General features: G+C 39.2%; 9 protein-coding genes, 1 long non-coding RNA gene, 1 pseudogene and 3 gene segments (V, D, J or C); 6 read left to right on the forward strand and 8 right to left on the reverse strand.

Moving 5' to 3' along the window:
• The first annotated feature begins 4,124 nt into the window (after positions 1-4,124).
• Positions 4,125-7,576, forward strand: LOC121883418 (immunoglobulin lambda-1 light chain-like). The gene is made up of 4 exons (XM_042391666.1): positions 4,125-4,216; positions 4,303-4,639; positions 6,216-6,250; positions 7,056-7,576. Exons 1-4 carry the CDS (start codon positions 4,177-4,179, stop codon positions 7,379-7,381), a joined length of 738 nt encoding a protein of 245 aa, XP_042247600.1. The 5' UTR covers positions 4,125-4,176; the 3' UTR covers positions 7,382-7,576.
• Positions 7,577-8,475: 899 nt separating this feature from the next.
• Positions 8,476-12,862, forward strand: LOC121884229 (immunoglobulin lambda-1 light chain-like). Its single transcript, XM_042392918.1, has 4 exons — positions 8,476-8,590; positions 8,683-9,008; positions 11,447-11,480; positions 12,341-12,862. Exons 1-4 carry the CDS (start codon positions 8,551-8,553, stop codon positions 12,664-12,666), a joined length of 726 nt encoding a protein of 241 aa, XP_042248852.1. The 5' UTR covers positions 8,476-8,550; the 3' UTR covers positions 12,667-12,862.
• An 896-nt stretch (positions 12,863-13,758) lies between these two features.
• On the forward strand, positions 13,759-18,771 carry LOC121883370 (immunoglobulin lambda-1 light chain-like). Of its 2 annotated transcripts, none has more exons than XM_042391577.1 (4): positions 13,759-13,873; positions 13,966-14,293; positions 17,412-17,443; positions 18,249-18,771. In XM_042391577.1, the coding sequence occupies exons 1-4, from the start codon at positions 13,834-13,836 to the stop codon at positions 18,572-18,574; spliced, it is 726 nt and encodes a 241-aa protein (XP_042247511.1). In that variant the 5' UTR covers positions 13,759-13,833; the 3' UTR covers positions 18,575-18,771. The 2 variants fall into 2 exon arrangements, with proteins under 2 accessions (XP_042247511.1, XP_042247512.1); XM_042391578.1 differs by lacking the exons at positions 13,759-13,873; positions 13,966-14,293 and adding exons at positions 15,318-15,407; positions 15,494-15,819 and having other exon boundaries at positions 17,410-17,443.
• Positions 18,772-19,513: 742 nt separating this feature from the next.
• On the forward strand, positions 19,514-24,515 carry LOC121883371 (immunoglobulin lambda-1 light chain-like). Its single transcript, XM_042391580.1, has 4 exons — positions 19,514-19,612; positions 19,704-20,031; positions 23,138-23,169; positions 23,976-24,515. Exons 1-4 carry the CDS (start codon positions 19,573-19,575, stop codon positions 24,299-24,301), a joined length of 726 nt encoding a protein of 241 aa, XP_042247514.1. The 5' UTR covers positions 19,514-19,572; the 3' UTR covers positions 24,302-24,515.
• LOC121883372 lies at positions 21,017-21,649 on the forward strand. The segment is given in 2 exon segments: positions 21,017-21,134; positions 21,221-21,649. Coding segments are annotated over 2 exon segments (378 nt in total).
• A 2,203-nt stretch (positions 24,516-26,718) lies between the features above and the next one.
• On the reverse strand, positions 26,719-27,285 carry LOC121884760. The segment is given in 2 exon segments: positions 26,719-27,093; positions 27,186-27,285. Coding segments are annotated over 2 exon segments (378 nt in total).
• Positions 27,286-28,046: 761 nt separating this feature from the next.
• Positions 28,047-31,285, reverse strand: LOC121884237 (annotated as a pseudogene).
• Positions 31,286-32,057: 772 nt separating this feature from the next.
• LOC121884236 (immunoglobulin lambda-1 light chain-like) lies at positions 32,058-35,315 on the reverse strand. Its single transcript, XM_042392928.1, has 4 exons — positions 35,201-35,315; positions 34,781-35,108; positions 33,471-33,502; positions 32,058-32,593 (listed from the first exon to the last, which is right to left on the reverse strand). The coding sequence occupies exons 1-4, from the start codon at positions 35,238-35,240 to the stop codon at positions 32,268-32,270; spliced, it is 726 nt and encodes a 241-aa protein (XP_042248862.1). The 5' UTR covers positions 35,241-35,315; the 3' UTR covers positions 32,058-32,267.
• Positions 35,316-39,487: 4,172 nt separating this feature from the next.
• Positions 39,488-39,957, reverse strand: LOC121883929. The segment is given in 2 exon segments: positions 39,488-39,825; positions 39,918-39,957. Coding segments are annotated over 2 exon segments (378 nt in total).
• Positions 39,958-41,971: 2,014 nt separating this feature from the next.
• aatka (apoptosis-associated tyrosine kinase a) lies at positions 41,972-78,284 on the forward strand. Of its 5 annotated transcripts, none has more exons than XM_042392926.1 (15): positions 41,972-42,276; positions 43,079-43,193; positions 59,341-59,474; positions 64,844-64,985; positions 68,475-68,554; positions 69,053-69,171; positions 69,343-69,430; positions 69,550-69,683; positions 70,248-70,332; positions 70,439-70,560; positions 71,100-71,249; positions 72,039-75,435; positions 75,525-75,705; positions 75,792-75,995; positions 76,652-78,284. In XM_042392926.1, the coding sequence occupies exons 2-15, from the start codon at positions 43,112-43,114 to the stop codon at positions 76,678-76,680; spliced, it is 4,947 nt and encodes a 1,648-aa protein (XP_042248860.1). In that variant the 5' UTR covers positions 41,972-42,276; positions 43,079-43,111; the 3' UTR covers positions 76,681-78,284. The 5 variants fall into 5 exon arrangements, with proteins under 5 accessions (XP_042248860.1, XP_042248859.1, XP_042248857.1 ...); XM_042392925.1 differs by lacking the exon at positions 41,972-42,276 and adding an exon at positions 42,351-42,483; XM_042392923.1 differs by lacking the exon at positions 41,972-42,276 and adding an exon at positions 42,567-42,798.
• Positions 78,285-78,377: 93 nt separating this feature from the next.
• baiap2a (BAR/IMD domain containing adaptor protein 2a) lies at positions 78,378-130,311 on the reverse strand. 5 transcript variants are annotated; one of them, XM_042393577.1, is made up of 15 exons: positions 130,089-130,310; positions 117,021-117,096; positions 113,736-113,822; positions 100,406-100,467; positions 98,811-98,882; positions 96,006-96,143; positions 88,518-88,670; positions 86,529-86,771; positions 85,994-86,225; positions 85,604-85,805; positions 85,409-85,477; positions 85,166-85,319; positions 84,870-84,907; positions 80,495-80,537; positions 79,859-79,947 (listed from the first exon to the last, which is right to left on the reverse strand). In XM_042393577.1, exons 1-14 carry the CDS (start codon positions 130,158-130,160, stop codon positions 80,510-80,512), a joined length of 1,626 nt encoding a protein of 541 aa, XP_042249511.1. In that variant the 5' UTR covers positions 130,161-130,310; the 3' UTR covers positions 79,859-79,947; positions 80,495-80,509. The 5 variants fall into 5 exon arrangements, with proteins under 5 accessions (XP_042249508.1, XP_042249511.1, XP_042249509.1 ...); XM_042393574.1 differs by lacking the exon at positions 80,495-80,537 and having other exon boundaries at positions 78,378-79,947; XM_042393575.1 differs by lacking the exons at positions 79,859-79,947; positions 80,495-80,537 and adding an exon at positions 80,557-80,625.
• Positions 130,312-131,860: 1,549 nt separating this feature from the next.
• On the reverse strand, positions 131,861-135,837 carry LOC121884323 (charged multivesicular body protein 6-like). Its single transcript, XM_042393086.1, has 8 exons — positions 135,620-135,837; positions 135,004-135,113; positions 134,627-134,714; positions 133,882-133,968; positions 133,401-133,466; positions 133,166-133,246; positions 132,346-132,421; positions 131,861-132,237 (listed from the first exon to the last, which is right to left on the reverse strand). Exons 1-8 carry the CDS (start codon positions 135,683-135,685, stop codon positions 132,188-132,190), a joined length of 624 nt encoding a protein of 207 aa, XP_042249020.1. The 5' UTR covers positions 135,686-135,837; the 3' UTR covers positions 131,861-132,187.
• Positions 135,838-136,628: 791 nt separating this feature from the next.
• ttyh2l (tweety homolog 2, like) lies at positions 136,629-168,725 on the reverse strand. The gene is made up of 14 exons (XM_042393127.1): positions 168,373-168,725; positions 163,084-163,256; positions 157,932-158,043; positions 152,527-152,747; positions 149,078-149,173; positions 146,321-146,393; positions 142,735-142,804; positions 142,560-142,615; positions 140,908-141,000; positions 140,732-140,824; positions 139,878-140,020; positions 139,563-139,748; positions 139,404-139,482; positions 136,629-137,949 (listed from the first exon to the last, which is right to left on the reverse strand). Exons 1-14 carry the CDS (start codon positions 168,499-168,501, stop codon positions 137,869-137,871), a joined length of 1,605 nt encoding a protein of 534 aa, XP_042249061.1. The 5' UTR covers positions 168,502-168,725; the 3' UTR covers positions 136,629-137,868.
• Positions 168,726-193,371: 24,646 nt separating this feature from the next.
• On the reverse strand, positions 193,372-200,509 carry LOC121884325. Of its 2 annotated transcripts, XR_006092327.1 has the most exons (5): positions 200,438-200,509; positions 199,352-199,630; positions 199,176-199,255; positions 194,669-194,779; positions 193,372-194,473 (listed from the first exon to the last, which is right to left on the reverse strand). It is a non-coding gene; the product is annotated as an uncharacterized LOC121884325 (long non-coding RNA). The 2 variants fall into 2 exon arrangements; XR_006092326.1 differs by lacking the exon at positions 199,176-199,255.
• Between the last annotated feature and the right edge of the window lie 14,378 nt (positions 200,510-214,887).

The following is a 214,887-nucleotide window of genomic DNA, read 5'->3' on the forward strand; positions in this document are numbered from 1 at the left end:
GATGCACCTGCAGGCCTCCTCTACTTATTTCAGAGGGAACTGTCTCTGACTGAAAACACACTTATGTTTTATTTATTGTCATTCAGTCAATCAAAGACAGTCAACCTCTAATCTGTTCATATACGCATGTGTGCAGTTTCAGAGCTTATATCCTGCAACAAATGTCTCTTTTTTACTTCTGAAAAACTTGTAAATTAGAGGATGATTTTTCATAAAAGTCTAACTAGAAAAATGTTTTAAAAATTTCCAAAACTTTCATGCGTGAATCTCATCATTTATGTAAAGATCAAACCAAAGCTCCTCCTCCTGTCAGTCACTCTCAGTTTCAGTGTTGTATTAAATTGCTCCTCCAGCACCTCCTCTCCTCATCCTCCAAACCCTCTCATCTGTCAGCAGTAAGCTCACTTTCCAAGTTACAAGGCCATTCTCAGCACACACTGACAACATGCTGGGGACCCTCTGCACTCTCATCACTGCTCTAACATGTAAGGAGGCTGACTTACTGCAGCTTTGACCTCATGTTGGATTCATCAGTCTGTGTGTTTCTCTTGACTCCATGTCATCTTGTTGTTTCCACGTGTGAGTGGTGTGACGGTGGTGACACAGAAGCCTCCTGTTGTGACAGTGAGGAAAGGAGAGACAGTCACCATGGACTGTAACCTGGGAACTGTTACTAATCAACCAGCTTACTGGTATAAACAGAGTCCAGGAGGAGTTCCTCAGTATGTTCTGAGATTTTATCATGGCTGGAGCTCTGTATATTATGGTTCTGGTTTCTCTTCTCCCAAATTCACATCTAATCATCAGTCAAAATCAGATTATCGACTGATCATCAACAATGTGGAGGAGGGAGACTCAGCAGTCTATTACTGTAAAACATGGGACACCTCTGTGAGTGAGTACGCATCACAGTGATTTACACCGTGACAAAAACCTCCTCACTGAATACACTCACTTCTGCTTTTGATGCTGTAAGAACGTTCACTAAATGTGAAACCATCTATTAACCAAAGCCGTATCCAATTGACCCATGTTACATGAGAAAATATTTCTAAAGTATGTCTCTACTTTATTCTACACAACAACAGTAAAAGTAATAGTTTACATGAATCCATCTTTTCACTACTACAAACATTCACCCCTGCAGTGTTGAAAGGAAGCTGTTACAATAACAGATTGTGGTTTAATCTTCACAAATAAAAGCAGCTTTAGACTGAAACCATGTTTGTGATCACACAATAAAAAAATGCCCAAATATCTGTATTGAAGAAAATGATCCAACTACGCCTTCAGTATAATGTGTTTGTTCATCTAGCGGAGCTTTAATGCACATAACTTAACAACCATCTTAGATTTTTATGCTTTCGGTTTTAAACCATTAGATTTATGATTTTCTTTGTTTTCAGGCTTAAGTTTGAAACAACTGAACTCAATCAAAAAGGTCATTTTTTTCTCAGACTAAACAAAATGGAGATATTATTATAAAAATGTATAGATCCACTTTTTTATCTGCAACACTTTCTGTGACTTACCAATGATGAGTGACTGCGTCAATTCAAATATTTCTGTTTTGTCTAACATGTGAGATGTTTTATAGCAGTGGTTGATGATAGAGTGATCATCTCGTCTGCTTCTCTTGATGACAAATGACCATGTTGGCTTTTATTGTTATGAATAAGTGATGTGAGTATGGAGACACATGTCATCAAAACACCTTTATAATGAAAAATAGATATATGATCAACAACAACAGCAGTGACGCTCTTTGCCTTGAAATAATTTGTCAATGTAATATGAAACCACATATATGATGTAGGAGATTCATAAATGAAAACAGTGTTGAGTGTTGAAACTCCTCCTCCTCCACTTCTCCTCTCCTCAGTGTCTTTATAAGCTTCAGTCTCTCTTCTCCTCACACTCCAACCCTGCTCACCTCTCAGCTGGACAGTAAGGGACGTTTACACCACACACTGACAACATGCTGGGGACCCTCTGCACTCTCATCACTGCTCTAACATGTAAGATATTCTTCTGATTCTTTTTATATTCATATTTTCAGGCTGAAACCTTTTAACTCATGTATTTTTCTGTGTTTGTTGACAGATGTTGATGCAGCGAAAGTTGTGACCCAGACGCCTGCTGTCCACACAGTTTCTACAGGACAAGAAGTTGTTCTCAACTGCAACATTCAGAGAGATGATGTAAATTCTGTCTACTGGTATAAACAGGTTCCTGGTAAAGCTCCTCAGTATGTTCTGAGATTTTACCATTCTGGCAGTTCACCCAGCTTTGGAACAGGATTCTCCTCAGACAGATTCAACTCTAGATCTTCATCAAACATAGATTATCAGTTCATCATTAAGCGGGCAGAGGCAGGAGACTCTGCAGTCTATTACTGTCAAACACGGGACAGCTCTGCTAATGAGGGAGTATCACAGTGATTCACTCTGTGACAAAAACCTCTTCACAAAGTACTTCTGCTTTTTGAGTCTCTCACACATCAAGTAATGTTCTCTGTAGCTACATGAGACTTTAAAGATCAATACAAACCAGTTTCATCAATCTGTTCTTAAAAAAACACTCATTTCATGTAAAAGTTTAGTGGCTGATCTCATGAAGAGATAATTAAACTCAGTGTTTGTTGTTTTTTCCTTTTCATTTGCACTGGACAATGCAATGCAAAGACATTGATTAGTGATGAACAAATGTAAGCATAGAGATTTATTCTTGACTTTGGGGACACATGTATGTGAGATATATCTTAAACACTCGGGGAACAGCTCAGTAAGTGGACCTTGCTTTTACATCATTTAACAGAAGAAACAATGATTTCTCTAAAAACACTTCATTTAACACAGGACATAATAAACAGCCTGATGAGTCCTCTGTTGCACGAGCAATTTTCTGTGTAATTACTTCTTTTTGATTATTTTGATTGGTTTGAATAAAATTTGATGTTTGAAGATGACTTTTGGAGGAAGCAAGTTAAACACTGTTACTGAGTTTTTATCACAGCTGGAGCTCTCCAGGCTATGGTTCTGGTTTCTCTTCTCCCAAATTGACATCTACTTATCAATCAAAATCAGATTATCGTTTCATCATCAACAATGTGGAAGAGGGAGATTCTGTAGTCTACTATTGTAACACATAGGATGGCTCTGTTAACGAGTAGTGACAAAAACCTCCTCACTAAACACTTCTGCTTTTTGACTTACCTACACATGACTGAGAGTGAAGCCATTAGCTAATGCTCTCACCTTCCCAACATAATGAAACATATGTTTTCAGAACAGTTTTTATTGGATTCTCACATTCTGCTTTCTGAGTCACTGACACATCCGCACTGAGTGTGAAGCAATGAACCAAAACTCTCTGTAACTTCCTATATACACAATATATTTTTTTTACAAACTCCCAAATCTTCTTCATGCATTCTGACGATTTCTTACAATAAGGTAACAGTAATCTAATTACATGCATCCTGCATTCATGGGACAGACCCTTACTGACACACAGCTGTTGCAGAATTAAACAGTTCATTCAAATGCAGCTAAAACATGAGCAGATCATTGCTATATTAATGTAACAACAGATACTCTAAAGTAGATACAGAGATTCTTGATTTGATTTATGATCATTTTGGATTATTAGCAAACATGTTTGCTTGGTGAGAGAAATATTTAGAAGAATAAAAATACTGAGATGAGAGTTTACTCAATACCCTGCTTATTATAGAACAGAGTTTGCTGCATATAAAATACAACTTTGGGAGAACATGAAAAAATAAACTGATAAAAAAAACCAAACAATTATGATATATTTATCATGTGGTCAATGTAATCTAATGAATCTAAATATATCTAATGATTAACACAGGAAGTTAAATAGAATTAATCTGATATCACCCTTAGAGTAGATAATACTCACACAACAACAGGTTTTCATGAACAACAGTAGTTATACAATATTGTTTGATGAGAAATTATTTAATGTGACACTGCAAACATGATGTAGGTGATTTTTCAACGAAAACCGTGTTGAGTGTTGAAACTCCTCCTCCTCCACTTCTCCTCTCCTCAGTGTCTTTATAAGCTTCAATCTCTCTTCTCCTCACACTCCAACCCTGCTCACCTCTCAGCTGGACAGTAAGGGACGTTTACACCACACACTGACAACATGCTGGGGACCCTCTGCACTCTCATCACTGCTCTAACTTGTAAGATATTCTTCTGATTCCTCTTATATTTCATATTTTCAGCCATAAACCTTTTAACTCATGTATTTTTCTGTGTTTGTTGACAGATGTTGATGCAGCGATAGTTGTGACCCAGACGCCCGCTGTCCACACAGTTTCTACAGGACAAGAAGTTGTTCTCAACTGCAACATTCAGAGATATGATAGTGCATCTGTCAAATGGTATAAACAGGTTCCTGGTAAAGCTCCTCAGTATGTTCTTAAGTTTTACTATGGGGACAGTTCACTCAGCTTTGGAACAGGATTCTCCTCAGACCGATTCAACTCTAGATCTTCATCAAACATAGATTATCAGTTCATCATTAAGCAGGCAGAGGCAGGAGACTCTGCAGTCTATTACTGTCAAACATGGGACAACTCTGCTAAGGAGCACGTATCACAGTGATTTACTCTGTGACAAAAACCTCTTCACAAAGTACTTCTGCTTTTTGAGTCTCTCACATCAATTAATGTTCTCTGTAGCTACATGAGACTTTAAAGATCAATACAAACCAGTTTCATCAATCTGTTCTTAAAAAAACACTCATTTCATATAAAAGTTCAGTTGAAGATTTATTGAAGAGATAATTAAGTTCAATGTTTGTTGTTTTTTCCTTTTCATTTGCAAGACAATGCAAAGACACTAATGAGTGGTGAAGAAATGTAAGAATGGAGATTTATTGTTAACTTTGGGGACACGTGATAAATATTCTAAATGGGAATAGCTTGCTAAGTGGACCTTTCGATTAGATCATTTGACACATACTTAAAAATCATCAACAAGTACAAACATTACAAAATCAAAGTTAATGTGGATTAAGATTCACTATGCAATTTTGTGAGTAGATGACTTAGAGAACTGTGATAAAATGCAACAAGAGATAAATAGTTCTGTTCACACTATGCTTTGCTTATAATTGAACTCTAATTTTGTGTTTGGAGTCCTGAGACCCCCAAAATATACTTAACATTGTTTTATCAGCTTAATACTTCATGGCTTTTATGAAAATTGCTGATATGATTTTGCACAGATGACATGTTTCAGGAGACAGCTACAGAAAATGATACATTTCTTCTGTTTGTGGTCTTTGAGAACCCAGCTGTAAAACATGTTTAAATACAATGAATTTTCATCAGCTCTATCTGTGATTGATGTTGTCAGCACTTTTTCACAGCACTACTCCTCCCAAATCCAAAATAAGTCTTTATAGTCTGTTCATAAGAGGTCTAACAGGGAGTTCAACCTCTCTGTGGTCTAACTGGCCCCAAACAGAAGTGACATCACTATGTGGGATGATATACAGCACATGTCTTTGTATGTGAATTACTTTTTGGAGAACAAAACATACTTTTCTACATGTTGGGTTTCAATGTGGTCATAAGAGAGAAAAATATTCATAGAACAAAAATGGTTGATTTAGCAGATAATATGAATATTGTTTACAAATACAGAACTGTGGGACCCCAAACAATGTCAACAATATACAAGAGTTAACACGGGACATAATAAATAGCCGAATGAGTCCAGATTGCATGAGCCATTTTTATTTTCTATATAATCATTTCTTTTTGATTATTTTAATTGCTTTGATTAAAATATGATTTTTGAAGATGACCTTTGGAGGAAGCAAGTTAAACACAGAATGAATTTTATATCACCCTGCACTCAATAATACCCATGTAAACTTTGCTGAATTGTGTGAGTGATGCCTTTATGAAAGAAAACATTTCCACCATCATCTCTCTTTATTCAATGATGATATTTGGACTTTTACTTTTCAACATGAAAACAAAATGATGCAACAGAAGATTCAGAATCAATCCTCAAGTCCAGCAGTGTTTTGGAATATAAACAGAGTGATGAAGAGAATAAGACGTTGACAGTGAAAGTTGGTCTCAACAGGATGTTTCAGTTTCACTCCCCTCATTAGTGAGAGTCAGGAGGTTTTTGTACAGCCATGTGTACAAACTGAATCACTGTGGTATTCGGACAAGGCACCAAGCTGATCGTGACAAGTAAGTACTTTTAAATTGATCATAAAACAAGATAGATTTATTGTTTCTGTTGCATATTAAGAGAAAATAATCAATTTATGTGTGACTTGTTGTTGTACTTCTTTCAGTGAATAATAGATTCATCTTGTACTTTAGTTATTTAGATACTAAACTATGTGTTTGAAGGCAAATGAAATATCTGTAAACAATCACAATGTTTAAAATGTTTTCCACAAATACTTTTAAATTATTTTATGTTTGAGGCATTTTAAAGAGTTTTTTCTTTTTTTTAATTTAAATATTCTGACGAGATTTAACCTTGTAAAGGCATTCTAGCTACAGGTTTGTAAGGTTATCTGTCAAAATTAGTTTACATCATGATACTGATAGTAAATTACTGTGCTTGTGTTATTTAATTACTTATCTTCTAAAGTTTGATGGTGATTTTGAATTTATCTGAACTTTATATTGGCTGTTTAAAAATAAATATGTATTTTTCTTAGATGCTTAGACACCACTAAAGCAAAGTGACCACTGATATATTAGAACTTAATTTTTTGGCTGAAATGATTTCATTAGAATTCAAATACCATTTTGTGCTTGTGGATGTGTTTCCAATATGAAAAATTATACAGAGATAATGATTGAATTTCTGAGTTTGTGATTGATAAATGTTTTTACCATTTAAAATGTTTAGTTTTTTTACTTCATCAGCATGATTGTTATATATTGTCAAAACAATGAATGAATTAATATGTTACAGTACTGTTACTGTCATTATTTGTGTTACTGATTTGATGTATAATTGTCCTTCATGTATTTTCAGGCTCCAGCCTCTCTCCTCCTGTCCTGACAGTCTTCCCTCCGTCCAGTGCTGAGCTCCAGTCCAACAAAGCCACTCTGGTCTGTCTGTCCAGTCAGTCTGTGCCTTTTGCAGATGTGACCTGGTTGTCTGCTGGGAGTCCAGTGAGCAGTAGGATCTCTAGCAGCACCGCTGTTCAGCAACCAGACCAGGCTTTCCAAATCAGCAGCTATCTGTCCATCCAGATGTCAGACTGGAACATGGACAAGGTTTACACATGTAAAGTGTCTTTGGGCTCCCAGACTTCAGAGAAGAACATCAACAAGTCAAAGTGTCCCGCTGAAGAATAGTAGAGGACCAGAATGAGCATTTAAAATCTGTTTCTTTACTGTTTGTGCTGTTTGCTCATAACAAGGTTTAGATGTTAGAAAAGATGTGTCTGCATGCTTGTAATAAATGTTGTGACAGTTAGGTGGAGGTGTTGTATCAGCTTTGCAATTGTTGCATCTTTGAAGAGATGTTAAATAAAATAAAAGCATTGTGATAAAAAATCATAGTTTGTATTTTTTTAATTCTCATGTAAATATGATTGAAAACAGTAATGATTTAACAGCAATAAGTGTAACCTTCACTACATTTTATTTGTCCTGTAATGTTCATCTCACTGATAATTACAGTTAATCCAGAACACACAGATGACAGACTTATGTGTAGTTTATTCTTACTGAAATATCTATTATTATATATAAATGAAGAGAGCTACATTGTATTTGAGTTTACATTTGCAATAAAAGCACAAGAGAGAACAGAACTACTTCTTCATCTGGTTTTAGATTCCTGTTAACATGTTGAGAAATGCAACTGAAACTGAGTCTTCATCCTTCATCAGTGAAGCGTCACTTCTCTGCTCCTCCCTCTTTTTCTTCCCAGGATGCACCTGCAGGCCTCCTCTCCTTATTTATAGCTCCATGTAAATGAAGATGTCAAGTGTCAGCTCTCTTATCATTTAGTTAATCAAAGAGTTTGCCTCTAATCTGTATATAATCTGCATGTGTGCAAAATCAGACCTTATATCCTGCAACAAAAGTCTCTTGTTGACTTCTGAAAAAATGTAGATTAGAAGATTTTTTTTTTTATAAATCTCTATGTAGAGTGAGCAAAATGTATCAAAATTTTTGAAACTTTCATCTGTCATTATGAAGAAGAAAGAAATTCACACAAACTGAAGGCTCTTTTCACATCATGAATTTATTGTATTTTCAAAATAAAAATGAACAACTACACTGAAAATAGTGAATACAGATGAGACATTTCCCTCCTTTAATGATAAGTGACCAACAAAAGTCACAAACCACACAGATCGTACCAAAGCTCCTCCTCCTGTCAGTCACTCTCAGTTTCAGTGTTGTATTAAATTGCTCCTCCAGCACCTCCTCTCCTCATCCTCCAAACCCTCTCATCTGTCAGCAGTAAGCTCACTTTCCAAGTTACAAGGCCATTCTCAGCACACACTGACAACATGCTGGGGACCCTCTGCACTCTCATCACTGCTCTAACATGTAAGGAGGCTGACTTACTGCAGCTTTGACCTCATGTTGGATTCATCAGTCTGTGTGTTTCTCTTGACTTCATGTCATCTTGTTGTTTCCAGGTGTGAGTGGTGTGACGGTGGTGACACAGAAGCCTCCTGTTGTGACAGTGAGGAAAGGAGAGACAGTCACCATGGACTGTAACCTGGGAACTGTTACTAATGAACGAGCTTGGTGGTATAAACAGAGTCCAGGAGGAGTTCCTCAGTTTGTGCTGAGGTTCCGTCATGACTGGAGCTCTGTAGTATATGGCTCTGGTTTCTCTTCTCCCAAATTCACATCTAATCATCAATCAAAATCAGATTATCGACTGATCATCAACAATGTGGAGGAGGGAGACTCAGCAGTCTATTACTGTAAAACATTGGACACCTCTGTGCGTGAGTTCGTATCACAGTGATTTACACCGTGACAAAAACCTCCTCACTGAATACACTCACTTCTGCTTTTGATGCTGTAAGAACGTTCACTAAATGTGAAACCATCCATTAACCAAAGCCGTATCCAATTGACCCATGTTACATGAGAAAATATTTCTAAAGTATGTCTCTACTTTATTCTACACAACAACAGTAAAAGTAATAGTTTACATGAATCCATCTTTTCACTACTACAAACATTCACCCCTGCAGTGTTGAAAGGAAGCTGTTACAATAACAGATTGTGGTTTAATCTTCACAAATAAAAGCAGCTTTAGACTGAAACCATGTTTGTGATCACACAATAAAAAAATGCCCAAATATCTGTATTGAAGAAAATGATCCAACTACGCCTTCAGTATAATGTGTTTGTTCATCTAGCGGAGCTTTAATGCACATAACTTGACAACCATCTTAGATTTTTATGGTTTAGGTTTTAAACCATTAGATTTATGATTTTCTTTGTTTTCAGGCTTAAGTTTGAAACAACTGAACTCAATCAAAAGGGTCATTTTTTTCTCAGACTTAACAAAATGGAGATATTATTATAAAAATGTATAGAACCACTTTTTTATCTGCAACACTTTCTGTGACTTACCAATGATGAGTGACTGCGTCAATTCAAATATTTCTGTTTTGTCTAACATGTGAGATGTTTTATAGCAGTGGTTGATGATAGAGTGATCATCTTGTCTGCTTCTCTTGATGACAAATGACCATGTTGGCTTTTATTGTTATGAATAAGTGATGTGAGTATGGAGACACATGTCAACAAAACACCTTTATAATGAACAATAGATATATGATCAACAACAACAGCAGTAACGCTTTTTGCCTTGAAATAATTTGTCAATGTGATATGAAACCACATATGTGATGTAGGAGATTCATAAATGAAAACAGTGTTGAGTGTTGAAACTCCTCCTCCTCCACTTCTCCTCTCCTCAGTGTCTTCATAAGCTTCAATCTCTCTTCTCCTCACACTCCAACCCTGCTCACCTCTCAGCTGGACAGTAAGGGACGTTTACACCACACACTGACAACATGCTGGGGACCCTCTGCACTCTCATCACTGCTCTAACATGTAAGATATTCTTCTGATTCCTCTTATATTTCATATGTTCAGGCTGAAACCTTTTAACTCATGTATTTTTCTGTGTTTGTTGACAGATGTTGATGCAGCGATAGTTCTGACCCAGACGCCTGCTGTCCACACAGTTTCTACAGGACAAGAAGTTGTTCTCAACTGCAACATTCAGAGAGATGATGGAAATTATGTCCGATGGTATAAACATGTTCCTGGTCAAGCTCCTCAGTATGTTTTGAAATTTCACCATTCTCAGAGTTCACCCAGCTTTGGATCAGGATTCTCCTCAGACAGATTCAACTCTAGATCTTCATCAAAAATAGATTATCAGTTCATCATTAAGCGGGCAGAGGCAGGAGACACTGCAGTCTATTACTGTTACACATGGGATGACTCTGCTAATGAGGGAGTATCACAGTGATTTACTCTGTGACAAAAACCTCTTCACAAAGTACTTCTGCTTTTTGAGTCTCTCACACATCAACTAATGTTCTCTGTAGCTACATGAGACTTTAAAGATCAATACAAACCAGTTTCATCAATCTGTTCTTAAAAAAACACTCATTTCATGTAAAAGTTTAGTGGCTGATCTCATGAAGAGATAATTAAACTCAGTGTTGGTTGTTTTTTCCTTTTCATTTGCACTGGACAATGCGATGCAAAGACATTGATTAGTGATGAACAAATATAAGCATAGAGATTTATTCTTGACTTTGGGGACACATGTATGTGAGAAATATCTTAAACAGTCGGGGAACAGCTCAGTAAGTGGACCTTGCTTTTAGATCATTTAACAGAAGAAACAATGATTTCTCTAAAAACACTTCATTTAACACAGGACATAATAAACAGCCTGATGAGTCCTCTGTTGCATGAGCAATTTTCTGTGTAATTACTTCTTTTTGATTATTTTGATTGCTTTGAATAAAATTTGATGTTTGAAGATGACTTTTGGAGGAAGCAAGTTAAACATACAATGATGTTTATATCACCCTGCACTCAATAATACCCACATAAACTTTGCTGCCTTGTGTGAGTGATGCATTTATGAAGGAAAACATTTCCACCATCATCCCTCTTCATTCAATGATGATATTTAGACTTTTAACATCAACATGAAAACAAAATGATGCAACAGAAGATTCAGAATCAATCCTCAAGTCCAGCAGTGTTTTGGAATATAAACAGTGATGAAGTGATGAAGAGAATGAGATGTTGACAGTGAAAGTTGGTCTCAACAGGATGTTTCAGTTTCACTCCCCTCATTAGTGAGAGTCAGGAGGTTTTTGTACAGCCATGTGTACAAACTGAATCACTGTGGTATTCGGACAAGGCACCAAGCTGATCGTGACAAGTAAGTACTTTTAAACTGATCCTAAAACAAGATAGATTTATTGTTTCTGGTGTATATAAGAGAAAATAATCAATGTATGTGTTCTTGACGATAATGTTTAATATGTTTTTCACTGAATTGTAGGTTCATTTTGTACTTCAGCTTTGTTAAACTATGTCTTTGAATGCAAAGACACAGTGTTTACACAATATTTAAAATGTTTTCTACAGATACTCTAAAGTTGTGTGTATTTATGTTTAAGAGATGTGCAAGATTTTGCTTATTATTTACATTTAGTGAGAAGTTCTAACATTTTTCTAACATTGACAAACACTGAATAATCTGCTAGAGGAATGTTATATTATCTGTAAAAAATATTTTACATTATGATATCAATACTAAATTACTGTGCTTGTGTTGTTTAATTACTAATCTAGTAAAGTTTAAGGATGATTTTGAATTTATCTGGATTATCAGTTTTTTTAAATTCTGTTTTTTCTTAATGGTTATATAAACACCACTAAAGCAAAGTGATATACTTTCATTCCCCACAGTAACTGAAGTGATTTCATTAAAAGTCAAATAGCATTTTGTAAGTCAAAGAAGAAAAGTTTTTTTCCAACTGATCATTGTAATCTCACTTCATAATTGATAAAAAAATTGTTTAAAAAATTAACACTGCTCATATTTTAGGTGATGATTTTTACATGTTACCATTTGAAATGCTTTTCACTTCTTCTGTTTGATTGTTATATTGTCGCAACATCTAATGAATGAATCTGGTAGTGTCATACTTCTTATAAATGATTTAATTTCTATTTTTTCAGTTTTTTTATGACTTTAATGCCAGTTTTGTATAATTGTCCTTCATGTATTTTCAGGCTCCAGCATCTCTCCTCCTGTCCTGACAGTCTTCCCTCCGTCCAGTGCTGAGCTCCAGTCCAACAAAGCCACTCTGGTCTGTCTGTCCAGTCAGTCTGTGCCTTTTGCAGATGTGACCTGGTTGTCTGCTGGGAGTCCAGTGAGCAGTGGGATCTCTAGCAGCACCGCTGTTCAGCAACCAGACCAGACTTTCCAAGTCAGCAGCTATCTGTCCATCCAGACATCAGAGTGGAACATGGACAAGGTTTACACATGTAAAGTGTCTGCGGGCTCCCAGACTTCAGAGAAGAACATCAACAAGTCAAAGTGTCCCGCTGAAGAATAGTAGAGGACCAGAATGAGCATTTAAAATCTGTTTCTTTACTGTTTGTGCTGTTTGCTCATAACAAGGTTTAGATGTTAGAAAAGATGTGTCTGCATGCTTGTAATAAATGTTGTGACAGTTAGGTGGAGGTGTTGTATCGGCTTTGCAATTGTTGCATCTTTGAAGAGACGTTAAATAAAATAAAAGCATTGAGATAAAAAAACATAGTTTGTATTTTTTTAATTCTCATGTAAATATGATTGAAAACAGTAATGATTTAACAGCAATAAGTGTAACCTTCACTAGATTTTATTTGTCCTGTAATGTTCATCTCACTGATAATTACAGTTAATCCAGAACACACAGATGACAGACTTATGTGTAGTTTATTCTTACTGAAATATCTGTTATTATATATAAATGAAGAGAGCTACATTGTATTTGAGTTTACATTTGCAATAAAAGCACAAGAGAGAACAGAACTACTTCTTCATCTGGTTTTAGATTCCTGTTAACATGTTGAGAAATGCAACTGAAACTGAGTCTTCATCCTTCATCAGTGAAGCGTCACTTCTCTCCTCCTCCCTCTTTTTCTTCCCAGGATGCACCTGCAGGCCTCCTCTCCTTATTTATAGCTCCATGTAAATGAAGACGTCAAGTGTCAGCTCTCTTATCATTTAGTCAATCAAAGAGTTTGCCTGTCATCTGTATATAATCTGCACGTGTGCAAAACCAGACCTTATATCCTGCAACAAAAGTCTCTTGTTGACTTCTGAAAAAATGTACATTAGGAGATTTTTTTTTATAAATTTCTATGTAGAGTGAGCAAAATGTATCAACATTTTTGAAACTTTCATCTGTTATTATGAAGAAGAAAGAAATTCACACAAACTGAAGGCTCTTTTCACATCATGAATTTATTGTATTTTCAAAATAAAAATGAACAGCTACACTGAAAATAGTGAATACAGATGAGACATTTCCCTCCTTTGATGATAAGTGACCAACAAAAGTCACAAACCACACAGATTGAACCAAAGCTCCTCCTCCTGTCAGTCACTCTCAGTTTCAGTGTTGTATTAAATTGCTCCTCCAGCACCTCCTCTCCTCATCCTCCAAACCCTCTCATCTGTCAGCAGTAAGCTCACTTTCCAAGTTACAAGGCCATTCTCAGCACACACTGACAACATGCTGGGGACCCTCTGCACTCTCATCACTGCTCTAACATGTAAGGAGGCTGACTTACTGCAGCTTTGACCTCATGTTGGATTCATCAGTCTGTGTGTTTCTCTTGACTCCGTGTCATCTTGTTGTTTCCAGGTGTGAGTGGTGTGACGGTGGTGACACAGAAGCCTCCTGTTGTGACAGTGAGGAAAGGAGAGACAGTCACCATGGACTGTAACCTGGGAACTGTTACTAATGAACGAGCTTGGTGGTATAAACAGATTCCAGGAGGAGTTCCTCAGTTTGTGCTGAGATTTTATCATGGCTGGAGCTCTGTAGTATACGGCTCTGGTTTCTCTTCTCCCAAATTCACATCTAATCATCAGTCAAAATCAGATTATCGACTGATCATCAACAATGTGGAGGAGGGAGACTCAGCAGTCTATTACTGTAAAACATGGGACACCTCTGTGAGTGAGTACGCATCACAGTGATTTACACCGTGACAAAAACCTCCTCACTGAATACACTCACTTCTGCTTTTGATGCTGTAAGAACGTTCACTAAATGTGAAACCATCCATTAACCAAAGCTGTATCCAATTGACCCATGTTACATGAGAAAATATTTCTAAAGTATGTCTCTACTTTATTCTACACAACAACAGTAAAAGTAATAGTTTACATGAATCCATCTTTTCACTACTACAAACATTCACCCCTGCAGTGTTGAAAGGAAGCTGTTACAATAACAGATTGTGGTTTAATCTTCACAAATAAAAGCAGCTTTAGACTGAAATCATGTTTGTGATCACACAATAAAAAAATGCCCAAATATCTGTATTGAAGAAAATGATCCAACTACACCTTCAGTATAATGTGTTTGTTCATCTAGCGGAGCTTTAATGCACATAACTTGACAACCATCTTAGATTTTTATGCTTTAGGTTTTAAACCATTAGATTTATGATTTTCTTTGTTTTCAGGCTTAAGTTTGAAACAACTGAACTCAATCAAAAGGGTCATTTTTTTCTCAGACTTAACAAAATGGAGATATTATTATAAAAATGTATAGAACCACTTTTTTATCTGCAACACTTTCTGTGACTTACCAATGATGAGTGACTGCGTCAATTCAAATATTTCTGTTTTGTCTAACATGTGAGATGTTTTATAGCAGTGGTTGATGATAGAGTGATCATCTCGTCTGCTTCTCTTGATGACAAATGACCATGTTGGCTTTTATTGTTATGAATAAGTGATGTGAGTATGGAGACACATGTCATCAAAACACCTTTATAATGAAAAATAGATATATGATCAATAACAACAGCAGTAACGCTTTTTGCCATGAAATCATTTGTCAATGTGATATGAAACCACATATGTGATGTAGGAGATTCATAAATGAATCTCCTACATCACATATGAAACTCCTCCTCCTCCACTTCTCCTCTCCTCAGTGTCTTTATAAGCTTCAATCTCTCTTCTCCTCACACTCCAACCCTGCTCACCTCTCAGCTGGACAGTAAGGAACGTTTACACCACACACTGACAACATGCTGGGGACCCTCTGCACTCTCATCACTGCTCTAACATGTAAGATATTCTTCTGATTCCTTTTATATTTCATATTTTCAGCCATAAACCTTTTAACTCATGTATTTTTCTGTGTTTGTTGACAGATGTTGATGCAGCGAAAGTTGTGACCCAGACGCCCGCTGTCCACACAGTTTCTACAGGACAAGAAGTTGTTCTCAACTGCAACATTCAGAGAGATGAAAACCATTATGTCAACTGGTATAAAAAGGTTCCTGGTAAAGCTCCTCAGTATGTTCTGAGATTTTACCATTCTCACAGTTCACCCAGCTTTGGAACAGGATTCTCCTCAGACAGATTCAACTCTAGATCCTCATCAAACATAGATTATCAGTTCATCATTAAGCGGGCAGAGGCAGGAGACACTGCAGTCTATTACTGTCAAACATGGGACGACTCTGCTAAGGAGCGAGTATCACAGTGATTTACTCTGTGACAAAAACCTCTTCACAAAGTACTTCTGCTTTTTGAGTCTCTCACACATCAATTAATGTTCTCTGTAGCTACATGAGACTTTAAAGATCAATACAAACCAGTTTCATCAATCTGTTCTTAAAAAAACACTTATTTCATATAAAAGTTCAGTTGAAGATTTATTGAAGAGATAATTAAGTTCAATGTTTGTTGTTTTTTCCTTTTCATTTGCAAGACAATGCAAAGACACTAATGAGTGGTGAACAAATGTAAGAATGGAGATTTATTGTTAACTTTGGGGACACGTGATAAATATTCTAAATGGGAATAGCTTGCTAAGTGGACCTTTCGATTAGATCATTTGACACATACTTTAAAATCATCAACAAGTACAAACATTACACAATCAAAGTTAATGTGGATTAAGATTCACTATACAATTTTGTAAGTAGATGACTTAGAGAACTGTGATAAAATGCAACAAGAGATAAATAGTTCTGTTCACACTATGCTTTGCTTATAATTGAACTCTAATTTTGTGTTTGGTGTCCTGAGACCCCCAAAATATACTTAACATTGTTTTATCAGCTTAATACTTCATGGCTTTTATGAAAATTGCTGATATGATTTTGCACAGATGACATGTTTCAGGAGACAGCTACAGAAAATGATACATTTCTTCTGTTTGTGGTCTTTGAGAACCCAGCTGTAAAACATGTTTAAATACAATGAATTTTCATCAGCTCTATCTGTGATTGATGTTGTCAGCACTTTTTCACAGCACTACTCCTCCCAAATCCAAAATAAGTCTTTATAGTCTGTTCATAAGAGGTCTAACAGGGAGTTCAACCTCTCTGTGGTCTAACTGGCCCCAAACAGAAGTGACATCACTATGAGGGATGATATACAGCACATGTCTTTGTATGTGAATTACTTTTTGGAGAACAAAACATACTTTTCTACATGTTGGGTTTCAATGTGGTCATAAGAGAGAAAAATATTCATAGAACAAAAATGGTTGATTTAGCAGATAATATGAATATTGTTTACAAATACAGAACTGTGGGACCCCAAACAATGTCAACAATATACAAGAGTTAACACGGGACATAATAAATAGCCGAATGAGTCCAGATTGCATGAGCCATTTTTATTTTCTATATAATCATTTCTTTTTGATTATTTTAATTGCTTTGATTAAAATATGATTTTTGAAGATGACCTTTGGAGGAAGCAAGTTAAACACAGAATGAATTTTATATCACCCTGCACTCAATAATACCCATGTAAACTTTGCTGAATTGTTTGAGTGATGCCTTTATGAAAGAAAACATTTCCACCATCATCTCTCTTTATTCAATGATGATATTTGGACTTTTACTTTTCAACATGAAAACAAAATGATGCAACAGAAGATTCAGAATCAATCCTCAAGTCCAGCAGTGTTTTGGAATATAAACAGAGTGATGAAGAGAATAAGACGTTGACAGTGAAAGTTGGTCTCAACAGGATGTTTCAGTTTCACTCCCCTCATTAGTGAGAGTCAGGAGGTTTTTGTACAGCCATGTGTACAAACTGAATCACTGTGGTATTCGGACAAGGCACCAAGCTGATCGTGACAAGTAAGTACTTTTAAATTGATCATAAAACAAGATAGATTTATTGTTTCTGTTGCATATTAAGAGAAAATAATCAATTTATGTGTGACTTGTTGTTGTACTTCTTTCAGTGAATAATAGATTCATCTTGTACTTTAGTTATTTAGATACTAAACTATGTGTTTGAAGGCAAATGAAATATCTGTAAACAATCACAATGTTTAAAATGTTTTCCACAAATACTTTTAAATTATTTTATGTTTGAGGCATTTTAAAGAGTTTTTTCTTTTTTTTAATTTAAATATTCTGACGAGATTTAACCTTGTAAAGGCATTCTAGCTACAGGTTTGTAAGGTTATCTGTCAAAATTAGTTTACATCATGATACTGATAGTAAATTACTGTGCTTGTGTTATTTAATTACTTATCTTCTAAAGTTTGATGGTGATTTTGAATTTATCTGAACTTTATATTGGCTGTTTAAAAATAAATATGTATTTTTCTTAGATGCTTAGACACCACTAAAGCAAAGTGACCACTGATATATTAGAACTTAATTTTTTGGCTGAAATGATTTCATTAGAATTCAAATACCATTTTGTGCTTGTGGATGTGTTTCCAATATGAAAAATTATACAGAGATAATGATTGAATTTCTGAGTTTGTGATTGATAAATGTTTTTACCATTTAAAATGTTTAGTTTTTTTACTTCATCAGCATGATTGTTATATATTGTCAAAACAATGAATGAATTAATATGTTACAGTACTGTTACTGTCATTATTTGTGTTACTGATTTGATGTATAATTGTCCTTCATGTATTTTCAGGCTCCAGCCTCTCTCCTCCTGTCCTGACAGTCTTCCCTCCGTCCAGTGCTGAGCTCCAGTCCAACAAAGCCACTCTGGTCTGTCTGTCCAGTCAGTCTGTGCCTTTTGCAGATGTGACCTGGTTGTCTGCTGGGAGTCCAGTGAGCAGTGGGATCTCTAGCAGCACCGCTGTTCAGCAACCAGACCAGACTTTCCAAATCAGCAGCTATCTGTCCATCCAGACATCAGACTGGAACATGGACAAGGTTTACACATGTAAAGTGTCTGCGGGCTCCCAGACTTCAGAGAAAAACATCAACAAGTCAAAGTGTCCCGCTGAAGAATAGTAGAGGACCAGAATGAGCATTTAAAATCTGTTTCTTTACTGTTTGTGCTGTTTGCTCATAACAAGGTTTAGATGTTAGAAAAGATGTGTCTGCATGCTTGTAATAAATGTTGTGACAGTTAGGTGGAGGTGTTGTATCGGCTTTGCAATTGGTACATTTTCCAAGACTTGTTTAATTAAATAAAAGCATTGTGATATAAAAAATGGTTTGTATTTATTTGTTCTCATGAAAAATTTAAAAACAGTTTTAATTGAACTGCAATAAGTGTAACCTTCACTAGATTTTATTTTTCTTCTGATGTTCATCTCACTGATATTTACAGTTAATCCAGAACACACAGATGACATTTAAGAATTTTATATTGTTATTGGGTTTAAATGTGCAATAAATGCATAAGAAGGAACAAACTTGATTAATATTTCTTTATTTTGTTTTAGTAATTTGCAACAATTGAGATGTTAGAAAACTCTGATAAACTATGTAGAAACTGAAACTGAGTTTTCATCCTTCGTCAGTGAAGCGTCACTTCTCTCCTCCTTCTCTTCTTAACCAGGATGCACCTGCAGGCCTCCTCTACTTATTTCAGAGGGAACTGTCTCTGACTGAAAACACACTTATGTTTTATTTATTGTCATTCAGTCAATCAAAGACAGTCAACCTCTAATCTGTTCATATACGCATGTGTGCAGTTTCAGAGCTCATATCCTGCAACAAATGTCTCTTTTTTACTTGTGAAAAACTTGTAAATTAGAGGATGATTTTTCATAAAAGTCTAACTAGAAAAATGTTTTAAAAATTTCCAAAACTTTCATGTGTGAATCTCATCATTTATGTAAAGATCAAACCAAAGCTCCTCCTCCTGTCAGTCACTCTCAGTTTCAGTGTTGTATTAAATTGCTCCTCCAGCACCTCCTCTCCTCATCCTCCAAACCCTCTGATCTGTCAGCAGTAAGCTCACTTTCCAAGTTACAAGGCCATTCTCAGCACACACTGACAACATGCTGGGGACCCTCTGCACTCTCATCACTGCTATAACATGTAAGGAGGCTGACTTACTGCAGCTTTGACCTCATGTTGGATTCATCAGTCTGTGTCTTTCTCTAACTCCGTGTCATCTTGTTGTTTCCAGGTGTGAGTGGTGTGACGGTGGTGACACAGAAGCCTCCTGTTGTGACGCTGCGGAAAGGAGAGACAGTCACCATGGACTGTAACCTGGGAACTGTTACTGATCAACGAGCTTGCTGGTATAAACAGATTCCAGGAGGAGTTCCTCAGTATGTTCTGTGTTTTTATCACAGCTGGAGCTCTGTAAAATATGGCTCTGGTTTCTCTTCTCCCAAATTCACATCTAATCATCAGTCAAAATCAGATTATCGACTGATCATTAACAATGTGGAGGAGGGAGACTCAGCAGTCTATTACTGTAAAACATGGGACACCTCTGTGAGTGAGTACGCATCACAGTGATTTACACCGTGACAAAAACCTCCTCACTGAATACACTCACTTCTGCTTTTGATGCTGTGAGAATGTTCACTAAATGTGAAACCATCTATTAACCAAAAGCTTGCTATATAAGGAACTAACTTAATATTTTCAAAGTATGTCTCTGCTTTATTCTACACAACAACAGTAAAAGTAATAGTTTACATGAATCCATCTTCTCACTACTACAAACATTCACCCCTGCAGTGTTGAAAGGAAGCTGTTACAATAACAGATTGTGGTTTAATCTTCACAAATAAAAGCATCTTTAGACTGAAACCATGTTTGTGATCACACAATAAAAAAATGCCCAAATATCTGTATTGAAGAAAATGATCCAACTACACCTTCAGTATAATGTGTTTGTTCATCTAGCGGAGCTTTAATGCACATAACTTGACAACCATCTTAGATTTTTATGCTTTAGGTTTTAAACCATTAGATTTATGATTTTCTTTGTTTTCAGGCTTAAGTTTGAAACAACTGAACTCAATCAAAAGGGTCATTTTTTTCTCAGACTAAACAAAATGGAGATATTATTATAAAAATGTATAGAACCACTTTTTTATCTACAACACTTTCTGTGACTTACCAATGATGAGTGACTGCGTCAATTCAAATATTTCTGTTTTGTCTAACATGTGAGATGTTTTATAGCAGTGGTTGATGATAGAGTGATCATCTCGTCTGCTTCTCTTGATGACAAATGACCATGTTGGCTTTTATTGTTATGAATAAGTGATGTGAGTATGGAGACACATGTCATCAAAACACCTTTATAATGAACAATAGATATATGATCAACAACAACAGCAGTAAAGCTTTTTGCCTTGAAATAATTTGTCAATGTGATATGAAACCACATATGTGATGTAGGAGATTCATGAATGAAAACAGTGTTGAGTGTTGAAACTCCTCCTCCACTTCTCCTCTCCTCAGTGTCTTTATAAGCTTCAGTCTCTCTTCTCCTCACACTCCAACCCTGCTCACCTCTCAGCTGGACAGTAAGGGACGTTTACACCACACACTGACAACATGCTGGGGACCCTCTGCACTCTCATCATAGCTCTAACTTGTAAGATATTCTTCTGATTCCTTTTATATTTCATATTTTCAGCTATAAACCTTTTAACTCATGTATTTTTCTGTGTTTGTTGACAGATGTTGATGCAGCGAAAGTTGTGACCCAGACGCCCGCTGTCCACACAGTTTCTACAGGACAAGAAGTTGTTCTCAACTGCAACATTCAGAGAGATGATGGATATTATGTCAACTGGTATAAACATGTTCCTGGTCAAGCTCCTCAGTATGTTCTGAGATTTTACCATTCTCACAGTTCACCCGAGTTTGGAACAGGATTCTCCTCAGACCGATTCAACTCTAGATCTTCATCAAAAATAGATTATCAGTTCATCATTAAGCGGGCAGAGGCAGGAGACACTGCAGTCTATCACTGTCACACATGGGACACCTCAGCTAAGGAGTACGTATCACAGTGATTTACTCTGTGACAAAAACCTCTTCACAAAGTACTTCTGCTTTTTGAGTGTCTCACACATCGACTAATGTTCTCTGTAGCTACATGAGACTTTAAAGATCAATACAAACCAGTTTCATCAATCTATTTTTAGAAAAAAACTCATTTCATATAAAAGTTCAGTTGAAGATTTATTGAAGAGATAATTAAGTTCAATGTTTGTTGTTTTCTCCTTTTCATTTGCAAGACAATGCAAAGACACTAATGAGTGGTGAAGAAATGTAAGAATGGAGATTTATTGTTAACTTTGGGGACACGTGATAAATATTCTAAATGGGAATAGCTTGCTAAGTGGACCTTTCGATTAGATCATTTGACACATACTTTAAAATCATCAACAAGTACAAACATTACACAATCAAAGTTAATGTGGATTAAGATTCACTATGCAATTTTGTGAGTAGATGACTTAGAGAACTGTGATAAAATGCAACAAGAGATAAATAGTTCTGTTCACACTATGCTTTGCTTATAATTGAACTCTAATTATGTGTTTGGAGTCCTGAGACCCCCAAAATATACTTAACATTGTTTTATCAGCTTAATACTTCATGGCTTTTATGAAAATTGCTGATATGATTTTGCACAGATGACATGTTTCAGGAGACAGCTACAGAAAATGATACATTTCTACTGTTTGTGGTCTTTGAGAACCCAGCTGTAAAACATGTTTAAATACAATGAATTTTCATCAGCTCTATCTGTGATTGATGTTGTCAACACTTTTCACAGCACTACTCCTCCCAAATCCAAAATAAGTCTTTATAGTCTGTTCATAAGAGGTCTAACAGGGAGTTCAACCTCTCTGTGGTCTAACTGACCCCAAACAGAAGTGATATCACTATGTGGGATCATATACAGCACATGTCTTTGTATGTGAATTACTTTTTGGCAAACAAAACATACTTTTCTACATGTTGGGTTTCAATGTGGTCATAAGAGAGAAAAATATTCATAGAACAAAAATGGTTGATTTAGCAGATAATATGAATATTGTTTACAAATACAGAACTGTGGGACCCCAAACAATGTCAACAATATACAAGAGTTAACACGGGACATAATAAATAGCCTGATGAGTCCAGATTGCATGAGCCATTTTTATTTTCTATATAATCATTTCTTTTTGATTATTTTAATTGCTTTGATTAAAATATGATTTTTGAAGATGACTTTTGGAGGAAGCAAGTTAAACACAGAATGATTTTTATATCACCCTGCACTCAATAATACCCATGTAAACTTTGCTGAATTGTGTGAGTGATGCCTTTATGAAAGAAAACATTTCCACCATCATCTCTCTTTATTCAATGATTATATTTGGACTTTTACTTTTCAACATGAAAACAAAATGATGCAACAGAAGATTCGGAATCAATCCTCAAGTCCAGCAGTGTTTTGGAATATAAACAGACTGATGAAGAGAATGAGATGTTGACAGTGAAAGTTGGTCTCAACAGGATGTTTCAGTTTCACTCCCCTCATTAGTGAGAGTCAGGAGGTTTTTGTACAGCCATGTGTACAAACTGAATCACTGTGGTATTCGGACAAGGCACCAAGCTGATCGTGACAAGTAAGTACTTTTAAATTGATCATAAAACAAGATAGATTTATTGTTTCTGTTGAATATTAAGAGAAAATAATCAATTTATGTGTGACTTGTTGTTGTACTTCTTTCGGTGAATAATAGATTCATCTTGTACTTTAGTTTAGATACTAAACTATGTGTTTGAAGGCAAATGAAATATCTGTAAACAATCACAATGTTTAAAATGTTTTCCACAAATATTCTTATGTTATTTTATGTTTGAGGCATTTTAAAGAGTTTTTCTTTTTTTTTTTTAATTTAAATATTCTGACGAGATTTAACCTTGTAAAGGCATTCTAGCCACAGGTTTGTAAGGTTATCTGTCAAAATGATTTTACATCATGATACTGATAGTAAATTACTGTGCTTGTGTTATTTAATTACTTATCTTCTAAAGTTTGATGTTGATTTTGAATTTATCTGAACTTTATATTGGCTGTTTAAAAATAAATATGTATTTTTCTTTGATGCTCAGACACCACTAAAGCAAAGTCACTACTGATATATTAGAACTTAATTTTTTTGACTGAAATTATTTCATTAGAATTCAAATACCATTTTGTGCTTGTGGATTTGTTTCCAATATGAAAAATTATACAGAGATAATGATTGAATTTCTGAGTTTGTGATTGATAAATGTTTTTGCCATTTAAAATGTTTAGTTTTTTTGCTTCATCAGCATGATTGTTATATATTGTCAAAACAATGAATGAATTAATATGTTACAGTACTGTTACTGTCATTATTTGTGTTACTGATTTGATGTATAATTGTCCTTCATGTATTTTCAGGCTCCAGCCTCTCTCCTCCTGTCCTGACAGTCTTCCCTCCGTCCAGTGCTGAGCTCCAGTCCAACAAAGCCACTCTGGTCTGTCTGTCCAGTCAGTCTGTGCCTTTTGCAGATGTGACCTGGTTGTCTGCTGGGAGTCCAGTGAGCAGTGGGATCTCTAGCAGCACTGCTGTTCAGCAACCAGACCAGACTTTCCAAATCAGCAGCTATCTGTCCATCCAGACTTCAGACTGGAACATGGACAAGGTTTACACATGTAAAGTGTCTGCGGGCTCCCAGACTTCAGAGAAGAACATCAACAAGTCAAAGTGTCCCACTGAAGAATAGTAGAGGACCAGAATGAGCATTTAAAATCTGTTTCTTTACTGTTTGTGCTGTTTAGTCATTACATGGTTTAGATGTTAGTAAAGATGTGTCTGCATGCTTGTAATAAATGTTGTGACAGTTAGGTGGAGGTGTTGTATCAGCTTTGCAATTGCTAAAATTGATTAAGTCTTATTCAATAAAAATTAAAAAAAAAATAAATATTTTGTCCAAAACATATTTGTGTTGATTTTTTTTCTTGCAAAATTAACCTCACCAGAGCTATTGATTGTAATGTTTATCTTATTAATAAAGTTAATTCAAGAGACATATATTGTATGATCGATATTTCTGGATTGTGGTTGAAATATCAAAAAAGTATACACTTAAATTAATAAAATTGTATCCTTATTGTGTGCAGAATTGATCGATATTTTTAATCAGGTTGAGTCTAAGATGTAAAAAGTCATATAAGATGAGTAGCAACTGAAACTTTGAGTTTTCATACTCAGTGAAGCATCGTCTCTCTCCTCCCCCTCTTTCTTCCCAGGATGCACCTGTTGGCCCTCGTTTCTTATTTATAGCTGCATGTAAATGAAGAGTTCAAACGTCAGCTCTCTGTAAAATCAGAAGAACCTGGTGGGACTGGGAACACACTGATGTTTTAACTATTATCATTTGATCAATCATAGACCTCCAATTTGTGTGAATTATGGACATGTTTGCAGAGTCAAAGCAGATATACTGCAATAGATATCTCTTGTTGACTTGTGAAAAATGTGGAAATTCAATGAAGATTAGTTTTAAACTCCAACTGAGCAAGCATAAATATCATCAAATATACTTTTATCCAAATATCTCATTCATACTGGACAAAGAAAAAGACACTTTTACAGTGCTACAGTCTTCAACAACAATCTTATCCATACAAATAGCGATGTAGTGATTATCTGCCTTTGAGTGTGACTTCTGTCATTTGATATGTTCATTAAATGGTAAATAATCTATCATTCTGTTTTGGGCCCAGAATTCAATTTGTTTATAAAATACTGTATACTTACCAAGATGTCCCATTATCAGCTGAGTTCCTCCTCAGCATGTTGCAGATAATATGTTAAAGACTGTTTTGTTTTTATTCCTATGTGAGAATGTAAATCTTTCTTCTGTTCAGGTGAAATCAGTAAATTAGGGAAAACCATATAATCAGCAGATATTTCATGGAAGTTATTTGTGTTGTGAGCCGGCACATGCACACCAGTGCTAAAAGTGTCTCAAGCCAAACCCAATCAGTCTGGTACATTTGAAAGGTGTGACTCAAAGTTTCTTCTGTGACTCATTCTTACATGTTTCCAAAGGATGGAAAAAAAGGTTCACATGTAGAGAGTGTGCATGGAAAAAAATCTACACCAGCAAGTTTAGTCACAACTTAATTATAGTTCAATATTACAAACAAAATGCAAAGAACACCATGAGGTGTTTTCACAAAGTCATTTTTAGCCACAAGGGGCAAAGGGGCCTAAAAATCATTAATTAATGAACATAGATTATTGCAATGTGAATTTGTAATGAATGAACTCAATGCTTCATATTTGTTTGATCTGTAGCTATTTGATTGATAATTATATAAATGAGAATCCTGTGCCTTTATATAATCTCACTACATCAGATTTGATTTGGGTTTTTTTTTTTTTCAAACAAAATGCTCTTTATTAAAACAATCAATGTAAAACACAGTAAAGTTAAATCATTTCCTCTAACTAAATAGGTGTGAACTGTAACAATATTCACTGGGACACAAATAACAATATGTTTTAATGTCAGAATTTGTCATTTCTAAATCTTGTAAGGCCAAACACTCATCATTAATAAACCACAAAAAGTGTTGCAGATAAAAAGCGGTTTTATACATTTTTGTAATAATCTTTCCATTTTGTTAAGTCTGAGAATAAATTACCCTTTTGATGGAGTTCAGTTTTTCAAAACTTAAGCCTGAAAACATAGAAAATCATAAATTTATTGATCTGAAACCTAAACCATAAAAATCTGTTGTCATATTATGTGCATTAAAGCTCCGCTAGACGTAACAAGCAGATTATACTGAAGTTGTAGTTAATGGTGTAGATAATTTTCTACAAAACAGATATTTGGGCATTTTTTTATTGTGTGATCACAAACATGGTTTCAGTCTAAAGCTGCTTTTATTTGTGAAGATTAAACCACAATCTGTTATTGTAACAGCTTCAACACTGCAGGGGTGAATGTTTGTAGTAGTGAAAAGATGGATTCATGTAAACTATTACTTTTACTTTTGTTGTGTAGAATAAAGTAGAGACATACTTTAGAAATATTTTCTCATGTAACATGGGTCAATTGGATACGGCTTTGGTTAATAGATGGTTTCACATTTAGTGAACGTTCTTACAGCATCAAAAGCAGAAGTGAGTGTATTCAGTGAGGAGGTTTTTGTCACGGTGTAAATCACTGTGATGCGTACTCACTCACAGAGGTGTCCCATGTTTTACAGTAATAGACTGCTGAGTCTCCCTCCTCCACATTGTTGATGATCAGTCGATAATCTGATTTTGACTGATGATTAGATGTGAATTTGGGAGAAGAGAAACCAGAACCATAGTTTGGAGAGCCCCAGCTGTGATGAAAACTCAGAACATACTGAGGAACTCCTCCTGGAATCTGTTTATACCAGCAAGCTCGTTCATTAGTAACAGTTCCCAGGTTACAGTCCATGGTGACTGTATCTCCTTTCCTCAGCGTCACAACAGGAGGCTTCTGTGTCACCACCGTCACACCACTCACACCTGGAAACAACAAGATGACATGGAGTCAAGAGAAACACACAGACTGATGAATCCAACATGAGGTCAGAGCTGCAGTAAGTCAGCCTCCTTACATGTTAGAGCAGTGATGAGAGTGCAGAGGGTCCCCAGCATGTTGTCAGTGTGTGCTGAGAATGGCCTTGTAACTTGGAAAGTGAGCTTACTGCTGACAGATCAGAGGGTTTGGAGGATGAGGAGAGGAGGTGCTGGAGGAGCAATTTAATACAACACTGAAACTGAGAGTGACTGACAGGAGGAGGAGCTGAATCTGTTTTGCTTTCATGCTGTATGTGTTACTTTGTCACCTTCCTAAGTATTCATGCATTCAAATTCATACAATTATTCAATCTTTGTATTCACATGCTTGAGGTGGAGTCTTTAAAAAATGGTTTGGCTTTATGTACATAATTCACACACATACAAGATAAACTGTGTAATTTGAAAATGATTAAAACATTTGTGTGTTTTCTATCAGCTACAGTTCCCTCTTATTTTACAGAGAGCTGACACTTGACCTCCTCATTTGCATGGAGCTATGAATAAGGAGAGGAGGCCTGCAGGTGCATCCTGGGAAGAAAGAGAGGGAGGAGGAGAGAAGTGATGCTTCACTGATGAAGGATGAAAACTCAGTTTCGGTTGCTACTCAATTTATCCGATTTTCTATCTCTACTATTACAATTGACTAAAAGAAAATAAATAATTATTCATCAAGTTTGCTACCTCTTATGCATTTATTACACATTTAAACCCAATAACAATACAGAATTCTTAAATTATATGAATATGATAATACATATTCAAGTAAGAATGAACTAGACATGTGTCTGTCATCTGTCAGTGAAATGAACATTGGAGGAAAAATAAAATCTAGTGAAGGTTTCAGTTAAATCATTATTGTTTTAAATCATATTTTCATGAAATACAAACTGTTTTTTAATCAGAATGCTTTTATTTAATTAAACAGGTCTTGAAAAATGTAACAACTGCAAAGCTGATACAACACCTCCACCTAACTGTCACAACATTTATTACAAGCATGCAGACACATCTTTTCTAACATCTAAACCTTGTTATGAGCAAACAGCACAAACAGTAAAGAAACAGATTTTAAATGCTCATTCTGGTCCTCTACTATTCTTCAGCGGGACACTTTGACTTGTTGATGTTCTTCTCTGAAGTCTGGGAGCCCGCAGACACTTTACATGTGTAAACCTTGTCCATGTTCCAGTCTGATGTCTGGATGGACAGATAGCTGCTGATTTGGAAAGTCTGGTCTGGTTGCTGAACAGCGGTGCTGCTAGAGATCCCACTGCTCACTGGACTCCCAGCAGACAACCAGGTCACATCTGCAAAAGGCACAGACTGACTGGACAGACAGACCAGAGTGGCTTTGTTGGACTGGAGCTCAGCACTGGACGGAGGGAAGACTGTCAGGACAGGAGGAGAGAGGCTGGAGCCTGAAAATACATGAAGGACAATTAAACAAAACTGGCATTAAAGTCATAGAAAATAGAAAAGTCAAACTAAGCAGTTTGACACAGTATTGGATGAGGGGAAAATTTATGTTCATAATTAATTGAATAATCTCAAGATGTAAAATGTTTTAAATCAGACGAATCTAGAAATCATCACTAACAACAAGAGCAGAGTTCATTTTCAAAAACTTTAGAAATGAAACATTTCATCACAAACTTCACCCATACAAAGATTACTTCTGGAAAATGATGATTTAACCATAGAAATGATATCCCTCAACAGTACTTCAATGTCAAGTAATGTCATCAATCATTGTGTAAAGTTACATCAGATAAGACGACCATCTCACCAAATAATATATTTTCAAAAGGGCTAAATGCACAATTATTTCTCTATTTTATTGTCCAAAAATACATTTCAATTAAATCATATTTTATCTTTAAAGTTTTACCAGATTAATATTCATATCTTTGTCATTAACTATTGATAGTAACAGTGATAATGTTCATTTCTACTGACAAATGATGGAATAAGTTGTAATGTTAAAAGTTCTCAAAACAAATGTTCATTCAAAACTTAAAATAGTAAATGAGTTGGTTCACATCTCTTTAAATTACAAAATAATCAAAAAACTTTAGAGAATTGTATAGAAAACATTTCAAAAATTGTAATCAGCTGTTCATCTGTTCTTTGTCTTTTAAAGACACAGCTTGGTTCTATATCAAAGCTGAAAAACTGCAATCAATACATTTTCACTTAAAACCCGTTAAAAGTAACAATTAAATCATATACATTCCACTAATATCCATCAGAAATGGGAAATATTTCTTGTTTTATGATCAGTTTAAAAGTACTTACTTGTCACGCTCAGCTTGGTGCCTTGTCCGAATACCACAGTGATTCAGTTTGTACACATGGCTGTACAAAAACCTCCTGACTCTCACTAATGAAGGGAGTGAAACTGAAACATCCTGTTGAGACCAACTTTCACTGTCAACATCTCATTCTCTTCATCAGTCTGTTTATATTCCAAAACACATCTAGACTTGAGGATTGATTTTATATTATCTGTTACCTTTTACTTTCATGGTTGTGTTGAAAGTCCAAATATCATCATGTTGCAATTTTATGAGAATTTAAAATAAGTGAATGTTTGTTTCCATGAGTAACTGCAATTTTGTATCAGATTCATTTTGGATTTCATGGTGATTTAAGTTATTTAGACAATGTATATATATATATATATATATATATGTGTGTGTGTGTGTGTGTGTGTGTGTGTGTGTGTGTGTGTGTGTGTGTGTGTGTGTGTGTATATATATATATATATACACATACATATATATATTAATGCTGCTAAGTGGAGTGGACTGCTGCCGAACTAAGATTTGTTGTATTTTAATATGCAATGACAATAAAGCATCTATCTATCTATCTAGATTTTCAATACAGTAAACTATCTTCAAATACATAAATAACGTTAAACCAAATCTACAATAATTTATCATAGAAAAAAAACATGTTTTTAAAGGTTTTTAGGTGTTATGACTATGCAGTGTGTTTATTGCCCTTTTCTCAAGTTTTCTCTCTGTGGTGTGTTAAATATTGGACTGTTTTCATGAATAGCATATATGATCTGTTGTCCGGTGTTTGTATCATTACTATTTTATCATTGTGCTGAAGAAATTACCATTCATGTAATCTCAATGTGCTGTTGATGGATTTGGTTGCTGACTGTAAATGGTGAGTGGATGAACTGAACTTATATAGCACACTTCTATCTTCACATCCAAAGAAATGTCATTTTTTTTCCTCATTCACTCACATACACACTCACACACCAATGGCGGCAGATTTGCCATGCAAGGCGTTGCCATCAGCAGTAACTTGGGGTTCAGTGTTTTACTCAAGGACATGTCAACACATGGACAGGAAGAACCAGGGATTGAACCGCCAACCCTATGTGGACTACTGGTGCTTTTCTTTTTTTAAATTATTTAAGCAGATTTGAAAAGCATACATAAATGTATAGTTAAAGGGATCATAGTAAGAATCGACAAGGAGTATTTACATGTTTGAAAGGAAGAATTGTGCATTGTGTTATACAGATAATTGCTTCAGTTATTATCTTAGAGAATCAAAAAGCAGAAGTGTTTAGTGAGGAGGTTTTTGTCACAGTGTAAATCACTGTGATACGACCTGATTCACAGAGCCATCCCATGTGTTACAATAGTAGACTGCTGAGTCTCCCTCCTCCACGTTGTTGATGATCAGTCGATAATCTGATTTTGACTGATGGTTAGATGTGAATTTGGGAGAAGAGAAACCAGAGCCATAGCTTGGAGAGCTCCAGCTGTGATAAAAACACAGAACATACTGAGGAACTCCTCCTGGAATCTGTTTATACCAGCAAGCTCGATTATTAATAACAGTTCCCAGGTTACAGTCCATGGTGACTGTCTCTCCTTTCCTCAGCGTCACAACAGGAGGCTTCTGTGTCACCACCGTCACACCACTCACACCTGGAAACAACAAGATGACACGGAGTCAAGAGAAACACACAGACTGATGAATCCAACATGAGGTCAAAGCTGCAGTAAGTCAGCCTCCTTACATGTTAGAGCAGTGATGAGAGTGCAGAGGGTCCCCAGCATGTTGTCAATGTGTACTGAGAATGGCCTTGTAACTTGGAAAGTGAGCTTACTGCTGACAGATGAGGGGGTTTGGAGGATGAGGAGAGGAGGTGCTGGAGGAGCAATTTAATACAACACTGAAACTGAGAGTGACTGACAGGAGGAGGAGCTGGATCTGTTTTGCTTTCATGCTGTATGTGTTACTTTGTCACCTTCCTAAGTATTCATGCATTCAAATATATACAGTTATTCAATCTTTGTATTCACATGCTTGAGATGGAGTCTTTAAAAAATGGTTTGGCTTTATGTACATAATTCACACACATACAAGATAAACTGTGTAATTTGAAAATGATTAAAACATTTGTGTGTTTTCTATCAGCTACAGTTCCCTCTTATTTTACAGAGAGCTGACACTTGACCTCCTCATTTGCATGGAGCTATGAATAAGGAGAGGAGGCCTGCAGGTGCATCCTGGGAAGAAAGAGAGGGAGGAGGAGAGAAGTGATGCTTCACTGATGAAGGATGAAAACTCAGTTTCAGTTGCTACTCAATTTATCCGATTTTCTATCTCTACTATTACAAATGACTAAAAGAAAATAAAGAATTATTCATCAAGTTTGCTACCTCTTATGCATTTATTGCACATTTAAACACAATAACAATATAGAATTCTTAAATTATATGAATATGATAATACATATTCAAGTAAGAATGAACTAGACATGTGTCTGTCATCTGTCAGTGAAATGAACATTGGAGGAAAAATAAAATCTAGTGAAGGTTTCAGTTAAATCATTATTGTTTTAAATCATATTTTCATGACAAAAAATAAATACAAACTGTTTTTTAATCAGAATGCTTTTATTTAATTAAACAGGTCTTGAAAAATGTAACAACTGCAAAGCTGATACAACACCTCCACCTAACTGTCACAACATTTATTACAAGCATGCAGACACATCTTTTCTAACATCTAAACCTTGTTATGAGCAAACAGCACAAACAGTAAAGAAACAGATTTTAAATGCTCATTCTGGTCCTCTACTATTCTTCAGCGGGACACTTTGACTTGTTGATGTTCTTCTCTGAAGTCTGGGAGCCCAAAGACACTTTACATGTGTAAACCTTGTCCATGTTCCAGTCTGACGTCTGGATGGACAGATAGCTGCTGATTTGGAAAGTCTGGTCTGGTTGCTGAACAGCGGTGCTGCTAGAGATCCCACTGCTCACTGGACTCCCAGCAGACAACCAGGTCACATCTGCAAAAGGCACAGACTGACTGGACAGACAGACCAGAGTGGCTTTGTTGGACTGGAGCTCAGCACTGGACGGAGGGAAGACTGTCAGGACAGGAGGAGAGAGGCTGGAGCCTGAAAATACATGAAGGACAGTTATACAAAACTGGCATTAAAGTCATGAAAAATAGAAAAGTCAAACTAAGCAGTTTGACACAGTATTGGATGATGGGAAAATTTATGTTCATAATTAATTGAATAATCTCAAGATGTAAAATGTTTTAAATCAGACGAATCTAGAAATCATCACTAACAACAAGAGCAGAGTTCATTTTCAAAAATTTTAGAAATGAAACATTTCATCACAAACTTCACACATACAAAGATTACTTCTGGAAAATGATGATTTAACCATAGAAATGATATCCCTCAACAGTACTTCAATGTCAAGTAATGTCATCAGTCATTGTGTAAAGTTACATCAGATAAGACAACCATCTCACCAAATAATATATTTTCAAAAGGGCTAAATGCACAATTATTTCTCTATTTTATTGTCCAAAAATACATTTCAATTAAATCATATTTTATCTTTAAAGTTTTACCAGATTAATATTCATATCTTTGTCATTAACTATTGATAGTAACAGTGATAATGTTCATTTCTACTGACGAATGATGGAATAAGTTGTAATGTTAAAAGTTCTCAAAACAAATGTTTATTCAAAACTTAAAATAGTAAATGAGTTGGTTCACATCTCTTTAAATTATAAAATAATCAAAAAACTTTAGAGAATTGTATAGAAAACATTTCAAATATTGTAATCAGCTGTTCATCTGTTCTTTGTCTTTTAAAGACACAGCTTGGTTCTATATCAAAGCTGAAAAACTGCAATCAATACATTTTCACTTAAAACCCGTTAAAAGTAACAATTAAATCATATACATTCCACTAATATCCATCAGAAATGGGAAATGATTCTTGTTTTATGATCAGTTTAAAAGTACTTACTTGTCACGATCAGCTTGGTGCCTTGTCCGAATACCACAGTGATTCAGTTTGTACACATGGCTGTACAAAAACCTCCTGACTCTCACTAATGAAGGGAGTGAAACTGAAACATCCCGTTGAGACCAACTTTCACTGTCAACATCTCATTCTCTTCATCAGTCTGTTTATATTCCAAAACACATCTAGACTTGAGGATTGATTTTATATTATCTGTTGCCTTTTACTTTCATGGTTGTGTTGAAAGTCCAAATATCATCATGTTGCAATTTTATGAGAATTTAAAATAAGTGAATGTTTGTTTCCATGAGTAACTGCAATTTTGTATCAGATTCATTTTGGATTTCATGGTGATTTAAGTTATTTAGACTATGTATATGTATATATATATGTGTGTGTGTGTGTGTGTGTCTGTGTGTGTGTGTCTGTGTGTGTATATATATATATATATAAACGCTGCTAAGTGGAGTGGACTGATGCCGAACTAAGATTTGTTGTATTTTAATATGCAATGACAATAAAGCATCTATCTATCTATCTAGATTTCCAATACAGTAAACTATCTTCAAATACATACATAACGTTAAACCAAATCTACAATAATTTATCATAGAAAAAAAACATGTTTAAAGGTTTTTAGGTATTGTCTCCTCAGGTAGTGTGCTATGACTATGCAGTGTGTTTATTGCCCTTTTCTCAAGTTTTCTCTCTGTGGTGTGTTAAATATTGGACTGTTTTCATTAATAGCATATATGATCTGTTGTCCGGTGTTTGTATCATTACTATTTTATCATTGTGCTGAAGAAATTACCATTCATGTAATCTCAATGTGCTGTTGATGGATTTGGTTGCTGACTGTAAATGGTGAATGGATGAACTGAACTTATATAGCACACCTCTATCTTCACAGCCAAAGAAATGTCATTTTTTTTCTCATTCACTCACATACACACTCACACACCAATGGTGGCAGAGTTGCCATGCAAGGCGTTGCCATCAGCAGTAACTTGGGGTTCAGTGTTTTACTCAAGGACATGTCAACACATGGACAGGAAGAACCAGGGATTCAACCGCCACCCCTATGTGGACTACTGCTGCTTTTCTTTTTTAAAATTATTTAAGCAGATTTGAAAAGCATACATAAATGTATAGTTAAAGGGATCATAGTAAGAATCGACAAGGAGCATTTACATGTTTGAAAGAAGAATTGTGCATTGTGTTATACAGATAATTGCTTCAGTTGTTATCTTAGAGAATCAAAAAGCAGAAGTGTTTAGTGAGGAGGTTTTTGTCACAGTGTAAATCACTGTGATGCGTTCTCACTCACAGAGCTGTCCCATGTTTGACAGTAGTAGACTGCTGAGTCTCCCTCCTCCAGGTTGTTGATGATCAGTCGATAATCTGATTTTGACTGATGATTAGATGTGAATTTAGGAGAAGAGAAACCAGAGCCATATGTTGGAGAGCTTGCAGTGTGAAAAAAATACAATACAAACTGAGGAACTCCTCCTGGAATCTGTTTATACCACCGAGCAGCACTGTTAGTAACAGTTCCCAGGTTACAGTCCATGGTGACTGTCTCTCCTTTCCTCAGCGTCACAACAGGAGGCTTCTGTGTCACCACCGTCACACCACTCACACCTGGAAACAACAAGATGACACGGAGTCAAGAGAAACACACAGACTGATGAATCCAACATGAGGTCAGAGCTGCAGGAAGTCAGCCTCCTTACATGTTAGAGCAGTGATGAGAGTGCAGAGGGTCCCCAGCATGTTGTCAGTGTGTGCTGAGAATGGCCTTGTAACTTGGAAAGTGAGCTTACTGCTGACAGATGAGAGGGTTTGGAGGATGAGGAGAGGAGGTGCTGGAGGAGCAATTTAATACAACACTGAAACTGAGAGTGACTGACAGGAGGAGGAGCTTTAGTTAAATCAGGTCTCTTATCTTCTGAGGAGAGAACATTACAAGGTCATGATTTGAAAACTAAATAAAGTAAATAAAGTTGTATTGTAATAGAGGTGTTACTTTGTCAAATGGGATTCATGCATCTAAGTATGTATATATATATGAAATCTTTATATAGCAGGATATAAGCTGTCACTCTGCACATGTACATAAATAAACACATAACAAGTAGACCAACTTCTATTGATTATATGATAATACTTCAAATATCAGTGGGTTTCTCTGTTTCCAGTTAAGGACAGTTTTACAGAGAACTCACACGTAATCTATTAATTTACATGAAGCTAAATAAAGAGAGGAGGCCTGCAGGTGCATCCTGAGTCAGTAGAGAGGGAGGAGTTGAAAATGACACTTGACTGTCTGATGCTTTTGGTTTTTTTTTTTATTTTCACGGATTTGTTACTCTGTGTGGCTCCCAGTTATTTGGGATTTGTGCATTCAAGTACTGTATGTATAATTTTTAAAATTTTGCTTTAGTTGGAGGTAAAGAATTACCTTCATGTATAATTACATTTTAAGTTTTTAGAGGTAAACAAGAGATGTCCATTGCAGGATATCAGCTGTGGCTATGCATACACATGCATAATTCACACCAGTAAACTGTCTATGAATGATAATTAAAACATCAATGTGTTGCCAGTCAGGGAAAGTTCATGAAGTTATAAATAAGAAGAGGAGGCCTTCAGGTGCATCCTGGGAAGTAAGAGACAGAGATGCTTCACTGACTGATGTCTTAACTACTGCAGGCGACTAAAACCAGATGATGAAATATTAATCAGGTTTTGCTTTCTGTTGTTCTTTTAAACACACACTTATAACAATGTTCTGAATTTACAAGAATCTATATTTTCAAATGTTTCATATTCAAAAAAAGTGAAAGGGGGCCTCCCAGTGGTGCGAACAGGTATAGCCGTGCTTGTTTGAGCTTCTTATGGTGCACTCCAACAACTGGTTTATTCTGCATCTCTTCCACACCAGCAGCTCCTAAACTAGTGGATCATCATGCTGCTGCCACTGTTGTCTGTTATCAGGTCAACTGAAATTTTGGGATCAGGACATTATCCTCAAGTCTTTTCAGACCAGGAATGACTGTTCCTAATTCAGTTTCTGTTCAGATCTCTCTTTTTGAAAATGAATTCCTGCATGTCTGTTTTTTGAAGACCTGTAGTAACAAGCCTCATATAGGATCAGCCTACAATACCCAGTGAGCAATAAAAGAGCAATGATTAAAATTGATCATCATGATTCTGCCAGCAAAGCTCCACCCTTTACCTGAATCACTGGAGACAAACTAGGAAACACAGTACACTATTCTTCCAGCATGAAGACAAAAACAAATTGACACGCCAACAGACATAACAAGAGTCACTGTGGGACAAAAAAAAAAAACAGCTTCTACTCAAGGAGTAAAGCTACAGGAGGGAATACTGAAATATTATCACTTCAGCCGGTTTGTGACGCCTTCTTGCGCAAGAGAAATCAGAGAGCTTCATCAGGGTCTAAGGCTCTCTGCAGTCTGCACTCTGAGAAACTCAAATTGTTCTGTCTGGATCATCAGCAGCCAGTGTGTCTCATCTGCAGAGACTCCAAAAAACATACCAATCACAGATTCAGGCCCATTGATGAAGCTGCACAGGATCTAAAGAGAGGAGCTCCAGAAATGCTTGATGCCCGTTAGACAAGAAGCTGAAGATATTTAATAACGTTAAAGAACACTGGGATCAAACAGCAGAGCATATCAAGGTCCAGGATCAAAACGCAGAGAGGCAGATTATAGGGGAGTTAAAGAAGCTTCACCAGTTTCTAGAAGAGGAATATGAGGCCAGGATCTCTGTACTGAGGGAGGAAGAGCAGCAGAAGAGTCAGATGATGAAGGAGAAGATTGAGGCTCCAAATAGAGCGATAGCAGCTGTTTCAGACACAATCAGAGTCACAAGGGAGGAGTTGAGAGCTGCAGATGTCTCATTCCTCCACAACTACAAGGCTACAGTGGAAAGAGTCCAGTATCCCCTGCTGCATGATCCACAGCTGCATCCAGGAGCTCTGATATGTGGCCAAACACCTGGGGAACCTGACCTTCATCATTTGGGACAAGATGAAGGAGGTGGTCTCATGATAAATACATCGCATTCTCCCTGTCAGATGAAGGCATAAATCTGCCACTTAGGAGAAACCCCCAGAAGATCAGAGTACATCTGGACTGGAACAAAGGAAAGCTTTCATTCACTGACCCTGACATCAACACACACATACACACTTTCCATCACACTTTCACTGACAAGCTGTTTCCATACATGTGTACTTTAGATACGCATCTTCTTAATGATATTACCAGTGACGGTCTCTGTTTCACTGGAACAGTAGACGTGATGGTGATAAAGATGTAGATAATATGCCATCTGTTTCTTAAAGGAAAAGTGATTGTAAGACTTGATTTCATGTTATTGTATTCATGAAAGAGAGGAAAATTCAGAAATCACCATTTTTTTTCTCTCACTTACCTCTTATGTTATCCAGCAGATACTTTGTTTTATGTGCCAAGGTTCAGAGAAATCTGTCTCTGAGATTTCTGCCTGCCCTAATATGATGAAAGTGAACTTAATTTCATTGGTGCTGCTGAAAGTGTGAAAAATTACATTGGAAAACTTCATTATGAACGATATTCATATGTTTTCACTGGGATGTTTTCAATACAATGTAGAAAGTTTGAGTGTGCTGTATGTATTGACCCTAAAAAAATAGACTGTGTTTGTTCTGTGATGAAATAATTTTGGAAATAATTCAAGTCACAGTGATTAAGTGTAATAAAAAGTTTTAATGTTGGATACAGTAGGTATAATCTGGAAATATATCTTCTTATCATCTGTGTGTTCTGGATTGACTGTCAAATTATTGCAGGTAAACTATTCTTGACTTATGTTTTCCTGAGTACAAATTAATGCACTTTTTTTTCAAAAAATTTTAATCAAAATGCTTTTTTTTATTGAATGAGTTTTTAAAAATATTTTTTTCAGTTTCAAAGCTGATACACCTCCACCTGTCACATTCACACAACATTCATCTGAATCATGCAGACACATCCCTTCTAATATCTAAAGCTAAAAGTGACCAAACTTTATTTTGCCAGTACAAAAATTGGATGAGCAATAACTTCGTGTAACTAAATGAAGATAAAACTGAAATACTCTTAGTTGGTCCCCAAGCTACAAGAGATCCACTCTCTTGCAAACTTGGGTGTCTGGCTCTTGAGATTAAATCAGAAGTAAAATACCTGGGCAATGTTCTAGATTGAGAGCTACATTTTACTTTACACATAAAGGAGGTGACCAAAACAGCAAACAATGCCAAGGTACAACTGTTCCTATAAAGATGTAGAAAAACTTATTCTTGCTTTTATTTCAAATAGATTATTGCAATGCTTTTTTTACTTGTCTTTTGGAGCAGTCAATTGAAAAAATATCACAAATTATTCAGAAATGTCCTGCTAGACTTTTAACCAAAAAAAGGAAAAGAGAGCATATTACCTCAGTTCTAGCTGCACTCCATTGGCTCCCAGTATCTTTTACAATAGATTTTAAGGTTCTTTTGCATGTTTTTAAAGCTCTTAATGGTTTGGGACCAGCTTACATTGCAGACTTGCTGTTGTTTTATAATTGTTCACAAGCTCTTAGATCTTCTACTACTGGGTTTTTTAAAAACACACAATTATACGCACAAGAAAATAGGCAGCACAGCTTTTGTTAACTATGCTCCAAAATTATGTAATACCCTCCCAAGAGCTATAAGAGATGCAGGCTCTGTGTCTTGTTATTGTCTAATTTTATTGTCTTTCTATTTGCCCTTGTTTTAATATGTTGCACTATTAGTTATTTTTTATTTTATTTTATTGTAAAGCACTTTGAGCTACATCTCTTGTATAAAAAGTGCTCTATAAATAAAGTTCATTATTATTATTATCATTATTACTAAAACAATAGAGATATATTTGGTCATCCGCAGAAATTGACTCAAAAAGCAGAAGTATTAAGTGAGGAGGTTTTTTTCACAGTGTAAATCACTGTGATACAACCTCCTTAGCAGAGTCGTCCCATGTAGCACAAAAATAGACTGCTGCGTCTCCCTCCTCCACGTTGTTGATGATCAGTCGATAATCTGATGTTGACTGATGATTAGATGTGAATTTAGGAGAAGAGAAACCAGAACCATAGCTTGGAGAGCTCGAGCTGTGATAAAATCTCAGAACATACTGAGGAACTCCTCCTGGAATCTGTTTATACCAGCGAGCACCACTGTCAGTAACAGCTCCCAGGTTACAGTCCATGGTGACTGTCTCTCCTTTCCTCAGCGTCACAACAGGAGGCTTCTGTGTCACCACCGTCACACCAATCACACCTGGAAACAACAAGATGACATGGAGTCAAGAGAAACACACAGACTGATGAATCCAACATGAGGTCAAAGCTGCAGTAAGTCAGCCTCCTTACATGTAAGAGCAGTGATGAGAGTGCAGAGGGTCCCCAGCATGTTGTCAGTGTGTGCTGAGAATGGCCTTGTAACTTGGAAAGCGAGCTTACTGCTGACAGATTAGAAGGTTTGGAGGATGAGGAGAGGAGGTGCTGGAGGAGCAATTTAATACAACACTGAAACTGAGAGTGACTGACAGGAGGAGGAGCTTAGTTTCAATCAGGTCTCTTATCTTCTGAGGAGAGAACATTACAAGGTCATGATTTGAAAACTAAATAAAGTAAATAAAGTTGTATTGTAATAGAGGTGTTACTTTGTCAAATGGGATTCATGCATCTAAGTATATGATTTTTTTATATAGCAGGATATAAGCTGTGGCTCTGCACATGTACACCAATAAACACATAACAAGTAAGCCAACTTCTACTGATTATATGATAATACTTCAAATATCAGTGGGTTTCTCTGTTTCCAGTTAAGGACAGTTTTACAGAGAACTCACACGTAATCTATTAATTTACATGAAGCTAAATAAAGAGAGGAGGCCTGCAGGTGCATCCTGAGTCAGTAGAGAGGGAGGAGTTGAAAATGACACTTGACTGTCTGGTGCTTTTTTTTTTTTTTTAACTATTCCAAACAGACATGGTGCCCTTGCTTGTCTAATAGTAGTCCTGTGCTGCTCTCTAGTGTGCTTTCAACATAATAACACTATTGTGTATATACATATATATATATATAAATATATCATCATGTTCCAGTGTTATCTTGGTGGGAACATATGTGTAAAAAAGATCAAACAATAAAATATTACATATGTTCAAAGAAATAAGTGAAAAGAATGTATTGAAGACTTTCTTATATAGTGATACAATGCACTTAAATTAATGTCTAGTATTTGGAAAATGCGGATTTTACTTTAATGCTTGAGCGCATATGGTGGCAGTTTGCTTTTTTTTCACCCGATGACTTTATCTGTTTTACTGCTGACAACCAGCAGAGGGCCAGTAGCAAACATCTGTGTGTGTGTGTGTGTGTGTGTGTGTGTGTGTGTGTGTGTGTGTGTGTGTGTGTGTGTGTGTGTGTGTGTGTGTGTGTGTGTGAAAGACAGAGAGAGAGAGAGAGAGAGAGAGAGAGAGGTAATAATATAGGGAGAGAGAAAATAAAATCAATAAAAACCTAAGCAATATGCTGTACGATTTCTCGTGCTTTAAGATTATTGGTGTCTGAAGTATACAGACAAATCTACAGTTCAGATTTGCGCAAATCTACAGTTTGCACAAATCTACCGAACAGACAACCTACTGTGGATTACAACTCGGGAGTCCCACAGAGCCAACATGATTCAGAGCACATGTCAAGCAGACCCCAGCAAACACCACTTCTAAAGCAATAAAGATTGTGCATCCAAGTTCTAGATAGTGTACATACAGCAAATCCCTGTGGACTGCAAAATGATCCACACTGACTGACTGTGAAGAAAATTACCAACACAAATGCAAAATCTGTTTTTTAGCATGAGTAGATTTGGCATATATCAGTTTAAAATACCATAATTACCAGCCCTTGTCAAATGAATGGGAATTCCTTTTGTTTCAGTTAGGTCTGCAACCAACAATTATTTTCATTATCAATTAATCTGCTAATTGCTCTTGTGATGAATTGATTAATACGCATCACAATTTCCTAAAGCCCAATGAGACATCAACAACCCCAAAATATTCAATTTACTATAATGGAAGACCCAGAAATGCAGCCAAGTCTTACATTTAAGAAATACTTTGTTGCTTGAAAATTACTACAATTAATCAATTATCAAAATAGTTGATGATTAATTTTCTGTCCATTGACTAATTGACTAATTTACTAATCGTTGCCGCTCTAATTTTATTTATTATTAAATGTGATATAGGCTAATTAAACAATGCTGGCCACATTTTACGTCATGGTGACGTATGTGCGGCCTGCCTCCCTCGCAAAGGACTCTGCTATTCCTCACCTGTCCACTAGTCGTCCCTGTTAATTTTTCACCTGTCACCTGACCACTTCCTACATTGCTGTGCTTAATTAAATCAACCTGTTTGTATGTTTCTGTGACTCAGTGCTGGATTGTGGAAAACTACCTCAAAAACCTTCTCATTGCTTTCATGTCTGCCTGCATGCTGATGCTGCCGGCGTTATTAAACAGCGACAAAGCAATCAGACCACGATGAACTCGGCAGCAGACTCACTGGACCATTTATTCAGTGTCTCTGCAGCCAAGCATGCGGTTGTCCTTGCAACCAGGCTGCTGTCTGAATGTTTGTGGGGTTGCCTATCCATGGAGCTTGTGTTTATCTTCGCCTCCTGCCCTGCACTGATGGTGTGGGGTGCCAGGAGTAGGTATGGTGATTCCTGTGCTAGTTCATATTAAAACATAGAATAATTTCAGTAAAATTGTCCAGTGTCAAAACGACTCTTCACCCCCTATCATACGCACACCAGCAGGATTCCTCTAGAAATGTCTGCGTCAAGCGTGCCAGGGGAAGCTGGAGCATTGCGGAAATCAAGGGGATTTTGTCTTCAAAATACGATAAAAATAGACTTCTGGTACGTATGACGTTTTAGTTTGAAAGCTCTAAACGGAAGTGCGTGGACGCTCTATTGTGCTTGACACTGGTGCAAGATGTCGCTCTGTGCCGAAGCTGAAACGCAAATGCGCATCGCTGACCGACGCATCTTGTTAAAATGAAGCAGCTTATCTGTCAGTTACGGCATGTTGCATGTAGTACAGGACAAGGAGCAAACACAGGGTCATTTTGAAGAGCATGCAAATGGGACATTACCAAATGTTTGGAGCTGTCAAGATTTTCCAGTGTATAAAATCGGTGTAAATAACGGATAAGCGTTTCACCGGGTGAGCGAGTAGGTACACTGTCCGTCCAAACCTGTCCAGATAAACAGTCAAATGAAAGAAGGCGCGAGACGGGATATTGTTGTCAAACAAGTAATCTAACAGATGTGTTAAAATGGAATTGACTGTCAACATCTGTCTCCAAATCTGCTCGAGCTGAAGGTGGAGCTGGATTTTGGGGGTCTCTCTAAAGTGGAATAATATGCTGCGCATTGCTGCTTCTAGGAAAGGTTACTTGAATCTGAAACGCGCCTGAGTCAGGAATTTATTCTTGACCTTTTCTGTCTTTAGGCTTTTGCTGTCTTCTGCAACGCAACGAGGAGGATGGTCTTTGCCCTACATGTGATTGTCATGTCTTCAGCGTTTTTCAATCCCAGTTTTGCCTTCAGCTCCCACTTTGATACAGGTAAGGCTCAAACTGACAAATGAATGAGGGCGTTTATCCATTTGGTGCAGACCTACTTGTGATTTTTTATGTATCTTCATGATCAGGCTGAGTGATCTCCTCTGAATCTGGTGATTGACGAAAGGCCATACACCATGGCTTGACGTTATATCACTGAATACATCATTTTCACCAGCTGCAGCGTTCTTGCCATGACATCATCATCATCATCATCATCACCATCATCACCACAGTGGGCCTAAACCTCAAAATAATAGCTCAATAAGGAGGTTTTACATTCAATCATTTCCTTTGAGCTTGGTGACAAGAGGGTTAAAAGTTATGCTTGCACTGAATCTGCATAGTCCTACAAGTACATCCCTGCAGCTGAGTGTGTGCAGGTGTGTACTGTATGCGTGTGTGTGTGTGCTGTGATCAGGGTGTGTGCGTGGTATTGACTACAACATTATAGAGGTAATCTGCTGGCAGAGGAGCATGTTTCTGTTGTTTGAGGTTGCGGTTCTTGGGGACGGTTGTATGCAGTATTTAATCATCCCCTGGGTGTCAGGGTGATGGGATCCTTGGCGAAGGAGAACCCGGGTGCTGCTGCAGTGCTACAGGACCACCGAGCAGGACGTCATATGGCCGTGCAGAGAGCCTGTTTGAGGGCTTGAATTAGAGCAGAATAAATAACTGTGTACAAGTGTAAACAGGACTGAGAGAGTCCCTGCACTGGGTGCAGTGTGCTGAGCATACAAATGACGGTGAGCCCAGTGCCTCTCAAGTTTCAGGCTCAATCTGTCCTCCCCAAACCGCACACACTCTGTGATCACTAAATCCCTCTTTGTCCAATTATTCCACCCTTGTCTGCCTTCCTGTGACTCTCTTCACTTCTCATCCTGTGTATCTGATCTCTGTTGTTCCTCAGTCAGGATGTCACACTAAAAGAGGTTTCCATTTAAAGTCAGATAGGTTATTAATGGGTTGTGTGCTGCTGCTGTGCATTTGGGAAGTTTCTCTGCTTACAATTGCAACAACATTGTGCAACATTATGGCAAGAAAAAAAGAGACGATTTAGACTGTCAACAAATGTACAGTTTTATTGTGTAAAGCACCATAGAAAGACATACATTTTCATATTCAGAGCTCATGCTTTTACCATCATATATAGCTTTTTTGAATACAAAAAATTTTGATTAATAAATACCCAGATCACTGGTAATGTAAGACTAAGATAATGCACTGATATGACATGACAGCTTTGAGGAATTTCTTCATAAATAACGCTTGGCCTGTTTCAGCTACTCTTCTGTCTTCTTTACCATATGCTGCAAAGACAAACAGATCATTTCAGTGTTTAGATATGTGGGAAACAATGACAAAAGCAATTCTTTGTTTGGACTGTGCTGTGGGTGCTGAGCTTGCTATTCCTGGCTCTGTGCAGTGCGATATGATACAAACCTACCAGAGGAGTGTAATCTTTTAATATGAAGCGAGATAAATTGTTCCCAGCTGAATTATGGGTAAAACGCCAGCTAACTGGCTCTTCTGGGGCATTTCCTAATTCAATTGTGTCTTGGTATTTTCTTCCTGGAGCAGATCACAGGTTTTGAATCCTCCCCCTCAGGAATGTGCAGTGGAATATTTACATTTCCTTTGCTCAGCCGTTGGTGTCAGAATGAATAGCCTCAGTGACAGGTCAGGAGCTAATCAGCACATGCATGGGGGATCAGTTAATTTTAGGTAGAGGGTGGGGCATCAGTGGTCTGAATTGAGGCTGGTGTCCCTCTCCTCTATCATAATGATATACATTTCTCATAAGAGCAGCACCTCACTTGTGATCCTATTCCTTCCCAGTAATTGGACTGAGAATCAATGTTGCCTAGGCAATGGAAGGGGGCGTGTGAGGAGGAACCAATCATTCTCATGGCCAGTGCTAAGGACAGAGAAATGCTAGAGTCCCTTAAAGGGAAGGGACACATTTGGGGAGAAACGGCATTCAATCAGCTGTGAATGCTGAATATGCTGTCTTTGTGGCTAACGAGCAGATGAATAAAACTTACATTTACAAGTGCAAAGACCTGAGGATTGTTTGGTTTGATAAAAACAAATGCATGGTTTTGTGATGAGTAAATGTCACAATACTCAGACTGTGGTCAGACAGCTAGAAGATTGGAGCTCTGAAAATTGAAGGCAGCATCAGAAACACATCAGATACTACATAATTACACCATTTTGTGTTTTAACAAACTGTTTAATAATGTAGCCCAGTTGTGTGCTATGTACATATCCTCTCTATCTATCTATCTATCTATCTATCTATCTCTATCTCTATCTCTATCTCTATCTATAGACAAATACACACACTGGATTGATTTGACATCAAATCTCAAATTCAGATAGTGTTTGAACTGTAGCACCCCTCAAGCCATCCTCCACAGCTGCACTTCCTCCCTATGCCTAGGGCTATGTAAGAACATAGTGTGCTCTACCTCTGCACACACTCACACAAACAGTCACACATGTGCAAACACACACCCAGAGAGAGGAAAACAACTATGGGGGCCAGGTCAGTCGTCACATTGCATGGCATTATGTAAGCCATCAGCAGGGACAGACATACCATAGTAGGATTGTAGATCTACATAAGCCTCGGCTGGGGCTTGGATTTTTTCTGTGTTGCCACGGGGAGAGTAGCCTACCGTACGTGTGGCTTTCTGCACCAATGACAATCGCAGCTAGCACCTGGCTTACTACTGCTTCAGCACCACGGAGAGCTCTTGCATCAGGAGAGGGAACAGATGTGAGAATGTCGTGTGTGTGTGTGTGTGTGTGTGAGTGTGAAGGGTGGGTATTTGAAAACTTGGCTGCATTCTTCATACAGAATTAATATGCATCACTTTACTGCCAGGACAAACAAAAGATAGACTGACCTGGAAGGCAGCACTGATACACCCGACACGCTGACAGTGCAGCACCATGGGAGACTGTGTTTCAGCAGTCTCCACTGATGCCTGGAGGTGGCAGTGGCAGCCAACGTGCGTGTTACCGTGGGTATCTTGATGTAGGCGCAAAGTAGCACACACACGTTTTCTGTCACTCACGCACACTACAACATAATGCATAATGCACATTCCACATGCAGGAAAGCTTACACGTGTCCTCACATACTCATGGACACACCACTGCAGGCTACGCGGGGAGGTACAGATGCTGGAGAGGAAGGATGTTAACAACGGTATCTTGACTTGCTCTCAGAGCTCCTCCCAGGACTGGGTCAGTACAAGCCAGCCACCGCTGACTATTTGATTATTTATCTATCCATGTGTAACACCAAGCACTTTAGTTACATAAGTCTGCCCCTGGGGGAACTAGAATAAGAATGAAGTGGATTTAAGCAGTGAAGGGGAACCATCTATGTCTCCTCTACTCTGTGTGTGATGATGTGGGGGATGTGGGTTTACTTGGTGTCACACTCGTTGAAGGCTTGTGTGTGTGTGCAATTGTATGCATGTCTGTTTTAGACTGGGGGACTGTAGTCCGCAAATGCTAGAGCACTCTGGGAGCCATTTAGTAACATCTCAACATGGAGGTGGATGGAAGCGGAGAAGTTTGGTAGGAAGCAAGGTTGAGGTGGAGTGGTTTGACTTTATGATCCCAAGATGGAGAAATCACAGAAGAATATGTAACCACGTTCTTGTGATCACATGGATAGCTCTGAATTGGTTGGAGAGACAGAAGACATTTTGGTGGAAAGTATGAGTGTGTGAATTCACTGCATGTGTGTCAGAGTGGGAGAATGTGCATACAATAGCAACCAGGAAAACAAGAAATATGGGAGGATGAGTGAGGGCATGGGAGTCAGCATTACTCACACTAACGTATTTTGCTTAGGTATTTTCGTATTTCAGTTTTTCTTCTCTCTCTTTCTCTCACACACACAGGCACACACACGCTGCCAATGTACACACACATTGCCTTTGTCTACATCATGAGACCTGGGCTGAAATGTTTTCTCAGTTGCATATTTCTATGTCTGCATATGGTTTGCACATGCATCTCATTTGTGTTCATCAAGCCAGAGGCCTAAACACATGAGGGCTCAAATACTGGAGTGTGTGTGCAGAGCTGTGTTCTGTCAGGTCTGTGTGCAGATGCCCCAGTCATGGATAGAAACTGTGCACAAGTAAAGTTGTGTTACTGTTTAATCAGTTTAATTAATTAATCTTACAATTTAGAGTTTCATCTACGGTATCGTATTCTTAATTTTTAAGATAGGGTAATGCAGTTAATATAGTATAGTAGCTTTTTAAAGTGTGGTATGACAATTCTGATAGATTCTTTGAATTTATGGGTGTGATTTTTGCATGTGGCACATGACAAACTAATGTATATATTAATTGATTATTTTTTCCATTATTCAATTAATCATTCAAGTCCTTGAAAAAAACATTGTGAAAACAACGCTGGATCTGCGTTGATGCAACGCAACATGGTATCATCCGTCAGCCAATCACATACATGCAAGCACACATTTCTGGAAGATTACTTTGTGATATGAACGCAGTATTTCTGCTGTTTACCTTGCAGTTATCATGACAAAAGATAAAATAGTTGCAGCAGTGAAAACTTTCCACAGTAATGTAAACTGTTGTGTTGTGTTGTGGTATCTGATCCACCTTTAGATGCATAATTCTGTCACTACAACTGGACTTCCTGGATCGAATTTTACCGTCTCACATGTACCTTAGACATCACGCCCTCATCAACACAGGCCCCTGCTTTTTAAGTCAGGGCTGTTTTAAGTCAGAACTCCCGCTGGTACTCCTTGCAATTGAATAATGCATCAGTCTTGCGTCAGGGCTGCTCATACTTTCTGTTTCAACTTTTGTTACGTATGATCTAATATGATAATAATCTGGTGTTAATGTAGCATTTCTCTGTCATTATTAAATAAATTGTGATCATAGAGTGTCACTGTTAAGAGCTAATCATAAAATTGTTCTGATCAGTAGCATCTATTTGATGGGATTGCTTGTTCTGCAAAATTTCCTACAGTTAATTTCATAAACTGTGTTGCTTCCTGTTGCAAAAGAGGATCCTTGAGTCACATTTTCCATCTACTTGACTAAAGAGGATGAACGTGTTTTTCAATCCATTCATTCATTCAACCGTCTGTTTGCCAATGTGATAAACTGTGAACAGCTTTTGTTCCATTTGTGCAAAACAGTAGCTCTGATTCTTTTTTTTTGCTGCATAATAATCACCCAATTCAGCAGATTTACCTCAAAATCTGACCCAGCAGCCCACAAGGCAAAGTGCAGAATAGAGGCTAGCACAGGCTGCCAGTCTCCCCTGCAATGGTCTGTGCTTACATTAATTATGATAATGTTTCAAATGAATTAATTATCGATGCTAAATGCTACAACTATATGCAATGCCTTTGTCAAGTAGTTAGCCGATCTGTGAAATTAGCTGAAAATACCCCGCCCATCAAAGACAGAGTTAATATGCACATTCTTCCAGCAGCTTGCCCTTGCCCAGGCTGTCAGGGGACGGACATGACAGGCCTGTAATGCTGATCCATGGTGGTCCTCCTGGGCTCTCACTCCCAGTTAATGACAGTTATCATGGCTCTCTGCAGGCCAGCACATCCCTCTGCCATCTGCAGTCATTCACAGAGAGCAGGACTAAAGAAAGGCAGAGAGGATGTATATCGGTGGAGGATACCGTACCCTGCCATTAATCATGCCATGCTGTTCCCTCTGCTGTCAACCCTTCCCGAGACTGACATATTTGTGCATGTGTGTGTGTTTGCAAAGTGTTTCCTCACACCTCTATGTTCAGCTTTCCCTCATCACATGCCCCTTGCTCTCTCTTGCTTTTAGCCCCGGGACCCCTTTTCAATTTTTTTTTTCTTCAGCTTTTAAGCTTCTGCTCCTCCATCTTCCTCCACACCATCCTCTGTCCCTCCCTCTTCCTTTCTGTGTGCTAACCCATGATCTCTCTCCTCTTCATGCAGCCTCTAACAGAGGGTTGCTATCTGACACTTTTTCTCTCTTGGGAAGTCAGGCTGTGTCAGAGCACAGCTGACTTCTCCTTGTATGCAGCACACTACTGTAGCTCCCTCAGTGGCTGTTGGAAGTGAAAAAAGATAAGTAACTCTAAACACTGATACATATTGAACAAGTCTCTCATCACAAGTCTTTTAAAACAGGTGTTCAAATGACATCTTAACACCGAAGATGAGCTACCCTCTTGAGCCAACAAGTGATCTGCAATGTAATGATTCTCCATTTTATATACATTTACAGAAAAGCAATGCAGAATTAATGTATAGCTTGGTTTATATACTATAGCTTTCTGCCTAACTGGAATTATTTTTTTAGTCCTGTTGCAGACACACATTTCATCCAGCAACTTCCAGTCGAATATCAGTGTAGCTTTGAAAGTTAAATGATAAACTGGATGTGACTTGTTTGCAACAGACTCACAGATCTGCTCCAGCTGCCTCCTGACTGACCTGTAAATCTACACCCAAAGGTCACACTTCTCTCCTGTCTGCTGTATCCTAAGCACTCCCCCACCATTCTTCCCACTCCACTTATGTGTTTGTGAGAGTTTGTGTGTTGTTGGAAACCACTTGGTGCAGCCTAGGCAGGGCAGATGGAGGAGCCCCTGCAGCACTGTCCTGAATGTAAACGCATGCTCAGAGAGATTTGGGGCTAGTTTGCACTCTGTCTTTCTGTGTGAGTTTTTTTCCTCCTCACATGTTAACACAAATTTTCATGTTTACCCATTTGGAGCTTTGAAAAGAGTTGGAAGGCAGTTAAGTGGCTAAATAACAACAGCAGCTGGCCTCCTGTTGCATACAACACTAATCTCCACAGCCTAAATATTCCCAAAGTCTTCCAAATAATACACGCGGTTTGGTCATTAGTGTTATCTAGACATGTTTCTCTAACATATGAGACAGTTCCAATATGGGTAGAAACAAAGTGTAGAGATAATGTTAGACCATGATGTGTGCTGTTGAATAGATGGGAAAGTTTAAACAACCTCATCTGCAATCTGTGGCCACTGACCACATATCAATTGGACACTTGCATAACACATGTCCCTATTTGTAACCAATGTACTGAATACTCACTGCAGTTGAAACTGTATCTTACCCTTTCTTCATCCCCCCTTCGTCTCCCCCTCATTCTTTTTCAAGACGATTTGATTGCAGTGGTGTGTAGTTTGGCACTGTGCCCATCCTGCACCACTGTCATTAGTTGGTCCCTTGGTCAAAAACAAGAACCTGTACGTGTGCATTTGTGCATGCATAGCAACCATACCAGCAAGATAAAGACTGAAGTATAAAGAGGCAGAGGGAAATGAGAATGCAGCATTTCTGAGGGAGAGGGACATTTATTTCTGTTCAGCTGGTCCGAATCAAAGCATACAGCATTATCTGTACTGTGTTAGTGCTCTTTCTCATGGACTGTGTCAAGGGGTTGCTGCTATCAGGAGCAGAAAATACATCCCACTGCTCTCAGTTACCACGGAAACTCCAAACTTCTCCTTTTCAGTCCAGTGCAACACCTGCACTGGACTGGGCTTTCTGTGTGGGTGCATGTTCTTATGCATGTGTGTGAATATAAACACATGACTCGGCCTTGGCCTTGATATGGAGTGTGGGAGGCATTGTAATATGCCTCAATCTTTTTTCAAAGGAGATATTCACACACCCAACTACCTCACATGCAAGTGCGTTGGAAAGTATCACCTCATTCTTGGGAAAGGAAGATCCCACACACTGCTCCTGTCAGCATCACAATTTATTGATCATGCAAATGTTTCAGTCCCTCAAGTGTCGGACAATTATTCTCCTGTGGGAGCGTCTTTCAATAATTGACAGTGACATGTATAATCTGTCACATTGTAGTCCACACATAAGAAAAACAGGAACAAGTGAGACACTGTGACACATAAATGCGTCTATTTACAAGAATATTTACAGAAATTGCATATCTGAATGAAATGAAAACATCAGCCTTGCAGCTTTCATAAGTTATTCAACGTTGTGCCATCATATGGAATACTTGTATCTTGAGTGCACCATAAATAGGTCTGTTTGAACCCAAAGCTCCTTAGAGCATGACATGCCATGGGATCTCATCGTTCAGTCCTTTGGTGGGTAAAATTTCCACATTAAATATCCAGTACACTTCTCTTCTATTAAGAATTTCATCAATGTTACCACCTCTCTGTGGCAGAGTCACATCTTCAATGCCCTGGAATCTGAATGATATGTCATGTTTGAAGTCATTGAAATGTACTGCTATTTGGGTAATTTCTATCATTTCTCCTGATGGAGCTCTTTTGTTCACTTATTCTCTGTTGTAATGAATGTGATGTCTTACTAACATAGGCTAACCCACAAGGACATTTGATCATATAAAGAAGTGGAAAGAATAAGAATAGTTGTAAGAATAGTTTAAAATACTCCTGATGAAGGCACAGAGGGACTGAAATGTTAGTATGATAAATAAATTGTGATGCTGAGCAAGAGCAGTGTGCGGGATTTTCCTTTCCCAAGACCAATATGCCTCATTCTACCTTAGCTACAAACTTGAATAAATCCCCCTCTTTTCTCTGCGTTGCCCACTCTCCCCCTCCTCAAAGTGTCCATTTAGAGCAGATTTGTTGAGTGGATGCACTCTACCAGGTAGTTAGTTGCACAGCAGCTGACCTGATGTCCAGTTGCTTTAGTTAACTGCTGCAGCTGCACAGCAACAGAAAGCCCTACCTCACTGGTGCATGCTTTATTTATGATCCACCATGAAAAGCTCAGTAGTTGTGCATAACACACCACATCCTCATCTTGTACATACACGCACAGACACACCACTGAACTGAGCATTCCTTTGCTTTCCTGCTTCTTCCCTCAGCCTCTCTACATGTCTATATTTCTTTCTCTCTCTGTTTATTATTTTCTGTCAGTCTGCCTGGTATTTCATGACCTCAGATAGTAAGGTTATTAGTTTGGGTTGCTTCCATTTGTATTTGCACACTTCATTCTTACATTGATATGGACAGCAATTGACTGCCATGCTGTATCACTGGCTTTGTTGATGAAAATATACATTTTTTGGCCATTTTTGAAATGTTTCTAAATTTGCTTTATTAGCTTCCGTGCCATCATCTCCTAGAGCATGACTTCATTAATCCAAACTGAAGGTTAGTTTAGTGAAGTCGAGGCGCAAAGTCATGCTAAATGGAATAAGACTTTTATTTATTTGTCTTACTTTTGGGAAGTACACTTCTTGTCAAGGTTGGCAACTGTGATTTTTTTTAAAAAGGCAACAGCAATGGCCTCCTCATCCATTCTTTCTCCTTTACCCAAACACACATTTTTCTCTCTCCCTCCCTCCTTTTATCCCACTGCGTCCTGTCAGCCTGAATTGTGGAGGTGGCAGGGTGACTCTATCACTCTCCCCTCCCTGTCTGTCAGGACATTGCTCATCTTCCCCCAGTCCTGAAGACAGCTTTTTAATAAAGCGGGTATGAACCCGGCTTTAAGTGCCTTATTTTCATTTCGCCGTGCAGCTGGTGAAGTAATGTGTGCTTCTCAAATATTTATGGAGGACCCCGGGTCGTCGCTCGCCCACAGCTCCGCAGAGAGAGAGGGAGATGAATTCTCCAAATGTTGCACTTATGAAAATAGTACCACTGATTTTCCTCTGGATGACCATATTAGACTTTCCGGTGGTGAATAAAAAAAGTTAATAAAGCTTTATCCGTCTGTTGCACTAAAACAGGCTATAGTATAGATATGATCTGTCATCTGTTTTGCTACTGAATGCATGCATGCCTAATTTGCCTGAAGATGACTAAAACTGGCTTTTCACTTAATCCTGTCTGGTATGTTTGCCATTTGTGTGAGTTTAGGTGAGTTAAGATGTCACAGGACAGGGACAGTCTTCCTTGGGATTCCCCAAGCCTCCACCCAGCTGATAATGCATTCAAACATACTCATGAGGTACTTGTAACACTATTATTGGCCCTTCTTGATGCAAAAGAACACTGACTTGAAACTGAAAAATCTTTACTGCTTAAATATCATTATGTCAAACCTATGACCCAAGATGGGGGTTTTTAAGAAAAAATTATGGGTAAGTCAAGAGTTCAACTTTATAGCTCAGTTCCCTGGTCTGATATGCTGACATTACTGGGTTGATGGCCTTAACCTGTGGCCTTTCACAACCATTTACAGTACATTACTCATTATTAAGACCCCAAAATACTTCATCTCCTTTACCAAGGGTAGTTGCTTGACCTCCACCTGACTTGAGCAATCTCGTTTTCCCAGAACAGGGCTCCAGTGTACGCGATCAGCAGTAAATTACAATCATACCACCAAACCTGACACTCTCCAGAGCTTTGCTTCACCCTAATAACTATCATTTAGACTAACATACAGGGGAGGTGGCAAGACACCCTTGTCAGAGTAGTGTACATGTGAACGAATACAAACATGGGTCTTGCTCTAAACTAGAGGGACAAATGGACTCTTCTTAGCACTTTACTGGAAAAACATTCACCTTCGTCATTTGCCTTCTTCAGACTTACAAAACAAATTTAGAGTGGATTTCTAATTTCCATGATTGCTTTATCATCTGAGATAGTATAACATTGGTCCACGCCTTTGTTCACCATCTGCTTTATCAGCTCCTGTAGAAGCTTGCCAGTTACCTCAGCCTCAGGCTAGATAACATTTCAAGTTAGACAGTTTATCAAAATGAATGAGGTTTTGTGATGGGAATATAAGCAACTGAGGGGGAAGTGGTCAAGATCGTACACTTCCTGCCTCAAGGTGAAAAGCTGCATCTCGTTGCTTTAAGCTTAATAGACGGATGATGTGTAATCATAGCATAACACTGAAAAAAACAAGTTTGCTCTTCTTGAAAGAGTGGTTAGACACAGCCTATGTTAATACTGTATACTCTTTTAACACTAGAACCGCTGCAGGGTAAAATTTACCCATAGCGGTTTTTCAGTTGTAGCCTACATTTTAATAAAATATTGAAGTCACCCAGTCTTTGATTTTTCCTAAAATAATGTTGTGTAGCACCCCCTATTGTTAAGAAAGTGAGGATGAATCCAGATTAAAAACACAGGTATTTATACCTATAACCGTCAGCGGGTAAAATTTACCCATATATGAAATGCAATCATTCACTAGGCAACAGCGTTGATATGTTTGATCTGACAACCACATCAAGTCATAATTAAATTATAAAAAGAACAGAGTAGAATGACTTGCATATAAAAACCTTTTCTAAGTGCAGCTATGTGTGGAAAATACACAGTCAAGGTGCTGAATGTCTGCCCAAAGCATGTTTGAGGGACATGTAAGATCAGATGTGTTGAAAGGAAGATGATTTAGCTTACTCACAAATGTTCATTGTGTGTAAAATGTATTTTTAATCAATTGATTATTCATTCATTTTTGTTTTGCCATGTTACCGTTTATTGTTTATAGGCTATTTAACCTAATTTGCCCGTTTGCCTTACTCTGTTTTCATGAATGGAACCAAAAGAAAAATATGTATTTGTGTTAAGATGTTATAAATTAAAAAAAGAAAAAAAAAGCTGTAATGGTTTCTTGGTGATGTCCTCTTATTCGAACATTGTTAAAATAAATAAATAATTGATTAGGTAAAATTAGGTGCAGTAGACTTTGTCATGTTTATTTTGTTACGACATAAGTGCAGTAGTTGTATATTGCTATTATTATGGGTCATTATTGTCCTATTAAGGCTACTTTGGTAATTTAAATAACATGGGTTATCTCATTATGTGATGAATGTCATTTTATAATACTGGCACACCACCCAAATATGTAAATATTTCCTTTTAATACCCATTTTCAGTGTCATTTTAGCCTCATTTATAGGCTACTGATGGCCATGCAAAGCAATCGGTGCTCTTAAAGATATCTGGATTTTAAAACAACAGGACCAAAACACAGGTGATGATTAAACAAACTCGTAACTTTAGACATTCCTTTGTGAAGACAATGCCTAAATACAATGACAGAGTACATTTTTTAGCACGGGTAAATTTAACCCATTGGTGGTTTTAGGTATATAGCGACCCCTGGCGGTTCTAGTGTTGAGCTATTGTATTGTTGTGACACTGCAGGAGAGACTATTTTTAGTGATTTCAAACAGAAACCAGAGCCATCGATCAGGCCCGGGGCCTGCACATCATGACAGTCCATTTAATATTCTCCACCAGAATTTCCAACATGTGTTTGTGTGTTTTATGTTGTGTCCTTCAGGGAGCCCTGAGTCACCATGCCCTCTGATTCAGCATGTATCATCGCTGTTTCTGGCACCATCTGCACTGTGTGCCTCCTCTTTGCCCCCTCTTTGCTCATATCCATCCATTCACCTATACTATACATTCATAAGTTTAGTATGTAATTCCTCAAGGTAATTAATATGCAGCAGATTTAAAACAAAATGCTCACAAACTTATACTAAATGGCTGAATAACACAGTTAGTGTTAGCTTCATTTGAGATTGTGCTGGAAATGTAACTGTATGTTGGCAGAATGCATATTTCTTATGGTTTTAATTCTTAGCTGCTTGACCAAGATATCAGAGGGAGGGAATAGAAGCTGTGAATGTTCACATTTTGAGGAAAGCATCATCCCCCTATCAGCCTCTACACAATGTGTCCTGTCACTACCCACTCAGGCTGTGTGTTGTGGTATGTGGCGGATCCAGAAAGGGCACTCTTGGTTTAGCTTCGTAATCTCTTTCTTTTCCATTTCACAGACACTCAAACACATACACACACACACACACACACATTCACAATCTGTCACGGCATTATACAGGCAAATAGACGAGAGAGAGTGCCAGTGGATAAGGCATCAGCAAAAATGTGTTCTTCCAAAAGTGGAGACAGAAAAAGGGGGCATGAGGTTTACCGCACCGTAAAAGCCAATCAACTAATATGTGTTGGCCAGCAAGGTTGTTACCATGGCAATGTGTTGGCAGTTCAGTGCCAACACACACACACACACACACACACAGACACACACAAATGCACACACACACACACACAAGTAGGAACCTGGCTGCATTGTGCCTGTCTGTTTGCATTGTTTGCCCATGTGTGTGCATTTGTGCATGTTGGTCTGTGTAAGTGTGACAGGCTTTGTTGCCGTGATCTTAGGGTCAAGCTTTGGTTGGAGCAGTGCTGTCGGGGCTGCGGGAGCTGTCAGGTCTGGAACAGTGTGTTTCCCACAGCCAAATGGGTCAGGACCGCTGGGTCCCAATCAGTGAGGTGGAAAAGTATCCAGACACAAGCATCACAGACCACTATTCCTAGTAGACTCAATCAGCAGTGGAGGCCCATTCCTGTGTACTTCCTCACAAGGACAGAGAGATGGAGGGAATCCCGGAGTGAGAACATATTGCCAGTTGTCTTTTTTTAACAGGCAAAGAGGTAAATATACATATAGAAAGGGAATGAGAATTGACAGACCTGGGACATCAGCTTTTCACAAGAAGTGTGCCAACATGATGAAGGAACGGAGTGTGCTGCCAGATTGCTGTTTGCTTCACTATTGAACTTTAATTGTGGGTATGGGAGTTTTTTACAGTTGGGTATGGCACAATAAAAAGAGAAATTGAAGTAATTTGGTTTATTTTTTTATTTTTACCAAACCGTGTGCTGTGAGAAAAAGAGATGTAAAGAGAGTAAAAAAGAACAATTCCTCCAATTTAAAGAAACAAAGTCGTTGGTCCATGTACTCCAGAACAACACATTGATGCATTTTCTGATCTGACGTCTTTATCAACAGGATGACATCATATGTGCCTTCCAAAACCATTACAAATTCCTGTTGAAAAATAAATACATTTTATGATGTGACAATACTATGGTTAAGGCCTGACTAGATGTAGGCACAAAAACAACCGGGTTAGTTTTAGGGTAACATCATGGTTTGAGTTAAAATGACTACTTTAAGGTTAAGGAACCTTCATCATGATAACCACGTGGGCAAGGTTAGGGGGTGATTGTGATTTAAAGAATGACATCATTGAAGTGCATTGCAAGATCCAGCATTTTTGCAACCTGGCTCACACTGTAGGGACTAAAAGTCAGGATACCTTGGCCTCTGTTGCTTTGGCTTTTAATCATCCTCTCATAAGTCTCCCATCTTTATGGCAATATGATACTCACTTGTTGGAATACCCTTTTAAATCATATTCAGTAGAGCAGCTCCATGGATACCTCATCCTTGATGAAAATGACAGATGGATATTCTTTTAAATAGCATACAGTATAACAACTAATTAAAAAGTATTACTAATAAAATAGCAACCAAAATAGTACATGCAGGCAAATGCATGAATATCGATTCTCCAGTAACTCATTTTAAAGCATTAAATATGGCTGAGAGGCTGATAAGCACATACATTATATTTCCTCTAGAGGATAAAAATGGAGGCTTCAGTAGAGCTCTCTTCATCGCTCCCAGTAGTCTGTTAATGCAGGGAGTGGTGAGGTGTTGTAATAAAGTAACCACAATCGATTGTCCAATTGAGTGATTGAGGTTAAGTCCCTCGACCATGTTGTCTGAATGCTGCAGGTGTACAAATGAATGCAATGGGTCTCAATGTGGATAGAAATGAAACAGCATGAAGAAAGGATAGTTAATGGAATGAATGTTAAAGTCCTCCACTGAAACATGGGTTTTGCTTATTGCTACTTCACTTCAGATGTTTCACCTCCACTGTGCAGAATGATGTATTGTATGTGCAGAGACACTAGAGGGCTGTTTTCACATTCTTCTGCCGAAGGTGAAAAGTTTCTCATGTGCTCACCTTAAATCTGAGTTTAAGGCTTATATCTGCGAGCATGATTTGTGACATCACAGATAGTTTGGAGTATTGTTGCTTTGCTTGCACTGATAATGGAGTCTTCAGTGAAGTAGGAGACATCTTGTATCCAGCAGTTGAACTTTTGGAATGAAAAATTAGCATCTTTTTTCCCCCCATTTTTTTCAATGAAGGAGAAGGAGTGGATGTCATTTTAAGGATTTTAATTAGGTTAATGCAGAAAAAACATATAAGACAACTTATAATTCAAAGAGTATTTTTATCTAGCTTTAAACATGTCTGGAGGGGACATGCTGTAGGAATGTTGATGGGTATTCTTGGTATTTTGTGTCTGTGTGTGTTTTGTATGTGTCTTTCCTCTCCCGCTGTTTCTTTCAATCTCTCTATCCCTCTGTATTTCTCTCTTCCTTTTCATCTGTGCAGACAGGAAGTTTAAAACTGTAAATCAGATTACATGGAGATGCTCCAAACTGACATCTGGCCCTCTGGCCTGTCCTCAGCTACTGAAGGCCAAAAGACAAACTGACACATGTGGGCTGCACATATGCACACAGGAAGACAATGACATATCGTGAATAATTCACACAAACAAGAAATAACTATGCACATTCACATACATGCATGCATGCATGCGTGAACTTTCTTCTTTGGTCACAGACGCACACGAAATGTTTCTTTTTCACTGCGATGTTATATTAGACCCCTTTTCAAAATGCACCATTGCGTGCATTGCTCTGGAAAGCAGTTACTTCAATTAAATACACTTTGATTTATATATTGATCCGTGAATATTTTCAGGGCATTGCAGTAAATGAAAAACAGGTTATAGATTCACTGTAAGCATTTTCATTCATCACAGTTGTTTACACGAAAACAGAATGAGCCACTGCACCTACTCTGTCACTGCTTTATTAAATTATTATGAAGAGGCAGTAATTGTGTCCGTGGGTGGTATCAAACTTTTAGCCTCCATGACTCAGAGGTGCATAGTAACTACTGTAATTATGCCTGCGGGGCCTGCTTCCTATTCGGAGTCACTGAGTCTATAGAGATGAATGGGAAACAGAAGAGAATGCTAATGAAGTGTCACATGCTTCTTTCTTCAAGCTGCCAATAAAACAGTCACAAACGATCTGCGTGTATACAAATCACCGTTATCTCTATTTTGTTTTTAATTTCCTGTATGACCCTGCAGTCTGCCTTCTCTGATCTGTATGCTTCCACCCTTTTAACACAGGCTTTATGCTCTGATGTTGCAGATGGGGCTCCGCTGAGCGAGCTGTCGTGGCCTTCCTCCCTGGCTGTGGTAGCTGTCTCCTTCTCTGGCCTCTTCACCTTCGTCTTCCTCATGCTGGCCTGCCTCTGCTGCAAGAAGGGTGACATCGGCTTCAAGGTGAGCTCACTGCTGCCCCCTGCTGCATGTGGTGAGGAAAGCACAAAATGTGTATGCACAAAAAAAAGATGCCACAGGACGCAATGTGGATGGCTTGTCTTGGTCTGTGGGTTACTTATGAAGAGTTGACAACACAAGATGAGCTTGTAACAGATATTGATACATTAAAAAACATCTAAAAGCCTGCCATATGTAGTAATAAACTGCCATTCAATGTTCTCTTTAAGTGTGCCAGTAGCTACAGTTTGAAGGAAAGATTTAGTTATTTTTTATTATTGACTAAACTGCCCCTCATTTTTGTCAATTAATTGATTAATTGTAGTGTACAACATGTCAAAAAAGTGAAAAATACTCATCACAAGTTCTGAAATACCAAGAAGAACAAAATTGTTGCCGTTTTTCTGTTCATTGACTGATCAATTAATCATCTGTTTCAGCTCCAGGATAAAATGTATTGTTGTGTATGATTTTAATTTTAAATAATCACAAATTTTTACAAAACTTTTTTGGCATGAGATTAACATTATGTTTCATTAAAAAGCATTCCTGAAACAACTTGTTTGAGAAAACACTTACTGTACTGTATTGATATTTTTTTCCTGGGAGATATCAGCATTGTGAAGTATCAGTACTTTATTATTGATCGACCAAACTCTCTAATCCACACAGACTGTACTGTGAATGCTGCAGTCTTTTGCTTCATTGTGTGCTAGTGATGTGACCAAGTACTCTTACCCGTCCCAGCCTGGCACACATTGTCTCTGTGTTGCCTTCAGCTGCCAGCTTGACTCAGCCATGCTGTGTCAAACATCAGCGCTGAACTGAGCAGCTGATGGGTGCTAACAGATACTGACACAGGCAGGGGGCATATGAAGAGGGAGCATAAAAGGGGGTGAGAGGGAACTGTAGAGCTGCTGCACTGGCTGATCCTTGTCATTAAAACTTTCCCATTAACATGCTGCTCATATTATGGCGCTAGCTTCACAACATATTTTAATTCTGGTCATGCATTTTAATGTTTCTAAGTCTTTTAGTTGGAGAATGGATAAATTACAGCCTCAGCTGAACACCAGAGCCTTCTGTTGAAATCACTTATGCAAATCATTTTGTAATTCGAATGAAGGGAATGAAACCATGGCTGACTTTTTTTGCTGATTAGAAAGCTGCAGAAAGCAGAGAGAGGACGAGAGCAGCTTGTATCGTGGTTATGTATGTGGTGAGAGTCAGGTCTGTGTTGCAGCGAGAACAGCCTGTGGTAGGTAGATGCTGCAGGGATAACAGTGTCACTAATGAGCACGGCATAGACAGGCACCATTAACGACTTTTAAACTTTTCTCCTGTGTGTGTGTGTGTGTGTGTGTGCGCCCACGTCTGTCTCTTTGTCCTTTCTCCTCTGCCTCATTATGTTAACCTATTATAATAATCTGCAAGAACAGTGGGAGTCTGGGTCTGTGTCGGACAAAACTTGATTCATTTTGTCATGATCAACCATGGCTCCACCTTGAGCCTGGTTGTTAAGCTATGTCACTACCTATTCCTGCAAAGATATTGTCATAGCACCCTGTCATTGGGGTGTTCAGAGTGAACGTTTAGCTAAAAATAAGCCACTCTGCTTACTCTGTATGTTGTTTTAGAACACATACTGGGTTTATTATGTTGTAAATATTTAGGAAAAGAGGTGAGTATAGGTCTACAAAGTCAGTCAGGGACTCTGCCTTTTATCAGCCCCCTTTAAAAATGATTGGACTAAGATAGGTTTCCTTTATACAGTAGTTGTTACATTTATTAGTTCACTGTCCTCTTCTCTATTTAATGTTATCCACAAGTTGTGAAAACAATTACGTGGAGATGGTTTTCTCCATAGTCTCAAGTGCAGAGATGTGGTTGGGGGATGACATAATGCATAAAGCAATGTAGGGCTGCAACTAACGATTATATTCATTATCAATTAATCTGTTTACTATTTTCTCGATTCATTTATTAGTCATTTGGTCTTTCAAATGTCATAAAATGGTGAAAAATTTCAATCACTTTTTCCCAAAGCCCAAGATGCAACCTACAATGTCTTGACCAACAGTCCATAACCCAAAGATATTCAGATTATTATCATAGAGGACTAAAAAAATCAGAAAATATTCACATTTAAGAGGCTGGAACCACAGAACTTTTGCTTTTTTTTCTTTAAAAAATGACTTAAAACAATGAATCGATTACCAGAATAGTTAGTGATTAATTTTCTGTTGATTGACTTATTTATTTGTCGACTAATCATTGCAGTTCTAAAGCAAAGAAAGGATTAAATAAGGAGAAAAAGCCATTGCAACTATGGGTACTTATAGTACATGAAAGAAATATATATTAACATTTATTTCAAAATAACAGATTGTGGCTTAAGTGAATAAAATGTACACTTGTCTTGATCTTAGAAATCATTGTAATTTCAGATAAGACAAGCCAGTATGATGCTTGGAGTCTATTGATCTTTAAGCTTTAAAGTTATCAAATCCTCATCTTGCAGCAAACATCACAGAATGGTTAAATGGTTCCCACTCTTTATCACGCTCCTTGGCACCAGCTCGTCACTCAGCAGCTCACTTGTAAGGTGTGCATTCGTGTGGGACTGCAAAATCGCACCGCTGCACCATCCAAAAAGCTTCATTATTCCTCTCCATCACGGTGCTCTTACTGAAGCGTGTAGTGCGAGGCTGGGTATTAAGTGCTTTCTAAACTGAAGGCTCTCTGAGGAGCTATGCAACGCTGACTCACAGCCAGGTGCTCACTTTCACACTTTGCTCTGTGGAGAGTGGCAGATGGTTCTCCTGAATGAGAAACACACGTACACACATTCCGATGTACAGACACTGGTGTTTTAGGACACATGTAAATGAAGACAAACACACACATACACACACTGAGCCATTCAAATATTTCATATTAATCCAGCCTGCAACCAACTCTCTTGTTCTCCTCCTTTCTCATTGCCTTCTGTTTCTTCTTCACTCTTCCTCCTTTCTTTCCCTCTGTGTTGCTGCAAGTGGGAGATATGCTTGTTATGGGTTACAGTTCATTAACCAGGGAATGGAGGGATGGGTGGATGGCTCAGCGCTTGTGAATAGAGCACTATGGCCAGCCCAGTTACCCAACATAGCCACAGTCCTCGAAACCGCTAACAAGATTGACTTTAATGTTAATAGTTGTGAGATGTTGCTTGAGATGGTAGGACTCACTCACGACCAGCATTAAGAGGGGCTTTGGCCATATATTCTGCTATAACCTAAAAAAGTAACAGACAAGGAAACCATCACAATTGTAGGAGTTCAGTTACTGTAGGCATTGTTAGTGTAATCTTTGTTACTTCGGTTTCTATACAGTTTATAAGTTTGCCTCAGTTACTTATGTAAATGTGTATGTAATTAAACAATACAGATAGGTATATACTTCATTTAATTGGACTTACCCTACTGCACTTCTTTTTTATCTTATTATTATTGAGATTAAAATTGTATTTTTTATTGCAAAAGTTGCAAAATTTCCACTGCACTACTTTCAATATTATTGTAGAGGCATTGTGAGTTTATTACCTCTTGCCTCAAGTTAGTTTTAGTTCCTATCTACTGTAGTTTATAAGGGACAGTCATGTGTAATGTTTTTGACATGTTGGCGTGTATGACCATCTTTATAGTGCTGCCCTGAGGTTATAATTGCATGCAGTAGCAGCAAAGAAAAATCCATCACATGCAGATAGTGGTTCTGTGGCTTAAAGCACTGAACGCAGACTCACAAGCGCATACATGCTAATAATCTAGATTTCCTGCAGGTATTTACTCCAGGAAAAGAGTAGATTTTAAGGATGAAATCTTGAAATCTCAATGAACACAGTTCATTCCTACTCACAGCCCAGAGTGACTGGAGAATGTTACCCTTAAAGAATTTAGGGTTACCATGGGACCAGCACAGCTGCTGAACAACAGTTGCACTGTTTCCAAACAGAATATAAATATATAATAATATTGAACTTATAGTAGAGTACTTTTGAGGTCTCTTATGAGCTAATGGAATTTTTTACTCACACTGAGAATAATCTGCTAATATACTATGTGATCATCGTCATACAGCAAATTATGTTCAGTTTAGTGTTTATATACTGTTTCCTTTGGCTGTGTATCTTCCACTACACTGCTGTTTTTCTCTCAGCTGTCCATGCCTATGCATGTATGGTTTGTTGTTGAAGTTGATTTAGGACATATGACCTTCCTTTTTGTTTAAGATCAGCACTCTTTATGCTGCACATGCAATGCTTTACAGGCAACTATAGGGCCACACCACAACAAACCAAGCCAAGGACACTGCAGCAGACCGAGGAGCAAAATGGAAGGGGGGCTGAAAGAGGGGTAGCAGGGATAAACCAGACACACAGAGCACATGATGTTGGATATGGTGTATATAGGAAAGAGAAAGGGTCACTGTTTCCAACACCCTCTCATCCTCATACATCTTATTGACGGTGGAGGAGAGTTTTTTTTTTCTGCGTAATTGATTATAGTCCCCACCCTCTCTAGTGTTTTTTCTTGAATGGGACAGAGAGAAATAGGATTTTGCAGTGACATGGCGGGCTCAAGAAAACATTGTGGTCTTAAAGCTCTAGTAATGATTATTGATGGCAGTCCAGAACAGGTATTTTGTGTATATTTGCAGCACAGTTGTGTAACACGATAACTATTCAGTACTTAAAAACCTTAAAGATGGAAAAAACTTGAGCTCAGTATGTACCAGTGACATGCACTGACAGATTTAACAGCACAGTTTAAACCACACAGCTCAAAATAACCAGGACACTGTTGTTTCCTCTCTCATAGTTTTGACATGTTGCAAGTCGTGATAATTCCTGAAAACTAGCACATCCATCAAAACAAGAAGTTCTTATGGGTTAAAATAAGCACTAAAATGTACTTTTTACTTTTAAAAACACAAAACTTACAACTAGTACCTGAGGCCCTGTTTTATTTTAATTTATTTATTTAAGCTTATCATATAATATTTAAGTGACATTTTTGACTAATAAGAACATTGTGTTGTGTGTGTATGTGTGTGCGTGTGTGTGTATGAGGGAGAAAGTGAAGACAGAAGAAAAGAAAGAATGGCTTTCTGTATACAGTTTCAATAGTACTGTGCATTAGTGAGCTCCCCTACAGTGTCTTTACAGTGAGCCACACAGTACACCCCACAATGTACATGACTTATGTATATGGGTAGGTGGGTGTGCCTCAGTGCATTTGGATGCCTTCACAGTTGAACCATTGTCTCCCACAATCTCAGTGGTGGGATGGCTGCGAGTGGATGACTAATCCCAGCGTGTGTCTTTGCACCAGGAGTTTGAAAACACTGAGGGAGAGGAGTACCAGGCAGATCTCTCGGCCCTGGCCTCGCCTTCCTCCCAGAATGGCCCCGAGGTCTACATTCTTCCCCTCACCGAAGTCTCCCTGCCTGTCTCCAAACAGCCTGGCAGATCCAGTAAGAAATTACATAACATTATCCACACATAACCCGTCTGAATTATATCTGTCTGGATTTTTAATGACCTGTTTTTGAGTGTTACTTGACCTCCTTTCCTCTAACTTATTGCCTTGCTTCATGATGTTTCTCATTACTTCTCTTCTATCCTCTCTTGTATTGCATATCTCAGTATTCAGTATTAATTCCCAGCTTTTTAGGAGTGAATATCTACCACACTTACAGAGACAATTAAAAAGAGGCTATTACTTCTCTGGAGTGTACGGCAAGTGGATTATGAACATCTTACTGGCGCTATTGATTTGTATGAGATAAAAACTGAGCAATTTTGCCAAGCTTAGTTGGAACACCATGGCCTCTTTCATTTGTTATCTTGTATTATGTCCCTTCCTTCTTGCCCCCTCCCTCAACAAGGGACAGACATCTGTCCATTGTGTAATGCATTTAGAACTCGACCTACTGCAGTGCTGCAATTCATATCATATGTGAAAACTGCAGCCTACTGGAGAGGAAGGAATCTGACCTAACCCTACTGTCCATTATTTCTTTAGCTCTGAGTGTTTTTATAAATGCATTTTACATCACATTAACATGAATCTAGTGTGGCATTTGTTTCTATTTTACTTGCTTCTTACCAAATCCAGAATCAGCTCACATCCATATTATGCTAGTGCTTTTATTTGTATTCTGTAGCCATGATCATTCCCAGCAACGTCACAGGCTGTTTTTCTTCCTCTTCTCATGCTGCCTCAAACCCAGCCTGTTAAAATGTGTATGTGGCTACCTTATGTGCATGTATGAGGGGTTTGTGTGTGTGTGTGTGTGTGTGTGTGTGTGTGTGTGTGTGAATCTCAGTATAAGCCAGATCCTGGGTGCTCAAAGTCCCTTTCCCTGCATGACTCACTGGCTGTCTGCGCTCCACTCTGCTCAGCCAGAAGGGAGGCGAGTTGGGGCTCAGCATCCGAGGATGTGAGCTCCAGCAATGATTGGACAAGGCAGCCTCAGGCTTGTAGCCAATCACTGGCCTCCCCTCTGTCCTCCGTAGCTACTGCTGTATGATTGGTCCAGGTGTTGCAGGGTGAGGAATGGATAAATGGCAAAAGGAGAGGCTAGATTGTGAAAGAGGGAGATTGAGGGGAGAATAAGGGAGAAAGTGTCCTTTTACTGAGTCAGAAAGAGAATGCTCTCTTATTTTTGCTTCCTTTCTTCTTTAAAGGAAGTACAACATGTGCTATAATCATGTTAACCCTTTTACTTGTAAGTATTGTGTTTGCTTAGGTATTGATGTATAAGAAATTTATAATTTTGCAGTCTTTGCAGTGTTCAAATTTTCATATGCATGTAAAAGTGTGAAAAGATCAAGACAACAGAAAATTACAGATATGACATCATATCTCATGTTAATGACATCTATAAGCTACAGGTCAAGAACTGAACAGGTTGTTTTCTATACTGCTCATCCGTTGTTAGCTAGGCATAATCACTGAAGGCTCCTGCATACATAATAACATTGTTTCATAAATTATTCACCCCACAGTAACATAAAGATGTTGCAAATGAGCCTAGTAGCTGAGTGTGGAACAAAAAAACCTGTTGTACACTTACTATGAATGATGTTTTCTGTATGAACCGAGCAGCACTCATGAACACACAGCACAATATCTGCAGATGATCTGGCGGTCCTGTTTTTCACTTGTTGCTCTAATCTTTTATTCAAGAGGTCATGCAAAGTTTTCAAACCCACGACTGTGGCTAGATGCATCAAAATGTAGCGTGTGTGAGACAATTGTGTGTGTCTCATTCCACGGGCCCACCGGTCCTACAATCCCACTGGACCCTACCATCTTCACTGGGAATGCCATGAGTAGGAGAGGACGGGAATGCACCCTCACGCTCACACATTCCGCATTTGGACTATTACCACTTCTTAATGTCTCTGTCTCTTTTTCTCTGTCAGGGAGGGGTGGTGGAGGCTCAGGGGTTGGGGTGGAGAAGTGTGGGATTGTTATCACCGTGACAACCTCTGCCTAGCGTTCCAGTGGAGAATGGGCCTTGTGTGTGTCTGCATATGAGTGATTGCGCGCCTGTGTGTGTGTGTATTTGGTGCACTGGGTACCAGGAGACACAGCGTGAATGTGTGAGTGAGCGAGCCAAACAATGGCCCTGATTTAGTCCGGCTGGGCAGTGGGTCAGCATAAGGCCGGACTGAAACGTCCGTGGAACGCACTAGCGGAGGACTGGCATTATGGGCAGAATACAGTGAGAGGTCTGTGACAGGATGAGGAGAGACAGGGGAAGGGTGGTGGCATGCACCAGGACCTAAAAGTGGGGAGGGGACGCTTGAGATAGTGGTGGCGAGTGTGTATGACAGAGGTCTTTTCTGCATCTGACAGAGCAGTGTTTGTGTCCTGTTTGGCTGAGGAATGCTGCTGTCCTGGGTGACAGGGGGGGCATTATGTGGCCCTTATGTCACTGCTGGGTGTCTTGAAGCTGCACACAGAGCTGGCGCGTCAAACGGCACACTACCAACATGCGTGATGGTCACATCAGGCGTGATACATGACCAGAAAACCTCAGCACCCAGCGCAGAAATCCTCCTCGGGACTCCTGAGTCGAACCGTCCGCTAATCTATCCACTGACTTGAAGCTGTGATAAGTTTCTACCTGGCTCTGTTCACCGTAGATTTAAATGTAGTCTGTATAGGAACCAAGGACTTTGGTGTTTGCTCGACAGCTGGAGAGCTCTAGACGAGGACAGTGTGTGTATTTGTGTGTGTCCCAGTTGGAGGATGAGCTCGGTGCAGACGGGGAGAGGCAGCGTGGCAAGCTTGTTCAGCTGTGCGAGGGCTCGGAGGGTTAAATCCTGCCGAGGCTCTCTCACACACACACTGCGACCGTGGGTTCTTTCTCACATACACACAATGAGGCTAAGGCGCCTGGGGTTAGGGCTGGGGCCACGGGCTTTCATTTCTCACACTCTGAACCAGTACTTCATCCTTGCCTGGGACTCGGACTCAGTTCCTGTCACGGTGCTCAGAGTGGCTGGCCGCTCCACTGCTCCGTCATCATCATCTCCATTCCTGAAGTATGAGGATCCATGGAGGTATTTGATTTTGAGCACAACTTGGTTTGATTTGTAGAATAGTGCCGTGTCCCTGTTGTAAATTTGTGTGTGGTAGCAGTAAGCTTCCTTGTTCTCCAAGAATTTAATTTAGTTTGAAAATTGGGTTTATTTCCTCTCAAGCAATCTTCGCTCTTTAGTTGAAACAACTTTTTATTTAGGGAAATGTGCATTCATAGTTTGGCTGAGGGCTGTTTCTATTTTCTCTCTCCTAATCTCAGTCTTTGAGGCTTCTTTTCTGTATCTGAAAACAATTCACAACTTTCTATTTTCCTTTCTGTATTTGAAAATCTTTGTTGTTCCCCTACAGTCTTATATTTTTTTCTGTCAGAAAGTAATCTTCCATCTTTCTTACTCTTTCTTTCCAGTCCAGCTGCTGAAATCATCAGACCTTGGCCGCCATAGTCTACTTTATCTAAAGGAGATTGGACATGGCTGGTTTGGCAAGGTAAAACATGCTTTTTTGTTCTTAAAACATACACACAGACACACAGTATTTAGGTTCTGAGACACCACCTCAGTAATCATCATCACATACTCATTCTTTCAATTGCAATTTGCAAAACTGCAATTATCCTTACTTTACTAACTGTACACCAATGTGCTTTCTACTCTGTGTGGAATGCGAGGGTAATGTGAGGATGATCTCATTCTAGCGAGGCTAATCTTTGGCACTTGTCTCAGGGTGTTGATTCCATGGGAGACGAGTTGAAATTCACAGGCACAGTGAATTTCACAAATTCCATACAAATTCACATAAATTCCTGTACAGTATATGCTGCCCTAACACTTCCTAGAATTGCTCTTGCACTATTCCCATTCTAGTTTTGTTTGTTTTCTCATACATTCTCACTTTGTAAATGCACGCTGATGTTATTTGTAGGAAATTCCAGTCTACCTGCTTTGAGATTGGCACAAAAGTTTCTCCCATATGTATACTTTTCAGGTTTTGCTGGGTGAGGTCAATGCGGGCCTTAGCACCACCCAGGTGGTGGTGAAAGAGCTGAAGGCCAGTGCTAGTGTCCAGGACCAGATGCAGTTCCTGGAGGAGGTCCAGCCATACCGGTCAGTTCACTGAAACACCAGAGCTTGCACACCGTAGCCTTTCAACACATGTAGCACTGCATAGTAACAAAACCATGTAAATGAATGAAGAGATGAATTATTGATATGATTATTTATTGAATGTATGGTCTTTGCACTCTCTACCTACTCAAATTCTGTTTCCTCTGCCAGAACCCTCCAGCACCCTGCTCTCCTGCAATGTCTGGCACAGTGCTCAGAGGTTACTCCTTATCTGCTGGTCATGGAGTTTTGCCCTCTGGTGGGACATACTTTAATTATCAAATATTGTTTATTCATTCATTATTCCCTTCCTTGGTGCAGTGTCATCGTTCATAAATAATCATAGCAGCTCACTGTCTTCTCACTTTCTTCCCCCAGGGTGATCTGAAGAGCTACCTCCGCAGTTGCCGGGTGGCTGACTCTGAGACTCCTGACCCTTTGATCCTCCAGCGAATGGCATGTGACATTGCCTCAGGGCTTCTACACCTCCACAAATACAACTTTATACACAGGTACAATATGCCAGTCAGTCCAGCTCTGTTTACCTTCATCAGTCAGGATATGAATGACCCAGAAAAGAAAAGAAGAATCCATCTGAACCATCTGAACAGTCTGTGTGCCCTCTGCTGGTCTCTCCCTGCAACAACATCCTGGTGCTGCCTGAGTAGTTGTCACGAACTCCAGCATCAGTGATTTTGTTGCCGGGGGCGAACCCCTCCCGCTCTATCTCCGTGCGGTGGCTGCCATAGCAACTAGTCAGTGGCTGCCTGGCTAAAGAGCTCCCTGTTTGTGGAGGAGGTGAGATTAAACAAACTGACTTAGTTTAGTCTGTGTCTTCACACGGTCATATTGTTGTTGATATTCAACATGTACACATATTATACTATGCTTTATTTAATGCTTTGGCTAGATAGGATAATCAGTTGACTATATATCATAAGCAATATGTATTAGCAAACCCAGACAATACTTTTGTACTGAATGTACTGACAATGGTTAAAACTCAACAGTATTTTTTATAAAACTTCCAACACTAAATAAATAAGGGTATGTGTATGATATGTTTGTTTTGACAGTGATCTGGCCTTGCGAAACTGCCTGCTAACTTCAGAAATGTCAGTTAAGATCGGGGACTATGGCCTTTCTCACAGCAGATACAAGGTTAGACTGTCTTTTGATAATGTCACTATATTTATAGACTGATTTTTACCATATCACCCAGGACCCAAAATATATATATATATATATTTTATTTTTTGTTCTTTAGGAGGACTATTATGTAACACAAGACCAGATTTGGGTCCCCCTGCGATGGATTGCACCTGAGCTCATAGACGAGGTCCACGGAAACCTGCTGGTTGTTGACCAAACCAAGTCAAGCAACATATGGTGAGATATGTAGGGAGTGACAAACAGGAAATATTATTGACTCAACCATAACTTTCACCTTAACTGTTGAGCTAGATGTTTCATTTTTTCCTCCGCGTATACATGAAAGCGGGAATCAATTGCTCTAACATTGAATGATTGCAGAGTATAGTGCCAGAATGTATACAGCTCTTATACAGAATCATGTTATGCTTTCCTGTCATCTGGTATTTTATTGAGAAACTCAACTGTTTGGGAAATATGTGTACAGCACACAGATTATTGCAGATTTAAGCTACCATACTAACATCACCAGCAACTTGGATGGATTCAATTTAGCTCTCTTCCAGGATTATGTTACGTTTTCCTGTTTTTCTGTCATCTGGTCTGCTTTTATTGTGAAACTCATTGGGAAATATGTGTACAGCACAAGGATACTTGCGATATAATATAAAGATTATGAAATGAACAGTTAGAACAATTAACTGCTTGGAACATGGCCAAATGGCCTGGGAATGGTTTGTGAACGCACTTAATGATTTTGTTTTTGCCCGTTCCAGGTCATTGGGGGTGACTGTGTGGGAACTGTTTGAGCTGGGAAACCAGCCGTACAGACACTACTCCGACCGACAGGTACTGACATATGCTGTGAAGGAACAGCAGCTTAAACTACCCAAACCCCAGCTCCAATTCCCCCTGGCTGAGCGCTGGTGAGACATAGTTGCACGCCCACACACTCATGGAGACATACAAACACATACACCAGCTGAAACACAGAATGTTATATATCTTGATGCCATATAAGCTGCCTTTTAGACATTGCTGATAACTAAGCCTTTCACCTCTCACTGATCAATAAATGTCCTTTATACCAGCACACTAGTCAGTGTGTCCTATTTTCAAAATCGGTTTCTGCTTATGGTGGTGCACCACTCCATTGAGGCAATATTTCTCTTTGCTAGCACGAGCAGATGATCAATACTCCCTATTCTTTATGATCCTCTGGCATCGACCAGAGTTGAATCACCTCATTCATCTTTACCTGGGAATCCAGCCAAATATTGTTTTTATTTAATTCTTTTTTTTTAATTGTTCCCCAAAAAATTAAACATCTTTGGTACCAACACTGAGGATTCACAGACATACACAAACACATGCAAGGAGGAATGTAAACATCTTCTAACTATGTCAGTATCTGCACTGCACCTGTTTCATACTTTATATGTCTTTGAGCTTATTTCATTGAAAAGTACTTGGTTTTGTTTGAGAGTGCTGACCACAAAAGTTCTCTTTTATATCTCCCTGTTGCAAATCTAGAATCAATCCTTTAACTTCTGCCCATTTCTCTGCTTGTTTAAAAAACTTTATTCTTAAGACTTCAATAAGTCCCTCTGAGCTATTTGACATGCAGAGTTGAGGAGAGTGACATAATTATTACTTTGTTTTTCTTCTACTCTCTCTTGTCTCTGATCTTTTCTCTCTCTTATTTTTATGTGCAGGTATGAAGTTATGCAGTTCTGTTGGCTGCAGCCAGAGCTGAGACCTAGCAGTGAGGAAGTACACCTTTTGGTTACATACTTGTGTGCCAAAGGCTCCAGTGAGGCTGAGGAGGACTTCGAACAACGTTGGAATGCTTTGAGACCCAACTTGCTTGGCAGCGCCTCCCACACAGCTACATCCACAGCCCTGGTTCTGACCCCTACACCTGCCTCAGCTGACGACCCTGGTGCAGATCAAACTCAGGCAGTGGAGCTGGCCTCCTCTGCTTCATCCTCCTTTCCCCTCCTAGAGCACTTCTCTGACAGCTTTCACTCTGACACAGGAGATGACCTACTGACTGTCACAGAGACCAGCCATGGTCTCAACTTTGAGTACAAGTGGGAGCAGGCCCGAGCTGAACAGCCCTACTGCTCCTCCTCCACCAGTGGGCCACTGGGCCAGGGGAACCCACATTACCAAGATATCTACTATTCAAGTAAAGGAAACACCTCAGGGGGCTGCAAGACTGACGGCCTGACCTCAGGCATTTCCCCATCCTACTATGAACCCGAGCACCCAGGTGTGGTCCCAGTGTTGAGTGCCCACAGCCCTTCAGTCAGCAGCGAGTACTATATTCGCATAGAGGAGCCAGTAGAGTGTAACATTAACCTGGATGATAACGAGGAAGACTACAGCCCAGGACTGGAAGCCAGCAACAGCAGGTTGTCCTCTGAAAGTCGGACTGGTTCATCCATGGCACAGCCCAGTGCTTATTGGTCAACTGCTGACAACACTAAATCTATTGCCTATGACTCTGATTCAAGTCCCACTGTCCAACTAACCATGGAGCCACTGCTGAAACAGGTATCCAGCACCAGTCCTATAAAGCTAGGCCACTCCCACAACTGCTTCTCATCCTACCAGAGCAACACTGTCTACTGTGAACAATCAACATACAAAACAGGCCAATCCTGTCTGTCTGAACTGGATACGTCACCAGAGCCACGATCAAACATTGTCCATCCAGTGGGGGGCTTAGAAAACCCACGCAATTTGTTGCAAGCAGTCAGCAGCCCCAGCCTAGGGTTCTGCGATCCCTACCTTGAAGCAAGCACAGGTCGTAGCGTGGTTAATGAAAGCTGCCATAATATGATGGGTCCCCTCAGAAAGACACTACCCATTGTTAACCACATTAGCATTGATGTAGGTACAGATGATGGCCTGCTGGTGGGCCAGCGGAGGGATGGAGACATTGATGATGACTTTTTCTCTGAGGGAGAGGCCACTAACTGGACCTCAAACCATTCAGCGAACAATAATAGCCTGAGTTTTGACAGCAGGCAGACAGGCAGTGGGCATGAAAGTTATCTGGACCTTCAATATACAGCTCACTCTAACACAACAGAATTATGGTCTTTGACTAAGGCCACCACTAAAACCTTCCACAGCTCCAGGTCTTGTGGCACCTTGGAGGCAGAAGGAGGTAAAGCTGCTAGCAATCCCAGTGAATTAGGTTCATACATTCACTTGTGTCACAAAGAAAGAGAGGCCACTCCAATGGAAAATAACCTACCTGTAGATAATCTAAGAAGTATTGATTCTCTTATCAGCTCAAGTATGAATGCCAGGGGCACAGAGGGTGAGAAATTAGAGGTAAAATATGAACAGCAACCATTGCTTAATGGAGAACGACTGTACTCTGAACCTAAGATGATACCTGAGGCAAGCTATGTGAAGTCCCCATCCTCTTTCAAGGAACCTCAGACGGGTCAAACTGGAGCCTTGACAGACAAGCAGAGGGGTAATATCTGGGAGGGGGTTTCAACAGGAGTCTCTGTTGGTCTGAGAGACAAGAGGCTAACCTATCCAGAGACATCAGAGAGTTGTAGAGTGTTAGACAGCAGAGTGGGCATCAGAAACTCCAGCATTAGCCTTGTTGAGCTTGGGGATTACAGTGAGGATGATGACGATGACATTGCAGATATTACATCAGGGATCTTTGCTGACTTCAACCTGGACTATGCTGAAGCAGAGGAGGAAGAGCTAAGCCCACTGAAGAATCCAGAGGGAACTCCTGACTCTGTAGACACTCTTAACCTGTCCTCATCAATGGCAAGCCCCTGTGACCAGGCCTTCAGCCCAGATCCCTTCAATACCCCTGTCCTGCCCAAATCACTGGACAGTGGATACGACACAGAGAACAATGAGTCTCCAGAGTTTATCTTCAAAGAGCTTGGAGATCCCCGAGGTGGTGACAGGAGCCCTAGGCTGGGTGGAGAAACTGAACTTGTTCTGCAAGTGGGTTTAGGCCAAGGTGTCTGCACTTCCGCCAGCACCTCAGAGCTACAATTAAAGGGCCTGACTGATAAGAACCCATACAGGGATTCGGCCTATTTCTCTGACTATGATGCCGAGAATGAGAGAAGCCCTCGAGAGGAAGGCAGTAAGTTCTTTACAGGTCCAAATAGCCATGACTTGCATGCTGAGAAATTAAGCTCTAACAGAGATGATGATCATATCAAAAGGAAATTCAACAACGAGGAACATTTAATGAATCTGAGACATATCAAAAGCTGTGTTTTGGCAAATCTCTCAGAGGCTGACCCAGGTTCACGCCATCCCCTTTCCACTCCTGGGTTGTCCATGCTGTCACCATTTCCTCCGCAGATGGGCGGCTGCCTGACCAAAGAGTCTTCCCCTGCAGATGATGATCTTGGATTGGAGACAGAGAACTCAGTAGAAGAGCCCTCCTCAGAGATTAGCTCCTCCATTGTGTCTGAACCTTCCTCTACTGTTCAGGAGGCCTCAGCAAACCACGAGGAGGGGAACAGGAGAGCAGAAGATTGTTCCCCTGTCCAGTATTTATGTTCTGACTCCACCATAACTGACTACAGAGACGAGGCCCCAAAAGAGAATGAAAATGGTGATGGATCCACAGAGGAGGAGGAGCTGCCTGAATTCAATCATGACAACGAAGAAACAGAGGACAGAAGGGAGGGTGTGGGAATAAATGAGGAAGATTTTGAGGACATAGACGCAGAGGAATGTGACTCACAGGACAGTTTATGTGAAGAATCCAACGGCCCTGCTGACCTGTCCACTTCCTCATCGTTGTTGGAGCTGTGCGGAGAGAATGTAAGAGCTCCTCTGGAGGAGGCGGAGGATGAAGATGACTCGGATGACAGTGAGTCTGATGAAGAGTTGAGGACCTACAACATCCAGGATGAGGACAGTGAGGAGAGTGAGGAAGATTTTACCACAGTGCCAGTGGTGGTAAGCGACTGCAGCAAGGCTAGACACCTCCGCAGCCTCCTGAAGATGCCCACCTTGCTCACCCAGTCCTTCTGTGATGAGTTGGAGAGAAAGAAAAAAGCTGTGTCTTTTTTTGATGATGTCACAGTGTTCCTTTTTGACCAGGTATGAGATGTAATTAGGTCAAAATTATGCAGTGTGTTTGTCTATTAAAGATTATGTATGTGAGGAATATTTTTGTTTCTGACTTCTAGGAGAGCCCCACAGGAGAGCTGGCTGACTACACCTTCTCCACAGGAGCAGAGTCCAGTGGGCAGGAATCCTCAGAGGAAATAACTTCTGACCACCAGCCACAACCTGACCCTGAACTTGAAGCCCAATCCTGTGAGACATACTGTGTTTCTGAAGAAACAGATGGGAACAACTCAGAAGAGGGTAAGTTTTTCAAGGACGTAAAACACCATACTTCCTAGTTCACTTATCCCAAATTGTTCACTATAATTGTGACTGTGTGTATTCAGGTGGGGGTTACGAGTGGGAAGATGACCTTCCATTTGAGCCTTGCCCGTCTTCACCTGACACCATCCCTGAGCCAGACTCCTCACCCACATCCACACCCAAGAGTCCTGAGGCTCCGAAGCCTGCAGCTGTAGCACTTAATCGTTTTATTGTCTCACGATTTTCCATTACACACGTCTCCGACCCCCACATGGGCACAGCAACAGGTCTGTATTAACTGTCTTCTATACAGAGTTTGGACTGTTATATAATGTCAGTTTATTTGCATGAACAATATGACATCAATACCATCATCAACATCAACAACATTGTCACAAACATGTAATATGTTACAATATGTTATGTTAATATAATGTTGTAGTCTTAACAGTTTTTTTCTAAATTTTTTATTTGGTGCACAGTATGTCTTATTGATACTCCACCAAAAATATTTTAAGTGCGAAATAACACTAGGAAATGTGGCTGTTGGTGGTTTAAGCAAACATAGCCATGTGTTACCAACATAAAAAGGCTTATGACTTTAACTACAAACATAATCTGTGTATTGAGAGATATTTTGGTGGATAATTGAATGTTTGTAGCATACTGAATCTAAAGATGGTGAGTGGAGAAGGGAATTAGTAGTGGTTTGAGAAGTTGTTATTTTCCTGGTGTGAAAATCTTTTGAATTTGAATTGGACTCTGTTTCACTGACATGAATTCGCTCTATGGGGGTCAAAACTGCTAATTTTTAAAAGCTACATCTCAAGCACACAGTATTGACACTTTAAACATGTTTTTGGGTGGAGTATCACTTAACGCTGTTTGATTAAACGCTATTGTAAAGCTACAATACTTATTTTCAATTGATTGTGTCCAACAGGGAACAGTGAAGATAGTCCAAAAGATTGAGTGCCCTACGCACGGCCCCGACTGGAGGAGGACGAGTTTCTTCTCAACACAGAAAAGCAGCATTATTATATCTAGATGTTATACAGAGTTTTATTTTTATCGACGTTTGGGGCATCTGACCCTGGTGACCCTTTATGAGACAGTGCCTCATATTGTAGTGAAACACCCTTGATGATTTGCACACTTTGTTTTTTTTTTTTATTTTGTGAAGAAAGAGTGATAGCTGCTGATATGGCAACCTGATTTAGACAAGCAGGAGAGTGGATATAAAATCAGATCATATATTTTGCAGAATTAGAAAATTATATTAGTTTTAACATACAGTATATGACAATAACTACAATAACTTATTTGCTCAATGCAGCATCAACTTCTGTTGGTGACCTTACAGGTCATTTAATTTGTGAATTATAAAATAATCATAAAAATAAGAGGATAAAAAAAGAGAAATGAGAGGCTTTCTAGCTGCTCCTCTCATTTGCTGCCTTGGTCCATCTGCTTACCACTGATCTGGCATTTTTAAAGACTGTTATAGCTCTCATTGTTGGAGCCAGAGAAAAAATGCTTGGTGATTGTTGCGTACAAAGTTCTGGTGGATTTCCAAAAACAAAATCTGACTCTTTTTAACAGTTGTGGGTGGTGGTGACAATGTTTGAAGATGGAAGTGCTGAAACTTAGTCTTCATTCAAGTTTTAGACTCTGACAAAGCCAAATGATGTTGACAGTTGGACTGAAAGGAAACACGGTGTTGTCACTCCCTAATTTTCACCACCACTTGCTCTTGTTAATGATGACTTATTGCATCTGTCTAAAGCACTTTGCATAGCCAAACTGGGTCCTTATTTGTAGAAGTTGCTCTACATCTCCCCATCCTGGAATGAAATATGTGAACATGTGAGACTCCCCATTTGTGTCCACAGTGCCAGCTACAGGTTCACTTTATTTTGTGGCACATTAGCTTAAATTACGTTTCATCTGCAATAGAATGACACCAAAGGGATGGAGAGGTGTTTCAACACAATTTGCCAGTGTCATGTCAACATGCCAGTCATAAATGTTGAATGTCAGTCAGTATCATCTTTATGCATCTTTTCTATGTCTATGTATTGTCCATAGTCTCATACATAAAGTTACATAATTCTATTACAATTGTGCTGAAGCCCGGGTCCGAGGTGTACAAAAAAAAAGACAAACTAAGACATATCTCACATATTGTACGAATGTTATATCAACATGTAGCAGGTAGCTTGACTTGAATTACTACTGCTGTATCGACAGCTCCCTTCCCCTCTCTATCCTTCTGTAGCTCAAAGTGCCAATTCTGTTTCCTCTCACCTTGCCTTTTAAGTTCTGCAAGAAGAGAAAACATTGCTAGTATTTTTGTACGAGGATTTGAAAAGATGCAATCCAGGATGACGATCTCTCAAATTTGCCAAAGAGATATTACAAAGCCCATTGGCTAAAAGTGGCAGACATGTTTGGAGAAGATGAGGATGAGGTGGGTTGTTCTATGCACCAGTAGTAACATCATTGCTGTTTCCATTTCTCCCTCACTCATGGCTATTGTACTATCCCAAACAAATAAATCCAAATACTTTTTCCCTTCTTGTGTCTGTGATATATTTATCTGCAGTAATGTCCAAGAAGTATATTTTTCTGAAACATAAACCATGACAACATGACACAACACATAAAAGTATATTTGTGCCCATTTAGATTTATTTCTGGACAAGATAATTTATATGCACTTTCTGTACAGTACAGATACAATACAAACAGGGACAAAAGTGGGAAATGGGCAAAATGAAAGCTATACAAAAGTAAAAAATGCATTTGAAATTTGCTGCCCGAATGAGCTATGTAATAAAAGCGTGATCATATCACTCAGTGTAGAGGACTCTCATCCATGGGTAATTAATTTTTCATGTTGTAACTGTTGATTTATTGCAGTCTAAGAGGCATTTTAGCTCATTCACATACCATACACATTCTTGCTTTTCACATACAGTTTCACTATTATCCACACACAGCATACTATACATAAATGCCTCTGCTTTAAGCTCTTGTCCCAGATGAGTGTATAATACTGAGAATGAATGATCAAAAGCTATGATAATACTGTACCTTATCTGATAAGCTACCACTCCCTCAAAGCTAAATATTATAAAAACTCCATTATGTATGCATTGTATTTCACCTCTTGGCTATCTGGCAGCTTAGCTATTATTGTAAGTACAAGAGAAGGAAAGAATAGCAATTCAAAACATTGTATTATTGCGGTGGAAATGCAAATTGCACTGGAGCATGCTCAAGCAAAAAAAAAAAGAAAAAAAAGGTCAAGCAAACAAGACAAAAGGGGATATAATCCCACTGATATTTTAAGAAATATAAAAATACAAGTAGAACTGTGATGCATATGCCCTCAAACCAGTTTACAGGATGATTTGGTCAATGCTGCCTGAAGCATGTTTAAAAAAAAGTAGAAGGCACAGTTCCCACATTGTAAATCTGGGTATACTGTATCACAACTAGTAAATATATAGTTCTATGTCACTTAAAAGTAAAAGTACAGTTTACTCACCGACTGTCCAGTTCTACCTATCTGTGGCAGTACCCAATCTACACTCTGCCATGAGTGCATATTACAGTGATGCACTGAAAACGGTTATTGACCATCTTACCGTATCTTCACCCTCAAACCTCACTTAAAAAACAACTAATGCAGAGAGTGTCTCCTCGCTGTCCATTAATGTAAATAATCCTCGAATGAAATTTACAGTGTATAGTGTTGAAGAAAACAAGATATCCCATAGTAGAAGTGCAGATAAATAATAATGTGACGGCATCACTAGTAAAACCTATTAGCCATACCTTATCCACAAGTGGTGTGATCTAAATAACTAATAAAATCTACTGTCACACTTGCACTTGAATGTTCAGAACAAGACATCCAGTGTTTACCTGCAGTGCTGTGGAAGCGTTTGCACCGTAAGTACTCAGAGTGAATTTTCACGGCAAATAAACTAATTTTTTAGTAGTGTAACATGTTCCTTGAAGTGATTTTTTTCCCCCCCTAATCACACTTCTGGGCCCTCTTGTGATAACATCAAATAATTCAAACATGCCAGTGTTGGCCATTTTCTCTTTCTCCTTATGAAAAAAGGGCCCATGAGTGCACATAAGGGGGCAGCAGTCCGCTAGTAGAAGATGGGTGCAGATCGGTCATCAGTGAAGTTGGGCCGGAAATAGACCTCCAGGGAACGGTCACTGTGGGGAGAGGAGGGGTGGGGCAAGGAACAGTGACAGTTAGGTTGAACACATTAATGGAAATTTTTTTTAAAAAAATCTAGAGATATAGAGTCAATTATATAACCACACCCAAAAAAATCTGCCTTCCTTAAGTTTTTTTTTTTTTTTTTTTTTTTTTTTACAGTAAGTTGAGCAAATGATTGCGTTATGTATTGTGAGTTTTAGCAAGCATGTAGTGAGAAAACTCTAGTAAAGTCAGAAAAGATCAATAAAAGCGAACCAAAAAGAGCTTGAAATAGACATGCATGCAGGATTAGTGTCTTCTCTGTATGATACTGTGTTACGGACACACACAAAAAGTGATTCTTTTGCAACCCAAGGCCTGCTGGACTGACAGAACCAAATGCTGCCACATCCAAAGAGGTCAAAGGACAGAAAAGACCAGTGATTCCCCGCATCCTACTGCAGCCAGACAGCCAATGACAGCATAGAAAACCAGGCAGTAAAAAGAGAGAAAGATAAAAGTGATTGGTTGGCTGAAAGGCGATGGAGGCTGGTGACTTACGGAGGTCCTGTTCGCTCAGAACCGGGACAATTCTGGACCCAAACTGGAAGGTAAAGAGAACCCTTGGGTTTGAATGGCTCATCTCTCAGATCATGCATGGGTCACATTTTGTAACGACACTGCTGGTTAGTCTGGTGCAAGATGAACATACTGTAGGTTGATAATAATAACTGTAACTGAAATGAGGGATGGAAAACAGAAATACACACTTCATGCACAACATGCTGTTTAGTATGCTCCTTTTCAAATCCAAAACTGTGAGGAAACATGTCTGCAGCTTGTCTTAGTGGGTGATTACTGTAAATGCAATGCGATCAACAGGCAGGTATTTCTGAAGTTCCAACTGCTTCAAATGTGTGTATCATCAACCAAATACCACACATACACAGGCCAGAAGTTCACTTGTATACAACCAAAACGGAGGTAAGCAGGCAGGCAAAGTTCGCATACTCACAAAACTGTACACAACACCACCACACACAGACAGTCTTTTTTTTTTTTTTATGGTGACACAGAGAGCAGCACGGATGCTATGGGTGTCAGGGAAAGGGGTAAGGATGAAACTGCATGCTTAAGTCACCGCCGTGGCTTGAAATGATTCGCACAAGGGTGGCAGTTTTGAAAAAAAAAAAAAAAAGGAATTCATTTAAACATTTAAGAAGAAAAAAATCTGTTCAGAGCTATTACTTTGAAACAGGAAGAATGTTAAACAAAACTGAAAACGTAATTGTCAGTGACAGAACAGATTTCTCGTCAGACCAGACTGTTTATTAATATATAGAGATATGTTTTATTTAGAATACCTTTGTAAAAAGTCACCATACATTCAAGGTCAATTTTTAGTATCACATTTTCTGGTATCCCTCCACAGCATGCATAAGATAAACACTTCAACTAATCAGTAGTTTCTCACTGTTTCTGGTATTTATTTTTTTTCTTCTTTTTTTTACAAGGACAATAATTGTTTTAAAAGAAAAGACCAAAAACTACATAGCCACTCAGGGAATACAATCATAAATAACACTGAGAGCTGCAAAAGCCGTGGTTGTCATTTAAACGCAAACTAATTCATAGCTGTTATTGAGGATAGTCAATAAAAGATTGAAGACCCCTCCAAACTCACTGTAGCATCAGAAAAAAAAAAAAAAGATCAAATTGAAGGTTGCTGGAGTGAGACATTTTATTTTAACTGACAAATCTGGCAGTAAGTCCAGCCAAGAATGGTGAAAAGAAGGATTCCGTGGGGCTTGAGGGTTGAAAGTTAATTTGAAATTTTATATTAAAAATGTTTTGCAATGCTCATAATCCAGTGCAATTTGGTGGACTGACGGAAACAAATTTTATATATATATATATATATGTATAGATATATATACTGTATATTCTTGAAGCTCAATTTGTAATTTTGCTTCAGTTGCACATAAAATATGTGTTTATTAGAAAAAAGAAAAAAAAAAAAACAGATGCAAAGTAAGGCATATGACACACACCCTCTGGACAGAAAATCAAATCTAGCACTGACACAAGGAAGCACAGCGCGACCTATGGGATCTCTCAGAAAAAGGAACATTGTAATCTGCTGCACAGCCTTACTTTGAACAAAGCTTTGAGCGTGTGTGTGTTGGCAGGGAGCTCGATAATACTGGGCCCATGTGTGCTTAAAAAGGCCATTCAGCCAGTGGCTTTAGTACAACGACACTGAAGTCTTTTGGCACTTGTACAGTACATGAACATGTCCTTTAGTTTGACAAAATGACACAACCATGTACATGCATGAAAGACAAGCAGTAGCAAAGGCAGTCTCTTGAGAGATCAGTCCATGATGGTGGACTGTGATCAGAGATAGAGTATTCAGAGTCCATATCGCTGCATGCCGAGCAGGTAGGCCCCGCTCTGGCTCTCGCGCTCAACGCAATCCTCCACCCACCAACCGCTACTGTCCACACCGACACCACCAGCAGCAGCACCCAGGATGGACGGAAGGAGGAAAGGAGTAACCCGGGGAGGAAGAGAGGACAGAAAGGAGGGATGAAACTGGCCTCTTCCACTTGGAGAAGGGGTGTGTGTGGAGGCAGAGGAGGAGAGGTGGAGATAAGTGGACAGGAGGGAGGCTAAGAGGAGGGGAAAGATGGGGAGGAAGAGGCCCCTGTGCTATCCGGAGCTGTCTGTGTCTGTCTGTATGTCTGTTCTCACACAGTCGAAATCAATTTGCCATCAGGACTGTCACTGTGGAACAAAGAGAGAAGGAAGCTTGCCAGGTCGGACACACTCAGAGAGAAATGGAGAAAGACAAGACAGGCACAAGGAGGCAGGGTAGAGTTTAGGAGAAGTGTAGGTAGGTGGGATCAAGAAATCTACTTTGCCCCACCTACAACTACAACTCCAAACACACCTGCCGTGATAAGGAAGATTGGACTTCCAATTCCCTCATCAACACTGTTTTTTTTTTTAATCCAGATAAGCCGGTTGGATATTATTGCCCATCCATATAAACAGACTTGAGCCAATGTTTTCCTCTGTCGCTCACTGAATGGTAGATAAAGCCTATACGTTACTGTTGATGAGAAAATCATCAAGTCATCTCCTTAGCTGGAGGGATGTAGTAATTAGTCTTAGATTAGTCTGTTGGGGTGAATACACCCTGCAGGACAGTGTTGTCTCAAAATACTGATTCAGAAAGAAAAAAACACATTCAGAGCAGACAAGAGTATGTAAAACAGCTTGGCACTGGTGCCCAAAGCTCCAGGCTGACAAGCAGTGATGACTGAGATGAGGTCAGCATGATGTCTACTGTCACAACATGTATTCCACCAGACACCAATACGAGTGCATTTACACTCTAGTCCATTTCTCTCGCTCACACACAGCGTCTCTCCCACAAATACACACATATACAAATATATAAACACACACACACACACACACACACACACACACACACACACACACGTACACACGGATGTACTCCCTGATTGGACAGAAACAGGGCACAGCATAATTCCTAACGCTAACCTCAAACAACCCTAGTGACTCAGCAAGGACTTGATAGGATTACAGTTCAAATATACTGGGCCAAGAGCACTCTGACAATAAACTGAGACACTCAGCCCGCTATACTGCATTCATTACTTTAAAGAGCTATTAAAAAAGTAAAATAAGCAAGAGCAAAGAGGAAAAGACAGAGGACACAGTAAAAAAAATATATATATTCAAAGGAAACACTGTGCATATCTGATGAGGTGGGGATTTTAACACTACAGCAAAATGAAATTCATTGCTTGAGCTTAATTAGAATCCTCATTAGTCCTACTTCATTTAGTTGATGGAAAGGAAATCAATGGCCAACTATTTTGATTATTGATTAATTGTTCATTTATCGAGCAAAAAAATAACCCCAAACATTCTTTGGTTACGGCTTCTAAGATGTGAGGATTTGCTGCTTTTCACTTTTTTATATCCTTATAAATTTAATATATTTGGGTTATGGACTGTTGGTCAGACAAAACAAATAATCTGAAGACGACTCAACAGGATTGTGATTGACATTAGTTAAGATTTTCTGACATTTAAGGATTAATCGAAAAATAAAAAAATAATAAAAAAAATTAAAGACAGCAATCAAGAATAAAAATACTCCAGCCCTACTCTACTCATACTATATAAATGTGTACTTTGTTTTTGACACTGCGTGGAACTGTAATAGGTTTGCCTCAGTGTTAACAAAATGCAGGAGTCTAACAAGGTGTCCCAAATCCATACGCCATACTTACTGCATACAGTATGTATTCAACTGTCATAATATACTCTTTCTGCAGCTAGGTACGATATCAAAGTACTTCCATATTTTGTGCTAGCATAAAATGATGCAATCAGACGTCAATCCATTTGGCACTTTGAGATGTCACTGCCAGTTGAATTTAACTGAGAGAAAGCTACAAAATAATTTATTGAGATTTCATTTGCATCTTTCTCAAGCTGTCTAATCACCATCTACAATTAATTTTATTTTCTGCAGCTGTGGGTAACTAGTCCATGTTCTTTGTGCATTGCATTATGACAATTATTACAATGGTGTGCATCAACAGCGCACTAACAAATCAAGCATTTTTCAGTATGCATACTGACTTTTTTGTGTATACTACATCCTGCTAAGAATTTTGTATGGAGCATTTAATTGGGACATAGCACATGTTTAGCCATTGCCTTGCTGTCTCTTGAGTGTTCAAGCATGTTGTAGCTCAGGTGAAAGAGACTGGCTCTCATGCCTTTGTCTTGTGATAGAGCACACCTTTCATTACACTTTCCAAGTCAAATGATTCAGATGTCAGCAGCAGTCATATAATTACTTAAAAGGAAGGTCAGAAAAGGCACTTACCTTGTGGCAAAGCGACCATCATAATCCTCAATAGCAGGCTGAAAAAGATCAAAAATAACATTTTTCACTTTGTGTGCATAGATACCTTGGATTGAAGTATGTGCTATACTTAAAAACATACACTAGGTGGAAGCAGAAACTAAGCAGAAGTCTGCTTTTCAGTTACTGCAGGATTACTCATATTCAATTATGCAACATAAAACTTAACCAGATGGGGGCTACAAATTAACTGAGCGAGTGTAACAAGTGTAAAATTGTATTGTTCACAGATACTACACATGTCAAATTGTACCTACCTGTGTGCCAAAGCCTGCCATGCTGTAGGGGCGTGGGCGGGACTGTGCTAGGCTCTGTGCCAGCAGTCGGGCGGTCAGGCCGTAGTCAGGGGTGGGCAGTGATGCATCACTCTCCAACAAGTTCCCTGTGCTGCTACTTTTCCCATGATGCAGGCTGGGACAGGAAGAAAATAAAGGCCTCAGACTTACACTCATTCGGGCTCATTTAGCTGACATGATGTATGATTGAGAACCGCTACATACTTCACTCTGAGCTTCTCATTGTCACTCTCAGGCAGCACACGTGTATAGGAGAAGGGGAACCAGCCACGCCTGAGAAAAGCGAAGACCTTGTTAAACTTAAACTCTACATTCACTGTACTTAAACACTGGAAACATATTTATCCAAAGACACAGTAGGGATTCAGGCAAAATAGAATAAATTAATATATTACTTACATTTTGTTCTTCTCGTTCTCCCCATAGTGCCAACCGTCGCGAGCTTCAGGCACTAGAAGGGTGATGACATCTCCCTCGGAGAAGCTGAGCAGGGTGCTATTATCACCCGCGGCGTGGGAGAAGATGGCCTGGACACGAGAGCGCCCGTTCTTTTCCAGGCCTGCTGCCATGGAGCTAGACCTGGGCAGGGTCCGTGTCTCTCCTTAGGAGTTTTGTAGACAGAGATAATGGTCAGAGACATAATATTCAGTCCCAGAGTCATAAATGCTCTAAATAACTGGAGTCTGCAGTGACAACTAAAGGTAACATTTATGTCTTTCTCTATGTCTTTCTTCCTGTAATGCTACTGTTTCTCATTAGATTCAAGCAGCGTTTGGATTATCTTCTTACCCACGGGGTTCTTATTCTTGGCGGGGGCAGGCCTGCGGACAGGGAGGGTGTTGGAGTAGACATCGCTGACCTGTCTCTGAGGCTGAGCCTGGGACGGGCCCTGCGCCTGGGTCTGAGGAGACGAAGGCCTGACTTGAGACACAGACATATTTCCTCCATCCGTCCAATATTCCTCACCGTGGACTCCTGTTGTCCCATTGACCATGGACATACCATCAGGGCCCATCAGCCTCTGGAATGAACCAGCGGACATATGGATTTATGAGTAAACAGAGCTGATGTGATATATTATGATTAACATATGCTGCATTTCTATTAATTCACACTGATTAAAAAAAAGATAAACTATAACTTGAGTTGACTTTGAAGAAATGTCAATTAAGAGTTCACCTGAGTCTAATCTGTCGGACTAGACTGAGATGAGTCATTTGTTCTGGTTTATTTTGGTCATCTGTATGAAGCAGTAATATACAAACTATAAGAAAAAGAAAAGACACAAAAGACAAATATGAAGCCTTGCATCTCCTAAACTCACCGCTGGGTGTCCAAGGCCACTGCCCATAAAGACAGCCAGCTCTGGAGGCACAGGAAGAGGCTGGGCTCCGGGGATGGGGTCTGAGATGACCAGGTTGGATTTGGAGGTATGCAGGGGGCTTGTGCCCCCAAGTGCGGCAGAGCCCATCTGCTGGGCCAGCAACATGGCCCTCTCTGGCAGCTTGTTGGGATCTGAACAGGCTTGTTGCCACACTGGAATCTTCTGGGTCAGAAGGTCTTTACCCTGCAAGGAGCAAGGACAGATTTGAGAAACAAAACAAAAAATAAATACAAACAGACACTATGCAGTATTACTGTCGGAGAAGTGAGTTTTTGATACAGCTGTAATGTGACAAGGGAAAAAAAGCATGAAGAATTTTCTTTGATATACCTTCAATAGCTCTCTATTCTGTAAAAAAACATTTAGTCCTCAAAGGTTTTTCCTTACTGTGTATCCTTGACCACTGCCCTTTGCACAACTATGATAATGTGCTGCGTGGGTGAGGCAGTGGGACAGGATAACATATAACCAAGCTGCCCACTGCAGTAACTCACAGCCTGTGGACATTGTTGTTCTTTCTACAAATATAGAGATAGAGTTTAATGGACAGAATGATTGTACAGTATACATGCGCACACACACACACACACACATACAAAACACAGACAATTTTGTCCTTTTGTATGTGTTAATTTGTAGCTCTCTCCATCTATTTCTGTCTCCATCCCTCTCTCTCTCTCACACACACACACACACACACACACACACACAGATCTTGCACTCAGACAAACACACACTAGGAACCCTCTGGGAGAGGGTTCTTCAGTTTGTTGAAGGTGAACTCTTCCCACGCACACCCCCATCCTGATTAATGACTAGACTCCATGTTGAAAAAGGATGCAGCCACGCAGTACACACACACACACACACACACACACACACACACACACACACACACACACACACACACACACACACACACACACAGAGAGAGTCCTCCTCTAGCCACATCTTCAGGCTGACAGTTCACGCCCACCAGTAATCCCAGCAGACTGATGTACTCTATTACCCAATAATTTGATATTCTCGAGTACTGGATAGGCGTACATGTGTAGTACACAAAGAGACAGACAAACCACAACAAACATTTCCTATGAAAAAAATACATTTGACTAAATAACGCTCCATAAACTTTGATGGTATGATATAGGGTGAATCTGGTTTCAAAGGTTCTTTGCTACAAATGTCAGCAGCAATGTGAAAATAACAAGGACCTGTCACAAAATGTTTCAGCGACTGTTGTTGTAAACAATATGGATAAGAAACAGTTAGCAATTCACGTCCTGTTCAGCGCACTGTGCTTTGATTTCTATCCATCTTGCTCCAGATTCAGCATTTTGATACCTTTTCCTATCAAGTTCCTTTTATGAACTGAGAGAGCGAGGCAGTTTGCTACACAAAAAGGTGGCCAGACGCTTGAAGGTGCAATGATGGATTACAGCTTCAGATATGCCTGTCAGCTGGGCATTGTCTACAGTCTTAATGAATTTTTAAAACGAAGAGGTCTCTATGAGCGGTCAAAGCTAATGTGACTTTGAATTATATATCTGCTAGTATGCGCTTTTTGCTGAACAATGGTCTAGAGCAGGTGAGTTTCAAATAAAATGGACATGACAGATGGAGAGTAGTCGGCTAGAGTCAACACAAAAGCACAAAAGGAAAAAGTTCAGTCTTGTAAACTGACCTATGTTGTCCAGCTCTGCACATTCATTTTGAACATAATAGACAGAAAATATGTACAAAGACCAAAAACACTCATGACAGACTAAGCTTGGTTAGTAACTGAGGTTATGTCCAGCAACAAAGCTCCACTGTGAACTGTAAATATGTCCTGATCTATCCTATGATATTCATGTCTGTCTTTATCATTCTAGGATAGTAGGAGATTTTTTTTTATTTTTATCCTCTTGGTGGTGAAGTGACCCTTACCTTGCCATGGTATGCGCTGCTGTTCTTGGCCACAGCACACTGGCGGTCCACCAGAAAGCAGTACCTGCGACGCTCCTCAGACAAGGCTGTTTTGTATCCCTCAGCGATGAAGGTATCCAGCTCAGTCTGCTTACTGCTGATGGTCTCCACAAACTAAAGGGGAACATACAATAACACAGGTCCACTTTTAAACACAATATCTACAGAGTTGTCCAATTTGTCCAATTATCGCTCATATAGAGTTTCTTGCTGAGACAGTGAGAAAGACATTTTGGTTATTGGTGCACAGTAGGTCCTTCATATCTTAGGAAAAAATGTCAAAGGACACATTTTACATTTAGGCCAATGGACAGAAGTTCTTATATAGACTTATAACTTGAACTTATAACTAAAAACACCCTGTTGCAAATTCACACAACACATTCACAACTGAATGGCACTCAGTACAGCACAGTCTTGTACTATCAATCACTGCATAGCTCCACTGGAGCAATAAGGGGGTTAAGTGTACCTTTGCAGTAACAGTAGTGCAAGAAGAGAGCCTTAGTCAGTAACTTTCTCTGGACAGACTTTCACTGCCAAGTGCTCCAGAGGCAAGGCAATCATGAATGACGATCCCACAGGGTGGAGAAGGAACTGCTCACTAAGACCCGCTAATCCATTTTACATGTTGGACAATAACAACAGCTAACAATAACAGCTGTGTTAATGTGTGTATAAGAGTGAGTAACAGTGACAGAAAGAGAGCGAGATCCAGTGCTGTCAGTTTGTCTTAGCATGAGCTCTCTAAAAACGGGAAATGTCAGTGGGAACTGTCTCACTGAGTTCACCAACAACACACACATGCACACATAACGGTCAGCGCAGTGGTGAGAAGCTACAGGGAGTCCTGTTTTGAAGAGGAAATGACATTTACTGTAGGTGTTTTTTAATGAGTGTGTGCATTCACTGTATTTACAAAAGCAGAGTTTGAATGTTGGTAGATGCTCGCTGAAAGTTTTAGTTAGTGTCTTAAAGTAGGCCAACTGAACTGAGACCAGCTTCATGGCTTTGATACTGTGACATCTGCTGATAAATACTGACCCAGAAGAGTGTGTTATATTCACTTGCGTTTGTTTGATTTGGCATTTGGTTTGAATTTCATTGAGGGGTATGCTTCTCATTTACAACCTGAAGCAAATAAGCATGCACACAATTTTATGTTGGTATACAAATAATGCTGGCTTTTTAGTCTCTGTGGGAGAAAAGAGAGAAACATAAACCGTAGTGTTGGGTGACTTGTTGTTGCTGTGGTGTGATTAATAGTTCAGCTTTTCCCAGAGCATTAGATACGATTTCAGGAGGTTTCACATTATATTCCACAAATACTGATGAAAACACTAACGAAGTATCTAAAGTTGGAGTACCTCCCTGCGGCCAAATGTAAAATACTGTGGTGCCACCACATAGTTCAGATGCATTTCATTTAGTACCACCAGAGAACACTACTTCCTCACTGCCAACAGCCCCGAGGTTACTTCATTGGAATTTCAAGTGTGGGGGAATATTTCAAGTGGTTAAATGATACTGAACACAAACAATTTGAGGAAAGGCCTTCTGCTTATTGTACCAACCAAGCACTGGAAGAAATCTACCTAAATTATTACACAAATCCACTGAGACAAGTTGTCAAGTCAAGCAAGAGAAGGATGAAAGGATGATAATAGATTTGGGCGGTATCTATTTGTTCATACCTTCCTGACATTTCACTGGGGTATACAGTATATGTATGTATGACATTGTCTAGCTTACAGTGCTGTGTGGATAATATGCAGTTAGCCTACTTAGACAAGTCTTGCTCGGTTTAAATACTTATGGCCCATAGAATAATGACGAGATATGAAATAAGTGCCCTTATTCCATAGATTCTTACTGGAGGATGTGGTGACACTTGTTGCTGTGGCGGATACTGACACATCAGTGGGCTGAATGGAGATGATGTGCGGATGGTGGTGGCAGACTGGCAGTTGAATAATATCATGTGGCTAAGTCATCTCAAGATAAAGTTATATGTGGTATTTGGGACTAAACCCAAAATACTAATACAAATATGGCAGTCGCCATCTTCGTCAGCTCAGCTGCCTGTTCCACCAGTAGAGACTGACCTCTGGTGGCGCGTGCTGTGCACTACAATACGCCTCAATAAAGGATCTCTGTATCACTTTAATAGAAGGAAGAGCGTCTGTATTTTTGACAGTATTGAAAATCATACCTTCGGGATTTCTTAATACCCTGGTACAGTATAATACACTGATACCGCCCAAGCCTAGGTGTTAAATCCCCTTTTCTCCAGAGAGCAACCTGACCTTATTCTGTTCTTTCTGTACACCTTAAGCTCAAATTAAGAGCTTTGAAACTGGTTCAGTTAGTTCTATTTCTTTCAAGGCACAGCATTCAGTTAAAGACCCGAGCATTGCCTCAATGCGGTGGGTTGGGAAGGGAGGAGCAAAGTCATGCTACTGTAGATATGCCACCGGAGCTGCCAAGTTGAAATCTTTTTTCCGCCCCTTGTCATTTTCTCTCCTGTGTAAAAGTTAAAGATAGTGATTTTGTTTTGGTATGAGTCATACCCCATACTGCAGAGAAAGAATAAAGAAAGAAGGGAGAAATATGCCATGGTGAGAAAATGTCTAGCGAGCGCACACACACAAACACGCACACACACACACTCCGGCAATAACATTTGTGAATGGGTCTTACATCAAGGAAGCAACATAACAACCATTTAAAGATCACAGCCAACTTGGCTGCTCCTTCTCTCTCTAAGTCTCTCTGGTGGAGTGACCCTTCTGTTTTCTTGCAGCCTCTGACTCACAGTCTGCTGGCCTCTCTAGCACTTCTAAGCAGAGCTAATAGGAGCGGCTCAACCAGTGTGCCCTCTCCTCTTGTCAAATCCACATGGCCCAATTCTCTAACCATTTAAAAAGGTCACCAAAGTAACCCAAGACAATGAGTGCAGTGGGAAAAGCCAAGGCAGACACCAGCCACTATTATAACCGAGTGACCTCAGGTTACATCACAGCTAGAATGACTTGTTTTACAAAGGTTATGAATATAAATGAAACCTGCATTAGACCTAAAGAGAACAGCATCACCGCCTTTTTGTGAGTATCCCTTTACGTTGACATATTCAGGGCAACATCTTAATAAACCAACAAAGTATGCACTATTTATCGCACTTCCCACCAACACTGTTTCCAGTAATTGCAAGTACTGGGAAAGAAGGGATTCACACCCTTAAAAAGGCAAAAACATAGGATTCACAACAACAAAGCTGTTTATATTCTCTTTCGTTCCTGTGGGGATTCAGAAGCTTTTCCCTGCACAGTAAAAAGCTGCTTAGATCTGCTAATCTGTTCCTTCATCATCAGCACTCTTTGGAATCAGAAGAATTGTATTGTAATGCTCCAGGGCACAACAGAAAACACCTACACCTACAGTGCATGCATGAATATACTGCATGTGTGTGTTTGTCATTGCTCATCTCCTGCGCTTGCACGTCAATAACACCTTTTTTCTGCATCTGTATGAATGCATGCATCTGATTCCAACTTTTCAATTTTTATGACATCAAGCTGAAGAAACTGAACTTATCAGACAGCTTGTGACATTAATACAGAATCCTGAACTCCATCTCTTTCTCTCTGTCTGGACTCTTATTAACAGCCTATGCAGTGTAAAGGAGTTTGTCTAGATGAAAACTCTTTCTACAGTACCTTGGTCCACTCCACTGAACTACATAATGAGCTGATTAGCATTTTGGCAGGGGCTTTGCCCATTGATGAGATGGCACAGTGAAAGTGTCTGAAGACAAGAGAGAATAGGGAGGGGGAGGACAGATAGGCAAAGAGACAGACAGAGAAGTGGGAGAGACAACAGCAAAAAGTGAGAGAGGGAGGGAGGGAGGGAGAGAGAGAGAGAGAGAGAGAGAGAGAAGGAGGGAGAGAGCGATGAGGCTCTCAATGAGATGCGGTCGCCATCTGTGTCTGCTGCCAGACTGCGTTCAGACATCCTTTACTTTTTAATGAAAAGAGAGAAGATTAAAAAAAAAAAAAAAACTTAGTGCTTCTCATCTGCTAAAATAACACAGATGTGGTGGGAGAGGATGAAATCTTGAGCAACTTTTACTTGCCTCCTAGCACCCATTCTGGTCCGCATAAATTAAACTTAACACTTTTAGGCTAGATATTTGTAATCAGTCACTATCTAAGCATTTCTAGGTGGACGAGCATCATTGTGCAGCGCAGGTCTTGTGAGAGTGCAGAGGTCTCTCCCTCTCTGCGTTTCGTCTTCCCCCGGGGGGAGAATCCAGCACAAACGGGTTGACTTTTCTCCCACACGCCCACAGCTATGATATGATCAGTGAAAGTGAGCAGGCAGAAAAAATGAGAAAGGGAGATTAATTTTTCTTTTCCCTGCTAACTGACTGTACGTTATGAGTCCAGAGCCTGATGAGCTTGTTCCTCTGCACAGATGGGCTCAATTGATGAGTCATACAGACTCTGCAAACGTGTGAAGTAATTCTACTACTCTGGATGTCCAATATGCACCAATTTAAAAACGTTGGGTTTTTTGTCATGCTATTGGTTGGGCCTAAGAATGGTGATGTCGATCCCTCCATCTACTCTTGTCCGCAGCAAGACATTGTATTATATCAACTAATAGTGTGGTATCCTAGTCCCCATAAGTTAAAGCCTAAAGCTTTTGGTGAACCCTTGACTTCTGTCTGGTGCTACCATCAGTTAATAATATCTCAGCACTTCAGTCATGCCACTGTGTCTTGAAACCTTATGACAGCAGTCATAAGGTTATATGTCTAAGGTTATTCTATGAAATCTTCTGTTAACATTAATGGTTCCCAGAGGATGAATGCTGGTGATTTTAGTAACTCTCTGACCCTCATAGGCCAAATCATAAATTTTAACACATGAAATATAAAAATGCCAAGATTATCAAGAAATGCCAAGAATATGAATCTTTCCTTTGTGGAAACTGTATGAGCTTTCCTCTTGCACCATTAGGACAAAAATTTAAATATTGCAAACAAGGCCTTTCATTGTTTTTCATATCCCCAATCTTCAAATTAGTCCCACTACTCATAAGGCTCTTTTGTGGTATAATGAACATTACCACCTCTAGGGGCCCTAATCAGGTTTTAGACTTGTAAGTTGAGTTATTTAAAATATTCCTGTTTATGTCCTACTAGTTTTCAAAATATGATGCCTGCATTCCTGTTTCTGTTCATCAAATTGTGCTTAATGTGATACTAGAAAACAAAGAGAGGTCTAATTATCCAAAACATGAGGCATGATTAGACAGACAGGTACAGTATGTGTAACAACTTTCCATTCTTGACTGAGATTTTTCTGGTTTAGTGCATTCAAACACCCCTTCCAAACAATTCCATGCAAAACTAGGCCACTGCACACACACACTGCAGACTTTGATGCCTTCAGATGACACTTTATCTCCACATGGCACCCCTGACACGGTGGAACAAACTCAATATGACACCGCAGTCAGATCAATCCAGCACTGCCATAACCATCCCAGCACAAAATGCACGCATGTGTGTTTGTGATTGTATGTTAACTCTGGAAAGAGGAGGTGTGTAAGGAGCGAAGTTTTTGTACCTAATGAACTCTACAAAATATTCAACAGTAAGTGTTGATAGACACATGTTTCTGGTGCAGCTATCGATCTGATTCTGTCATTGCCTGACTTCACAGCCACACCAAGAGCAGCTCAGTAATTACCCTGCAAGCCTTGACCTGTTTGAGATTTTTTCCTCCATCCCTCCAGGCAGTCAGACTTCCAGTTTCCAGTGAAACCCATGTGAAGGAGCAGCAGTCACACTGATGCCATTTTCTGCTGTGTCATTTTTCACAGTTTGACAGTAACGCTGGCTACAGAACTAAACAAAGACACAACACCACAGCGAAGGCCTACAATAGGGGGGGTTAACACAGATGGTGTATTTGCAGACCCACGTGTGTGTGTGTGTCTATGTAGACAGAGTACACTGTGGCTACTTCCCCTGGCAAGTAGGCACTGAAGTGATGGAAAACTAAATGTGAAAGATAAGTAATTATGTTATGTCTAACGCTGAAGGGCTGATGCGTGCATTAAACTAATTTCAACTCATCAAAATTCATTACACTTAAGCTGCTCTGTCAGAGGTTGCTTTGCTATGGAAATAATCCCATAAATGATGACTCCAAAAGCAAACACTGCTTTGATCCCCCAGTCGGTCAGGTGACTGTTTTCGGTTTGACACATAACCTTTTTGACAGGTTTGAAATGTTGGCTGTCTAGATTCCTGGAAACGGAAGAGTGTGGCAAAAAAACCTTGTTCTCGATTAAAAAAAAAAAAAAAAAATGTCATCAAACATTTCATCCACACGTTACAGTAGTTACACAAGCATGCACTTGAATTGGGTTTGCTCAATTGCACACATGACATGTTCATACAAAGCTCTCCTTCAAGCCTTAGCATCACAAAAATGTCAATATTAACACTTACAGCAGAATCCTATAATAAACAACTGCGAGTAAAGTTAGTTAAGAAGACTTAATATAACACTTAAATACTGACAAAACAATAATTACTCTTCTATTTATGTAACCAAATTCTCTGATATTAAAACATTGGTAAATAACAGCATTCTGCAGTGAGGTTTTATTTTGAACTGTCATAATATCTTTAGAAGTTGGCCATCTAATCCACTCCTCTTTGGATAATTGAGTCAGCTATTTTGTGGTGTATATTTTTACTCATTCTATTAAAACCCTTTTAAAACCCTTATATTTTCCTCGTGTGTGTCTGTGTGCTTGCCGCATGTGTGTAGATGCACTAAAGATCAGCCGGGGCACACGATTCATAATCAAACCTCCACTATTTGCCCTCCCACTCAGGGCATTTCGTCGCCACTGCCTCCACCCCCATCCTCGCTGTTTTGTGCATTTTACTTTACTTTATGAAGAATAAAGTCATTATTTTGCAAGACTCATGAATCCAACAGTCACCCACATGCATACAAACTCAAACTAAAATTAAGTGCAGCATTGCTACAAAACTTGAGAGTCTTATATTTTCTCAGTTTTGTGTCCTATGATTTTGGACCTTTTTCACAGCAGACATTTTGACATGAAAGCAGGAAAAGCACAAGTATGATTAATGACGTTAATGATGGCTGGATCCCATTTCGCTTTTTTCTAAATTCATGACCCTTGTATTGATGATGATGCATGATGGTTCACCAGTAAGGCCTCATTGGACACCTAAATGGAACTAAGCCACCGTTAATGATTTTCCTGCTATGATGCGTCAAAATATCTGCTGTGAAAAAGGTCGATTTTTCCAAACTGATGGTCATCTGAGGCATCTTCCTTCTAATCGAGTCCTAAAGTTATAATAGGCTCCGTGCAAAACCCCAGCAAGAGGCTCACCTGCATCTCCTTCTCTCCGTACTTGGAGGGGTTCTTGCTGCCCTGGCTCTTCCTGCGCAGTTTCTTCAGTTCAGCCTGGCACTTCTCCAGACTCTCCCCTTTGCTTTTGTGTTCCATCTGGTATTTCTTCAGGGCAGCCTACATGGGGCAACAAGCAGTGCACAAGAACAAAATTAGACCTCTTGTGGGACCACAAATTAAAAAAGCCAGGGTGAATACATAACAGCGTTGCCAGTACTTTTTCAAAAACTTTTTAAACTAATTTCCAAGCTTACAAAGATTCACTTGATTCAATTATCTTCACTGTACTATGGAAATTACCTTGCAGAGTGTTGAACCTTGCTTGCTATCTAGGATTTTACCTTCATTACTGTTGTGTGGTACTTCAGATGCGAGCAGGGATTGTTTTGAACTCCTTGTGGAGCGCTATGACATCCGAGAGCAGTCTTTTTAATGAAAGGAACAAGCAGATTCAGATGATCCTTTACAGGCGTAATGTTTGCTTATTATTTCTCTTCTAGGTTTGATTATGCAGCAACACATCTCATGATTGTGCCTCTTAAAACATCTACCGTAACTGATAACTAATTTCAAGCAGGTTTCAAGTAGATTTCGGTGAAATAAACAGAAATCAGTGGCAGCCTGGAAAGTTAAAACAAATGTGTTTTTGTAGAACGAGCAAAACGACCGGCCTTGTCCTTTTTACATCCAAAATTAATTTAATTCATTTAATTTGCTTATTTAATTATTTATTTATTGAGAAAAACAGCTTTGTTTCCGTGCTGTACTAGCTCTGTTGCTATAGTAACTGTGTCTGGTGTGACAAAGCTCATGTGGTTTCAGTATGAGGCGAAATTGGCGGAGGAGAGCTCATGCATGAGGGTTCAACACCCACATTTGCATACTGTAAGACATTTAGGATGAAGGTATCCCTCTAGGTATTGTTTGGCTGAAAAAGGAGCAGAAAAGAAGCCGGAAGACTGACACTGACCAGACTGAACTTCACTGGAAGACTAACAGTATGACATACTGTGTGGATTTCATAACAGAGGAGGGTTGTATAAGCTCTGTAGGCCTGAACTACACTGGAAACCTCTTCTAGCTACCTCACAGAGTTTTCCAAGGATTAACTGTGTTTAGCTTTCTCAATCACTGAGTGCAGCCAATGTTTTTTCTTAATTTTATCTACTGTTAATCAATTTTCCAAGTCAGAAACTTTGATTTGTTCAATACATTTCCACACAAAATCAACAAAACATTCCTTTACACAGGTGTCGTCTTTGTAACCATATAACAATGACTCAACAATAACAATGAATCCTCTCATAGTCTTCGAGGTAAAGCAGCACAACCAATATGGCTTTCTCTGCTATTCATATCTACAATTTCATTCCCAGAAATGGAGTTTCCCCAGTTGAAAATCAGCAGCATATCACAATAATGGCTAAGAGAAGACAATATTGGCTACTGTGAAAAGTTTGCCTCTAGTTTGCTGGGTCATATTAGGTAAACAAGATAATATCCCAAGTATCTGCCTCACTGAGCTGGAATGCTGCTTCTAATTAACAGAGCAAAAGCCTGTTGACTTTTGTTGCCAGTGCCCGTATCCACAACTCTCAATCACTGGCTGCTACTGCAGACAGATAACAGCTTGATTCAATCTGATTAGAAACAGAGTGGACAGTGGATGAACTTTGGTACACTTGGAGAATCTGACCCTTATCTGTAAAGGCCGATCTGCCAGAAATCCTTCTCTTCGTTGCTAATCTATGTGCTGTTTTTGTAATTTAGGTTTATGCCTAAATTCTGGCCTCAGTGAATGACTGATGAGTGTTGTAAAACCCCGGGTAAGCCATTATGTGAGACAAAAGAAGAGAGATAAGAGACAGAGGGAGAACAGAGAGAGATGCACTGCTGGGAATAGAGGAACACACACACACACACACACTTCAGTCTTGGAAAACAGAAAGCTTTGAACAGAGTCAAAATTTCAGATGATTAATTCACAAAGTCTGAAGCAAAATGATTGCTATTATCACTGCGGCAGATCTGTAGGAAATTCATTATAAGTAATGGATGTTAAAACCTCAGGGATATGCTGAGATAAAAATGTCTGAAATGGTTGATGCATCAGAACTAATGTAGGAGGCTTGTTGAAGCTTGGAGAATATTCTTGCGTGAAACATTTCCATACATTTTCCACTTCAATTTAGACAGCAAACACAAATTTGGCAGATGTGTAGAGTCAAAAGATTACTTGGAGATCAGGTAGAGAGAAACACTCACGACTTTCATTTGAACTAAACCTGACACAGGATCGGATATTAGTGATAAGTCCCTCTGTTAACTTAACACGCATAAGTGACTCATATACAACCTTCTGTCCATTTAATATTAAAACCAATATTGTATCACGTGTGTGTGTGTGAGTAGCTGTGCCGCAGCAGTGCCGTTCTACACTGAGGCTGCAACCCACTCATTCTAAAGATATCACATGTAGACCAGCTCCATAGTGCTTACACACACACCAGGAGGGGTTTATTATAATCAGTCTACCCTTGACGGGTGAGTAGACATGAAATGTTATTTCAAAGCATCTCTTTTCACAGACGCATCCTCTCTAATTGTCTTAGAGACAGACTCTGATCGAGATGTTAAAACACAGCTTCACCTCCATCTCTGTTATCACTTCAGTCAAATTAAGCCGTAATAGATCTGACGTAACATAACATAAAGTACTAAAATATGGAGCGCACTTATTGGATCGCGGCTGGCTTTGGGAGAGCGAGCCAATCAGATACTCACAGTCAGATAACGAGCATCCAGGTCCACCTTCTTCTCCAGCTCAGAGAGAAGCTCATTGTGGAAGGATTTCAACTAGGGAGAAAAGCACAAAAACAGTTAAATAACAGTAATGAAAGATATGTCAATGACAAAATCATAGATGCTGCATGTAGATACAGAGGGTTCCACGTTAACTTGTGTACAATAGACCAATAAGCAATTAAATTACATATGCTATCCTCATTGAATCAGTTACTGAATAAATATTTACCAACAAAGTCCTGGCCTGTGAAGCCTCTCTCAGTTTGCAAATCAGAGTCACTGTTACTGATTCAGTGCTATCTGACACAATATTTAGTCACTAGATTGTAAACTGACCTGCCTGGAGAGCCAGCAAGATATTTTAAATATCTGGTAACATTAACTTCTATAAATGTATTGTTAGCTATAACATCAGTTATGCAACAACAGTTTACCTCTGTTGGTATTGTTTTATTTCCCTTTGGTCAGAAAATGTTCTTAATGCATAGATTTTTTTTTCCAAATGAACTAAATGGAAAATCTAAATTTAAGTTAAGTGGTCTTGATGTGTAACAACAATATATGTGTCTACATTTATTACATTAATCTTCAATCTTGAATTGGCTAACTCAGACTGATGAGGCATCACATTGTGCAGAGTGAGAACTATGAATCTTTTTTGAGGAATTTGACACATGTTGGATGAGATAACTCTGGCAGTGCCAGTGTGGAGAACAGGAATGATTATGTACATAGGGGCAGTGAGTATAAGATGGAAGTAAAATTAAGAAAGACTTGAAAAAAAAACAATGAACATATCCTTTAGAGGCTGCTTAAATGAAGGGGGAACACACCATAATGAACTTGATGCCAACTGTGGATAACGCAGCAAACAAGCATATTTCCCAGGATGCCCCACTCTTCAATTAACTCACTTTCATCCCCAGCCACCATCTGTGTTAGGCATAAGGGTTTATACGAACTCAGCATGTCTGTTCATTCAATATGAGTTCATGTTCATTTAATTGCCGTGTATCCATTGCACTGCCCACAGGGCTTCGAGAGCTCAGAGACAAAACTGTGGGACTGCAGCTAACAATTATTTTCATTATTGATTGATCTGTAGATTATTTTGTAGATTAATCAATTAGTCGTTTGGTCTATAAAATGCAAGAAAATGGTGATAAATGTCCAAGATGCAACCTCAGTTGTCTTGGTTTATCTTAATCAACAGTCCACAACCCAAAGATATTCAGTTTACTATCATAGAGGACTAAATAAACCAAAAAATATTCATGTTTAAGAAGCTGGAATAAGAACATTTTTGTATTAATGGACTGTCAGAATGGTTGGGGTTTAATTTTCTGTTGATCGACTAATTGTTGCAGCTCTACAAAACTGTGTTACAACTGTTCAGGAGCATTATGGAAGCCATATCGCCAAACTAAAATGTAACACTGTTAAAATAGCTTACCTCAACAATAAGCTTTTTCAACGTTACATTTATACAGACCTTTTACATAGCCTGAGTTTTATGGGGAGTGCTGTAGTGTCAAATAACAGAGCTAAAAACCCTTTGAGCTCAGAATACCAACCATCTCCTCTAGCTGCACTTGAATCTGTCTGTGGACCTCAGCCATCTGGAACAGCACATCCCCTGCACAGAGAGAAAGAGGGAGACGAGGAGAAAACACATGAACAACACTCAGCGGCACAAGCATCTCTAGAGCAGAGAAAAAGAGAGGAGAAAGGTAGGAAACTAGAAGAGGAAAAGAAGAAACACAGAAAGCATAAAAGAGAAAGAGAGAGTCCCAGCGTGCAGAGCTCATGCAGAAATACAAGACACACAAACATACAGGACAAGTGACTTGTAACTAGGACAGTGAAGAACATGATGGAAGTTGGTTTTTGGTACAAGATAACAGAACACAGAGAAAATGAAACAATAACAAGTAAATGGTAAGTAGGAAAAATGAAATGAAGTGAAAAACAAAAAAACAAGCTGAAGGAGGCAAAATGCTTAAAATCAAATTCTGGTTCTTCAAGCGTGTAAGTACTGATGTCTCGTGGAGATCAAACATATTGCCTTTCTTTCTTTGATTAATCTAAACGTCAGGCAATGAGATTTCTAAGAAGAAAAAAAGAAAAAAAAAACACCTCAAAGAAAGGTTAAAGTCTCCACACAAAAAAAAAAGGAGTAGAAAAAGAAAAAAATAACCAAAAGGGAGGGTATAAAGAAGGTCATGCAGCTACCGTAGTGAGAGTTTTTTATTTTCATATACCTACAGGCTGCCTCTTCTGAATGTGCAGTGCATTGTCAAGAAAAGGAACACAAAGAGCTACATTGAGCGAAGGACACATATACATCGAGACCTGGTGGAAAGACAGTGTGACACCTACAGAAAAATGAGACACACACAGATTTCCCTGACCAAAAGGTCCAAAGCCCTTTAGTCTTAGCCGTATAAAACATATGAGATGATTGCTATTGATTACATTCAATTATTCACATTTCCATTAAATATGAATTACTATGTATTGATGGTTTTGTCACCTCTGGTGTATAAAACAAACATCAAAAACTTCAGTAAGTAAAGAAGAGAAGTTCAGTGAGTGACCACTGATACGAAGCTAAACAGAATTGTGACAGGTCATATTTTGGTGTCATTAATTATGAGGTTTATTACATTTTAGTAAATGAAGAACTGAATGAATTAGAAGAAGTGGACCACTCTCAAACATAGGACTGAACTTTGGTCAAATATAATCTATTACAGTTTCCCTACAGACCTTTTGAAAAACAAGCATTTGTGGCTGAGCAGGAGCTACATACTGAGGCGTAGCACATCATACTGTTGCACGCTTCACCTAGTGGTGTGAGCATAACAACCTTCATCTAAATGTCAGGAAAACAAAAAGAAATAGTAATAGGTACCCTGTCAATTCAGCTCCCCATCCTCATCAATAACGAAACAGTTGAAATGATTGATAGCTTCAAATGTCTCGGACTCACACTGGACAATGAACTCAATTTCGACCAGCATACAAAGGACTATCAGCCATCCATAAACCTGAAGGACGCGATGTCGCCCCCCCCCCCCTCCATCTCCTCCTACTGTTGTACCAAAGTATTGTTCGATCCATTCTGCTCTACTGCTCCACCAGTTTCTCCAAAATGGTTTCTGTCACAAACCAGGTCAAACTCACACGCATTACCAACACTGCTGCCAAAATAATAGGTCTCCCCACACCCAACCTCTCAGAGCTCAATTGTAAGGCCATCACCAGCATTGCAGATACAACAGCACAGGACATTACACACATACTCAATTCACTATACTGCCCTCTGGGCACAGGTACAGGTCCCTGAGGTGCACAAGGGATTTGGCAAAAGCCAGGTACCCTCAGCCTTAGCAGCCCTAAACAGTGTGACTCACTGAGGGAACTACCAGTTTTGTTTTAATGTTGTTTTGCTTGTTGCTGTTGTGTTGTATTTCATGTATTTCCGTCTGTCATTGTTGTGTGATGATGTGTGGAAAGTGTGATGCTGATTTTCCCTGTGATGTACGGTGCTATTAAGAGGAATTTCCCCCAAGGGGCAATACAGGTTAACTAATATTTGTTTCTTCTCGTTTCACACTCCCCTGCTGTGTCGTCCTTTGAAAGCTGGAATGTAAGAGAGAACATCTCAACCTATCTCCAAATACTTCATGAGTGAAACCAGAACTAACTGTTGAAGTGCTTTCAGTTCCAAACTTTTAGTCTTCACTAAAGAGCGTTGGAGTGGTTTCCCGTCTCAACAGACAGCACGTATGATGTAAATTGCTGACAGACAGACAACACTGAAGTGACTGTGATGGAGTTGACTTTAACTTCTCAAAAGTTAAAAAAAAAAAAAGGGACATAAAAGCAGTAAAGCTGGTTGGTGCTTTAGAGAGTATGGAAGAGGGAAAAGCAATATGTAATTTAAACAATGGAGTACTTTGACATTTTTGTAGTGAAGTCAAACAGTAAATTATAAATAATAATATAATTATTAGTTGTTTTTTTTAGTGTAAATTCCTAAAGAGCCAATGATATCAAAAACTTTGGACAATCATGGACATTATAAAGCAGTGACTTAACTATTAAGACTAATATAAATATTGACTTTTACTACTTTGTAAAAATCTATTTTAACCATCTTGTTGACGTGTTCATTGTGTGTAGGGCTACATCCAAAATAGTGTTTCTTTTTTATTTTTAATCACAAGCTAAATTCAGTGCACTCCCTGCCCTTACAACCTGATAAGCTCATCCCTGTATGCCAATGACAACCAGGCCTTTTGCCCATGTGCAACCTGTCTGCTGATCTTGTGTCTCACAGGAGCAGAGAAGCAGGCCAAAGCATCCTGTCAGTTCCCAGCAGGCCTGCTAAGCAGCTTACAGATACTCATCCCTGATCACAGCCCTTCAGGCTCAGAGAACCCCGGCATTCTGTTGGCGGCCTTAACTAGCTGGATCAATTAACAAATGAGCAGCCATCACTATATCGCACACACGCACATACACACACACACACACACACGTGAAGTGAACTGGCAGTAGGACAGGGTGTTTGCAAGTAGCCAGAAAGGTAAAGAATGAATCAATCTGTGAGAGATCTCATCTTGTCATCTGCAGTTTCATTACTGCAGAATGTACGATGCCAAAGCACAGGGAGGGAAAAAAAAAAAAAAAAAAAAAAAAAAAAAATCACACTTTGGCAATGCAAATAGTTACCATGGCAACTTCGATACCATATCGCACAACAACAGTAACGGAAAATTGGACTGAAACCTTCAGGGGCATTTAACAGCAGAGAATTCAATCAAGAATCAATAAAAAGGCATAATGAGGAAAATTTAAATGTGTTTTGCAACATTATTGTTTCATAAAGGAAATATCTGCCAGGCATGACACAACCTGTGAGACTTAGCGTAAGAGCTTCCAGCCTGACGAGGATATCCGCATACCAGCTAAAAGCGACGTGACAGACAGGTCTATAGTCACGGTGACAAGCTTATGAACAAGAGCAGAAACACGCACTCTCTTACACACACAGATACACATAAGTACACACCAGTAAATAAACCCCCAAAGGCTTGTCATTATTGTATCAATATTTCCCAGCTTGCTTCAACCGCGCCTGTGTTCCTGGCTGAGAGAAAACAATAGTTCCTTTGTGGGGAGGTGAGCTCAGGTTGATCTGCACCTGCAGCTCAGCAACAAGCAGCCACACGCCTGCAAGCTTACTGAGTCAGAAAAGGAAGCACGGACGCAGGACTTAGGTGCATATGAACAGACTGTCCCCTGAAATATGACATCATCCTGTGTAGTTGTATCGACTGCTTGTGTAACAGCAGAGATTGGTACACCCACACAGGTAGAGAAAGAGAGACAAAAAGAGAGAATAAGAGAATGTGGGCTATGGAGCAGCAAAAAAAAAAAAAAATTAAAAAAAAGTGGAAGTTTGCTATGTTGAACAGAGAGAACAAGAGAGACAGAGATGGAGGGAGGAAGAGAATGGAGGTGGATGGAGAGACACTGAATCACTGGTGAAGGTCAAGCCGGATTCACTACAGGTTGTCATGGAAGCAGGATAATGCTAGGGTCGTTGCTATGGGAGAAGTTGCAAGATGAGGGGCAGCAGCTGAGAAGTGTTGTGTTAAAAAATGCTGCTCAAAAGATCTCCACCCTTACTATCAGCTATCATTACATCAGCCTCTACACTTCCCTAGGGAGGAAAGCAGAGTGAGTCCCATCTCTGTAATCTGTGTACAATAAGTGTGTGTGTGTGTGTGTGTGTGTGTGTGTGTGTGTGTGTGTGTGTGTGTGTGTGTGTGTGTGTGTGTGTGTGTGTGTGTGTGTGTGACTAAAAGTGATGTTAAAGCCTGCCTACCTGGCATGCTAAGTCACAAGGGAGACAAACAAGTGGGCAAGAATAATGGGGCAGCGGGATAATGTGCGAGACATAGATAATAGCTGAGAGTCTGGGTGGCCGCGTGAGTGTGTAGGTGGATGCGTTTGTGTACACATGTGCAAGTATAATTCTCGGTGAAAAAAACACAACATTTAAACACAGTTAATCTGAAATTTGAGGGCAGCTTTTCCTTACAGTTTATCCTCTCTCTCCCTCACACACACACTTTGTGAAATGGATGATAAACCCAGTTTGAACTGTTCTCCCACTTTACTCATTCATGTCTCAAAGAAGAGAACTATTGACTGCATATATGACATGTTGCTAAAATTGGAAGCCCAGCCATCACAGCTGTTCAACCTACTAGCCTAATATAAGTTTGTCCAGCAATGGTGTCATGCATTTAGGCCAAAATGAAGACTTACCAGGAGAAATAAAAACAGAAGTGGGCCAAAGAGCAGTTTCAAGTAATCTTGACATTTAGTCTAAGAAGGTCTCAGGTACAGCAGGTTGTCACGCATTGTCTACTGGATAATACTGTATGTAGCAAATTCAAACCATCTGGTATTAGAGAAACAACATCTTTGCCTCGTTTTAAGCATCTGTTCCACTAGCCTTGACCACATATCTTCAGACAGAAGATTTTTTATGATCATTTTTTTCTTAAAAAAGAAAAAAACAAAACAAAGCATGATAGTGCAGTTTTCTGTCCATATTCTAAGATAAAAGGAGTGTTTCAGTGGCTAAAAATTGGGTCTTAGCCAATGGCTCTCAAAGCCTCACTAGCATTGCAGTTTTTGAATGATTAGGTGTTTAAACTTGATAAAACTTGACAGTAAGTTACACAAAATACTTCTGTCCAGAAGTAGCTACTAAAATATTTTAGAATAAGGACAGAAAGCCCAAGTATCAGCTTTTAACTTTAGTTATAATCATGACAAAAGAAACCAAACTGGAAGAAGGGTGAGACTTTGGTTATCTATTTGGCTAAAGCTATCAAAATGCAAACATTTTATAATGTGTCTGGTCTCCAATCCATTAATTCCTGCTATTATTAGGCATAGCTTAATCATTTTCATCATGTTGCTGAGGTCATGAGATGTACAGTTACTCTGGCAGCGCAAGGGTAGTGACACCCCATGAAAATAACTTAATGACAATAAAACCTGACCTTACAGTCATGAAATATCAACGCATCATTCATCTATCCCATTGTCTACCCTGATTAAAAAAAAACAAAAAACCTTCTACAGCAAGAGGTTAATAACAGAAACCTGTGCAAGTCTGCAAAAAGCAATCATGTGACATGACTTAAACCCTTATTAAAAAAAAAAAAAACGTATGTCCCCTGAGAGAAACTTTGATTACTGCACAAAACCCCTTTTTGATAACATATCTGCTTTCCCTTGTCGCTGACAGCATCAGTGATGAATTACAAGCAGTGTGATTGATTTGACAAGCTTGGGAGAAATGTGGAGGGAGAAAGGGGGGCGAATAATAAAGAAAGTCAAATAATGGCAAGATAAGTAAAAAGAAAAACAACAGGAACAGTTACTATGACTGTGACGCATGGATTATGAGTGTTTGTGGGCGGTTAAGTATGGAATTCTTTAAAAACATCTGAGGTGTTTTTGTCTCTTCCCTGTTTGAAACAAAAGTTTTTTCAAAGAATCAAAGTATGAAGTTCAAAGTAAAGAAAGCTTTACATGAAAGTGAAACGGATTTTGTTCTGGGGCAGATGGGGAGAGCAACAGCTAGGAAGGCAAAAAGTGGAGTTATAGGGAAAAATCCCCTGAGAATGCAGTAATAACAAGTGATACCTCAATGTAACAGAGAAGAGACTCATGAACTCACACAACATTTTAAGCCTAAATGCCGTTTTCCCCAAAGCTGTGAAGCAGAGCTCTTTCAACTTGAATGGAGGCACCAAAAACAGCATAGTCATGCAGCTACCTGTTGAGGTATGGAGATTCAAGGAGGGGATGAGTGAAAACCCCAACTGTGCTGTTTGACTGTGTGTGTGTGTTATTTGATCCAGCCTACGAAAACCAGGGTCAGTAAGGGTCTCCAAACACAGACAGAGTATTCTTGTTTGAACATGCACTAGTGTGGGTAAATGGTAGAATGGCTACTTCAGTTTCAAAAGTGTGCATGGTCGATCTGTCTCTCTCTTTCTCTCTCTCTTAAGGAAAGACCTTTCAAACCGTTTTCTAAGTCTGTATTTTGCCATCAAGCAGAATCCTTACAAATCAGGACACATATCATATAAAATATTTACCAGGACTGAGAACTCAAACTATTCTCTCTCTCAATTGATGCATTTATAATTATTTACTACTGAAAAACGCCTTTAGGCATAACTGCATTATGTTACTGTATATAATGAGCCTGTCTTTAAGTATCACAATTCATGTCAGAACTGTACAATTCAGCAATAAAGTCATTAATATTGCATACCCCTTAAACGGTGCAGTATATGCATGCATGCACTCTGATACCGGCATGCAGGTATGCAGACTGATATTTTGATAATTATAAATTTGAAAGTAGGCAAAGGGATGCTGAAAGTGCAGAAAACATTGCTGCTGCAACTTACTATTACACTTGAGTTTGGGTTGAGTTTAGATCCACACATACACACACACACAGATCATATGAGCAAAGTATACAAAAGACAGAGCATATGATGCCTGATATTATAAAATCACGACATTTCTATGATCAGTTCTCACTCTTCTCATTTCCACTACAGAGATGACTTCCAAATACTTCAGGTTATCTTGCATAATCATCCCCCAGACAATATCTAAAGCCCGCACACAAACAAAATGCAGATTTGCATACATCATAATACCAAGTCACCCAAAACGTGGGCATACTGGTTTGATCACACTTGCACATTAGTATGGCACTGACTGTGTAGCTTTGTGTCGTTGTATACCACCCTAACCGGTGCAGAGTGTAAGTACATCAATTATGCTGACAAGTCCGCACAGGTGAGCAAGTGTGTGTTCTTATCTGAAGGAAACAGAGAGAAATGAGTCTGTGCGGTCTTGTCCGTGTCCATCCCAGCTGTATCTAAGCTAACCTTCAGCATCTCACTGGCACGAACAAATGAAGGGCAATGCGAAAGATGGAGAGTGTGGGGGCCACTGGCTTCCCATCATGCAGTGCGTGTCTCAGAAATAGAGCAGGAAAAGGCAGGGACCCCTGGGATGGTGGCACAGAGCTAAGAAAAGAGCTCTTCTGCTCTCATTTAAACAGGGACAGGTGCTGGAGGAGGAGAGAGGTAGGCCAGACTAAAGACTGAGAGACAGAGAAGGGAAACAGAAAATAGAGAGAGAGAGAGAGAGAGAGAGAGAGCTGCATGTATACAGTATGTGTACTCATTCAAATATAGCATGTCACGGTTAACGCTTCAACCGCCACTGCTAACCTCTGCTCTTAACAGCAGACACGCCATTTAGCCTTTTAGATAGCATCCATTTACTTGCAGAATGCAGAGCACGTATGTCCCAGATCCATTAACCTAAAAAAGACAATTCTGCCACGTCAGTTTGCAGCCTCATTTTCCTTTTTTTTTTTTTTCCTTCAGGTAATTATGGAGGGCTATGGGCCTTCTCCCCAGTAGAAAGCTATGAAATCCATTGGTTGACTACAGTTTAATTTGGCCTCTTTTTTTTTTCTCTCTAATGCATGTAATTTCCCAAAAGACATGTCATTGTGCTGAATCATACATGAATGTTATTACAACATGTCAATTAGCAAGGTGACAGAAGTTGATAAGTGGGGTGAAAGATATTTGATTTCCTCTGGCTGGGGAGGCTGAACTGTAAGTACTTCACATTCCGGTCCAGGTTCTTGAAGAGTGACTAATCAGCCAAGTGGCCAAGAGGGAGTTTATTTCATTGTTAACCAGAGGATGGGATGAAGGAAAGCCAGCTGGAGTTTAACATATAAAATACATTATGTCCGCGCTCAATACATGCTCTAGAATTAGATTAGTTCCCTGTTTGTAGTCTGTGCTTCACAGTATTCTTTATTACTTCCAGCAGTGAAATACTAGCCATGCAGGACAGGCATAGTGGAACACACCCAGCCAAGCACAGAGCAGCTCTGAACTCTTCTTCACCTGAGGACACTACAAGAACAGGCTGACCATATCGGCAGGCCTTTACCAGACACCTGTACCCACAGAAAGATACATATAACCTCTTTACTGTTACGTAATATCAGTGCACTACACTCAAGTGGGGAAAAAAGATAATCAAAAGTCATCTCTACAATATTGCTCAGATTTTTGACAACTCCAATTCGTAGCTTATTTGTTGGAAAAGATATGTGATTGGCTAGAAATCTGACAGTAACAACAAAGATAAAAAGCTGCAGGAATGGTGACAAATCAAAATAGTTGGAATTTCAGGAGGAGTTAAAACTTGTAAATTGCCTACTTGGCTGTGTGCCTGGCCATAAATAACAAGCCTCTTAGTTCTGAATATAAACACAACGGAGCAGAGCTGCTCGGTTTAGGATTGTCGTAAATATCTCCAGCGCCACGCTCTGTGTTTCCTGTATTTTTCTGGAAGGGTTGTGAAGCAACAAATGCCACTGAGGTAATAAGTGCTCACTCCTTCTACATGAAGAGGGATAAAACAAGAGGAGGATGGCAGACATAGAGGGAATTGAAGGGACAGAGAGAGAGATGAGGGAGGGAGAGCAGGTGCGTGTGTGTGTGTGTGTAAGCGTGTGTGCATACATGTGTGTGTGGGTGGTAAAGTGACAGGCGATGATTAGCCCAACCAGAGGAGGATATGTGGGAGGGAGTGTGTGGGAGTAGTGGGGCTGGCGAGAGAGAGAGAGACAGAGAGAGAGAGAGAGAGAGATACTGTATAAACGCATAGAAATGACAGGAGATTTATGCACAGAAAATGCAAACAACCATGTAAGTATAATAGGCATGAAAACACGCATGCACATAAACAGACAAGGGCAGATTCCTGTGGGAACAAACTGTGTTCTGACAAAAATGAATTACGGCTTAAGCCAGGGTAGTGCATGCTGATTTGTTGATAATTAAAAACAGCAACAGAGGGCATTATTTCACAAGGTAATTTCATTCCCTGCATTAAGCATAATGTTTATCTGTGTGTGTGAAAGACAGGAGGGAAAAAAAGGGAGGGAGGAGGAAGAAAGAGATGGAGAGCAGCTGCGACTCTTAGGTGTGTAGGTGGGACCATTTGCAGCCCGTCTCTTACTGTGCCTCTATGGAATTAACAGGCTTTAAAGAGGTGCGACAAGAACTCAAACTCATACATGCACATGCAAGTTTGAGCATGCGCACATACAAAAAGGACATAGAAACAAGCTGATATATATATATATTTTTTAGATGAAGACATAACAATACTAATAACCCTCTTCAAAGCAAGTAACATCATCATCACGCCAACTGATTGTGCGATTGCTCTGATTATGTGCGAAGAAATTCAAGGATGTAAATCTACTGTACGAGGTCACTGTGGGATCTAGAGCGATGTTTTGAAGCTTGTGTTTACACTCATGTATCCGGCGAGGTGGGGCTTCTGTGGAATTAAAAATGGGACGAGCAAGCCAGCAGCGATCATCATGGCTGAGTTTGACAGCCTGAGAGACCTGCCCTAAAATATACCTCTCATCAAGAATTAATATCAACCAAAGTGGGGATGTGATTTTTTAAAATATCTATCAATAAACACATTAGAAGCAGTGAGACATTAAGTTACTGTTTTGGTTCGAAATATAATGCATGGTAACAAATGTTAAGATAAATAAGACTGGGACAAGACTAATAAGAAAAAAATAAACTCAGTCTTGGATTAAATTATTAGACAAAGTATATTCAGGTGTTATCTATCCATTTGCTATTGTTCTCAAAGCTAACGGGTTATGGATTGTTATGCACGTGGTTGGACAAGAGGTCAGGGCACTAGTATCAACCTCAGGGTGGGGACTCCGAAATGTTGTGTGCAGGTGGCTGGAAAATAAAACATCAATCCTTCCTTTGGGACCCACAGTGGCATGCAGGGGAGTGTTGGGTGTAGCTGTTGCATTGTACTGAATACCATCAGTGAAGAACAAGGGATCATATCTTAAAACTACATCACAACCTTTCTTTTTTCATCCTACAACAGCGCAGAGTGATTCAGTCTTTGAAATAGCTTGATGAAAATAGGCAAACACAGACAAAGACAGAAGATGAGTCTTTTGACCAAGAGAATGAGTCATTTCAAATATCCAGTCCCCTTTGCAAATCTTTCTCCAGGCAATGCTTTGGAATCAGTTTTCAGTTCCTTCATACACACTTGTAACAAAAGAGTTGAGTAAATTGATAGACTTGTGCTATGCACAATTTCTAAAACCGGCATTTTTAAGTTCCCTTGTGTACATGTGTAACTGCAAGGAGAGTCGACTCATCTACCGGCACACACGTAAATGAAAGCACACATTTAATAGTGTATTACAATGAGGTTTCTTTAAAGTGAGATTGAATGACTTAATGTGAGAGCAGAACAGTGGTGCATGGTGCAAGAAGAGCTAAAAATCAGCTGTCAGTCACATCACGTACATGCTACTCTCTTTTCATGACAAGTTCAACTGAGGATGTCTGTCTTAGAAGTGCCCACTACTGTAAGTGAGGCTCAGTTCAACATGGAGGTACAGCTGTAAACTCTGGAATCAATGGAAAAGCTCACAGAGGCTGCAAGATAGAGAGATACAGAGATAGAGAGAGAGAGGGGGGCCGCTTGCTGAATAAAACATCCTGAGAGCACTTTCATGTCAATCCCTGTTGGCTGGGCTGGAGGAAACCCAAACTGGATTTCAGCTTCACTGCAACAAAGGCCCCGTCAAATCAACAGCTACTTCTACGCAGATCAAGCAGTCGAAAGCACAATCAGCGCGAAGGGAATCTCTTCAAACAGGAACTGATTTCCCATGGGCTGGTGACAGCAAATACAGACACACTCAGACACAGCGATCACCTAGGAAACTACTCACTATGAGAGGAGCAGGTGTTGGCTCTACAATTGACCTCAGTGTTTGTAACAAGAACACACCAAATACACACCTAATTGACATGGCATACACATATCATATGCAATGCAACATTTTTGACATCTGGCATCCTGATACATTCTTCCATATAGAATCAATACAAACAGCAACACACTGGAAAAACATCAAACTGGCAAACCACTACAAGTCATATAAAAAGGCTTTTTTCAAGAAATCTAATCTTCAGCTCAGATCAAAACATGTTGCCGTCCTCTATACTGTTATAAATAAATGACGTTCAGCTCCCACCTCTACTAGCTACTGCACTCCACACTGTTACCTTTTTCTATTTCTTACAACATTTTTTTCTGATAACAGTAGGCCCATGAATTGAAAAGAAAAAAAAAAGTTATTTCCTCCAGGACACAATCTAACAAGTAGAGCCCGACCGATACTGGATTTTTGGGGCAGATGCTAATACCAATATAAGGGAGTAATAAAAAATCTGATATCAATATATATATTAAACTTGAATTGAGAAAAGGATCAAATATACATAAAATGCTGCCTATATAACTTTAAAAAGTAAAAAAATATATCGGCGCATATCAGACAACATATACGCCAATACCGATATAACTGTGATAGGCCAATATCGGCCGACCCATATATCAGTTGGGCTATACCAACAACAACCTTCTTTTGGATTTCAATGATTCTGCAAAGGTTCAAATAAGAACTAGAAATACTGCCTCGCAGTTGCATGCCTCTGCCAACCAGTCAAGTTGCAGTTTACATCCATGTCTGTCCAGACTTATATAATATTTGTAGTGAAGATTTTGAAGGAATTTAATAAAAAGGTACTAAGTGTATTTTTGGCAAAATGGAATTTATCACTGTATTGAGTTTGACTGAGTATGATTCCAGTGAATAATTTCCAGTGAGAAACATGCTGTCTTCACTTACTGTAGAGACTATATTTACAGAAGAGTACAGAGACTGATAGAGAGCTTCTTCACATGATTCAACAATAATCACCTGAAGCTCAGTATCAGCAAAACCAATGAACTTGTGGTGGACTAGCAGAGGAACAGGAGGCCCCCTGTTCTGGTTGTCATCCAGTGAGAGGAAGTGAAGAGGGGGGACTCATACAAGTACCTTGGGAAAGCAAAATGCAAAGAGGCTACAAATTCTAAATGTGAAATATGGTCACAATCTCCCCTTCTGTTCCTGAGTTATGGCACTGAATAATAGCCAGCAGAACATTATGATGTCACAGTGAAGTTGACCTTTGACCTTTTGGATATAAAATGTCATCACTTTATCCTATTATCCTATTAGACATCTATGTGAAACTTTGTGATAATTAGTGTGTGAATTCTTGAGTTATGGCCAAAAACGTGTTTTGTGAGGTCACAGTGAACTTGACCTTTGACCACCAAATTCTAATCAGTTCATCCTTGAGCCCAAGTGGATGTTTGTGCCAGATGTAATGAAACTCCCACCGAGCATTCACAAGAATGGGACAGACGTGAGGTCACAGTGGCCTTGACCTTTGACCTCTGACCACCAAAATCTAATCAGTTCATCCTTGAGTCGGAGTGGACCTTTGTACCAAATTTGAAGAAATTCCTTCAAGGCGTTCCTGAGATATTGTATTCACAAGAATGGGACGGACAGACAGACAACCCAAAAACATAATGCCTCTGGCCGCGGCTGTCGCTGGCATGAAGGCATGAAAAAAAACACCTCCTGTATCAACCCACACGTTTCTCTCTGAGTGCTACTTAGCCTCTTGTGCAACATTTTTAACAGGAAACGTATGTTTTGTGCGTATTAAGTGTATTAAGTACTGATGCTGCTGTTCAAGCTCAGTGTGACCAAGACAAACACCAAGAAAGAAAAAGAGAGAAAGTACCAAAAACACAGAGGTCATCAGATATGTCACTTACCCAAATCTTTGGATCCTTGACTCTCACTGGCCAGTTCACCCATTCTGACCAGAGCATCAAAGTAGCCTTTGGCAGCAAATGTCACATCTAGAGACAAAGAGAAGCAAGAACAAAAAGGAAAGCAGGATTGTTATTAAATTAAAAGGTTACAGTGCAGTGTAAAAAAACAAAGCACTACACGGCTTAGTTTTGTGTAAACTAAGTCGACAGCATTCTGGCCAGTGACGCTGGAAGATTTGCAGTCTTCTCCTTCCTGTCTACCTCTGCTTTCCCTCAGATGTTTTTGAAGTGATGAATCATAGCTTCTCACCTTCAGAAAATAAGGCAATACTGAAGTTGCTACGCGATTACTCAACATCATCTTGTTGGCATTCTCCATGCATGATTGCAAAGAGGAAATTATCGCCTGATAGATTATCTGTGCATGCTGGCCAAGCTGCACAGGCACTAAAAAATGTTTTGTTAGGTTTTGTTTCTAGATTGGAGTTATAATGGGAAAGAAATTCTGTTTATTATACCTCAAATGTGTATGTGAGTGTTAAGTCATTGAGATGACTTTTTTGGCAAGTATGTTTTCCATACACTTAACATTCTATGAAGCCAGGATTATACTTCATGTTTTGACACTTATATTACGTACCACACATTGCAGTGACTCAAAAAGTCATTCCTTGCAGTCATTCCTGAGTAAATTTTGGTGTTTACGTCTGTCTGGAACAGAGTAACCGAGTGGTAGTATGGATGTGCTGGCTCTTTTTGATCTGTGTACAAATGGGCCACTAAAATTCAATATTTGCCAGCCAATAGCTCTGAGAAAACATTGTTGTCCCACCAAGGAAATAACAATGTCAAGCTGTTAACCACATGCGGTTAACCACCATTGGCCTTTTCCTTCTTCCATTCCATTTCATCTTTTTTTTGTCGATATGTCTGAACACTGGACATCAGGGTGACATAGTGACTTGGGGAGAATTGTTTATAAGCAGAGAGATTTAGGTACACCTATATAGACAAGGACTAAACCTGCTGGGGTGTCATTCAGCAACAATGAATGTCCACAACTTATGGATGACACTGCACCAAGACTTTTCATTGGAGAGGGCAATCAAAATAAGACTTTCCCCCTATTATCAGTCAAATGTATATCACATTTCTAATTTCCTTTAGAATGTAATGGGGTTTACTGACTGTGCATAGTAATCTGTTTATTCACTGATGTACAGTAGAGTCCGAGGGTCACGAAAAAACACATGTACAGATATTTGCAGATTTGTGCACGCACACCTACAGTGCTCATGTACATACAAAAAACCTTTGCTCTAGATCTTCAGCATACACAAAACAATCGGTACGGTTAATCATAATCAGCAGCCATATCTCTTCTTGTCTCTCACTGACTAAATAAAGATCAAGAGTACTCGTGGTTGTCCGGATCAATATCCACCTCAGCCCCTATTATTCTAGCTGCTGCTGTGCTGGCCAACAAAGGTCACACAGGGCAGAGTGAGCTTCCAGTGATTTCTGTCTGACTGCCATACATCCCGTCAATCAGCCCATCTCCGGTGAATAATGGCCACCGCTTTTGGAAGTGAATTCAACAGCGGTCCAGGTGACAGATGGGCCCTGTGCCTGCAGACAGCTGCCAGGTGAGAGACACATTAACAACAATAGCCTGGCAGGGGCAGGCTAATTCTAGCAGACAGATGTAGCCCTGAGATATAGGAAGTCTCTCAGGCTAGAGACCTCGGAGGTCTGCTCCAAGACTGACGGACATATGTTAATGCTAATCCCAATTACAGCTGAGTCAACGGCAGAAAAGGCTACGCATTTCCTCCGTCTTCCCTTGCTGGAGGAACACCTGAGAACTGAGCACAGAGCCTCCAGTGCATCACGGCTGATTTCTCTTCATTATGCCAAACATGCCTCCTGCGTGCCTTGATGTGCAAAGTGTGTATGAATGTGTGTGTGTGTCTGCACATGTGTGTTAAAGGGGTTGTGCGAGTAGGACGGCGGGAGCTACAGCAGATTTTCAAAAGGGATCTCCATTCTGCAAACACTTTCTTCTTGTCGAAGCTGCTCCTGCATGGGAGAGTGTATGTTTGTGCAATTGGGTGGCAGAGTAGATAAGCTGGATCTATATGGATACTTTACTTCTGTCTAATGAAATGTGTGGTGAGGGGCTCACAGAGACAGACGGAGAGGATTACGAGATCTCGGATTGTAAGGCAGACAGACAATCCGGAGGGGAGGGGCTCATCTCAGAGCCACTGATCCATCATCCTTCGCTATAGAGAAGAGGAGGACAAAACCACATATCTCTCAATCAGGACAACAATCATTTCCTCTACCTGTGTCACCCTCATCGTGCTGTCAGGGGACTTGTATAACAAGTTCCAGGCTGTGTTTGATAGGCAGTTAGAGTCACTCAGTTGTATGCATCTGTTGCTTTTACACTTACCAAACACTGTGATATTTAGCAACTCACTGCTGTGTTTGAAAACCTGGAATGCACCCATATCCAGATCTAGCAAGCCTACCCATGAAGCCCTTTTGGCATTTCTGGTGTTGAATAATTTCAGTGATTGCAACATATGGGTGAAGTGTGTCCTCCCATCCCCTGCCCCCGCAAATCAGAGCCTCTTAGTCCCTTGGGTCTAGCCAATCCTGCAAAGTGGGTCTTTAATGGCTCACTGAGTCCCTACCAGTCTGTCTCCTACCTTCACCAAGGCCAGGATTAGTTATTGCGTGTGTCAGGGGGAAAGAGGCACAAGCAAAGGGAGAAGCCCCACTAATTGCTGGATTTGTTGGGACTGTGGGGGCTCGGCCTTGGGTTAAGTTTGAGGATGTTTTTGGGCAAAAGTTTGGGGATGTTGTTACCAAGTCAGAGGGCAAATGAAAAATGGTGTGCGGGTTTAGGAAAACATACATTATACATACACTTTGTTAATCTAGCTGCTCACAGTGAGCTATCCTCACTTCTGCATCAGATTAGAGACCTTTTTGTTTTTCTTTGAATACACCTCCACTTCAGTATAAAAGCTGTGCCAGAGGGCTTTGCACTAGATGATAAGGCCTGCCCATTTGGCAGGAGGATAAATATTGTCCTTTTTTAGTAAGACAAAAAGGAAAAGATCGCTAGATAGCTATATATACAGAGGGAGAGAAAGAATAGAAGAGTGTGAGAGAGAGAGTGAAGAGAAGACAGTGCTGGCTTGGCTGTGTGCCTGAACCTGCAGTGAAACAGGGAGCAAGGAGAAAATAAATGAGAAAAATAAAAGGACTTACTGGCGAGGGCTTTTTCATAGTTCTTCCCCATGGCAACAAAGTTCCGTAAGCAGGGGTTGAACTGCTCCATGATGGTCTGAAACAGAAAACAAGAGATAGATGGAAGGTTTACTTATCAACAGAGAGGGGTCAAGGGCAGAGAAGCAGGACTTACACTTTGCTCTTTTCATTTTCCCTTACACTTCTCTCTGCCTCTTCCTTTCCCTTTCTTACATACCTCCCTCAGCTGAACAAAATCGGCCTTGTACAAAGTGAACATCTATTGACAGATCTTTGGACGCTCAGTGGTTGTCTTGAATGTAAATGAGGGCAGGAATGGGTTCCTCCACCCACACCCTGCCCTCTTGTAGTGAGAAATAGTCCAGGTGAGAGGAGGCAGGAGAGGCTAGGGTTGATTATGGTGGCGGAGGAGTGGGAGAAGTACTCGTGGACTAAAAACAGAGTGACTGTGAAATTTGCATTGACGGGGATGCATATAGTTACCCTAGAGCATTAGATGATGGACGCTGAGGCTCATTATGGCTGCTCAAGAACAGAGCAATGAAAACTCTACAGATGAGAATAATATATAGAGCTGCTGGCTATGATTGATCACCATCAATGCTATGGTATGGCAGTGTATTGTTTCTACCATGACTGGACACTATAAGAAAGTTTCTTGTTATAACGACATACCCACTTATCTTGTTATAATAAGAAAAGCTCCTCGTTATAGCAAGATAAGTTGGTATGCTAGATAATGAGAGAAATATATCTTTCAACATGAAAAATAAAATATTGCATTATATTGAGAAACCAAGATTTTTTTTGTCATGACAGCAGCAATATGCTGCATTACTGTAGAGATACAGTACGATACTACACTGCGGGCAGAGTCAGTTTAAATGCAGAGAATGCACAATGTCTGACATCTCCCACCATCATCGTTTCCTCTACTTCCCTTACACCTCTCCTCTCCTTCCTCCTCCTGCGCTCCTCCAGGGCTTCCTCCAATTAGCCGGTCCCCAGTCAGCGAGTCAGGAACAGCCAGGGGACAGAGAGACAACCACAACACTGCTGCAGCAGCAGTCCCCACACAAGCCATCAATACTGCAGGAGAACACTTAATAATCTACTCTTTCGAGCCTGAATCCACACTGTGGCAGAATAATATGGCAAGATGCCACTAATGTCAAACTGAAACAACCCCCCAGCAGCTCATCCTGAAAATCATATGTCTCTCATCTTCAGTCAGACCTCAGCATTTTTTGCTTTTTCTTTTATCTTGCTGTCTATCTTTTGTTTTTAATGAGAGCCGAGATTTGGATATGATGGTATTCAATATGTGTGTGTGCTTGCTGTGGTGTGTATCCCGTCAAGAGTTGGGAGTTCAAGTGGCTTGAGTGCAGCTCAACCCACCTACAGCAGAAATACCAATGAGTCAGACATAAACACCCAATACTTTCAACACCAACAGTAACTATTTTACTATGCCTCTTCATGACTATGCTTGTATCTAAAGCCGGTACAGCAAAACTTGACTGGATTACAAAAATAGGAACGATGATATGATGTAATATGAAAAAAAGCTGTTATGAGTTGCCTTCAATTACAAACCATAAAATATAAAGCTTGTCCTTTTGTATATGATTTTTATGACTGGTTCATTTGTGCTGACGATAAAGCTTTGTTATCACATATTCAATTTTAAATTACATATTAAAGTAGTTGTTTGAAACATAGTCAGCCGCATGTCGGAAGCATAAAAAATCTCCGGATTGTGTATAAAATATTTATCACCTTAAAATGTGGTCTTTGTGGCAGAAAATGGAAGTGAGTAACAGCAGTAAGCAAAAAGGTAGGTCAGGTGTTATTCAGGTTCCCATGGCTATTGGCTGGATTAACACAGAGGTCCCATCCTCCTCTTCTACTGTTAACTGGGTCTAGCCCTCAAGCAAAATGGACTCACAGCAAGTCCACTATGCACTGGCTCAGCAGCTTACAGGAACACAGCAAGATTCTGGAGAGAAATTTATTTTGAAAAAAAAGGATAAAAGACAATAGTTGTTCCTGAAGAACAAAAACTATACTACAGACTACTATAGCTGATTGCTTTTTACAGAGGGCATTGTTTTACATTAACTTATTGAAAAGCTACCATGAAGACATGTCAGAATGAGCAGTGCAAACTACTCTACCAGCAACTCATGTTTAAATGAGTTCCCTTTATTTTCCATCTGGCTGTGTTAGTCTAATATACTAGAAGAATAGGAGCGTAATTGGGGGGAGAATCCCTTCTTACATTACACACTGCGCTCGTATAAAAAGGTATTCCCGCTCTCTCTGCCTCTGGGAAGATGAAAGACTAACACATCCCTCAGGACCTCGCTAAGGAAATGTTTATTCCTAAATGTTTCTTCGCTCTGGCAGATTCTGATGTAAAGTGCATCTCATTGATGAGGACGGGGTCACATGAATGTGTGCAGATCTCACACACACACACACACACACACACGTGCGTGCACTCATGCACACACCTACATTAATACAAGGCTTTATAATAAAGAGTGGTGGTGTTTAAAACTGGTGGGAGGATTACATAACAAAGCAAAGCCTGGTGCAGCATCATTACGGCACACTCTCCCACTGAAGAGGCCAAAGGTAACTGACACAGACCTGGCCGCCTTTCTTACACATGCTGCAACGAACACGAACACACACACACACACACACATACACTGACCCACTGCCACTGAATAAATAAACATACAGAAAATATGCACAGTTATGGAACAACTCTACATAGAGAATAAGATGATTAGCTACTGATATAACTGTTATATAAGGGACATCAATTACAGTGCATTTTAAATGATATGCAGCCAAGGGGAAGTGGAGAGAGAGCGAAAAAAAAAAACTAGTAAGGTAGTTTCTTTCGTCATCTCTTCCCATTGTTGCTAAATTTGTCATCCCAGTTCTCTTGTACTACATTGTTACCCTAATTGTGGCAGCTAATTGGGAAATGGGGCCAGGAGGTACTTTAAGTTGTGTGACTTGAAGAGAGAGAGAGACACACACACACACACGGAGAGAGAGAGAGAGAGACGGAAATAGAGTAGAAAACTGCAAGGGTGAAATATTCTGAACAATGGTATATAATGATATATGCATATCCTTTCCCATTCAAAAACTCATCTGTATCATCTTTCAATTAAAGAAATAATAAAATAAGAAATATGTCACGGCTGAAGTGTAATCTGTTCCTTCCCCAAGACGGAGCCCCTGTCCATTTTGTGAATGCCTTCCACAAGGACTGAATGAATTCATTATCAGCACTCGGGGCAAAAATTAAAGCAGACAATTAAAGGAGGGCAGAGAAATGTCTCTTACAAAATGAATTAAATCTGTCTGACACCCATTTGCACCGAGAGCTGACAAAGGAAGAATATGCAGAACTCAGGAGCACGAGCATAAAGGCTGCAGATAAGGGAAAACATTATTAAGAGGATTAAAATGATTTCTCCCAGAGCTCTAACCAAATAAATTATTCCACAGCGTGGAAGTAGCAATTGAAACAAGGTCAGTGTATTAGAAATAGATTGCAGATTCAAACTATGGGATATTCATCCATCTCCCTGCTCATTCTGTTCTGGATGTGTGTGTCTCTCTCTCTCACACACACACACACACACACACACACACACACACACACACACACACAAACACAGTAATGACATGCAAAGGGGGTAATTTCAAAGTAACACCAGCTGATAAAAATTGGTGGGGGAAATCACGTGCAATCAGAAACCAGGATGCCATCCTATGTTCCTTCTCGCCCTCCCCTCGCTCATTCTTCCTCATTCCTTCTTCTACACAGCAACCAGTGCCAGGCTTGAAAACGGCCAGGATCAGATGAGCACTGAAGCCACCAATTACTGTATTTGTGAGGACTATAAGACATGTCATGCAGTGACAGGCAACAGAGGCAGCCCAGCCCAATGATGTAATCAGGGAGGAATGTAGAGAGAGTGGATAATGTGTGGATGGACATATGACAACCGTATAGTCAGTCTTTTCTCTCTTAACGAGGAGCAGTGTGAGTTTATGATGGGTCTCAATCAGCTGGAGAACAACTGAGACCTTTAACATAAACTAATTACTGTGCCAAGAGAAAATAGTAAGGTTGCAGTGTAATCGTCTGTCTGGTTGAGTCAACTGATTGATGGGAACACTGGACCAATATGTGCATGCGTGAAAGGCCAGCCCAGACCTCTTTGTGGCCCTTACAGTGGAAGTGGGCCAACTAAACCGAGTCACTTTTAAGAAACACAATATTGTGTCATGGGGAAAGAGAGTGTGTCTGTTGTTTAGGCTGTCATTTACTTAATAAATTGATCATGAGGTGAGATGCATAAGGATCTGGGTGGCTAGTAACTAGTTCAGCATAAAAAGTTACTTTGGGGAAACCCTGAATTATCAAAGTGATTGTACAGATGGATTGAACACAACAACAGTACATCGTGTGGTCTAACAGTCTCAATCAACTGTGTAATTTAAGAAGGATCTGTAAATGTTGCTCTGTTATGTTCTGATATTATTATGTGATGCTAAAGAATAACACCCTAATACTGGTGAAAATGTCTACTGAAAAGAAACACAGCAAGCGAGGGTACAGGCTAAATAAACTTGTTTCATTATTTATCCAGTTAACGGTTTTAAAATTAACTTTGCAATATGCAAACATTTGCACAAGAAATTAAATACATTTAAATGTAGAAAATCAATGCCACTTAGTGCTGCCTCAGGGCAGCAAATGCATATTATTGCAAATCCACTGCTACCACACTGAGTAGGTCAGTTTAGAAAAAAAAAATATATTGGCAAAAAAAAAAGAACTTAAATGCAAATTATTTATGTGTTCACATCTTCTTCATTACCACAGAAACCAATGCATATTAGGGTTAAAATTGCTTTAACATACAAATCTGACATCTGCAACAGCATAGAAATGGATCAAATTCACCTTCAGTCTAAACGGCCTCTTAAGAAATTGCTGCATCACTTTGAGATAGGAGACAGATTGACCCAATCAACCTGACAAAATTAAATTTTTGCTGCCTTCAGGAGCACGTCGTAAATATCACAATCATCAATTGTACATTCATGAACAATACTACGTAAAGAATGCTATATACAGTACATGGTAGTGGCAGTTGGGATTTCTCATTGAATGATAATGATCAATGCATGTGAATGTATGCTTCCTAAATCAATAACTGATTGTAAAAGTTTTTTTATTAAATCTTGTATTTTAATTTTAAATGTATCACTGCATGTACATGATAGTATAAAAGTGACTTTGTAAGAGTCTTTGTCCAACTTTTAATTGTATTGAAAAAGTGCGTGGGCAAAATGTGAAAATTCCAGATGTGTGAGATGTATGCCCTGGAATTTTGTCAAGGGCCAGTCGAACTCAAACTTACATGGTATTTATTCATGGTATTTATTCACAAGTGAGCCAATTTAGCACCAAGTCTTTTCATTGCTCATCATAAATTGTTTATATGTTTTAAACTATTCCTCTTGCTGTCATCACTGAAAATGTCAGACATGTATGCATTATTGGAAAGACGACAGCCATTTGCGAGAGGTTGCATTCCATGGAAATTTCATTACATTTCACCAGAAGAATGCCAATTTAATTTAAAGCTCAAGCTCGAAAATAGACAAAAGTCAATGTTGTGGCTTCTGGCATATCCTCACAAGAGATGGTAGCAAACTTCATGTTAAATCAGGCAACCCCAGAGTAATATATTAACAGGAAATTCTTGCAATATAGTGGTGTTTTCATCCATTATCAAGGGGACCACACTATAGCTGGGGATGTGGAGTACAAGGAGTCTGAAGAATTACTGCAGAGCTCGTGAACAAGTGAAGGGAACACAGCCAAATTATTCTGTAATACAGCTAAACATCCATACAGAATCTCATACAGAAAGTCAAATGCTTATTTCAGTCCATGTATACACTTTGGATGGATGCCATGAAGAAGTTTGTCCTTCTTGCATACCTAAAGTCTTACTAATACTGCAGTAGGCACAGCATGTGCTTTCAGAGGGAGCCAAGGCGAACATCAAATCCGAAAATACCACGTGAATATTTGTGTCCTTTCCAAGTTGTATTGAAGACAGCAAACCTTTCAAGATCGTGAGCAGAGAGAAGACTCTGTACAGCTCACATGTTCTTTTTGTCACGGGGAATACAGAGTATATCATTGTGCATCAATCATGTTAAACATAAACAGGATGCATACTGCAAAAAGACCAAAGACCGTCTTCTTATAACTTCAGAAAGAGCTGGCAATATTTTGTTTGTTGATGCAGCAAATACACATGGTTTCAGCACTTGCTCAGATAATGTTGTTGCTTATATCATGCAAACACAGCGTGAATAAAATAAGAATGAGTGTGAGTTTCGGGTTTAGCGGTGTCATTGTAAACATAACATGCATCGCCCGATGGAATTATCCCAGTTTTCTGTTGGGATCGGGGGGAAAGGTTTAGTCTCCTTTGACCTGAATAAATAACTTAATAGGGATTTTTTTTTCTCTGGAATGTCAAAGAAAAGTTGACCTCTGGTGATCTCTCTGTCCAGCTTTATTAAGCAACACGAAGCACTAGTTATTACAGCTAACATATTAGTAGCAGGGATCCAATTATGGGCTGTGGCCGCAGAAGTCATATTAAAACTCATGACCTTGCAAAATCTTTAAGAGACGCAAGACGAGAAAATCAGCGCTCCACAGTCAGTTTAAGAAACACATTATATAACGCAATAAAGAGTTTTGCATCAAGTGATTTTGTGATACTGCTTATCCAGTCATGGCTCTGAGTCCATCATGACTCGTATGACACAACAACTGTCACCACAGATTCAGATTCTTACTAACAATTGTCCTTTTACACTCCTCATGCTCTTGCCTTTCTTTGCCATGCAAACACATTATGCACCTTGCTACAACCTTGGACTCTAGGGGGTGTAAACTGGAGTTGGTCAGGGATTGGTCTGCAAACTCCTGCTAAATTGAGATTAATAACAAATACAGACAAATCATTTGCAATAATATTTAATTTATTTGCACTACAGACAGGATGGCAGCTGTTCATGTGTACTGTATCTGAAAAATTCCTCAAAGTAGATGCACCAAAACAATGCAGGCATGTCATGCGGAAGCAAAATGCTTTATCATGTTGAAGGTGCTTGCAGTATTCCTTCCTGCAAGATGTTACATTTTGTTAAATGTCTTTTCATGAACACCAAAAGATATATCCATTTAGGGGTTTTGCTTTTTCCAAAGAAAAAGCCAAAAGCCGCAATTTTGGCAGACTCAATCACAACCTGACTAGACATGAGGCTTGATGACTATATTTGGCCCCCCAGTTGTCTACAATGGGTCTCAGGTGGGAAGAGAAAAACAATTCACCCCTCAAATAAGTTCTTAGTCCTGACCTGCTCCCACCTTTGAACTGCGCAGTCTCTCCTGCTGCCCGTGAACAACAAACAATTTGCTTGCCAGGGAGTAACTGTTTACTGGGTTTGTTTGCTTTGCTGTCATCTGCAGCCAGTGTGATCCTCCTCCCCCCCCTCAACATCAGCCACTCAACTAACCCAACACAGGCGCTGGTTACCACAGCAACCAAGACCTAGACTTATTTCCTAGCTTTAGTTCTCTGACCAGCAAAAGACTCCTTCATTTTGGTAGGGATAAGATAATGCATTACTCTGAAATCCCTGAAAACATTGTTCTAATTCAAATCAATTGTGAAAGACTGAGCTCGTCTCAGCTTTTAATTTGATGATGCTGCATCTCTGAGTGACAAAAAAAAAAACGTACATCTAACAGAGAGTTTGTGTGAGGGCAAGGAGGATCACATTGGTTAAATAGGAAATGTGGATGCATTCTGAATTTACACTTGAAAAAGTAAATTACCCATTACAAAGAGTGACATAACAGTATGTCTGCTGCATTAGTCACTTTACATCCCACTGGCAAAGTTTCAAAGCGTAGAAATGTCCTCACCAAAAGGAGCATTTAAACCATGTGGGTATGCATGCTGAATTTCCTATTTTCTGTAGCATTGCTGGTCTGGGGCTCAGAGGAACTGTGCAGTTGCCTGCTCAGCTAGTCTAGTGGGTGTAGTGTGGCCAATGCTACTGAAAGTAGCAGCATCTGCCACAGAGACATACAGTAACACTAGCCACAGGCATGTTAACTGTTACCCATGACCCATAAATGTAAGGCTATTGTCCACTGCCACAGCAACAACTGAAATTTTCTGTCTCTGCTTCTTCTGTGTGTCTCTTTCACTCTGTGTAATTACAGCTTCACCCTCCACAGTAATTAGGGACTATTTCAACAAGGATGTGGAATGTCTCCATCTATTTTTCCCTTTCTTCATCTCCTTCTCTCTTCCACCCCCACGATGAAGCATTTGAATGCTTTCTATAAAGCAAAGTACATCCTTAAGTATGCTGCTTTTGTGAGAGACAAAGTAATATTTTGGATGTTAGCCGTGCTAACAGGGTGACTTCAAATAAAACCTTTACTGTCAGCGATGGCTATGAAGCTTCTTCGTCAATACAGAGCATAGCCTTGGATTGAGCACTGAGCATCTCCCGTCTCTGTCCTTGAAAAAGCAGTGATGAGTAAAAGAAAAGAGAGAATGTCTCTAAACCATCCGCCCCCAGACGTGCAGAGAAGGTGGGTGTGTGGAGCAATAGTCCTCTCTGCATCGCAGTCAAAGGCAAAGGGAACAAATCTGCTGTTCCACAGGCAATGAATGTTATGATATCTCCTGCAGTGCATAATGCAATCTTTTCAAGGCTCTGGGCACAAACTTGTTGAAACTATATTCTGGCAGCAGATGTTCAGGAGCTTAACTCCATTAAATCGCATATTATAAGGCAAGCGGCACCCGATGAAACATATTGCTGGGAAAAAAAAGGGTAAATAAAGTGATGGATGGCATCTTCATTCAACTGCTGGCAGTGACTTCAGATGCCTTCCTAATGCAAGACCACAGGGATGACACACTCGATTGTATATGTAGCAGACTGACTTGGTTTACACTGGATCCCTTATGGGACTTTTAGAGAGCATGTTTCATCAGCTATGACAGGTTCAACATCTCCTTTCTACTGTATCTCTCTCTCTGAAACAAACACATTCATACTTGCAAAAAAAAAACCAATGTAACCTCCCCTCTCCGTCTCTTTTCTTCACTCGCCTTCTCCAGCCCTTCACCAACTGTAAGTCTTTTAGCACAACGATATGACAGAAACGCATAAGAATAATGGCACGTTGTTGCTAAGAGACCACCTGTTCAGATCTCCCACATGAGATTGTGGTGGAACCGTAGTCCTCTTATCATCATCAGAATATCATTCATTTGAGTGTAGTGAATGTCACAACAATATTGCAACTGAGAGAGAAGCCTGTTATATAACAAGATGTCTTTTAGGCAGAATAACTGAATTTCAGATAAGGGATTTTTATCAAACAGCATACTGCAGCAGTATCAGACTCATGGCACAATGAAGATCTTATAAGCAGAGTATAGTGTGTCACACTTGATCCGGTTAACGTCAAACAACTATTTCGCCTTCTCCATAACAGTCATTTGAGAAAATGGTAACCAGTGTTTTCCAAGCTGTGTTGACAATTAAGGAGTGGTGTTGCATGGGAAAATGAGTGTTGTCCTGAGGGCTGGTAGAGACAAGACACACCCTTCTATTCCCTTACCTGGCAGGGTGTGTTCAAAACCTGCAGCGCATGTATCAGGCACAGGTCACATCACACTTCCTGTGACAAAGACTCTAAGTACATATGAGTTAGAGTTTCGTTGTGCTAAAGGGTGTGTTGGACTTAATCCATGTAACCTTCCACAACCTTTACACTTGGGGATAAAAGTTTATGTTTGAAATCATGGTAGATGTTAAAAGGTCACATTATTGACTGACTTAACACAAAGCCCTATTCTTCGTCGGCCTCCGGTTTGATTAATCTGTTAGTTGACTTTCAGCTTGTCCTCCCCCCCCAAGCCAGGTCGGTGTTCAGACTTCATCTATTGGCATGTTAAGAGGCTTGACCTGGAGCTCCGCCTCTTTCAGACAGCCAGCGACACACGACCAGCTGGTGGAGATGACTGTGGTGCACACACAGGCGCGCACAAACACGCAAGCACCGAGTGTCAGTCTTAAGTATCTGTCTCACCCTGTCAGCGCGGGAATGACTAGATGCCAATCGCCACGTCTAAGACCGCCTGTCTATGTGAGAGGGAGGAGAGTCGAAGTGAGTCACACAGGGATCACGCTGGGATTGCTGGGTTTACAGGGTTGACTCCCCTGTTGATTAAGATAAAGCCATCTCAAAAAAACCCAAGGAGTGCCTCTGGCCTTTATCACAGGAACAACATTCATAGTGAGATTCTGAAACTCCAGTCTCACCCTTTCTGTGCTGACAGTCCCAGCCCTGTTAAACACACACACTCAACTGGGCTAACATGAGTCACAGCAGTGCAGTTACCCCCCTCTTCTCCCCTGCGATTACTCAGTACCTGCCCAGCTGCCGGCTGCAGTGCTGCCATATGTTTTTACATCTCCTCTTCTTTAGGAGATGTCGGCATGCGCGCATAGCAGACAAACACAATTACTGTCTACAGTGGGATTCAAATGTGCATGTCAGTTTCATTTTTCCCCAAAAGTCAGTGATGGAGTTGAAGTCTCCATGTCTACTCATCGGAGCAAACTGCAAATAATTAGTGACTCCATTAAAACAGGTAAAAAGGTACAACAAGTGAAAGGTATATAGTATGAATGTGAATATAAAAACTTTGGTGGATAAGTATATTTTGAGTCCCTTGCAGCACAGCAGTAAGAAATAACCAATAATTGTGCCCTACTATCTGTGCTGACCTGTCTGTGTGATGGGGTGAACTCTCAGATTTTGGATACATTTGCATCTTTTCAATTACTTATATAAGTAATATAATTTTAATACTTATGTAACAAGCCCTGCAGCTTCACCATTGCCTCAGTGTGGCTAACAATACCCTGAAATTTATGTTAACAGTCTGCAGTTCCACCTCAGACTAAGTGTCATTTAGCATCCAAACTAATAGCAGCACAGAGTTCAGTGACCAAACATGCCAAATATGGGCTCAGCTTAATAATAAACAGCATCTCTTTCTACTCCAAGTGTGGTTTCAAGGGTATACTGACAGAACCTTATGGCTGGAGTCAAAAGAAACCCATCCCTTTAAATATTAAAGCATACTAAGAAACTTGCTTTTACGGTGTAGGGTCGGTGCAGAAAGCAAGAAGAGTGCCAAATAAGCAGTGACTATAGATAACATCCTCTCTGACCTCCTAGCCTTTGCCACTGGGTCAGATCCGCTGTGTGGAAGAGGGACTCTGTCTCTCCACTCCAGTGCCTATCAGCGTTCCTAGCTGTCAGGGCTCTGACGGGGGTGTCTTCACCCCAGAGACATAGACCCAGTGCTGGGCTTGCACTTGAATGAGCAAGAGCATCTGCAGAGGGTTCAGTATCCATACACCTACAACGCGTCTATGTTGATTAACCCATATCAGTAGGTGTAAACACTTGGACAAACCCCCGACAGAGCATCGCACACGAACAATTCAGTACAGAAATAGCCACCTGAAAAATTTGCTTCCCATGTTGGCTCTAAAAGAAGCACCAGTCAGTCAGTCTCTGCTCATCTGACCTCCTTTCTGATGGATGTCTATTCCCTGCAGGGCAATGAGCAGCTCCCTTCTACCTGCTCTGGAGCTATGGCCTTCTGTTAGGGGAACTACTGCTGCCTGAGGGTGTGGGGGTTGTTTAAAGTAGAGTAACATTTAGTTATTATGTATAAATAATGAACTGTAATGTTTTGACAGAGATCTCCTTCGGTATCAGCTAGCTTTAATCAAAATAGAAACCTGAGATTATCACAATGCAGACACAGGTGTGGTGTTCTCGTAACAGGAAGTTTTGTTAACAATCCATCAGGAGGTGCCTGTAACTCTAAAACATAATAAAGGTAGTGAACCAAAGCCAGCAATAACCTTTGGGAAGTTTTAATGAATTATACAGTAGTTAGTGCTGAAAATTGTCAACCATTTTGGTAATCAATGCATTTTTCCAAGTCTTTTATCAAACAATATGGCATGCATTTTTGCTCGTTCCAGTTTCTCAGATATGAAAAAGAATATGTAGCTTGTTTCTGTTTTATATCATGCCAACAGAATACATTTTGGATTTGGACTATCAGACAACACAAGCAGTTTAAAGACATCATTTTGGAATTTAGGCACCTGTGATGATTTTTCTTTCCCTCCTGGCTTACAGAAAGATCCATTGGTATAAAGATATTCTGTAATTTTATGCCCTTCCGTTTTGCTAATAATCCTTTTAATCCTTTTTTGTGAGGCTCTACAATTGCATGCGAAGTTCAAACAGGTTTTTTTTTTTTTTTTTTTTTTAGGTAGAGAACGTGTTTGAATGTTGAAATCCCTGTGGGGTAAATGTTTACTTGTTGCAACAGAGAAGCCCTCTGCCCTCAAACATTGACTTCAGGAATGCAATGCGTCCCTATTTCCGCAAGAGAACTATAGAAATCTACAAGAATCCAGGGAATTGCCTACATGGGCCTACATGTAGGATAGGCTAAGTGAGTGACTGAGTGAATGAGTGACTTCCACTTTGCAAGCACTGCTGCAATTCTGTCTTCATTATCAAATCAATTATCACCAAAAGTGTTGCGCAAAAGTAGCAATATGGAGGCGGAAAAAAACCCCAAACACAGATCATTTTGGTCGATTGGCAACTGATCAAACAATCAACCAACTGAACTACTGCGCCTCTCCCTAAAGAGATTATCGAAGAAAAAAACCATGAGGCACCGAGTGCGACGATTTGATCAATGAATAATAAATTCGGCTTTATGATGGAATTAGACTGTGTCTGACGGCTGAAATCACATTAACAGAGGCACTGCAAAACTTTATTAATTAGTTGAACCCTACCTTATAGACATTTTCCGTAAAGCGGTGAACCTCGTCGGTGCGAGACATCGTGAAATCTTCAGCCAGGACCATAAACGTTTTTTTCCTTCAAACGTGTATCCGTGTGAAAAAGGGGGGGAGGGTAAATACAGGAATTTAATAAAACAATAGGCGAGGAAATGCGCCCGTGAGAGTGAGACGATGCTGCGCTCCCGAAGCCCCACTCCAACTAAACACACCTTCCCTCTCCAGCGCGCACTGACAGCCCGCTGCTGCCTTCAGGGACTCTACGAGAGCTCCGCGGTAGTTCTGGCAGTCTCAGATGCACGGTGCGTGTTCAGTTAGAAATAGAGTAAAAACACATATCAGGATAATGCAACATTTAATACACGTCATTGATTTTGTATATCAAAAGAATCAGTGCACGGACAGCGAGCGAAACAGGCGCGCTTACAGCCAAATGCAATATTTCCCACAGTATTGCAATGCAGCACCATCTTGTGAAAGTGCAGATTTGCAGCCCGCCCCCATATTTCTGTACCAATTGAGCTCCACCATTCCTATAATATAGAGAGGCAAATGTGTTTTTGTATAAATACCATCACATTTTGAAATATTGTTCTTATCCTTAAAAATATATATATGTAATTATAATGAGCCTATATTGACACTTCCGGTTTTTGCTTTAAAGAGCTTGGCCTATTCTATGATTGGAATCCATTTAAAAATTAGCCTATGGGAAAAGTTAAAAGTTGTTTCAACATTACAATCAGTATAATAAATCAAATGTTGTTTAATATAACACAGACAGAGCCACTCTACTGCATAAAAATGACTGATTTGATAGGTATTTAAGTATATTTTTCTGTTAATACTTATGCACTTACACCTAAGTAACATTTTGGATTCTCAACTTTTTTACATTGTGGTATTGCTACTTTTACCTAATAAAAGGACCAAAATACTTCTTCTACCGCTGGTTATTTTTGTCTTCAGAACATATGAGTCTTTTTCAAATAGCAAATCTAACCTATTTCCCCCCATGTTAAAACAGTATTATTGTGACAAAGAATGCTCTAAATGAAAACAAGTCAGCCAAAAAGACATAACAGACATAATTACGGTATAGACACCCACCCCCCAGTGTACCACCTCCACTTGTATGCTTCAGAGGACCACGCACATGCATTTTGCTCTTTCTTCAGCCTGTCCCTGACAGCCTCTGTGCACACAAATTGTGTAATTTAGGTAACCTATAAAATGATTGTGAAGTGCAGTTGTCACCATGAAGTTTATGTCCTTTCTGTTTACAAAATATTATATGTATATAATTGCATTATGTAAGGCCATAAGCTAGTCATACTCTGACTGTTATCAGTAACACCATAGGTGATGTTTTTCTCACAGTGGGTAATTTGTGTTAGCTTCATTGTACATGCAAATTAGAGACTAAGTGCCCACTTAGTGTACGATTGTAAATAGTATATTGGCTTTCTTGTCTAAACATGTCCTACATATCAGCAACATGAGCTTTCTACTTTCTGTCAATAACTACACACATTTCACTGATGGGATGTGAATGAAGACACCTGTTTTGTATGCTGTCGATTCAAAAAACTAGCAAGGAGCGCCCCCTTCTGGAGAAAGCATTTTACACACTCTGAAAACAGGAGTAAAATAGTATCAGATTCAATGACAAGGGAGCCATAGAATCTTTATTGTCATGCCATTTAAAAAAACAGTCAGAAAAAAGAAGGTAAATCAGGTTGTGAAAGGAAAACCAAGAAAACATATTGTTGCCACAGCTTAATTTAATACGTAGAAACAACTGAATTTTATGTGTAAAACATCTAAAAATGAGTCTTGTAATTTCAGTTATGCCATAACCAGTACAGTTACAATGTGACATCACTTTTCTAATGCATGTCAGACACAGAGGAAAAGAACATTTCACTTCATTTATGTAGTTATTTGAGGGGAGCAGCAAACCCAAATACGATCTGCAGGTCCCCACTAACAATGAAGGATGAAATACTGAAATTAACAGAATCCCCATCAGGACATAGAGAGCCTACTGTAATGGGAGGTCAACACTGAATATAAACCACAAATCAAGTCTGTTACGCTGTCAGCATCTCTCTGTCTGGCTTGTCCTTTGCTTCTCTCCTCTCTATAAGACAAAGCCAAAAAAAAAGGAAATACAATCAGTTTGGTATCAAATACAAATATATCAAGTATGTAAGGAATGCTTCACAGTGTGAAATAAGACCACCAATACCTGGTCCAGCTTTAGCTGCCTCTGGGACTTCTGGTATTGGTTCAGTTGGGACCTCTGGAAGTGCTACATCTTCTCCCTGTTGCAGTAGAAGGAACAGAAACAACACATGTTATGCAGACTAACTAGATTCAATGGCTGGGAGAGCAAAGCATTTAAACTGCATTTGAATTTAGAAAACATTTAGAACTGTTACTAGGGAAACTGTGTCACTTTTCCCCTGTATTCCTTTGTTGTCTTAATAGATATTCAGATATTTTATTCTACTACAAATGCAGTTTTCAGTGCAATACAATCTATGTGTTTCATCAGTTTAAGTGGAACAAACCCAGTCTTAGAATCAGTGTCTCTTTTCAAAACCGAATCACAGTCATTTATGTAGTTTGACAGGCTTCGGAGTGTGTGTCATTTGGAATAATAATTAGATTACAAAGGAGAAAAATAAATGTGTGGAAGTTTTAATTATTAATCAACCAAATTACAGCCTATTTTTACATAACAGTGGCTCTCTTTAAAATTCTTCTAACTTCTGCTAGAATTATTCCCCTCCTTGAGAAACAGATACAGTGCAAATCTGAGGTCAGAAAACCAGCATGCAGTTTTGGTATGAAATCCCCACTTGACTCTCGTCACTGCTTTAACCACAGCACTGTTCCATTGGAAGTGCTGTGGTGGAAGTGGCCAACAACCGAAGCCTGTAGCTACACCAGGCCTCAGTGTGTGTAACTATAAATGTGAAGTGGGGTGTTACAGGAAACAAGCGTGCATGCTCAGCAAACATTATCTGTATTAATAAAGGTTAAACATGCAGCTTAACACCCACCTGAGTGATAGCTTCCAGCTCTGCTAAAACAGCATCCTCATCCTCCTGCGTCAGGGATCCGGCCAGCATTTCGTCTATTTGCTACAGGAGCAGAAGATGTGAATTAGCTTTTGGCCATTATCTCCAATGAATAATAATGACTTTGAGTTGTGCACAATACTGGTTTTAATAAACGATTAATGGAAAAGTCGAAATAACTGCAGGTGCACTTGACTAACATCAAGCAGACACTTACCCTTTGATATTCAATTGATTCTTGGGTCTCATCCAGGATTCTCTCCACATCTTCTATTGACATTATCTGTAACAAACAAGAGAAGGAAGCCCATGTTACAGAAGAAAAGTGTTTTGGATGAAAAGTGTTTTCCACATATTCTGGCTGGCTTGTGAATCTTCCTGGGCAAGATCTCTACTCTGTATCCAAGGATGTGCAGCAGTCACACCGCTATAGTCAAGGCTTTGCTTCTTAATCCTTTAATCTTCAAACAATGTGTGCTAGCTATGCTAACACAAGCCACACGCTTTCTGTTCTGCTGCTCAATCCTCACCCAAGGATAACATTAAAGAAAGCATGCTTATCAGTGGGAAGTTTGACATTGTAACAGTATACACTCACATATCACAAGCTTAAGGGGGTATTATTATGCCTTTAACAGGATTGTTAAATCTGTATTATAAACACAAAAGACAAGAAAAAAACATAAGAGAATATCTACCTCGTGCATACTCTTCAGACAATCATTGCCAACTTTAAGCCCCTCGATGACTTTCATCTCAATTTGCATGAATTCAATATCTTGAACCTGTGGACAAATATTACCATGTGAAAAATTCAAATTGCAAACTTAAAGGCATGCATAACAAACAAAAACAACTAAGTTGCAAACTTTTATAGATGGTCAAGTCAGTATGCTGTTTTTATGTTCCCAAACAAAATTGACTTCACAGTGGTTATGCTATATACATTTCAAAACCAATCATTTCTTACAACATTGACTTTGAAACAGCAATTCATTGTAAACAAACAGCCAAGAATGGCAACACATCTATCATTCTATCATTTTCTACCCGTTTTTTACAGCTTGGATTTTGGTTGGATTTTGTAGAAAACCTGCTTGATTGAATTATAGCACAAAGGGAGATTACAGCACAAAGCAGAAGCAAATCATAAATTAAATTAGAGCTCTCAGAGTTTTCTTCCATGTCAGATGGTGGAATGATTGAGACACCTTTAGAAATGTTAATTTCTTATTTTAATATTCACATGGAGTCCTTCTTGTTAAACACATTTAAAAAAAAAAAAAAAAAAAAAAGGATATAGCTATCAGATGTAGCCATGAGCTGTGGCTTACTGGCTATCGCCTTTTTTTCTAAGTTATTAGAGAGGTTGGTTTTTAAATAAATAAGTTGAACTGAATTAAAATGAACTAAATCTTTGCTTTTCTTGGAATCAACTCTTACCATGCGCTCCAGGTTAGAAATCTGATTTTCTGTCTTGTCTAGAAGCTGATCCTGATACCGCTTCTTCTTAAGAAGCAGCAGAGCCTTTCTGCAATAAAAAAATAAATGAATTAATACATAAATGTAAAGATATTCTTAGGATTTTCTGAGGTATGCCCACACTGTGTAGCACTACATAGAGTTCTCCAGATACAATTGTAGAGGTACAGGTAAAAGGTGCATTTTGGTCAACTGTACACATTTGTTTAAAAATAATACAATAAAATAATTAATAATAACTGTACCTGCCTACATAGTGGTGTCAACCTACACTGTGATAACTATTATTTCAGATGTGAACTGTACTGACAAAATGTTGCTGTATTGTTAAAACTTACTCTTTCCTGCCATCTTTTAGCAATTGCTTTGCCAGAAGTCGCTCTTTCTCCAATTGTAGAGTGATTCTCTTTTGGTACTGCTTCAGCTTATCTCTCTGCTGTTTCAATTGCTAGGGGGGGAAAAAAGTAAAGTTAAAAATAAATATCTCACTAGTTTGCAAAACACTACATAGCACAATGACCAAAACAAATCCTTAAAATATGCACAATGTTCACATCTCTCAACATAATGCAAACGAATAACAAAACAGATAGGTATGGCCTAATACATGATCAGAGCTGAATCAGTACATATCGGACACCTTGTTAATAAAAAATTAAGAATATATCTCACAATGGTCATACTCAGTATATGGCTGATTTGCATGGCATTACAAGGTTAGGGACTTTATTTGTTTTGTGTCCATTCAGTGTTCGATTTAATAACAACTGCTGTTGAAGAGACAGATGTTGGGGAACACTTTGCTCGTACAAATAATTTATGTCTAATGACTAACTGCAGTGAAATCCAATGGTAAACACATCGGCTAATACTAATCCATATTGCAGGCTGCTAACACTAGCCTTGTATTCATCTAACGGGACTAATCTGCTGCTTCCACCGCTTTCAACTCACCAAAATGGCTTTGTCTTGTTCCGTTACACGAGAAGGTCGACTCTTTCTCCCAAAAACGTTTCCCATTATTTAGCCACATCCCCGCCACATTCTCCTTCATCAGCAGATAAAGTATCACTTCTTACTAAACATTTTTCCATGAAAATAAACAGCCTAAAACGGCTAGCAAGCTAACCATCTTCCACCATATCCACAGTTTTTCCGTGTTTCCTACGGCAACCGAGGCAGGACATTTCATGCATAGTCAACGGTATTACAGGACTACCCCCTCTCTCTCTCTCTCTCTCTCTCTCTTTCTCTCTCTCTCTTTCTCTCTCTCTCTCTCTCTCTCTCTCTCTCTCTCTCTCCCTCTCTCTCTCTGTCTCTCTCTCTCTCTCTCTATATATATATGTATATCCATAGATAGATAGATAGATAGATAGATAGATAGATAGATAGATAATGATCATAATTAACCCCAAAAAAATGTCAGATTAAACGCACTATAACTGCAGAAATTATTTATTATTGACAAGCTTTCAAACCAACATATTTGCACCCTGACATCACTGTAATTGACCGGGTGAGAACCACGGACAGTTCCCAAATCCCCAGGGGATCCAGGATCAGCACCTTGGACAGCGATCATGACACTGCAAAAATAACTGACAAAACAAGAAGACGGAAGAATGCCTGGGCTGATCAATTCAACCTACAGGTGTCACAGTTTTTAATGAAGTTGGCATAGTTTTGTTTCGGTCCAGAACTCTGAGTCACATTTACATGGGCTCTGGTGGCAAATAAATGAGTCACATACCCCACTGCTTCAACAGGACAGTTTTTATCGAATTGTGTGGAAACAATATTTTTTTTATTGAATTGTTTATATTACTGTGCTGTGAAGGCAGCTGGCGTGCCCTGCATGCAAGTCTGATAAGTTCATTTTGTGAACTATTCAAGACACAGTCCAGCCTACAGGCTGTTATAGTAGTGAATAATGGCACAATAACACATGTGGTTGAATATATTTTATGGTCATACATCAGTTTAGTTTGATACATCATCCAGCATAGAAAACAGCATACAGCCTATTTCTCCAACACTGAAGAGTACATTTTCTTACCCACAGGATACTGTGGGTCGATGCAAACACACTACTAATTTCTTCATATTCCATTCATGTTTTACCAGCTGACAGTATCTAATGGCACTGGGTTGTGTATGTAATCAGTTATTTCAGAGTGGAATACCACTACAACACAGTAAACAAAAAAAATATTACCAGTTCTGTCTTGAAGGTTATTGTTGCTGAGGTTGTGTCACAGCTCAGTTATAAACCCCTGGATGTGAATTAAAATCCACTCTGTTATGCTTATTCAGTCCAGGGTAATATTCCACATGCAGCTGCTATACAGTCTCCAAATGTATCAAAACAATCAACTCCTCAGCTATGACTATTCCACTCATCCCTGATAAGCAGGTCATACAATGCAACACATGTATTACAACAAAAAAGAGATGCTTAAACCAGTGACAGTTACACATCTAGAAACAGAGAAATAAAATTAACCACACATATCAACTGAGTATCATCTTTGGCTGTTCACAACAAAAAACTATGTTATCTGTCAATGACCTCTTTACAATGATCCATTGTTTTCAAAAGTCAAAAATATGGTGTTTTATTTCATATGGCACCATTAAAAATTACATGAAGGCCTAAAATATCAAGAAATAAAATTACCTCCAAAGAGTAGGGATATTGCAAAAATCAAAATACCATGATGGAAGGAGTGTGTATTAGTCATATTCAGCCATCGCACTTAACATCAAAGTACTGACCATGTTGATGATCATATCCATGCAGACCACCAGAATATAGGAAAAAGCAAAATCAAACAAACACACACAGACAAAAAAAACAAAACATTTTTTGATCCAATCAGTTCAAAGACTTGATTTGGCTCACATACATGCTTACATTGGACATTGCAGATGATGATGTATGGAGCCATAAATCATGACATCAACAACAGTGTTAGATCAACCTGTATAGGGCCTCTCTGTTCAGAACTGCACGCAGGGCTTTTGAGAGCACTGCATTGGTGTGTTACTGAGGTAATTGCCTCATATGGCCTGCTATCATGTTTCAGACTGGGATGGCATACTGTAGCCCCTGTAAACAGGATTATGCCATGAAGACAGCCTTCTTGGTAAGAACCCAGAGTCTCAGACAGCGCTTTTCTGAAAAGGATTCAGTACGTAGCAGGCTACACCTGGAGGTCAGCCCCAAAGTGTCTGATCTGGGCATCAGTCATAGATAGATAGGCGGTCCTCATACTGGGCGTATACTGCAAAGACAGTTATTGAAAAACACACTTTAATACATTTGCATTTAAATAACAGCATTTTAAAATATTATCTTTCAGTGACACATTAAAATGGTGTGATCCAATCTATGTTCTTGTGATTATGCCCTTAAATTAGTAGGTTGTGGAAGCAGGGGATGGTATCAACTTTGTTGGTACAGTTTAGGGAGTTAAAGTGCAAGTGAAGAGCAGACAGAGGGCATGACTCAGGGGTCACAGAATAAGTTACACTCACATGAAACACTCTGTGGACAGTGCCAGAAGGTCAAAGGTCACATAACTGTGGAACAGCAACCCGGGGTGGGTACAGAGCTTTTAGGATGTATTTAGGCTTTGCATTATACAGTAGGATCAAACATTTTGCATGGCAAGCTATATTAAATAAGCCTGCAGTGTGTTTCGGAGAGTGGAATGGAAATGAAATCAAACAACAGAAAACTTACGGTTTTTAAAAGTCTGAGTTAAAGAACAAAAATAAGAAAAAAGGTTAGTCACAAAGCACTGGTTAATATTCAGCAGTGATATACTTTTGTTCAACTGCTCACATGAAAGCATAAGTAGAATGCAACAAAACTAGTTTAACAAAAACAAAACAAAACGAAGCAGAAATTATATAGCTCTTTCAATAGATCCACACACTGCAGTGTTGCTAATTTACTGCAAATATATTTTCCAAAGATTTAGACATATCTGTTAAGCACACAAAACCACATTCTGTAGATAATACATAACTAGAGGCAATCTTAAATCTTAAATAATGGTCCACATTCTCTAACTCTGCCTTAAAAGAAGTGCTAATTCATTGGTACGCTGTGAATGCAGTCCAAGCACTGAGTCAGCCAAGCAAACAGAAAACTCAATAGAAAAAAAAAAAAAAAAAACCTTTGCTTAAGAGAAACTTTAACTGTGGATTTATCTGTGTTATCTATTATTTAACTCCAGCTCTTTAGACACACCACACACTTTTAGAGTATGAGCTGAGCTCTACCATTAAAACTAGACACCTGCTGTGAGCATCAGCAGGCAGCAGTGCGGTCTTTATCAAACACCAAACCAGGGTTATTTTACACATACGTAAATGTATGAATTAGCCTTGACCATTCATTTGTAACAACCAGAAATACAATCCAAGGCCATTCTGAAGAGGATATGAGCATATGCTTAGAGCTTGTAGTAAGAGTGTCTGCATGAATATAGATGGCATTCGACTACAGATGAATGCACTTTAATCAATGGCCAGCAGAGAGCAGTCTTCCCTCACTTGCAAAGCCCCTCACTAGGTTGTGACAATGTGAGGTTGTGCACAGTGTATATGCATTGCTATGTATATTGTGCTAATATGCATGCTTCCTGTTAGTGTTGTAGCAGTGTTGAGGTCAGTAGTGCCGTCATCGTCATCACACTAGGGACACTAGGGCCTCATAAGGCCAACGCACCGAGGGAGGTGGGGATCCTCTTCCTATCAGTGGCACGTTCTCATATCGAGGGCTCCCTCCAAACAGCATGGACTGATTCCTATCACAGAGAGGGAAAGAAAGATAGTGAGAGATTTAACACACATATACTAATATACTGTCATCATCTACTGATCTTACATGTATTCAGGAGGCGGCATGACATTAGAAGCAGATTGTGGAGGTGGATGAAGGCTGGCCTGGCTGCCGAGGCTGCTGGTATAGCTACAGAAACTGTGGATGTTGGACCTTCTGGGGTTGTAGGATATCCGTCGCGCCTGGGGGTTGAACGGGTCTTCTTCATCTATGTCATCATACTCTTTATCCCTGGATGAAAGTTGTACATCCGCACACACGCAGACAAATCCAGAAAGAGAGAGAGTGCATCCGTTAACACTTTGCAGGAGAGCTTTTCGGGTAGTATATTATGGGATAAGGGGGTTGCTTGGTGCTGACCTGCTGCCCATTAGTGTCCATACTCGGAAAATCGCACACAACATGGCAGAGAGTGCGCAGGCAGCCAGCAGAGAAAACAAAGAGAGGTAGAGGAGCCCTTCCACCCCATCATAGCACACACCCATTAGGGCATCCAGGTAGTCCTACAGACAGACACACAGAGATACACAGTATAGTAAAATCAATTATTGTCAGTGTCCAGTAAAAAATATTAGCTTTCACAAACAACAGTCTTGCTTTCAGATAGAATGCAATGTATTATGTGTTCATCTCCTGGTTCTGCAATATTATGACAATGTCACTCAATTTCACCATACACTGAAGTTAAAAAGTGATGACTGGAGTTTATGGACAATAAGCAGCTGGAGCATGCCGACTCAATCTTTATTTGTTTTACGTCACTTCTGGAAACAATTAATTGAGTTACAGACATTTCCTGGACGCTTTCCTAATGCTAATCGCAACCAACAGATGGCTAAACCGGACCTAACAAGCCTTAACATTACCCCGACAAAGAAATCAGTTATTTTAGCTTATGGTGAACCCAATTTATTAATTCAAGATTGAATTTTTTAAAGTCTAAAACTCTGTAAAAGATGAAACTCTGACGATGTGAAACCTGAAAAAAGTAAAGTTATACTTTAAAGGCAGAAAAACTGGGGGTGGTGAATAAAGCCTGTCTAGCAGATATGGAGTGCACTGACAGTTGAAATGGTGTATATACACATACATCATACATGGCAGTATACTGAGAATCAGTGCAGTTGGTCTTTTAAGTGGCTTTGGGGTACAAGTGCCATGAATGCTACAAAGCAGAACTATTAAAGTGTGTCCTAGTTGGAATCTGACCTTACCTTATGTATCCCGCGGCAGTCGAGCAAAGCTGTTAGCTGGTGTAGACTGAACTCAGTGGAGTTCAACAGTCGCTGGATCCCCAAAAGGTCTCTCTGTATAACAAGGTATAAAAGGGGAGAGAATGATACACACCTTTCCACAGTCTGGTGTAATAGTCTGTCAGCCTGCCACTTACCTCAGCAGTGGGAAACAGGGGCACCGAGAATTGCATCAAACCCTGGATCTGGATTTGCATGGTGGTCAGAGAACGCTGGCAGATTGTCAAAGACTGTGAAAACATAATCACCCAACCAGCAACACACGCAGAGACATCCACCACAAACAATGAGAGGATCATATTAAGGGAAGCTTTGTTTAAGAGCAGCGTGTCAACAAGTAATTTGGTGTTAAGTAAGGCTATAATGCGCTTAACAGGGGACACATTTCTTTCCAGACAGATTATCCTTTGCCACCAACCATCTCGCCCATCAATCACTGTCTCTCCTCCCAATATCACTACCCAATCTCAAGCACAAACAAAACAGGAATATTTTTATCAACTAGGCCATCAGAGAGAAGATTATCCGTACCTACTTAACAAGCATCATTTTAATCCCTAAATGGATACTGTGACAATAACTAAGCATGTGGGTTTTAATAATAATTGGTCATGGATTTAGACTCCATGAATTTGCTCAATACATACCACACGCATACAGTACTGCTCATAAAAAGGGACACTATAAACATAAGAGGTAGTTGGATCAAATTAGCATAATTTCTCCTTTAAATTATGCCATGCAAATGCTGAACTGTGTGTGGTGGGAAACCGGAGCGTTCCTCAAGAAAGAAAACCTTCTCATCTGTAAGTGGGCATCAAATGCACAATATGTCCCCCAGAGCTTCACACTCAGTTCAGTGATAGATTAGGTGATCATGGAAGTTGTTGAACTATACCCTTCTGTTCATGAATTTGTTTATAAGTCAGCACAACACATCATCATCATCCGGTGCATCTGGTCATGTAAAAAGACCTTCACGGTTGTACTACCACACCAAGTCGAATGGCTCTCGCAAAAAATTCTCTCAAAGCCTTTACAGATCCAACACCATGTTTGTAATAGACAATAAGATGTAAGAAATGAAGAAATACAATGAAAGACGACTGGAGTTTTGTGCTTTTTTTATAAGGTTATATGTCAATGTTTGCTGACCTTGAAATTAAGTCGTTTCCAAATTGCAGCCCTGGATTAAATTCCAGTTTTGTGATGCTCACGCTGTTCAGTTTTTGTTAAGGTTATGTTACATTTATATAGTCATTTTTAAAGCAATTTTTTAATGCACCTGCAACTCAAGCATTAGGATTCAATAATTGGGCTCTTTGGAACATGTTAGGACTTCAAATGTTTCTTTGAAAAGTCATATACACAACAAGTGATGGGCAGATGTCTTAGAACACCAAAATAAATCAGCATAACATTAGCTGCCTATGTACAGAGGCTGCCTTTATGCATGATATAAAATTGAATAAATAAACAGAAATGTTGCTAGTGAGAGTACCCCAAGGCAGAGATTATGCACAGGGTAAAAGATACGGCTAATTTTTGGAGACCCACATATGCAAAAAGGAATATTCTTTGATCAAAGTTTCAAATCAAATCACTTTAAGTAATTAAATTAGTGTTGGGGGATCATTTTTTAGAACACCCGATTAGGACCCGATAATGATCTAGCTGCCTGGCATCTAACAAGGAAAAACTCATTTTAAAACAGCAATACATTTTCTAGTGTGTGAGTTCTCAGTAAACAACTACTTGTGTAAGCAGACATTTGAGACTTTGGTCGTACCTGTTGGAAGGGGTTTGGTAGATTCGGACTGCAGAACAAATAATAGTGTGCAACATCTGGAGGGTGAGAGAAAAGGGAAAGAGCAAAAGACAGGGAGGGAGATTAGCCTTGTATTTTAACATTTACTGACAGAGAGCTGGTATCTGTGCATTTGGTATTTGTAGTGATAAATTACCTGCACTGAGGAAATCCTTGGTTTGGTTAACAATAAACTTGTCTGGAGACACACAGAAGTCACTGGTGCCCTGTAGGAAAACAACAACACCCTGTAATCTTGAAAGCATGCAAGACTGAAATGTATTCAAGCCATGAACTAGATCCAATTTCTTGTGCAGCAACTGAGTAAAACTGATTTTACACTGGGCAGTTATTGACAAACGCTCAGCAACACAAACTATTCGTTTTACAACATTTTTATCACCCTTCAACTCCGGTGCGAGCGAGCCCATGAAATGAAATGCCCACACCTCCACATGCATATACACACACACATTAATACACATGCACACTGAAAAATGTATGGTATGTAGCATCAGATCTCAGGCTTTATTGACCGTGTACAAAATGTCTTGCTTTGCTGACCATGGATGAAATCTACAAAATATTTTCATACTCCTTAATTCATCTGTGGAGAGTTGCTAATGTGCATGCGTAAACAATTAGGGGTCAAAGTCACACATTCAGTGTGCATTTAGTCTCCAACAGAACATAAAAAGACTGCAATAAAAAACACAAACAATAAAAATAACTTAAACGTAATAATTTCTCACATGCATGCATAATTCACATCTGGGGAAAATAACAGGCTAAGTTCAAAGGGATCAAGAAATCTGCTGTGTTGCAGAATCAGAATCAAACCCTCATGCTATTTATTCCTAATATAGTCTTGTGTCCACTGCTTTTCATGTCATTCATATCTCTCAACAAAATGTCATTGTAAAGCATGGCTCAAAGGACTTAACGGTGAGAAAACAAAGCAATGAACAAAATAATAATAACAATAATAATAATAATAAATCATGCCCTACAGGATGCAACAAAATAAAACACACAGGATTACATGAAGCAAGCACATGACACAAAATAGGTGTGCCTAACCTTCATTTCCACTTTCTATTGTAAGACTGACACTACTCCCACCTTACTTTCAGATAATAAACACATCCCTAAACTGAACTGCAACTGCAACATTTGTTTCCAGCAAAAAAACTGTATAGCAACATGTCGGTGCTGTTGCTGGATGTTACCCTTCATCTCTACCTCATTATACTAGCAGGGACATTTTGTTTATGCCGCGTCTCATCAAAAATGTATAAATTTATGAGCATTTTCTAGGACAACACCATCATCTACCTTCCTTTCAAGATGCACCATGTTTTTTGCACAACACAGTTTGGAGTAATGATGTACAGGGGCAACAAGTTCACTTGCTTGTTTTGCTTTCTACCCTACATTCAAATTCCATTACCTAAGCTTGTGTTCTTTGACAACCCACTTTTGTGTGGAGGACTGGGTTGAATTTAAAGAGGTGAAATACAGGTTTAGCAAGGCGGTGGAAGAGGCTAAATGACTGTACTATGAGAACACAGGAACACATCCCCCCTCACTCGAGCTATCTTCTCCAGCTCCCCCACTCCAGTGGCTGCTGCTTACCCGGCCACCCCAAAGCCCCAGCATTGTGCTGACCAACTTTAACACCTCAATTAAGATATGCCACATGTAAGCCTGCTTTAAATCCTCCACCATCATCCCTGTGTCCAAAAAAACAAGGTTCACAGAAAATTAAGACTACAGAGCTGTCACCCTGACCTCTGTTGTCATGATGTCCTTTGAGCGCCTTGTGCTGTCCCACCTCAGAGCCATCACAGACCCACTCCTGGATCCACTGCAGTTCACCTACAAAGCCAACAGGTCTGTAGACAATGCAATCAACATGGCCCTCCACTACACCCTCTCACACCTGACCACCAGCACTGGTTCTACTCAAGGCTGCGTCCACAGCTGCACCTCCAGTCATCAGTCTGTCAAGCTCCTGAAGTTCGCAGATGACACCACCCTCATTGGGCTCTTCGACGATGCACTTCTACACTGCCATCATTGAATCCATCCTCATGTCCTCCATCACCATCTGGCAAGTTGCTGCAACTGCCAAGGACAAGGACAAACTGCAGCGCATCATCACGTATCATCCGCTGTGCTGAAAAGGTGATTGGCTGCAATCTGCCGTCCTTCCAGGACCTGTAGCAAAGATCATGGCAGACCTCTCCCACCTCAGACATAAACTTTTTGAAATTCTCCTCGCTAAGGTCTGTCAAGACCAAAACCTCACTCCACAAGAACAGTTTCTTCCCATCTGCAAGGCCTGGGACCCCCACTGACACAGACTCTACACCTCCCATGGACATTACATGTTATATTAACGTAAAACCCCATAATCTTTTATTTGCACACCTGTGACCTTTGATCTAACATGGCATGTTACATTGTATTACATAAAATTGTATTACTATTATTAATTGCAAATTGCATATACTGTTAACTCCTGGTCAATATTTTGTGCATTTCATCCATCTCATTCTCTTCTATTTAAGATTTAAACCAGTAGCAGCTCTTCTCACTTAGAATATATTTTACATATTTTCTTTTTATTGTAAATTTTTTAAATATTATTTAGGATTACTCCATTTTGATATATATTTTTGACTGTTATACGCCACAACAACACCAAGGCAAATTCCTTGTATGTGCAAACCTACTTGGAAATAAACCTGATTCTGATTCTATTAACAACTAGGCAGGTATAGTTATTGAGGAAATTAAACAGTCTTACAATGACAGGGAGATGCATGGTAGCAGCAAGGTCAGAGGTTTTAATGCAGGGTCATGTTCTACAGTAATGAGCTGAGCTAAACCACAGGAACAGTCCAAGATATTGGTAATCTGGCTTTACAACTACAGAGAAGCTCAGTTTTCATCGACAACCGCAGCAGATGTCTGCATTTCACACCCTTGTACTTAATTTCAGGTTAAAGTCAGCTGCCACCCCCCTCTTCTACAGTCTCTCTCTCTCAACTGCCTCACAGCTGTCCAGATGTCAAATCCTGTGGGATAATCCACAGAATGATACCAGGTCTCTCTGCAAGAGACAGGGAGACAGTGGACAAGAGGAATGGAGGAGGGCTGGAAGCAAGGGGTTACTCTTTGTACCCCAGACAGTGTCCCTAATACAAGCTCTATTAAACACACTGAGCCCAGATGTGTTGAACACATGGTGTACAGTCAGGAAGATAGAGCAACTTGTCAGAAACAAGAGGAATGAAAGAGATATAAAGCTAAGCACAATAAAAGGGATTTTGAGGAAACGAGGGATAGCAATTAAAGAGCTAGAAAGAGCTTTGTTTACAACAGTGGAGCAAAGGGTTGATCAACCTAAAAGACTGGGGACTTGTAATCAACTTTACTGCATGACTGACCATGTGAAAGCAACTAAACAAACAGATACAGACAGACTTTGACCAGGAATGATGCCCTAGAACACATGCTTATTGACAGCAAAACCCCTGGGAAGTAATTGCATGTGGTGGGAAGCTAAATACCACCACTGTCTACCAAGATGTCTATTGGTTCAACTCTGTGAAAAAGAAGCAACTGGTTCCAAGAGGAGTGGTTCCATTTTTCGGGGGTTTGATCAAAAACAAATAAATAAGAAGGAAGATTTTAAAGAGAGATTTTTTTTTTTAAAAAAAAGACTGTTTTCTCACCACAGCTGTAGCAGTGCCTGCTCCCAGTGAGGCCCAGCTCAGGATCAGAGACAGCACTACAAAAGCGATGATCCTGGAGGAAAACACCAAAGAGGAGAGACAGACAGAGAGGGGATGACAGGGAGATACAGGCAAAGACACAATGCAGGTGAATCAGTTTGTCTTTGTAGCAGTCATCGTCAGCTCTTTTTTTTATTCAGTTAATTTGATTTATTCTTTTCAGCTTTTGCATGGGAACTATTTTCCATCTGCCTGAAGAAAGAGGTCCAACTCTTACTTTGTACTGGTGCATCATAGATTAGACGATATAGCTGAAATTCAATTTATTATTGAGTGATATGAAAAAAATAACTCATGACTCCTTGATGAATTCACTTGTTAGCTCTAGACTTATAAAAGAATCAATTCTATTCAGAAATAAGTTTGGTTGAAGCAAAATAATTGTTCAGTAGAGGTCTCACAAGGCCACAACTGAAGATAATACTATTTGAAGTCTGGGGACTTTCCATCTCTTTCTTTAGTAATTTCTGCAGGATTTAAGTAGCAACATTCTGATTATCTGCACTTTCTGTCAATCATGGCATGACGTCAGGAGGGCTTTCAAGTGTGTAAACACCAAGAAAACAGCAGGACCAGACAGTATCAGTGGGCGGGTCCTCAAACTATGTGCTGACCAACTAGCGGTGTTCACAATGATATTCAACCTGTCCCTGGCTCAGTCTATCATATCCACAAGTCCACCATCATTCCTGTGCCCAAGAAAACAAGAACAGCCTGCATGAATGACCCAGTGGCACTCACCTCTGTAGGCTTTGTGCTTTGTATGGTTGAACGGTTGGTAAAGGATTACATGCTCCTCACTAACCAGCACACTGGACTCACTACAATTTGCCTACCGTCCCAACCTATCAACGGAAGACGCCATAACACACATCCTCCACATCACCCTATCTCACCTGGAGAGATAGGGTGGTGTGGAGATATTGTGTGAGATATTGACTACAGTTCAGTGTTTAACACCATAGTTCCCTCCAGGGTCATCACAAAGCTCAAGGACCTGGAATTAAACACCTCACTGTGTATGTGGATCCTTGACTTCCTTCTAGGTGGTGAGGGTAGGCAGACACACCTCTTCTACCCTCATCCTTAACACTGGAGCACCCCAGGGTTGTGTTTAGAGCGCCCTGCTGTACTCCCTGTACACACATGATTGTGTAGTCACTTTGGACTCCAACACTATCATCAAGTTTGCTGATGTTACACCTGTGGTGGGCCTGATCACATGTAACATGTAAGTAACTATGCCCCCCTTAATATCAACAGGTCCTTGGAGGAGTGAGTGGATAGTTTCAAGTACCTTGGTGATGACATCACCAAGGGCCTGACCTGGGAGCCGCATACTGACTCAGTGGTGAGAAAGGCAAGGCAGAGACTGTTTCACCTCAGACAAGTGTCCCCTTAAATACTGAGGAATTTCTATTCCTGGACCATTGAGAGCATCCTGATGGGGAAAATCACTTCCTGGTACAGAAACAGCACCAAACAGGACTGCAATGCCCTGCAAGGAGTGGTTTGTTTGGCTGAACATACAATAGGCAGTGCTCTACCCTGCCTAAAAGATATTTAGACCAGGTGCTGCAAGAATAAGGCTAGGAGAATCATTAAGGATCTCAACCAGCCAGATAATGGCCTTTTCTTCCTACTGCGGTTGGGAAGAAGGTACCGGATACAACAGGCCAGCACTGACAGGCTCAGGAAGAGTTTTTACCCTCAGGCCACTAGGATCCTAAATGAGATCACTGCCTAAGACTTCTTGTTTTATTTGCCCCTTTTGTCCAAAAAGAGATAATAGTTCAACAGGGCCTTAACAATGTGGAGGTGGTTCATGAAAAAAACATTTAAAAAAAAACCCAACACTATACGCTACACTTTCTCAGTGACCACCGGCAGCAGCTAGAGGAAGTATTGTCAGTTAGAGGGAGATAAACCGAGTATAAAGAGGAAGAATTGCCCCCTGATGGATGTATAAAGGCTGCAAAGGGTTTCGATTCTCAACTCACTCCTCGGACCTTCTTGAAAGCACCAATAATCCCAAGAGCACCTAATAATTAGTTAAAAGAGCAGGCTCAACTTGCTCAGGCGATCAATAGACATTAGTGAGGCCTATCAGAGAGGGATGTGAAGACTGATCCTGGGCATCATCTCCCAACACTGACACGTAGGCTGCACTAAATTGGGCAAATGGGATGGGAAGTCTGGACTGCTTTGCTTGTCAAACATCAGTGTTGGTTTAAATTACTGGTTGCAATTTACTAATTCAAATGTTCCTCCTCTTCCTATTTCTTTCGTTGCTCTTAGAATCTAAACCTCCCTCTCCTATTTAGTGAGGAAACTGTAGTGGTTTTGATCTAGACTGAGCATGTATGAATTCAGCAAACTGGTCAGTTGGTGTGAATGAGAGTAAATCTAAGCCTATACAAGGTTACTTTAACTTATATGTGGATGAAATAAAAGGTCACTGAAAAGTGAAAAGTCACTGAAGAACAGGACAGTGTCATTGTCAGTGCTATTTGATGATGTAATGCTATCGTTTATTATGTTAATGGAGAGACTCTATGGTGCCAGAGAGGCTCACTGGTCTCCTGTCTGTCTGTGGTCAGTGATCCAGGCAGTGTCCAATTTGGACAGGTGCAGATAGACTGCAATAATTGCCCCAGAAAAAAAGATGAGAAGAAAATACACTCTCATGGTACTTACATGATAATCAGCCATCGAGACTGCTTGGCCATTCCCAAGCACATGGCCAAGCAGATGACCAGATCCAGAATCAGCAATAGCAGATAGGTCAGCCATCTACGACACAGGAAAACAAAACATCAGCACAACAAGCCTCATCACTCACTTTCACTTACTGACAGCACACTTCTTGATGCATATGTACAAGCCTCAGGAAGTGCGGGCAAAACATATGTTTGAGACTGAATGTGTGAGATCAGTGTACGCCGTATATCAGCATTCTTGTCTCCTAGTTAGAGCCCATCTGTTTCAGGTCATTTCTACCCTGTTGGCTTAATAATTCAACACCACAGATCCATTGACATTAATTTTTCAAGCTTTGAAAATGTCCTTGGTCTACACTCAGCCTGGACTTCAAGTGTGTGTGTGTGTGTGTGTGTGTGTGTCCTCTAACCAACTAAACACGCAGGAATGCTTATGACTCATTCTTAACTCCACAAGCCCCAGTAGCATTGTAAATCTTATAGCACTGACCAGAAATATTGATCCTAAGGATGTCACACAGACAGGCAAATTCAGAAAATACTGTATATTGACACAGACTTGCTTTGGCGTAGCTACACTATTGTAGTAAATCTGTACACTAGGGTTACTTACTCATGCTATGCGAAAGCATCTACTGGTATCCTAATAGACTTTGAAAATGTACTGCAGCCTGGCCATTCCTCTGCACAAAGAAGAAAGCATATGGATGGAGAAAACCACTGAGAGGCTAGACTTTGCTTTATCTACATAAGCAGAACTGCAGGAGTGTTTCTCTGAGCTCAGAAACAGAATGGGGAAGGGAGGACATAAAATTGGAAAACAGAATGGTGTCATTTTGAATCGAATAACACTGGGTTCGCTGTAATATTTTCTGTTCATCAATAAAGCCCCGCCACAGGCTGTTCATAGCCCAATGGTTGCATGAAATCCAATCAGCACCCAGGAGATTGGTGTCAGGTTGCACAAAGTGGCAACTGATGTCCAAAAGAAGATCTGGTGTCAGGATAGAAAGAACACACCATGTGGAGCCATGCAGGAATTTGAATGTATAAAACTTATTATAGGAATAGGTCAGTGACACAACACTGCTAGTGACATACAGTGGATATTTGTGCTCTGTCATGACAGGAATCAGAGATACATGCTACCATTAGAGCTGATACAATAGGAAGTATAGAAGCACATATTGGAACGTATACACAGGAAGTTATAATAATATGGAAAAATCCAAAATCTAGTAAAAATCTCAATAATACACCAAAAAAATCACCCAAATCAGGTCTTGACTATAGTGCATGATACAGAAGTAATTTTTTACATTAACAATTATTTTACAGGTACACACCTACTGATCCTGCTACACATGGATTTACATGATAACTGGCTAGACAGACACTTAAGGTTATGAATCATAGATCATCTGTTCTCTTCGATCTTGTGGATCTTCACATGAGTCAATTTGAACACTACTTTCTTACATATCTAAAAATATAATATGTGTAATACTCCCAAGCATTCCTTATACAGTCTAAAATAAGAAATCCCCATATCAGTACATTGACAATTACTGACAAAACAGAGAAGAAATTTGTTAGGTCAAAGACAAAAACATAAAAAATAACACAGCAGTAGGCCAGATCTCCTGCATGAATATTAAGCTGGCATGTGATACAGATAAATCCACAGCCATCATCACTCACATAGCGAGTGGTGCATAGGCTCAGATCATCAAGGGCACATAACTCTAGTTTCATATGCACATAAATTAACAGAATATTTCTAGTTGACAATTTTAACTCAAGGTCCACTTATTCACATGTTCTGAGGCTTTTAACCATATCACACAGACCTTCTCATCAGATAATCATCAGATTGAGTTTCCTTAGTAGCAGTGGAAATACAGATGTTGAAACTTTCTATGATTCTGAGCTGATATTGTTTTGTCAACTGCTGGTTCCATGGCCAAGAAGCATAGCTCAGCATATTTCTAGATTAAATCAAAATACATGACCAAAAAAGTCTCCTCTCAAAGAAATAAACAAGGACACAACCTGGAGATTTGATTTTTTTTTAAAATTTACATTGTTACATTATAGTTTTTGTTGGGTACACTGCACACTCTACTTTTGAATGCACAGCGCACAGCACACAGCATGGACAGTGCTAATCACTGGTGGTAGCAGGGGTTGGGGGTCACTCGAAGGCTCATAGGACCTGTTTCTCTCAGGAGCCTCCAGCCCATCTAGCAGGTTAATCCAGCCACAACAAGTGTGTTTCACTGCAATAAAAGGATTTCGCCACTGAGAAGCATGTGAGGTCCAGCTGAATTAACTATTTAGGTGAACGGTTTGGAATAAACCTGCCTATGCAAAAGAACACCGAAGTCATCTGTAAACATGGTGACCTGAATATGGAGCTGAAGAGGAGGTTATCCAAGACTGCCTGTCTTGTATATAACCAGGGGCTAGGTGACTAACACAACTTTCCATAGACACAGGGAGATGAGCCTCATAACAAGTAAACAAATCAATACACTGTGTTGTTAATCATCTTCCTGAACACAGTTACGCAAGTAAGCGACATGCATATTTTGGTAACATATGAGAGAAAAGGCTTAGATTTGACAGTGTGTGGAGCAAATTACTCCAAATTACTCTTACAGTACGATAATGAACAGGTTGCAAATGTAAAACTCTGAAGAACTATGAAGTTTTAAGTTTTATGTGCTCAAAAATAAAACAAGCTATATAAGCTAAGCCAATCAGGGTCAGAATTAGCTTTACTGCCAAGTAGGTAGATTAGATTACCTATGAGGAATTTGATTTTGTGTTGTTATGGTGAGCAGCAGTCAAAAAAATACAGACAAAAATTACACTCACAGTTTGGAGCAGCAGCCTTTGGAGTCCTATCACAAATTAGCATTCCCTTCCTGAATTAATGTTGGATATTTTATTCATTTGGACTACTTTATTATTGATTGGGCTTGTTCTTTTTCCTCCAGTTTATTGAATTTCATTGCTGGCCTCTTACTTTCTCACAGTCCTCTTTTGAAACGAACATATTTCTCAAAGAGAGAACTACGTCAAAATAATAATTGCAATCAATGTGAGGAGTGGTATGCGGGTAAGGAGATCATTTATGGTCTAATAGCCACTCTGCCATGCATAACATTCTGTGAGAGCAATACACATTAGAGCTCAAACTGCACAGTATCCAATAAGCTCAATTTCAGCTTTCATTTATTTAGCAATCAGGAAAAATTGCTTTTCCGGTCTATATTCCAGGGGGGAGATCAATAAAATCCCATATGCTCTGTGTTTCTGTCTGGATCACTTCTAGTCACATTCTGAGCAGCTTGTTTACTTCATCTACACACAGTCAAAGTGAAATAATCGCCCCAGGGTAGTAACGTCGGCTCTGCCTACCTGCAATACTCAATGAAGGCTGTTTGATCAGCAATGGCCGCCAAGTCAACATTGGCTTTGTTGATGTCCGGCAGAGCAGTCATCTCTCGGATGACGTTGTTGATCATCAGCTGCATGAAGCGCAGGGCTTGGAGGTAGTCGGACCTTGCCGCAAAGATCTCATCCAGCCGTTGCAGGTGCTGTTTGAGACCAGTTTCCACATTACCCAAAGATCCTGCAACCTAAAAAAAATAAAAGAAAGATAAGAGAATGGAAAATATGAAAAAAAAAAATAGGAAGTAGTGGGTAAGAGAATAAGGGAGGGAGGTGAAGAGGAGTCAGAGAGAAAACAGGATCAGAGGGAAACAGGAACATAAATAAATTCATAAAAACTGGATCTTCATAAAACAAAGATTGAAAATGTAGAGAAAGGTGAAAGAACCAAAGGAGCAGTCTCTCGAGGAAAAGATTAACTTTTCTCCTCAACCGTGTGTTTTATTCAGATAAACAATTGTTAGAGTGGAATACTGATAACTATACCGGGGAGACCTGTTATCACAGAGTTCTTTGATAGTGAGAGCAGAGTGGGAGGAGGCACGGTGGAGTAAAGTAAATACATTTTACTTTTCTGTTTAAACAAAAACAACGTGGCGCAGTAAACGCCTGCACTTTTATAACATCAATGGAGCTAGAAACAGATCAATTTTAGCCCGATGCTGACAGGGGGAAACTGACTCAGCCACTTTTCATTGAGACTTTTTAGCAAAGTAGCTTGACCCAGATATTTTAAAAACCGTCATTAAAGGCACAATCCACTCTATAATGTAAACAAAAGGGCAACTCTGCTATAAAATTAAAAGGATGGACTCTGCTGTTACTGAAAAATTGATTAACAGTTCTTTCAATACATGGACTAACACTATAAAATGAAATGTTAGTTAAACTTTTGAACACTGTTAAGGCTTTGTTTACATCAGTAATATTTGTGGAAACGTGAAAAAGAAGCCTACATATTTTAAAGAAACAGAAAATCAGGGTCTTCGATTTTTTAGAGTTGGGGATTTTAGGGTTTAGGGATTTATTTAGGTGGATTCAAGAAAGAAAAAAAACAACAAAAAAACAAAAAGATTTCCAGTCTAGAAAAGTTCTAGAAACAGCAAAGATACTGGAGAGAACCTCTCAAACTTAAAGAATTTAACAGAGCACTGTAGTTTTAGAATGACGCACACACCACCCACACCACAATGACTTCTTCACTTAATAGTATATTTAACATTACAATGAGTAGGATGCTTCACTAATTCTGAACAGATATTGCTGTCTGTATTGTAATCTGCAGGCCCACTCTCTTTATCTATCATCGTTTCTCCATTACACCCATGACTTCTTTTACACATTTAGGCATTCTGAGTAAGACTGTTCATTCCCACGCTGTGAAAACTCACCACAGAGAAGATAAAAATGTATCTCAGCCTCCTTGACACTAAAACATTTCAAAAACTGTAATTAAATTCTACTGAGTCTGTGCTTCTGATGGGCTGTAAGTGAGACCCTAGACAGAGTATCCATGCAGAGATGAGGCTAAGATAAAGGCCCATCCTCCACTCCAGCACTCCCAAGGGTGAGGTGGGGATGGGGGGGGGGGGTGTATGTGATTGCCAGTAAACTGCTCTCACTCTTTCCCACCTCTGTGTTCATCATCTCTCACAGTTCCTGCCACAGCGCCCCGGATCTTATCTGCAAGCCAGTCTGCCTGAGTGTGAGAAATGGGATCCATCAGCTAGCTGCTCGGGGGTGATGCACATTTCCCTAATCTAAACTGTCCTGTCTTCCTTTAAAAATGGATTTAAGTTCACTTTTACTAAAAGCAGGTCACAAGGAGGCCTCTTCATATTTGATACGCCTGTTAAACGAGACTGAATGATTTGAGGCTCACAGCAGCAGTACTCCAAATGCCGATGCACATGCAACTGAACCATCTTGTTTGATGCATTCACTGATTTTATATTTCGGATATTTACTGCATTAACTGTGACGGTAAAACAATATATATGATCAAAGCGGTTTAGAGTCAAGCAAGGCAATACATTGTGAAATAGGTCACTGAGGAGAGACACTCAGGGGAACTGATGTATGGTGCAGCAAGTACAAGTAATCATTTTGTTCTAAGAATCACAAGACAACTTTCACTTTCAAAGAAGAGGAGCTATATATAAGTGTAACCACAGTTGTAAATTGGAAGCACACATTCTGATGTGGTGCAATTGCCATATTTTCTCATCCGTTATTTCCTGGCAGCGTTGCAGAGCTCAGCAAGCTGAACACTAGAAATGAGACTGAAATAAAGAGTGCCCCTTCAGTAGCGAAGGGAGAATGGTCCTCCTCGTCAAATCTTTCCCTTTATGTCACATGATGATGTTCCCTTCCAAAGTGTGAAAGTACATATTTTATGATGAGAAGAGCCTTAACATGATATCAGTGGAGCAAAACAAGTCCTAGTTTAAATCACTAACCTCATAGGAGCCTTGTGAAGTAGCGATTTGGTCGCTCTTGTGTCGATTTACAAATCTGATTTCAACACAGTGTGCAAAATACACCATTAAGGTAAAGCAAACTTTAAACCAAACATTAATTTGGTTCCATTAAACCAAATTAATGGAAACATGCATGAAAGACCAAGAATGGATTTGGTAAACCAATAAAACACAGTGGAGAAATTATTCTTTCAATGTGAAGACTAAATAAAGACTAACTGCGGGGTGGCTCTTGAGGTAGAGCAGGTCATCCACTGATCAGAAGATTTGATCCCCGGCTCCTCCAGTTCGCATGTCGAAGTGTCCTTGGGCAAGATACTGAACCCCAAATTGCTCCCGATGGTTGTGCCAGCAGTGTGTGAGTGTGTGTGTATGTGAATGTGCATTAGGTTAGATCCTGATGAGCAGGATGGCACTTTGCATGGCAGCCTGCCATCAGCATATGAATTTGTGTGTGTGAATGGGTGAAACTTGACATGTATTGTAAAGCGCTTTGAGTAGTCTGAAGACTAGAAAGGCGCTATATAAGTGCAGTCCATCCATTTACTAAAGCAGCTTTGGCTTTATGGGATGGACAGTCAGCCAACTCATTAGCTCTGTAAGTAGAGAACATCACATCAAGCTGTGATTTTGCAAGTGAGAAAGCCTTTGTTTCCCTGGGGGAACATCTATGTTACTCATGCAGTCATAGCATACATCATGTTACAGGATTAAATCAATACCAAGATACCACAGTGAAAGTCAGCTGCAGCAATGCAAAATCATCAAAGTTGAATCCCATTTACCTCCTACAGTACAAGAAAACCGCTATATTGCAAACTACACTCAGTTTCCAGGATATTAAGTTCATCTAGATAAAATAATACAACAATCCTGCAATAAGTCCTATCTTCATGAAGGTTATAATATTGTTTTTGTTGAAACTGTTCTAGAGATGTGTTGATTCAACTTTATGGTCATTTGAAGGCTGTAGTTGTAGTGCTGTTGAATAATACTGAGAGGAGTTTGTAATATTTCGTCCACCCCATTTATATCTATGAAGGAATATAAAATACATCCTCCCAAACAGCCAAAATGTTGAACACCTGTCTCATATACTTTCAACAAAAAACACTCTCATGAAGGTAGGATTTATTGCAAGGTTGCAGTATTAGATTGCATTAGCTTTAACTAGGTGTACTTAATGGCCTTTGAGTGAGTATTACTTTATCCATCATTACCTAAAATGTTGTATCATACAAACAAATGTGTGAGCTACAAATGGATTAAATTTAAATCTGTTCTCCCTTCAGTAAGCAATATTCAGAATATATAATGAAAAAATGCACACAAAGCTGTTTGTGTCCACATATTAATACAGTATGCACGCATATGAAGCCTTTAAATGTGTGTTACTGACATGGACATGCACACACCCACACAAACACACATACATACACACACATACACATACACATACAGTACAGATAGTAAGACTGAGAGAAATGGAAAGAGGAGAGGCTTAACATCCATTAATGCACTGCAGATGGGAGTTAATCCTCTTCTTCCTCATTGTGATTATTGCTTCTTGCAGGGCCTTGTTCTGACTCCCTTGCTCTCCTTCCTCTTTCCTATCCCTCCTCCTCCTAAGCCTCCCAAATAACTTCCCTGAATGCAGGTCAGGAGTTGTATAGAAATAATCCCTATTTACAAACCCCAAGGCAACAGTCGCCTCAATTCCTTCACTGTGACAAAAAGCGGATACAGACCCCCTGTAGTGATGTGCTGCTGCTGAGACAGATGAACACCCCATTAATGGGGGAGGAGCTCTGGTGTATACTCGCTGTAAATCAGTGTTATCAAGTAGAATGAGACCGTAAGCCATCAATCTTGGAACCCATCGGCTATCAGTCCGATGATGATTTAGCCTGTAGGGATAACGGCCAATATTTTGGTTGGTTCCAAATACTCCGAATACAAGTATATCCAGCTGCAGCCACAGCCTGTATCTAAACAGCACACCCACTTTACTATATGACACACCCACTTGGTTAGGTTTAGGCATAAGGAGGGGGATGGTTAGGGTTAGGGTTAGGGGTCGGGGGGTGGGGAGTCAGGGTGTTGTGTAACATGCCATTAGGGTGACAACATTGGGTGGGTGTGTCATGTAGTAAAGTGGGTGTGTTGTGTAGGGTTAGGGTAAGTCTACAAGACCCTTCTCAGTGGATCAGGATAACGGATATCCAGGCCAAGACTTCCTCTTGCTGTTAACAGTCTGATTATGTCATCTGAACAGACAGTCCAGCCACATTTCGGTTAATCTTTATAAACAGGTATATGCATATGAATGCAGATAAATTAAAAAGGCAAATAAAAAGCGACAATAGCCGATTGGTTCCAAGATTGCATTTCGGATAATGTGTTCCGCCTCTTTTGCTCTCCACACAGACTGTTCATCTGCATGCAACCAAAGCCCACTCAAACGTGATTGGTCAATACTACTTGAACGACAAACAGGAACCAGAACACTTCTGGTACCAAAATCTGGTCCTGTTGCCTACAGATTCTGCATTCATATGCAGATATCTGTTTATAGAGATCAGTAAGCAAAAACAGATCCTGTTTTGTGCCATCATGGCTAGAAAAAAAAAAAAGGTAATTGAAAAAAGCTGCATTATAGGAAGCATGGGACTAGCGGTTACTATGAATTTTCATATTTCATATTTCATATTTCTTACAGCTCTGACACATTTATCGCCTGGTCAACTCACACTGATTCAATTAGAAAATGGTTAAATTGCAACTAATATTCATAGAAATCATTTCAGTGACCACAGCTCATGTTGAGAATGGAGATATGATTATAGATCATATAATTGTAGAATTGAGTAGAGCTTGGCATGCTCCTCTTACCAGATTGTTGATGCCACCCAATGTGCGATTGGCATTGTAGAGTGAGTAGGTCAGCTGGTACACCCCATCGTTGGTCTCACTGTTTCCATAGAAACCAACTCCTACAGCAGAACTGTGAAAAGGATAGATTCAGATCAAATAAATAAATAAATCATCAGAATTAATTCCCTGTTTGTTTCAGCATGTTACTTTATTCATTATGGACTGCATAAGGTTGTTAGAGGACAAGAAAGACAAAGAAATGACAGATGGGACATTGAGGCTTTAGAGAAATATGTATCATTCTGGTAAAGACTGTATTGTTCTTTTATTGTTTTTTCAATTTTAATCCTCTATATTATTACTATTATAAATGAACTAAGACTAAAACATGCTACTGCAACCCGAAACTATATTTTAAAAAATCATTAATACAAAAGACACCTTTGGTTAGAGACATAATAAGTTTTAAAACAAATTTATTTATAGATTATGAGTCATTTTCATCTTGGTTTTGTATTTGCTAGATGTTTTCAATAAGACCAGGTTCTATTTAAAAACACCTTCCACCTTCTTGTTGCCATACGGGCTGGAGCTGATGTGTGAAATATGTCATTTCTATATTTGTCATATCTCATATAGCTCATCCTCTATATCCACCATTATCTCCATCTGTTTTGCTTATTCTTCACATTTTGGGATTCAAAGTTTAAAATACTAAACTTCTATTTTCAGCAGTATGTTTGAATTTCTTCTCCCACTCATAACTAAAACCACATCAGAATTCTGTTTGACATCTGAAATGTATCCCATTGGAATACATGAGATCCATATTTCACCCTTTCCTGCAGTCCGAGACTGTGCCCAAGCTTCTGTGAGGAGGATTAGTGTCTTAACCTTCACAGTCAGTGTAGCCCTACTGCTACAGTATCAGCCGACACTGATATGAACAATGACACGGTTTCATTATACTTGACTGCTGAGAGGTCATTCTACACAAAGGTCAGAGGTTAGTAACACTTTTGACTGCATTTAGGTGCAGTTTCCATAGGCAAGTGACATTGCATTTCAGACAGTAGATCAGAACAGTTTTCTTGTTTTCGGAATAACACACACACACACACAAAGGGGAAACTTAATTCTAGTTTACTTTTACAATGACCCATATGTGTGATATGTCACTGTGAATGCTTATGTGGATATGTGTGTATGCATGTGTGTGTGTGTGTGTGCATGTGGGTGGGTGTGTGTCTTTTTGTGTTCGCCAGCATCCTGTTGCTGCAACCTTGTAAGCATAATGAAAACCAATGCACCCTCCATTAAACTAGTTCCCTGTGGTTGATGATTTGGGGCACTTGGGGCATATCCTGTACAATACAGTATGAGCAAAAAAAAAAAAAAAAAATTACAGTTACAGTAATCCTTTCGAGTTAAACTGAATGGATGTGGTTATAAACATGATTCTATTCAGCTAGTTAAAGGAAACTGAACAATGTTGCTTCAAGCTTCTCAAAACATTTGTGTTGCAGTTGATCCAAGGTGGTTTGGACAAAGAGCTCTTCATTAACCCTGTAGCTTACGGGTCTAGAGAGTGACAGTTCAATTTTGCCACTGAAAACAAAAATTTGGCATTGAAAACAAAACCTGAACTGAAAAAGGAGACATTGGCTCATCATCAGATCAGTCTACATTAAATTTTGTTTTATTGTATTAAGCGTTTCCCGTCCTTGGAAATTTGTACTCCTGAGTCAAACTTGCCAAGTCCTCAACAAAACTACCTGACTGTACTGTGACAAAATAATCTCAGCTCAAAGCTCCACTAACGTTTTTTTTTTTCTCACAAAAAATAACCTCATTGACAGAGAGATGCAGTAAATTATGTTATTCAGTCTGTAATGTAATAAAAACTTATGTAGCTTAATAAAATAATAAACAAAATTTAAAATAAATTAAATTAAAATAAAACAAAATTTAATATAGACTGATCTTTTCATTTTAATACATTTATATTTATTGAAATGTGATGATATCTGTACATATAGAGTTCCAGTGGCAGCTACGATTGTTAGATTTCATCTGTGAGCATGGCTGTGCAATATGACCAAAATCTCATATCCCGATATAGCACATCTTATATCCTGATAATGACACATATCACGATATGAATAAATAGATTCTGGTCTAGTCTACACTTGTTATGTTACTGTAAGTACAATAAAAGCTTTGTGAGTAAAAGGTCAAGAAGAGTAATCCACGCAAAAGATAAACAGATTCCAAATGACTAAAAAATATTACTGTAAAGAGTGTGATTTGCAACACAACGAAATAAACGAATGAGCATAATATGAAATTATAGATGTTTTTGGTTTTTGCTGTGGAGACATTAGAGCCAGTGGTAAATCACCAAAGAGCTACAATGATCAGTTCATTGGATCATTTTCTCCCTGGGATGACAGCGGATGTTGACTGGCCGATCATCTCAAGAGTCGAGGTGCTAGCAGCTGAGATGACTCTGGTCTCACCTGGCCAGTGGCTCCAAAACATCTCAGCAGATTTGCAAACAGTTGGGACATATTGGTAATCTACATGGTTACTTAAATATTAAATCTTAATAAAGTGACATATTAACAGTGCTAGAACAAAAATTACTACAGTCTGGCTCCAAATCTGCCATGATACCATCGCCCTTGGATATCTTAGTTGGACCGCAAGGCATACTGGGTAATGTTGGCCCAGCAAGAGCCCTCCCCTCTATGCTAAAATGGTGTCAGTGACGCTAAAAAAAAATTGACAGCGTGAAAAAAAAACTGTCACTGAAAAAAGACAGACATGAAGAAAAAATATAAAATATATATATATATATATAGGGTGTATATATATATATACATACATATAAATAAGATAATACGATTGTAATTTTTTAAGCCTGTATTTTATTTTTCAGTGAAACATTTTTGTAATTGTCAATACATTTCAGAGCCAATACAGCTTTTTCCAATACAAGTGTTTCATGGCCAGCGTTGCCTTTTTGAGTTCAGGCTGTTTTTTTCAATGCCAATTTACAATGCCAAAATTGCCAAAATTGAACACTGTCACTGTTGTAACTGTCACTGTTCTGGCCCTGTAGCAGTTTAGCCTCCAGGGAAGTGTTAGTGTTGGTGTGGTTGAGCAGGAGGCTGTCTGCATTAGCTTGAGGTGTTAAAAGAAACCAACATAATAAGCAATAGGACTAGTATATATTTGCAGTCCAGGATGCTCAGTATGGTGTATTTGCTACTGGATAACTTCACATAATGTGTGACAACTTGACAATTGTACCTTAGTATTCAAATCATGTTGTGATATGAACAAATGGCCACACTGGAGGAACAAGTAATAACAAATAAATGCCTTGATGCTGTGGAGACCAGTGCATTGCTCCTATAATAAACTGTATCAGGGTTAACAGAGACTGACACAAGGAGGATGTTTTCTTTTTCAATATTAGATTTGTTTTCTATCTTTAACCTTGATTTACCTCATTCACTCTCCTGGGGTCAGAAATAATAATCTGGAGAGGTGCAGCAGCTCTTTTATCTTTTTTTTTTTTTATTCAACTTCTACAGCACCACTGAAATGTAATTCATCTCCAATATCACAAAGAATTAAAAGTTGGACAAAGTGAATGGGGTACATGAAAGTACATCTCTATCCAATAAAAATCCCATGACCCATCAGAATAGAGGACAAAAACATTAGTGCCATATTATACAAGAATTTTCGTTTTATATGCATCTCTTTGTGTTTCTGCACAAGCCTTCATTGTTCCAGTCCAGCTAAAAAAAACATCAGAAATATGTAACAAGAATAGCTGAAACTGCTACTGCTCAAAGCTCCTATCAGTAGCAATGCCAGTCAATGGGCTCATAAGGTGAAACATGAAAAATGTCACCAGGAATGAATGACTTCACATTTTGTAACCACATCACAAAACTCTGTTATTAGCAAGTCAAATTAGAAGCAGGGCATAAAGGCAGCAATACAACTGTCATTTTAAACCACAAAACTTAACCTGTAATGTAAAGAATGTCTCTTCAACCTCACATTAATATAAGACTAGATTATTTAATTGGATGCCATATGTGGTAGTTTATTTGTTGAAATTAATATATTATTGTCCGTTGGAACAGGCTTCTACAGAGAGAGAGATGAGAGGTCTGGAAAGGAAAGAGATAACAGAGCTGCTTTGCTAAACAGCATCATGCCCAGTCACTTAGCATTACAACAGGTCTAGTGTGCTGTAGCAGTGGCGTGTGTATGGACACAGAAAGCTAACAAAGTTAAAGCCCAACACTTGGATAAATGTCACAAGTTTAAGCGGATCTGTACACAAATTCAATCAAGCCTTTTCGGGGACTCACTTGTTCTCGTTCTCCTTCATTTCTGCCCAGATGATTCTTGTCAAAGTGTATGAAACCATAAGAAAAAAGTACCATTATGTTTAGGGATGTCCTGTAGCTCTGTAAGTTTTGTGGTAGCTCCTTGCACATTAATGCTTGCATAAACTGGCAGTATTTCCCAAGTACTTACATAATTCAGCCTGGTTAGCAGTTAATGGTAAACAATGAAGCTAATTGCAATAGAGAATATATTGTAAAAGTATACTATTAAAATGTCAGCGCAAGGCTGCAGCATGATGGTTTGGTGGATCATCAAAATAGACCATCTAATTTGACAGAGGGGCAATCAGCTGTCAAAGTTTTGGTGGGTAAAGTCAGCTGGACATTCAGTTGAGGATTAGCAGGCTGATCGGGGCCCTGCTGGTGATGTGGTCTGTCAGAAATATGTCAGCTACACTAGTCTCATTTGTATTCTTCAGAAAAAAAGAGCTGTACCTCGGTAATGAGCAGGAAGTGGAGCTGCACATTAGCATCCTTTGTTATAGCCTACAAAACTGTACACTTTTGTGTCTAATCTGAGGAAACTAACAAATCTGACATATGCTTAAACTGTGTATGGTATAAACAACAGATGCCAAGTCATTTGACTCATATTAGCTTTGAGTGTAATTTATTTTGACATTTCGGAGCCTTGTTGAAGAAAATCTCCTCATGAATGTCTGGATCAGCTTTTTTTTAGTCTTTTCCCTTGTTTATGAAAAGTAGATTAGCATTATTTTCCCATTCAGACTCACCATATGATGAGACCTGTGATGACGGCAGCCCAGGTTACACAGCAGGTATCAGGTCGTTTGGCGTCATCATCCACGTCCTTGCGACAGCAACACAAGCAGACCAGGTAAACTGCCAGAACCAGCAGGCTCAGACCCAGACCCACTGCACCAATACATGCTAGAAAGATCAGAGACTGTAGCAGGAGAGTGGAGAGAGAAAGGCAAAAATACCATCGGTTAAAGTTAAGATGTCTTTTTATATTTAAAAACTTGTCTACCAAGGACAGACTATAGCTGCAAATACTCAGCGGTGGACTTTAGCATTCGGCAAGGTAGGCAACAGCCTGAGGCCCCCAACTTAAAGGGGGAAATACTTACAAAAGGTCCCAAAAGCACATTAAAAAAATATACGACTGAGACCGCTGTGCACCTCTCATGTTGATAGGGATGCTGAAACTCTTCCAGGTAACATGAAATTCAACACAACATCGAACAGTGAAACAGAGTTATCACAGAGCACATTTCCAAGGAAAACAAAGAGGAAAAGTAAAACAATCATTGTAAAACTCCAACAGTTGATCTGCTTTTCTGTTGCTCCCCCTGAAACAACTAGCAGGACCACAGTTACTAACATTTTGATGTCACATTGGCGCACTTGTTAGATGATGAGAGCACTGACCCTCTTCCCTCCCAAACCCTCAAAGAGAATTATGATAATATAAGAAAAAGCTGCATTCTATGAAGATAGAGTGTCAACTAGTAGCCTATTAGAAAAGAAAACTGCTTTCAGGACAGAGGGAGAGAGGAAGACAATGTGCAGCAACCTGTCAGTCCCAGTGATGGAAGTCCTGCATTTAAAGTTTTACTTGTGTTATGTTACATGTTACTTGTATTATTATTATTATTACCGACACATTACCTTATAAGTAACATTTGAATATTAATTTTAATATAATTCTAACTACCTTATATAGGCCTACTGCTGGGTAGTTTAACCTGTAATGATGCATCATATTTTATCAGTTCATATATTTTGTATCAAAAATCTTAATCATCACATGTAGTGGAGTATAAATATAAAGTAGCATAAAATGAAAACATTCAAGTAAAGTAAAACTACCTAACTTGAGTAAATGAATGTAGTTACTTTTCACTGGCTGGTTCAGTGAGCAGTTTATGTCAGAGAAGCAGAGGAAAAACCCCATAAATGATTGTATCCATGGTAATCAGATACCTCCTTCATATCATATGGTGAAAAGTAACCAAGTAAATTTACTCAAGTATTACACTTACAGTTATCAGGTACATGTAGCAAATTTTTACTTTAATATTTCCATTTTATGCAACCCTATAGGCTACTTCTACTCTACTTCTACTAGGGTCAATCAGTTCCTTCTATTTTGGGGGGAAACACTGTAGTTGTCATTCTACTGCATTTATCTGACAGCTTATTACTATTTACTTTACAGATTAAGATTTTACACAACAAATATCTGATCAACAAATAAAACATGATGCATTACTATAGATGAAACTATACAGCAGTATATAAAGCAGTTAAAATGCGCTCCACCTTGAACAGACATTCAGTACATTGTGCTAATAATACTTCTGCACTTAAGTACGTTTTGAATGCAGAACTTTTACTTTTAACAGAGTATTGTTAGTGTGGTATTAATAGTTTAAAGTTTTGAGTACTTTGTCTATCACCGCCAATACCAACATACAGAAAGGGTGAAAATAAGGCACGAAGGAGGCCCCATGACTGAGTTTGCTTAGGGCCCCCAAATCAATAAATCCACCCCTGCAAATAGTTTTCAAGAGGCACACGGCTGTTATGTGTGGTCTTGAGGTGTCAGATTGGGTGACCCGAACACCTGAAAGGTTGACAGCCTGAGTGAAAACAACTCACCATTATCAAACAACACTCAAGTGTAAAGATAATTTGAAGTCAGTGGTTAGTGTGTAGCTACCTCATCCAATGATTATCATTATCACTGCTGACTGCTGCCTACAGCAAAGTGCATAGAAACTAAGACCTTGGTGGGTTTGGGTGCAAAGAGTAGCTGTACTTTTCTGCTAAGTAGCATAGCAGAAGTTGGACTGTGGCTAACAGGAAAACAGAAATGATCCAAGGCTGTGGGAGGGGAGCGTCATGTGACACAACGGCTTTCATTCAGTCTTGTGATTTCTGAGTGTACAAAATATTTCAAGCCCAAGGGATGGAGTGAAACAGAAGAACACTGACGTAGGGAAAGGAGAAGTACTGTATTGAGGTAGTTTGTATATAGATACTCTTTAAATGAAACACTGTTTTAGACTATTTCATGATATATCCCCATGGGCCTTCAGTGTTTGTTTTTTTCTCCAAAGTTATTTCTTTTATCTCTCTAGCAAGTTAAGCGGTACAAAATAGGCAATATGCTCCAAAACAGAAAAAAATACATAGTTTATTTGGCTCATATTATACTGAGGGGAATTTTTACATAACACCATTTTTTCTTTACAGAAGCCACGTAAGACTATCTTATTGATCAAATTTGCTTGCGGTTTTCTGTAGCTTATTCTGCACTGCAAAACTGTGTAAAGGCAGTAGACCCGTCAATTGATGCTTCTCTTTACAGCAGTATCATAAAACAAACCTTGCAACCATTTACAGACACAACACTTTCTGCATGGTCTCAGTATTCGAACCAAAAGATTCAAACAGGGGCAACCCATAGTGTTTATCATTACTAATGTAGGGACATTTATTTAGTGGGTTCAAACTCAACACATTGAGCTCTTAGTTAGTTTGAAGACAATCCAGAGAAAAGCATGACCTTGGTTTTACTTGCAAATGATTTGCTCTGTTCACAAGTTCAGAAAGTCTGGGTCTGGATGACAAAGCAGAGCTATTCCTATACTACAACATCTGTGACTGATTATTCCATTTGGATGACATTGAAACTGTGACTGAATTTAAATTACACCATTTTGCATATTCTAACAAAGTCCTTCATTGTTCAAACTCTGTTTCAAGTTTTGTCATGATGAGCCCAATTTCACCCTTAGTGTCACAAATTAGGTAGGTTAGGAATTAGTTTGTTAGTTAGTTAATTAGATCATCATACATTCAACCTGTGGACTGACAGCCTTAAAACAATGTCAAAGATGTATGACAATCATGCCCAAATGAGCAATCTAAATGTAGCTGCATAAGAAAACTAATATATATGATGTGATGATGTAACCTCAAAAACCAATTGTCTTGTGGGGACACTATTCATGAGGCAAGAGTCTCTGTGTGTAGCGTCTACAATGGTTTCAGCCCTGGTTAGATTTTCTGTCACTATAACTCAGTTCAGGCCCTTCATAGGCACAATGCTGCTAGTTCCACTCTCTCCCATCTAATTTTCCACTCCATTGTTTTGTAATTAGACATGCAGGCACTTCAATTTCGACTGTCTGCAACACCATAACAAGGCAAAGGATGCATGAGAGGGAGGTAGAAAGAGAGGCAGAAAACTGCTACAGCATCTTCAGTCACTGACCGGAAGGATCATTTATCTTCCCAAAAGGATGCTTGTATAAAGTAGGCCTAAATATGGAGGCTTGTCTGATTAGATTAAAAAGTAAACAGCAAGCCTCAGAAAATGTGTCTATAGCTGTTCTGCAATTTCCTTTTTTTTTCAAAAGGCAACAGATGTGTCAACACATCATATGAAGAACAGCAGTTATTTTCAGGCTTGAGAGGCTGTGTAAGTCCTACAGTTTAGCCTCTGTGACGCCAACATGGCACTTTTCACTCCTCACTGACTGGTGCTCAGCTGAGCCAGTGTAACACTGCTGGGATTCAATGACCCAGATGGACCTTGACACAAGAAGAGAAAGGTACAGTGGAGGACACAAGTCAGAACAGGGAGGTTCTTTCTAACGGATTCTGTACTCATAGATGACCTGGGGCAAAAGGAACTTGTGGTGCCACATGGTTATGCACTTACACAAGCCCACATACTGCACACACACATACACACACACTCACTTATAAACTTGAGTTTATATTTCTTAGGGACTCAAAGGACTGTTGTTTTATTTTGCTAAAATATAATTAGCATGCAATGTTAGCCTCATACAGTAAAACAACATCTCAACAATTTTCTAAATTAGATTAGGAAACTAATTTCTGTTACACAACAACCTTAGAAAATGCTTTTATTTACTTTGAATAAGTCAAATACTGCACCGTGTTGATAGTTTGACTCATATGAACTCCATTAGTGATTTTTAATTAAATGTGTGTCTGTCAAACTGCTGTCGTGACCATGTGACTTTTTTGTATTGCAATGTAAACATCCATAATATGAAGGCAGCAATGAAGTGATGGACTCCTGATGGGAAACTATGGCAATAACTGAGCGTGAGCATCCAATATTTTTATTTTTTTATTTTTTTCCCATCATACAGTCTATTTTACCCATTATTACTCATAGTCAGTCCCCATCACTAAACATGACAGTTTGGAAAATTTGCATGGCATCAAATGGCCATGGTAATGTACCCAGGCGAAATTAAAACACATATTTTGAAAAAAAAAAAAAAAAGATATATTGACAATTGTAAAAGTGTTTCCTCTTTTTAGTCATGTACTTTATCACTGAATTTCACTTAAAAGACATCCAAGAACATGACAGTGCAAAAATCAGAACATCTTCTCCTACAGGAAATGTGTTATTTATGGTGTTAGGGTGCGAATCTAAAATGAATGAATGAATGATTTTTTTTTTTCTATTTTATCTTTTTTTTCTTTTTTCTTTTTTTTTAGCTTAGCTATGTAAACTACTGCAGACCGCATGAGTGTGTAATTACACAGTTGGGGGAATACACACAGTAGGATAAAACTGACTGTTAAAGAGTGATGAGGAATAAGGTTTGAAAAAAAAACTTTTTATATCTTTGAAAGCAGTGTGTACATATATTTATGTATACGTATATATACGGTACATACATGCATGCATACAATCAGTGCATAGTTGTTTACTACCTGGGATATTTCATAGGCATGGTAGTTAATACAGGTCATGTGTCATCATGTGAGAACTGCAGTTGTGTTCTTTGTCTCTGACATTAGGACCAACACTTGCATCACTGAACTGAGCTACACTCAACACAACTTTCTACAATTTTCCTCAATCTTTTTGTTAAACTTTACATTCAAATAGTTTGTTTTTTCCATTGCTTTCGTAAGTCGGCGGTCTACAACATCACTGACATTCTGGCGAGATTCTTTTGAAACTACGTGCGCTTTTACGCACAAGTATAGTTACCAACCTGCTGATAGCTCGCCTCCTCCGGTCTAAAAGTGTTGTCGCCCGTCTGGAAAAAGAAATTGAAATGAGGGAAATTGTGCAGCCAGTATGTCCACCACGGAGCAACGTAATCAAGCCTTGCAGTGGCCATCCCTGCTTGAAAAGTCCAGCGAACCACTGACGGCACGATTCCCTTTGAGACCTTGACACTTTAATAATCCCAGGTTTTGCGATAAGTAAAATAAAATAAAATAAACGCGACCTTAGTTGTGGTATTAATCAATGAACGTAGAATATTAAAGAGGAAGTTCTTCTTTTGCCATTAAACCTTCAGAGCAAGGTTCACCATTGTTATTTATCACTCCGGCTCCCATAGTTCTATGTAAACTGTTGAGTTGCGCAACTACTAAAATCATATACAGCTTCTAACGGGCCAAGCCAGAGAGAAGGGGTTGAGTGACGAAAGCTGCCTCCTTTAACAGAGAAGGCGTGACAACCACTTTTCAGTCAAGTGGGCCAGGCTACGACCTTAACTTAATAAAAGTAAACAATGAATGGCCCTGAACTGGGAAAAAAAATATGAGGAAAACGTTTTTAACGAATTTGCAAACTGGAAAACTAAAATCAAACACATCATACTTAGCTCTTTAAGGATGACATAAGCCTGCCTACTTCTCCACATATCACTGTTTTTTTTTCCTGAGGAAACTCTAAATCTTGATTGCACAATATAAATAAGACATAGAAAAATGAAAAAAATGTCTGGCCTCGATTTGTGGCTACTAGGTTTGGCATACAGAGGCAAGGATACAGTATTCAGTGCACTATTTATGACTTCTGCTGTTAATGTCTGACCTCTTGTGGACAATGAGGCACACTGAGGTGAACAGTAATGAGCATGGTATGCTTTATCCATTGATACAATATGTAAGCTTCTGCTGTCTGATGACTTCTTTCAGAGGAGCGAGTTGCATTAACACCTGTATTGGAATCAATTCACTAACTGTAATAAATGTACAGGGACTTGCTCTGGTGGAGAAACACATTTCCACTCACTCATGTTGACACACACAGTGCAATCCAGTAAACTACTAAAGCACAGAAGGGGAAAAAAAGCATCACTGTGTGAATTCATGCACCATGGCATTCAGTGGCATTAGTGACTCTAACAGTGCATCATGAAAGAGAGGTACTGAGTAGGATGGAGTATGTGGAAAAAGGCTGGGAAAATTAAAAAGAAAAAAACCCAGCATGAAACAGCAATTAGCAGCATTAGAGGGGTTACAATCAGCTACTTATATGTCGAGCAAAGAGACGATTCCTGAGAAGAGCATGCTGATGGTGAAAGTTGACACTGTTGTTAATATGTTGCTATCATGATCTTGAAGTGTCTTTGAACAAGGCAGATGCACTTAATACTGTAAACTCTGGCATTACGGATGGCAACTGACAATGTAACGGAAAAGGAATGCTAATAAAATGTTTATCAAACAAAAGTCAATATGATAATACTATACATGTTTATAAGTATGACTTTAACACAACAATAGGCTATGCTTTCTTGTGGTCAAATTCCTGGAAATGGGAACATTTTAATGCCAGTATCTTGATCAAGCAAAGTCTACTTTAGCTGAGCATATAATGACAAAGCCAGTGATCAAGTCAGAAAATATACAGCTCCTGTGTGATGACATTGCATCTGGCTGTATATCGTACAGTAGGTCCATTTTATTTGTTAAAATTTTTAAAAAAAAGATTCCTCCAGAACTTCAGAATTAACTGTACAAATGGTTTCTATCTTTTGTTTAACCACATTGAGATTCTAAATCTTATTTACAACAGAGACCTGGTCAAGACAGCAGATTCAGTACATAATTACAGAGAGACTATCATAATATGTAAGATGTAAACAGCAAGCCTTAAGAAATCAACAAAATGAAATAAAAGTCCATTGGCAGAAAGGACTCCATTGGCAGATAAAAGGAAATATGAAAATATGTCATATGCATATTGCCCTGAGGAAGAGTTGTTTTATCTACGTGGAGTACAGAGCGGTTTACTTGCAAGCTAAACCATCTTTATATCATATGGCTACAGCTGTAATTATTTAGATGCTTTGATGCACCTCCACGGCCGAAGAGCCTAGAGTGTGTGCTCTGAGTCTGAATACTCTGAGTAAGTGACACTTGAAATACACTGTATGAATATGAATTCTGACTGTGCTCTGCATTTACAAACAGTTGGATTTGGTGCCAGAAAACTCTCCGGTGATTGCAGTGCCAATCATTTTCAGCGTTTGAACTGAGGGACCAATGTGAAAAAAGGAGTGGCATGAATAAAAGCACCTCTGTCTGTGTCTCTTTAATTTAGACTACATGTATCAAGCCTCACTGCCTGCTGTCAATTTATTCTTGTTATCTCAGTGCAGACACAACATGTCATAGCCACAAATCACACTGATGCCAGTTTGAGCTTGCACCCTAAGGAGTGAGGCCACAAAACCCTCTAAAGGCCTGCTTTCTAATGTTGTTCATTTTCTGAGTCTTCTTAATCAAACTCAACTACAATTTAGTAAAATATGTGTCTAAAATATTGTACCAACACTACTGAGGTTTGGCTCCAGTAGAGGATTTATTATGAATTTATGTAGCTATGGCAACTTAAAGTGCTACAAATAAAAGCAACCACAAAATGTAAAATGGTCAAATGGTCATTGAACACTTCCATGCACAGACAATGAAGTTAAACCATTAGGTGGCAGCCCAACACTTTTATGTCTGACTGAGAACCTCAGCTTCTACATTGTCCACTGGTGTCCTCTGGTTGTGTATATGAGAAGAAGAAAATCTCAACCCATCATTGTACAGAAATACATAATACTGTCCATAAAGTTAGACCTAATCTTAATGAACTGTGTCTTACAGATCAGATCCACTGCTCTTTTGGGCCTTTCATCAAAAGGAGTCTTAGAAGAACAAAAAGATCATTAAAAATAGAAATAAAAAAAGGTATAAATAAATAAAAAGTTTATACATAATGAGGATTCTCGGTGAATATTAAAATCACCGGCCGATATTGTCCATAAAGGTCAGCCATTTGGGCACTGACATTACAGGAAATACATATCACAGAAGGCTTTGAAGTCAAATAACTTACTCTGCTCTGTAAAACTAAAAGTGAGTAGTGAAGGAATAAAGTCATATAATATTCCAATAACTTTATTCTAATGTTGTACAGAACACAGCAACCTACTGAAATTCAAATCGTGGGTCAAGTATTCCTTTAGGAGCAGGTGATACTCCAACCTTGACTTCTGTGAGCGGCCACGTTTACCCCGGAGCTGACTGGCACTGCCTTGAGAATAATGTCACACCCCTGAGTTGAATTACAGAAAAGTAAAATTCGACTTTCCAATAAACCTGCTTTTTTATGAAACCTTTCAAGATACCCAATGTATAGCATAAAAAATGTATGAGATGCCTTGACACTTCCAGGCACAACTTGGCTGTGTGCAGTGGTTTGCAGAGGCTATTTCTATGGAAAAGAAAGAAAGAAAAAAAAAAACACTCTACAGAGTCCTTGTAGTTATATAGTTGTTTCTTCTTCCTCATCATGTGCCCAAGTGTCCTCAACAAGCGCTGAATTTACCTCCTGATTGACTGTCTCCATAACAATCACAGGGATGATTGGTTCATTTAAAAGTGTTTTGAAGAGACTCATGTCCTATCTTCTGCTTCCTTTACGGCTACTTCCAAGCCATAACAGTTACTGCTCAGTGGAATGTGGATATGTGTTGTATTGGACTTTTCCTCCTTCATGGTTATTGCTTTTTTGGATTTGTGACTCAAATCCGCTTGCTCTATTTTGAGTGATTTATACATATGAATGAAGATTTATGCCGGAGAGCTCAATGTGCCGGTATTATCCAATCAAACTGGGTTGCTCAGTGGCTCCTGAGATTGCATTAAAGTGTAATATCAATGCAGCAATCCTTGGGATATTGCCACTTTGAAATATACCCAGGGTCCCTCCGATGCTATAGCCGCATGTTATGATCAAGGAGATTTGTCTATTTTTAGGTAATGTTTCATGTAGGAGATTGCTTTGTTAAATTAATGAAAAGTTGCCTACGATGTTTAATTTATTTTATGAGTGATTGGATAGAGACAAGAATGAAATGTCAGAGCAATGCAGGTGACCTAGAAATAAATAAATAAAAGCATGGGGAATAACTACAATCTGTCTCTGTCTGTACTGTAAATTAAATAGAGCAGAGACTCTAGAAATCATTTCTGTAGGAGTCTCCACATTGCAAAACCAAAATTTAAACTAATGTTCCAATGGCTTGCAAAATTGCAGTTATTATTTGTTGACATGGACAACTATCTCCAAATTCTACTAAAATGACAGGAGCTTAGCAAGCAGTCTATGTGTAGACACTCTATTGACCCTGAATGTAAACATTTCTGTACCCTCAGAGCATTAGAAGGCTTAACTTTCAGGAAGAGAAGAGTAGACTTTTCACTATTGTTCCATCACGAACTATACAGTTAATAAAGGCTTTTCAGTTTCTTTTTTTTCAAATATTTATTTTAGTTTTCATAACAGGGTTATACATTCAAGAGCCTTTACAGTTTGTTGTTCAGATAAACTCATGTGACAAACATTGCTTCCATGAAATTGTTATGAGTAATTATACATTGATTTTAGATTAAGAATAATAGTGCTTTTGTAGTAACAATATTAATTCAGTGCACTTAATATCCTAACAATTTCTAATTATGTCAAGCAGACTGATAATTGATAAGAGTAGTGAAGAGGAAAAACCGCAAGGTGAAAAAGGCAAACTATCGGCTACCCCTCCGATGGGGTTTGCTAATTCCCTGTAAAACTGTTAAAAGGATTAGACTTTCTATTATGAAGGATGCTTTGAACTTCTAATGTCACTTCAGATACTACATGACAAACACCTTAGGACAGTCAAGGCACACAGAGCAGAGACATTCAGAAAGATAATTAAAAATAGAAATAGTAATATGTAAAAATAAATAAAAAGTTTATACACAATAAGGATATTTGGTGAATATTAATATCCTTGGCCAATATTGTACATAAAGGTTTTAATTGAATGCCAAACTTTTACAAATGACATTGGCTTTTTGTTTAAATAATGTCTCAACTCTTCTGAGTGTAATACATTGCTCAGTTCCCTAAGCCATATTTCAAAGGTGGGCACAGGCTCCTCTTTCCAATTCTGAAGTGTAGCATTTTTCGCTAATACCATACATAATGAAACTGCCTGAGATTGGCATTTACTGGCCTTATTCGATGCGGCACCCAAAATGTCTATCAATGGATCTGGCTTCATCATGGCAGCATAAGCCTCTGACAAAAATTCAAATATATTCTTCCAAAATGGCTGAATTTTTGAGCACGATCATAGAGAGTTGAACAAAGTGCCCTCATATATCTTACATTTATTACAGGTCCTGTAGGAGATACATTACCTAAGAGTATATCTCATCTAACATTTATAGAGCATTTATTAATATTGCCAAGACACTCCACCCAGACTGCTATATTTATTTGTGAACAAAGTTTATTTCTGAATGTTTTGTTAATACAACTTTGACAAATCACTGTATAAACACATTTGGGCTGATAAACACCCATCTCTCCCCCACCCATGATAACATTCAGAGGGTATACAACTTCAACCATGCAAGGAAAATAAAAAAATAAATAAAAAGATAAACATAAATATACAAATAATGTAAGATAATCATAGTTAAAACAGTAGAACAGCACACCCTATTATCTAGGGCACTGATGTGCATAGAAACAAGTGCGAGTGGGAAGCAGAAAAATGTGAACACTAAGACATATCAGGGGTCTTTCCAGTGCTTCATTTCCAACGTTCCCAGTTACATACATATATACCAAAGACTTTATTCAGCCATAAAGTTATTGGAGGGTAAAGCATCAACATGACTAAGAAAAGGTTACCATATCAATGTAAACTTGTCAGCTGACCCCCAGTATAACTAATTGTAATTGGCTTGGTTCTGCTTGCAATGGTCACACATGGGGTCTATATTGGATGTGAATTGGGATGGTTTAACATTGGCCCAGTTCAGCTGGTGGAAAATTTTAAACTGCATAACAGCATGTTTCATACATATTGAAAATGAATATATTCCCCCATCATCTTTGACTAAAATGGATTCTGAAATATCTATACCCAGATCCCCCTCCCACTCGCCTTTAAGGGAGTTAAGACTTCATATTTTTCTCTTTAATAAAGAGTATATGTCACCTATCTTTCCCTTTCTGGATGATGTGATGTCAATGATTGGGAGTGTGTCTGGGGGCTGTGAAGTGAATTGAGTAATATTTGAAGATATGAAGCTGCAAATTTGTAAGTATTTGAAGAAGTGTGACCTGGAGTTATTGAATTTCTGAACAATCTGCTCAAAAGAGGCAAGTAAGCCATTTATGGACATGGCTTTAAATGAACGTGACCATGATTCAGTCAAACTCTGAATACAGCATCTGTCAAATGGCAGGAAAGCATGGTTCTTTACAATAGGAGCGAGTTTTGAGAATTTACAGACCTCAAGGATTGTCTGAATTGTTTCCATGCTTTTAAAGAATGAATCACAACTGGGTTAGGAGTACATTTGGTAATAGGCTCTGAATATGGCACACTAGAGCATAATAAGGTGAATAATGAGGTGTTCTCGCAAGAGTCTCTCTCTAGAATTTAGTCGGGTACATCTGTTACTTCATTTCTTTCCATTCAATAGGAAATCATTTTGATGTTTGCTGCCCAGTAGTAGAAATGAAAGTTTGGCAGTCCAAGTCCTCCCTGCTGATGAGGTCTCTGTAGTATAGCTTTGTGTATACGTAGGTTCTTTTTTACTCCAAATTAAGGAAGAAAGTTTTTTTTATCTAGGGAAATGAAGAATGTTTTAGTTAAAAAGACTGGTATACACTGAAGCATATAAAGAAGCTCGGGCAATATGTTCATCTTTATAGTGTTAATTCTACCTGCCAGAGATAAGGATAACAGATCCCAACGTTCAATATCCTCCTTGAAATTTGCTGAAAAAAGGTCTTTAAATTTGTATGTGACCCAGACACAAAGATAGTTTATTTTGTCCATGCACACTTTAAACGGCACCATCCGAACAAGTGTGGATTCTCTTGCTGCCAAATTTATGGACATCACTTTCACTTTTTTGCGTGTTTACTTTACAGCCAGAAATTTTGATGAATTCACTTAAGAGATTAAGAACTACAGGAAGAAATGAGGAAGTTTCAGAAAGATAGAGTAACATGTCATCTGGATATAGGGAGACTTTATGTTCCTCCCCTGCCCTTGTAATACCTTTAATATCTTTGTTGCTATGTTAGCTATAGCTAAAGCTATAGCTAACATTCAATTGTGATCGCAAAAAGGAGGGGGGACAGTGGCAACCCCTGTCTTTTCCCTCCTGTTCGTAAAAAAGAAGTCCTGCTGCCATTGGCAAACTGTATAAAATTTAAATCCATGATAAAAAATTTGGCCCAAATCCAAATCTCTCAAGGGTATGAAATAAATAGTCCCACTCCACCTGATCAAAGGCCCTTTTCAGCATCTAGAGATATAGCCACTTCCATTTTTTTTTCTTTTTGGTGGAGAGGGACCATAAATGATGTTATATAGGCACCCAATGTTGACAGAGCGTTGTTGATTTTTTATGAAGCCTGTCTGGTCTGGTGAGATTATGGTTTGAGGGACTGTTTCAAGACAGTGAGCAATCATTTTTGCAGAGATTTTGCTCCTTACATTGAGTAGAGAGATAGGACAATAGGAGCAACATTCCTGTTGATGTTTGCCTTTTTTCAGAATAAGTGATATGGTTGCTTGTTGTAGTGTTTCAGGCAGAGAGCCAGTTTAAAATGAGAGCCAACTGATTTGAAAATTTCTTAAAGAATTCTGTTGGATCCCCGTCTGAGCCAGGAGATTTTCCACACTGCATACTCCTAATGGCCATCTCAATTTCTCCAATTGAAAATGGAGACTCTAGCTTGGCTGCTGTAACAGGGTTTATGTGAGGGACCTCAATGTTTTGAAGAAATGATTTAATTAAGTGATCATCCTTCAGCAATTCAGATGTATATAAGTTACGATAACTCCTCATAAAATGTGAGTTAATGGCAGAGTGATGTAGACCATACCAGTTTCATCCCAGATCTGAGGGATCACCTGACTGGCTGCTTTTTGATGAAATTGGTGTGCAAGGATCCTCCCCGTTTTATCACCATGCTCATAGTATGCATGGAAAGACCTAATCAAGAGGTTTCCAGCTTTTTGTGGGGTTCATAGGTCAAATTCTTTTTGGAGGAGTGAGCGTTCTTTAATGTCATAAGCTGACAGGGATGTTGCTAATTGTTAATCAAGGTTACCAATCTTATTCATCAATTCATTAACACGATTATTTCAGTATTTTTTTGTAACTATGCATTGTAAGAAATAATATGGCTCCTTAAATATGCTTTAACTGCTTCCCATACTGTTGATGATGATATATTTGGTGTCTGATTCATTTCTAGAAAGAGATCAATCTGTGATGAGATAAAATCTGAACATTTTTTTATCTAAAAGAGTCGCCAAGGTCTATGAGCAGGTTTTGTGATCCACTTTTTGAAAAAGGAATGATGGCATTAAATAGTTAACATCTCTCCTACTAATTTAAAAGAAGATTAATGTTTGGATTAAATACAGAACAATTTTATTAGCTAAGCTAAACTGTCAGTGTCATTTTTGGTCCCTCTTTAACCCTCATCTTACCAATATATTTAACTTACAAGGACTACCCCAAGAATAAACTACTGTAAGAATCAACCGACATAGCAAAATTTATTTATAAACGTATTTCTTCTTTAAACATTATTAGTTATATAATTAATGTCATCTGAAAAAAAAAACAGATTATTGTTATTTTAGGAAAGTTACAGTGAATTTGCATATTGTGTTTGTGTTTGTTGTTGACAGAGCACATGAGGAAATCTGTGTCTGCTGCATCTGTGTCCGTCTCCTTCAAGATGACTGACAGAGAGCCCCTACCCCAGCAATAGTGTGTGATACTTTAAAATTAGGACCCATGGCAAACATGAACTCAGTAAATAGTTCCATCTATTAAAACTGCATAGGCAGAATTGGGTGCTTTTGACTGGGATCCCCCAGGACCCCAGTACACTGGTAATTTTAAAAAGCACTAATTAAAACAGAAACAGAGAACAATATGAAGTCATTAGGGACAAATTGAATGACAAAGTCATAAAAAAATGAGAACCTGTGAGATATGACAAAAAGTATACCTTTGGGGTCTGTGGGTACACCAGTCAGTAGGATTAGGGTTAAAAAGGACCCAAATTCAATTTGAGACATTTTCACACAATTACAAATTAGCTAACACCTACCTAATGCCTGAAATGTAAATATAATATCAACTAACTGATGTTAATTTGGTTCAGTGAAGTCATTTTCAACTCTGTGATATTTGAAATGTTTAAACTGTAAATATTAACCACTTCAGATTCTCCACCGTTCACCGACTCCACTATTGCTGCTGCTCTTAGGCTGCAGCTAGTCGACAGTTCATTGCACAGTTTGAAGTTGAGGGTTGCTAGGTAATCAAGTTGAGTATCCTCCAACCATCTTTTCACTTTTTATCATAATAACTCACTTTTTTGCAGAAAACACACAAACCTGGAAACTCTGCACAGGGGTTACCGTTAACATTATGTGGAGTTAAAATGGCAAGATAGTTCTAGGTTCTAGGACAATTCAGTAACACCTTTACATTGGTAAGGGACATGTCCCCATCATCCATACCTAAATCTACACCCATGGCTGATTTTCCTGAAGGATAGCAATATCTACCTCTAAGTGATATAAATGTGGCAGGACTCTCCTATGTTTCACAGAATGGTTCATCCCCTTACCATTCCAGCTCACAAATGAAATTGGGCATGCAGCCATCCCTCCTGTAGTCACACTTTGTGCCATGACCAGAGATAATGAGTATATCTAGAGACAAATAATAATTTGCATGTTAGGCCTGTCGTTAAAAAAAAAAAAATACAAATTATGACATAAAACAAATTTAAGAATAAACCTGAATACAAAAACACCTTTAAGTCCCTTATTTCCTCTCCCTTATTACCCGTCCTAACTAGGTTGAACCCTCTCCCCAATGTAACAATATCCACACAATGTGCTTATGCTAGGGAAACTACTAAGCTAAGAGCTAAATTCGACACAACATGAAAACTTTTAGACGTGTATATCAATATAACCCTTTTCAATAAGGTTTTATCTAACTTACTCTAACCTTCCATTATTTTTATCTGAACTCACATGAAGAATTAAGAGACTACTGCAAAATAAAAATAATGTAGAATGTAAATGATGTACAGACAGGCTGGTTTAAGATTATGTCAAGTCAGTTTGAATAGATACAGTCAGAAATAACCTCCTCCTTCCATGAGGGGTAGACATTAATGGGCAGCTGTCTCTTTCCCATTCTTCTCTAATCTTGTTTGTGCTTATATTGTCTGTCTTTGCCATTGTGGTATAATAAAAGGAGATCACTCCTCAATCCATTGGGTTGTGTTGGTTTATACATTCGATGGTTGAGTGAATACTGATCTTCTCAGAATCATGGAGGTGTATCCCTGTGAAATCCCTGATTTGTAGATACCTGAAGATATCAGAGGAATGTATGTCATACTTCTGTTTAATTTGAGTAAATGACCCAAAGATGTTGTCAATATATAAATCCTTGACTAGACCTCTCTGTTTCCATTGAATGAAAACCCTGTCTTGTAGACCAGGAAGAAATGTATGGTTATTACATCGGGCTGTTCAAGTAGGTATCACGAACCTTAAGGTACAATTTGATCTGTTTCCATATTTTAAGTGTGTTGAAAATGACAATATTTCCATTGTATATAGTTGTGTCTTTTTCAGATGGGCCATTGTGCAGTACACTTAGGGATGTTCCTTTGCATGAGGCCTGTTCTAACCAGATCCATTCTTGGGTCTCATTATCATTGTCTAAGATTGTTTCTCTCCACCAAGCTATTATGAAAATTGGCTGTCCAATTGTGTCTTCTGAAGTTGGGGAGCCTAAATCCTCCCTCTGATTTTGACTTAGCTAAGTATTTTTTTTAACAATTCTCACTGACTTATAGTTCCACAAGAATGGGACAACTGCTGAATTTAGTTTCTCAAAAAAATAATAGTATGAAGGATGGAATTGATTGGAACAGATAAAAGAACCGTGGAAGTGTTACCATGTTGATTGCATTAATCCTCCCTGCCATGGACAAGGATAGCGTCTTCCAGAGTTCAATATTATTTTTAAGTTCAGCCAATTTCTTATGCCAGTTTGTCTGTAGCAATACTGCAGGTTTTCTTGTAATAATGATTCCCAAATATTTAATAGAACTGTGGGCTATTTTGAATTGAGCAGAGTTTAAAAAATGTTGGTCTATGTCTGTAGTGAGAAACATCAATATGCTTTTCTTCCAGTTTATTTTAAACCCAGAAAATGCACCAAAAGTTTCCAGATGGTTCAGTAGAGGTGGAATTTATGTCTCTGGTTTGGCTCTATATAAATTACATTGTCAGCATATAGCGAGATGTGTTGGGGTCGACCTTCAATAATGATGGGGGTGACCTCAGTGTGTGTTTGTCTTGTGCTGGTGGCAAGTGGTTCCATGGCTATTGCAAATACATATGGGGATGGGGGCGTCTCTGCCTGGTCCCACAGTGCGACATAAATGGAGCTGATAAGGTCTGATTTGTAATGACTGAAGCCTCTGGTTTTGCATATAAATTTTAATATATCTTGTAAAATTTCCTCCAAATCCAAACTTTTTAAGGGTTGCAAACATATATGCCTGTGCATCGAGTGAAATCAGGCATGCTTCTGTGTCCTGTTCCTTATATATTATGTTAAAGAGTTGTCTCAAGTTAGATTGTATGCATCTGTTTGGCATGAATCTAGTTTGATCCTTGTGTATGATTGAACATATATGCTTTTTCAGTCTTCTCATTATTTTGTTTTTTAATTTGTTTCTGACAAGGAGACTGCCTTTAACATCCCCCACTAAGATAAAATTCTTGTTCAGTGTGCAAATGCTTGGGGCCCAAATGAAACCTTTAGTGTGCAAAGCATTCAGCGTAGTCCCCCGGAGAGCTTTCCCTTCAGTGACTTAGCCATGTTGACTGTCTATTCTCTTCTCTTGGTTTTTCAACTCTGTGTGTGGTTAGGCATTTAAGATGAGAAGCTCAGATGTTGGTGTTATGTGAGTATAAGACAGCAACTCTGATGTCATGATTATACTATTATTTTATACAACTGCCCAGTGCTATAAGGGCTATTTCATGCAGTAATGATTTTTGTGAGGAGAAAAACTAAACTGACATTGGCACATTTGTCCTTTTTTTATTCCCCTGCAGGAAAATGGCTTTCTTAGCCTGTAATTTATCCAATTACGGATTTACAGCAGTGCAAAGTGGACCATATGATACAGCCTAAGTCTATTTTTCAGCCTTTGGAGCAAATCCAATCATTCCAAATGGTTGCTGATGGTAATAATTGCAACAGCATTGCATTGATCTAGTGGGTCCATGGAGTGGAAACAAACAAAACACACAAAGAAAAGCAGAGGGTGCTCCTTGTGTGCAATAATATTTGGTTTGTTTATCTGGCCTTTGTGAAGATGTAATAGTGATGCATTAAGATAAAGTACAGGATTTAGGTTTTATTGTCTGCTAGTGAAGAAAACATCCCCACCGATGCCCCCAGTTCCTTTAGTCAATCTTTGAATGTTGTTAAGGTAAAGTATTATTGTTCTTTCTAAAATCAAACAAAGTTGCAAGAGTGACAGAAAATGCTACAGATGGCTCCAGTACAGAAGATATTCACTATCCCATACAGTAAATGTAAAAGTCTGATCTCACAGAAAGTTCCCTACCTTTGTAAGCACTGCCTATGCATAACACAATTATTTGCTTATTAAGTCGATATGCTATAAGATTATGGCAACGCAACAATACCAAAATTAAGACTATGGTTTACAAAATCATAAGTAGTTGATCAATGAAAAAGTAAGCATAAACAGCAAAACAGAAGCCAAGAGGAACTAGCAGAGCTACACTCACACATGAAATGCTCTATTTACTGCAAATAGGTTATCTAGCATACTCTTATTTTAACATTGTTTTATTTTATTAAATCACATGTTTAATTACTTTCATTCATATATTATATAGCTATATGTTTGGCCAAATTGGATCCTGATTCTTTTTCAGTGCCTAATTTTGCTATAACACTTGCTGATACCTTTGCTGCTGTTACTAAAGTAGTTTTGCATGAGCAAGCTCACCTGCCAACAGGCTGATTATGTCACATCAAGACAGCTTTGCAGAGAAATAGGTGTGTGTGCGCCACGCTCCCTGCTGCTGTGCTGCATCAGCTAGGTCAGCCATCATATCAGCAGTTGGTCTCTAACACACTTTAAATCCAAAGTGGACATAGTGTTCATGTACTTGGCAACATCAGACAGATATGAGCTAGGCTACAAAGGCTTTTGGCTGTTTTATTGCTCTCCAGCAGATCTGCTTGTTGCAATGTGTTGCTGGCTGCTGATTTCTGCTGTTGTCTACCTGACGTATTAATTGTGAATTACGTTCTTGTATTGGCTGAGTTTATATTTATTTTGGTTGTTGTTTGACATGTGCATGTGCATGCATTGTAACACATTTCCTGTATGTGTTCTTGCCAGTTCTGGAGGGATTCCTACAGCATTTTTTGCAAAATGATGTCTCCTGTGGAGAGTATAATATTGTATGTTTGGCTTTAGGAATGTGTCCCCTTGCACACAGCCCATATTCCCTCTAATACTGTCTTCATAGTTACTGTGGCTTTTGTCATTATTGGATAGGTAGTCACATTCACCTTTTCTCTCCACACTGAATTTCACATTCAGAAAAAGCTTTAGAGAAATATTTCAATTCAAAGCCATTTGTGACAGCTTGCTTTACTGTTCTTCCTATCATAATTACATCTTAACTGCTGAGCTCCTGTTCTATAGTTAATGCTGCTGCTACTCTCAGCCAAACCTTAAGCTCATAGCCATGAACTGATGGTCATCTGCTGCTTATCAATGCTACATAACATTTCATAAGGAGAGATTATCCAAGCTTCATGCAATGAATTCTTGTGAGTGTAATATGCTTAAGTTAATAATTATCTGCAGCATAGCTGATGTGTCTTAGCCTGATGCTGCATAACAAGTGAGTTGCAGGGTTTAGATTTATCCATCATAATTCATTACACATTCTGTACTTGTTAGGTAACTACTCAGGAGTTTGTGTCCCAAAATGACTTCATACAGGAGCGCTATCTTTCTTGTGTCGAGGCTTTAATGTGTGTGTATGTGTGTGTGTGTATGTGTGTGTGTATGTGTGTGTGGTTTATTTTAAGAGGTTTCTGAGAAACACATTCTCATAGCAGCTTGTTGAGGTGTGTCGAACACAGTGGTGTGCTAATAGAATAGAGAGTGAAATTGCCACTCAAATGAATGAAGTACAGTGAGAATCCTGGTAGAAGCTGTCCTTGTTGACGCTGAAGATGAGTCCTCCTCTAAGAAGTAACTGAGCCAACTTCATGCAAGGCTAACTTGAGAGGGATATCGCAGATAATGATATTCTCTTTCTGTCAATGACACCTCTCAGCCTCAGATGATTCATACTAACTAATATCTTTTAAGAATAGGCAAAATCACAGAGATCCATTTGGTTGGCGACTTTCCCAATGTCCATTATTGAATAAGGAAGAGTGCTCATGTGTACACTTGAATGCAAAACTAGACAAGGGGACAAATGAGAGCATTTGAGTGACATGGCTAATGCATTCCAAACAGCTGACAACCATTACACATAATGACCCTGCTAAGGACAAGGTCTCAGATTCATTCTTATGTTAAGTGCCTTGTCTGAGTGACAGATAAGGGCACATTAAAGACTGGGCTGTGATACATGTGACAAACAATACTTGGGACCCAGTATAGAGAATGCATTGGGAAAGCAAAGGTGTGCAGACGTGAATGAGGGCTGATGCAAGATAAATGTAATGAACGGGGGTAGTGGTGGTGGTGGTGGTGGTGGTGAGTCAGTACCACAAGTTGGGGGTGTGGATCTTAAGTATTCCATAGTAGATATGTAGTCTCCAAACTGCTGATATACTTCAATGAGTTTAATCACTGAATTTTAAGTAGTTTTGCCAGTGTTTAAAATGCATCGTATTGTATAATTTGAATGGCTAAGAATGCAAATCAATGGAGTGTAAAGTCAGTGGGTAATTAGACAGATAGGGTTCCTTGTGGAATAATGTCCAATTGTTTCTAGGATGTGGAGGAAATATATGAAGCCACGGTCGGGGAAAATTGAACACCGTATGTGGACAAGAAATACTACCTTATTCTGAGACAATAAACAATACACTGTCATTTTAATATCCCCGCACATTTAGAAATCTGGTAAAGATATTGTCTTGACATGAGGTTTTTCTAGGCAAATTCATTAGCCTTGAACATGAGAACTTCCAACCTTCAAGCACAAGGTCGTAGAATGTAGACAGTGGTGTCCACCACGGCATATTTTACATTCTGGTGTTTTTCAGTTCACTGCAAAAGGTTATACTTTTTATTTGGCAGTGAAGGAGCTGGAGAGTGCGAGAGATTGATTTAGTATGCTTCAGCTACATGGGCTGCTTTTGTGTCTGGAGTTGCAATTTAGATTTAGAAGACAGAGGGCCTGCAATCAGGAAGAGGTGGCAATCAATTTTTCTTGTTTATGTGTGTGTGTGTGTTTATGTGCGTGTACATACATGGGTGTGTGTGTGAGTGTGTGTGTGTGTGTGTGTGTGTGTGTGTGTGTGTGTGTGTGTGTGTGTGTGTGTCATACTTGTGCCCACAGCTGCAGAAAACAGATCCACGGCCAGTGGAAAATGAGAGGAGCTTGGAATGATAACCATTCTACTTTCTTTCCTGATACACAGATACTAGCCACACTCTTCATCACATGGCCTCACTTTTATTACATGCTGTAAAGTTTTACATACCTAACATTTTTACCTAGCTTTTTTTTTTTTTTAATTTACCATGGTCATAGATCCCTGCTACATAGACAAACCAATTCAGAGAAATGATAAGCTCCCACTTTCCAGGAAAACAATTCAAATTTGCCATAAAATCTAACAAAAAAGATAATTTCTGTATGTGTCAACAGCAGCAAAAAAAACAAGCTGTTAACTGTTGCTGTTGTCTAATGGATTCCCTTTGTCACAGAATAACGAGGGGTTCATGCTGTTTGTTAGCCTGAACATTTGCCCTCGCACAGCACAGAGGAGGTTTATCAGAAAGTTTCACTGAGTACTTTATTATAGCTTGAGGACAGTTGAGCCAGCTGGGTCTTCATTAGTTTTAAACAACACGTCTGATTTTTGGCTGCCGCTGTTAGCGCGGAATATGTTTTCACTGGGCGCCATGATTCTGTGAGTAAGGGATGGAAGATAGATGAGCGTACACTTAAGAGTTAGTTTTCACCTTGAACACACCATCACTCTTCTTGACTTAGGACAGAGATGCACATGGTATGTCTGATATACAAATAAAAAAAATCAATCTGTAAATTATATTCTACAATCCCACAGAGCATTAAACAGAGCATCAAGCAGAGCTGTGTATTCTTGGAAGGGATTATACATTGTGTCTATGGCAAAACTGAAATAAAAATAGATAATTGGAGCATTAATAGGTAGACCTTTCCTTTTAGGAGCAATTGAATAAGAGGTTGACAAGGTAATGACTGCTTCATGTGCTTCACTTAATGACTGCAAAGCACAGCACAGGCTAGATGGACATGCCTGGTGGAAGTTTCTGGAAGATGTCCTGCGAGGAAGACAGCTTCGACCTAGGGTGCTGGCAGCCACGCAGTACCTGTCTCCGCACTAAGTGAAGAGTGAGGTGGCAATGTGAGCCCCCGGTCTGCTATTAATTCATGCAACTGTCTGGAAGATGAGCTGCGGTGTGAGTGTGAGCACAATTCTTCCATCTTTACAGTTGTGTTTAAAACAGATGGACTGAGAGCACAGCTGGGGAATGATTGCTTTTTATGAAACTCGGAATACGAACAATATGTATGATCTGTCTCCACAGCAGTGCTACATCAGCATCATATATTTCTTTCAGTGTTCAACACGGTGCCCATTACTGCTCATTTACACTGTAGGTCTCAATCACTCTGCTGATATCCAATCTAATGTGATGGGCAGAGCTAATACAGACATAAACCACTATAGGCTATATAATGCAAGGACAATAACGTGGGCTCCCATGTGAGTCCCTGAAGCCGAGGCTCCCTCTCCTGCCTTTCATAGCAGATGTGTGGTATACACAGGGATAGGACAGGACAGGAGTGACACACACTGCACATAAACTGGACCGTGAAATAGGCGGGGTGCCTGCAGATTGGCTAGGAACAGTAGAGCTGGTTTATCATGTGTGAGGGCGAGATGGGAGGAACTGATTTTCATTTAATGACCAGCTGTGTGATGTGGACTTATACAGACCCATCTAAAAACATTGGCTTGCACACACTGCAAGGGGGAAAAAAGGTCCAGGACCAGTATGCCCACCTTTGGCTGGAAAGGGTAATAAGATCTGGCTCCTGCTGACATGAATGGTAAGATTTGGCACTGAGGATTGGTGGGAGCTGCCTTTGAGGTGAAGGAGTGACCTCACACCACCGATAGAGGTTTGAACGTTTTTGTATATTGCATAAATAAAATCCTGTAAAGCCATGGTTCACTGATAAGATATAAATATGCTTGAGTACAAAGAGTCCCTGAAATATTGCTTCACATAACAATCGACAATACAAGTCGGCAAACAGCCTCAGAGCAAGAGTGCAAAACGTTCCCCGATGGGTCTGTAGTGAAATGAATAATGAACAAAACACATGAAATTTGTAAACAAGCTCACACATCCCATGAACTTATTATGCACAACTGACAGTCACGGGTCAATATCTGAGAACATTTCTAGACATATTCATGGTCCACTGATAATATATAACAACTAATTGGGGTATTTCAACTCTGTTTTTACAGGAAATTGTCACCATGCAGTGAGGAATTAAGACAATAACAATCGACCTTAAGAAACAAGTTTGAATAACTTGTTTGGCATTAACATGTTATAAAGCGGAATAATGGCACAGAATAAAACTGATATAGTAAAAAAAAAAAATGTGGTGTATTAGCATTCAAAGCCTGTATACAGATCAAAGCAGAGCAGACATATATGTAAACATCAAAGCTTGATGATGCATCTCTGTGTAATATTTTCTTCTTGCAAAAATCACAGCAGTAAAGTACCAGCGAACCCTCCGAAACAGATGAGACTGTAACCTTGATTTGCCATCAATCTAACTGAAAGAGCAGAATCATCCCTTAACAAAATTACTTAAGCTTGATCTAATGGATTTGACTCTTGAGACAAAGTGATCTGGCTGCATCTGTTCCTTTGTTTATACAGTTGTATGCAAAACTTTGGGCGTATAAATAATATATAACAATATAAATAACAAACATTAATACATAGTTACCTTTTATGTCATAAATTGAACACAATAAAAAAAAAAACATCATTGTGGCATTTGCAAAAGTTTGGGCACCCTAAGAGTTCCGAAGTCTAAGATACCTTTTAAAAGGTCTCAGACCTTAATCAGCTTGTTAGGCCTGGGGCATGTCAACAATTGTCATTAGGGAATGTCAGTTGGTGCTGATTTCAAAGCTTTACAAATACTTTGACTCTTCAAACCTTGTGAACACTCAGCAACCATAGGTTCCTCTAAGCATCTGTGTAAGACTCTGAAAATGAAAGTTATTGATGCCGACAATGCAGGCGAAGGCTACAAGAAGGTAGCAAAGTGTTGTCAGCTTGCAGTTTCAAAGTGTGAAATGTAATAAAGAGATGGCAGTTTAGGAGAACTGTGGAGGTTAAGATGAGATCTGGAAGACCAAGAAAATTCTCTGAGAGAAGTGCTTGTAAGCTGGTCAGAAGGGCAAAGCCCCCATTTGACTGCAAAAAATGTGCAGGATGATTTAGCTGACTCAGGAGTGGTGGTGCATCGTTCCACTGTACAATGATGCTTACACAAACAACACCTTCATGGAAGAGTCAGTAGAAGAAAACCTTACCTGTGTCCTCATCATAAAATCCAATTTCAGAAGTATGCAATGGAGCATCTACAGAAGCCTGATGCATTTTAGAAACAAGTGCTGTGGACTGATGAAGTTAAAATAGAACTATTTGGCCACAATTAGCAATGTGTGGAGAAAAAAAGGAGCAGCATTTCATGAAAAGACCACCTTGCCAACTGTTAAGCATGGGGATGTATCTATCCACTCCAAGGCATATGCTTTGGGGTTGTGCTGCAGCCAATGGCACAGGAAACATTATATGGGTGAAGGGAAGAATGGATTCCACTAAATACCAGCAAATTCTGAAAGCAAACATCACACTGTCTCTAAAAAAGCTGAGGCTGAAAAGAGGATGGCCTCTCCAACAGGATAATGATCTTAAACTTAAACATACCTCAAAATCCACCATGGACTACCTCAAGAGACGCAAGCTGAAGGTTTTGGAATGGCCCTCACAGTCCCCTGACTTAAACATAATTGAAAATCTGTGGGTAGATAGAATGAGTAAAAGAGCTGTGCATGCAAGACGGCCCAAGAATATTGCAGAACTAGATGCCTTTTGCAAGAGAGAATGGGAGAAAATCCAAAACAAAACTGAAAGACTTAGCTGGCTACAAAAAGTGTTTGCATGCTGTGATATCTGCCAGAGGGGATGTTACTAAGAACTGACTATGTAGGGTGCCCAAACTTTTGCACATGCCACAATGATGTTTTTATTTTATTTTTGTTCAGTTTATGACATAAACTATAAATATGCATTACACCTGCAGTGCAGAACTTTTACATATAAATGAACATCTGTTACATTCAAGCTCTTGTCAAATGAGTTCACATAATGCTGATTAAGCCTATCACCACCAGGTAAATCTCTTTGTATTTCACAATATACAAAGCTTTAAATGGGGTGTATGTGGTGTCATTCCTGCGCTGGCCAGATGAATGCATACTGAGCATGAGAGACTTCCACCGGCCGAGTGGCTAACTTCCGATTAGCCCTCCGCTAACTTGAATGAGAATAAAATAATTAAATTGTGCAGCCCTTCTAGACTTTCCAAATGTTATCAGATTGAATTGATCAAATTCTGATAGTGAAACGAGTCATTTTGTAGGGGTTGTGTGATGCTCAAATCAATTAATCCGTCATTTTACAGCCTCAACGGTAGCGACTTAGTAGGCTGCTGACATAAGAATATGTTGACATTGTTTTTGTAATTATTTTCACTGCCAGAAGGGGGAGACCAAAGTCCTGCACCCCAGCTTTAATGTTTGCTGAAAATGTGTTTTTTCTATATCCTAGAGAGACAGTGTTTGCATCTTTTCAATTAAAAAAATCACCAAAATATGTCATTTATCAAGGGGTGCCCAAATATTTGCATACAACTATAGAAAACATAAACACCTTGTCACCACCCACAAACCGACATCCAAACTGATGCATTATTGCAAAAATCAATTGCAGACCGTTACTCTCACTGTATTTCCTCAATTTGTCATACCAGAAGAAGAACTGCTCTCCCTTTTTCTCTCTGTCTGTCTCTTTTTCTCTCATTTACTCCTCTATCTCTCCTCCCTCTCTCTCAGGCATGCCAACAGTCTGTGTGACAATCCCATAGGTGCATAGTGCAGATTGCTTCAACTTCGGGTTTAGAGGCAATTCCATTTGGCAGTCATTTAATGGAGACCCCTCCCCTCTTCTTCTTGTGTCTGCTCTGTTCAGCAGGTTAGATTGCAGACTCAGGCGGAGGCACTGACTGTCATCGCAGAACGACAGTGTCCTGACCAGCTAGATTCCTTTGAAGCCGATGCCTCCGGGTCTGCCCCGGGGTTGTTGAAGCATGCTGGAGTCTGCCATAGGTGGAGGAGTCGTGCAGTACCTCAGCTCATTTTGATTAATGGACCTCTCTCTGCCCCTGAGTGAGCAATTATCAGAGGGTAGGCAAAGTCGTTCATCACTGTAACTGAACAGCAGGTCTCTTCCACTGTCGAAAGTCATACCTGCAGGGCTAAGGGTGTACGTCCACATCCTCTGCAGGGCTAAGGGTGAACGTTCACCTCCTCCTCCCCCATCAACCAGTCTGCTGCTGCGTGTTTGACCAGGAGGGTCTCTCTACAGAAGGTCAGAAAGGTGGCTTCAGATGGTATGGAGTACAAACCATGCTGCTCACAAGTAGTTCAAATTTCCCCATGGTAATTGTTAAGCCTCTGCCTGGGTTCGCTTGCCTTGATTAAATTCAAGCCTGCACGTTATTGTGAGATCAAGTTCCTAATCCGTCCTATGGCACCAAGCCTGGAATTCACTTAGTCTGAACAACATGACTGGCACATGTTGTGAACAACCATTGGCCCTAGCTGTTGGTAGATGTGTTCAGCATACCAACTTTCTCTCACAGACTGAAAGAAAGCTACAGTATCTCTACTAAATCAACATCATTTCAACAAGTTGCTACAGTGTCTAAATAACTTTGATCACCAATAAAACCAATAACAAAAAGAGCACATCATACTTATGTGAAAGAGATACTGTGTACCATACAAACTCTTCATTCATTAACATGTTTGTTCAGATGTGCAATGGCAGTTATTTTGATTTCCTATTCTTGTTCATCCTTGAGAATGCTTCAGCAGAAAAGGTGCTTTAACAACTTCACCCACAGAGAAGATTTGTTTAAAATACATATTACTAAACCATGCGCCTGCATCAACAGATTAATAGACTTGATCAAAAAATAATTAGCAAGAAGCATCTTGACCACATCGTGGTCAAACATGTTTATGAATTCACACTTAACAGATACACGACCACAAAAAAGTCTCTTCTCACACACACATAAAAACATATCTACAAAAGCATTGACTTTACTACTGTTAGGGTCCATTAGTGTGACTGACAGTTGGCTCATGAGGGTTTTGTTAGTGTCCAGTGGACTTCAATTTATGTCTTGCTGAACAATCCCTGACCCTTCATTCATGCAGAACCTATAACCACCAGTTCTCTATCTTACAAATCAATTACAAACTCTCTGTAGTTTTATTCACAACATGTTTCCATGCTCTCAGTATACACTATAAAGATTCTGCATTACTCTGGTGTTTGCATTAGTGCTGGGAAGACGTGTTTACAGAACTGGAAGCAATAGGCTTGTCTGATTGCCGGGCCAATTGCGGCACTGCCGTTGCTATTACACACCTGTAATCCAAAATCCCCTCGCCTACTGTTAAAAATGCAATGAACAAAATTGTTGTTCCTCCCAAGAACTAACAATTTGCCTGCAATTTACCTGAATCTATTGGTCAATTAACAGTTTGTCTTCAGGCTGACCCCACCGGCTAATGGCTTTGGAGGAAGGCCAGAATCTGATTTCCTTTTAATGCTGTCTAATGGGCTGTCCACCTATACATTATGAATGCAAACCAACTGAACACAACCCGTCCCAGCGTGCTATTAGGGCCTTTTTCTATTCATTGATTTCTCTCTTTACTTTTAGCTAATGATTTTCCCCTCTTTTTATGCATGCTGGTAAATCTGTTAAATACATTCCATTGTAGACTCTAAAAAAAGAAGACCTGGAATGCATTTGAAGTAGAGAGATTTTGTTTGACTGCCCTGTTATCAAATCACAGCGTGTAATGCATCCAAAATGAGCAATGCTTCTGTCACTATTTATATTATTTGTATGAGTCTCTGTCTGTCTACCTGAGAGGAGAGCAGGGATGGCTGGCTTTGTTTCATTTCACCAATGATTTGAATACTAAGCAGCCAAAGGAATATTAGATGCATGATTTTTCAAGCTATATTTCTATTTAACTGATTATACTTTTTTCTTATTGTTGTCTGTTCTTGTAAACTGCTGGTTTCCAGTGTATTTGTTTTCAGTAGTTTATATTTTGATACAAGGAGGAAACAGTTGATAGTAAATAATTTACTGGAGTGTGATAGCTACATAGTTTGCTTCTCCACACGAGTAAAAGCTATCACAAGAAATCTGGTCAAGATATTTGCTGCTGTGCACTGGAAATGCTGAAATCTGTGTGCTGCCACCTTGTCCGCCCTCCAACTCACTCTCTTCCCCATATCTTGCTGTCAGCATCTTTTGCCATTCCCTTGCCCTCCTTTTACCATCTCTGACTGTCTTCTCCATCTCTAGCTCACATCTCTGTATCACTCCAATTTTCGCACGGTGAAATGGAAATTGAGTGGGAGGACTGGGTTGTAGGATAAGATGGAGGTCTCAGAGTGGACAAAAATAAAATCCAATTTCAAAAAAAAAAAGAAAAACTTCATTGCCCTCCACCTCCCCAAACTGCAGCTCTTCTCGCTGTCCCTGCCCATCTTCAACAGGACTCACCTGCACATCTCCAGAATCTCAAAAACTGTCACGCAGCAGGAGGGAAAAAAAGAGAGAGACCACACACCAACCCACCTTCCCTCTCTCACAACTTAGATTGGACACACACCATTGCCCTTTTTTTTACTTTTAAAGCCACTACTTGCTTCATATCATAATAGAGTATACCAGGTGAAGCTGTGATACAAAGAATTTCTAATGCTCAGAGTTGCAAGTTCAGACTTTTAAAAGATCTCAACAATTTTAGGAGTGAAAAAGAGGAAGGCACTTTGAGGGGCTTCATGCTGTTTTTTTAGACAAAGCTTTGTGATGACAAGGTTTGTTTTGACTCTGTTGGATAGATGAGGAGCAATAAGGTCTTCCTAGATCGCTTTCCATGCAGTAAACATTGTGTGTCCACCGTGCTAATGATGGAGTAAAGCTTCTCATAGCCGTAATAGGCGTCTCTTAGCCATGGGAGGGCTCCTGCTGTTTCTCTTCAGGGGAAAAGACTGTACACCTCACATGGCCACATCTAGCTAAGCTGACAGCTCAGTGGGAGCCTTGACAGGTGAACAGAGAACCAACACATAAAATGAAAAAGGGACTCAAGTTTTGAATAACACGTGTCTCTTTGATTATCTTCTGCTTTTTAGATCAGACAATCTTTGCATCTACAGGGTTAGAAAGTGTACAAAGATTCATTGATGGCAGCTTTGTTGCATCAAATTCAGATTTAGTCTAACATTCGTTTCTCATATTGAGTTTTTTGTACCGCAACCTCTCAAAATGGGAAAAGAAAGATATCTTCAGTTATATCTGGCCGGCAAAGTTAGGAGTCATCTACTTATTTTTGGAGGGTGAGCAATAAGGATCCTCTGGAGCTGTAATCTACTTGACTGACAGCAGCACACAATGCCTTTCTCCACACCTAACCAGAAGACATTCAGTAAAAGCAATGCAATTCATGAAAAGAGAACACAGACAGGGAGCGAGGTGAGAGAAATGCACTCAGCCACAAAGAGATAAGAAAGAGGGAAGAAGATGAAAGACAGAAAAGGTGGGAAAAAAAATCCTCACAAGATCTTAAATTTTGTTCTTGCAGCTGCACATTTTTGAGGTAGATCCTCAGTCATTTGGGGCCTCATCCTGACTTTCTATTACTGTTACCATGGTGTGTACCCACATTCTGCTAGTTTTAAATGAACACATCTTTCAAGACAAGTCCCCCTGAGACAAGATATTTGAAGATATGGTGGTGCTGATTTGTCAGAGTCCACACCATACAAGAAAAATTATATTCCAGTGTTAACAAAATAGGACAAATACAGTGTAAAATACATTTATAAAAGACTCTGAGCCAGAATGTACTGCTTTACTGCTTTTACCCAATCTTTATTGATCTCGGTGCATCATTTTTAACAATATTTCAATTTACACCAGAGCTCCTATTGGACCTTTGATATCAGATTAAGACTTCACAACTCCATTCCTCTACTCCCTAGATATTTCAAGCAAATACACAGAAAAAAAATATATACGATGAAACAACACACAAGAGAAAATCTCAGTTAAGGTGAGTGAAGTATGAACAATTTTTTTTGGATTCACATGATTTACTGCAGATATAACTATGATAAATACAGACACAAACTGCAAGAAAGATAAGGTCAGCTTGATGAGTAAAGTAGGCCATATAGTCTCTACTGAGCTCTGCTAAGTTTGAGAAGGATACAAATTTGAGTTGGACTGAATGCACAGAGTCCAGAGGGACTGGAAGGAGGAGAAAACAGGAGCGTGATGGGTACAGTCGGGGACACAATACAGCTGGGCGTACTCTCTGTGTTAGATTTCCCTTGTAAGACCTTGTTCTAGGCTTCTTTTGATGCTGGGACATGGCTCTCTCAATCATTAAAATTTCCATAAAGTTGCAATTTCGTGGAAGATAATAAAAGGTCTAATTCAGTGGAAGCAAATAGCACCTTGTGTCCTCAGGCGCCCTTATCTGGCAAAGAAATATTAGATTGTACACTGTGCAGTCAAATTATATTTTTGTTTGCCTCAAAGTGCAAAACAATCTTTCAGACATTTAACAAGTGTTCTGAAGAACTGCTTGTATACAAGGATGAGGCCATTTCTACACATCAATTTAATCTTCCAGATGTGAGAAATGCAGCACTTTGGCTGGGTTGATGTTAGGGAATCCTATTTGTCTCTTTAAAAATATTGTATTGAAAAAGAATGATGAAGAATAGATGTCTTTTTTTGTAATCCAAATATCCAGATGCATAGAAATAAATCCATCCACATGAAATGAGGCTGGTAAGGCGGTGACACAAGTGTTAAGTGGGGTTGATCTCTGCCATCGCATGGGGGTGACCCAGGAGAAGGAAAGTCTGTTTTGTTCAGAGAGCTTTTGTTCAGCTTTGATGGCAGTGATAAGATTGAGCTGATTGTAAAGCCCATTGTTCTGAAAATAGAAAAAGTACAAATACTACTCATAATATATCTGGCAGTCAATCAGAATATCCTGTTTGTGCATTATTTATAACTTAATTAAAAGTCCATATAGTCTATTCTACAATAAGTGATTATAAATTATTTGTCTTCAAACACAAAAGATCTTATGAACTTTGAACAAATTCACATGCGTATGCATACTCACACATGGCCACTCTGGTCTGCAGACAGCTCTCTTTTCACCAGCTGTCAAAGTCTCTGTGCTTCTCATCTCCGTCCTCATCAGACAGCAGACCGTGGCCTGGCTCCACAGTGACTGTGATGGAAGCAGTTAGACTCTCTTCAATATATACTTGTCAATCAATCTGATGTAAAGCAGAAATATCAACATTTCACTGACCATGCTGTTGTCTGTAGGTTATTGTTGTGGGTCAAACTAAGTCTCTGGAATTTCATGCTGCCAGACATTCATTGTAAGTTGATGATTGGCTGTATTCATGATTTTTTGCCAATAGAAAATATCCATTATTATAAACAGCATGTGAATATTAAGAAATACAGAATCAAGAATGCATACTGAACCTTCTCCAAAAATGGAACATAAACTGGAACATAATAAAATTCATGTGTATATACTGAGTTACCAATTGTTTAGGTACATTGTATACTCTAATGCAACCCAATACCACAGTCCTGCAAATTTTATCTTTTGTGAATGACTTTCAAACAATCCACGGTCATTTTAAAGGCAATAGTTAGCGCTGATGTTGGATTTTCTGTAGATTGTACAACTGCTCCAAGCAAATTGGTAAGTCAGTAAAAACATGGACAGTCTGCACTACAATCCTAGGCCTCTAGGGGGCACATTGGGTTGAGCATACAGGTGGAGCCAATGGAATTTTGTGTTCAGCAATCTAAAACCCAACATGCTCAAATAAATAACATATAGACCTTTGTTTTTATCAAATAAATTACCTTTTATATTAAAATTATAGATTTTTTTTTACTTGACATATGGGAGGCTGAGGTTTGATTTCTTTCCAATACATCAGCCTTTTCGATCTCAATCATATTGACCTACACCACCTTTCATTCTTCTAATCTCTGCTTGTTAAATTGCCTCCAATCCATACATTCTGAACTTAATTAATCTGCCATCATTTTAAACTATACTCATCATTTCTCACTGACCTGTCTATGTGCAGTCCAGTCTGTCTGTATATTAGACTTTTGTTTCTGCTTTTGTAATTGTGTGTGCTGTCTGCTGTGGTCTTTTTTACACTAGTTCAGTTTGATTTATGTGTTGTTTCACAGATATGACTTGCTGCGTTACATGCTTCAATATTCCATGTTTTAATTTATGGTTGCTAATGCTGCTTAATGTTATCCTGTCTAGAATGTATTACCTGTATAGCATTGTTTTACATTAGTTTGTATCCCATTTATACCATTTAAGTTTTTTTTACACTGTAACAAATTGCTGTAAAAATACAGCCAAATTCCAACAGTAAGGTACTGTTCTTTCTATATATGGTAAAATACTGCAAATTCTGATGCTCTTTGGAGCCAAAACCAAGAATGGACATTAACAGTAGGCTACTGTAAGATTTGATGGAAAAATATGGTATTTTCATTTTCACCGCTGCAGTAATGGAGGGACAGAAGCCAACATCATATAATCACCATTCATCTTCCTTTGTGGAATTAAACCAAAAGGTCAGTGACATCATACTCAGAAAATAGAATTACATTTGTGCATCTGGTTACCCAATTAGTGACTACGTTTAATGTTTTCTAACATTAAACTGACAGGCACAAGAGGGCATTTTCAGGTAGCGTTCTTCAGTTGAAAGTTTGATTTACTGGTATTCAAACAATATTTTCCACTGCTGTTTGCAAGTCTAGTTTAAAGATTATTTTAGGATGGCTATTTTCACAACACATCAGTAAATGTTAACACTAGTCCGGCCTGGTCTATACCTACACCTTTTTTATCCCACTTGCATTCCATAATTAATAATAGCCTACTATCTAAAGCACATAGCAATTGAAATTTATTTAAATATGTAGCCAAGTTGATTAAGATATGTTTGCTGCTGAGCCCCAAAAGATGTAGTGGTTATATTGGTTATATTGGTTATCTTAGGTCAACCCAAGTGTGTTTCTAAGCTGTACCTATGTTGCTGCAAATATACCTGTGACATAATAGATGATTTGTTACATGTTGTTTTCAGGTACTTCATTGTGATTAACCCTGAGAGGGAAACAGAGGCCAGTCAGGGAAAGTAATGCCTAAGAAGATAAACAAGCTCACAGTGAGTCCTTCAAACATACTTGAATGTACTTGGGATATTTGAAAGCTTTTGAATAAATGTTCAGTTCCATAAAGCTGTCACTTGTCTCATCCTCTTTTGTAATAGATTTTAAGGGTTACACATTTTAAATGTGCTGAGCTGATCTCATTACTGGACCATTAAGACTGAAGACACATTGCTATTTTCAGTGTCTGCAATTTATAGTTGTTTTATTAATATGAATAAGAAGAAAACTTTTTAGTTGTTTGCTGTAACATTTACAGTAAGAAACTGTTCATATACATTACAATAGCAACACTATAAAAATACAATATATTACTGCAGGCCTAGCTACAGTATCAAACTGTAAACCTCACATTCTATAGCAGAGTACTATGATAAATTTTACAGCACTTAACTGTTAAAGTAAATTATGGTAGTGACACTGTAAAAAAAAAAAAAAAAAGGGTAAAATGCTGGCAATTACAGCTGCCAGTAGTTTACTGTAAATTATGGGGTAATTTGTTACAGTGTATATTGACATTGATGTCTATCATCATGCATTTACTAGCCTTTTACTACAAGTTGGCCTCAACATTCATGCAGACTTGAAAAACCAGCAGCTTTTGAGATTTACACTTTTTCATTTAACATCACACAGAAAGCCTACTTTCTTTTTCTTAGTTTTTGAAGATATTTTTTTATTTTGTGAAGCTTTTTTAGTCTTTAACAGAAAATGTTTCATTAGTTATAAAGTCAAGCGCCAGGCAAGAAGCTCTGAGTTTAAAAAAAATAATAACTTTAACAAAAAAAAACAAAGTAAGCAATCAAAAAAACAAAGAAAAACTCCAACGGCCTCACTGTGCAATTTGATTATCTTTTGGACCTTAATGCATCTCTCTCTGCTTGACTGCTAAACTACATTAACACAATGCTAGATTGCATGTTCCTTCAGGTTTTCAGTATTTTCTCCTAAAGCTTGTGTCTTCAGCTTGGGATGTTGCCTCCATCTACCCACATTCTGTGTAACACATAAAACATTTTCAGTCCCTACCGACCTCTTTGTCCCCATCTTCAGATAACAACGCCATTCCTTTTCACTTGGAAAATTGTTCTCAATTAAGGCGAACACTTCCCAGACCATCACTCTCAGAAATCTTACAGACATCCATTCTGCTTCTCTAATAATTCTGGTCAAGACCTTTACCACCACTGAACCCAAGTTCTCCACACTCTACACTGGCAGCTCAATTTCACAACTGCCTCCCCTTCTCCCTTAAACACACTTACTGCACTTAGAACACAGGCAGCTTTCTTCTGTCATGATGCTCTTTGGATAGCTAAACTCTCTCCCTCTTTATATTTGGGGGCTCAAAACCGTTTTCCCCTAACCTGCCCACTGCCCTGGCTGAATGCTAAGCCTTCTCTTGCTTCCTAGTACCTTCACGCAGCTACTCAAATATTCCCTTGCTGTATGCATGGCCTTCTGTCTCTTACAGTATCTCTATCTAGTCCTGTAGCACAACAGCAATCACAATAGCTCTGTGTTCAAAGGGAAGGTGTTCACATGCATGTGATAAACTTGCACCACAGCCCATGAAAAATACTGTGGGTTATATATCAGGCTCAAGGTCATACATGCTCAGTCTGATTTTGAGAAAACACATCTAGGAAACAGAATTATTATTTTATTTTTTTTATCTTGCACTGTGGTACCATGATATTGTATTTATCTTCCTTCAACTCCAATAATACCTCCTCCTGTTATTCAAAGTGAAACATCAGTCTTCTCTCCATATTTTCCTTATTTCATGATCTAGAAAAAAATATGTACATCTTAGGCCCCACAGAGCTTTTTTTCTGCCACTGGTTCATGTTGTATGCTGCACAGGTTAGTGCAGCATACTACATAGTACCACAATGTCATCTTAAACCAAACATTGTGTTCACTCAATAATACCAATCACAGGACATGCATATAAAGGGCTAATATATAGCTTGCTGAAACTTATAGATTTACCACTAACAGGTCAACACAAGATAACTTAACAGGCCTGCTTTGACCCTGGCTAGAGGGTGATTATTGTTTCCAGTTAAATACATTGGGTGACTTGTGCTATTGTCAACATGTCTTGGGATCAAAGAGCTCTTTAGCACTGAAATGCACTTATGCTATCACTGAAATGCACTTGGAAGTGAACAATACAAATGGCTGGATGTATTCCATAGTTTGCTTGGCAAGAATTTTAGAGGTCAGTGTGGATTAAATAGCTCAAATGAAAAATCTTCTCATTTAGTTACAGTGCAGCTGAAATAGGCATCCATCTTGTCTTTGATGAAACAAAGGACCCAGTTCCCACAGCATGTCAAGAGTCTGGAGAAAACACAACAAATGCTGTGTAGCTAAATTTAATTTACCTTTTGTGAGTTCTAAAAACAATTCATCTTTTGTCAGTCAAATGCTCAGTATGCGTGCTGTTCTGAATCCATTATAGTATCTAAAACACATGAAAACAAAAAAATCTAGTTTGACATAACTGAAGTAAATGCACAGGTCATCTGTGTACTAATTGCATTATGAATAATAGACTCACGTTGTGCCTCTGATGTTTCACTTGGCTGGGTGGTAAAAAGTGAGACACAGTTCTGTGCCAGGCTGAGACAGAGAGTACAGAAGGTGTAGCTGCAGTCTCCTGAACACAAGCCAGAGCACACGTCCACACACATCTGGCAGCAGATGTCACAGCAGCGGTCAGAACAATATCTCCAGTCGTCACACAAACAGGAGCTGCAGCCACCAGCCGGACTGCATTCCTCTTTACTTTGTAGGCAGGAGTTGCAAGGCTTGCAAGACTGTAACCCCATGGGTCTGCCTGTTAAGAACACACAGACACTGGGAGATGAGATATTGAAGGAAATCACTGTCTGTAAAAATGATCTCCTTCGCAAGTCCAGAATTGGAATTGAGGATGTATATACAAAAGGAATTCTGTAGAGAAAAAAAATACTGATAATTGGCTGTCAGGCTGTCTTGAAAATTGAGCAAGTTTTCTCCTATCTCAAGTCAAGTCCGAAGTTCTTGCCACATGCAGTACTTGCTGATGTTCTCTGTTTGACCAACTTTTAGATAAAATGCTTGATGTCATCCTTTGCCCCCGGAGGCCTTACTCCGGTCTGCTCCATCGTCTCCCACATTCTTGAGACAAGAAATGTAGTCAGCCTGAGCAACTATTCAGAGAAGAGCTCTGCCCTTCAAAAAAGCATGACAACATCCAACGTCACTATTAACAGTTATTCTCTGTAAATACAAACCCAAAATGTTCTCCACACCAAGGAAACTTTTTTTTTTCTGTTCTGAGCATGAAATTAAACAGAGAAGCTCTTTCTTAGGCCTACTTGTCACGGGGCCTTCAGGATAGAGATGGTGTTAAGCAAAGATAATAAGCAATGCAGCATGAATGAGAAGACAGGGATTTAATTGCACCGCTAACTATTACAGTTTTTGAAAAAAAGATACAAATAGTATAGCAGATGTTTGAATCAATTTCCAGAAAAAACAAGTTTAAAATAGAAAACAATGTGCAGATTTATTGTAATGAGCTACATTTTGCACATTAAGTGAATGCTTAAAAACAAAGGGGGAATAAGACCTGCTTAAAAAAAAAAGAGATTGCCCTTACTTCACAGACTGACGGTTTGTGACAAATCAGAGCTTTGCCAGAGCATGCAAAGCAGATACCTGTATGTCTCATTGATAACACCTGATCATCATTATAGCAATCAGCCAATCACATTAATGTCAAAACACACAACCAACCAAATAATTTGTGTTGATGATGTATACAGGCCAGCGTGCCACACAAACAGAAACCACAATTAGAAAGGAATATATACAGTTATCAGGGAAAACAAGTGGTTAGACAAGTATATGTCAGACTGAAATGGATATGCAGGATCAGTGTGTTCAGTAATTATACTCAGTCAAATACAACAGCTCTGCAATGGTATGATCAAATTGATGGTTATTTTGGAGGCTGTAGTTTACGGTGCTGTTGAACTGCTGAGAGGTGTTTCTAAAATTTTGTCCACCCCATTTATAAAAAATCAGATTGAAATTATTTTAGGGTAGATGAGCAGATGTGTGCATCTGTTATCAAAATCTGTTTGCAATTGCATGAAGTTTTTAGGAGTTGGAACAGTTTGTGTCAAACAGATGATAGCATACAGTATGGAACACCTATAAATCAAATGTGTCCTTACAGTGTTTATTTATTATCTTCATCATGTACAACATCTTGAAACATTTGGAACAAATGTACTAAACAATGCCCCTCTCTTTTAAAGAAACACTCATTTCTTTAGATACTAATCCATATAATCTTCAAGTCACTGATGCCACATATGTGTCACTGTGTAATATTTGACCAGTGGTGTCTTTTGTATTTCAGTTTTATCCTCAGCTTGACTGAATTTTTTTTCCCCTTTATTGAACAGCGAGCTACGCTATCTATTAGTTAGTTTTGCTAAGTTTTATGACACATTTCCCTACTTATACATGTGCATATTGCATAATTGCACTTGAGCATGTATGAAATATCATTGTATAGCTTTCTTAAAATTATGGCATATGTACATTAAACACCCTTTATATCTTTTTTCTAATTATTAATCAGCATGGCAAATCATATTTCACTACTCATATTGCTTATGTACTGTATATGACAAATACACCTTTGAAATGAAACACAAAGAAAACATGAAGAACACATCCACACTACATATTGGATATTACATACTGTAGTTAAATGCAGAGTGTATAAGGGGAATTATAATGAAGTTGACTGATAAAAGTTGCAACACAATGATCCTGTGATTTAAAATTCCCCCCAGGAAACATATTGCCTTTATATTTTTACTTACATATTGTATTCTCAGTGGAGCTATACTCATCACGGTTAATCAAGGACAGAGAACAGACTACATCTGCTCTCCTGACGTTTTATTATTTCCCCTTCCTTCTCCTCTCTGTCATTCTGTCTCTTTGTCTCTTTCACCTTCTGCCTCTTTTTTAGACGCACACACATTCCTTCTTGCTCCCTATAACACAAATGTCAGCAGGCTGAGTGTGACAGGTGAACGACAGAGAAGCAGATTTGACCTTGACGGCTCTGAGAGTGAAGTGACAGTAATAAAAGGCTGTAGTGAGCTATTGTTGGCCCTGGGGCATCCATTAATGAATGACATGAAACAGCCGTGAGATTCGGGGACAGGCAAGGGAAGAGGAATGATGGAGGACAGGTGACAGCAGCCCGCACACGGCCCTCACCGGTGATGAGCTAAGCCAGCACCTCGCTCAGGGCACACACTTAAGCATACATTCGATGGCACGTATACAGCTGCAACCAGATGCTGATGAGCACAAGTAAACAAGCGGTGTTTTGAGGTGTTAAAACACACAACCACCTACAAACATTCGCCATCTGAAGAAATTCTGTCAAAAGGGTGTGTTTACTGTAGAATAAATCACCAGCGATTTCATTACATTATTCATGTGCTAAGTAGACCCCTCTGCACCCGAGGGTGACTTACATTTTTTTACCTCCCACTCACTCTTACTCTCATACCCGAATCATGCACTGATACAAACCCCAATGACAATTCAGCTTAATCCCCTGCTTCCTCTGCTGCAGTGCATCCTGTTAGTGAATTGTTGGGAGTGTGCAAAATGAGGCTATTTCAGGGATTCAAGCATCTTACGGTATTTTCAAGGCACTGAAAGTACGGCACACTTCGGGATTCTTGCAATTTAGTAGAATTTGTTGGTCTTTTCAACTGATATCAAGATAATTATGGATAATGAATTGATAGGGGTGATAAGTGTCAGACTGCTAATGGAATGCAGTACTTAACCTCCATAATCCCTCTGTGCCCTTCACTTAGTGTCAAGATAATTAGATTACTACTGCTGATACCTTCTTTACCCACAGATACCAACATACACATACTGCCAACATACACACACACAAGCTCACACTGTGCCTATAGAGTAGACTGACAGATGCAGTATACTTGTAAATACACATGGATGCAAGCAGATACGCTGTATTTACATAATTGCAAATAAAAACCAAAACGGTTTCCCTAGTAAACCTGTCAAAATCAATTCATGGTTCGCATATTTTGAGGTGTGGAGATCAATATATTACCATGTGTGTTTTGCATTTAATTCAACTAAATGTCACTTGCCTTGTCTTAATTAGCATTTGTTATCTTACGTGGGGTTATGTTTAGCTGGGGACTGGGGTCTGTTCCAGGACCCCCAGTATGCTTTGACGCTTATTTTAAGCTCTTCAGTTTCAAGACAAAACATCTTATTTCAAGATTCAGTCTTTTGACTTGCATTAGGGTATATTCTTAACTTTGTACTGTGCCAAAATATATAATTTCAAGATTTAGGCTTTGTTTGCATGTGTTCATTTTTTTTTAAAACCTGTCTTATTACACTGATAACAATAGTGCACGTTAGTGTGCTTAACACACTAACATTCGTTAATAAGCACTTAAGGCAAAGTATAGCAAACGCTGATGGCAATGTCGTTATTTTTGCAGGTATTTGGTCATAAACCAAAGTATGAGGTTTGTTGAGTATGAGGAGAATGAAATTTTGAACTGATGATGGTGCTAGGTGAAAAGTCAGATAATCACTAAAGTAATTTAGATTCACCCTCTAGGAATCATGAATGTTAGTACCAAATGTTGTCCCAATCCATTCAGTATATGTTGAGATATTTCGCAAGATAAGTAAAAACTTTGAACAGTTGGTGACCAGCTAGGGGTAAAGTCAAGGGATCACTAAAGTCATTGGGATTCATCTTCTGGGGGCCATACATGTCTGTACCAAATTAAATATTGTTCCAATCCAATACAGTAGACGTTAAGATACTTCATTGGATAAGTGAAACTTTGACCCGCTGGTGACGCTAGAGGAAAAGTCAGAGAGCCATCAAAGTAATTGAAATTCATCCTCTGAGGAGCTAAGACAAATATGTGCAGCCTTAACAACCTGACAGCAACAAGATGATTGGTTAACAGGGGTCAGAAACTAAATGGTCAAATTAGTCAAAATCAGATGCTCCATCATCCAAATCTGTGTATTCAGAAGTATAAGAAGTATGCCTGAAATCACATATTGGACTTGTGATTAAAATTCCATCACTTCAGTACAAGAGCCTTACAGCGCCTGGCATGACGTCTTCAATGTTCTTCCACAACCTGCCTTGGGAGGATGACTCAAGATAACCAATGAGTAACAGTTTAAAATGTAAAAACGGCGAGAGATTTACTGAACCTGTCTGAGACGATATGGCCGTGCTGGGTGATATATGGCAGCAGGGAGGGCACACTGTTTAACAGGTGACTCAAGCATTTCATCGGGTTTGTCAAGAGACTCATATTTTACCCCAGCCACCTCCCTAAGGGCTATGCTCCAGCCCCCCACATCTCTACATCACTCCTATTGACTGGGTGGGAAGCAATATCCAATTGGCAGGTGTCACATTCAGGGATGACAGAGAAAAGAAAAAGAGAGAAAGAGGGGAAAAAGATATCAGCAGGGAGGGGCCTTAGTTGGTTTTAGTGAAAGAACTTGTGTAAAATTTTCAAGGTGGAACACTGTAATGGAGTAAATGTTATGATAAATTCAACCCACAAAACGTTGGCATTGAACATCCCTGCAAACCACAGAAACATTGAATATATACGTTTCAAGTATCATATTAACATTTCTACCTGTTGAATAATGATGTTTTATGGGGTGACAACGCTGTGGTTAAGGTCTGGTTAGGTTTAGGCACAAAGACCACTTGGTTAGGGTTAGGGAAAGATCATGGTTTGGGTTAAAATAGCTATGCTAAAGGTGTAGCTTCAGTGCTGGTCTAGTAGCGTGACTGCAGACTCCAGGTAAAATGGCATCTTGTAGAAGTGGTTGTTGGGGAAGGGTAGAGTGTTCTCATTCACTTTCCTATCCAGACCTCCACCTCTCTAGAGATTTGAAGCCTTTTTCAGAGGCTTGCTTCTTTAACTTTTTGCTACTGCCACTCAAGGACAGACAGGCCATGTGGAATTGTGGGAGACCTGTGACCCAGTGGTGACTCAAGCAGCACTGATATGAAAAACTTAAAAATAAATGGCCTATTCTGTTGGCTATCCTGATTTTCTACTGACAGACCGGGTCCTGAGAGATGTGTGTGTGCAGAGGCCATCAGTTTATACCATCTCAGGAGTCATATCTTTCATCTTTACTTGTTGTTCCCCTAAAACACACTTAAATCATATCATCAACAAACTATGTTGGTGATATGATTTAAAGTGAAATATCACATTGCATGTAAATTACATTTTTTTTTTAAATATCTAAGAAGACTTTGTGCCACAGGTGTCAAATTGCTAGACATTTCTGCAACATACATGAAGGCTTTAGGTCTTTTTCAAAACTCATCTCCTGTTGCAGCTGTCGATGAGATAAGTTAGTGACTGTTTTCAGTTCAAATGTTTAAGACAGTGATGTATCTTTAAACATACACATGTTAATGTGTCATTTATCAGTTCAGCACAGACAACAACTGCTCTTCCCTTTTGCCAGCTGGAGACTGACTCCAGCATTTCCATCATCACCTGCAAAGTATCAGGTGGAGTTGATACTGAGAACTGCAATGGAGAGGTGCCATGACAGGCTTTTCATAATGACTGATGTCATCTGTCGTACTTTCATATACTGTTCAAAGTGATGGACAAATGCCCAGAGTGTGCCATGGGACCGTGTCATCAAGATGTCTTTTTGAAGGAGTGTTTCTGGCACTTGACAAGCTGGCGGGGTGTTTCTGTCTCTTTCTTGCCCATGGTGAGGCAGAGAGATCAATTATGATTGGTTTCTCTGCAAGTAGTCAAGCTGCAAGATTGACTTAGTAATGTGTGTTGACATGGAGATCAACTGAGCCTACTCAAGCAGCTGGTATTAATGAAGCACAAAATAACAACTGTTTGTTAGCTAGTGGTTGCTCAAATCCTCATTCCCTCTCATTAAGCATAACACCCACTCATGGCTACGCATATGTGGCAACAAACTAGTTTTTGGTACCAAACTAGACCCTGACTCATGTGTTGTTATGGCAATTAGCAGATCCAGTGTCATGCTTAGTTAAGCTTCCATCTTTACTCATATAGTCTACTCATGACATTGAACACTACCCTCAAAACATCATCAAGGAATCTAATATTCAAAACATGATCTTCTTTTCTTTTTTAAGTGAAATTACTTGAAACTTTTGGCTTTTTCTTATTATCTAATATGTTAATCAAGTTAATTTGGATTTTTTTCCCCCCCAGCATTTATTAAAACAGGTGATAGGGGCTGCAATTCTTCCTGAACTGGCCTTCATAAAATGAAAACAAATCCCAAACCTTATTATTACTACCAAAAAGAAAACAAATAAAGCTTTTCCACTGCATTCCAGTGTCAGCAGGGTGAATACTGTTTCCTACATGAGAGGTATTAAGAAACACCAAACAAATGGGAAGACAGATATGCTGTTGCTTGCCTTAACACTGTTGAATCTTCACCGTCTGTGTTTGTGTGTGGACGTTGCGCTCTACTGGAGCTTGGTTGGCATCCAGTCTTTTCTCTAGCCCATTCATCAAAAGGACCAGTGCTCTTGTGAGTGAGAAGATTTATATACCATGGAAGAGAGGTGGAGAATTAGCCCAGATTTATGAGCACAGACTGCAATGGCAAGGCACTGGTACTTGACATTTGAACAGAGAATGTGAAAGAAAATTGGAGACAGGGGAAACAGGAAATTGGAACAACAAAGAGATGGAGAAGGACCGAGGAATGAATGAGACATGAGCTGGTCTGGAATAAAAAAAAAAAGGGTTGTGTTTGGGGAAGCTAATTTCTGGATAATAAGGCTAAACAGGAAAAAAATCAAAAAAATAAATTCATATCAATAAACTACCTCATCAACATGATTCCCATGTTTTTTTTATTTTTGAATGTTAACTAGATAATTTTGTTTGTGATCTGCTTAGAGTTACTACATGTGAATGGAAAATGTACGTCAGGTAATATTTTTGACATAAAAACTAGATCTGTCTGAATACGTAGGTGGGCTAAAATGCTGGTTTTAAAACCCCATTTTGGCTCCCTTACCACTTTCCATTCTCTATTGTTACATAGTGGTTGATAACACAGTCCCATTCCTTTAGTTGACGCCCAAGGACTGCTGGCACACGACACATCAGTGTTCAGTTCTCACAGCTGCAGCAGCAGCAGAGGTAGTCATGATACGACATGCAGAAAACATCAGGTCAGACTTTGGATGCACAACAGGGCAAAGAGACAATGCAGCATTGGTTGGTTTTCTAATTCACAATAAGTTACCAAAATTTTAACCAAGCTAATCATGCTTATAACTTCTACCAATGTCCTCCTAATATGTGTATATATTTCTTTGCTTGGAGCTACATAGGGTTGATTGTTGTCATTAGAATACTTGTGTTTTGTGTTATTTCACATCCCTGCAGAGGAGTGTATGAATATACAAACAACATAGACAATGACTTCTAACAGACGAGAAGGCTGCCATCTCATCTTACCCTGCAGGTAACAGAAGAACCAGTGGCTAATATCTACTTTTTCTCCAGACTTTACATGATAAGAGAAAATGGCTGACCAAAAAATATAATCTTAGAGTAGATTTTATTCACTCTTTTGCACCAGAATTAGGAAAAAGAATGCTGAGCCACCAGGGCTGCTCATTGAGTCAACTCATCTTTGTTCATATAACTTCTAAAAAAGACAGTCATTTTGCCTTGTAGGAAGTAACGGTGGATAGAACACGAATGCCCTGGATGGTCTGCACCACAATGGGAGAATACCCTGCTCCCCTGGGTTTAAAAGGCATGCTGGAATGGCTGGAAGATCAGACAGAGGTGACGTAAAGCGTAGAGAAGGCTGTTTGGCCATGGCGTGTATGCAGTCACATTCACTCGGGGTGAATTGTCGTGAGGTGACACTGTGAACCACAGAGGACAGTGGGTGATTGGCCTCGAGGTACATATCCACATCCAAATTGAGTCCAAATCTGACTCACAACATCGGTGTTCAGCTTTCATTAGTCCTCCGGTGGCCTGCATTCTACCTACTGACTTCATCATGATTCCCCCACATCCTGTTAGCCATCTGTGAGCACCAACACGAAGGAGGTTACTCTCAGCCTTTCTTCCGTCCAGAAGGAGCTCCAGGAGCATGTTAGCTGGCAATAGTCCACTGTTCTTCACCACCTGAGAGTCTCTGCATCCAGGACGGGTTGTTGGGCATGATGCGGCCAGAGCTGAAGCACGCTGAAAGCCATTTGCAAGCCTTCATCTTTGTAGATCACATCCTCCCATCAGATGCTCTCCTAAGCCAGACGAAGAGAAGAAAAGAAAAGAGCAGCCTCTTTGTCCATAGTGCAGTATGTGTGAAAATATGTCCAGGGTGAATTGTTGTGAAGTGACAGGAGAAACTACCATAGACAGAGTTTGGTCACAGGGCACACAAATTCACTTATGACCTACTAAATAGAGGCCAACTCTCGAGGACATTGAGGTCTTGTGACACTGAGGATACAGAACTGTATCTACCAAAAAATGTTTATCTGAGTTGACAAGAGGTTCTCTGGGTCTTCTCAACATTTTAATTTTCTTTATGTAGATTTACATTTATGAGATAATATTAAAATATTCTATCCTAAAGATGAAGGACTGAAAATAAATGTTTAAGGGTTTGGGAGCTCAGTCACACATCGGTCAGAAATCTCATGAGGCAGCCAGCGTTGAATCAGGAACAACAGAGTTAAGTCAATAAAGACCTGAGGGCAGTATGGCAGGTCAGGTTCAGAATTTATCCAGCAAAAATTCATCAGAATGTATAAATTTTACAGATCACTCTATACACTCTATACCATACACTCTTTACCTTTTGTGTTGATATTGCATAAAACCCCCAAATAATTGCATAATTACTTGTGGATAGTCAGCTGAGGTCTCACTTGAATCTACTTCATTTTACTGCTGCATAGGTTGTTGTGCACTCACATCAGTATCATTGGAAATAATGAAGATAAAAGTGTTTGTGTGTTTCAGTGTGAGAGGAGCTGTTTCTGATGTGTTTGACTATGATGTCTTGACAGTGGTAAACCCCAAGCTGAAACATAAAGGCTTTTCGTTTGGGAATAGATAAGGGCTCAATTGTAGACTATTGAGGCTGCTGAAGCCCCCGGGCATTCTTCCTGGAGGTTTGGAGCCTGACTGTATAGAGTGACTGAGACTGTTGCATCAACAGGAGATAATATCTGACTCCCCTCTCTTCCTGCCTTAGGGGGAAAATATATGTGAACCAGGAATGTGCTCAGTCTACTCAATACAAGACTGTCGTCAAAAAGACAACCATAGGCCTGATCGGTGGTTAATGTTTAATGGACTTAAAGAACATGATTTTCCATTGGCACTGTATCAAATTTATGGAGCAGCCATATCCAGTGCCAGGATAAAAGGTTTGGCTCCATACTTCTAATGACAAAAATGACCTCTATCATAAGTGTATGTCTGCTTAAGTTACTGCAGCTGTCCAATTTCAAACACAATGTCTTGACGTCATGAGGACACTAATTATGTTTTTGACATAATCACTTCACAAGAGCTCTCTATGATCAGCTCAAGTGGTTTCGCTAATGAAAATTATGTCTTGCTTTGTTAACCTTGTGTGGCTTAAACACTCAGGTGTTAAATAGTGGAGGACATGGGCTGCATACTGAAAATAAGAAATTACATCAAGAATATAAACCTGTAGCTTGAACAGCTCCATCAAACCTCATCAGTTTTGATGCTCTTATAACTGGGTTATGGTTGGATGTACTTTACAGCCGACTTTATTGTTGCTTTATTAAAATCAATATGTCATTTTATGGCAGATCTTACAAATACTGTCAATAAACTGTTAATGGGTCATCCAATCCCCTGTGGCCAATTACATTAGAAAGGAGGAAAGGAGCAGTTTTTCAAGCCTCATTTAAAGGACAGGATTGTGTTGCTAATGTTTTAATCTCACTCTACTGGGGATAATTTCCTAATAACAGTCAGCAAATGCTCTTGCAAGACATCTGCGAAAATCATCTATGCCATTACTCAGTCTAACCACTGGTTGGTATGTCAAAGCTTTATGCTATATTATCTCTTTGTTGATGTCTAAATAGTGATTTATGTCAGTCACTATTAGTGTACATTTCTCTAACAGACACTTAATGACATATGTTCTAATTTGCTTGCTGTCTGAAAAGGATGAGTCACTCCTTATTTTATAGTTAGCTCATTTAGGCTGTAATTCTGTTGACAATAAGAGGGAGAGGTTGCAGAGCATTTGGACTGAATCCTGATTTCTGTGCTTTCTACACAGCCCAAACAATGCCCGACCCACATGGGAGCACTCCAGCTCTATCACATTCATTTACATTACATCTACAGCCCAAACTACATAAATCACTCTGTCACTGCTAAGCTACTTGGGCAATTCAATTGGCTTAAGTTTAGCCAGCTAATATGATATAATGGCATCCGTACAGTGCAATAATTCAAACCCATTGATCTGATTACAAGCATTCTGCCCCATAATTCACTATGCTGGAAATACAGCTTAAGCATGCAGACAATAGTTCCATATCTGCTGTGGGATCAAAATGGCTGGTTCAAACATGGTGTTTATGTGTTTAGAATTCTGCCCATGCATGCTGCGAATATACCAGTGTTGATTTTGGAAATCATTAGCTTTCAGAATCTTCACACTTTGTTAAACTCAAGGGGCCGTTGTCATCCTGCCTCCTGTATTGCTTACGGACAAACTGCAGCAGCGCAAGGCTGTAATGAACACCTGACAACAGGCGCCAAGTCCACAGAGACCCTTAACATAATGTTATTAAACCCAAGATATGGATTTTTCTAAGGTTTTGGGTTGAACACGTACGCTGCAACAGCATCTTACACACTGGAGACTTACGGCAGGGTGACAACTACAGGGGAGAATTTCACGTGCTAAAACCAGCGTGAAATCGTAAGAAACCTCTGGCTTCTATATCTCTATTCATCCCACCTAATCTTTAGTGTGCCCAGGGTATTTTATAATGCCATGATATACCATGGCGGGGTTTATGGGCTCAAGGATTTAGCAGTGTGATGTGATCAGCCAAAAGGCAGACTGAAGAAGTAGTAGGGGGAATTATTTTGCTCTGCATGTAAATAGCTGCTTTAATTACCTTCCAACAGCTGAATATGAAGATGACAAAGATGACCTTTATCAGCCGGTGATCTAAAATCATCAGTGATATGCTCTCCAATGCCTCTCTCTTTCACATTTTTAGCTCATTTTTGTTTACAGTCATCCAAAGTGTCTTATGAACTCTTTCTCATATGCAAGGAAAAGTAGGCATTCGTAATTATTGATTAGTTAATTCAAATTATTTAGTAAGAAAACTCATAACTCTGTAGCACTCTGGTAAACATTGATTATTTCAGATCAATGTAGTACTGCGACTCAATTTTCTCACTCTCTCTGCATCTCAAAATGACCATATGTAATGAAAGTAATGTTCTTTATATGCTGTAGACTGCCACTACTCTCACACTATCAGCTGCTCAGATGGAGCCTACAAAGTGGGAAGGAGAGCAGAGCAGAAAACAATTTCTACCAGCAGTGCTTTCTCTTGCAAGCTATTCATTCTAAAAAAAAAAGACTTTGGCGAGGAGGTAGAAACAATAAATTGCCAAATCAGTGTGGTGAAGGTCACATGGAGTGACACAGGAAGGAGGAATAGTTATGAACATAAAATAGGACACAACAATCACCAAACAAATGTCAAATTGTCAAGTAGCACAGTGGATTTATGAATAGAATTGTTTTGAAAGCAAACTGTCTGATAAAGAATTGGCCGTTGAGTGGTGGTTTACAGCATAATGTGTAATCATAATGGTTTGACTCGGTATTGTCCATCAAATTTAATGTGTGTGCACGGGTATGTATATCACTTCATGTATGCATTTCTATGAGTCTATGGTGGACAGAAATTGCCTCTGGTGAAGTACAGAATTAATGCCAATAATGTTGCATCTTTCAGGTAGTGAAGTTTCTCTGACAACTTGAATGAAATGCATGCTTCACATCTCTGGTTTAAGACATTCAATTTCCAGCTGCTTCTTGGGGCAGAATTCTGAAATTGTTTGGGAATTTGCTAATGTTATTTACATCAAAGTGAGACTGGAGGAGACCAATTATGTCAGTGATTCAAGGCAATATTCCTAAGTGAGTTGTCCCTTGGGAAATAACAGCATCATATTTTAAAGTTATATTAATATTCTGAGACATACCCAGTATTGCTTTTTTTTTTTAAAATCAACACAGAAACTCAAACAACTTATACAGGTATTTGATATGCTATAGATATTATTTCAAACAAATGATTTTGAATCTTAAATTGTGGTGAAATCCTTAAACCATTTCAGTTCCTAAGTCCAGAGAGGATTCACATCTAAGGGAGTGACATAGAACATGATGCCATCCACTGATGTCTCTGCTGAGAAGCAGTTATGCATCTTCTAGCAGCAGTTTGGTTGTATTTTTCATGTTTCAATTTGCAGTTGGATTTTACAACTGTCTCAAGGAAAGCGCTGTGAGATGATCTGTTACTGGGGAGAAATCAGATTTTCTCTGTGAGACACTGTTGATGAGGTGTCAAGACTGATGCAGCTACACAGTGCAGTGTATGTACTGGTTGTGTGTGCGCTGTTACTTATGAAGGAACATATATTCTTTCTGAGGAAAGCTCATCCACATTGGAAAATCAACAATAGCAACGTGTGTCAAAGCAGCAGAGCGTGGCAGCAGCATCTACAGAAGAACACAGAGAATGAATAACAAAGCTAAAGTGAATGGCTAGGCTGTTTTTCTGTTAAAAACAGATAGAACAGCGTAACTTTACTGTTTGTACCCACAGATGTGACAGGAAGAGACTGTTATTTCATGGCTATGTTGTTTCCCTTTTGCAATATCGTCCCCGCATACATAAGTGAGGCAGCACAGGACCAATCTCAAATGAAGCTCATTTCAATCAAGCCATTTCAAATCATGCGAGCTGATGCAAAGAGAATAGCTTTCAAAGGGCTATGGTGCATTCCCCATCTGTGGCAGAAAAAAGAAGAAGAGCAGCATAGCCTTTTACCTCCAGACCAAGACCAGACCAACATGAGTATTTATTCGGTCATGACGCTACATGACAGTGCATTCTCACCACAGTCCCTCTCATGATGAACTACAGTAACCTGCCAAGAGACTGTCAGTGACCCTGAGAAACATCAGCTAGTTTGAACATGTTGTAACATCCAAAGATCCTGATGTAAAAAGAAAAAAAAAAGAATCTGAGGATACAAATAATTCTTTGAGAGCATCTGTCTTCACGAGTCATTTTAATGTTAGATTCAGCTGGCTTTATGAAAATATAATAAAACGACTTGTTCAGAGGAAGACCTTTACACTGTAAAACGCTGTAAACCACAGTCCAAGGTTGAGTAAATTCTCAAAATGAAATTGAGGAATTCTATTTAAAAAAAAAATCACCTTTCTGAAAGTTTGTCTGTCAATGTCACTAAAGTAAAGAAAAAGTGGTCGGTGGAATGTCTAATCATTCAGACTCCTGCGATGTTACCTTTTCAAAAATGCAGTAACTTGATTCGTTGTCTTTGCCAATATGTGATATGATTTTATGCTCTAAACACTTTCAGTTGTCATTTACTTTACTCGACATGTAGCCCAAGCGCTTTGATTAACGCACATTATAAAACATTTCCTCTGGAAAGATTTCTGTCTTTACTATGAACTACTGGAGCAGGTGTGATGTCCATAGATAAGAAAATGACTTTGCTTTCTATGTTTTGTGTAACACCGTAATGCACTGGGTTGCACTTGAGAGGTAAAAGCAGGCATTCACAGTAAGTGTATGTATAAATGTCATCTATTCACTACCTTACTGTTTGACACCAGCCTGTGGTATCCCCCTCCCCTCCACCCCCCGACCCAGTGTGGCTTGTAGCATCAGGCAACCTCTGTTTCCTCTGCTGCAGAACAGTTATAGAGACAGAGACAGAGCACCAGCCCTCGTGCCTGAGCACCATTCCCAGCAGCTTGCTAATGTCAACCTGCCTGATATGCACAGTGGGGTGGGGGCTCCAAGACAGCAGCAATTTTCCACTGCATGCGAATGAGACTGGAGTGCAATCTGCTGGCCTAAGAGCCTCATAATCAGCACATCATTATCAGAAGGGGGTTGGTGCAGGGGGTGGCAGCGGAGTGAGGAGAGAGGAAATAAACGGAGGGAGCAACGGATGACACCAAATGAGACCCTGGTAGCAATGAGACGATGTAAGACACAGGGAAAAAAGTAAAGGACAGGGAACAGATTCATAGTCGGACTGTACAAAGCACAGCATAAAGGGACTGAGGTGAGGCAACATCCCTGAGGCAGAGAGTACCACCCCTGTTTATATTTCAACCAGGCTCTTTGAAAAGCAGCGTCAGGCTTTACCCAGTTCACAGCAGCTTGGATGTTCCCCTTTTACTCAATATTACTGCTGGTCTTCAAAACTCACAAAATCTAATGGCACAAATACAGATATGTTTTTAAGGCAGAAATATTGTGACAGCTCTTTGAAGCGTACCTTGCCCTGCATGTATTTTTCAGTTAGTTCAAAAGGAGTGAGGACAACAAAGCTGATATCACAGCCCATATGTACCCTACTCTGTTCAGAAGTGCCCACCATTTCTGTGCACTCGTACTTGCATTTTCTCCTTTGTGTGGTGAGAGAGGAAGTATTATGATGGAGCGAATGTTCACAGATGGTAACAGTCTGCTGTCCTACTTGATCTCAGACTCATTTATTTTTTTTATGAATCACATTAAATTGTTAAGGTGCAGGCTTTTTCCTGTTTTTTGTTGTTTTTCTTTTTTTTTAAAAAAAAATCTGTGTTATAGTTTGGCTGTTTTTAACAGGG

The sequence above is a fragment of the Thunnus maccoyii genome, chromosome 18, assembly GCF_910596095.1.
Source record: "Thunnus maccoyii chromosome 18, fThuMac1.1, whole genome shotgun sequence".
NCBI classification, from domain to species: domain Eukaryota; kingdom Metazoa; phylum Chordata; class Actinopteri; order Scombriformes; family Scombridae; genus Thunnus; species Thunnus maccoyii.

What these genes read in the sequence shown, in the direction of transcription:
- LOC121883418 (XM_042391666.1), top strand. Translation starts at nt 4,177, where the DNA reads ATGCTGGGGACCCTCTGCACTCTCATCACTGCTCTAACTT. An exon ending in TCTCATCACTGCTCTAACTT is followed by an intron (nt 4,217 to 4,302) that starts GTAAGATATTCT and finishes GTTTGTTGACAG; the next exon opens with ATGTTGATGCAGCGATAGTT. An exon ending in AAGGAGCACGTATCACAGTG is followed by an intron (nt 4,640 to 6,215) that starts ATTTACTCTGTG and finishes CTGAATCACTGT; the next exon opens with GGTATTCGGACAAGGCACCA.
- LOC121884229 (XM_042392918.1), top strand. Translation starts at nt 8,551, where the DNA reads ATGCTGGGGACCCTCTGCACTCTCATCACTGCTCTAACAT. An exon ending in TCTCATCACTGCTCTAACAT is followed by an intron (nt 8,591 to 8,682) that starts GTAAGGAGGCTG and finishes TGTTGTTTCCAG; the next exon opens with GTGTGAGTGGTGTGACGGTG. An exon ending in CACCAAGCTGATCGTGACAA is followed by an intron (nt 11,481 to 12,340) that starts GTAAGTACTTTT and finishes ATGTATTTTCAG; the next exon opens with GCTCCAGCATCTCTCCTCCT.
- LOC121883370 (XM_042391577.1), top strand. Translation starts at nt 13,834, where the DNA reads ATGCTGGGGACCCTCTGCACTCTCATCACTGCTCTAACAT. An exon ending in ACCTCTGTGAGTGAGTACGC is followed by an intron (nt 14,294 to 17,411) that starts ATCACAGTGATT and finishes AATCACTGTGGT; the next exon opens with ATTCGGACAAGGCACCAAGC. An exon ending in CACCAAGCTGATCGTGACAA is followed by an intron (nt 17,444 to 18,248) that starts GTAAGTACTTTT and finishes ATGTATTTTCAG; the next exon opens with GCTCCAGCCTCTCTCCTCCT.
- LOC121883371 (XM_042391580.1), top strand. Translation starts at nt 19,573, where the DNA reads ATGCTGGGGACCCTCTGCACTCTCATCACTGCTATAACAT. An exon ending in TCTCATCACTGCTATAACAT is followed by an intron (nt 19,613 to 19,703) that starts GTAAGGAGGCTG and finishes TGTTGTTTCCAG; the next exon opens with GTGTGAGTGGTGTGACGGTG. An exon ending in CACCAAGCTGATCGTGACAA is followed by an intron (nt 23,170 to 23,975) that starts GTAAGTACTTTT and finishes ATGTATTTTCAG; the next exon opens with GCTCCAGCCTCTCTCCTCCT.
- LOC121884236 (XM_042392928.1), bottom strand. Translation starts at nt 35,240, where the DNA reads ATGCTGGGGACCCTCTGCACTCTCATCACTGCTCTAACAT. An exon ending in AGCTCTGTGAGTGAGAACGC is followed by an intron (nt 33,503 to 34,780) that starts ATCACAGTGATT and finishes AATCACTGTGGT; the next exon opens with ATTCGGACAAGGCACCAAGC. An exon ending in CACCAAGCTGATCGTGACAA is followed by an intron (nt 32,594 to 33,470) that starts GTAAGTACTTTT and finishes ATGTATTTTCAG; the next exon opens with GCTCCAGCCTCTCTCCTCCT.
- aatka (XM_042392926.1), top strand. Translation starts at nt 43,112, where the DNA reads ATGGTCTTTGCCCTACATGTGATTGTCATGTCTTCAGCGTTTTTCAAT. An exon ending in GACATGGCTGGTTTGGCAAG is followed by an intron (nt 68,555 to 69,052) that starts GTAAAACATGCT and finishes TATACTTTTCAG; the next exon opens with GTTTTGCTGGGTGAGGTCAA. An exon ending in AAATACAACTTTATACACAG is followed by an intron (nt 69,684 to 70,247) that starts GTACAATATGCC and finishes TTGTTTTGACAG; the next exon opens with TGATCTGGCCTTGCGAAACT.
- baiap2a (XM_042393573.1), bottom strand. Translation starts at nt 130,160, where the DNA reads ATGGTCCTGGCTGAAGATTTCACGATGTCTCGCACCGACGAGGTTCAC. An exon ending in AAGTGCAGCTAGAGGAGATG is followed by an intron (nt 98,883 to 100,405) that starts GTTGGTATTCTG and finishes TTTTCTCCCTAG; the next exon opens with TTGAAATCCTTCCACAATGA. An exon ending in CAAGAATAAGAACCCCGTGG is followed by an intron (nt 85,806 to 85,993) that starts GTAAGAAGATAA and finishes AAAACTCCTAAG; the next exon opens with GAGAGACACGGACCCTGCCC.
- LOC121884323 (XM_042393086.1), bottom strand. Translation starts at nt 135,685, where the DNA reads ATGGGAAACGTTTTTGGGAGAAAGAGTCGACCTTCTCGTGTAACGGAA. An exon ending in TTTCTAACCTGGAGCGCATG is followed by an intron (nt 133,969 to 134,626) that starts GTAAGAGTTGAT and finishes ATTTGTCCACAG; the next exon opens with GTTCAAGATATTGAATTCAT. An exon ending in GTCTGAAGAGTATGCACGAG is followed by an intron (nt 133,467 to 133,881) that starts GTAGATATTCTC and finishes TGTTTGTTACAG; the next exon opens with ATAATGTCAATAGAAGATGT.
- ttyh2l (XM_042393127.1), bottom strand. Translation starts at nt 168,501, where the DNA reads ATGGCCACTGCAAGGCTTGATTACGTTGCTCCGTGGTGGACATACTGG. An exon ending in ACTGCCGCGGGATACATAAG is followed by an intron (nt 140,021 to 140,731) that starts GTAAGGTCAGAT and finishes GTCTGTCTGTAG; the next exon opens with GACTACCTGGATGCCCTAAT. An exon ending in TGGACACTAATGGGCAGCAG is followed by an intron (nt 139,749 to 139,877) that starts GTCAGCACCAAG and finishes ACTTTCATCCAG; the next exon opens with GGATAAAGAGTATGATGACA.